Genomic DNA, 288,358 nt, shown 5'->3' on the forward strand with positions numbered 1-288,358 from the left:
AAAGCTTTAGTGATGAGTAACAAAGGCCACTTTTTCATCTAGTCTTGAAGTTGTCAGTATAAGTTTTCTCATCATAATGCAATGGATTACTTACGATGATATTCATTATGAAATACATATGAGGCATATTTAATTTGAAAGATGTACGGTTTTCTTTTTCACAAAATAATGAAAATTTGAAACTTCTGTCATTTCCCAATGTAAACCCTCTGCAACCATACAAAGTATTCTCAACGTCAACTCGAGATTATATGCTCACTGCAAATACCTTTTTAGGAGTCTGTTTTGACCACTGGCAAATTGCTGATGCAATAACAGTACGACTGATGAATGTGTGATCTTTCACCATTGGATAAAGCCAAAAATTCCTAGAAGCCATGTCAACTGAGTAAGAGTCCTGAGGAGCCACTCCATTTCTTTGTTTTCATGGAGAAACTCTTGTGTTGTGTTCAGCTGATTTGTTGGTACACTGCCTTGGCGAAACAGCACACATTCAGCCTCTTTGAAGTATTTTGCCATTGAATGCACAGTGTTCACATTTATGGCACCATAACCACACATTTCATTCAACTGATGTTTATAATTTCAATGGGTGTCAGTCTCTCAAGCACAGGAAGCCAATGATTACAAACTGTTTGTACAATGAAAACATCACCATTTGTACCACCAAAATAAATCCTCAGTGTCACTGCATCTGCAGTAGTATTGTGTGCCATTACCACCTGTGTTCTGCTTACAAAAAGAGAGTTTGAGTATTTGAAGCTAAACTGTATGCACTCACAATCCTGAGAAAGAAAATGAGACCTTAGAACTCAAACACACCTTGTATATTGTGAAGATGCAGTTAGAATGCTAAATTCGTTTAAGAGGTTCCAGTTAGATGGCTGTGAACACCACATATCCTCCCCAACCACTTCCGTGCAATCAGTACTTTCTTCCTAAGTGATGAGGCACTCCAGAAAATTATGCTGTAGATATTAATATGCAGAAATCAAATTTGTTTGTTTTCAGCACTAGGAATTGCATAAATACATTACTGAACTTTGCTGTTTAAGAAGCTCAATAAAATGTTACTTCCAGTTCAAACTGACATCACTGTGTATACTCAAGAAAACTGCAACCTTTTGCCATACTGAATGATTTCTTTTCATCTTTTCATTAACTGTTGGTTCTAGTCTGTTCATTGTTAGGATCTGTATATGCTGTCCCCCCACCCCCTTTGAAACATTATTATTAATACCTTCTGTTAATTATAGCACATAAGTCATCTGCAGGAAGTATCAACTTTGTTTGATGTATGTAAAAACATAAGATAGAGCCTACATAAGCAACACTCATTATCACTTTGTAGAGTGCAATTGTAACAGTATACAAACAATGTACCTACTTCACTCTTTGGAAACTGATGATTCATCCATCTGGCATGAGTTCCAGAATGTTGCAGTGTGAGTTGTTAAACAGTACATTCTTGGTCCCAGTCTACACTCCTAGTGTTCCCATATAGTAACTTCCTCAACTGCTCCCTACCAAAATTCATTTCCACTGTCCTCCCATAAACTATACTTTCTTTGTTTAATCTCTTTAAAATGTGTGTAATTTTTTTCCTTATTTTAATTGGTTATACTGTTCATTTCATTCTCTTTCCATTAAAAATTTGCTTCTCACTTTCCATCTCTTTCCTTTCTTCCGTTTTCATTCTTCCCATAAAGTACTAGTTTTCCCTTTAGTTTTAGGTCATGCATATGAATAAATGAAAAGATCCAATATTGTTTGACTACATCGCCAGCAGTCAGGCACTGGAATCAGTCGCAATTGTCAAGTATCTAGGGGACTTTGGAGCAATTCAAGATGGAAGCGAATAAATTGTGCTACAGGAAAGACAGGTTCCCAACTCAGATTGAGTGGGAGAATTCTGAAGAAATGTGTTTCATAATGATACAAACACTCCATTGATTAATTCCTGAGAATTGCTCAATAGTCTAGGATTCTTTAGTAGGAAGATGTGTTAGAAGGTGTGTTAGAACAGATGCAGAATATTGAAAGAAAAGTTTTGCGCTTCATCACACGTTAGTTTGGTCGCCACAAGAGTACCAAAGAAATGCTGCATAAATTGTAGTGGGAGAATCTATAAAAAGACATTATTCATTGCAGAAGACCTTACTCACAAAATTCCCAGAACCCAAATTCTGTAGTAGTAGTAGTAGTAGTAGTAGAAGGGTTGTGTGGGCGCACGACAGCAAGGTCTTCAGCGCCCGTTCAGTATCATAGTGAGACGGGTGTCAAGAAAAAAACTCAGAACATTTACATATAACGGAACAGAAAACACGGGGAACAATCATTGAAAAACATGTGCTCACCCACACCGAAGCGTGGGATGAAGCAGGGCGTCAACAGTAAAACATGAACAACATGGGAAGAAAAAGGTAGAGGGTGCTAAAACAATGTAGCAGATGGAAGTGGCTGGCTGACCGCAAGGAAAAAAGGGAGGAGTCAGCCACTCTGCAATACAAAACAGTAAAAATAGAGAAATTTGGGCATTACAGAAGCTTACCAACAATCTTTCTTCCCATGTACCATCCATGAACAGCATACAAATGGGAGACATGAATCTGGTATAATGTACAGGATAATAATGAAGGCCATGAAACATTTCAAAAAATCAGTACAGATAAATGACTATGAACAATGTAACAAATGATACAGTATGTGTAACACAAACTCTCCAAGTTTTTGTATGAAATGTGTTTTGTGTCTCTACCCTTCATCACATAGCACACATCTAATTGGTAGTCCAATTCTGCCCATACCTACTTCAGTATATCAGAAGTGACAGTAAGAACAGCTGAAGTGAAGCAGTGTCACATATCTTCGAGTTTCTGTGATAGAGGTTGATCATAAATGCTATCCTTGATGTAACCTAACAGCAAAAAACCTCATGGAGTAAAGTCCGATGACTATCGAGACTCCTACAGTAACACCAGGTCAGAAGCAGAAACACAACTCATCCAGCAACATGGCAATGTCTCATTCAAGAAATCTCATACACAGCTGTGGACAAGTGAAGAGGTGATATCTTGCTGAAAGATGAAATCCCTGATGTCAGCTTCACATTGATAAGTGAGCCACAATTGCAGCATGCCGAGATAGGTGAGACCATTGAAAGTTCTCTCAGTGACGAGGAAGGGTCCCTTCGTATCTTGTAAACTAGTGGTGTCTTGTGAAATCTGTTGTGAAAGATCTTTGCACCCTCGCTTCTAGTCACCAAATAGCAAATTCTAGTAGCACACAAATGCTTTGTCTGTCTGGCTCCCCACCATTTTCAACAACTACAGTCAGTGGTGCCCCTGTTGGCAGTTCTCCAGACTAACTTGTCAGCACCAGGTAAAAAGCCCTACAACTACTAACTGTGAGAGTTCATAATTCACATTATTTGTTACATTATGTTAAGTCTTTTACCTTTATATTTTAAAATGTTTCTTGGACTTTATAATTGCTCTGTGTATCCTCTACCATACATCTACTAGTGGCTTGCGGAGTACAGATGTCAAAGCGGATTTCTGCACAGCAGTTTTCTCATTTGAACTGTTTTAAATCTCTTCCAACATTTGTCTATGATTTGTCAAATGCACTTGATTTTAAAATCTCTTCTCTTAGTCGTTTTTTTCCTTATATTTTCTTTTCTATACTGCAAGGAAAATTTTTAAAATTTTGTTTCATTACTTAATTTTCTACTACAGTGAACTTTAGATACATACATTTCAGTGCACTCATGTTTCTTACTACACTCCAAATCTATGAGGGTCATCATTTACACCCCTAGGATTCTCTCCTTTGTATTCCCAAAAAGAAAAGAAAGATATTTTAATGTTTGACTCAAAGACTTGAACTTCAGTGTTTTTCCATCATAAGCAAATAGTTACGACAGGTACATCCTTACACAATAATGAAATATTCATAGATATATAAATGTGTGGAGAGAAAAGATTTCAAGGCATTGAAAATCTTAAAAGTTATTTTCATTAGTAGACTCCTGGTTCCCTTGGCATTACATGTTCTCAAACAAATGAACCAATATAGTTTCCATGATATTCAGCACATAATTGCAGAGTTCCAAGGGACAAAAATTCTTGTCAATTTAGAAGATTAACTGGGGAATCATGGGCTACCTTCTATGAAAACAATCATGCACAACTTATATTTTGTAAAAAAATTGTATTAACAGAAAATTTATGTTACAGTAACAAACAACTGGCAAAATTTAATATCTTATAATACATCACAGTTACAAACTTCTCAGACAAGATGGAAAGCACAGACATTGATTCCAAACTTCTGTCACAATACTGGAAATCCTCTTCCTTGACACTGTCTTTTAATAATAGTCAAAAGTGCTATTAAATAATCTCTTTGCTGTGGATTCACAAAAAAAGTTAAGACAGTCTGGAAGGTCCGAGGTTCTACTTTTACAAAACCACATGAATTACTTGAACCTGAATCTGATGGACTACAATCACTGGCACTTGTCACAAGACCACCACTTTGTCTCACAAAATTCACAACCCTTGCACGAGATGAAGTATCTGTCTCTATGGAAGCAACAGGATGCTGGAAACACAAACTTATGAGAGTCGGATCATCAGATTTCTCAATAGTGGTGAGTTCTGAAAGTGAGAGCACTTTTTGTACATCATCCTGTTCTACATTTATTAAGAAAAGAGCATGGACAGTAAGTAAGAGCGTCACAGCTTCCATGTCAGCATTTTCACTGTGTTGCACAGCTTCAACAACATAGAGGAATGGATGCCTCATATCTGACACTAACTTCCAACTGTATTTAAGATGAGAGTTGACTCTGCCACAAATGGGGTCTACTGAAGGCTGATGCCGAATTTGCAACACTGTTGACCACCCAGTACCATGTAGCAGACCTTGGCCTGCAAGGGCAACAAAATCTGCAGCCCCACTAAGAGGCTTAGTAACAACCCCTACAAGCCCTCTTCCCACACTTGCAGCTATATTTCCACCAAAAATCATAGACTGTAGTGGGTGGTGCGCAATCCCTCCTACTGCACCAAGTAAACTAATTCCTAGTCCTGTCAGACCTTGAACTACACCTTGTGTTAGTCCTTGTGGTGGCTGCCTCCGTCGTTCTTCTGTGCGTTCCAAGTGTTCTGCATCCAGGGTAAGTCGATCCAAATTTCGAGCTAAACTTGCAGCCAGTTTTGTCACAGAGCTAAGAGTACCTGCTGTGACATGCTTCATAAGAGAGGCTGAGCCATGAGTAACACCTGCAATAAATGCCCAAGGCCCCTGGAAAATGCCTTGATAGGGCATGTTGACAAAGTCCCAAAGACCAGAGCCTACAGTGCGAGCAAAGCCACCTGGAGTTCCCAGCAATTCCAGTGAACCTACAACCCAACCAGCACCAAAAATGGCTCCAGACAGATAGTGCATTGTCAAAGTGTGTCCAAGTCGATACGGTGTAGTAACAAGATAACGGTGCTGAAATGCAGTGAAATGGAGTGGAGAACAATCCAAAGCTACATAAAGTGGAGCTGTCATGTGAACACTTAGTAGCATAGATAAAGGTTCAATAGTGAGAGACTGTAATTGAATTGGAAATGCAATCTGCTGTGCTTGGAATTCAATTGCTTGTGGAATTGGAATTACTGCCAAGTGAGAAGACGGTTGTGTAACCCTATGTCCTTTCTCTGTGAAAAATAAGCCTTTATTAAAAATGGATACTGTTTTATCAATAAGCTTTATTTTAAGGTTATCTTCAATGTAAAGGCTCAGAGGTCCAATGGAAGTTCTTAGACTTTTTGCAGTCAGATCACCAGTGAGTTTCTTTTCAAGAATAGCAAACACTTTTATGAGTGCATACTCTTCAGTCTGCTTAATCAGTACACTAGCTGGGACACGTAAATTTGTAAAGTGGATCATCTTTGGTGCCTGGCCTATCAGTATCACTGGAAAATCAAATCCTCCAGATTTAAACATCTGGTTATCAAGTTGCATATCCCCAATGTTGAAAGAAATATGCCATTCATCTTGTCCTGCAAAGCTTTTTTCTGTTTGGGCTGAGATACATACATTGTCTAAGGTCAGAGAAAGTATTTCAGATGTTATTGTACTCGTACTTGGTAAATCCTCAGTCAATATAATATTCAGTCCTTTTAGAAAGAGTGACAGAAGAAAACTATTTTTAGGGCTAGTATCAGGTTGAACATCTTTTGCATCACTGCATAATGGCTTTAAAGTTTGTTCTGAATTTATACGTCTTAAACATTTTGATTTTTCTTCCAATGGAGTAGATATATTGAAAGTAGTATCAGAAGTACTACCATTTAATCTGTAACTGTCCTCACATTCACTGTGAGCAGTCTCCACTTGGACATGAGAGCTGCCATCTGATATACTTCCAGTAACTTTCTCCATGTGTGTTTGTATTAATCTTATGCGAATGTCTCTAGCTGATATTTCAACATGGCTTACAGTATCCACTGTGATATGCAACGTGTGACAGTGAAATTCTGAGTGCACTCTAACATCACCATGGTTGGGGAGATACAAGAACTGTTCCTGTACTTCAATAATATCGAGACCCTGAGACCACTTTGGAAGTCCTTCATTATAGCAAGCAAATACCAGCTGTGGCATAACAGTTGGCTTAACTATGTTTGGAAACTGTTTTGATATGTAAGGAAGACTGTAGAATGAAGATTTGTTTGGGTGGACTTCACATAACCAATCAATGTGTGATGCTTCAAAAACAACACTACCATCATTTCCCGCTGTTCCTTGTGCACAGAGAAGTTTGAAACTGCATTTGTTATGTATGATCATCTGAGGATGTGGATCACAGTGTACATGTAGAAATATTTGGTCACTAAGCACCTGAATGGAAAGAACAAAAGCCTCATTCATTTCTTTGCATTTGTCATCTGCTGCTTTCACAGGAACTGTAAAGCTATGACGGCCAAATTGTTTGATTACTTTGATTGGGCAACACCATCCACCACCCTTGCTGAAAGACACATAGTGATTTATTTCATCTTCTCCACCACCAACAAGTGTCCATTCAGTAACTGGAACACCTCTACTTTGTGGTCCTTGTGGTTCAGGTGGAACAACAATGTAAGATTGAGCAGCATTATGAAATTCTGACATACTGATTTTTTCTTTCAAAAGCAGACAAGACATTTGGAGCTCAAGATTTGTGTGGTTGCATACTATATAGCTGGGTCTTATATGAAGTATCCTTATTTCATCAGTGATGTCAGATTTCAGATTTGCAAAACACATCACTTTACTTTGTTGAACTGGAATCTGTGCATGACCTACACTGGGTATTACACCAGAAATGTGTGGCATATAGAAACTACTAATTCTTCCTCGTTGTTCAAGTTGAAGAGGACAGGAGCAATGCTCTAGTGTTCTTAAATGGAATGACAGAACAAATGTACTTTCCATTTTAGGGGGAGCTACAACTCCAATGTGTGGAATATTACAAATCACAGAGCCTTCAATAATCAAGCTCACTGTACATCCTAATGTATTTACTATTAGAGCCCATGGCTGAACATCTACTAAAAGTGTACCAGAATATGGACTGTGAAGTTTATATTCCACCTGAACATGTGTCTGTGGCTGCTCTGTAGTTTCCCAAGGAAGCTCTGCATATTCTTCACCAACAAATGGCCAGCAACTGCCCTGTTTATTGTGTACTGTGTCTAAGACGACATCTATATCTACACCTTTTCTAAGGGTGCTATTAGGAAACTGTTGACGATCTACCATAGTGTATGATAATGGTACATAAGGATCAGAAGGCAGAATACTGTTTTCAAGCTGGAATGTTAATTTGTGTGTATGTTCAATAGTACCAGGGCAATATAACTGCTGTTCATCTCCTTTTCCTTTTATAATTGATTCAAGATGAACTTTTAAACCTGGTGTATCAACAAAAACTTTTGCTGGTAGTGGTAAATGAGATCTTATCATGAATAATGGAGAAAGTACTGCTAAAATTTTACCACCATTCCCAATTGGCTGTCTTATAATCCTACACCATACACTGAGAAACTGAGTTTTATCTTGCAAGGGAACTTTAACTAACCACGGCTGGTTTGTTTTTACATTTTCTTCCAGTGGAATATCTCCAGACCATAAACTTTCAAGACCATGAAAACGTATTCGCAAAACAACTCTTTTACCATCTTCTAGTAAAACAGAAGGAGCAGTATCTTTACCACAAACAAGAAGGGATCTAACAGGATGCATGGGTGCGTCAGCATCTGCGACTGGCAAAACTTTACATTCAAAATGTTCCACTAAAAGGTTTGTTATTATTAATTGGCCTGATATTACTACCTGTTTTTGAGTAGCTGAAAGTGAGGTTACCTTCACAATCAAGCTGAATTCTCTCTGGCTACTTTCTGTAACACAGCACAAATTAGTACCATCTCTGTCTATTTCAAATGGTTGACTCCACACCCAACCGCCATTCTCTGTTCCGACATGCATCATTTGCCTGGCTTTGTGAGTGCGCCAGGCATACATGTGGCACTGCCTGCTCCCAAGCAAAATATCTTCATCTGTCATTGCTTGACCAAATCTTATGGACTGCATCATATCATTACAAATTACATATCGACTAATTATGATACAGTTCTGGCTTTCAGGGTTATCAGCATAATTTCCTGTCCAAAGCTGTGACGAAATACCTAATGAATGGCCGATGGATGGTCCAAGCCTAATATTAATGGGACTCATAACAAGTGATGCCATATTACTATTTCCAAAATTTATTTGGAAGCTTGTTCTAAAAGGCTCTACAATGCATTGTTGTGTCAGATATGCAAAATCAACTGAATCACAGCGAATGCTGCTAGTAAACTCAAGAGAACTATGTTCTGAATTCCAGTGGCAGAAGAATAGAGCTGCAGTGTCTAGTAAGACAGAGAAAAAGCGCTGCGTAGAAGGAAAATTTCCATCCCATGTGAATGCCTGTAGTGGTACTGGCATCATTTGACATGGACTGTCTATCTGGAGGTGATTATATAAAGAAATCTGAATAGAAGTTACATTCACAGCTAGCTGAATATGTGGAACAAGTTCTGGTGAGAAGAAAGAGTCAACTCTCATGCAAGCTGCGAGGGAATGAGGTGAAATAGTGACATTCTTGGCAGCTAAACTATCTTCATCACCAGTTTGAAGTATTAGTTGCACTCTCCAAGTGCAGCTAACAACAGGATGTGAATCTTCAGGTAACTTTAGCCGACAAATATCTGATTCAGATAACTGAAACTGTGAATGTTCCTGGTAGCTGTTACGAGCATCACTCCAATATTGTAATGAGCAAAGAACCTGTTCTTTGCAGTTAACACTCTCTTCATGAGAACTGCTTGCCATCTGTAAATAGAATACAAATATAAATTACCAAAACAATAACAACAATGAACTTCAGAGACTAAAATAAGTACTACATAAACATATCAGATACACCCAAGTAACAGAAACTGCTGAACATCGTGCATCTCAAAACTGTGAGGGCATTTTAGTTCCCATTATGAGCCTAAATTGCCAAATGCAAAAAGAGTCCATAGTTGTTCATATTTACAGGGTGCCTGGGTATTATAGGTACAAACAAAACGGACAAGTAGATAAAAACGAAACAAGCGAATAATCCTAAAAAGCATAAGTCCAGAAACCTACAGTTTCCTCAATATGAAGTATTATGACTGAATACATGAACACCTTATAACAGAGTCCTCAAGGATCTAAACTACAGATATGTACTTGAAGATAAACACATTACAGCAAGTGTTGCACATGGCTGCAATTCAAGTGAACACAAGCTTCAGCACATCTCCTTATCAATGTTCGTACAAATTCAAAAATCCTGGCAGGTTCCAAATGCATTAACAACCACCCACAATATTTTCTTGGTGTTCATGAACACTGTCAACATGGCTGGAATGCTCCAATGCTTTTAAATATCCACTCACAAAAATTACCAATAAGGGAGGTCCTGAGAGGCCACGTTGTTAGTGAGCCACAGCCACAATTGCTGTCTAAGGTTTGTGCTACATATTCCTGAACAGACATATGACCATTGCATGGACCACACATACTACCTCTCACTATAAGGAGTATTACCCAAGGTCACTTCTTCCCAAAAACAGCTTAGGCACCCTTGTTTCAGGAAATGTTACCCTAAAGTCTTCCTGACATTTTAATATAGATTGTAATTTGAAGATACTTTCATGAATGAACACACATTCAGCCCGGGGAAAAGATGTTTGTTCACACACAGCTAATTCAACACTGGCTACAAAAGGGTACGAAACTGTTTGGATATCATGTGCATCCCCCCCCCCCCCCCCCCCCCCACACACACACACACACACACACACACACAAAATCACCTGTTGCCAACACAAACATTCCTGCTGGTAAGAAACTCAGTTTACCGCCATACTTTTTTTTTTATAGAAATGTTTACTTTCTGGCTCAGCATGTATATTAACTATTGATACCTTTAATAAACAAGTCAACTGACTAGGGGATTTTTCCTAACCTCATAAAAATCACCAAGATATGAACAGAATACAGGCAAGAAGCAATTCATTCACACCAGTTTAATTGACTCAATACTTGGCAAGAGTATGACTCCATCAAAAGGAATTTTTCTTGTGTCCACGTAACATGCTAAACAACTTACACCAGGACTTCCAAAAAGTGAGAGCCACAATAACAACAGTAGCAACTCCTTTTCTATGAAGTGTTGAGGAGAATGGATAGAAGGAAACAAAGTCATTGGGACCTTTCTAGATTTTAAATTTTTGATTCTGTGAATCATTCAACACTCTTATACAAACATGAACTCATGGTATAAGAGGCATTCCGGTCCGAGCTACTGGAGATGGTGGTCATGTCTGTGTGAGGTGTGCTTGCTTTTGTGAATGAATTTGTGTGTGTTTCCTTTCCTGATGAAGGCTGTGGCCGAAGGATAACATACATATGTCTTTTAGTTGTGCCTTGCAACTTAACATGTCATCATTAAGGTAAGAAGCAATCTAGCTTTTCCTTACATTGCTGATATGTACAGTTTTAGTACATTAGTAGTCATAAAAATGTACTTCGGAAATCTGAACTATAATATCTAATGTGTTTTTTTCTGTATGTGTTCCACCATATTTGTATTGCAATTTTATTTAACAGAATTTTAAAAAATTCACAACAGTACACTGTTGACAAGAAGAGAATAATAACACAGTGTTAACTGGAGCAGTGATGAAGTGATATTAATTCACTTAAAACATAAGAAGTCAACAGCAAATTTGTTGTCTTCATTTCTGTATTTATATATTTCTCCTTATGTATTGCTGTAAGTGAAATTGCATTACATTATCTTCTCAACATGTAGATGGATAGCTGCTAGACAGTCATGATGGTGATGATAATAATAATAATAATAATAATAATAATAATAATGAGTGGAAGTGTGATTGTTGAAGTTAAGATATACTGAATAGCTGAACGGTTAGTTCATCCAACTGGATTATATGGCATGTTTCATTCCCAAAAATCTACTGTGCCATACAGAACAGCACACATCCCCACAATGAAATAAGATTTGATCTTTGGAATAAAAGTGGTACAAAACAAGATGAAGCATTAACTCTCCTCTCCATTGTGGTCTGGGGCGAGACAATGACTAAGGTGGCAGAAAAAAAAACTGTAGAAGACAAGATGAAAGCAGTGGTATTCACAGATGACTTGATGATCTAGGGAAATCTGGAGGAGGAGATTCATGAACAGCTGTATGCTTGGGAAGGAACTGTGAGGCAGTATGGAATGAAATTTAGTGTTAACAAATGTGACATCCTGTTTACAACTAGAAAGAAAGATAGAACAACTAGGGAATATGGATTGGAGGTGAACAATCTGAAGAAGATAGAAAGCATCAAGTACTTGGAAGTACGACAGAGGAAAATAGAAGAAATGAGAAAGACATCAGTGAACATAGTACACAAGCAGAAGCACTCCTGTGAAGTTTTAGGAGCCTGGTGGTTGCTAAGTCAATAATTCCAATAAAGTCAGTGTTTTCTAGGGAAAAAAACTGTAAAATATCTTGTATAGCCACAAAAAATACCAATCAGATATATTTTGTTGTTCAATCCTTGCAACATTTGGTGAAGAGATGTATTAAGTGCATTCTCAAACAAGCAACACTTTTGAAACAGAAACTGTGTCACACTAAACACATAAAGCATCAACATGAGATACTATTTTAAATATACTACAACCCCAAAAATTTGAACAGCTAATATCAGTAATGATATCTCTCCTATCACATTTCATATAAAGATGATTTACAATGGCATGTTTTGAACTAAAACAAAAAGAATGACGTGAGACAGTGATGAAATATACACTGAAGAGCCAAAGAAACTGGTACACCTGCCTAATTTGTGTAATATCTGAAGTATTGCTGGAGGGAACTGACACCTTGAGTCCTGCAGGGTTGTCCATAAATCCATAAGAGTTCAAGGGGGTGGAGATCTCTTCTGAATGACACATTGCAAGGTATGCCAGATATGTTCAATAATGTTTATGTCCGGGGAGTTTGATGGCCAGTGGGAGTTTTTAAACTCAGAAGTGTTCCTGAAGCCACTCTGTGGCAATTTTGGATGTGTGGGGTTTCACATTGTCCTGCTGGAATGGCCCAACCCGTCAGAATGCACAATGGACATGAATGGATCCAGGTGGATGCTTACGTACATGTTACCTGTCAGAAAAATCCACACTTCATCGCTACCACAGAGATGATGTATCCCATCACTTGTGTGCCGAATAAACTCACTTAAATCTTGATAACCTGCCATTGTAGCAGCAGTAACCAATCTAACAACTGTGCCAGACACTTGTTGTCTTATATATGCATTGCTGATCACAGTACCATATTCTGCCTGCTTACATATCTCTGTATTTGAATATGCATGCCTGTACCAGTTTCTTTGGCAGTTCAGAGTCGATTTCACTTAATGTTTTACAATACATGTACAAAACATTGGAGTAATTCACAGAGAAACAGTTCCAGCATCACATGAGCTTTTTTTTTGAGAGAATTTAAACTTTTCTTTTTCAGATAGGTTAAAAGACATGACTTATTGATGCACAGCAGGCTACTTGACAATTACCGAACAAATTTTTGGTCTGTGTGTCATTAATCAACCCCACTGATATCCGTGAAGATTTCTCTGTGCTGCATGGTAATGTGTCTTTTATTTAAACAAGCTATCTATTATGATGAGATGGTGTACTGACTACACCACAATGTATGCATTTATTTTTTTTGCGTGTGTCAGCAATGAGGGCATTATAAACCACATTTCTACTCTCTTACTAAAGTTTTTTTTTTAAATTTGTAATCCACTTTTCAATGATTGTTAAAAATAATGAACATGCTGGAATGTAGCCATTCAAACTCAGTTCTCTATCTCCACACCTTTCATGGGCACACAATATCTCCATTTCCAAAAATGTTTTATTGGTTAATGGCAGAAGGAGCACATCTATCTTGCTCTTCAAATTTCCAATGTTATGAGGGTATAGATTTGCGTTTGCAGTTCAGTCTTACGCGTTTTCTATTTTCGTTCAAAATGACCTGCCTCAACAGTGAATTCTACTGATCCTCCCATCCCTCGAAAGAGCAAATGCAGAGCAACATAAGCATAGAGACAGACTTAGGAAGTCCATTTTTAGCCTCAATGTGCAACAGAAATCAGTTGAAGCTGGGTTAGGTTCCATAAAATAAAAATGGTAAATACAGCAAATGACGTAAAATTTTTTGCAACGTACAGTTTAAATTTCACTGCATCCTCATTTCCAAGTTTAGTCTCTGTGAAAATGATACAATAAAATTTCCTTATGTATAAACTACAGTAACTTTAAACCCCCCCTTCCCCCCCCCCCCACCTACCTTCCCTCACACACACACACACACACACACACACACACACACACACACACACATACACATATACACACACACACAAAAAATAACAATGACTAGGATGTAAGAAACAGGACACTTACCTTGTAAGGAACTGGAAAAATATCAACTCTAGTCAATGTGCGTGGTTGCGGATAACGCCAAGCCATTGTTGGTGGGTTACTCCAAAATACTATCTGATATGGGAGGGGCAGTTCTTGAGCAGAACGAGAACCTTCAGCTGCTTCTACAAACTGAAAAGCTCCTGCACGCAAATCATCCTTATAATGTTGACTCGATACTGGTGACATACCAAAATACTGTTCATTGTGTTCACTTCTAGTTGGCACAGAAGAATCTTGTGACATATTTTGTAGTAATGGCTGATATTCATTTATCAACAACTGTAAAATTTGTAGATGTTCAGGCCCAACATCAATTAAAATAGAATCTGAGTTAGCTGTTACCTGAGCCTGAAAAAAAGAGAGTGAAATAAAATAGAAAACCATGCAGTTCAGTAAATCTTATGGCAACAAAACAAAATGCTACTCTTACAGCACATATAAAAATTTCCACTTTCGTATGTCAACTATAAACATCCTCTATATGGCAAAATAAATTACTTATGTTCAACAAATGGCAGGATAACTTAACCAAGGCTGTAAGCCCTCAGTAGATTCAAGTAAATCTAAACATAACACAGAGTAATTCTTTGAAACAGCTGATTGACATCCTCGTATCATGGGCAGATCCTCCTAAAATGTAGTTATTATGGACTATAACTGCTGTGATGAAAGACTGTTAGCCAAAACTCAAATCTAGCAGTGTTTCATATCTCAAAAATTGTACAAGTAGAAGCACATATTTCTAGGATGAAAAGTCATTCCACTCCATTCCCAAAATCATTGGCAGTGGTATAGCAACCACAGTAATGTTATAGAGAGAATTCTGTTGTGGTAACAATAAAGATGCATTTCTTAGTTCTTCATTTCTCCTGTATTAAAAGGCACCTTCAGACAATCTCAGGAAATTACAAAATCAAGTACAAATATATTGGCCATATACTATAAGTCTGAAACAAGACCATGAAAAATATCAACAATGTAGGAAGAGACAGACTGCTACTTACCTTAAAGAAGACATATCAAGTTGCTGACAGGCACAATTAAAAGACACTCACTCACAGCTTTCAGCCACAGCCTTTATCAGTAAAACACGCACATGCAATATCAGGTGGGATGTGGGCAGCAATCTCGAAAGGGTGGGGAAGGGGAAGGGATAGTAATGTATGTGTGGGGAGAGAGATGGATGCTGTCTGGTGGAGTGCACAGGGACTAGACTGCCAACAGGCACAGCATCAGGAAGTTGTGGGGCATGGAGGGTGGGAAAAAAAATGGAACAAAAAAGGAGAGGACTGCACACTCCACCAGATAGCATTCGTCTCTCTCCCCACCCATGCATTACTATCCCTTCCCCTTCCCCTGATATTCCTACCTGGAGTTCCCATTGTTTGAAAAGTGTGTAAAAATTCTTAACCCTACAACATAAATGTTACAGATCTTAAATTGCCTCTGGAAGGGGCAGGGGGGAGGGATGGTGACTAAAGAGTGTACTAGCTCCCATAGTATGCAATATAAAATTTAACACTTACTGAACTATGGGTAAACAATCATCTCTTGAAATGAAGAGGCAATCGCTTAAAATTACACCAAGGGCCAAGTGCATGTATACCGCTAAAATAAAAAACAATGCTGATGGTCACAATTTGTACCCAAAACAACATAAGGTCATATACAAGATCATTAGCAATAGCCATAACAGAGAAACAGGCAACAGGCTACCTTGTTAAGATTTACAGTAATGTAGCTATAACGAAATCTAGACCTTTTGCTGTTTACAGGCGTTGATACACACACCACAAGCCAACAATGGTAATAAAACAGAACTCACATATGGTAAGATAAAATGTGATTTTTTAAAAGTCTAGGTTCTGTCGACAGCATAAAAAGTCATATGGGGAAGGAAAACAATGCTGTTAAAATATATAAACCACGACTTTATACAGTAGGAGGTGGCAAACAGTCTGAATGTCAAAAAACCTAAGACAAAGACATTATTTGACTTACCACATGGAGACAACGTCCATTAAACACAAAATAGGATCTGTTTACATCTGTCATACATGAACAACCTTACGTGCTAGCATTGGTCTGACTAGATGAGAACTAAGGCCTATGGTGTCATAGTGCTGGGAAGCTCACTAGGTGGTGACACTACAATTTCTAATTATGCAAGGCTGTGTGTACATAATTAGGAAAAACACCCAGTGCCTGAACCTTGATGGTTGTCTGTATATTATTACTCCACAGTAGCTGTATGGTTTGAAAGTAATGAACTCTAGAGCCCCTACATTATGTACAAAGATAAAAACTTATATAAAAGGTAACCCAGCTGGATTAATTGTCAACGGTATCAGTAGCCTCGCTTATTATGTTATAGATTTCTTCTTCAAATTTTAAAGGATAACGTTTATAGCCTACATCCAAAACTAACATTTATGCACAATGTCATGAACTCCAAGGGGATCTTAAACTCTTTAGATCTTTCTTTGCAACTCATGGAAATAGAATTTTCTTCGATATCTTTAGGAAACCTTCCACCAGTGTGTCTGCTATACCTTCTGCCTCCAATCATCCAAGATGTTATAAGCTTAGTTATTTTTTAACTGCTGTTGTAAGAATTTGTGAGCTCTCCCTTTCTGACAATGATATTTGGAAAGGATTGAACAATCTATGTCATGTAGCCAGAAAAATGGATATAGCCCAACATTCGTGCACCAGTTACATTCCGAAAGCAAAAATGCCTTGCAAACATGGGCCACTCCTCCTCCCCCTACTTCTAAGGCATGTGAGGTTAAACAAGTTGTGATTCTGTATTTAGGTCCTTTTTCTTGTCATTTAGCAAAGCTATTTAAACAGACTAATGTCCAAATTGTTTTTTCACAGTGTAGCTTGATTCAATATGCTCTCCCCCATAATGAGCAACCCACTAATCATATATTTTTGAAATTGGGAGTTTATAAAATTAGGAGCCTAGAATGCCCAGCTGAATATATCAGACAGGTGGGGAGGTAATTTACCATTAGATTCAGTGAACAATTGCTAACAAAAAAATTGCAGATTAGAAAATATTCCCCCTTTGCTGAACATCTAAAAGCTTCAGACCATCAGTCATCTAGTTTGGAAAATCTTATAATCCTGCATGTAGAAAATAAAGGATGAAAATTAAATTTGCTTGAGGAATTTGAACTTTCGAAATAAATTCAATTCAAATCATCGAGGCTTTTAAACAAATACTTATTGTCGAAAAATCAGGCATTTTTTGATGCTATGATGCACATCTTCAAACGTGTTTTATGAATTTATATTATTTCAGACATTGGGCAATTTTCCTGATTATTTACACATAGCCTTCCATAGTTAAAAGCCTTAGTGTTGCCACCTGGCGAGCTTCCTGGTACTGCAACACCACAGCCCTTAGTTTTTGTCTACTCAGACTAGTGCTAGCACACAAAGTTGTGCATATATGACACATGTAAACTGGCCCTATTTTGTGTTTAAGGGGAATTGTCTCCAAAAGGTAAGTCAAATAATGTGTGTGTCTTAGCTCTTTCGACATACACACATTTTGCTTCCTCCTGCTGTATAAAGTCGTGGTTTATATATTTTAACAGTGTTGTTTTCCTTCCCCATATGACTTTTCATGCTGTTGACACAATCTGTATTTTTAAAAGTCACATTAGATCTAACCATATGAGAGTTCTCTTTTATTACCACTATTGGCTTGCAGTGTGTGACCACATCCCGTAAACCTTCACAAGGTAGGCTTTTGCCTGTTTCTCTTTTATGGCTATTGCCAATAATCTTGTGTATGACTTACTAGAATATTTCACCATACTGAAATGGTGTTTCTGTGTTACATTCCTTCCAGAGTGGTTATGGCAATATGAGCATTTGCAGAAAGAAGGTACTATATTTACACTACTCTGATGCAGCCCCCCCCCCCCCCCTTTCATATGCAGTATTCAAAACTGGAGTGTGCATAAGATTCAGTGGTGCACTATATTCGAATGGAAACCTGAATCCAGCATTCACTAGCAACATAAATTGAAATTTAGGTATTGTTCTTTACGGCACAATGCATTGTTGTAATTCTCAACTTCATTACATTATTGATGAGGAAGTCCCAAAACGGACGGCAAGCAGAGAACATCATATGATGATACTTTCAAGCAAAAAATAATTATTTATGCTCAAATTATGGTATCAGGAGGGCGGAAAGAGAGTTCAATGTAGAACCCTCTGCCAGGCATTTGAGTGTGAATTACAGGGTAGGCACACATATGTAGATGTAGCTGCAGCTGAGAGAAACATTTGCTTATGGAAGAAAGAAAAATTGACATTATTTACAACTACTACTACTGGAAAGAAATTAACTGATTATGGCAAAGGAAGGCATCCTGATGTTGAAGTAAAAGTTTTGGAATTCATCCGTGAAAGGAGGAAGAATGAGCAACCTGAGACTAGTGACATCATGAAAAACAAATCAAAAGAGGAGGCTAAATTCTTAATATACTGAGGCAAGAGTTTAAGACTGGTTGTGGATAGGTTAATCATTTTATGAATTGGCAGCTTATCTCTGTGACACTGTATAACAGTATGCCAAAACTTTTACATGTTTTTGAGAAAAAATTTCAAGGATTTCAGTGATACGTCATCACACTTCGGAAAGAAAAGAACTCTTCAATGGACCAAACAGGCAACATTGATGAGATGCCAATTTGGTTTGATACACCATATAATTACACGACTGATGATAAGAGGCCAAAAAGGTTACCATAAAAATATCAGGGTGTGAAAAACAGTGCATAACTATAATGCTGGCAATTACACAAGATGAGTATGAACTTCCCCTTTCTTAATCTTCAAGTGGAGAACAAGCCCCAAGATCCCTAAAAATGAAAACCTGTTCTCTGATCATGTCATCATTTGAAATCAAGATGAGGCGTAGCGCCTTCGCATCGCTCCTGTCACTTGTTAGGACGATATCGTTATAGGCATGAGTCATAGACAGATGTCACCAGCTGACATTGACCTGAGTTACAGAGCTGCACATAGTTGTACTAGTAGGCGGCAGAGGTCAGCAGTTGACGGACAGTGCTAGCAGTCGTAGTCAAAACAATGTTGTAAAGTGATGTTTGATTAATATTTAATGTATTTGCATAATTATAATTGTTTTATATGTGTAGTAATTAGCAGTGCGAGTGTTGTATGAGTGAAGAAAAACAGAAGTAAATGAAAATTGTTTTGTTTATTCACGAAGTACCAGTTAAACTATACAGGGGATTTACTATAATTAAATGTGCAGTCAGTTTATGGTACTAATAAATCGTGAGTAGAACACAAATTAATTGGTAATTTCGGAAGGAGTAATTTTATATTTGATTCTTTGCTAAATTTATTTATTTAGCAATTGCCACAGAAAGAAATGTTTTACTATGATTGGTCATTGAAGTAAATCGCGGGTTAGCGCGGGATAATACTGCAACCTGATTTGCTGTTTGTGATATCAGCCAATCAGAAAAATGCAGGCTCGCGCCAATCTATGCTGGGCACAAAGCCTTTGGTATGATCTAAGTAAGTCAGGGCTGAGGGTTCGAACTAGTAACATCTCATTGAAAGCAGCTCCAATGAAAGTACTGTAAAATCACTGAAAAATGCTATTTACGAGTTCGTGAAGTAGTACAAAGTGTATTTAAGTGAACGGTATAGTGGAAGTCGTGTGGAATTTCGGACGGAATATCAAAATTATTGCTTTTGACTGTTAGTTAAGACCGTGTAGCGTGTTGTGTGATCTAAGACTGGAACAAGTATTACGTGTAGAGCAGAGTGCACAACATTTGAGCGAGCATTTTCATAACTAAATGATCTAGTGAACTCTATTAACTTCGGTAACGGGTGTAAATACCATAAACTGGCTATGTGTGTGATTGTGGTGTGCGTGGGAACTTTACATTGTGTAGACACTTAGTACGGACTTGGCAGTATTAACTGTGATCTTTACCGTAAAAATACACCTGAAAATTTACATTGCCAAGTTAAAACTTTTATTTCAGTACTAGCCACATCCCGTTTACCAGATAATTCTATGTATGTTGCGACCTGCAGTAGAAAGTAGTGGTCTATTATTTTCTACTACAGCTTTTAGCTAGACAAATGAACATTGCTGGACACTGGCAGGGCGGTAAAATAGAGACGTGCTGCGCCGCAAAGAGAATGGGTGGCTGACTGTAATGCTTGACTGGCTCTGAAATGTAAGGGAACACCACATTGGTGGGCTTTCCAAACTACCATCAATGCTTTGTCTTGACGTATTTTGTGGTCATCTCACTGATGACATAGAAAAGATCCACAGCCTAGCCACTGAACTTGTTAATATTCCTGGAGGAATGACTTCTGTGTTAGAACCCCTGGACATTAGTAAACCTGTCAAAGGTTATGTTCAGGAACCATTAGAAAAATTTGTGAACAAAACTGTGAAATGACACTGACAGGAAAAATTAAGCACACTGCATCCCACACATGCACACTGGGTTTCAGCTGTGTGGAAAAGCACTTAAGCACCAATGATATTAAAATCATTCAAGAAATTTTGCATTTCAAATATTCTGGATGAGAGTGAATCTTTTTATTTTTATTTTCATTTTTATCTTTTTTTCTTTAGCAGAAACAACTGAGGCCATAATCGCCCTTGGTGTTGAACACCAACACCGAAAAGGAGTTAAAAGCAACTACACATTACACCCAATCAACAGAAGGAAAGAGAGCAAAAAATAAGGACTTCCCCTTGGAGAAAGATCAACAAAATACACCATAGAGACAGCAAAGGTCCCTAACCAAAGATTAAATGTCCTTTGCCATATTGCTAAATGTGATTGACAGCCCGTGCATCATTCACTAAAACGGCCAATAACTCAGACGGGAAACATACACTGGAACATAAGCAATTAAAAAAAGGGCATTGCGTTAGGAAATGGTGAACTGTCAAAAGGTGATGACAGTGCACACAAAGTGGTGGGGGATCACCACGTAACAAATAGTGATTGCTAAAATGACGGTTCCTAATATGCAAGCTAAAATGATATCCTTGCGACAAGAGGGCCAAGAGGAGGTTGGCGAAGCCATTGAGAGAGGTATAATTTCCCGGAGCTTGTTCCTGTGAAGACAGCAACACAGAGATCATCTGAAGGAATGCAAGAGCTAGCAGGCCGAGGTAGGAGGACTGCAACCTCGGCAACAATATCAGCAGCCTCATTTCCCATCAGACTGACATGGCCAGATCCCACATGAACATCACGGTGGATCGCTCAATAATGAGCAAGGTGAAGCCTTCTTGGACCTGTTGCACTAAAGGATGGACTGTGTACAGCACACAGAGGTTCTGAAGGGCACTGGGAGAACAAAAGCATATGACACAATCAAAAAGCCTGTGTCACCAGATACAGGGCGAAGTGCTCTGCTGTAAAGCAGCGTTCTGGAAGATGATATTGAAAATGGTCAGTATCAATGATGAAGGCACATCTGTCGTTTATTGAACAAAGTAAGAGCATATGGACTATCAGACCAATTGTGTGATTGGATTGAGGAGTTCCTAGATAACAGGACGCAGCATGTTATTCTCAATGGAGAGAAGTCTTCCGAAGTAAGAGTAATTTCAGGTGTGCCGCAGGGGAGTGTCATAGGACCGTTGCTATTCACAATATACATAAATGACCTGGTGGATGACATCGGAAGTTCACTGAGGCTTTTTGCAGATGATGCTGTGGTGTATCGAGAGGTTGTAACAATGGAAAATTGTACTGAAATGCAGGAGGATCTGCAGCGAATTGACGCATGGTGCAGGGAATGGCAACTGAATCTCAATGTAGACAAGTGTAATGTGCTGCGAATACACAGAAAGATAGATCCTTTATCATTTAGCTACAAAATAGCAGGTCAGCAACTGGAAGCAGTTAATACCATAAATTATCTGGGAGTACGCATTAGGAGTGATTTAAAATGGAATGATCATATAATGTTGATTGTCGGTAAAGCAGATGCCAGACTGAGATTCATTGGAAGAATCCTAAGGAAATGCAATCCGAAAACAAAGGAAGTAGGTTACAGTACGCTTGTTCGCCCACTGCTTGAATACTGCTCAGCAGTGTGGGATCCGTACCAGATAGGGTTGATACAAGACATAGAGAAGATCCAACGGAGAGCAGCGCGCTTCGTTACAGGATCATTTAGTAATCGCGAAAGCGTTACGGAGATGATAGATAAACTCCAGTGGAAGACTCTGCGGATGAGACGCTCAGTAGCTCGGTACGGGCTTTTGTCAAAGTTTCGAGAACATACCTTCACCGAAGAGTCAAGCAGTATATTGCTCCCTCCTACGTATATCTCGCGAAGAGACCATGAGGATAAAATCAGAGAGATTAGAGCCCACACAGAGGCATACCGACAATCCTTCTTTCCACGAACAATACGAGACTGGAATAGAAGGGAGAACCGATAGAGGTACTGAAGGTACCCTCCGCCACACACCGTCGGGTGGCTTGCGGAGTATGGATGTAGATGTAGATGTAGATGACACCACGATCGGTCTTAGAGCCACCAGTGTAGATGAAGGTGCCATGGCTAAGTTGGGTGCAAAGCTCCAGGAATTTATGGCAATAGATCAAATCCAGAGTAGTGTCCTTGGGAAGAGAATGAAGTTCAAGATGAATACAGGCTGCTGAATGAAGCCAAGGCAGTGAAGGGTTCACAGCTATTGGGCACATGGCAGGGAGTGTGGAGTTAAGCTGCCAGAGCAGTAGCTGAAAGTGAACTTCAGGAGGTAAAAGAGAAGAAAGGCATGTCCCATACTGGTGGAAAAGGGAGTTATCAAAAACTGGGGCATAGGATTGGTGGCTGGGCATGTAAGACAAACAGCATGCATATCTGCTGAGGAGGAGATCATGCCAATATGACAGTGGTAGTTTGGCAGTTTCTGCTTAGACACTCTCGAGCAGGCTAGAGTAAAAGGTACCAGTGGCTAAAACGTATTCCACAATGGTAGATTTTGTTAGGATGGTGTAAGACGGATGGACATGTAGATGAATAAACAAAACATCCGTAGTCTAGTTTCGAATGGTCTTTGGTATAAACAGAGGAGGGTGGTCCGAACCATTCCCCAGGAAGTACTGCTTAGGACACTTAGGACATTGAGGGACCAGGTACAGTGTGTGGGCAAATAAGACATGTGCGAGGATCAAGCATGAGCCCCAGGAATTTCATAGTTTCAGTGAACAGAAGAGAAACAGGCCCACGATGTAATGACAGTGGAAGAAATCCAGTGCACTACCAGAAATTCATAAGAACGATTTTGTCAGTAGAAAAGCGAAAGCCATTGTCAATGCTCCATGAGTAAAGACAACTGAGACACCACTGAAGATGCTGCTCAAGGACGTAAGTCCATGGGGAACTGCAATAGATCGCAAAGTCATTGATGAAAAGGGAGCTGGAAAGTACCCAGTGGGAGACAACCCTTAACAGGGTTAATGGCTATAGAAAAAGAGGAATACGCTCAGGATGGTACCATGAGGTACCCTATTCTCTTGGATAAAGGTGTCCAACAAGGGTGAACCCACACAAACCTTGAAACCTCGGTGTTTTAAAAATTCCTGAAGGAAATGGTGCAGGCAGCCTTGGAAATTAATTTAAAGGATCTGTCCACTTTTGCTAATATGTCACATCTTTTTAAGTTCTTTTTCTGTTTACTCAATGAAATAATAAAAATGTTCCCAATTTCAAGAGACCAACCAAGAGACAAAATACTAAATGAAGTGTGTAATGGTTCCATGCAGTCACTGCAGATAAAATCCCGTGTTTTGGTTTTCATTACTATGACAAACTGCTCCACAAAAAGCAGCAACAAGCAATGATATTATAATACTTAAATGCAGTGACTGAAATATTTATGTCATATCAATGTACTGAATGGCTTAAATCCTTATAACACATCAATACTGTGTAATACACTTATCCTGGAAAGAAAGCACACTTATCCTGCATGTCACCTCTTCTGGATGGCACTGTTATATTGACCAATCTATCTGAGCACACATCCTGAACTCATTTAATGATCCTGTTTGCTACTGCATTTCTCTTATGGCTTCAAATGCCAGTGTGTCCACTGCTGATATAAGCCTAGTACATCTGGGGTTGGGTACTATACAAAATCCTTAGCACAGCATGAAGAATTGTGTGTCCACACATATGAAACCTTGTAACAGACAACATTTTTCATCCAGTGTCTAACCTTAGGGTGCAGTAAATCAGTCTCTGGACTACAATTTCTCCGTAGGTGCTGGTACTGCGGCACCACACTTAAGAGGGCAAATTGTATAATGTCTTAGCATAATTATTATTTTATTTTATCTCTGAATTGAGCTAAGGTGACTTTTGTAGAAAAATGTCTGCAGAAGAAATAAACCTTGATTTGAATTTTGGTGCTGCTCACAATGTTAACTTGTCATGACAGAACACACTGGAATGCAATCACGTCTTAATGTTCAGAATTTGCTGCTTTGTATGACATACTGAACAGTAAACAGTAAACAGCAATATGTTCTACCACAAAAGATTCACAGTAATGTTTCTCATTCACTGATCCATTTTCAGAACTGTTGATAAAAAGAATGTTCTGCTTACAGTATGTTTCTTTTTCAAAACTGCACATATATTTTTATTCATAATTATGTCTACTTTCTATTAAAACATTAACACTACAACAACTTTTAGGTATTATTTCCTTTATGGTACACACAAAAATAAAGCTTACCTGTGGAAAGGTGGACCACATGTCCCATAAAAGATGACATTCAGCAGTGCAACTCCAAGGGTTAAGTAGAACACGAGGAGAGCTACCAAAATGTGAGACTGTTATAACCAGGCTTGTGAGAACTGTCTTCAGAACAACTTTGTCGCTTTGGAGTCGTGAAGTGCAGCTCAGTGCAACTTGCACTCCAGCAATGCTTAATAGCATAGTACCAATCCCAACTTCCAATGATAAAACAATCTGCTGTGTTCTCACATTCATAGTGGATGCTTTTCCTGGCAACTGCCAAGACCTTCGTTCAGCATTCGTCTCTTGCATTTCTGATTCCACCACCTCCACAGTTCTGGAACTTCCCAGTGGTGCTATGACGAGACCTGTAGTTTGTTCATTGATGCTTGGTATTCCATCTGCACTGTCTGTAATTAAGACATTGCTCAGCACTGAAGCCAGTAAAAAGCAGTCTGCAAGTTTCCTTTCAACTCTGGTCAGAAATTCTAAAGTTGGAATGCTCACACAAAATCTTACTGGTCTTCCCAAATCTACTTCAATTTTTGGTGCTCTGTTAATGGGTTTCATCAATTTCACAGTCACAAGGGATGGTGGTATACCTGTATCAGGATGTGGATCACCGCCCTTTGTTTCCACAAGAATAAAAGGGAAATCATCGACAGATGGTGTTGTCTTACTGATAGCAGTGCCTTCTCTACCCAATTTTACACTCAAGTCAAAACAAGAAACATTCAATTTCTGTGAGTCAAAATTATTTGAAAAGAATGTATGGGGTTGAGCAAAGATTATATGCAGTAATGGATATACTACTGGTTTTTGTTTCATTTTGTCTACAAATTTATGGGCACCTGAATCTACTTTCGGTTCCCCTTCTTTCTCAGGATCTAATATCTTTCCAGTCACACGACTGATGAAATTTCTCTGCCAGAGTGATGACAGACTTTCTGCCGAGATTCCAGATTCACTGAGATCATACAAGATCAGGGAAACAGTACCAGACGTCAAAAGTATTTCCAATGGTACAGTATTGCAAATCTTGTCTGTAGAAGGTGAAATATGTCCCTTGTTCCAATTGGAGCTACTGCCTCTATCTGAAACTTCTCTGCCACTTTCTTTAGGATTTGGGCACTTCTGCTGTGAAATATTCATTGAAACATGGGAACTAGATCTATACATTTGGAAACCACTTGCATGTGTATCAAATGTGTCCTCATGGAATCCACTGCTAGGGGCAGCACTATCTCTAGGAGATACAATATGAGAGTGCTGCTTCACATATTTTGGCGATGACTGTGAGAGAATGTTTCCTTGCTGGCGGCAGTTTTCATGCACTGCACCAGTATTAATAAATGGATAAAACAGGAAAACAATTTCTGCAGCCAGAGCAGATGCCAGAAGCAACTGGCTTGTGCTTAGTGTTACAAGAACATCTGATACAGCATTAACTTCCAGGGCAGCTCCACATACAAGCACGTGACCACGATAGACTACTGCAGGTGCAAGAACAATGCATAAGTTCAATCCAGTGAGAACAGGAGATAATGTTGCACGAGGAACTATTCCATCGTCACAACCTGTACCTTGGCAATCAAGGCTGTTCCAAGCTAGAGCAGGGTTTTCTGCCATAGTTCGTAATCCTTGGCTGGTAGCACCAGATACAGCACCAAGGCATTTTTCCAATTCATTCCATGGACCTGAACTGGCAGAAAGTCCATGAATATCAATTTGATATTGACGATCCTCAACTTCAGATCCTGGTACAGCTAACATTCTTGACTGTTCAGCTAGCCTCCAGATGTCGGGCCGTAAGGGAGAACGACCTAACGGATTTTTCACCTGGGAAAAAGGTTGAGAAACTATTAAGATACTACATGCCATTTACAGTTTATTCTGATACAATTGTAAACATGTACTATGAAATATTTTTAACATATACCACATTATTTTTTTTCTAATGACCACCTTATTGATGGGGGGGTTCCACTACGTCACCTGAGAAAATATGCTACTTATAACTGTACTGTATTACTCAATATTTTTGTGTAAAATTCATTTCAGACAGAGAAAAGTAAGCACAGCAATCTATTATAAGTAGCTTGGTGGTCTTGTTGTCACTTTTAACCAAATATGCATGGTGTTACACACAGTCACAGAAATTAATTTTTAGTTGCAACATGTTACAGATGTTATTTATAAATAACGGTACATGTAATTAAGGTTACTAACATAATTCAAATTATGTTCAATCATGATTTCAACTAACTTTTCTACTGTTTTTCAATCTGGATTTTCTGAAGTAACATTTTCCATTTATGTAAATTGTGGATACTAGAGAGTGCCTCCCTTGCAAAACAACCTTCACGTTTGAGCTTGGCACGCTGAAATGGCCTATACATGAACTATAAATTTCAGCATATTTATAAAGACACTGATTATAGCTATCTCTGTGTGCTAAAAGGGGTTTGTAAATGGAAAAAGAAATCATGCATACTTGTGGAGAGATATTGATTTCATCTAACTGCACAACCATGACATTATTGGCAGCTCCAGGTATATCACATGCTGGAAGTATAACTCGGATGGCTCGAGTGTCCAAATACAATAATGGTAGTGTGCTGTTGTTCAGATGTTTTAGCCAATTGTTTCCCACGACTTCAGTAGTTTCTGTCGTGCCATGTTCTGCAGGCACTGAGACCATGGGCATTAGAATCTGGAAAAAAGAAGCAAAAAAGGTGGAGAATACTGCGTTTTGAAACAATGTTTCGTCTGCATTTGTAATCATATTCATACTCAGTTTTTATTTGGTTACATTCAGCATGAAGAATTCAAAAACAAAGAGCATACAAACCAGAAGCTTTTGTATCCTTGTGGTTCATAGCCACAGTGGTGGAGCCTTTGTCTGCAGGTAGGATTATAAGGTTATGAAGTTTGATGGAAGAGGTTTTTCTGAGGGTGTGCCAGATGCAGTATGTTCACAAGGTAGGGTTTGGCAGGTATGAAGAGATGTGGGGGAGATATTAAGGAGGCTCCACTAGTGGGATAGTGATAGTTGCAGCTCTTTCTGTGGTTGTGAGATTAGGTTTCACACTCAGGGATTTGCGGGATGATGATGATGCAAGGGCTGAGGTTAGGAAGTTGTGGACAGCTATCAGGGGACAATTTGGGGAAAGTAAAGGTGAACCATGGTTAGAACTGAGGACTAAACTGAGTAATGTAGGGCTCAATATCACTTGAGTCTGATTGGCACAATTGGTGGTGAACAAGTGCTTCCACTGTATGGGCTTGGAGAATGAGAGAATGTCTTTAACAGGCCCAAGATTATTAAATTTGGGAGTGCAACAAATGTTAAGATCTTTGGAGAAGACTGATACTGCAGTGTGACTGAGGCTTTAGGAAGACAGGTTCATAAATGTGTTGCAGGTCTCTTTCAGCTCTGGATTCTATAAAGTAATGGAAGGGATTTTCTGAGAGTGCGGCTGATGTAGTAGGTCCACAAGGCCACAAGGTGGGGTTTGGAAGGTATGATGAGATGTTGGTTAGGTATTATTGAGGCTCTTGAAGTGGGATAGTGGTAGCCCAAGGAGTTAGTAGAATAGATTAGACAGTTTTCTCCAGAGAAGTTGTGTATACTTCTCTAGTCCCTGGAGGTAGCAACGCTTACAGACTAGGAAATTGGATGCCTAACAGTGGGATTGCAGCGAAGGACAGTTTTACATATGGGGCAGCAATAGCACAAGTATGCTCGGACCTGAGTTATCTGGTATTGCAGGACTAGGCTGGTAAAGTTATGAACTGAGAGAATTTGAATAGATACAAGTCATTGTGGAAGAATGTGATGGGCAAATTGATGGCCAGGCCTTTGGTGGGATACTGTGAGCTTGGCAACAATGCAAGAACAGTATGTAGGACTGGGTTCTGGCAAGGGATTAGGAAACTTTTCTGCATTGGCACAAGTGGAAGGAGAAACGATTCAGAGATGAGGACAAAAACACATATGAAACACAATGGGATATCTTAAAAACACAAAAAAGATGAAACCACATTAATCATACTGAAACAAGGATGAAGGCAGATAAATTATAGTCAGTTGTGAACCTGTGTTCCAAAAGCTTAAGTCAGACAGCAGTCTATAGATGAATATCTTAATAGGGACTGTTAGACCAAATTATGTAAAAGCGTCTGTTAGATTCCAGTTTTGACAGCACTTAGTGACAACTGTCAAGATTAGGTATTTTGTATATGATAAATTTATTAAAAGAGCATAATTCTGTTTCATTCAGACAGCGTATTAATTCTGTATGTATCAGCAGTTCCATTTCACTGTAATTTATCCACATCAATCTCTTCACAAATGATCATGTAAGTGAGTATTGTATTCAAATGTTCTGCGTTTTTCATTTTGTAATTTCTAAAATGTTCCACACCTCACTTTGGGATCTGTGCAACAAGAACTGAATCTAATCTAATTCAATCTATCAGTCTCCTCTAAAGGCCTCAGCTTCTGTCCCACTCCAAAATCCAATCATGTTCCACTTATTAAAGACTTCTTCCCTTACCACAATACCAACCACGCTCGACCTAGAACCAATACCAAACCGTGCATTACTCAGTATAGTCCTCCATCTAACCATGAACCACCACCAACCCCACTCCTCCTGAATCATCCCCTTAGGCCGCGTCCTATGTAAGTGACAGAAGTGACTGACAGTGCGCGACATCTTCAGGCGACAAACAGTTATAGTTACGGAAGTGTCCAACATGAGAGACATCTGTGGCGCTGCCTGTCTCCCGCTGCAACTGGCGACGTTTGAATTCATACGTGTTTGAATCTAGTCGCTGCAGCACGTGCGACAGAGAGCGGCAGCCACGTGTCTTCTCAACAAAGCAGTGGAGTTGATGCGATGGCAGCTATGAAATACTTATCATCTGATTTTAAGAAAACTAATAGGTGAAAAAAATTGATTCTTCTGCATCTTATAGCTTGATATCTTTGCTCGATAAAGGTCTGAATTTATTTTTGTTATTCATCATAGTTACTGTGCTGCATGAAATTGGGTACTTGGCTGTGCAAAATTTTTAAGAATTTGCAGAGGTAAAATCACGATGCGTAGACTTTCCGTATAGTTCATTTAAGGCCATACATTATTGCATATGAAATGTAACCAATATACCTAAATTGTATTTAAAGTTGAGACCATAATGATATCTCTTTTCATTCTTGAGATATTGGTTGTTATATCCACGGACGGGTCACTTGCGGTATGTCCGAATCTTTCCTGTGCTTCGGGAATCAACTGGCCGTAAAAATCGTCATATCTCATAAACAGTTCAAGATATCGAAATGATTATTTTTGGAAATAACAGCACATAGAAGGGACTGTTTTATTGTATGATGAACAATCAATATGTTTTTGTAAATGCGTGAGCAGATGAAAACAACACTCCCTATATATTACATCATGAGGTTTCGTCCGAAATTTTTATAGCTGAAAAAAGGGAGTGAAACAGGTAAACGGGGTATCAAAGTGACCAGCATGAGGTCTAGTTTTGCATGAAAATATTTAACTGCTTGAAAGTAATGCGGATAATTAATGAAAACTTAATTAATGAGTTGAGGAAAAATTGAAATCTTTCATGAAAAGCTGCTACCAAGCTATGTAAATGAAGTGCCAAAAATTTCATCTGTTCAAGGCCTAGCTATTTTACAAATAAAAAAGACACATTGGTGAGGTATTTAAATGTCAAAAATGCTTCCTTCGAATCAAGTATGTTAGAAAGGCAAACGAGGAGTCAGTTAGATCATGCTTTCTGAATAAAGCTTGAAAATAAAAAAATGAAAGAAATCAGCAAAATATTTTATGAAATGATTTGGGTAAAAGAAATAAGCAGATCAGAGAAACATTCTACGTGCCTTTGAATGATGCTTGAAACCATGAACAGAAAATGAGGTGCACCAAACGTTTCCCTAATATTTTTTTATTTCACACATTTAGACAAATCATCACGGAAAAGTTTGACTTTCTTTTCAAAAATTTTGTATGCTTTACTTTTACAGACTATTTAGATTAATTGAAACGTTTGGCCTTAACATTGACTGCTGATGAATTACATTCGCGACATTAAATATCTGTAAAATTTCATGGTTCATTGTAATTTATTAGGAATTTAATGTGTGTGATAAACTGGGATAGGTGTGTATACACTTACAGATCAAGTTCTTTGGCAAGACCTTAAAAATGTACTTAGCAATGAAGTGTAAACAGTATACATAAAAATTAGTATACATAATTTTAACTGAGTCAGTTAAAATTTAATAAGTGCCCAGAATCAAACCCAGGATCTTTCAGATACACGTAATCACAAACTATAACGCTACTGCTACACCATAGTTATATATTTGAATTCGGTATCAATCTGTGTATTTATGATTGTATTTAGGGTAGTTAGTCATTCTTCGACATTTATTGGCTGTTAAAAGTTCTTGATCATGTAAAAAGCATTCGTATTTAATTTATTGATGAGATAGTCAAATGCTTCTCTGCTCATTCAAGTGTATTCAAAGAATTTGTCTGGTGATCTTCGTAGTTGATATTTATGAAATTCCCCATGGAGATTCCTTCCTTTGTAAATTTCATGCACAGCATTCCTTTTCGCTTTATTTCTTAAGGAAACCTAATTTTGTAGCCTTACTCTCCAGCTACAGTATTCTACAGTTTAGGGGTGCCGTTTTATAGAAACAGCTGGTTGGCTCTAAGCAGCCATCTTGTAGTCCGACATGGTCGCTCGCATGCAGGACACCGAGCTTTTCACACGATGTTGCTGCTTGTTGCTTGAGTGTCACGTATCCAGAAGTTGCTCGCTGTCGGTCGCTTCTGTCACTCACGTAGGACACTGCCTTATAATCACTGAGAACTGACATCAAACACTGCTTCACTATCACTCCCAAAATCACTCAAAATGGAAAGTAAACTCACAACCACACAATGAACCTTATAATCCCTCCCTAGTGGTATGCAATATTCCTGTCCTTACTTATTCTACTCTTGTTCCCAATCCCTCAGCCCAAGAGCCATATTCCATTAACAGATCTAGATCCAAGACCTGTCACATTACGAACTACTCCCACAATAGGCATCTACTACCTCCACCTACTATCCCACCAAAGGGAAAGCAGCCATGTGGTCTAACTGCCACCTGGATTCTTTCCACTACCACCACCTTTTCTGAAATGTGCAGAGCAGAACTCTCCTACAACATACCTTTATTCCTGTAACCTAACTGTCTTCACTGGACCCCGCCCCCACCTGCTTTTATCCCCTTCCCTGCTCCCATCCCAACCACAAACAATGTGCCTTCTATCCTTCCCCCCCCCTCCCCCTCTAGCATGCTTGTATAGTCCTTTCCTTTCCTTTTCTCTGCTGCCCCCCCCCCCCACCCCACCCCCCCACCCCTGCCAAGCACAACATCCCCACAAACTACACCTAAAAGCCCTCCATCCTGTCCCCACCACACCCCTGCACACTTTTCGCAGGGAGCAATATAGCATCTTTCCCCACCCCTACACTGTTGTCCCTCCACTTCCTCAGCCCTTGTCCTTTCTGTAACTCCATTAGCCACCCTGCCAAGGTCACGGCTCACTGTATTCAGGCCTTGGTGTCTGGAGACGGCAGTGGCCATGTGTGTGTGTGAAGAGTGTGTGTGTGTGTGTGTGTGTGTGTGTGTGTGTGTGTGTGTGTGTGTGGAGGGGGGGGGGGGTGCATTGAGGAAGACTTTGTCCAATCCAATAACTTATAATATCAAACAGACTTCTTTCAAAGTTGCTGTCTGCCTCTCAATGCCTCCTCTACATGGAGAGGTAACAATCTATACTATTTAATATCATTATTCCATCCTGGATTTTCCACAGCCCTTTTTATATGTCTGCTGAGTCGCTCATCACTCTCCTCCCAAAGTATGTTGTCCTCCCTACCATCCAGGATACTGGACAAGCAATACTTTTAGAACATTTTGATGATGGAATGTCATGATATCGTGTGCCACGAAGAGAGACTCTACTCATACACAAGGCTGGCTGATGGCTTTTTAATCTTCCAAGATGTAGAGAGTGCATGATTGTCTTCTAAAAGCCAATATGAATAGCGTTCACAGAGATGGTCTTTAAATGGCTTGTTGAAAACGACATCAAGCACCAGCTGTTTTGGAATCACAATTCCATGTTTAACAACTAGATCTATGTTCAGTGAAGCAGCTTTATTCTTTATTTTCTGCCTTCAGCAGCAAATGCCAACATCAGAGTAATTATTTTTCATTTCCAGTTGTTTTTAATACGATACTGTTTGCCTCTTTATAGTCTATTATCACATTGTTCAGCATGCCCCAAAAGATGGGTGTCTTGTCGACATTGTTGATGAGGATAAGATTGCCATTGCCACATTTGGTTTATGTGCTTTGGAAGCTGACAAGTTTCTCGGTAGTACCTTCTAACAGTCTCTGTGCTAGTGAAGTATTTGCTTATTTATTTATTAACTTGATATGATTAGGGCCATCAGTCACTCTCTCACATCAGACCAAGGTTTTACACCTACAGTACTTCTTTACATTAGTTTCCTAAAAAAAATTACAATTTTAATATGACAAATAGTATTAAAATGATTTTAGTGTCTGCAGTGGCAATGTGAGTAAGTAATACAGACTATGAACTAATAAAGTTAATACCGGCAATACTAGTACTACTGCAGCTCTTGTCAGTAATAGTGGTGGTAGTAGTAGTAGTAGTAGTAGTAGTAGTAGTAGTAGCAGCAGCAGCAGCAGCAGCAGAAGTAGTAACAATGACAATAATAACAATAATGATAGAGGCACATATAAAAAGAATTTATAGGTGTACAAGATATATGTTTTCTGATACAGTGATTTCTGGGGAAAAGAAATTTAAGGAGTCTGTATCAACTAAGAACACTGGAAAATCAAGATCATCATCTTGGAAGGAAGGTTGTACAAGGGTAATGGGTGTGTACAGGGACAATGGCAATCCTTACTGTTGATTTAGTAGATAAGTCATTAAATGTCTTCTGAAGCTGGAAATGTTATTCAGTTCAATAATATAATGAGGGAGATTATTCAAGAAAGTGGCTGAATGATGGAGTGAGAGAGAGAAAGGATTTTGTTATGATTGTGAAATAGGATCAAAGAATCAAACATCATAGGTGTAATTAACACAGACATTCAAAACCGGTTCCAGCCGCTGTGAGTATCCTGAGAAAGGGTTTTCAAGATAACATAGCCATAATTGACAATTCGAAGCACAAGTGTTTGTACAAGTTCCTTTTTAGATCACAAGGAAATAGCTTTTTATATTTTTGTAGGGCATGGAGAGATGCTGATGTATTCTTGCACATTGCTGTCAAGTGGTCAGTCTAATTTATATTTTCACCTATTACTGCTCCTAGACTCTTTGCTGAGTAAGAAAAGCTGATATTTGTCTCATTTATGTTTAAAGATCAAACAACAAAAAATGCAGCATGGAATGTAACAATACTATGAAAAGGATGGTTGCCACTCATCATACAGTGGAGATGCTGAGTCACAGATAGGCACAACAAAAAGACTCAGAATGTGAGCTTTTGGCGAACATGGCCTTTATTGAAAATGGACAAAACACACACACACACACACAAACACACACACACACACACACACACACACACACACACACACACACACACACACACGTGTGTGTGCGTGTACAAGTGCAACTAATACACACATGACCACAGTCTCTGGCAGTTAGAGCTGGAGACTACAGTCACATGTGTGAGAGATGTATTAGTGTGTGTGTGTGTGTGTGTGTGTGTGTGTGTGTGGTGTGGGGATTCCCAATATTTCAAGCTACCAAGCCTAGAATGATCAACCAGTACTGCTTTGGGTTTGGATGAGTTGAACTTTAAACCCTCCTGTGCTCATTTTGCTAGTGTACAAAGGTCACTTCTGAGATTCTCAATAGCTGTCTTCAGGTTTATAGGTTTTGCACTGGGATACAACTGGAGATCATTAGATAACATGTGGTATTTGCAGTAGGACAAAACTGTTGACACAAGATTTACGTACAATGAAAAGAGTATAGGGCCAAATACCCTGGGAGATGCCCTGATACTACCTGCCCCCTCTGTGACTTTACTGTGCCAGAAATGATGCACTGCCAGTGAGACGTCAGGTATGAGCAAAACCACTGCGCTGCACTTGGCGAGAAATTTGGTCTGCTAAGCTTGGCAAGTAAAATGCCAAAGTTGACAGTATCAAAGACTTTGCTGAAGTCTAAAAAGCACATGATAGTTGCCTCCTGTGCATCCATGGTAAGCTTCATGTCATCTGTTACCTGTATTAAGGCAAATGTTATGCTGCAATGTTTATGGAAACCTGACTGGTATTCATCCAGTAGGTCATTTGTAGTTAGGTAGTTTGTTACTTGGTCGTGGACTGTATATTCTAAGATGTTGGACAGTGCAGGAAGAATGCGAATAAATCAATAATCACAGGGTGCTGTGGCAATGTCCTTTTCAGGTAGTGACTTAATTAATCCCTCTTTGCAGGACTCAGGGAAAACACTTGTGGTCAAGGAGTAGTAGAAGACATCTGTTGGACTGTGATGCCACCATGTCCAGCAGGTATTGATCCGATACGCATGATGACTTTTTTAACAGAATTGCAAGTAACATGCTTTAAATAGAATGTTTTGTGGCTACAGTTGTTTACCCCCTTGAAGTGCTTCATTGGATACAGAGACCACTTCTATGTATAAACCTGTGGCACCAACTGATACTTCAGGGAATTCTTTCTGTTGTACGTTTAAGGTCTTCACAATTTCCATTGCCTTTAACTGGATTATTTGTTAAGAGATATGTATCATGTGCCCCTTTAACTTGAACAAAGGAAATAATCCTAGCTTCAAGTTCATCGTATTTCCCAGCTTTTGGCTCTCTGTAGTATTTCCTCAATGGAATCGCAGTTTGCCATTTATTCTCAAATGTGATCCAACATTGCACATTAGATTCATGCAAACTATACTTTTTGCCAGATTTTCTGCTGTGTAACAAGAAATAACTGTACCAGATTCCTAAATCTGTTTCTGGTTTCCGTTCAATATTACCACTCAATGGTGATGACTAAATTTTACTCTTTAATCAGAGAAAAACTGAGCCTTTTCTGTCATGTAAAACAGTAGAATTGTCAGCACAATATCAATAACTCACGAAGAGACATGTAAACAGTTGAAGAAGGTTAAAACTGTTATCTCACATACAAAGATTAATTTCTAGATACTAGCAAAATTGGTGCTCTGTTTCTAACTACAGAATGACCATCAGCAAATTAAGGGGATGAGACCCGGATAAGTTGAAAGAAGGTAGAGACACTTGAGAATTCCAAAGGGAGTAATAGGAAACAACTGACTGAAGTAGGTAAAAAGATAAACCAGAAGAGGAAAGGGTAGTTTTGAGAGGTGAAACAGTAAAGGCAGCAAACAAACAATCAGGTAAAAAAGATTGTGACAGAATACTTTGGCAACACACAAGATGTTGAATTTGTTTGACAAGAGGAGAAGATATAGAAATGTAAAACACAAAGCAGCAAAAGATAATACAGATGATCACAAACGAGACAGACAAAGTATAGAATGGTAAAGCAGGAATGGCTAGAGGAGAAATAGAAAACTATAGAAGCTTAGAGGACTACAAGAAATAAAGATGCCATGTAAAGGAAAACTAAAAGAGCTGTTAATGAAAAAAGAAGCAGGTTACCAGCATCAATAAGTAAGGAAGAAGCTAGAAGGTGGGTGGAATATATCAACGGGCTACATAAAGAAAACAAACTTGAAGATCATCTTATACAAAGTAAAGAAGTACAAGGGCAGTTCAATAAGTAATGCAACACATTTTTTTCTGAAACAGGGGTTGTTTTATTCAGCATTGAAATACACCAGGTTATTCCCCAATCTTTTAGCTACACAACACTATTTTTCAACGTAATCTCCATTCAATGCTACGGCCTTACGCCACCTTGAAATGAGGGCCTGTATGCCTGCACGGTACCATTCCACTGGTCGATGTCGGAGCCAACGTCGTACTGCATCAATAACTTCTTCATCATCCGCGTAGTGCCTCCCACGGATTGCGTCCTTCATTGGGCCAAACATATGGAAATCCGACGGTGCGAGATCGGAGCTGTAGGGTGCATGAGGAAGAACAGTCCACTGCAGTTTTGTGAGCTCCTCTCGGGTGCGAATACTTGTGTGAGGTCTTGGGTTGTCATGAAGAAGGAGAAGTTCGTTCAGATTTTTGTGCCTACGAACACGCTGAAGTCGTTTCTTCAATTTCTGAAGAGTAGCACAATACACTTCAGAGTTGATCGTTTGACCATGGGGAAGGACATCGAACAGAATAACCCCTTCACCGTCCCAGAAGACTGTAACCATGACTTTACCGGCTAAGGGTATGGCTTTAAACTTTTTCTTGGTAGGGGAGTGGGTGTGGCGCCACTCCATTGATTGCCGTTTTGTTTCACGTTCGAAGTGATGAACCCATGTTTCATCGCCTGTAACAATCTTTAACAAGAAATTGTCACCCTCAGCTACATGACGAGCAAGCAATTCCACACAGATGATTCTCCTTTGCTCTTTATGGTGTTCGGTTAGACAACGAGGGACCCAGCGGGAACAAACCTTTGAATATCCCAACTGGTGAATAATTGTGACAGCACTACCAACAGAGATGTCAAGTTGAGCACTGAGTTGTTTGATGGTGATCCGTCGATCATCTCGAACAAGTGTGTTCGCACGCTCTGCCATTGCAGGAGTCACAGCTGTGCACGGCCGGCCTGCACACGGGAGATCAGACAGTCTTGCTTGACCTTGTGGCGATGATGACACACGCTTTGCGCAACGACTCACCGTGCTTTTGTCCACTGCCAGATCACCGAAGACATTCTGCAAGCGCCTATGAATATCTGAGATGCCCTGGTTTTCCGCCAAAAGAAACTCGATCACTGCCCGTTGTTTGCAACGCACATCCGTTACAGACGCCATTTTAACAGCTCCGTACAGCGCTGCCACCTGTCGGAAGTCAATGAAACTATACGAGACGAAGCGGGAATGTTTGAAAATATTCCACAAGAAATTTCGGGTTTTTTCAACCAAAATTGGCCAAGAAAAAATATGTGTTGCATTACTTATTGAACTGCCCTCGTACATGCAGATAAGATGGGAGTGGGAGGGGAAGGGGCAAGGGAACAATACTGCCATATGAATTTGACAGATCGTAGGAAGACCTAAGTCAAAACAAGACACCTCTCCTCAGAATTATTAAAATCCTTGGGAGAAACAACCACAACAAAACTGTTCAGTCTGGTATGTCGGGTATTTGAGAGAGGTAAAATATTCGTAGACTTTAAGAAGGAAGTAATTGCCTCATCAGCACAGAAGGCAAGTGTTGACAGCCAAATTGTTACAAACCATCAGCTAAATGAGCCATGGTTGAGAAATGCTTATTTGAATTATCTACAGAAGTTTGGAACAACTGGAAGTAGTCAATCTAGAGGAAGATCAAGTTGGATACTGCAGAAATGTTTGCAGGTATTTGACAGCAGTCCTGGCATGCAATGAAATGCCTACCCCACAGTACTGAAGCACACTACTAGAGGAGCCAAAACAAAATGGCCAACCCATTACTACAGTGGAGAACTGTGCACTAATTTGTTTTGAAGAGAAACAATGCTGCAACAGTCCATACTGAGTTGGTGAAAATTAATGGCAACAATGCATCTCATAACACACAGTGGTTAGGTGGTGTGGATATTTCCAGTGCAGTCAAAAAAGTCTGAATGACAAAGAATGAAGAAGCAGACCATATCTCTATGAAGAACTGGGAGTTGCAAGAGAAGTGGTGCTCAAAGACAGGTGTATCACAATCAAGCTAAAAGTGGAAAAAGTGAAAATCAGTCATGGATCAGTTTTCAAAATCTTGCACAACACTTTGAAGACCACAAAGGTTGCCATTCACTAAGTTCTACAACTGCTCCCACCAATTCAAAAAAGCCCACAAAACTGAAGCAGCAGCGGCCAGGTGGCAGCTGTGTCAGACCAGCTCAGATGTCTTCTTTAGCTGCCCAATCACCAAGGACAAGTGGTGGTATATCTCTATGGCTCCAAGACAAAGGAGCAAAGCAAGTAGTGGAAATGTGGATTCACCACCACAAAAAAGATTATCATCAACCAAGGTGATGCTAAGTGTGCTTTTAGGACCCATGGTGGGGTGCTAACAGATTATGCTCATAAAGGCCAACCATCACAGGAAACTACTACGAAAATCTCACGACGAGGCTATGGAAGGTGTCCAGGCAAACTCCCATGGGAAGCTCAAAGATAATACCCCACCTCATTCTGCAAAGGACACAGTTACACATGCTGCTCCTTTGTGCCATCACATTTCACTCTTTCCAGGACTCTCATATGTCAAAGGACACACCCAGTCATTAATTATCATCCTCTATGTAATAAGATTTGTCACTAGCAGATGTTTGCATGTTAACAATCAAGTGAAGTCATTAGATCAGGAATGATTAACTTCAAAGATGACATTTTCTTCTGAGAACCTATAAAAACATTTCAGACATTACGGAAAACGTTTAAACTCTGTGGAGAATTATTTCAACACATGAAACATAAATTGTCCAAAAATATATAGTGGTTCAATTTTTACTTTCCAAACATAAAATCACCCTTTGTACAACACAGAGTGTTAATATGTAAATTAGGCCACTTTTTATGTGAACTCTGGAATCTACAAACCTTTATGAAAATTCCAAGTACTGCTGGTGGTAGTAAAAAATCCACTGCTTGCATTTTGATAACAATTTCTGAAATAGATTTATTTGCCTGCAATGGGATAACTGTGCGTGTTATTGCTGGTGGCAAATGATTCGTTCCCCACTGTGTATGCACATGTGTGCACTGTGCTCGAGTGAACGTCATACTGAGGAAACCACCACCACCTTCATCAGCTGTGCCCTGATGTGACATGGGTGATGGTGGTGTGCTGATGTCATCCTGACCTCGCATCACTAATCCTAAAAATATACCCGGTTTCCACTGCTCAGATGCAGATGACCTATCAAAACAAGAATATTATAAGACATTAATGGTAACGGTGGCTTATTCAAGAAGGCAAAAGAAAGAACTAAAAACTACAAGTATTTACATTTTTCAATATCCTCTTTCCTCAGCAAACAAGATAAATTAAAAGGAAAAGATATATGCAGGTCTTTTTTTATTTGTTATGTGTAAACATAAATTTATGTAGATACCTCTTGAAATGTAGAACATTGGCAGAAGCAACTTTACATTTCAATTTTGAGTATATGTGCTGTAAGTCGAGTGATGTCATAATATCTTCCAAATCAATACTAAGTTTGTATTCATTTCCTTCATTTGAATCAGTTTTATCATCAACATATAATGACAAAACTAATTTAGCAAGTGTTGACTGAATCCATGCTGTCATTTTAACACCACCTGGAATAATGTATGTATATTATTATGTTACACACAAAAACAATACAGAGTAACATAATACTTTTCTTTTCTAGTTATGTAACAGAATCTTGATAAAATACATACATGGTGACTCTAAAATAACACACTGGATACAGGGTATAGATATTAGAAGTTTGGAATGGCTGATTGGATGGTTGGCTGGTAGATTTGAAGGAAGGGACCAAACAGCAAGGTCATTGGTCCCATCAGATTACGGAAGGATAGGGAAGGATGGGGAAGGAAGTTGGCCATGCCCTTTAAAAGGAACCATCCCAGCACATTTGCTGAAATGATTTAGGTAAATCATGGAAAACCTAAATCAGGATGGCCGGACGCGGGATTGAACCGTCATCCTCCTGAATGTGAGTCCAGTGTGCTAACCACTGTGCCACCTCGCTCAGTAACAGCTCAAATTTAGGTTTGGTGGAGATCAGACAGACTAATAATTGCTGAAATATTAGCATCAACTCCTTATTTCCTCCCCTTCAGTCATGTATTAGCTATTATTACAAAATGTTGATGATGTTTCAATATTACTGACCATAAATCACATTGTAATAATTGGATTATCTTACGAATAGTTCAGTCAACTGGTAACATGAGTAACGCAGTACTGACCCACACATTAGAGCTACTCATAACTATGAGCCACTTTTGTAGTGCAATACACGTATGTTGTGACATAATTTGCAATTGTCACACATAGAAAACACTGGCCTGCTCACGAAATGCGACCACAGTACAGGATTACTATTAGTTCATTTGCATGACCGTAGAAGACTTTAAAGTTAAATATGGAGAGCTGCTACATTTGCACCTTGTCGGCCACTACAGTTTGCTGAAGTTTGTTGCACTGTGGACTGTGTGCACATGACAACAAACCACAGATGTCTCCAGCAACAATCAGCATATCATCACATACTGTGGGGTATGGATTAGCCACAAATTACCTCTTTCAGTGCATCTCATGTCAGTCTTCATTACAATAAGCAGCAGTGCAGTACTACTATTGCACACTGTATACTGCCTGCCACAGTATATTATCCTGCTGCATATGGAGTAAATGGTGATATAGTCTTTGATACTATATAATACTATGAGCTGGAGGTGGATTATATGTGCTAAATTCCAAAAATTATATATTTCACTTGGTGCTCTATCCTCTGAGAAGAATGATAAAACACTTGTTACATGATGTTCAAAACAGCTTCAGTGTGCAAAAGATGACACTTCTTTCCTAATCCGTCACCCAATATTTCAACTGTTGAACATTTCGCAGCTGGACATTCACTCTTGATATTTATGTAACAGTCATTTCAGATGAACTTTCGACTCTAATAATGCTATGTGGATGCTCCCTCTCTCAAGGCCACATTCAATGTGCATGTGGTGACCTCAGCAAACAATGAATCTGGCCATGGTAAATTCTTCTACCAAAGAGACAAGTAGTATAACTAAATGTACCTCAATGTAACCCTCCTTCTGTCCCCCCCCCCCCCTCCCCTCCCCAACAGTATGTTAATGTGGTGATACATATGGTTGGTTTAATTTCCTGTTGTCCCTTTGTCCCTTTACTCCCTTTTAATCATACATTGAGGCTGAATCACTACTACATTAAATTGCTCCTGCTTTCTACACTGAAGTTGGTTTATACTCGAGTGCTCTCCTACCCGTTCTCATCCAGACTGTTTCACAAACTGCCTCATTTTGATGCTTCCAGCCCCCACAAAACCAATTCAGCCCCAAAAAAGCTAGTCTAGCTGCTATGAGTAACAGATGATGCACCAACTATTCTACATAATTTAAGCATTTCTCACTGAAACAAATAGGGAGGAAAAACAAAGGAAGAGGACTCCCAGAGTTGCAGGTGAGGGCGAGGAGCAGATAAGCCACGAAATTATCGAGTGAAGAATACTAATGAGAATAAGATGATGTAAATACAATTGTGAAAATAAGAAAAACCCATAATATGAATGCTGAATGTTGCTCAAAAGAATTAACAGGTATTAAAATTAGAAGAAGTTAAGTGAAAAGTAAGTCCAGACCAAACCTGAAAGAGAAAGAGCAGGAAAATAAATGTTAATGGGGACATACACTGCATTAGGCCACAGCGAAGGGTGTAGTTAGGTGACTCATGTGACTGGGATGTCGTTAGACCTTGATACGGCCATAGGTGTAACAGCAGATTACAGTATGATGAAGACACACAATATTAATGCATTAGATTGTGGCCAGATTATATGAGCTTAATGCATAAGATAGTCCATCCACCGGGTCTTGCAGCTATTGAGTTTTTTACATTTTATCGTTTCAGGAATACATTGCAAGTACCTCAAGTTGGGACCCATCACTATCACCAGAATGAATTGCTGTAGGTAAACGAGCTCTGATCACTATCACTGACTACATAAGGACAGGATGCAGTGCAACGAAATGCTTGCCAATTCGGTGGTGGACAATAACAACTCCTGAACAGCCACACCATTCATGACTGCCTCCTTGCCATTAGATGGTCAAGGCATGGGAAAAAAGTCATGTGGACTGATGTGTCATGGCAAAGATTGGCACATACTGATTCAGTTACGTGAGTGTGAGTGATAACCACATGAGGCACTGTAACACACTTGCCAACAGAACATAGCTCAGGCAGGAATCACAGATATTTATATATGGGAAATGTTTGCATGGTATGAAATAGCTCCGCTGAGGGGCCTATCATTGCCTACCACTTGCCAACAACACAGGACCCACCTACTGTCAGATCATGCGCATCCTCTTCTTCACCTACAGTGTCCCAATTTAACTGTACATTCAGCACATGAATGCACCAGCCCACTATTCCCAAATTGTGTAAGATTTATTTGTGAGACCCTTCATGGATATGCGAGTGCTCGTGCAGTTCCTAATGTTTCTACAGTTGTAAAAATTATTTATTAAAGGATGCTTAACTAAGGTTAAAATACATTACAACAGTGCATATTTTAATCTTTGTAATGTTAGTTATGGACCGTGGGCTCATATTTTAATATGCACCTGAAAATGGACATACATTCAGTAACTGGGCAGTGCTTTCCCTTTTAGCAACGGATAATTTTTACAACTGTAACGATTTTATCACTGCCACTGAATAACTGTTGTGGATGCCCCATCAAGAGAAATGTGTGTCAATCTCCATAAACTGTGATGGTGCATGAGATGTCATGGATGAGCATCCTTTTGGTGCCTCTCAGGCTCCATGCCATGACAGGTGAGCACGATCACCAAAGTTGTCAAAGTGAAAAAGAGATGCTACAAATTACAGTATATGGGTCTCTAATTCAATTATTCACAAGCTTTTTTTATTTGAAACAGATTTGGAAATGTTCCAAAAATCATCTAAAATGATCAGGGCCTTTTTAAACAAACAAACAAACAAACAAACACACACACACACACACACACACACACACACACACAGAGAGAGAGAGAGAGAGAGAGAGAGAGAGAGCACCTGAGCACACTCATCTCCACCTACAACTAGACAAAGACTCCACGACAACAGAGGAAGAATTTAAAATGAAAGAAATTAATTTAATTCAGATGTTAGATGCACATAACTATAATTAAATAACCTGGGTCAGGGGATGTGCCACCGTCTGCATCTGCATGGAGTGATTCATGACTTCCACTGCTTTCACGGAACACAGTGGGGCTAGTAAGACTTTGAGCAGGTACTTCTGGAATTGTTTCAGGTACATGCAGTTGTTGTTGCTGCTGTTTAATACTGCCAAAACTAAAGGCAGATACTACATCCAAGACATCAAAAATTACTCTTGCCATCAGACTCATCTGTAGAAACGAGATAAAAATCAAAACTATATAAGAAAGCAATTATTGGTAAAACTATGTAAGAAAGCTGTTACCCAGCTTAAATATTTATCATGACTGAAAAAAGTGGGTGAAAATATTCTGTTTCAATCACTATTTTAAATATATGAAATTACAAATCATACTGACAAAATGGAACAATAAACGATTCTGTATGTTCTGGTTTCTGTATGTTCTGGTTTATTCTCAACAGTTTATTTCATTTCTAAAAATTATTCTCACCTGAATCTGTGATACTGCTAACTTCACTGGTGTGGTATCAATGTGAACACAGAAATACAATGAAGATAAAGAGGTCTCATCTGTTTTATATTTTGTAGTTATGGCAACAGTTGCTGTAGCAGAAACAGGCTTGAGAAAATGCAACTGTCTTGATTTCTGAAATGTGCAGATACTAAGATCTGACATTGAAATACTCCATGGGAAAGTCATTTTCTCTGGAACAGCAGAACATTTTTCTTTTTCTAATATTTTTTTTCTCAAATAGCAATTTAACTTACTTATCTTTAAAAATGTCTTAATCCTGTAGTAACGTAATTAACATGGTAGAAAGAATGAGCCATACATATTATTCACTGCACCAAATTGCAGTCTCTTTATTCAAAGTGAATTATTGCACAAACTTAAAAAATTAAATGTCTGTTATTTATTTATTTATTTATTTATATTATTCTTGATAATATTCTTCTCAGGTATGCAGCCGGATCATAACGTCTTCATAACACAATATTTCCGCGGTCCAACTGGCCGCCATCTTCAGGTGAGAGTGCTGGTGCACGATCTCGCCGGAAAGATCATGCACCAGCACTCTCACCTGAAGATGGCGGCCAGTTGGACCGCGGAAATATTGTGTCATGAAGACGTTATGATCTGGCTGCATACCCGACAAGAATATTATCAATTATTACGCCGGGAAAGCCTTCGTAATATTATTCTTGTGTCAAAAACACATGCATTTACACAGTTAACAGACATTACGTTACATAAAATTTGACCATAACTTGGTCACTTCTAGTGCATTTCCAAGGCCTGATGCAAACCATCTTCCACGCAGGAATTGGACACAGTCACACTTGATAATGTTTTCTTCCTCACAGTGTCGCCTTGCCATACGAACCCCGGATCTGCCCATTCCTCATCTCAACCTATTCCAGGGCTTCAACGTCAGCCATCCCTTGTCATAACCATGTGGTAGGGTTTCAGGTACTGTTTTTCACTCAGGGGGAAAGGGGTCCCTTGCTTCCCGCTATTTCATCTGTGGTTGTAAGTATGTCCAATGTTCTAATAAAGCTCTTCCTGGATTTGCACATACATTTCAAGTCCACTTAATAGATGAGTTACTGCCTACACTATTTTCTTACCTGCCTAGTTCACAACTATTTCTCTTTGAACATAAGGTGGCGCTTTTCCTCTCAGGTGGTAAGGCCACACAGTTGGAGTAGATTTTAAACAGCCTGTTGTAAGTCTGCATGTGTCATCAAGGGTTGTACACTACCTGTTTGGTGTGGCTTGAGTCATCCCAAACAGGACATGTAATGTGTAGTGGAATAATACAGTGCAACTGCAGAGGCTCTAACTGTTTTGCCTTCACTACCCCACTGTGCACCAGCCAGTTTTCGAGTTTACCAGTGAATCAAAGTGCTTGTTCTGTGAGACAAGGTCGAGATCATCAGCATACAAGAAACTCCTGGTACAGGGGGTCATAGGTTGGTCGTTTAGGGTGAACAGGACTGGAGACAGTAAACTTCCTTGAGGGAGACTGTATCTCTGTAACCTCCATCAGCTGTTCTCCCCTGGAAAGTCAATGTAAAATGATTCTGCAGAAGAATAGTGATGAACCTGGTTAGGTTTAAGTCCTTGGTCAGGATGTGGAACTTAACTGACAGTAGCTGATGGTTAATGGTGTTGTACGCTGTTAACAAGTCAAGAAATAATCCAGAAACTGTCCTTTAAGCACAATGAAATTTGCCCAATAATCAAGAAACTTTTTTAAGCTTCTGAACTATGTTAGCTCATCAGTTCTACAAAATAAGAGTTGATTTTGGTCATTACCTCTTAATTTGATGCAGATTTACTCTCAGTGTTTCACCCCCCCTCACTCCTGCCCCACTCCCAAGTTGGAGCCTCACATTCAGCTAGTACATTAATTTTCTCTTACTCACCTTTGTTCCAGACAGCAGGTGGGAGCTCAATAGGAAATTTCCGAGATAAACAAGAAGCTTCAAGATGCATGCCACTGGTATTGGCAGGTGAGCTGGTGCGCAACACAATGGAAGGAAAACGCAGTATGAGAGCACAGCAGGTGGGAGACTGCTGCAATGCCTCCTCAACAGAATGTGAACCCACAGCAGAGAGTGTCTCCGTTGGAAGGTACAGAGTGGAATGGCGCAAGTCACCACATATGACTAAGCCTCGCCAAACAGGAAACCACTCCAGTGCCCACTCACGTGACCACCAGGATGTCTGAAATGTTATTTGGCAATATCCCTTTTACATTATTTGTTAATATATTTGGACTTAACAATTTACATTTTTTTATATAATGTAAGTCAACAGAAAAAAAATCTACTCACCAAGCAGCATCAGGAGAAAGCACATATAAAAACTTTTAATGTTGGTAAGCTTTCAAAGCCAGTGGCTCCTCCTCCTGGAAGAAGAGTTGAAGGGGAAGGAAGAAGGTGACGGAAAAGGACTTGTGAGGTGTAGGAAAAAGTGTAGAGTTAAGAAAAGACACCACAAGAACTCTGCCTCCTAGTGAGTAATTTTTTTCAATCCAATTACATTATATTTACAAAAACTGATTATTTTCATTGACTTATATTTATTGACATGTTACTGAAATATAATATTTGTGGAGGGATAGTAATTAACTAATAATGATTCATTTACAACAAAAGAAATGTAGTTAACATAATTTTTCCACATATGGAATAGGACACAAATAGCTAATGATATCACCCTGTACTAGATAACAAAACAGACCATAGTTTCCACAGTTAAATATTTAAAAGATCAACATTAACCTATTTGTCTCAAACCTCATGCATTCAAATACACCTGTTAAGCCTGTTAACACAGAAAAAGGGGAAACCGTAAGGACTGACAGATTCTTACAATGGTTAACAGGTGGAAAATAAATCGTTAATAAATGAAGATCAAGAAATTTATAGAAGTTCTTGGCATAGCTCCTTCACATTGAGCTTTCAAGTGATAATGGTCTATCTGCTCTTCATATTTTCCTTTTGTTCTGATTTTTAATGACTTGTTACATCCACCAGCCTTTGTTGGCTTTTTTCCTCTCCTGCCACTTTGACGACAATATTAACTGTTAAAGTGCAGAGCTTGGGTTCTTGAACAATTAAGAGTTAACCTCTCTCCATTGAAACATTTAAAAGTCTCTGGCATTATAACCTCGACTGTCTACCCCAACTGTCATCCGTTACTTCACCAATAAGGTCAAATCATTCATAAATATTATATCTTTTACAATCATTTATTTAGGTCAGAAATGAGACTGAATGACATATAAAACTTATGGGAAGTCAAAATGTGTTATTCCTGTTTAAGAGTTTTGGTTGACTGCAGTAGTGCAGTCTTTTAATGAATACCGTCATTTTCTGTGATACTAGATATGTGCCATAAAAACTGTAACATTTTGGTTTCTCTTGTAACATTTTACTATCTTGACCTTGGTAAGTTTGTAGAAAAATGTCACTAGTTTTGTATCCGACAGTGACTTGAATTTCCCAACTAGCATGGATGTGGAAATGTCAGAGGTACTATGAGGCTATGAGTGACAGTTGTGGGCTGGCATTGTTAAGGAGCGCCACCACCGAGATATATACATCACGCAATGCCACTCAATGGCAACTGTTTGCACTGAGCCTGTGGTCCAGGCTTGCAGCACTGCTCATTACTTGCTGTACTTTGTAGCTGTTTGTATTGTGCCACTGCACAGCCAAATTGACTTAGATTGTTTCCTATCTTGAGTGGCTACTGGTTTGGAACTGTTGTATTGCTACACTGACTTTGCTATGTTCCAGACTTGTTAATACTTCGTTCACTTCATGACCTCAGTCTATTGCAGACTTATAAGAACCTGTGTTTGTTTCCATGTAGATTGGTGTACCTGCTGGAGCAAGTGACAATAAACAGTTTCTACCTACGCCACACAGGATAGAAAGCTGACAACAAGGAACTTTCTCAATGTGCTATTTTGTTTAGTGAACCATGAATCCTGAGTCTGCCGAGTTGCAGCAGCAGCAGCAGGACCAGCACACATTGGTGTTACAGTTTCTCCAAAATCAACAACAGCCAGCAGCTGCTGTTTCTGCGCCTGCCACTCTACCATTCACATCCTTTGACGAGACGAGAGAGTTGGGAGGTCTATTTACCGTGTTTCGAACTGCACTGCAAGGCAAGTCAAACTGACAATCCTGTACACTGTTGTGTACTTTGCTGTCATCTAGTAGTAAACTGTATGAAATGGTGCAAAAATTATGCCCACTCTCGGATCCTAGTAGCTTGAAGTTTTCTGAAGTTTGCAGTTTGCTGACTTAATACTACAAACACCAACTGCACATCATTGCAGCAAGGTTCAAGTTCAATCAGTGTGTTTAAGAAAGTAAACATGCAGTGTGGGTTGCTGATTTACAGGGCCTAGCTTTCAGGTATGGTTCTGAATGTCAAAAGTGTGGTGCGTCTTATGCAGATTCTTTATTTCAAGACGTTATCTGCCTGGCTCCATATTGTAAGGTTAGAGCAAAGACTTAACAAATTTTGGATCCTACTTTGAGTGATGTGTTAAAAATTGATAAGGCGAATGAAGTGACTGCCTCAGCACAAGCTCTGTTCAATGATTCTGATTTTGACACTGTTAATAGTGTTACAGGGTGTATACGTGGATGAGGAAAAAAATTCCAGGATTTTTCCCGGTTAAAAATACACTTTCTCCCGGATGAAAATACACTTTTTCTGTGTTAAGTAACAGCATACTTTTCCTCAGAGCTGTAAAACTAATCAATCCTTTCAATGCTTGTGGTTTTATACACTGGCGTAGGAATTCCCGGCACTTTAGAAAACTAATCTCAGGGGAAAAAACACGTTTTGGAAAGATGTCTGATGCATATTTTCATATTAAGTAAGTATAAATTCGAATTCCACCAAACATCGCATGTTACTTTCCGAAGAATTGAAACAGAGATTGCGATGCACTTTTGTAAGCCAGTTGTAGCTCATGTCAAGCGATCTCGCCAGCCGATGTCAGCGGATATTCAGAGCATAGGACACGTGATGTAGTCAGCCAATAGCAACATCACTGTTAAGTAGCGCGAACACACAAATAGGAAAAGGTAATGGCTTAAATTAATGAACATAGTGTTGCTACAAGAAAAGAAAAGCTTTCACGTATAATATTGGCCTCTGGGATTAATAAGCTGCAAGAGAAGCTAAGCTTTCACACATAATGTCCATCTTTTATGCGCACACAAATGTGCCTGTAAAGTTTTTCACAACGACAAAAATGTCTGGTCTTCTGGGCTCAAAAATACTCTAAATGGTCGTCCTCAAAGATTTCAATTTTTAATGAGAGTCAAATGCTCTGTGATTTAAGAAATTCATTGGACATTCACGCACAGAGTTCATCTTGTGTAAAAGGAAATTTAATTTACTTGAAAGTAACACTTTCCAAACAACCATTCGGAATATTTTCCCGCGACGTTTTTGAAACAGATTCGTTTCAGCAGTTGCGCCAGATGACGCGTCGCCGCGATTGCGCAGATACGATGACGCAGGAAGCCCGCATGTTCGTACGTGTAAAACATTAAAAGATCTTACATTATGTCATAAAAGAAACAAGACATTAGAGGATACTCCAAGAGCATGGGAATTTTGTGAACCATACTAAAATGCATAATTCGGCTTAATGTGCACATTCGTCTGTCCAGATACAGATGTAAATTTTCTTGGAGTACCAGTACCGCATTATCTCATGTTCGGTTCTTTATTATGGCATAATGCCATACATGCTAGAAGATGGAAACATGAACTTGAAATGTATAGAACAGTTGAAACTAGCCAATAGTGTGGAATTAAACACTTCGTTTCAAATAAATTGACTGTCTCAGCAGAAAAGATTAATAGAAGTCAAATTTCTTTAACAAACCAACAAAAATAACTTCATTGTTCTGAAAGGCAATTAACACTTGACTGTCAGAAAGGTGGAAACAAAATAAAATCTGAAACTAATAACATATTTTAGCTTTCCATCATTATGTGAATGTATTTTGATTCACTTGATATCTCCCGGCCACAGAAATCCATTTTGCTTTCATTTGATATGGGAGCAATAAACGAAGAGGAAACAGCAAAATCACTTAACGTAAACACGGGTCACGTGGAGACCACCACCTTCCCACTACAACTCAGACTGCTCTGCGCATCATTTCCGGATCTACGATATTTCCGAACTGGGGCAATATTAGATAGTGGCGCTCCCCCTCCCTCGAGCGTTTGAGGTAGGGCGACAAAAATTTAAAAAATCGATTTTTCAAAAATATCTTCATTTTGTAGCGCACATCTTTCTGATGAGTCTGATACATAAAGCATATATGATCGAGGGAATGTGAGACATGTTATTTGGTCTTAGTGTGCCGAAGTAGTGCCACGCCTCTTCACACAGTATTCGTCCATCGCATGTCTCTGTATTTCGCTCTGTGGAATTCAAACTTGTAATATTTTGTAATGGGTGCCATCAAACTATATTCAGGCCAGTGGAAATTAAAATGTCCTGTGGTGCCTCTCCTGCTCCCAGTCGGCCGGTTTGACATCCTGCCCCTCTTAAAAAAATCTCGCAATTAATAGTGGATGGAATTATTTGTAACCGGGAGAACAAGAATTCTTCAGAAAATTTGCAGTCTTTACTGCCTATTAGCTAATAACTTGCTGTTTCTAGTGACATAAAACTAAATGTAGGATACGAGTAAAGACAAGAGCCAAGCAAGACAGTACACATTTCCTCAATCCTAGCATTTTATTTCTCTCTAACCGTGCCATGACTTTATATGGCGTACTTCCCTTTCTGGGAAAGAATCTATTATCTCATCAAAGTTCGTCAACGTTTTGATACATGAAAAACGAAATGTCATTGTCTACTACTAGAAAAGCTGTTAATACAAATAGAACCAACACTGGTGTGGTTTCTCGATCTGATTACGTGTATTTTGTCACTGTGTGCTAGATAAATCGAAATAGGTCTGCCTAATATTGCAGCAATTGTTACACACACCAAATAAACGCGACTGTTTTGGCACAAATGATCGTTTTTATAATACGACATAATATGATTCACGAAGTACCAATATCATTAAATGCCTATTAGGCCTACTACAAGCAAAAAGTTTTATGTTAAGAAATAGTTTCACATTTCATTCACAGTCTCTAGCTTCTGAAGCATGAGTTCGAAAAGTAGTAGTACGAAATTTTTATATAAAGTTGGAATCGTTATATTCTTCATGATTTGTGAGAGTCTCCATTTCTTCTCCTTCCTCGTTCTAACAATCAATCTTGTCATCACTGATTCTGTAACTATTCCAGTCAGTGTCAAAATTCATTCTCTGGTTAACTTCACTAACTCTGCCACAATCACCGGTTTAGTTATCCCGCATTTGTTCTCCGGTCAGGCGTTATTTACGTGTTCGTACAACGCGTTTTCCGCGCTACTCCCAGAATATAACTTCAGTGGCTGTTAGCAACTGGCCCTTAGTAGTGCAGCAGTCTGACCAAAAATGTTTTGTCAAAATTGCATTTTCTTGGATACACGGAGAATACAATATGTAGTCTTAGTTGCCTGTTAGTCATTTATTTCCACTCTGGTAGTCTGAATCTATGGAATTCACTAGTAATTATAACAACACTGATCATTTGCAAACCCAGTCAACCACATAAACAGCGATTGTCATTCTCCCTTTCTGCTTTATTCGCTCAGCTCTTATAGACCCGTCCTCTTTTGTCTACAGGAAAGTTTATTTCTAGATGCGACAGATGCTGGGCGCTTTGTGAAACAAGGTCTTTTTCCTCAATAATATGAATTTGCACCACCCCCCTCCCTGAAACTGCCACATACGTGAATCTGCCAGCTTAGGCGCCCCAGCAAAATTTTTCCGGATAGTATCTGGCTGCTTGCTGCAATTGCTTGTACAGCTAACTGCCACGCTTCTGTAGCCAGAAGCGGGAGAAGGTACTACTCATACGCGACTCCACTGCACATGCGCATAAACTCAGTCGCAACGCTCAAACGAATCTATTGTAAACAGTTGTGACGTCACGCTCATTGGAGGTGATTTGTTGTTATGAAACACTGCATAGTCTTCCTAAAGGCTTTGACACATTTTGCTGTTGGCAGACATTTGTATGAGCACTGTGTTTTGTTCATGTATATGGTGGATTTCCTTTGCAACTTAAGTTTTATTTTCTCCCGGTTGTCCCGGGTCGTATACACCCTGTGTTAGTTGTCGTCGCACTCTTCCATCAATTGATGACTTCCAGTCAAGGTCATCATTGGGTTCATCGAGTTCTCATGCATCTAGTAATCTGGTGCCACAGCATTCAGCAGTTAGTTCTCCCTCACTGTCCATGATGGTAGATATGCAAACACGAAAGTGCTTAGTTCGCTGTCAACATATACCAAATCAATGGTGGTTCCTGAAGATTTTTCCTCTCTGTTGTTGTATGAGAACCTCAGCAGATGTTGTGCCATCATATCATGTTCACAGTGTAGCCCTCATCTTCACCAGCACCACTGTCCATACTGAGACATCTGTTTTGTTGCAGCCAGCCACACACCTTGTGAGTATCTGTATTGGTCTGTGGGCATCAGCTTCAATTGCTAGCATGCTGCATGCTATCCTGCTGCTGCCAGGGACAACAGCAGATCAGATCCCGCCTACCATGCTGCAACTGGATGTCAATGTGGTGACGGCAGAATTCCTGTTGGACTCCAGTGTGGCCATACACTAAATTAATGGGAAACCGTATTGACGCAAGAGCTTTTCACTGCTGCATGCACTGTGGTGCAAAGTGATGATGTACAAAGGCCAGTTGATCCCGTAGTCTGGGTGACACTTATGGTTATTGTGCAACAGTGTAACGGGTCACCTCAGATCCGAGGTGATTTTAAGTCTACCAATAATGCCCAAGCAAATTGTGATTTGTACCTGAGGCAAGAGGAATTGTTATCTAAACTGGGTGGGGGTCAGTTTTTTCAAAAGTTGATTTTGCTGTCGCATATTTTCAGTTACCACATGATGAGGCCACAAAACAGTTTCTAGTGATTAATACACCTTTTGACACATACAGATATAGCAAATTGCCATTTGGGGCTGCTAGTGCTTCCGCAATTTTTCATTGCTTTCTAAAACAGCTCACCCAGGACATCTCTTAATTGTTCCAGTTATTTGGATGATTTGTTACTTAACGGGGGCATGTAGAAGAAGCGCTAGCGCAACTTATGACTGTTGTTTGCGCAGCTGCAAGTCAATGGCCTACACTGTCATCTCGTCAAGTATAGTTTACTGCAGTTAAGAGTCAAGTATTTGGGACACATATTACGTAAAGATGGGCTTACACCCACACAAGACCATGTGACCGCCATTATTAATTTACCAGTGCCAAAGAATTATAAAACTTGTAATCTTTCGTGGGCAAAGTCAATTATTATGCCAAGTTCATTACAAATACTGCTTGTATGTCCCACTCAATGAGCTACATAAAAAGGGTGCTACAGTTGTGTGGTCAGAGGCATGTTAACAGGCGTTTGTGAAACTTAAAAAGTATCTCATGCCAGCCCCTTGTTTGGCAACATTCCAGCTGAGTGAACTGTTAACACTTGCCACAGATGGGTCTCACTGTGGTATTGGTGCCGTCCTGTTGCATTATTTTCTGACAGCGTGGAACAACCTATAGCATTTGCTTATAAGGTGTTGAACTCAGCACAGTGAATTATTTGCAGAGACTTTGGCCATATGGTTTCTGGAAGTTCCATGTCTACCTCTGTGGTACAAAGTTTCTTCTGATTACAGACCACAAGCCCCTGCTGTCATTCTCTGGCCCCATGAAAAACTTCCAGACAAAATGGCACAATGGCTGGAGTGGTGGGCATTGCTTCTTCATAACTACACTTATGACATCCATTACAAAACTACCATACAGCACTCTAATGCTAATGCCCGATCTTGTTTGCCACGTGGCCCTGACACCGATTTTGACAGAAGTGGAACACTGTGTTTTGCCTTGGACATGAACAGCAGAGAACCATGACAAGTTTCCCATTATGGTAGGAGAAGTAGTGGCTGAGAAAAACTCAGAACTGCTCCTTCGCAGGGTGTTGACTGCAGTGCAGTGGGGCTGGCCTCAACATTTGCCTACAGATGTGGGCCCAGAGTGGCCCACTAATTTTTCCCTCCGGCATAGATTTAAGTTTGTGGAATGAGTCATTTTGTTATCCATGGATGATACAGAATGCTGGGTTGTTGTCCCTCCTGTACTCCACCCCCAAACATTGCAACTTCTCCATACTGCATATCTGGGAATGTGCCAAATGAAAGCATTGGTGCAGCATCGTGTGTATTCGCTGGAACTGCTATGGCTGTGCGCATAACCAGTCAGCTCCAGCACAGCGTTTTAACCTGTGGACCTGCCCATCACAACGAGTACATATACATTTTGCTGGACCTTTCCAGTGAGTGGTGCTGTTGTTGATCAATTTCCTGTATGTAATGCAGACATCAACAACATCCTCCAGGGGCACGATCCAAGCCTAATCTACTATCTTCACTATAGAAGAGGCCCCAGCTACATTGGTTTCCAACAATAACCCACGATTTATGGCTATGGTGTCTAGGTATTTTTGTAGATGTAATGGTATCGAGCACCCGATCACCACCCTGTTTCACCTGACATCCAATTCGGAAGCCAAGCGGCTGGTTAGGAAGTTCAAATCAGAGATGAAAAAATCTTGACAATGGAAAACTCAAGGGACGCACTCACCAGCTTCCTGGCAATAAACCAGTCCACTCCTGTCAATGGACATGGCCCAGCCAAGATTTTGCACACAGATGTTTGAGATGGCGGTCAGCCAGGAGCAGCTGGTCCATCACTGCCACAACTCCACCAACAGCATGACGTACTGCTGGGTTGTTGTCCCTCCTGAATCCTCCTCAGGATTGATAGGGCAGTACTCATGCCAAAACTGTTATCAGCCTCGGGGTCTGCTTCTTCCCCCTTCACCCTCTGCTACAGCACAAGGCATTGACAAGAAGTAGACAAGTAATGGGAGCCAATGGAAGTGGATCCCTTCCCTCCCACCATGCCACATATGGCTCCTGTTCCTACCACGTGTGCCACCCACTCCAGCCAATTGTGGGACTGTGCATGCTGTCAGGATGACACTGGTGCCATCCTTGTAACATGCAATGGCCTCTTCCCCACGGGTCAACTCAAGTTGTGCCCCAGAGGTTGTTACTGGGCTGCACTCCATACATATGTTGCCACCTCCCACTCTGGCCGTGGAGGACATGGCACTCAAGCCACTGGTGGGGACTTTGGTTTGCCTCTCTCCCCGTCCTCAACGCAGCTGGCATAGGTCAGGCCATTTTCGGCCCTACATGCCAGTTAAAGGGGGGAAGGGTTTTGCATATGTCAGTGACTCAGATACCCCACCTACGATGGATGTGGACACATCAGAGATACTACGGCTGCGAGCAGTGGCTGCAGTTTGTCATCGTAAGAGGACTTACCATTGATATATGCATGTCATGTGGTACCCCCCATTCACGACTGCTTGCCGCATAGCGTATGGCCCGGACTCGTGGCATGGCTCATTTCTTACAGTACTTTGTAGCTGTTCATATTGTGTCACTACACAGCCAAGGTAACTAAGTTTGTTTCCAGTGTCAAGTGGTTATTGAACTGGAACTGTTGTACTGGTACACTGACTTCGCTACATCCCAGACTTGTTAGTGCTTCATTCACTTGGCAAATAGAGTCAATTGGTTTCTTATAAGAATGTGTGTTCGTTTCCCTGTGCTTCGGTGTACCCAATGGAGCAAATGACAATAAACAGTTTCTACCTACGCCATGCAGGATGGAGAAACCAGTATATTTTCTCTGGGTTGTATCTGATAACACTTCATTTGAAAAATATGAGACTACTCTTACAGACTAAATTTTGAATCAAGCTATTAATCACTGGGTGTTTGGTGCAGGCTTTTGATTTTTACAACAGGACTGGTAAAATATTACAATTCACCAATAACTAATAATATACCTGTATAACAGCTTCATCCGGTACAGTCACTTCCTCAATATTCATAGATGGTGTAGGTACTGGACCCATCTCACGATCAGAACTGCTGTGTACTGATTCTTGTGGTGTTGGTGCTCTGCTACCTTCCGACATTCTGCGGACACGTCGCTGGCCACCAGAAGTAGATGGAGCACTTGTTGTAATACGGTCTACTGAAGGCATCCTGGTGGTCACTGTATGAGGAGTGTACTGTAGCCATCTCCACAAAAGAGGATCAACTGAAATGTTGACCTGTATGGCAAATGAATGTCTCACTAGGGAGAATGTATACATTCAAGAGGAGGTGGAATTCTCATCATGTTTAAGAAGTGGGTATAAATGAATGAAAATAAATTTTAAGTTGAATACTACACTTACAAAAACAGCATGAAGAAATCATACTTCTAAATATCAAAGTAGTGTATTCCTGTCTCTTCTCTCACATTATTAAACCCTGAATTTTAAGCTCTAGGAACAAAAGATTAGTTTGAATAGGCGTTAAGAAAGATATCCAAAAGGGGGAAATATGCAAGCACTTGTTGAAGAAGGATAACTTTGTAAGAGTTAAAACACAACACAAATGCAAGGCACAAAACAGTAACAAGAATATAAACAAGCAAAAGATATAACATTCATATACCATAATTTTTAACAGTACACAACACATACGAAGAAATGTATGTGATCAGCAGACAACGATTACAAGCAGAGGGGTCAGGTTTAAGCAACATGCAATACATATAAATGGCCGAAGAAAGATGTGGCAGTGTTACATAATTAAAGAATAACACAGGAAATGCCAGTTAAGTACAGAAAAAAAGAGAGAAATGAAAGAGGATATACACTGTGTGAGTTACAATTTTATTTGTAGCATGATCTTTCCAGCTACTTTGCCTCAGTTTATGTAGGACAGTTAGCCCATGATGGCAATTAATCCAATTATTTAAGGGGATGGCTTAAATCACATTGGTTCAAAAGAGATTGGTGTTGAAACTTAAATAGAAAACAGTATTTGTAAAAGAAGTGTCTAATATACCCCATTTTCACCTCTTCACAAAAATCGTCATCTTTTCAATGAATTCATAGATTATTGGAAAAAAGTAGATGTATGAAATTTTCTATTCAACGGCCTTGTGCTAATGAAGTATTGCATATTAAGTTTCATATTCAACATGTGTTTACTCTATGAAATACACTCCTGGAAATTGAAATAAGAACACCGTGAATTCATTGTCCCAGGAAGGGGAAACTTTATTGACACATTCCTGGGGTCAGATACATCACATGATCACACTGACAGAACCACAGGCACATAGACACAGGCAACAGAGCATGCACAATGTCGGCACTAGTACAGTGTATATCCACCTTTCGCAGCAATGCAGGCTGCTATTCTCCCATGGAGACAATCGTAGAGATGCTGGATGTAGTCCTGTGGAACGGCTTGCCATGCCATTTCCACCTGGCGCCTCAGTTGGACCAGCGTTCGTGCTGGACGTGCAGACCGCGTGAGACGACGCTTCATCCAGTCCCAAACATGCTCAATGGGGGACAGATCCGGAGATCTTGCTGGCCAGGGTAGTTGACTTACACCTTCTAGAGCACGTTGGGTGGCACGGGATACATGCGGACGTGCATTGTCCTGTTGGAACAGCAAGTTCCCTTGCCGGTCTAGGAATGGTAGAACGATGGGTTCGATGACGGTTTGGATGTACCGTGCACTATTCAGTGTCCCCTCGACGATCACCAGTGGTGTACGGCCAGTGTAGGAGATCGCTCCCCACACCATGATGCCGGGGGTTGGCCCTGTGTGCCTCGGTCGTATGCAGTCCTGATTGTGGCGCTCACCTGCACGGCGCCAAACACGCATACGACCATCATTGGCACCAAGGCAGAAGCGACTCTCATCGCTGAAGGCAACACGTCTCCATTCGTCCCTCCATTCACGCCTGTCGCGACACCACTGGAGGCGGGCTGCATGATGTTGGGGCGTGAGCGGAAGACGGCCTAACGGTGTGCGGGACCGTAGCCCAGCTTCATGGAGACGGTTGCGAATGGTCCTCGCCGATACCCCAGGAGCAACAGTGTCCCTAATTTGCTGGGAAGTGGCGGTGCGGTCCCCTACGGCACTGCGTAGGATCCTACGGTCTTGGCGTGCATCTGTGCGTCGCTGCGGTCCGGTCCCAGGTCGACGGGCACGTGCACCTTCCGCCGACCACTGGCGACAACATCGATGTACTGTGGAGATCTCATGCCCCACGTGTTGAGCAATTTGGCGGTACATCCACTCGGCCTCCCGCATGCCCACTATACGCCCTCGCTCAAAGTCCGTCAACTGCACATACGGTTCACGTCCACGCTGTCGCGGCATGCTACCAGTGATAAAGACTGCGATGGAGCTCCGTATGCCACGGCAAACTGGCTGACACTGACGGCGGCGGTGCACAAATGCTGCGCAGCTAGCGCCATTCGACGGCCAACACCGCGGTTCCTGGTGTGTCCGCTGTGCCGTGCGTGTGATCATTGCTTGTACAGCCCTCTCGCAGTGTCCAGAGCAAGTATGGTGGGTCTGACACACCGGTGTCAATGTGCTCTTTTTTCCATTTCCAGGAGTGTATAAGAATCCAAAGTTTACTACTTTTTTCATTCCACAATTTTCATGCCCAACTTTGATTTGAATTATCTATCATTGTTAGCCTATTAGCTCTTTGCTCTTTGTTTTGTAGTTCACAATCAAACACACTTTGTGTTGCAGTTTAAAACACGGTCTTTTTAATGAGCCCAGTTTGGAGAGTTTTACAGAACACAGCTTTTTGCAAAATCAGATCAAAAATATCACAGTTTTGACCTTTTTACAAAATCTTCAACTTTGCACTTAATTTATTCAATATTGGAAATTGGTACATAAATGAAACTTTACATCTGAGAAGCTTGTATTGTTAGGTTACTCCATGCTGAATTTCACATCCATCATATCTTTAGTTCCTGAGAAGTCAAGCTTTGAAATTTTTTCGTATGCCTATTTTTTGATCGATTTAGCCTCAAATTTTCTGGCTGAATATCACTTGTAAAATTCTTTTCATTATTATTCCTAAGAGAATACACAAATTTGTACACAATGACCAAATTTTATTTCTTCCAACAAAATATTGTCCACTATATTGCGGCTCAAAATCACCAGAAATTCACGCTTGCTCTGTGCGAAGTCATGCATGGTGTCGAACAAGTGACTATATCTCAGCCAGTATTGCTTCGACAAATGTTTAACTGTATTAGTATTCATTGTAAAAATCTGAGAATGTAAATGTAAAATTTCAATGAATCCAAGATGGACAAGTAGGGAGGACTAGATGACTCGCCATGGAATGACCCAAACAGAATGTAAAAGATTATACTGAATAACTAAAACAATGTTGGTAGGAGAGAAAATTTTAGTGACTGGGAAGAAATTGTTAAGAGAATCCCACAAGGTTCAAGTTTGAGTCCACTACTATGTGAATGACCTCCCATATATCATTCATCAAACAGAATTGGTACTTTTGCAGATGATAAATCCCATTACATAGAAAGCATCAGTTGACACTGTTACTAATGTTTTCCACAGAATTATTAAGTGGTTCTCAGAAAATGGACGCTCTCTACATTTGGAGAGAACACGCTATAACCAGTTCTGTATAACAATAGAGTCATCCAAATAACTGGTGTAGCACATGAACAGAAATCAGTAAATGGAGTAGAATGCTATAAATGTCTAGGTGCATGTATTAATAAAAATTTGTACTGGAAGAAGCATATTACATGGCTGCTCAAACAATTAAGTTCACCTACTTTTGCTCTTTGTGTAATTACTACACTTAGAAACAAATGACACATTTTGCATATTTCCAATCAATAATGTCTTTCGGAATAATTTTCTGGAATAACTCTTCACTGAAAGAAACTACTGACTACACAAAAGTGAGCAGTAAGAATAATATAAGGTGATCAACCACAGCTGCCATGCGTGTACCTGTTCAAGGAATGAGGCATTTTAAATGCACCATACCAATAATACATATATTTGCTAATGAAATTTGAGAATAATGGTTATGTCCATACCTACTACATTAGAAGAAATTACACAGTGGCTCAGAAATGAGTTCAAAATACAGCAAGAAATTTTTTTATCATTTACTCAATAACATAAAATTGTCTGACAGGTGGCAAAGCAAGTTTTAAATCTAACCTACATTCACTTCTCCTGGACAACTCCTATTCTATGCACAAATTATTTAAGAACAGGTAGCCTGTACAAAAAGCATTTACATATCCTGTAAACTGACTTGTTCCACATCATTTCAATAAAAGAATCATTCGAATTATCTATGCAATATGATATGTAATTAAGAGGGAGAGAGCCTTCTGTCAGTCAGTACAACTCTTCATCAAGCAGTAACAGTATGACTCGATTTTCTTTCTGGGTCCAGTACATAATAAATATTTCAATAACAAGTCAAGGCAGTGAATCACCTCTCTCAAATGGAATCCCAGCAATGGAGGGTGAGACTGGATCTTGGGTGAAAGTGGTCGCTGTAATGAGCAACTGAAAAGTGGTAATGTTGCTGAGGCAGTATCTGGTCCAATTAATACAACAGCTTGATCTGTAGTGCTCTCTGATTTTGGGAGCAATACAAATGCACGGACTGCTCCTACGGTCACTGCATGGCAATCTGTGTGTGGTAGCAGTACCTGATGATATACCACTCCTTCCACACCAATCTCCAAGTATTCCACATCTGGAAAAATAATGTACATCACATTAATTCTGTAAAAAAGAGAGAGAGAGAGAGCTTTAATGTACATCACATTAATTCTGTAAAAAAGAGAGAGAGAGAGCTTATCAAAATAAAAATCCAAGTCATGAAAAAGGAGATGTAGATCAAGGTTACAGCAACATACAATACACAATGGTCACTATAGAAGTTGAACCTGTCTGTGTATAGTATTGAAAAAATTTCTTTCTCTGAAATAGTTGTGGACCTTGTATGTAAACATACATCTATGCGCTGCAAGCCACCATATGACAGATAGAGAAGAGTAGTTCATATGCCACTACAATTCTCATCTTTCATGTTCCACTCACGAAAGTATCATAAGAATGGTTGTTAATATGCTTCTGTAGGAACCCAAATTACTCTCATTACTTTCATGGTCATTCCATGAGCTGTAAGTGTGTGGAAGTAATACATTGCATTATTCTTCTTGGAATATACAGTCTCAAAATTTTAACAGTAAACATCCCCATGATGCAAAGCAGCACTACCGAAGTGTCTACCACAATTGTTGGAGAAGGATCTCCCCCTGATGTTACAGTATTTATTAAAAGAATCTATGTCAAAAAATGCTGCTTTTCATTCAATGTTGTCCATCTCTTATAGTGATCTTACCTGATAGACTCCAAAACTGACATACAATAACAAAGAACTAGTCAAATGATTGCTTTGCAAACTAAACTCTGGCATCAGTGTTTTACTATCTTTCTAAACTCTTGTCCACAGGCCCTGGCACACCACCAGGATACCAACCATCATGTCATCCTCTACCAATTGCACCGCTGGATGTGATATGGAGGGACATGGAATCACCATACTGCTCTCCAGGCCACTGTCAATTTTTGTGAGCCATAGCTACTACTGCTCAGTCAAGTAGTACCTCAATTGGCTTCACAAGGCTTTGTGCTTTCCATTCCATTCCTTCCACCAAGGAAAAATCTATGGCAGCACTGAGAATCAAACCCATGTCCACTCACCTAAGGCGGTAGACATCGATGAATTACACTTCATTATAAATCTCCCATTGACTCTTACTCTCTCATCTGTTGTTCTTACAACTAATTTTATGCAGTCACTGCATTTTAGATCTCTCTACACAAACACTCTTAGATATTTAACAGTATTTATTGTTTGCACTGGTTTGTAATCGGTCTTATGATTCAACAATAATGGATCTATAAGTCTATTTATGAGCAACACACAAACATTTGCTTATATCAAGAACAAAAAAGCAGTTCCTTTTACAAGTGTCCGTCCACTACAGATTAGCATCATCTGTGAACAGCCTCATAGGGCTTCCAATAAAGTTCTGTCTATCAACACACATTGAAGGGTCATTTCAAGCTTAGACGGTGTGCACATTGTCAGGATGGGAAGTTCCCCATCCAAATGGCTGGCATACTACACAGTGACATCAGTCAAACACTTAAATGTTATCATGAAATACGACACAATGAAGACCTGCCACATAGGGGTCACAAAAGTTTGAAAACATCAGCTATCTTCGAATTATGGCACACACGTAACCCTACGAGAACACAACAGAACTCAACACTGCTGTTTTGGAGGCATGTGAAAGGACTGTGTGAACCCAAACAGTGGGCAACCATCTCCATTTGGGTAATCGTCTCCATTTGATCAATTTAGCCTCTAGACAATTATTATGAAAAATGGTACAGATATATTAGTATAGTAGTGACTGATGAAGATACATAAAGGAACATCTGGAATGGAACTTGGATCTACAGTATTGCATTCTATTCACCAACATTTACGGCTATGAGAAATCAAATTTCCTTAGGGAGTAAACCTTAAAAGACTCAAAGTCTTCCAGGATGGAGGTTGAGCATGCAGCTAATAACTTCATACTGTGAAAGCACCATATTATGGAACCAGATAATAGATGAGATGTACAGAACATAACTTTGGTAAAGGAAAAGGACAAAATATTTGGGAATCGCAACTTGGAGTATACAAACAATGTTGAAACCTGGAAAAATGACAAAAATAGCTTATGAGGTCATGAAATTTAAATGCAATATTGTGACATCAAAAGAAGTAAGATGGCAAGGGCAAGGACAGATAAACAGACCTCGATAATCTGTGTTGTATAGTGGACCAGAAAGAAGGACAAGTCAATTTGGAGCAGGATTTATAACACCACAAGAAATTAGGAGAAGTCTTTTGGTATTTCAACCTATAAATGACAGACTCACCAGATACATAACAAAAAGGAAATTCAGGAATATGACAATAACAGCATATGCAACAACAGGGGAAACAGAAGAAGGAATAAAAAAATAATTTTATGAAGACTTTGAAAGTACAGGTAGTAAACTCTAAAGCTATGGCCCACTGATAGTTTCTGGAGGCTTTAATGCACCTGTTGCGGCAAATAAATTTAGAAAAGTATCAGGGACACTAACTTTACATGAATAAAGTAACGAAAATTGAGCTATGTTACGTCAGTTTGCTGCCGGAAATAATTTACTCATCAAGAGTCCTAGTGTTCCACACAAAACAATACATCTTGAAACATGGAAATCAAGTGTAAGTGGACTGGTTAACCAAACAGACAATGTGTTAATAAAAGTATTATGTGCCATGTTAGTTACAGATCAGAGAGCTGCAGATGTCCAAACTGTGATTCAGATTACTATGTTGCAAGTACATAGCGAGACAGAAATACATAAAAGCAAAAGGGGGAAAAAGCAACTTGGAATATAGAAAAATTATCCAAAATTGTAAAAATTTACCACATAAAAATTAAAGATGTCTTCACAACCAGCAAGGAGGTGGAACAGGGCCCACAAAGTGGTGAAAGAGGCAGCAGAAGAAACAACTGGGATAAGAAGAAAGGAAAGAAATGAATGAAGACTAGCAGTAAAGCATAAAAATGCAGCAAGACTACTGAGAATACTACACACACACACACACACACACACACAAGCAAAATTTCAAGAGATAGAAGAACTAAAGGAATACAATGAAACAAGAAAATGCAATCAAGCAATAGGAAAGACGAGGAAAAATTTTCATCCAACACATAATACACAAAAAAATAGAAGTGGTAAGATAAGTAAAGACGAAAATGATATTGCAGAAATAGACAGAATATTTTGAAGATATGCTCAACACCAATTCAAACCAGACACTGAGATACTTGCAAAAACAAGAGGAGAACATACATGGATTGGATAAAAATATGGAAACACCATCAGAAGTGCATGCTTGAACATGTATGCATACACAAGCCAAGCCTGCAGGTTGCGCTGTTGCATTTGACAACCAACAGTACTCTGTGTAGTTGTGAGTGTATTATGTTGGAGCCAATTGTCTTCAAACATGGGCAAATTGTTGGTGCTCGTATGGTGGGTACTTCCATACTCAAGGTAGCCAAAGTGTTTGGTGCTTCAAGAGGTACCATAGTGAAGATTTATACCACATACAGGGAAAGTGGAAAAACATCATCCACCAAGTTGCAACATGGTTAAAAGTGTGTGTTGAGTGATTGATGCACAGCCTTTGAAGAGGATTGTGATAAAAAATGGGGGGACGGCAGCTGCAAAAGTCACTGCAGAACTGAAGTCACATTTGCGAACACTGTCAATACCAAAACATGACGAAAGCTCCATAAGCAGGCAATTAGAGGGTGAGGTGAAGGTTCAAAACTACTTATCAATGATACATATGTGCATAACATGAAAATCTGGTGCTAAAGCCATTGAACATGGAGATGGAGTAACAGAAGGAAATCATTACGTCACATGAGTCACACTTTTTCCAACTTCTAGCCGGATTTACATTCCAAGAGTGAAACATGGAGGGGGTTAAGTGATGATTTAGGCAGCAATATTACGTCGGCCCCATTGGTACCCTGCAAGGTCACATTACTGCCAAGGATTATGTGATCATTTTGGCTGATCAGGTTCACCCCATTGTACAATGTATGTTCCCCAGGGGTGACACTGCATTCCAAGATGACAGTGCCACTGTTCACAAACACCACTTCATCCAGAATTGGTTTTGTGAGCATGAGGATAAATTGTCGCATCTCCTCTGGACACCACATTCACTAGCTCTCAATATTATTGTGCCTTTGTGGTCTACTTTGCAGAGAAGGGCTGTGATCACTAATCAGCTCCATTACCATTACAGGAACTTGCTACTATTTACAGGAATAATAGGGTAAGATTTATTTGAAAGCCATACAGGACCTATGGGGAGAGTATTGGAATTGTGCCAAGAGGTGTAAACAACCTTAAAGAAATGCATGAACTAATGAAAGCAGAAAAAGCAAAAATTGGATTACTGTAAATGAAAAAAGACCAAATACATGGTAATGTCCAATTGTAAGGCTAACAGGACATCCCACATAACCTGAAGGGCTCTAGTAAATTTTTTAAGGCTGTCAGTTGCTTCTATTATCTAGGTGTCCACTGAACCAGTAATAATAATACAAGACAACATATGAGAGAAAGGATACAAGCAGAAAACAGAGCCTATTATGTAAACTTACCTGTATTTAAAGATTCTCTTATTACAAGAACAACCAAATTAAGAGTATACCATTCCCTTGTGCAACCAGTTGCTACATATGGATCAGAAATGTGGATGGCAGGAGCATATATGAACAATCTAAAGATAACTGAAAAAGCAAATTCTGCAAAAAAGAATTGGCCAGTGAGAGAGGCAAAGGGCTGGAGAGTAAGGTGCAACCTTGAAATACAAGAACTTACATTTATTAAACTTCAAAGAATACATTGGTTAGGACAAATGATGAGGATGACAGATGACACAATGCCCAAATGAATACTGAAAGGTAGACTGTGTTCCACCAGAAGGAAGGACCAATCAAGAACTACATGGTCGGATATAGTGTAGGCTGACCTTATCAAGATGGAGATCCAAGGATGGAAGAGAAAAGCAGAAAACAGAGATGCATCAAGGAAGATTGTTGAGGAGGCCAAGACCCATCAAGGAATGTAGTGCCGAAGAAGAAGAAGAATTTTCGACAAACAGTGAAGGGTCATTTCAAGCTTAGACTGAGTACACACTGTCACTTTATGGCAAGATGGGTTCTTAGCATGGGAACTTGCCTTCCTAACTGGCTGGTATACAATACAGTGACATCATTCAAATATTCAAACACTATCATGAAATACAACACAGTGAAGATCTGCCATGTAGCGGTCACCCTAGTCGAAAAACACCAGCTACCCACGAATTATGGAGCACAAGAAACATTACGAGAATACAACAGAACTTAATGCTTGCATTTTAGAGACATTTGAGAGGACACTGTCGACCTAGACAGTATGCAACTGATTCCATTTGATCAATTTAGCCTCTAAACATTTATTATGAGAAACAGTATAAATACCCTACAACAGTGGTGAAAAATTTGTACAAAGGAACACAAGGAATGGAAATTAAGTCTACAGCGTTGTAGTCTATTCACGTGCTATGTCTGACACCAGGTGATTGTTGCAGCGGCAGCAGTGTACCAATGTATATAATGGGCATGGACTATCGCAGCTTCACCCAGGATGAGGGTCAGTTGTGTTCTAAGCCAGTATCATTTGTTGTTGTTTGATGTTTCTTTTCAGTATCAAGGGACTTTGGGCTGGGCAACATCGAAACAGTGCCCTCTAATATAATGTTCAGCCCTACTGTCAAGTTTTGGTGATGTGTTTGTCTTTCAAGATGAGAATGCACAACCACATTCTATCCAACTTGTAAACACCTTCAGGAGTCATGAATCAACTGAATCACTTGAGTACTCTTGTGTCCTGTTGAAACTTGAAAAGGATTGCCATAGCAACCCTTGTCACATCCTGAAAATGACCTCAGGACAGTGTGCCAAGGAGGATGATAACCATGAACCTCACTGAAATGTCTCTGTATTTCAACAATGACAGCCACATGGAAACACAAGAACTTTTCATCACTTGTACTGGATGTCATCCAGCAGCAAATTTTGATTTTACAGATGTGCATTTTCGAACAGAATACTTTTATTCTACAGCCTTTCTTTGCTGTAGCACTAGGAGGGGAAGAGTTGCAAGTCCATCACCCTGGTCACCTTTTACCCCCAGGAAACATCCCCATTACTCATTCAATAGCAGGCTTAGTGGGCCTGGGTCTGTCCTAGAGATATGGCTTACTCTGGAGACATGACTTTTTCTGTCATTTCCTGCACTCCTTGAACCCAGACTCTCATATACTTGCAGATGTGAAAGTTCTACAAAACATTGTTTTTAGTAGTTTGTATAAATACTTACTTACTTACTTACTTACTCAATGGTCATACCAGACTCGAGAGTCCAATACCGCAACAACGTATTTTCGCCATCTGTCCCTGTCTTGGGCTATTTCCTTCCATTCACCTTCAATACCTAGGCTCCTCAAATCAGCCTTCACATTGTCCTCCCATCTACCCCTTGGTCTCCCCAAAGGACGTTTTCCTTCTAGGTGCCCTACCAGTACTCTGCGCGCTGCCCTGCCCTCATCCATTCAAGCTACGTGATTTAATAATACTGATTATGTCAGGGCTTGAATAGAGTTCGTGAACCTCTTCGTTATGCAGTTTTTGCCACTCTCCACTAATATCATCCCTTTTTGCTCCAAAAATTTTCCTCAAAATTTTGTTTTCAAATACTCGAAATGGCTTTTCATTTTGCACAGTGAGAGACCAAGTCTCACACTCATACAGCATAACTGGCAGAATAATAGTTTTGTATATTCTAATCTTTAAATTCCTAGACAATATCCGTGATGAAAGCAATCTATTCAATGAGTAGTAGCACGCATTTCCCGCCCATAATCTCTTCTTCTGTTCGGATTCAATCTCATTTCTCAAAGCGGTGTCCACCCCTAGATACTTAAATGTGTTCACTTTTTCAAATTACATGTCTCCAACTCTTAACATTTCCTGATCTACTGCTGTTGGCATTCTAGTAGTAACCAGGTATTTAGTTTTGTCTTCACTTATCCTTAGACCTACATCTTCGCTAGCCTTGATTAACGCATTCGCATTTGCTGTTACAGATTCTTTCCTATCGCTAATGATGTTTAGATCATATGCATACCCTAATATTAAGATATTTCCATTTAACTCCACACCCTCTGAATTATCTGCTGCCATTCGTACAATATATTCTAGGACTAAATTAAAAAGTAGCGGAGACAGGGTATCTCACTGCTATGGTCCATTCTTTATTACAAATTCTTCTGACTCCAATTTCCCCACGCGTACTCTACCTTTTGTGGTTTTCAAACTCACTTCTATAAGTCTAACATACTTCTTTGGTATTCCAAGTTCCAAAAGAATTCTGTACAATTTTGACTGCAATACTGAATCATATGCTTTTGTAAAATCTATGAAAAGATTATGAACTGGTTTATTGTATTCCCATTTCTTTTCCAAAATTTGACGCAGGACGAATATTTGGTCTATAGTTGATCTGTTCCTCCGAAAGCCAGCTTGGTAATCCCCCACAATTTCATCTGCATACGGTGTAAGCCTGCTTAGCAGAATATTCGAGAAAATTTTGGAACATACTGGTAATAGCAATATCCCTCTATAATTACTACAATCCATTTTGTCACCTTTCTTAAAGATTGGGATCGGAATCGACTCCTGCCACTCTTTAGGTATCATCTCTGAGTTCCATACTTTAGTTATCACTTTGCGAAGTACTTCCACCAATTTCTGTGTAAATTCTATGGACAGTGACTGTCCTGTGACACTCTCTTGGTACACATCTGAAATTACTTTCACATCAGATGAATTCTATCCATTAGGAACAAGATGAACTGTAATTGAAAGGAAATTCAATCATAAAGCTGGTCCAAAATTTTGTAAGCTCATATTTTTACACTAGGCAAAAGTGTGGAACTGCACTGAATGCCTTCCAGAGGTCATAAATACAACATCAATCATGGCACCACTATCTACTGCTTACTGGATGAAAATAGAAACCTGATTTCATAAAACTGTTGATTGCTGAATACAGTTCTATTGATTCCTACAGACAGCATTTCTCGCCTCCATACTGTCAAAATAATTCTCACCTCCAAACCATCAAAATAATTTTTTTTGAAAAAAGTTTTGTAATTCTAAATTACACAAATTTCAGCAGTATAACATTCAAATTGTGTATTACATTAAAGTAAAGAAACATATGTGCTTGCATTGTTACTTTCCTGTCTACTTACTCATGCAGTAGGATTAGTACTAAATGAACTGTGAGTCAGTTAACACAGTCACCAGTGCTCACTCAATCTACGAGTCACATATTGCGATGGTGTGCTTGTGTTTGCATGTGTGCATGCATGCGTCTGTTTGCTCATAAAGGACATTTGGCACTTTAAGGAAGGAAGATTTGGGTCTAATGTCCCACTGACATTGAGGTCATTAGAGATGGTACAAAAGCTCGAACTGATTCAAGGATGAAGAAGGAAATTGGCTGGGACATGTCAAAGGAGCTGTTCCGGCATTTGGCTGGGGCAATTTGGGAAAATTATGTTGTAATAACCCAGCTCCCAAGACTGTGCTAGCGTATGATATTTTATTGAATATCTGTTTATGAAACTGACCAGCTGATGAGTCCAACAAACTCTCTATTGTTTTGATGATTAATTCTGAAATACAGTTATGTTCCACATTCCATCAGTGAGAGAGATGGGTTTACTCTTTGGACTGTAGTTGCTCAGTGGATAGAAAAATCTAAATCAAGAAGCAGAGACAGAGGACACACTATTATTGTATGTGATTGAGAATAGCCCTGTACAAAACTTAAACATTATTGTAACTCATTGTTGTCTGCCACTAAAGGCAGTTTTATTTTACTTTGCCATTGTAGTATTGAAGAGATAAGACCGTAATTTTCTTCAAGGATATAATATAGTGTTGAAAACATATTTAAACAAGTTTCATTTTATAAATGGTGCATTTCCAAGAACGAACACACATGCAAAGGCTTCTGTAGGACCTTCCGACATTTGACTCAAGTAGTTTGTTGACAAATCTCCATCAGAGGCTTCAGATACACTGGGAAGTGTTTTTACTGACATCTAAAGTAATCTGCTGTCTGGCTACACATTGTCGAACCAAATGATAACTGAACTGCATTGGATCAGTTTGCAAAGCTTCTGTACAAAATCCTAAATATTATCAGCAATTTACAAGTGACCAGTAGAGATCTGCAGCTGCTCCTACATGAGATCGTTGAGCACCATTTAGTACTGTATTACAATTATCAGCAGGGACTATTAAATTTTCAACAGCATACATGAAGGAGTCCAATTAAGAGCATTCAAGACAGCGAAGAGAATCTGTAATTTCTCTGTACAGATAATATTGAATGATTTTAACTCAACTGAACTTTAATGAGAACCTTCCCTGCAGCAACATAATTTAATTTCAAGGAGGCTGCATATTGGTTAACTTCATAATTATTACTACAGTTCATATTTTTTTCCAGGTGTGGGAGTAGTAAACGATGCTTATCTAATACCCCGGCAACATTTGAATGGAAATTAAAGGAAATATTATAATGGAAAACCTAATCAGAATGGCCGGACACAGGTTTGAGCTGTCGTCCTCCCGAATGCCAGTTCAATGTGCTAACCACTGCACCCCCTCTCTCACAATCCCAAGGAATAAACCAATAATAACATGCTGACTATAAGATTACTATCACAACCCTGTACAGCTGAATTAAATATTCTAGAAACAAACAAAAATCTCCCTCATAGTTAATTAGTAACAATATGTTCAGCAGCTCATCAACTTTTTCTATTTATTTATTTATTTTCTCAGGTTCTGTGGGCCATGTAAACCAAAGTTGTTCAGTCCTGTAACAAATTACTTAATAAAAGCGCTGATAACATAACTTAAATATTTAATCAAATACATAAAAACAAAAGATTTGCTGGAGTAAAGAATCTAATCTATTTAGATTTAAAAATAAATGTACTAAAATTGTGTGCAACGTGTCCATGAATTCCACTGATAAATCTGGAGGGATTATTAAAGAATCAAATTTTTATATAAGAAATCTGCAGTGCTACATAATGTTTTTTATTGGAAACATTCATACTGATTTATCTGTTTCATGACGATTCTGGTTTACTTATAAATAACAACATGAAGAGATACCTAAATGTACCCAGAACAGTGCTGCACTCAGCAGAGGTTTTGTAGTAGGCATTTTTTCCACCATGGGTGTGTTATGCAGCTCTCTGCAATAGAAGTGCTGTCTCTGGTGTAGTCTGGGAAGAATTTTTCTGCCTGCAGTGAATCTTTTTCATTGTTGTTGTTTTAATTTCTCCTAGATTTTTATGAGGGTGGGTATAAGTGCACAATGTGTGACTGTGAAATTTCGATTCTTGCTCATAAAAAACACCACAGAAATAGCTGAAAGCAACTTACAATAATAAGTCACTCATGTGTACATGTGGTCTTCTCATTTCAAAAATGGCGATACTTAGTGATGACAAACCTTGCTCTGTGTCCATGAATTGCCCAAACAGATGAAAATGTACAGAAAATTCATGAACTTCTACTTGAAGACTGACAGTGAACCACTGAGCACATAGCAGTGTTAACATGATAGTCTTGTAGCTCAGTGCAGTGGATCAGGGAATCAGAAGGATTGCTGTGAAATTATTTGTGATTAGGGTTACAACTGACCACCAAAACGAGCATCAAATGGAAACACGCTATGCTTTCAAAGCACAGTTTCAAACTTAAATTTTTTTGCCGAAGACAAGTCATGGTGCTATGATTATAACTCTAAATACATACAACAATCAAGCCAATGGAAGATGTCATTGTTGTCTCTGCAAAAAACTTATCATTTTAAATCAAACATCAAGGAAATGCTGCTTGATTTTAGGTGAGAGGGATAGTGCAATATCTTTTCACTCCTGTGCATGAAAAGGGACTTGAAAAGACAGTGATTTGATGAGACACAACAGAATCAAGGGGAGAGGGGGGAGGGGGGGGGGGGGAGTGGAGGACAGGTTGGCAGCTAACATATGAAAAATGCTTACAACATTGAATTCACTGAATGGACAAATGAATTATTTTTAATAAAATGCAGTTTGAAGCTAATAAGATTGTTTTGAAAGGAGTAATAAGATTGTTTTGAAAGGAGAAAATCCTATGATTTTAGAATGCCCCCTCACACATAACCATAATCAGATTAAAAATTAGTAAACATAAATGCCACTTACAGATTAGACCTTAGGCCTGTTTGGCTAGCTGATTGATACCTACAAGTCAGTACAAAGAGGGATCTTTGATCGAGGGACAAGTGATTAGCATGTGACCAAATCCTTCAGCTGTTGTTGCCAGTCGATGAATCCAAGCAGCTCCTCGTCTGGCCTCACAAGGCTGATTGGACTCCGTTTCAAACCTCCCTACTTCAGGAAAGAATCTGAGGCGGTACTGGGTGACACATTCCAAACTTCCCAGCTTAGAAATGTCTGAGTACTGGGAATCAAATCAAGGTCCTTCTGCACCGTAGTTAGTGATGCTAACTGTCCAGTTACAGAGGCAGTTCTTAAAAGTAAGTTAATTATTGTTTCTTTAAATACACTGACCACTACAATCTCAACACTCATGAGGTCTACCAGTAAGGAATGTGACTTGTGGGAGGTGGGTCATTACATGAAGAAGGGTCTACAGCAGTTCCCTGTAAGCTTTAAGACCAGCACACACTGTGACCAATCACCACGAATCACGTAAGTCTGCAAAATAAGTTGAAAAAAATATCGTCCACAAGATCTCATACAAAAGTTTTTTACTCTACCTAAATAATATACTTTCATCTTTCACCCACTTCAGAAGTAAGATGAAACAAATAGTTCCAGTTCTACTGTTGGTGCGGTCTAAAAAAATCCTAAGGAAACTCAGAATCAGCTGTTCAATACCTGATACCTATTGTTCAAAAATTTCACTGAAATATTAAAACTGATAACCACTTCCAATTTAAACGTCTCTCTCTTATCTCCTTTTCTGCTCGCAAACTGCTAATAACCCCTGATATGACAACCATCTACACCAGTGATAGTCAACCTGGTATCACAGTGGGCAGTAGGCAGCAGCATTTACAAAATTATTTTCATTAGGTTTTCATAAAATTTTTACATGATTATTTGGTAAGTAATTATTATTATACATTTTAACTGGCTCTGTATCTCAGATTTATAAATTTTTTAAAGTTACTTCTCTTCTTTATAAATCACCATTAGTGTCGAACAGGTTGACGGTTAGAAAAATGTTAATACTAACAGTGAAACAAAAGTGGGTGGTAAATAAAATAAAAAAAAATAAAAAAAAGGGTTAACTATACCTGATCTGCACTACTACTCCCCAATATCCATGACTTAAAGGCTACTGAATAATTCCACCCACAAAGAAACGTTAGACCCCTTCGTCCATAATTCTCTCAGTGCCAGTTCCTCCTGCTATGGCAACTGAGAACTTGGTTACAAGCATTTTTTTCTGCCAATCTGTTATCAAATAAAACCAAATTCTTCAGTTGTATTCTGCTACTTTCCCATATATGTCTACCTCCTCTTGATATTGTCCAATAATTCTTCTTCTCTCCTCCAAGATATTTTTTTTTAAATTGTTGTCTGCTTTGTCTGTCACACTGCAGTTAGGCAGAAAACTTTGACTGGTCTATTTTGTGAACAATTAATGATCACCAAAAAATGCTAATTTCTTGTCTGGCTTTCAACAGCAGGAATTGGTGAATAAATAAGCAAATCTGCTGACCACACAATGTTTGTGTGAATTCTCCCTCTCTCCCATGTATTGTGCGATAAGTGTGTTGAAAGAGATCTGCCAAAGCATGACAAAAAACACGCTAAAAATATTTCGCAACAGTGCCTTCACAAACCTGTGTTCAGTTTTTTCTTTGACTGACTTGTTTCTCCATGCAATTACCATTAATCAGTCACTATACTTTCCTCATATGATTAACTCCTGGTCACTATGCTCTCTCCTTCTTCCTAATAAAAATATGTGGTATTCCACTTGTGCTTACATTTATTCCCATGCAGTCATTTAACTCTCTCTGCTACTATTTTTGCTACTGTGTAAGAAAATTCCTGTTCTGTACAAGTGAGCACATTTGATAATTAACTTGCACTCATTTTACTGTTTCAGGTTGTAGTAGTACACTATCACAGAAGGCTGTGAGGCTTGGCACACAGCTGTAAACATTATAAGCTGAGTGCACGCTTTATGTTACACACTAAGATGCACCACAAAGGAATCATCCAAATGGGACTGAAATTGGTACATCTGATGTACATGTACAGACAAACAATGACTACAGTTTCAGAAAAACTGGGGGATTACAGTTTCAGAAAAATTGGATGATTTATTCAAGAGAAACAGCTTCACAAATTGAACAAGTTAGTAACACGTTGGTCCACATCTGGTCCTTATGCAAGCAGTTTTCGACTTGGCAATGATTGACAGAGTTGTTGGATATCCTCTTGAGGGATATTGTGTCAAATTCTGTCCAACTGCCACATTAGATTGACAAAATCCCAAGATGACTGGAGGGCTCTGCCCATAATGCTCCAGACGTTCTCAATGGGGAGAGATCTGGCAACTTTGCTGGCCAAGGTATGTTCTGGCGAGCCTGAAAACATGCAGTAGAAATTCTCATCATGTGCAGGCAGACGTTACCTTACTGAAATCTAAGCCCATGATGGTTTGCCATGAAAGGCAACAAAATAGGGCATAGAATATCACTGACACACCGCTGTGCTGTAAGAGTACTGCGGATGGTAACCAGAGGGGTGCTGCTATGGAAAGAAATGGCACCCCAGACCATCACTCCAGGCTGTCGGGCCATATGGTGGGTGACAGTCAGTTGGTATCCCAACACTGTCTGGATTAACTCCAGACATGTCTTTGGCCTGGAATCTCATTGACTGGAGTAGAATTGTCTTGAGTGATGAGTCCCGCTTCAAACTGAGCCCCGATGACCAGTGAAGATGTGCCTGGAGATGCCCCAGACAGCAGTAGGATACCAACCTGACTGTTGCTGACTGTGCTAGTCAAATCCTACCATAGCCAGCAAGGTCAGTGGATCTCTCCCAAAGTGAGAATATTTCGAGTATTATGGGCAGGGTCCTCCACCATCTGGGAATTTTGAAGGTCTAACACACAGTATCGCTCAGGAGGACAGCCAACAACTTTATCAATCAATGCCAGTCCGAAAAACTGCTAGCATAAGGGCAAGAAGTGGAAAAAACATGTTATTGGCTTGCTCAATTTGTAAAGCTCTTTTTCTTGAATAAAACATCCAATTTTTTCTGAAATTGTAATCATTTGTTTGTCTGTACAAGTACATCACATCTACCAATTTCTGTCCTATTGGTACAATTCCTTCTTGGTGCAACCCCCCACCCACCCACTTTTCTTTCTTAACATCTATTTATCTTTTCTACACGAAACTAAAATAGTAATTTAATGTGTAACATAAATAGAATCCAGAGTGACTGATTGAAATATAGTAAAAATAAATCTCAAGTTTTGTGATCTTCTCTCTTTAACATTGTGTGTGTGTGTGTGTGTGTGTGTGTGTGTGTGTGTGTGTGTGTGTCACAGGGAATGTGAGATGAACTGTATGGTATCAAAAAATTATAGAAAATAGATTTATACTGGTCAGTTCTGGTACAAACAGATATAAATTAATTACAATGGTGTAGTGATAGCAGATTATAAACTTTCTGTCTCTTAAAATATCTTGAACAACAGCAGTGAACTCAATCCCATCCTTGACTAAGATGGGATTTTCTAACAATGCAATACTGCAATGTACTTACTCATTTCCTTTCTGGCATCCTGCAGTAGTGTTGTTGTATTGATAATATTACTAGTATGTGAAGCATTGAAGACCGACTGAACAATACACTCAATAACAAGCATCTTTGCCTTAGTGCACGTCACAGTTACAATTTCTGAAACCAAAACCACAAGGCTTAATCATGAAGGTACACAGTGAACATTGAAAAACAATATTCTCTAAAAAATGAATAATACACATGAAGCATGCTAAAAATTAGTCTTGTTCAGACATGCAGTACGTATGGAAGAAATGAAAAACATTTGGCCAGTCATTTCATAAATGAACAGTTTGTAATTTTAAGAGCTACCAGCATATGAAATGGATTGGAGAAGAAACATTATAAATCAAAGCTCAAAGAATAAGGTACTGTAAACTGCACAAGGCTAGACTACGAAATTCGAATTATATCTGAGAGCCATCCTGATCCACTGCTATTAAACTGTCACATGTAATCCACAAAATTTGAGGAACTGGTTTCAATGAAATTGTTGTGACTCGCTGACCTTTGAAAGTGCCGCCGCGCAGTTCCGTGCGTCATCTACATGCGGCGCTGTCTGTCATCTACATGCAGCAGCAGCACCACCTAAGCGGCCAGCCAGCCAGCAACCGCTAGACTCGGACTCAGTTCTGATTTGACTGTTGAAGTGTACTAGCATCTTACTTTGTTTACTTGATCTGTGACTTACATGTATTGTGTCGTCCTTGAAATATATTTGTTCAACTTGAAGTTAGAACAATTGGCAATGAGGTAGTCAATTTTTCTTTTTCATCGTTGATCCACAGGTTTCCATGGCTACTTTAGAGCAACAATTGCAAGGTCTTATAGAACAGCAAGCGCTTCTCACAAATGCGATTCGTGATTTCGTCGCGGCATCCAATGCGTGGCGTCTCTCGTCGTCGTCTCTCCCTCCTTTCCCTCCTTACAACAAGAAGGCGGAAGACTGGTCTGATTACGTAAAATGTCTTCGACAGCACTTCTTGGCATTTCATGTTGCGGACGACCAAACATGTAAGTCTCTGTTCCTTTCATGGCCCTCACCTCAAATGTATCGGTTGTTGTCACACTTGGCTCCTTTGAAAGATCCTGCGTCTTTGTCCTTTGCTGAAATGTGCTCACTTCTATCCGTATATTTTCAAAAGCATACGCATGTGGTAGCCTCTTGTGTTGCCTTTCATCATTGTCAAAAACAACCGAATCAATCCTATCGCGCTTGGGCTGCTGAACTTCACAGCCTCAATCGAAAGTGTCAATTTGTTAATGATGTTCACAAAGAATCCTACGCCAATTCCATGGTATGGAATGCTATTATCTGGTCGGCAACGAAGTTAGGCAACGTGCCCTTCAGTTGGCAAATCCAACTCTACATGAAGTCCTATCCATCGCTCAGTCTTTTGAAATTTCTCGTGCCACTGGAGCGCAAATAGAGGCATGGGGTGACGTCGGGGATGTACAACCTCTGTGCGCTGTTGACGAACCGTGTAGCGTGTCCCCGTCAGCCGACATGGCTGCAGTACACTCCCAAGCACAGCCTCGGCCTAACCATAAACAAACCTCTAAGAAACTGCAGGAAACCACACGACAACTTCCTCCATGTCCGTGGTGTTTTACGAAACATTCACGAGAGGATTGTCCCCAACGTTGGGCTGTGTGTCACAAATGCAAAAAGAAGGGTTCTGCTTCTGTGCTGTATGTCAATTGTACTTCTTCCCTTTCAGGGAAGTTATTCCTCACTGTCCAAATACTTGGTCAGGATGTTCGCATGCAGATGGATACTGGTTCTGCTGCCACTATCATCAGTTCTCAGATGTATCTACAGTTGGGTTCTCCAATCCTGTCACCTGTCACTAGGCAATTACGGACTTACAGTAAACAGAAGATTTCTCTCTTGGGACAATTTGATGCTGAGGTATCTTACAAATCTGTCGTTCGCACTGTTCCCATATTTGTGGTCGACCATAGTAACGCGGAGAATCTTTTTGGTTTCGATGCCTTTCTCTATTTTGGGTTCTTCATAGATGACTCTGTCAATATCGTCTCTGATGCTATTCCTTATGCTCAACTGTTTTCCTTGTCAATGACATTTTCGTCCCTTTTTTCTCCTGGGTTAGGCCGTGCAAATGACTTTGAAGCTCATATCACACTCAAACCCACTGCTTGGCCTAAGTTTTTTTGGGCTCGGCCCATTCCTGTGGCCCTTTGTGATGGGGTCAAACGGGAGCTGGATCGTCTCACTGCTTCAGGGGTCTTGCTTCCTGTCACTTCCAGTGAGTGGTCCTCTCCTGTTGTTGTCGTTGCTAAGCCCAATGGTGATATTCGTCTCTGTGGCGATTTCAAAGCCATTGTAAATGCTCAATGCCTCATCGACACTTACCCTATGCCTCGACCTGAAGAATTGTTCACTAAACTTACTGGAGGCCAGTATTTTTCTAAACTTAACCTGTCAGAGGCTTATCATCAACTTCCTCTTGATGCTGCTTCCCAGCTGTTTCTGGTCCTTAACACGCCTTTCGGCCTCTATCAATACCAACGATTGCCATTCGGGGTTGCCAGCACCCCTGCTCTCCTTCAGCGATTCTTGGAACAATTATTGCTCACTGTCACTGGGTGTATAAATTACATGGACAACATTGTTGTCACTGGCTCCACCACTGAAGAACATCTTCAGAATCTCTGCACACTTTTTCATGTCTTACAGACTGCCGGTCTTAAGTGTAATCTTCAGAAATCAAAATTTTTTCAGGCATCTATCATGTACTTGGGGTTTCAACTCTCCCGGGATGGTATTCGTCCACTTCAGCAAACTGTCACTGCAATCGATGCCCTTCCTCGCCCTACATCTGTTAAGGAACTGCAGGCCTTCTTGGGGAAAATAGCATACTATCACAGGTTTTTACCATCTGCTGCTTCAGTGGCTCAGCCGTTGCATCGCCTGTTGCATAAAAAAGTGCCTTTTCACTGGTCCGTGGCATGCGATGCGGCTTTCCAGAAATTGAAGACTATGCTGAAACAGGCCCTGTGCCTGGCTACTTATCGACCTGGCCAACATCTTGTTCTTGCCACGGACGCCTCTCAATATGGAGTCGGTGCAGTCCTTGCGCACCATTTTTCTGATGGTTCTAAACAACCCATTGCTTCTGCCTCCAAAACGCTCACGGATGCCCAACAAAAGTATTCTCAAATTGAAAAAGAAGCTTTGGCCATTACTCATGCTCTTCATAAGTTTGGTGTTTTTCTCTATGGATCCAAATTTCATCTTGTTACGGATCACAAACCACTTTTTCCTTGTTTCATCCATCAACGTCACTTCCCGACAAGGCTGCACACCGCCTCCAGCATTGGGCTCTTTACTTGTCTCGTTTCAATTATGAGATTCATTTCAGGCCGACGGCTCAACATGTGAATGCTGATGCACTGTCTCGCCTTCCCATGGGTCCTGATCTGGCATTCGATAGGGACGAACTTTTGTGTTTCCACCTGGATGTTGCCAAGCAGCAGGTTGTGGACAGGTTCCCCATCACCGGGGACCAGCTGGCGACTGCTACAGGTTCTGATCCTAGCCTCTCCTGGGTTTTACACTGTATTCAGAAGGGTTGGCCAGATCATCCGTCCACTAAGACTTCTGATCCATTGCAGAACGACTACACTTTGTGTTACCGCCTCACGGCTAGGGATGGTGTTATCCTCCTTTCCACCGAAAATGCTTTGCCGCGTGTTGTGGTACCTGCGTCTTTGCATGCTTCGGTCTTGTGCCTCCTTCACCAAGGGCACTGGGGTGCCTCTCGCACAAAATCTCTGGTGCGCAGTCATGTGTACTGGCCCGGCATCGACTCTGAAATCGCACACATGGTCACTGCCTGCGGCCCTTGTGCGTCACAGGCCACCGGCCTGAAGTTATCTTTGTCACTGTGGCCTTTGCCTGAGAAGCCCTGGGAGCATATTAATGCTGACATCACGGGACCTTTTTTAGGTACTTATTGGCTTCTTGTTATTGACGCCTACTCTAACTTTCCTTTCATTGTCTGTTGCACGTCGCCAACCACTGTGGCAACCACAAATGCTCTAGCTCGCATTTTCTCTTTGGAAGGCCTTCCCTCTACTCTTGTTACTGACAATGGTCCACAATTTGCCTTTCTGATTTTGAGGATTTTCGTGCCCGTCACGGCGTCATGCACGTCACGGCCCCTCCGTTCCATCCACAGTCAAACGGTGAGGCTGAATGTCTGGTCCGCACATTTAAGGCTCATATGAGGAAACTCCTGACTACTTCTGCTGCTGATGATGTGCTTCTCCAATTCTGGCTTCTTACCGTTTCACCCCCATGGGCGACCACAGCCTGGCTGAGCTCTTACATGGCCGACAGCCCCGCAGGCTACTTCATCTTCTGTGGCCTTCCACCTCACAGCCGTGGGTGCCTTCGCTTGGCTGGTTCACCGCCGGCGACCTTGTATGGGTACGGGGATATGGCAGGCGGCCAAAATGGAATCCTGGCCGCATCTTACGAAACCGTGGCCGACGCCTGTGTGAAATCCAGATGGACACGAGTGTTGCAGTGCGTCATTCGGACCAGCTTCCACCTTGTGTGCCGGCAACGCCTGTTCCGGATGCCGCTACACCACCTTCAGCTCTACCTGACTCTCGGGATACTGGAATCTCTCATTACTCACCATCATCTCGGTGCCAGCACAAGAACTGACGCCAACAGGAGACGTACCCATGCAGGAACATGATGACCACCATCTCGCCTCCTTCTCCTACGGATGCGGACACATCACCCATGTCTCCTGTTATAACAACCGGACATGCTGCAACGGGCAGACTGGTGCATGGGGCCCCAGCAGATGCAACCCTCACATCTCCTGTCATTTCGAGCCGTTATCGTCGGGGACACTTCAGTCCGTACAGGAAGCCTCCTCCTCGAGACTATACAGCCAGTCAAACAACACCTATGGACGTTAGCAATCTACAGGCCACCTCCATCAAGACATGTGCAAAAACTTCAAAGGGGGGAAAGTGTTGTGACTTGCTGATCTTTCAAAGTGCCACTGCGCAGTTACATGCATCCTGTACATGCGGCACTGTCTGCCAGCCATGCAGCAGCACCACCACCTAAGCGGCCGGCCAGCCAGTGGACGCTAGACTCGGACTCAGTTCTGATTTGACTGTTAAAGTGTACACACGTCTTACTTTGTTTACTTGATCTGTGACTTACATGTATTGTGTCGTCCTTGAAATATATTTGTTCAACTTGAAGTTAGAACAGAAATGGCATTCTGGATGTGCCCAACATATTAGTTACTGATCAGAGTAGCCATATAAGTAACCTCATAATCATGGAGTGTTCTTCAAATAAGTTTTGATACATTTGGGGAACTATGAAGTAGTGCACTGTCTTGGTGAACATACCGGTTGTGTGCAGGCTCCTGTAAGTGAGGAAACAATTATACACCATCATCCAGTACATTCTTGTATCACTAGCCAGTGAAAGATGATGAGATTATGTTATCATGTGCCTCATTCTGCCCTGTTTGAGTATCCCCATACTATATTATTTAGAGATAGAGGGGCTGGCCAGTACTTACCTCAGCTCAGTACAGCCGATAGATACACATAAAACAGAACGAAAATTTACGTTCCTAGCTTTCGGAACAAATGTTCCTTCATCGGGGAGGAGAGGGGGGAAAGAAAGGGAAGAGGGGAAAGGAGATTCAGTTACTCACAACCCAGGTTATGAAGCAACAGGGAAAGGAAAATTGGGAGGGTAGCAAGAATGGAGGCATGGTTGTCAGAGGGAAGCCAAAGATATTCTACTGTAAGTACTGTGCCAGCTTCAAACCAAAGAGGATGCATACAGAAGTAAAGAGGTATATAGTATAAAGATAAACACAACTATGTAGGATGAAAAGATGCGTGAATGGTTAAAGAGGAAAGAGAAAGAGGAGAAGACTGAAGAGTAAATGGGAGTGAGGTTGTTTAATGTAGGTTCAGTCCAGGGGGATGGCAGGATGAAAGGATGTGTTGGAGTGCAAGTTCCCATCTCCACAGTTCAGAGGGACTGGTGTTGGGTGGGAGAAGCCAAATGGCACATACAGTGTAGCAGGTTCCTAGGTCCCTAGAATTATGCTGGAGGGCATGCTCCACTACTGGGTATTGGGCATCTCCTAGGCGGACAGTTCGTCTGTGTCCGTTCATGCGCTCAGCCAGTTTAATTGTTGTCATGCCGATGTAAAAGGCTGTGCAGTGCAGGCATGTCAGATGATAAATGACATGCGTAGTTTCACACATGGCCCTGCCTTGAATTTTGTTGTTTTACCAGTAGCGGGGCTGGAGTAGGTGGTTGTGGGGGGATGCATGGGGCAGGTTTTGCAGCGGGGTCGGTTACAGGGGTAGGAACCACTGGGTAGAGAAGGTAGTCTGGGAATATTGTAGGGTTTAACAAGGATGTTACGGAGGTTAGGGGGGGCGACGAAAGGCAACTCTGGGTGGTGTGGGGAGAATTTTGTCAAGGGATGATCTCATTTCAGGGGTCGACTTGAGAAAGTCATATCCCTGGCGGAGTAATTTGTTGATGTTTTCAAGGCCAGGATAATATTGGGTGACAAGGGGGATGCTTCTGTGTGGTCTGGGGGTAGGAACATTGTTGTTGGACGGGGAGGAATGTATTGCTCGGGAAATCTGTTTGTGGACAAGGTCTGCAGGATAGTTGCGGGAGAGGAAAGCACTGGTCAGGTTATTGGTGTAATTGTTGAGGTATTCGTCACTGGAGCAGATACGTTTGCCACGAATACCTAGGCTGTAGGGAAGGGAGCGTTTGATGTGGAAAGGATGGCAGCTATCAAAGTGAAGGTAATGTTGTTTGTTTGTGGGTTTGATATGTACAGAGGTGTGGATGTGAGCTTCAACAAGATGAAGGTCAACATCCAGGAAGGTGGCTTGGGTTTTGGAGAAGGACCAGGTGAAATTCAGATTCGAAAAGGAGTTGAGGTTATGGAGGAAATTAAGGAGTGTTTCTTCACCATGAGTCCAGACCACAAAGATGTCATCTATAAACCTATACCAGGCCAGGGGAAGCAGCTGTTGGGTCTTCAGGAAAGCCTCCTCCATGCGGCCCACGAAGAGGTTGGCATAGGATGGAGCCATCCTGGTTCCCATGGCCGTTCCCCTGATTTGTTTGTAGGTCTGGCCTTCAAAAGTGAAGTAATTATGGCTGAGGATGAAGTTGGTAAGTGTGATAAGGAACGAGGTTTTTGGAAGATCTTCGGGTGGGCGTTGGGAGAGGTAGTGCTCAAGGGCAGAGAGACCATGGGTATGTGGGATGTTTGTGTAAAGGGATGTAGCATCTATGGTGACAAGAAAGGTTTCAGGTGGGAGAGGAGTGGGAATGGATTTGAGGCATTCTAGGAAGTGGTTTGTGTCTTTGATGTAGGATGGGAGTCTGCGGGTGATAGGTTGGAGGTGCTGGTCTACCAGAGCTGAGATACGTTCGGTTGGGGCTTTGAAGCCTGCTACAATGGGACGGCCAGGATGGTTCTCTTTGTGGATTTTGGGTAATAGGTAGAAGGTAGGGGTACGTGGCTCAGGTGGAGTGAGTAAGTCTATGGAAGCCGTTGTGAGGGCTTGTGAGGGACCTCGGATTTTTAGGATTTTTTGCAGCTCAGTCTGGAAGGAGGGAATGGGATCCTGGGTAACAGCTTTGTAGGTTGAGGTGTCGGAGAGTTGACGCAGTCCTTCTGCCACATACTCCACACGGTCAAGTACGACAGTTGTGGAGCCTTTATCCGCCGGGAGGATGACAATAGAGCGGTCTATTTTCAGCTCCTTAATGGCACGGGATTCAGCGGGGGTGATGTTGGGGGTTGTCGGGATGTTCTTCAAGAAGGACTGGGAGGCAACACTGGATGTGAGGAATTCCTGAAATGTCTGCAAGGGATGGTTTTGGGGGAGGGGAGGAGGATCCCTTTGAGAAGGCAGTCGGAACTGTTCTAGACAGGGTTCAACACTGGGTCTAGTATTTGGGGGCTGTGTTTGGGTAGTGAAGTGATATTTCCAGTTGAGGTTCCGGGTGAATGAGAGGAGATCTTTAACCAGGGCAGTGTGGTTGAATTTAGGCGTGGGGCTAAAGGTTAAGCCTTTTGATAGAACAGATGTCTCTGGAGGAGAGAGGGATCTGGATGAGAGGTTTAGGACTGAATTGGGACTGGTGATATGTGGCATTTGACTATGGTTATAGTTGAGATTTGGTCTGTGTGGGGTATGTGCTGGGATGGGGAGATTGAGTAGGGTGGCTAGGCTAGGTTTGTTGGCTATGAGGGGGGTTTGTTGAAGGTTCTGTTGTGGTTGGTGTTTGTGAGGGATAGGGAGAGGGACCCCACTTCTTAGGTGTTGCACTAGCACTGTGGATAGTTTTTTCAGGTGGTGTGTGGCATGGAACTCAAGTTTGCAGCTGGCTTCTAGGATGATGTTCCTGAGTGTGTTCTCCAAGCAAGGGTTTGCGAGGTGGAGGACTTTGAAGAGAGATAGGAGGTGTTGGGAGTGGTGGTTACATGAAGTAGTGTAGAGATTCAGGACAAGTTGGGTAAGGGCTAAGGATTGAAGGTTCTGGAAGTCCAGGAGAGACTGGTGGAAGGAGGAATTGCACCCGGAGATGGGAAATTTTAAGGTAAGCCCTTTGGGGGTAATTCCAAAGGTTAAGCAGGACCGGAGGAAAAGTATGTGGGATTGCAGTTCGGCTACGGTGAATGCATGTTTCCGGAATGAATGTAAATAATGTGGTATAGGATTAGGGTGCGTAGTGGGTAACTGGTGGGTAGGGAAATTAAATAACTAAAGTTGAAATAGTAATCATAAGAAGGAATAAAACGCGGAGGGAAGGGCGAGAAAGAAATAAATTGTGTTGGTAATGTTCAATACCAAAGGAAGACCACTAAATAAGAAAAATACGGAAAAAGTTGACCAGACCAAGCAAGTATGTCCAGATCAGGGGAAAAGAACACAGGTTGCTCAAAAACAGAGATAGCGAGTGGCGGGAAAAAAAAAAAGAGAAGAAGAAGAAGAAAAAGATCGCGCGTGCCGCAAAAGAGATCACGCGTGCCGCAAAAAAGATCGCGCGTGCCGCAAAAAAGATCGCGCGTGCCGCAAAAAAGATCGCGCGTGCCGCAAAAAAGATCGCGCGTGCCACAAAAAAGATCGCGCGTGCCACAGAAATGTCCCAAAAAAATTTTCTTGTGGCAGAGAAAGATAGCCAATGGCACAAAAATATCGCCAGCAACAAGAAATCAACTGAAATGGATGATACTGGTAGGTGTGGAAGAGATCTGCTCCAGTGACGAATACCTCAACAATTACACCAATAACCTGACCAGTGCTTTCCTCTCCCGCAACTATCCTGCAGACCTTGTCCACAAACAGATTTCCCGAGCAATACATTCCTCCCCGTCCAACAACAATGTTCCTACCCCCAGACCACACAGAAGCATCCCCCTTGTCACCCAATATTATCCTGGCCTCGAAAACATCAACAAATTACTCCGCCAGGGATATGACTTTCTCAAGTCGACCCCTGAAATGAGATCATCCCTTGACAAAATTCTCCCCACACCACCCAGAGTTGCCTTTCGTCGCCCCCCTAACCTCCGTAACATCCTTGTTAAACCCTACAATATTCCCAGACTACCTTCTCTACCCAGTGGTTCCTACCCCTGTAACCGACCCCACTGCAAAACCTGCCCCATGCATCCCCCCACAACCACCTACTCCAGCCCCGCTACTGGTAAAACATAGACAATTCAAGGCAGGGCCATGTGTGAAACTACACATGTCATTTATCAACTGACATGCCTGCACTGCACAGCCTTTTACATCGGCATGACAACAACTAAACTGGCTGAGCGCATGAACGGACACAGACGAACTGTCCGCCTAGGAGATGCCCAATACCCAGTAGCGGAGCTTGCTCTCCAGCATAATTCTAGGGACCTAGGAACCTGCTACACCGTATGTGCCATTTGGCTTCTCCCACCCAACACCAGTCCCTCTGAACTGCGGAGATGGGAACTTGCACTCCAACACATCGTTTCATCCCGCCATCCCCCTGGACTGAACCTACGTTAAACAACCTCACTCCCATTTACTCTTCAGTCTTCTCCTCTTTCCCTAACCTCTTTAGCCATTCATGCATCTTTTCATCCTACATAGTTGTGTTTATCTTTATACTATATACCTCTTTACTTCTGTATGCATCCTCTTTGGTTTGAAGCTGGCACAGTACTTACAGTAGAATATCTTTGGCTTCCCTCTGACAACCATGCCTCCATCCTTGCTACCCTCCCAATTTTCCTTTCCCTGTTGCTTCATAACCTGGGTTGTGAGTAACTGAATCTCCTTTCCCCTCTTCCCTTTCTTTCCCCTCTCTCATCCCCGATGAAGGAACATTTGTTCCGAAAGCTAGGAACGTAAATTTTCGTTCTGTTTTATGTGTATCTATCGGCTGTACTGAGCTGAGGTAAGTACTGGCCAGCCCCTCTATCTCTTTGTTAGTATTTGTTTCACATCTTTATATGAGATTTTCCATTAATCATTTAGATACTATATTATTTCCAACACTTGCCCCAACTGAAAGCTGTAGGTGGTGGCACACATGCCAGATGTGGGTTCCTACTTATTTGCATCCTGCCAGCAGCAGATACAAAAATGTCCACATGATTCATCAAACCAGACAACCTTATTCCATGCTAATCTACACGTTCCATGACATATTGTGAGACGTGGTGCATACTGGGTAGGAGCATTGACACTGCATAACAAGAAGTTCTGTTCTGGTTTTGAATGGTATGGCTGCTCACCAATAGATCTTTAGCGCTAAACAGGGAAGTCATTTGTTGTAACATGGTTCATCTGAGCTGTTGCAATCCATGCTAGTCAACAGTGACCCCATTATCAACATTTTGCTGGCCACAGCAATTGACTTATTGTGGCAGCATTCCACAAGATGCTCCTGGTACATCCATAATATGGCGATATGTGAAAAGCCACAAGCCTGCACAGTACCCTATGTATTAGGCATCCATGATCTCGCCACAAACAAATGAACTGATATCATGCATTTACCCATTCCTGTGATTGATTATTATTCAAAAGATCAGTACAAGATCTGATGTTATCCCTTTCACTTGACAGGTGGAACTGTTGCATTTACCATGGCACCAGAAGAACTATCTCTTATACACCTCCTCATGAGTGCATGTTGCGACACAAGTTAATAGATTTTGTGAAGCAAACCAAGGAATGACAAATGTTTCTTTAGCACAGTATACACTGAAATTGACATTAAGGAAAAGCTAAAATTGTGGTCAGTACCCAAATTTGAAACCAGATCCATGACCTTTGCACAGAAAGTACAACTGATATCGCAGTTCCCCTGAAAGGCAGAAATATGAGTGTGAATCTAAGTCCAGCACAACAGTTTAACATATCACAAATGTACATTTTTTGTTTGTTTAATTATCACTGTGGAAGTTACTTTATTAATATAATACAGTTTTATGGAAAACTGTGACCTACCTGTGCAAATTTGGCAGTTAGATGAATAGTACACTTCAATTACTGAATCAATACTGCTAAATAATATTTATAACACACACGCACACACATTTTTGCTGAAAGAATATCATGGCTACTACTTGCCTGTTTCTACAGTTTGCTCTATATGAGGTATAGCTGGGTCAACCCAGTACTGTGGAAGGACAATGCTCCCCTGACTGAATGATAAATTGCTTGGTAGCAGAACTGTAGTTCGCTTACAATTGGCATCCAAAATCAGAGAGCTGGCAATGCCCACAAACTGGAAGAGAGCAGAACTGTGTTTTTTTACATGTCATATTTTCAATGAAAAAAAAGATTAGATTATTGCTACCAATAAACACAATCTATTTATTTATTCTGCACAGACAAATATAAGATTTGTTTTGGATTGTGGACAAATGTTACAATTCATATCATAATTTTCTGGGATGGTTATAAAAGCTCAATATGTCACTATTATTTATAAATAATATGGTGCAAAAGAAAGTAACCTATATCTCTAAGAGTAATTCTTTAATGCTATTAAACCACTCCAGCCAAATGCCAGGATGGTTCCTCTGAAAGGGCATGGCTGATTTCCTTCTCCATCCTTAAACAACAATTGATGTCTGTGCTCCACCGTTAATGAACTCAACGTCTAAGGGACATTAAACCCAAATATATCTTCATTCCTATAAAATCTCTTACTAATAAGATATACCTTCAAGATACATTTTCGAAATCAAAGCAGCTTCCCTTTGGAAGTTTGTTAAACATTCTGATCCCCACTCCCCATGTGATAGGGGCTGTTGTCTGCACCTACTGTGTTATGCCTTGGCAGAGAGAGAGAGAGAGAGAGAGAGAGAGAATCAGTCTTTCTTTATCCCGTCTGGTAAAACTTCCCTGGCCAGGGCTTCTCGGTGACTTTTCCAAAGTACACCCTTTCTCATAAATCTCTCTAGTTTCTTACTCTTCACCCCTCTTCCTTCCTCTTTAACACTTCTGCCAGGAGAAGAAGCCATTAGCTCTGACTCCGAGAGCTTGCATAAGTAAAACCTTTTTTTACATGAGTGTTCTCCTCACTGAGAAAGAAAGCAACAGTTCTGAAAACAAGGGTTCTGTTGGCACTTTTACTTTTATTTGTGTCTTGGCAGCAGTACCAAGCACTGATTTCTTCAGTAGAGGTAACTTGCTGGAATAAAACACTGTACCATCCAAGTTCACAGTCTCAATGTGGGCCCCAAGAAATCAAAAACTGTTTAATATTTTTACATTTCTCCATAAGATTTTATACTCTGTATCAAGTTGTCCTGGCACAGTACACATCCCAGCTACATGAATGCTAAATCAATGGACCGAAGTCCAGCAGAGTCAGTATAAAGAAATAGCACAGCCACGATTCACACCATAAATTTGACATTCACATAAATCTTCTTAATGAAAAAAATATAATATGCAATGAATCTGGTCTTGGTTTTTGAAACATTTGACAAAAGTGTGCTTGCAGACAGACTTAATTCTAAACTAATCTGAACATAGGATACAGTAGTTATCTTTAGACAGATAGGGAAGCAAGTTGTCAACCATACTAAAATATAAAAATGAAGTAACTGTACAGAAATAAAGATATTCCAAACAGGCAAATTCTGAACACACAGCTACAAGTAGTCAACAGTATACATCCTAACACAGTGAATGCTACATAAGAGCAAACTGATATAGTACATAATTAACCTCTTACAATCTAAAACATACCATATGAAACAGAAGTCTGAAATCGAGAAAAGAGGAAGCTGGAAAGCATGTAAAAAGCCCACAGATAATCTACAGGAAAGTGCTTACCAACACAGACATAAGAATTGCAACAATGAAGGTACACACACACACACACACACACACACACACACACACACACACAAAACAATGTAGTGCCACAAAAAAATTTACCAGACTCTGTGCAATCTTCCACCTGAGGAAAACAGGTGAAGCTCATTGTCAAATAATAGTTGTAATTAATACACTGCTTTAATTTATGAAAATAATATTTATTAATATTGTATGCTATTTCAAGTTAGTGATGCAATAGTATTTTCTCTGTTTTGTGTAGTGTGTGCAGATGATATGACAACATGGCAGCACTATCTATCTTCACACATGTGGGACTGAGTCTAAGCCAGTCTTATTCTGCACCTCTGCCATCCTCTCTCTCCGTGTGTGTGTGTGTGTGTGTGTGTGTGTGTGTGTACGTAGAACTACAATGCACAAATATTCAGTCAAATCTTGGTAAGATTAAGATTTCAAAGTGGCACAAATATTAGCAACTTATTTGAAATGTTCAACAATGGGCAATTGTGCAATTACTAAAATGAAAAGAATATAGCATCCTAGGACTAAAATAGCAATAAGTTGCAGTTGGAATTGGCAAACTCATACAAATACCTGGTTGTTTGTACTTTGTAGGGATATGAAATGGAACGACCACATGGTTCAGTCATAGGTAAAGCAAGTGGCAGCCTTTACTTTATCGGTTACAAATCACCCATGCTTCACATCCTAGAATATTGCCCAAGTGTGTGGGATCTATATCAAATCAGACTAACAGAGGATACTGAGAAAAAGGTAGCACACATGGTCACAGGTTTGTTTGACACATGGGAGAGCCCAACAGCAATGCTGAGGACACTGAGCTGACTGACACTTGATGACAGACACAAACTATTTCGAGAAAGCCTACCTGCAAAGTCTCAAGAATCAGCTTTGTACTACAATCCCCTATATATTGCTCCCATAGGAATCAAGAGAACACGAGCAGATTAATTGCAGCATGCACAGAGGCAATAAAATAGTCATTCTCCCCATGCTCCATATATTTATTTATTTAATTGTATGGCTAGGACTCCCTGTCAGGCAGACCACTCGCCGGGTGCTGGTCTTTCAATTTGATACCACTTCGGCAACCTGCAATCGATGAATATGACAGGATGGTGATGAGGACAGCACAACACCCAGTCCCTGGGCGGAGAAAATTCCCCGACCCAGCTGGAAATCGAAACCGGGCCTAGAGGATTGACAATCCGTCACGCTGACCATGTAGCTACTGGGGGTGGACCTCCATACATTAATGGAAATGGAAAAAGCTCTAATAATTGGTACAATGGACATACCCTCTGCCATGCACAACTCAATGGCTTGCTGAGAATGGATTTAGACGTAGATGTTGCAGATACTATTTCAGTATAAACAAGAAAAGGCACCACACACTGTGTCACTTCATTCCAACAATAGATACATACGCTGACTACATGAAAAATCTTCTTATAAAGTGCCAATAAACATATCTCTGAATAAGGAGAATAGGCAACAAGAGTGGAACATTATAAAGGTAATTTTAGTAGTCAAAGCTTCCCATCTCAGTGATAGATAGGGTGTAGTAGAAAATGGGAATAAAGACAGCAAATGCTGAACACTGGAAAGAAGAGAGATAAAAAAATTAAAATAGCTGGAGAAAGAAAAAGAACTTACACTTGTTGCAAGAGGAAGGTTTATGCTATTGTTACCAATGCAGACCAACAACTGCTTGAACATCTTCCCACTGAAGAGAAGATCAATATAAAATGGGGGAGTACCCAAAAAGTAAAACTAAAATCAGTGGCTGCAGGAGTGTGCATTTGGGTGTCTGTGGTTGTTTGTAAGAATGTGTCCACTTATTCCAGTAAAAGAGCAAGAGCTAAAAAGTTGGGGTGATTACTGTTTTCTGATACACGTATCTATGTGACACACAGCAGTCCACTACAAATGAGTGGTTGCCTTTTCCTTATTTTACATTTTATGAATATTGCCCAGCTTTCAGAATGTATTTTCTCACTCTGCAGTGAAGTTTGCATTGATATGAAACACAAAAACAGCACAAAATTTTTCTGAAGATAAAATTGACATTTGAGGAATAGTTTGTATGTATTCTACAGCAGTACCTCCAGCTTCTAACTTGTCCTAGGCTTATAAAAGTACTTCTTTATAATTTTTCAATGGTAGCTAAATCTTTATCAGTTTGACATATAAAGAACCATGGACTCCTGGGTATCTAACAATGGAAAATCCAGGATGGATTCCTGGGTATGTTGAATACACTACTTCATCTCACTGGCACTTCAAACATCTGGGTACAGGGTTACTGCAATAATTTGTTTATTTGTTTGTTTATGCGTATGTATGGAGCACAATGTCAGCAAAATCTTTTCACACTTCACAACCTTAGATCAAGAATTTGCATTTTACAATCTCAGATTTTTTGTTTGTTGAGCACCCTACACTTTTATCTCCATGTTAGAAATTTTGTTCACGTCATATAGGACCATTTGTTCTACATAAATAGCATTATCTATCATCCACAATTTACTGGCTCTTAGAAGTGTCATACAAAATTTCAGTTATGGATATAAGACAAAGAACAATCATTCTACCCCTTATTTTTGGCTGCTTTATATGGAACTCCTTGGAGTAAAGAGATATATCTTGGAGCTATTATTTTATATAGCAGCTTTGTTGGACAAAATGTATTTTATAGGTTGCATCTGTAAAATCATACCTTCACAGTAAACATTGAATGGCACATATCAAACATGTGCTGAGGTGGAGATGGTAGTTGGCATGTTGTCTTCACTAGCCGCTTAGGATACATAGGTCGCACCATCTTTGCATCCAGGCACTGACATTCCAAAGTTACTTGAGGTAAGGAATTTGGTGCAAGCTGACACAATGGTTGTATTCGTGCTGATCTCTAAAACGTACAAAGAATCACCAGTCATCGTGAGCTCCAGAGGTCATTACTACTACTACTACTACTACTATTATTATTATTATTATTATTAAAAACTACCACAGCCGCACTGATACACATTTATTATGTCACAACCTGTTTTCTTCATCATGTAACATTGCCAACAGTTTTCAATAATGTTCCCCACAAAGTTGGGCCTATATAATGACTTAACAACTCTAATTATGAGATGCAATATTAAATGCAAACTCTGGAACATGATGACCTTGTATATGCTAGTGAACACAGCACGCCAAGCTGCCTGCACTCACTACTCGCCATGCTTCTGACAGACAGCTGATGGAGTGCTTATATGACAGTGTGTTCCAGAAATTGCTTTCAACGTTGTATAAGATAACTATACTTCTTAAGTCATTATACTGGCACAACTCTATGAGGATTTGTTGTGAAGGCTATTGCAAGTATTCCCAGGTGATGTTAATTCAAAGGAAACCAGATGAGACATAATATGTGGGTAAACAGATGAGGTAGTTTTGTATTAATATTAATCTTAAGAATCTTTGAGCTGCTTTAATTACAAATAACATTATAATTGTTCCACTGCACTGTGTGTCAACTATGTGACACAATAAATTCAAATAACAAATTTTAAAAGTTACACGGCAACTCAATTACACAAAGTATTTACTGTAAGTGAAAGAAATCTACAGTGGTTTTTCTGTGACATGTATGCAAAATGAGGGTCTTTGTGTCTCTTCTTGCTCTGTATCACAGGAAGATTTACATACATCTTCCACCCTTAGGCAGATCAATACGCAGATAGAGGTAAAGAATATTCATCACACTATAACTGCAACTACAAAAGCTTCAACAACCTTGAATTTTCTGCTTCTTTGTAATAAAATCCAAATTTCAGTAATATTTGTGTCTCAACATAAGAACCCAAATAATAAGATGGCAGAAATATTAATTCATATCCTCATGATGTCTCCATTGTCCAGTTTCATCTTAGTATAAAGCAGTTTCTCACCAAATGAAAGCAGACAATGGGTCAATTTATTTCACTTCACATTTTTCACGCAAATCCACTCTCAGACTAAGTGATTGCAAGAATGACACAGCTTTGACTCACTCTACACAGAACCAAACAATTAAGTAGCAAAACTGACGACAATGTAGAAATGCTGCAGATCTTTTGACCGAGGACATTGGTTTGGAGACAGAGGAACAGAAAGAAGCAGAAAAATGAGACCAAATGAAAGGCTATTAGGCGATAATGTATGGACCCAAGTGTGTTGTTTGAAGAGTGTATCCAAGAAAAAAAACATGGTCAGTGAGAATGGGCAATATGGTAGTAATCAGCAACATAGAAAAAAAGTTGTGGGTAGCAATCTACAACAAGGCTGACAGAAAAAGCTTTGCATACCCTGAACAATAGAAAATAAAATTGTTAGAAGGTGCCATGGGTACAGAAAATTTCGAGGATCCACTAAGCATTCTTTTATTCACAACAAACTAATACTGTCTGTCTCTTTCAATGAGTTCTGATTACAACAAAGCCTTACATAAAATAGTAATCAGCAGAACGTATATTATGTCTAATTATTTGATGTGCCTTTTCATCGCCAAATAGATGAAGCTACTCTTCAAGACATCCAATTTCAATGCAGTTTTTGAGAAAAAGTATTTTGGTTACTGGTCATTAGTATAATCTCTCAATGACAAACTGAGATGGAATGTAGATGAGCTCTAGCAGTGCAAAAACATACAGTGAGTACGCCAAGGGCAAGTGTAACAGCTTCATATTTTTCATCTGACTACCACATTTTTTTCTGTTTGCTTTTTCTAATCACTGGTGTGGTATCATATTAAAAATTAATTTTGTCTTACCTTCTTCCACTGTTGCCACAAACTCCCTTCTTATTTACACCATAAAACTGATGGTACTGGAAATATTTTTCCACAATATTAGCAAGAATTAAAATAAATGGAGATTAAATTCAGTTTCTTGAATTCCAAAGTTATATGCAAACAAATGTCCTATGTATTTGGACTGGATTGCAAGTGTCACGTGGAACAAAAGCAAAAGTCTGGAGAGGGTGGGGAATGAGAAAGAATACCAGGATACAGGTGGAGGGAGAGAAGAATGCTGTCTGGTAGACAGTGCAGGGACTAGATGGAGGCATGACAACACTGCCACCAGGCGCACCATTGAGCGACTGTGGAGCAAGGACTTGGGAGGGACGGGTTGGGGGTGGATGGGGAGGTGGGGGATGGGGAAGGGAAACAGGGTGCAGAAAAGGAGAGAAGCAAGATGGGGGAAAGAGAGACAGGTGCATTGGCAGAGGGCTGCACTCAATAAGGGTGAATAGATATGAATAGCGAGAAGGTGGCAGCACAGAGACAGTGAAAACTGTTGGGTGGAAGGTGTGGGAGAGTAGGTTACCATAGGCTGAGGCCAGGATAATTTCAGGAGTGGAGAGTGTGTTGTAAGGATAGCTCCCATCTGCGCAGGTCAGAAAATCTGGTGGTGGAGGGGAGGCTCCAGATGACCTGGGTTGTGAAGCATCTATTGAAATCAACCATGTTATGTTCAGCTGCATGTTGTGCTAAAGGGCGGTGTACTTTGCTCTTGCCCACAGTTTTATAATGAGCATTCATTCTGCTGGACAGCTGGTTGGTTGTCATACCAATATAAAAGGCTGTGCAATGATTGCAGCAGAGCTGGTATATGACATGGTTGCTTTCTCAGACTGCCTGGCCTCTGATGGGGTAGGATAAGCCTGTGGCAGGACTGGAATAGGAAGAGCTGGATGGGTGGATTGGGCAAGACTTGACCGCTGGGACTTCCACAGGGATATGATCCCTGTAGCAAGGAGTTGGGATTGCGAGTGGTACAGTTATGGACTAGCATGTTGTGAAGGTTGGGTTTTTGACAGAACACTACTTTAGGGAGAGTGGTAATGAACTTGGGTAGGACATTCCTCATTTCAGGGCATGACGACTGCTAACCAAACCCCTGATGAAGGAAGTGGTTCAGTCATGTTAGTCCGAGGTGGTATTGGGTGATGGAGGGGACACTTCTTTGTAGTTGGCTCTTGGGGATTGTGGGATGACTGGGGTGTGTGTGGGGAAATGGCATGGGAGATATGTTTGCAGACTAGGTCAGGAAAATAGTGCCTGTCTGTGAAGGCCTTGCTGAGGGCTTAGGCATACTGGGCAAGGGAGTTCTTGCCACAGCAAATATGTCATTCCCAAGTGGTCAGGCTGTATGGGAGAAATTTTTTGGTGTGGAACAGCATTGGAACGTAATACTACTGGTGGTTGTGTGTTAAATGTAGACAGAGGTGTTATGGCAGCCATCAGAGAGGAGGTGGTCAATGTCCAGGAAGGTGGCACACTGGGTTGAGAAATACTAGGTGAAGCACATGTGAGAGAAGGTACTGAGGTTGAAAAAAATTGAGGGTAATGTATCTTAGCTCCGAGTCCAGATTATGAAGATATCATCAATGAACCTGAACCAGACCAGGGATTTGGGGTTTTGGGAGGTAAGGAAGGTCTCCTCTAGATGACCCATAAACAGGTTGGCACACGACGGTGAAATGGGGGTGCCCATGGCTGAGCCACAGATTTGTTTGTTTATCTCCCTTCAAAGGTGAAGTAGTTGTGAGTTAGGATATAGTTAGTAAGATGTATGAGGAATGAGGTAATGGTTTTGGAGCCTGAAGGATGTTGGGATGTTGGGAAAAGTAGTGTTCAATGGTGGCAAGACCACGAGTATGAGGTATGTTTGTGTATAGGGAGGTGCGTCAACAGTGACAGGAAGGATCCAAGAGGTAAAATGGTGGGGATGGTGGAGAGTCAGTGAAGGAATTGGTTGGTATCTTTTGATGTGGTTGAAGGTATTGGTCACAAGGGCCAAAATTCTTTTAGAGGGGGCCACAATAATGAACTACAGAGGGGAGTCCAGGATTGTTGGATTCACAGATTTTGGGGAGCACATACAAGATAGATGTGTGGTGTGCCACTGGGGTGAGGAGGGACATGGATTCCGGGGAGAGGTTCTTGGTAGGGCTTAAGCCCTTAAACAGGGATTGGAGGTTATGTTGGACTTTTGGGAGGGGACCACTCAGGCAGATTTTATTAGTGGAGAAGTCAGACAATTGGCAGTCGCCTTCTGCAAAGTAGCCACTGTGATTCATAATGACAGTGGTGAAAGCTTTGTCTGCAGGTAGGATGATTAGGTCAGCATTTGTTTTGAGGTTGTGTGTGGCTGTCCTCTCTTCTGCTGAAAGGACCAGCTACAAAGGAGCGTCCCCTTTGTTGCACAATACTGCCCCGGACTGGAACAATTAAACCACATCCTTCGTCAGGGCTCTAATTACCTGAAATGAGGGACATCCTTCCAAATATCATATCCCTGTTGAAGAACCAGGTACCAGATCTGCCCAATCCACCCACCCAACACTTCCTATTCCAGTAGTGTCACTGGCTTATCCTACCCCATGAGAGGATGAGCCACCTGTGAAAGCAGCCATGTCATATACCAGTTCCGCTGCAATCATTGCGCAGCCTTTATATTGGCATGATAACAAACCAACTGTCCACCAGGACGAACGGCCGTCATCAAACTGTACACTAGAGCAAAGCAGACCACCCTTACCACAATGTGCAGCTGAACATAACACACTTTATTTCAATGGCTGCCTCAACAATACGTGTCACGAGTATCCTCCCCTCCAACACAAGCTGCTCAGATCTGCGCAAATGGGAGTTATCCTTACAACACAATCTCCGCTCCCAAAATTACCCCGGCCTCAACCTATGGCAACCTACTGCCCCACACCTTCCACTCGACAGTTTCAACCCTCTCTGTCCTATCACCTCATGTGTTCTCACCCTCACTGTGTGCTGCCTTCTGCCAATGTGCCTACCTGCCTTTCCCCTTTCTTGCTCCTCTTCTTTTCCACTTCCCATACCCCCAACTTCTTGCCCCACAGTCTCCTAACATTGCACTTTGTGGCAGTCTTGTCATGCCTCCATCCAGAGTCCCTGCATGCTCTGCCAGACACCCCCCACCTGTATCCTGCTCCTCCGTTCCATTCAAATAGCATCTTTTGTTCCACATGACAGGGCATTCTGGTGCAAGCTGCCGGAGACGATGGTCTCGTGTGCACGAGGTGTGCTTACTTGTGTAAAGTGAGTGTTTTCTTTTCTGAAAAAGGCTTTGCCCAAAAGCTAACCAAGTAACAGTATTTTTGTTGTGCCTGACTGCAACGCAACAGGTCATCTTTAGAGTGAGTAGAAACCCTTTCTTTTATTGCTGATATCCCTACCTGGAATTTCCATTGTTTAATTTACTGTATATACTTTTTTCTGTCCTAAAATATAACATTCCTAAAAAAAAGACATTATAGATAGATTCCCTCTATCACTGTTGTACAAGAATAGGAAAGAGAGACACCATTCTGTGGTTAAAAGAGCCTTCCTTGCATTTGCCTGAACTGATTTAGGAATACAACCAATTTTTGGATTAGAAAATGTAAACTAAAGATGGCACTTATCACTTCCAGATTATGGTTCCTATGCTTAGTTATCGCGTCACGTTACTGAGTTCATATGTGCTACCATTTCTACGTTTTCACCATGGACCACCAAAGGTTTTTTTGTATATCATCTGTCATTTTCAAATGTCTGTCATCTCTCAAATCAATAACGTTATGTCTCTCCATACCATACAAAACAGGCAGACAGCTTTCTAAAAGAACAAGAGCATCAGACTAGTCCCACAAAAGACCAGGTTTCACAAAACATTGTATTCACAACTCAAACATTTACAGTTCACACACAGTAAGCAAAATGCATCAAAGAAACAGATTACATTCCACAAGCAGCTCAGGAATTAAGAAAAAAATCAATGACATTAATGCTATGTTGAATGAAGCTAACCTTGCGTTTCCTGTTTGCCTGCATAACAGAGGGCTCAAAGGGAGGATGAGTCGCCAACTGCAGTTGTATTTCTGGTTTGAAGAATGTTATTTGAAACACTTGAACAGGTATGTTGGCTTCAAGTGCCTCAAAATCCTCTGCTGAAGCTGGTGGCAGCTGCTCACGGCTAGGCTCTGAACAGTTACTGTTCATTAAATTCAAGATAAAACATTATAGTCGCTACAGGTGTTATATTTCTGAGAGTGTGAAGAGACAGATAATAAACATATATCTAAAAAAAGATTTTCATCATATTCAAAAGGTTAATGTGATATAATCTACACTGTAGTCCTAAAGTACAAACAGAACAGTCTAAAACATTGTTATCACATACAAATTCAGGCCCATTAATCACAACAAGCTAGAACTAAAAAGAATCTAAATATTTTCTGATCCTAATCAATAACAGAAAGGGACGTGAAACTGTGAGACACAGTGAGAAATAACTACATCATAAGGCCCCATATGGTCAAATAGCTTTGGTCTGTACACTGCTGTTCAGTGTTTCCAGTTCCCATGGTTTCAAGCATGCAAAATGCTTTTACATCCACCGATCTGTACCCTCAAATATTTCATTTCATTTTTCTGCTTTAGTTTTCTCATTATTTTTCATTTTATCTGTATTACTTTTCTGCTCAAACAGTCCAAGGGTGTACTGCTGGTCCATAGTGTCCAATGGGCACAATATTTTGCGATCAGTCATGTCGCCATCATCAGGTGCGCTGACGAACTAAGCTCCTGAGGACAGGTGGCCGTCTTAAATCCCCTCCCCAATTACACTGACGTCACCACACACACCGACGCCAGCGCCTCAGTGACTGCTGACTCGTGGGCATGGACCGCGGAGAGAACACCTCTCAAGGGGAGGGGATTTAAGACAGCCGCCCACCCTCAGGAGCTCAGTACTTCAGTGCACCTGATGATTGTGACATGTCTGAGCACTGAAATATTGTGTCCATTGGACACTATGGATCGGCAGTACACCCGTGGACTGTTCGAGCAAGAAATACGCCGGGAGAAACTGAAGAATCACATGCATTACTTTTGGTTTTCATTTTTTAAAATAAGTTTTCTAGTATTAAATGTTTGAACACTTCAAGATAACTGTTACAGAAACAAGTCTCTTTTTATGAACACCTAATTATATAAACATCTTATTTTTATAAAGATCTCATTTCACAAGCGTTTCTTTCATAAACATTTTTTTAATAAAAATTAAGAAATAAGTATCTTCTTATAAAAAGTCTTATAACAGTCATAAATGTCTCATTCAGCTGCAGTCTATTGTAAGTAGACATATTATTTGCACATTTAATAAAATTCTACAAAGGCAAACTTTCTGATTCACAAATTCTAACAAGTTTAGTTTTTTGTTAGTTTTCTATCATTATGAATACATACACAGAAAGCTAAAAAATGAGAAACACATTTTACTTTGACTAACACATTTGCCTACACACAGAGTAGTAATGCTGAAATTTTACTCTCATGTCAGAGATAAATGGAAGAACTGATAATCCACTACAACGGATTAGGATATACTTACAAAATGTCTAAGTGGAACGTATCAAATGTGAAAATAAGAAATGACAAAATGTAAGATTTCATTACCAATGTGATCGCAATTTCAACAGTACTACAGTGTAATGCAAACAACAACAGACCAACAAACACAAAGTGAAATACGGATGTGTTCAATGATAATCAGCAATACAATCATTTTACTTATAAATGGCAATGTACGAAGAAGCTGAACTCACCAGAAATCAGCAGTGTTTGTCACATGGTTAATAGTAAAATTAGAATGTCAAATAATCCACAAATTCTTTAACATAAAATGATGAGTTAATACAGAGATTACTGGAGACTGGACCTCACCATATGTGTGTTTACAAAACCATCTTAATAATCATTTTATTATTTGGGGGTAAACGTGAAAAATGCAAGTTAAGTGTGAACAGGTAGAATAGAATATAATAGTATAGAAGTATAGTGCCTTAATCATGGTACAACCAGTCTCAATAAGAATTCCTGATTATCTACATCGTCTTAGAGCAGAAGGAAGTGCACACGTCTTGATACCAAGTCAAAAGGGAGCATTACACATGTACATATTTAAGAGGGTCATTTTTAAAGTAAGAACTGATAGCACATCGTGTCCAAGCATCCTGTCACATGATGTCCATTTGTCGCCATGTCAATCAGTAATTCTGCCAATTGTGAAGTGCGCTCATTATTTTGGTTCTTAAATGCAAAACAAATTCGTCCTGTTAAAATTCACTTGCAGCTTGTTGAAGTTTGTGGTGCAGGTGTAATGAATGAGATGGAAAGGTGTGTAAATTTTGTAGGCTTTTTAATAAAGGAAAAGCAAACATTCCTGATGAATATCAGTCTGAATGGCCTACTGTCATGAATGACGACTTGACACAAAAAGTTGACGAGGTAATTCACAAAAACAGGCACTCACTACTGATGAACGGCATCACAAATTTCCACAAGTTTCAAGATGAGTAGTTTTTCACATTGTTACTGACAAACTTCACTACAAAAATGTGTGTGGAAGATGGGTGCCGAAAATGTTGACAGAAGAACACAAATCAAAGTGAATGGCACATTCTTTGTCCATTTTCGAGTGTTATCACAAGGATGGTGATTAGTTCTTGAGCCACTCTGTGACCAGTGATGAAGCATGGATTGTGCATTATACCCCAGAGAATAAATGTCAATCCAGTGAGTGGCTTCATTAAAACTCCCCAACAAAACCATGAAAATTCAAACAAGAACCTTGACAACAGAAAATCATGGCACGGATTTTGGGGCCCAGAAGGCATTCTTCTGTTAGACTTTTTACCAAGATCAATGACAACGAATGCTGAAAGGTACTGTGAAACAATATTAAAGCTTAGGCATGCTATTCAGTATGCTGGGGGAAGGGGAGGGGATTGTTCTCTAGCAGAGTCATTCTGCTTCACAACAACGCTTGGCCTCATGTTGCGGCAAGAACAAAGGAGCAACTGGACAAATTTTATTGGAAATTATTGATCATCCACCATGCAGTCCTGACTTAGAGCCATCAGACTTTCATGTTTCCAAAACTGAAGGAATTTCTAATGGAAAGTGCTTGGAAAATAATGACTTGTTGAAAGAAACTGTTACTAACTGTTTTAACGGTCAGGCAACAGAGTTCTTTGATGATGGGATCCAAAAGCTGGTGGCATGACTTGTCAAATATTTAAATGCTCATGGTGACTATGTGCTTACTGTACTTTCTGATACAATTTACGTTCATAAATACAGTTTACTCCATTGCAAATTGGTTGTTACTTTAAAAATGACCCCTGTATAATGAGCAGTATGTGGTGGGCACAAAGAAACTTCTTTCTACAACTATCTTTCTGTGTCCAGTTTCCATACAAATAATCCATTAGTGCATTTGTGAGTTGTATACTAATCAGCAAAACATTACGGCCATCTGCATAATAGTTGATATGTCCATCTTTGGCACAGATAACAGCGGTGACACATCATACCCAGGAAATAATGAGGCTTTGGTAGGTTGCTGGAGAGAGTTGGCACCACTTCTGCACACACAAGTCACCGAATTCCCATAAGTTCTGGGGAGGGTGGAGCAACAAGCTCTTATGCTACATTCAATCACATCCCAGATGTGTTTGAGCATGTTCAGATCTCACAATTTGTGGGGGCCAGCACATCAATTGGAACTCGCCACGGTGTTCCTCAAACCACTGCATCACACTCATGGCCTTGTGACATGGCATATTATCTTGCAGAAAAATGCCACAGCCATCAGGAAACATGATCATCATTAAGGGGTGTACATGGTCTGCAACTAGTGTACAATACTCCTTGGCCATCTTGGTGTTACACATGAGCTCCAATGGACCCATGGATGCCACCATGAATGTTCCCCACAGCATAATGGAGCTGCTGCTAACTTGTCTCCATCCTGCAATACAAGTGTCCAGGAGCTATTCCCCTGGATGACGATGGATTCACACCCTCCCATCAGCATGATTAAGAAGGTATCAGGACTCATTAAACCATGAAACGCTCTGCCACTGCACCAACATCTAGTGCCGATGGTCACTTGCCCATTTCAGTCACAGTTTCCAACGTCACGGTGTTAACATTGGCACATGCACGGGGCGTCAGCTGCAGGGGCCAATCGTTAGGAGTGTTTGGTGCACTGTGTGTTCAGACAGACATGTATTCTACCCAGCAGGAAAGTGTGATGTTAGTTCCACCATAGCTCACCATGTGTCCAGTTTTACCAAACTACTCAGCCTATGCCATCCGACAACTGTAATGAGGCACGGCCATCCGACCCCAAGACATCTGGATGCAGTTTCACCTTGATTTTGCCACGTGTTGATTACACTCACCACGGCACTCCTTAAACGCCTGACAAGACATGCAGTTTCCAAAATGCTGATGCCAAGCCTCCAGGCCATCACAATCTGTCCTTTGTCAAACTCAGATAGATCACACGTCTTCTGCATCCTACACACGGACAGCACACTCACTGGTATTACTTGCATTGTGGACGTGTCTGACTAGCAGTCATTTCTTGCTGGGTGATGTTGGTACTGCCTGGACAGATTTGTATCAATAGTAAGTTGGTGGTCATAATTTTATAGCTGATTAGTATATAACTCTAAAGATGGATTAATAATAATTTGAAAATAAATGCAGTAACAAAGGAACGAGGAAACACCAGAGTGGCTAGAAGAATAATGAAAAGGGCACTGTTGTCAAAAATTTTGGATTTTGAGGTAGTGTGAATTTTACATTCAGCATTAAATTCTGAATAATTGGTAAAAAAAAATCTGCATATATATTACCCTTAAAATGTTCTTTGTCAAATGATACCAAGCTTTTTTTTTTTTTTAAGTTAACATATGTAACGCCCCAACGACCACCTTAAAGTCAATTAAGAAAGAACATGAAGTAGGGAAAGTTATCTTGGCAGTTATGACATCTTTGCCAATGAGCTAACACGAAAGAGTTTTGTCAACAACTACATTGTACACCACTGAGCATATGTCAGTGAAAGAGAAAGAAGAAACATTGTATTTCAGCAATCGACAAATATCAATGTGACAAATGTGAAATTAATATCTCAAAAGTTAAGTCCAAAGTGATGTCATCAGAGATAACTTTTATGTGGAAGAGAGTTGTAAGTGCAACGAAGAAATTCAATGTGCCTACAATGCTCTTCCACAGAAGAAGTCGCTTGCCAGAACTCATCCAGTGCAGACGTACAAGAGCAGTTCTGATCAGAATTATTGAGATTGCGAATCATGACGAGATTGTTTTCGAGTTTAGAAGTGTTTGTTGCGTGATGGGATTCACGGCTTAAGAAACTGATTTTATGAACTGAGACAGGAACAGATAGACTCATTTAACCGTGCACTACAGGTTAATTGAAATCTGATAATGGAATTAGAGAACATTGGACTTGAATTTAAATTAGTTGGACCTTAAGGAGAAGTGAACATTCTATGAAAGAATACATGCAATTAGTCTTGAGTAGGACCCAAGTACACGACATCATGAAGACAAAACAATTACGCTAAAGTGTTGAGTTGTGGTAATTGCCAAGAAACTATAACTCAATCGGACTGACTTAACTAAACTATTCCGTGAGCGTGTGGTGCGGGAGATATAAGTATTTAGTGGCAAAATAACAATAAACTGTTCGTTACCAGTTAAATACCCGGTGTGGACGACATCATTAAATAGTTTGATAAATGACTAAATCAACGACTACTCATGAAAGACTATTTCATTGAAGAGCAAATATTCACGTCATTAGTTGAGAAGTGAACTTTAAAATATTTTCGTATTACGACGCAATCTTACAAAGACTGAATCAAAGAGTATCTCTGGATCTCACCTGCATATCAGCACAACAATTCCATGGCACGAGACAACAGCATAAGAAAAAACTGTTAACTAAAATATTTCCTCGCAATCAATGGTGCGTGCTATGCAAGCGAGAGAAGAATTAATAACTACTGTAAATCCGGCAATTAACAATACAATATTAATAACAAAAAGCATCAATTATACGAGTACGCATAAGTGGAAATGCTGCGGACTTGTAATTGAGATACAACGACTACGCGAGGAACGCCTTTTCGGTTTTTTTCTCCCGTTAATCTACAGGGACTGACATTATATCGCATCGTGTCTCTACTCTGCCGTGAGAGCTGTGGCAGTAGCAGCTCTACGATGTCGACTACATCAGCACACAGTTAGAGTCCGGGGGCACGTGCCACACATAACATATATCATGTGGTTCACCTCTTCAGACCTAAAGCACACTGCAATGTACATAAATTTAAAACTAAATAAATTGTACCTAAATTGAGAGAAATTGGTGAAGCCTGTGATATTTTATTTTGGCAAAGTATTGGTATTTTTATTCTATGTTATGATCAATCATAAACTGGCAACATCTGTAGGCATTTACAATTCTATTATCAAAAGGGACCACTTGTCTTGTTTGGCATCTTCATAATCAGAATAGGTTCTTCTTTTTTACAAAACTATTCTGAGCTCGTTAAAATGCCTCTAAAATTTGGGAGATGCTATCCTGTGAAGCACTGCAAATGCAGCTAGAAGATTTTGAATAGGGGCTTCTTGTCAGGCCAATGTTATTTTCTCATAACGACACGAGGTCAGTTTTCAAAAGCCTAACTGATTGCTTTTAATGATATTACTGACTCCTCCTGGACTCAAACAATTTTTGAACAGATATAAGCACGCACAGAGTAAAGGAGATTATTAAAATATACAAAAAACCAATTATCAAAGGTTTTGCTTGTACTTGAAATTTTATTTCTCCGACAAGAGGTCCCTTTTTGCTTTCCACCCCACATATCCAGAGAAAAATAACAGGAAGAGAAGAAGCTGAAGGTAATCTAAAAAATCACGAAGGAGAATGCAATAATAAGAGCAGAAAACAACAGAAAAGAAGAGAAAAAAGAAAGAAAGAGAAGTCACATTATTACAAAACCATGCTGTGAAGAGGCCAATGAAGTGAAGGATACAGAGCTGCAACATAAAATATCAGATCAGAAAAACTGAAAAACAAGACTGTAGGAATACAGAATAAAGATGAGAAAAGTACACAGATGGGTAGAGACAAAAACCTATTATAAAAGTTCTCTATCGAAGGGATCTAACAAAGCTGATAACACACATGGATGGTGAAATAATTGAAACAATTCACCAAGTATCTAGTTCCCTCATACACTGTTGCACAAGATGTTTTACAGTTTCATACTGTACGTTATTTGGCAGAAGGTTCTGGTTGTTGCTGTGTATTCTTATAGACACCACTATGATGACTGTACAATCACATTACTAATATGCTGCTGATAACTGTATTCGCTAACTCTTAAATCTGCATGCTCCACTGGTGGTATAAATATTTCTGTTTAATCTGTTAGGTGGGGTTTACTGCAAATGCTATGTCTCTAAAATGCACATACTGACAGCTGTTATTTAGTCAGTCAGTTTCATGTTCAATGGATCATTTGTGTGATAAATCATAATGATGTGGACTGAGTCATTTTATATTCATATCAAAAATTAATTTGTAAATACGGCTTCACGTTTAATGTTTATAAGTTCCTGTTTTGTTTTTTATTACTACTGTTAAATACACAGATGTGAGTTAGCAATTCCTATCAACTACATTTTATACATTACAATAATAGGAAATCTTCTATAGAATGGAAAGAGTTATCAAGGAGAATTTTTTTTTTTTTTTTCTCCAGATTTTACTTTGCTGTCAGACACACATTTTATATGACTAGTTTAAGTAATCCAGAATATTAATTGCAGCATTGTGCATCTCTTTTTGTTCTAAAGACAATCTTAACGATGAGTAATAAATATCATTTTTCCTTCTGGTGTTGTACTTATGTAGATCATTGTTCCTTTTGAACTACAGTGTACCTTTTACAACAAACTCCGCGAGGGAATAAATATACCGTATTTACTCGAATCTAAGCCGCACTTTTTTTCCGGTTTTCGTAATCCAAAAAACCGCCTGCGGCTTAGAATCGAGTGCAAAGCAAGCAGAAGTTATGAAAAATGTCGGTACATGCCGCCACAACTAACTTCTGCCGCCGAATATATGTAGCGTTACGAAGGCATGTTTTGTAGGCACAAGGATAATTACTGGCGCCAAAATCTCAGCGTCAGTAAATAAATTAAAAAAAAAGTGGAAGACGAGCTTTTTTTTCTCCGCCGCGAGTTTCGACCACTGCATTTTCATACATTATCCAACGAAGTAAATACAAATTCCGTATTGTTCATCTTCGAATGTAGCACAATTTCAGTGTACTACGAAAATCTGACTGGCAAGACTGTTTGGGATGTTTGTCAATATGGCCAACTCTATGTTCTGAATTTTTTCCTATCTGTGAGAAGAGATGGTTGCTAATAGGAACCTGATGAAATTTGAATCATATACAGTATTCTCTTCACCATAAGAATTATACGAATATAAACATTTTGCCATGTATTCTTTTGTGTTTGCTGCTATCTCATTTAAATCCTGTCTGCCTAATAAACTACGAAACTAGAGTGAGACAACAGCAAACGCGGAAGAATATACGTATCGTGTCATGTTTATATTCGTATTATTCTTATTCCTAATAGTGATACAGTCAGAAATGAAGCACGGCAAGTGACTAGATTTTTAAATCTAAAATGACTAATTTCTGTGCAGAATTTGATGTAATAAAGAAGCGACCGCAAAGATTTTCAAACGGAGAAAAATTTTCGCCTAACTTTCGTTCAGAACATGTTCTATCATACGCAGTCTATTATTTGATTCTTGTTTATCAGTATCAAAGAAAGCAGCAGTGTAAGTAACAACAAATTGCGGTCTCTTGCCATTGTTTCGCAGCGGTAGCGCGCACAAAAGCTAGCCGTGCCGCGACAGGCCGTAAACACACACTATCAGAATGCGACAAACAATGCATGACACAGTGCAGTAATGCATTTTCAGCTTAAGAGTGACGCAAACACCTATAACAAAGAAAACGGCAATTATCAGATCAAAGCAAAATAAGCAATCGATTCTAACCAGACGAAGCACGTGAAAAAGGAAGGGCACCAGTATAAATACGGACGGAGCGCCTGACGCATAGCAATGACTACGTGGTAAAGTTTAACTGCTAAGCTTAGACTTGAACCAAACTACTGTAGCTGTATCGTCATTCATTCGACCTAAATTGTGTCTCATATTACAATGGACAAACTTTGTTTCGATTTGGAGGTGCGGTCTAAAACTTTTCTCTCCCCTTGAATTTTGAGTCTCAAATTTCAGGTGCGGCTTAGATTCGGGAAATTTTTTTTTCTTTTATTTCGAGTCTCATTTTTCAGGTGCGGCTTAGATTCGAGTGCGGCTTAGATTTGAGTAAATACGGTACTGAGAGGCGGCAATCAGAATGTCCAATTCCTTAATGTCTATACGATAATTGTGCCTGAGCACAATATTTTATTCTTACAGCATGTTTTTGAGCAATGAAGACTTTCTTTCTTAAAGAGGAGCTACCCCAGAACATTATTGCATATGTTGTTATGGAACAAACATAAGCAAAACTATCTGAGTACCCAGTTGCCTGAGTATGTACCTATTTCAGTTCTATTAGTCAATATCTTCATTCCCCCCTCTCTGACCACCTCCTAATCCCATTTCTCTCTGTGCATCTCCTTCTCCCCTTCTCTCTGTCTTCCTCCTCCACCCCCATTATCTGCCCACCTCCTCTTGCCCCCCTCTCTGTCCATCTGCTTCTCGCCCCTCTCTTTTTCCTTTCTATGTCCATCTCCTCCCCCCCTCTCTGCTTCTCCCCTCCTCCCCTTCTCTCTGCGCCATACAATGATATAATTTTGTAGGTACATTCAGCAGCACACATGGAGGCAGTCTGCTAAATGTGTTGCAAATAGAGTTAGTATCAAAGAACTAATAAATTCAAATGCCGCACACGATATGGCAGTTTTTCACACATCTCAGTGTTTATGATATCATGACTCCTGAACTACATGCTGTACAATGTCATAACTTTACATATATATTCAATGCTATATGTGAACACTGTCTGCAAAGTGTGTCATGAATATAGTTAGTAGTATAGAAGTAATACATTACATCATGCCTGATGTGACAATTATACTGCATGGACACTGAAACTGTAGTCAGTGATTAACTTCTTCCCTTTCTTCATTTTATGTGGATTGTCAATGAGAAAAATTTTCATAAAAATTTAGATTATGTGTAAACTTTGTTGAAAGTCACTAAGTGCTCTCTTTCTCAAATACTGGACAGTGCGCATAATATCTATGTACTATGAGATGAATACAATATGCCATAAATAGTGTGGAAGTAAGAATTACACACAGTGAAGATTGTATAAGCATTGTATTCATTATTCTGAATCACTTCAGGTAGCACTTATCAACTAAGAAGAGCATTTTCACAAATATGATGAAGTTCAAAAGTCAATTAAATATGTTTCCCTAATTCACATCATATTCTTCAAATTAACAAGTATCTTGTACTTTCTGTCGTAGCCTAGGTTCTTCCTCAGAGATCATGTTATCTAATTACCAAATTTCACTGAAACCAGTTCTGTGGGTTAGTAATAATAAATTTAAGTGTTGTTCATGATGCAGAAGCTTTTCCCGCATCTTTGTGCTTCTGACATCATATATCCTGAGCTGTGTGTCGTACAAAGAAGTAATTTTGCAGGTACATTCAATGGTATATGCAAACACCGTCTGCAAAAAGCACCACAAATACAGTTAGCAGTAAAGTAGTAATACATTACAACATCATACTTGATGCAAGAAGAAACATTGATAATATACTAGGCAATAAACATTTTTCTTTCATCATTACGTGTGGTGGTGCCAGTGGAAAAAAGTTTTGTAAAGGTTTGAAATTCTATGTAAAGTCTGTTGCAAGTCACTAAATGCTCTTCTTCTCAAATGCTGGATGAATAAAATCCAGGTATTCATGCATTGTGGCCTACATTTCTTTTTCACCTCCATCCTTACACCTTTCATAGGTAGATGTTTCTTAACAACACAGTGACTCCTTTCAGACAGTAAGTGATGTGTACCAGATGTATAAGTATGAAACCGGAATTTTCCTATAGATGATGCTAGCCATCAGTGTAGGGCTCATAAGACCATGTCTGCAGCACCATCTGCTTCCTGTAACGGCTGACGATGAATGTCAATATACAGTAACCCAAGTTCCATACGTCAGTATCTGTTTCAAACTCACAAACATTTCGAGTTTGGTGCCTATGAACCACAATTTGAGAACAGCATTGGTTTTCTGTTACCATTTGAAGAAAACTGCTGCAGAATCGCATCGAATGTTTGTCGAAGCTTTCGGCATACGTGCTCTTGGGAAAACAGTGTTTCGAGTGGTTTAAAAAATTCAAAAGTGGTGATTTTGATGTCGGAAATGATGAGCTCGGGAAACCACCAAAAAAGTTCAAAGACAATGAATTGCAGGCCTTACTGAGTGAAGATGGTACTCAAACACAACAGGAACTCGTGGAACAATTGAATGTGAAGCAGAAAACCATTTCTCTTCGGTTGAAAGCTGTGGGAAAGTTGCAGAAAGTGGGAAAATGGGTGTCTCATGAACTGAATGAAAGACAGTAAGCAAATCAAAAGACCGCTTGTGAAATGCCGCTCATCAGATACAAAAGAAAGTCGTTTCTCCATCGAAAAGTGACAGGTGATGAAAAATGGATCCTAAGTGTCATACATCATGGGTGAATCCAGGCAAACTATCAACAAATCACTCTGGAAAGAAGACAATCCTCTGTGTTTGGTGGGATCAGAAGGGTGTCATCTATTATGAGCTGCTAAAACCTGGTGAAATCGTTAACACTGATCGCTACCAACAGCAAATGATTGATTTAAATCGAGCACTACACGATAAACGACCAGAATGTGGAAAAAGACATCACAGAAACATATTGCTCCATGATAATGCCTCATCACACACAGCAAAACAAGTCAGGGAAATGATCGAGGTGTTCAGTTGGGAAACTTTGGGCATGCGGCTTATTTGCCTCACTGGGAAATGCTCTCACTGAACAACACTTCAATTCATATGAAAATGTATGAAAATGGCTCACTGACTGGTTTGCTTCAATAGAAGAACTGTTTTTTTGGTGTGGCATTCATGACCTGCCAGAGAGGTGGGAGAAATGTATAAACAGCATTGGAGATTATTATGAATAAAATATTGTTTATTAGTTTCAAACAACAGGTGTGTAGTTACTGCAACCAAATTCCAGTTTCATACTTCTACAACTGGCGTATCAAGTTTTGTTGAAATTGGTCCAGTGATTTTGGAGAAGATGTGGAACAAACGTACTTAAATACATTTTTATAATTGTATGAATATCCTTTTCCCCATGCTCCAATGTTGATGAAATGTTGCCTATACCATGCCCATAGCTATGCTGAAGTTACCACTGAAAACACCATAAAAATCAGAGATTAGCACGGTCAGTGAGACAGACAGATAGACAAGAAAGCTTTAGTAAAACTTTGAATCATGATATCTTTTTTCCATGATCTGATTTTGATGAACTAAAGACTATAAGATGCTCCAAACTATGTTCATGTTTCCTGCAAAAACCCAATGAAAATTTGTATAGAGGTTTTGGAGAGTGGCATACTCAAAGACAAACAGACAGACTCCTGACGGTTTTACGTGTTTATTGTTAGTATAGATATGTCAGCTTACTGATCTGTCTCTGCCCAAGATTTTCAATGATTCTTGGTCCAAATGTTTGTTGTTGTTTTAGGAGTTCTCAAATGTGCTTTTTCCAGTTTAAATTCTCATCAATATGGGCATCTAAAAAGCTTGGAGTTTTCATCATTTCTATTATTTCCTCACCATGTGTTTCACTTATCATTGATTTAGTACCTCTGCAGAACTGAATATGTGGTGTCTCATTGAGATTGAGATGAACACTGTTGACCATTTATTCTCTTGCTGTATGTATTCTTGGACTGATTACAATACTAGTGTCATCCGCAAAAAGAACTAATTTCGCTTGTTGTATATTAGCCAGAAGATTGTTTATATATATGAAGAATGATAACAGACCTATGTGATGTCTTCAAGCCAGAGGAATCTCCCCCAATTACATTGGTCGAATTATGAGGGGTGTCCATAAAATAAGGTTCCCAATTTTTTTTTTTCACAGTGTAAAATATGTTTATTTCATGAATGTGTACATTTTTGGAAAGTTCAGACTTTAACCTGTTTTTCTACATAGTTGCCATTGAGGTCAATACATTTTTGCATGTGGTGCACAAGCTTTTGAATGCCTGAGTCAAAAAAATCAGCCGCCAAGCTGCCCAGATACCTGAGAACCACTGCCTCCAGCTCTTCTCTGTTGCCGAAATGCATTCCATCCAGGAGTTTCTTTGTGTCAGGGAAGAGATGGTAGTCCGTTGGGGCTAAGTCCAGGCTGTAGGGTGGGTGTTTCACAATACCCCATCCAAATTTTGCGATGAGCTCGTTGGTGGCTTTAGCAGTGTGTGGTCGAGCGTTATCCTATTGCAAACACACCCCTTTGAACAGCATACCCTTCCTCTTGTTTTGAATAGCATGGCACAATTTTTGTAGTGTCTCGCAGTACCCAGCAGCATTGACTGTTGTACTGGTGCGCAAGAACTCGCGCAACAATACCCCATTCCTGTCCCAAAACACTGTTGCAATCACTTTGCGTTTTTTTGAATTTTCATAATCTCGGCGAGTCTGGGTGCTTCCATTGTTTGGCCTATTCTTTGGTTTCGGGTGTGTGGTAGTGCACCCAAGTTTTGTATCCAGTGACGATGGAGTTGAGGTATTCCTGACAATGAATTCCGTGATTTTGAAAAAGTTCTAGGCCGCTTCAACGGGTTGATGTTTGTGGTCTTCGGTCAACATTCTTGGCACCCACCTCTCACAAACCTTAGCATACCTTAGATGCTCTGTCAAAATCTTGTCAACAGAGGTTTTGCTGACGTCAGGAATCTTTTCAGAGAGCTCACGAACCACCACTCTTTGATCGAAAGCACCGCTGCCTCCACTTTTGCGATTGTTTCCTCAGAAACAGATGGCCGTCTGGAACGCTCATCATCATGGACATCAGTACGCCCGTTCTTGAACTCTCTGCACCATTTGCGCATGTGTTGTATGCTCATAAACTTGTCTCCATAGATTTTGCATACCTAGGAATGGATTCCTGCCAGTGCAATGTTTTTTGCATATGGGAAATGGATCATCAAGCGCAGCTCACACCTGGCAGGCGAAGTGAGGGGGAGATCCATCACGTACAGCTGCCAAGCCAAGACTGAGCTCCGCAGGCAACTCACTAGGGAAGGGATTTGGAGTTGGGGAACCAAGGTACACTACAGAATCGCGGGATCCACCGTAACAGCGCTTTTCAGGACTGTAGTGCCATGGGAACCTTATTTTATGGACAACCCTCGTACTAAGTACAACTTTCTGCATTCTTTTGGTTAGGTGTGACACTGTCCATTGGTTGGCTATATCATCAATTCCACAAAGCCCCAGGCTATCTAGGAGGATTTTATGGTCCACACAGTCAATGTCTTAGATAGGTTACAGAAAATACCAACCAATGCAATTTTATTATTTAATGCTTGTAAAATTTGGTGAGTGAATGTAAGAGGTCTGTTCAAAAAACTCCAGAACTTGTTCACAGAATTCTTTTATGCTTATCTTTTACTTATTGTGCATGGTCTCCATTGAAATACTCTCCTCCACAATTGATACACCACTACAAACGCTGTTTTCACTTCTGGAAGAATTCTTGGTATGCCTCTTGCTAGATCACACAAAATGCCGTCCGTGAATTTTCTTTTATCTCGGTTATCATTGCAAAACTTCATACTTTCAACAGGGTTTTAAATTTTTGAAATAACAAATAGTTTGCAGGGGCTACATGATTCTGTTAAGGAACATCTCGTTCTGATTTGCGCGATCCAAAAGCTCTTCACAGATTGTGAGATGAAGGTCTTTCTGGTCTTCATTCATGAGTCGTTTGCATGCACAATTTCATTGACGTTCCTGACATAACTGTCATCGGTAGACATTGAAGGCGTCCTGAACAAGGGTCACCTTTCACTTTCGTCTGACCATTTTTAAACCATGTGAACCATTCATAGCACCAAGTATGGCTTAAGCACTTATCACCATTGGATTGCTCAATCATTTTGTGTGACTCTATAAAGGTATTCTTGAGTTTCAGGCAAAATTTAAGGCCGATGCGTTGCTACTCTAACTCTGCCATCTTGAAATTCGCAAACTGTGACTCAAAATTCTATTCCATACACCACTGAACAGAAACTAACAGACAAACAACAATGAAACTGCTAGCATTTACACATTAAACACAGGCATGTACTGGGATGACAACCACATTTCACTCCAGCACACTACTGGCATGAAATTACAAATGTTCCAGAATTTTTTGAACGCATCTTATATACATGGCATTCTTAGTCAGGCAACTCTTCTGAAATCCAAACTGTGATTTACTGAGGATATTACTGTTGCTCAGGTGGGATACTGTTCTAGGATACATCATCATCTAAAAAATTTTGGAAAATGATGTCAGTGGCGAAAAACAGGTCAATAGTTATTAACGTCCATCCTGTCACCTATCTTATAGAGAGGTTTAACAATGGCATATTTCAATTTCACTGGAAAAATGACTTCAGTAAGCAATGCATTAAATATTTCAGACAAGACAGGGCTTATTACATGGAAACAAATTTTTAGCAAACTGTTGGAAAGACCATAAAATACACATAACCTGTCATTTTTGACAGAATATATAATTTTATTAATTTCAAAGGGAAAAGTTGGCAATATATTCATACGATTGAATTTTTATTAGTGTTACTTTGTACATACTGCTGTGCTTTTTCCCTCGATTTGTTTGTCTCTATATTTTCTACCATGTTTAAGAAATGATCATTAAATGTAGTTGCTACTTGTGGCTCCTAATTTGTAGCCCTTCCATTTCAGTTGACAGTGATGTTACCCTATACTTTGGCCAGTTATCTTGTCTCTCATTTCAATACTTCCATATAGCCTAAGTCTGTTGTCAGAATAACTGATTTCTCACATAATGTGCATGCTTCTTGATTTTGTAATAACTCTTCCTAGTAATTTTGAGTAGTCTTTGAAGTGTGCAACTACTGCAGGATCTCTACTTGTTCCTGCCAACAGATACATTTCCCTTTTCCTTTCACAAGATACTTTAATCCCTCTAGTGATCCATGGTTTTTTAGATGGCTGTTTAATGTCCTTTCTGATTAGCTTGTGCAGAAAGCTATTTTCAGCTAATGACATGAACTTATCATGGACCAAATTAAATTTTATGTCAGCATTTGGTTCATTATAAGTTTCATCCCAGGTCATTTCTTGTAAATTATTCTCAAAAACATTTGTTCTTGAGCCATTAATTATTCTAACTGATTATCACTGAGGAGTATCTATAATGTAAGGTACTATTTCACTTGTCCTAACTATGAATCATAATCACATAGAGCACCAATTATTGGAAACATTATCTATTAGAGTCCTAATGTCTTTATCCACCTGTGTTGGAAAGTTCTTCTTTTCTCTCTCTCTCTCTTTTTTTGGGGCGGGGGTGGGGGGGTTGTTTCACTCATAAAGCCATCCTCAGAACCATAAAAAACAGTTATCTGTTACAGCCATTGAACTGGACTTAAGTCAATGATCTCAACAAATTAACATTTTTACTATGTTATAACACAAAAAATTCTTTTTCCTCTATTCTTATTTTGTCCTCTGTTACAAAATCATACAAGAGCTTATACCCTTTTTTGTCTTCTGTTGCTAAAAGAGTTTTAATATTTGTTAGTAAAGCATTTCCAGAGGTCATCAGGTCCTGTATTAGTTTCACAGTTTCTGCCTTCTGTGGCAGCCAAAGAAAATGTGATTAATATCTTCCTCATAGCCACATTAACATGAAGAAAATGGTATCACATTAAGATTAGCGATGTTGCCATAATCTCCCATGGTTGAATGGAAGTCATGTCATTGTCATTATGAAGTTTCTGTTATATCTGCAATTTTGGTACCAAGAACATGATGGGGATATGGTATCACTGTGGCATAGTGTTCTCACTTTAATTTAGTAAGACCGTTGGAGGTTTCCAGTCCTTCAGGCACTGATTATAGTCCTCATGGTATGAAGAAGTTCATTGGGTGGTATTTTATCATATTTCAACTAAACAATGTATACAATTTCCTTGGCCAGGATAATTACTTTTTTGTTTCCCTTTATTCTATGGTGCACCTTCAGCATGATGGTTAGCTTATTTAAGTGGGAAAGCTCATGAACTGGTTCTATAATGGGATTTGCCACATCATTTTTGGCACTGCTGTCACTGTATCATTTTAACAGCATTGCTGTCACTGTATCATTTTAACAGCATCAATGCTGAGTGTGAATCTGTTAAAATTATAATTGTCTCTTCTAGCATTTCTTTTGTGTATTTAAGTTCCTCTAAATCTGCTATATGTTCTGTAGGCAGTATGAACACAACTTCAGGGTGCTTGAATTTCCTCCTTGATTAATTTTGCCATCTCCAAATGCACCTCCCACCCCAACTCTTTTTTTAGACTCATCTGTGTAAAAATATTGTGAGGATGGCCATTGGCTACATTGTCAGCTAACATTTTCTCATTCAGTATACCTTGGATGATTGCAATGTGTATCTTGATATTCAGCTTCACTAAAGTGTTGTGATAAGGCATGCTTGAGAAGCTTAAATTTGAAGAAGAGGCAATGTATTCCGGGAAAGACAAGGTACTGAAGTACAATTCTGCTAAGAGCAGTAGCTTTTTCTTAATCCAATATCTGCTCCTTAGTACTTTGCAGTGAGATCTCTAATCTTTGTCCATAAGCTGTCATGTAAGAAGTGGAGACATTTCAAGAAGAATTTGACAGGGATTTATTTCCTGCATAGTTTAATGGAATTTCATTTACTTCCACCAGCAAAGCATTAGTCGGACCCGATTTGAATGCTCCAATACAGACTCTGATACCTTTATATTAGTAGTTATCTAGTTTCTGTAGGCTATTTTACATTACTGAACCAAAACGGATGTGTGGTATGATCCAAAGATCCTTTTTTCTACCATAATCTTTTAGTGAAATCACCACAGACTATGAACTGTTTGCTATTGTCTGACAAATAGCATAGTAAGGAATCCAAATTTCTTACAAAAAATTCAAAATTTCATAGTGGAGATCTACATACAGTTACCATTGAAAGTGGACTATTTTTCAGTATTAATTCACAGGCACACACACCTATGTGCTGATTACTACAAAATATGCTTGTCTCAACGTTTTCAAACTTGTGTTAATATGTGTAACAACTATTCCTCTTTCCATATTAGTTCTAGATGAGTAAGATGCTAGAGTGTAGTCTTTACATTTAACTTCTCTAATTCTTTGGTTATTTGGTGCTCAGATAGGCACAGGATATCTATCTTCTCAGAGCTCTCTAAATTTTCTAAACAAACAAGGAGCTTTTCTACCTTATTACTCAGTCCTCTAATATTATGATGAAATAAGCTAACCTTGCTTTTCTGTACATTCATAACCCCTTTGTGTGATTCTTCTCTTATTCTGACTTTTTTCATAACAGGGTGCTTGAATACTGATTCAATTCCAAAAAACGTACCTCTTTGACATCAGTAACCACAGGGATCTTGCATTTTGTGATGGTGCCCACCTGTACATTTTCTGCTAGAAGCTCAACCAAAATCTTAGTCTCTTTTATTCAGGTGTAGGCTGGTTCTAGTATAGAATCATCTCCCAATTGTAGAAACAGGGACTGTACTTGTGTGTGTGTGTGTGTGTGTGTGTGTGTGTGTGTGTGCATTTCCATTTCAGTCGGCAGCAGCCTGCTCAACTCTGTGCTCACGTGGTTCACAGCTATATTAACCATCGGCTGGCCAAGGAGCTGCAGAACCTCCACAAAAACACACACATGTGTGTATTCCCTACTCCTACTTCATCCAGGTCATCCCTAATGCCGTATTTTTTGACGACACCTCAGGTTGTCCCCTGCTCCTCTTACAACAACTTGATCCTCCTGGTCAAAATCTTTGCAAAAATTTCCCTATGTTCTCCTCTCAACTGGATAATGCTAGCAATTGCCAAAAGCAAACACTGTTTTTTTATATAAGGATTGGAGCTGATGTTTGATATGTAGGAAAAAACTCCTGAAATATGCAGAGAAATAACTTGAGTCACAGTTTTATGGCTTACAATGATTACACTCTACAGTAGCAGAAAAATTAAACATATATGAATTCATATTTCATGTGACAGCTTTCTACTTTTCCTTGTGCATAATCATAGTTTAGACTTTACTATTTATATTTTTCACAAAAGTACATTTAAAGTTTCACTAAAAGAGTATTTTTGTAAATCATTATCTTCACTGAAAGCTATAATTCACTGAACATTCAACAAATGTTTCGCCTTATCACCTATGAAAGCATTAAGTCATTCAATTCACCGGTTTTGTCATTCAATGTCTTTTAACTGTTTTGTTTCTTCTTCCTCTGAACATAGTCATGTATATTTTAGCGGCATCTAGTAAACGAACCAAATATTCTAGGTGTATGTGTGTGTGTGTGTGTGGGTGTGTGTGTGTGTGTGTGTGTGTGTGTTTGTTTAAATGATAACTATAAAAATGGAATGAAAGAGTTAACAGAGGTAGAGAGACGGGCCTTAGTGCTCAGAAACAGTGGCTAGGTGTGTGTGAGTTGTGCTTGGGTGACTGTAAATTTTTTACTATGGAAGAAGAACTTCATCCGAAAGCTTAAATATTTTTGCCATTCTTTCTTTGTGCCCGTCTACAAATCAGAAGCAATCTTTCCATATGGCTCAATGAAAGAGTTAATGTTTTTAAGAAAACCTAACAAATTATGTAAAAGATTTTTTAAAATGTAACCATGACAATCAACCTAAAAAAAAAAGGCTGCCCACTGTTGGGTTGGGTTGTGTTGGGGCAGGAGACCAGACAGCGAGGTCATTGGTCTCATCGGATTAGGGAAGGAAGTCGGTCATGCCATTTAAAAGGAACCATCCAGGCAAATCACGGAAAACCTAAATCAAGATGGCTGGATGCTGCCCACTGTAATCAACTGCGAGGATCATTCCATAAGACATGGCAACTATGGTATATTGTGTGAACATGTGGCATCACTGTAATCACAATAAATACATTCGAAAGTCTGTGCCAAACAGTACTGAAATCAACCAGCAGACTGTGACTGCATGTGAGGATTGCTCAGTACTAGTGCTTGAACATTCAGTGTGAGCTTGGCTATGCTAAAAGATGGATGTAAGCAAAATGGAATAGCGAGCATAGGTGGAAACTGCCTTTCTCACTGACAGAAGTGCTACTTAGTGTCATGCGGAACTATGAGCAACTGTGGGTGACAGGGCATTGCCCCGTCTCACAGTTGCATGTTGGCTGGAGGCTTTCTGACGTGGATGCGCAGCTACAACAAACTAACCACGAAGTGTGCATCCCACAACTAAGTGCAACAGAATCCATCAGCCATGAAGGTCATGCTCATCTGATGTATAATAGACACAGTATTCTAGAAAATCACCCTGTTAGGGATGGCCATGACATCACTGCCCAATACTACTGCTACTTTCTGTTGTACCATCTGTGACATACTCTTCAGCAAAACATCCAAGCTGGTGAATAATGTAATCATACTTCATGATAATGCTACAGCCCATACTGCAAACATCATCAAGAATTGTGAACAGAGGTAGGGGTGGGAGAATCTCTCCCACCCATCTTACTCACTAGGCATCCATCCATGTGACTTTGATCTCCACAACTGAAGAGGGAGTGCTTCGCAAACTGTGTGGATATCCTCACGGCATTTTGGTAACAGATGGCACACTTTGACAGCAATGCCAATGGTATTCAACACCTCCCCTATTGTTGGCAAAACTATGTGCATGCACTGGGGGACTATTTTGAAGGACAGTATTTGATTTTTGTTCAGTTTTGTTCTATTTCTATTCATGTACAATAAATTTACACAGAGTTCCAATGTTCGTGTTTCATTTCACCTCCTGTACTGGATCCCTAGTTTATGTTGGCACGCAGATACACTCTGCCTTACCAGTTCCATGTACGTGGTGGAATGCCCATGTTGTTGCATTATTGTCAGATATACCACAGATGCCATAACTTATGGAATGACCCTCATACTTATCCATGAATTCTGTATTTCATTTTCATCAAAATACTGTGGAAGTGATCCGAAGAAAAGTAGCAATACATCTTTGTGGATAAATGTATTCTACTTTAGACAAATTTTAGACTTCCAGATTATTTGTTATTTTTTCACTTTGTATTAGGTTCACTATTCTTTTACCTTTGATTAATAAGTGATGTAATGTGTGAGGGCAGATACATGAAGTAACCTTAAATTTCCCATCTGCAAAGTAACTCCACAAGTTAATGATTAGTTGGCAGCATTATCCAAACTACCCAGCATTCAGCATTCTTCTGTAGCACCATATTTAAAACTTTCTATTCTATCTTGTCTGAACTGCTTGTTGTCCACATTTCATTTCCATAGAAGGCTACGTTCCAGACAAAAATACTTTGAATATCTTCTGGAAAGACATCCCAACACTTTAAAATTTGTATTTGATCTTAACAATGGTCCCTTCTTCAAACAGTTTTCTTGTCTTCCAAGCCTGTATTTTATGTCCTCTCTATTTTCGCCATAGTTAGTAATTTTTCTACAGAGTGTATATGGGGACAAGGAAAAAAAATTCCCAGATTTCATGGTTAAAAATAAATTTTCTCCCAAGTGAAAATACAGTTTTTCCATGTTAAGTGACAGTATACTTTCCCTCAGAACTGTAAAAGCTATAAATCCTTTGAACGGCTATGGTTTTATACACTGGTGTAGAATTTCTCGGCACTATAGAAAACAAAACTCAGGAGGGGGAGAAACACATTTTGGAAAGATCTTTGATGTGTAGCATCATGTGCACTGCATATTTTTGTATTACAAAAGTATAAAGGCGAATTCCACCAAACATCGAATATTCAGAGCATAGGGCACGCGATGTAGTCAGCCAACAGGAACATCGCTGTTAAGTAGCACAAACACACAAATAGGGAAAGTTAATGGTTTAAATTAATATACACAGTGTTGCTACAAGAAAAGCAAAGTTTTCATATATAATATTGGTCTCTAAGATTTGTGGCGACATAGAACCACTGGCTCACCCCGCAATAATATCGCTACCCTACCGCAGTGAGAAAACTGTTATCTTTACCACATCAGTTCTCTGTAGTACATGCTCTATGTTACACGCATTGTGTATACACTGCCAGAATAAAAGTATTCAAAGTAAGTGACGGGACTGTGAGTGATTATTTATCATCGTAATTGCCACGCCCGCTCTCCAATGCCTACAGTTTAAGAAGCTCCAAGAGAAGCTAAGCTTTCACAAGTAATGTTGATCTCTTTTGCGCATGTTACACTTTAAGATACATCACACAAATGTAATGTTCTGGGCTCGAAATTCTTCTAAATGGCTCATCCTCAAAGAGTTGATTTTTAAATGAGCGTAAAACGCTCTGTGATTTAAGAAATCAGTTTCAGCAGTTGCCAGAGAATGCCAGATAACAGGCGTCACCACTCTTACGCAGCTACGATGACATAGGAAGCACATATGTCCATATGTGGAAGACATTTAAAGATTTTACATTGTGTCATAAAAGAAACAAGACATCAGAGGATACTCCTAGAGCATTAGAATTTCGTGAACCATATTACAATGCATAATTTGGCTAATAGTACACATTCGCACGTCCAGATTCCCAAGGAAGTAGGCCTCGACCTGACATTAAGCTGTTCAGTGTAAGTTTTCTTGTACTACCAGTACTGTATTATATCATTGTTTGGTTCTTTATTATGGCATAATGCCATACGTGCTAGAAGATGAAAATGTGCACTTGAAATGCAGCAAACAGTTGAAACTAGCCAGTAGTGTGGAATTAAACACTTCGTTTCAAATAAATTGACTGTCTCAGCAGAAAATATTAATAAAAGCCAAACCTCTTTGGCAAACCGACTAAAATAACTTCATTGTTCTGCAAGGCAATTAATGCTTGACTGTCAGAAAGGTGGAACTAAAATAAGATCTGAAACTAATAACATTTTAGCCTTCCGTAGTTATGTGAATGTATTTTAATTCACTTGATAGCTCCCGGCCACAGAAATCAGTTTTGTTTTCATTGGACGTGAGATCAGTAAACGAAGAAGAAACGGCAAAATCACTAAACGTAAACACAGGTCACGTGGAGACTAGCCACCTCCCCACTACAACACAGACTGCTCTGCACATCTGCCCTGGATCTACAATATTTACAAACCCCTCCCCCGCCCCCAGCATTTGAGATAGAATGCCAAAAATTTAAAAAATCGACTTTTCAAAAAATGTTCATATTGTAGTGCACATCTTTCTGAACATTCTGATACATAAAACACACATGTTTGGGGAAATGTAAGACAAGATATTTGGTCTTCAGCATGCCAAAGTGCAGTGCTGCTCCTCTTCACACACCATTCTTCTATCGCACGTCACTGTATTTCACTCTGTGGAATTCAAACGTGTATATTTTATAATGGATGTCATCAAACTATATTCACGACAATGGGAATTAAAATGCCCTGTGGTGCCTCTCCTGCTTCCAGTTGGCCTGCTCCTCTTAAAAAACTTAATACAAAACGTTCCCAAAATTGGTGTGATTTCTCGATCTGATCATGTCTATTTTGTCAGTCTGCTAGATGAAATGTTGTAATACACTCCAAATAAATGAGACTGATTTGACACAAATGGTCATTTTTATAGAACATTAGAATGTAATTCACGAAGTACCAATATCAGATCGCCTATTAGTTCTACTAACAGCAAAAAGCTTTATGTTAGGAAATAGTTTCACATTTCATTCATACACTCCAGCTTCTCAAACATGAGATCGAAAAGTAGTAGTACAAATTTTTTTTTCCTGTCAACATTTCATTTTCTTGGATACACCAAGAAGATAATATGTAATCTTTCTTAACTGTTATTCCTGTTTGTCGTTTATTTGCACTCTGGTAGTCTGAATCTATTGATTTCACTAGTAATTACAACAAATCTGATCATTCGCAAACCCCGTCAACCAAATAACAAACGGTGATTGGCATTTATCCGTTTGGCTTTATTCCGCTCAGCTCATAAAGCCCCATCCCCTTTTGTCTGCAGGGACGTTTATTTCTAGATGCGACCGAGATTCCTCTGGCAGAGACATCACATACACTATGCATGTATTCAAAAATCAACTTATGATTAATTCAGAAATCAACTTGGAACACGTTCAAAAATGTTAAGAAATCAACAGCGATGCATTTCAAAATCATAAATAATCGATAGACCAATGTGCGCTGGATGCTAGACACTTTGTGAAACAAGGTTTTTTTGCCTCAAGAATATAAATTTGCCCCCCCCCCCCCCAACTTTAAAATTGCTGCCTGGGGCAGACACCCCGGTTTGCCCCCCCCCCTCCCGCCCCCTCCAAGGACCCTAGATCCAGGTTTGGTGCAAGTGCATGAATCTGGCAGCTTGGTCGCGCCAGTAAAATATTTACGGGTAGCATCTGGCTGCTTGCTGCTACTGCTTATACAGCTAACAGCCACACTTCAGCAGCCAGAAGTGGGTGAAGGTACTACTCTTACGCGACTCAACTGTGCATGTGCATGAGCCCGCTCGCAACTGCTCAAACGAATCAAATGTAAACAGCTGTGTCGTCATGCTCATCGGAGGCAATCTGTTGTTATGAAGCATTCAATAGCCTTCCTAAAGCCTTTGATACATTTTGCTGGTGGCAGACACTTGTATGAGCACTGTGTTTTGTTGTTGTATGTGGCGCATTTCCTTTGCAACTGAAGTTTTATTTTCATAATTTCTCTTGTTCATGTTTTATTGCAGCAGTATTATTCTGTAGTAATGGGATACAGTAATATCCTATGTTAGAGTATCAGTTCTTACCAGCCAAACTTACAAAAATTTAACTCAAAACTAAAACAATGAAAACTTCCTGGAATTCTAAAAAATTCTCCAGGTTTTTCCTGGTTTTCTCCCAGATGAAAAAATTCCTGGGTTTTTCCCACATATCCCGGTTGTCCCGGGTCACATACACCCTGTTCTACTGAAACAGCAAAACTGGCCTATTACTTTTGGTATCTCACATCCTAATCTAATTACCTCAGTATCATCTGTTTTAAATTGACTACATTCCATAATAATAATAATAATAATAATAATTATTATTATTATTATTATTATTATTATTATTATCTCTTTCAAGACACTACCTATCCCATTTACCTGACCTTCCATGTCCTCAGCCGCCTGTGACAGGCCTAAAATGATACAATGTCATCAGAAAACCCTTGAAAGTACAACTACTAAAATTATTCTATTACCTGGTTAAGGAGAAACTGCATTTTCTGTCCAATTGTTGTTTCCATTTTATGCATAAAATGGAAACAACAGCTTGGTAGATCACCCAGAAGGACACTATTTATCACACAGAGATAACATGAGAAATAACAAAATGATTGATGTTACTTCTGGAGGGAATGGTCAGATGATACAAAATCACAATCAGTCAATAAAAGTAATATATATTTCAGATCCTATTGTCAGTAAATTTTAGGGAGGAACACAGATTACGAATTAGGGTCGGTCTGCTTTATACAGTGCATTATGCCACTTCTTCCGGAAGAAGAACAAGAAGTAGGCTATTTTGCTGGTCCACGCCGTAAACTGGAGAAGAAAGGGCAATCACTATCTTTCATAATTATCAGATTGTGTTAATACTCATTCTTGCACTCTTAATATCAAATGTACAAAATTAAACATAATCTTCATTAATTAGACAGTGACAAAGATAGAGGCTCCGAAAATAATTATATTGATTTAAGAAATGAAGTTAAACCAAGTTCTTGAAATAATAAACAAGGCACAGACAAACTGAACTAATAAGAACTGACCTGACATTATGTACAAAACATGCTTTTTCTTGTAAGATAGGTACTTAGAACTAGTTTTTATAAGAGTGTTACTGAATCATGTATTTGTCAATGCTTAAAAAACACTTATTTTGATATGTAAGTACGCTTTGGTAGTAATTTTGAAAATTTCATTAGAGATATATTATTAACAAAAAATGTTGCTTTCAATTGCTTTAATGGCCACTTTGATATTGTCTAGCATGTGAGATAGTAGTAAACACCAAAATTATAAAAATAAAAGTTTGTGTCCGTATTTAGTGTGGGCAGAGAAGATTAATTAAATTGTATGTTCAAAAAAGCATTTAATATTGGAGATTTACACACATTAATTAAAAACATCATGAGTTGGTTTGATTACTTTTGGCTTTAGAATGCTCACTTTGAGATTATTAACACACACACACACACACACACACACACACACACACACACACAAACAAACAAGTGCACGCATACATGTACATGCACAAGCGTGCGTCCCCCCCCCCCCCCCCCAACACACACACTTATTCTTACATATTTGATAAAATAAAATTACAAATAGGGTTAAATAATACACAATTAGAAGTGAATAATGACATACAAGTACTTACAACACTTTTTTTGCTATGTGTTAATGGCTGTCTACTCACATGAGAAGCAGCAAAAAGTCAACCAGGTAGAAGTCAATCATTCCCATACAAATTAATATCTAGGCCCTAACAACTTAGAGAGGAGATCTCAAAGTTCACAAAATTTTGTATTTCATGTTAGACTCATATATTTGCCACAACAGGCCTGCACTTAATTTCAGTGATATTCTTATATCAGAAAATAAAATACACTGAACTAAAATATTGTGTATCAAGAAAGCATTGCCAGAAGTGTCACATACTACTGGGTGCTTTTTCACAGATGAGGAATCCATGTGACAACAGTGGGTACACTATAGAAAGCCTTGTGAGAAAGACTTAATCTCATCTCTCAGGCTTATGAAGGGATTGAGTTCCCATGTGAGCTGGTACCCAGCATAATTACATACCCTTCCCCAGCTTGTGCATTAGAAAAAGGATGTACTGAATGCCTTGGATTAACTTGTCTGCAAGGTACAGCTTCAGAATGGTATGCAAAACATTTAGACAGTTGGGGCACATGAGGAATTTTCACACCTGATCACATCTCATCTGCTTGCATGTCCTAAAGATTGTGTGAAGATCAGCATAGAAAATTGCATATTCATTTGGCAGGTATAACCTGAGGGAACAACTGGGAAAAATTATAAAACAATCAACTGCCCCCCCTCCCCTCCTAAATTACCTATCAGTCTATACTTTCTTAAAACTGTGGTAATTACTTAAAACATTGTAAAATTTTATCTTACAAAATATAGTCTGACCTACAGGATTTTCAGTAGTCCACTGTATCTAAAATCAATCAGGGTATTATACCATTACCAACGACACAGTGGAACTTTGTTCCAACTTTTGTGTCATAACACTCACACCTGCCAGCCTCAGACTTCAGTTCAGTTGGATAGTGCTCTGCTCAGGCTCCAAATGAGCATGTGATACATGGACAGCTGCTGTGTATACACAACACAAAGGGTCAGTAGTAGTGACGGCAGGTGATTGCAAATGTGCTTTGATATTGAAAGCATTTTTCACCATAAGTAGCTGTCACCAGATGGCTAATGGCAGTTTTCCAGTCTCCAAACAGATGTTAGGTATAGGGCTAATATTGTAAGCCCCAGCAGCTAACCTGTTATCCCCATATTACAATGATTTAACAATATTAATATATAAAGATCATGGTGAAATGTACATATCACAGTTATTACCCAAATGGGAATGAAAAATACTCCAGTAAAATTGCAAAAGGAATGATCTGTAAGTCCCTCAGTTCTAGTCATTCAGACATTTGAAGTTCTTTGTCTTCAGACGGGGAGCATATACATTTAGCATTGAATACAAGGTCCTGGAATCACAAGGACTCTTAAAATTGAGATTATCGCCTCTAAGTTGTAGGGAAGTTAAAAACAGGGCAACGACATATAAAGCAAACATCTAATCTCCTACCCAGAGGAGTAATCAAAACCTTTTTCCTCACCCTATCCTCTAGCCTTTTAAATGTCAACTGCAGCTGACTGGCTGTAGTTGCAAGTCTAGATGATGAATAGTAAATCAAAATGGTGCTCACAAATAGGAATTCTGTACTGAGTTTTTAATTGTACACAATATATTATTTTGTTATAGCAAATAGACTGCTACACTCAGTTGAACAACACCTGTCTGCTGGGGAAATTTGTCTGAGAGAGGATTCCACACTCTGTATCTGTAATAGCACTATTCAAGAAAGGAATCTCACTAGGTCAGGCAGATGTCCATGGAAGACTAATTCAGAAAACAAAACCATGACATGGTGCTTCCAAAATATTAAGGGGACTTTGTCTTCAGTTTCCTCATACCAAACAATAAACTCATCACTTTTAAATATGAGAATACTGGCATTGGTTAAAATTAATGCCAAATACGCAATACAGCAATAAAAAACCACACGATTCACAGCTAAAAAAACCAAATCAATATGCTCTGTTCCTACACTCTACAAGTCGTCAGCTCCAACTAACAAATTACTTTTGCTGGAAAAGCAATATAAAACAAATGAAAAATATTTATTGTGAATAGTTATTACTAAACCCCCCTCTCTCTGTGTGGACCACTGAGAACCATGCGTACAACACTATCTTGAGGAAAACATTCATTTTTTCAGAGCTGCACAAAAAGAAAGGAATGCAAAAAAAAGGAAGAAAAGAAAAGAAAAATGGGAATACATCAATATTCAGGTAATGATTTAAAGATATTATCCTTCCAAGTAGTGCTGCAGTCCTAGTCAAAAGAACGATATCTGACAACACTCACAGAAGAAGAGGAACAGTGAAAATAATATACTGGTAAAGGAATGACAGGAATGCATAGTTAAAAACACAGATAGGTATCCTGCTTACACCTCTTTCCAAAAATTCATTCATCAGAGAAAGGAACAAGATGGGACAAGAAAGGGTAAGATGGGCAGAAGCCAGGCAAAGAAATAATTCACTACATTACGTTGTTTCAGATAGAACAGTAAGTACAGAAAATAATTTTGAAGTAATAGTATCCATTATTTTCAACATTGGATTAGCAGGAAAATATTTTTTTTTAAATTTGCATATTTACAGTTTTTAAGATGATGTCCAAAAACTAATATAGTTTTTACAATACAGACATTTGCTAAAGGAGAATCAATGGAGTTACTAGTCAAAGATTTGGCAATGACAATACGCTATTCCAAAGTCAGTGATGAAATATGTAAGAAGGAACATGGATTTCTTCGAAATAAACTGAAACACAAACAATCCTTATACAAAACAGGCTAAAATGCACACAAAAGTATAGAAGATACAAAGTAAAAGCAAATAACATGTCAATAACCTATACTCCCCACTCCATCTCCCATATAAAATTAACTGACTTTTAGTAGTGTTGTTTGTCACTTGTTCTCACTAAATACTATTAGCAGCAAGAAGCTACTGACCATTTATTCAAAAGTTAGTTCTTTACTAGTAAGATGAAGACTGGGTAATTTCATACATGATATCCTAACATCAGCGCATCTTGGATGTAATTAAGCAAAGGTCAATGTAAGCAATGTCCAACACAACCTCTTATAAATTCAAAGCCCCATAAAGTAAAGGCTGTAAGTCATTTGTCAACTTGGACTCTGTTTTCCTTGCTGATGGCTGTGTGTCACGTGCAATGTCTTCCTTCTGTGAAGAAGACAATGATGGTGCTTGTCTGATACATTGTTCATTTTTCTGCACTTTTGGCTGCTACAGAGGAAATGCAAAAATTGACTGACATCCAGGCTATTCGAGAAGTTTGATGCAAAGACTTCTGTGGTCTGAAGGAGATAAATAGCTTCTCAACCACTTCTGCAGACATCATTTGTCTATTGTAAAATTCCCATACGCACACACACACACACACACACACACACACACACACATTCAACGAGTCTGAAAATATATTGTATCCCAAAAACAAAACTTGGCAGAAGTCCACATGATGTATTTTATACCAAATAATTGACAGTTTCAGCTCAATATTTTGTGCACTACGATACTTTTGTGGCATTGATGGCATCTTAGTCTACTGCACCCGACGCACTGCTCACAGCTATGCTAGAGATGGCACTTACAAATCTCCTGCCAGTGTGCTGCTGGGCAAGTTCACTCTTCCAGCACTCGCTGTTCTCCTAGGGGGTGGTACAACATGTAGACACCATAAGAGGATACTAAATTAACCTGACCTCATGGATTGCGACTTTAGGCTGGCACCTCCTTTTAAGCAGCCACACTCAGAGCTTTGTCCCAGATTCAGTGTAACTATAGACTTATCAACATTAGTATGGAAGACTGCAATGAGAACATTACATCAATGTAGTACGACGCTATTAAACATTACTAATATTCAGAGGCTGTCAAAGTGGATCAGTAGTCAAGACTATTTGTTACAATAAACAACTTTATTGACTTTGTATGTAACTCAGCACCACAGGAGAATCTGCAGCACTTCTGAGTTATGTACATCTCAATTATTAAGCATACATATTGTAAGTAAACTTATTAATGTGTTATCTTTTTGTACATGTCTGTCTGTTTTTATTGACCATCTCTACTATCAACACATTAGACATCAACTGATAAGTCTGGTAGGTGATCATCATTCATAACTACTTTCTTAATTTTTGTGTGGAAAGCACAAATGTGGGAAGTGTCTTTGTGTATGCAATGGCAACTTCTAGAGAGAAATCCTTCAACTGCACACATTCAGTATCATATCCAACAAATCAACTCATTACTAGCAGCTATTGACAGATTGATGGATGCACAACGAACCCATCAAACAACAATGACTGAAACACAGAATGTCAGAGGACAGGTGCTGTCTCCTCCACCCTCCCGTTCATCTGATGCCCAACAAGGGGAATGAAAAAAGAGTATCGCCTGCAGCTACAGTAGCATTTTCAGGCATAAAAAATATAAGATGAATCATGGCGCTCTTTCTCTTTTCATGGGTAGTAGTGCATATTTTCTGATTGCGTCGCAAGTTGTTCCCTCCGTTAGAGCCCCAAACCCTATCATATGAAGACATTGTTCAAGCATTAGATGATTACTTCAAAGTCGGATTCATGTAGATGCCACTTATTTCAATTTTTATTTGTATGTGTCAAGGGCAGATTGCTGAACTCAAGGGCATGACTAGGAGCTGTAAATAACTGCTCTTGCAGAGCCTCATTTCAAGATGAAATGCTTTGTGATGCCATTATTCAAAACCTTGCTGATAACAGAATACAGGTAGAGATTCTAAAGCATCACCACCCTGGTCTCAATAATGTTCTTAAAGTTACTGAAGCTCAGGAAGTTTAAGGCTTCAATTAATTTGACTTTAATATGCCTGTTATTGCAATGCTGACTGTATACACCTCGCAGTGAACCCAGTTTTGCATGGCTCAGGAATGCTGCTGTCACAAGGAACAGCATAAACACAGAGTGATGCACACAGCCACTTCTTCAACTAGTTCAAACCTTCTGTAGTCTTGTGTGAAATATTATGTGATGCATGACACAAACACTGCCATCTCCACCATGTGGAATGTTGCCACTGCCATAAATGCTACTCACAGCAAGGGTGCATGCAAAAGAAATGCAAACAGACAGTCTCTGTAAGTTGACTATAGCACGCAATCTTCGGAATGAGTAATGCAGTATGAATTGCATCTTTGTTAACCGCATTCACAGAGTACATGAGAGACATCACTTTTGAATCTACCATTAGTGTACCACTGGGTGAGCTCACTTTACCAGCACTTGCTGTTCTCAAAGGGGTGGTGCCTAGCATACACAACGCCAGAGGTCATTAAATCAACATGACCTCACTACTGTGACTGGCCAGTGCATCCTTTTAAGCAGCCACATTCAGATCTTCACACCAGATTCAGTGCATCTATAGACTTATGTATGGAAAACTACTGAGAAGACATTACATCAACATCTAAATATTACTGATATTCAGGGAATATTGAAGTGAATTGGAATTCAAGACTACTTTTACAATCAAGAAGTTTACTCTCTTTGTACACAACTCAGCATCACAGAAGAACCAAAAGCACTTCAAAGTTATGTACGTGTCAATTATTAACTCTATATAGTGTAAATAAACTTACTAATGTGTTATCTTTTTGTAGGTGTTTGATGTCTTTAGTAGCCACCTCTACTACTGAAACATCTACCTTGATACCTAAAAGTAAGCATACTATCATTAGTATATGCTACGAACATACTTTTTATTATTAGTATGAATACAGATGCCACTTTTTTGATTCAACAATCTGAAATTACATCCCAATTATTACATACAACGTATCCAATAAGTTAGGAAACAAAGCTTGAAAAATATTTGCAGAAATATTTTTGTTCATACACCACTCACGTAAGGGTTAAAGTTAACAATCTGAAAAACCAAAGCAAAAACGAAAAGAATTTACTTAAGTTGATGAAATCCTGGGGTTATTATTAAAATTATCAGAAAAAATGCCATTGTTTAATTTAAACAGAAAATAAACTTTAAAAACATTTATTCAAATTTGATTCCATCTATAATGCTTTGTTTGCTTACAAAACTTCACGTCTGATAATGTTAATGGATTTAGTGCGCTGTTTTCATGCCTTCTATTTTTTAAAGCTGACAGTCATAACTGAAGTTTAACAAACATTCCAAAATGACTTCAAATTAGCCAATATAGCTGATTCTTTAACATCCTAGGACTGAATTAAGATTGTCCTTGTATCACCAGCTGGACACAATATTCTGCATAAATGCCAACTGGAATTTGTAGCTCCACGACTGTACATTGCACTATCCCCAGGGATTTAAGAAGGTCCTATTTCTGGAGGGGAGATCTTTTAACTCGAAATTTCACACTTTTTCCCTCTTGTCTAGAGCATAAAATGATACAGTATCTTCTCTTTCAGACTGATGCATTTGGTTACATATACGACACACATATACACAAAGTTATGGTATAGAAATACTGTGTTCTTCAGAGTAAGTGACTGCAACACTGAATGTGGTCTCATCAGGCCATCACAGGTCTTGTTTGACCACAGACAAATGGTAAACTATTGTTGTGACTAAAGTGTGCAACAGAAGGATGAAGCGTCCTTGTGGAAATTTGGGCTCGTATACTGCAACCATGTTGATTTTGAGTTGGGAACAGGTGCAGGAATCGACATGCTCTTGTGTTGGAATGGTTTCTTTCTGCAGCTCAAGAAGGGATGCACGAGGAAGGGGTAAAGAATATTATTTGAGACTCTATTTTGACAATATCACCACATGTGCCTCGACTGCAGAATAGCAACAAAACCATTGTCACACCAAAGAACATGCACAATTCTCCATCATCAGCCACACCAAACCAAACAAATCTAAGTTACATGGTGATCGCCAAAACCCACAAAATTTTCTGTTGCACTCAGTAATGCTAGATCTGCAGCTTAGTACAATCATAATCACTCATTTCTACAAATGTGTGTGAATACTGTAACAAATGAAATATCTGGCAACAGATTTCAAACGGGGGCAAGTGACTTTCCCACCCCCACCCCCCTTCCCCTCCTCTCCCCACCCACTTTTCAGATTTCTATGCTGTTACCCTATCTTGACCCTTTTTTCCCCTTATTCAATGAAAAATCTCATAGTACTATTAAAATGTGATTATTTATATGACTGCAGTCACAAAAAGACACTTACCTGGTTTCGGTACCGAGTATGGACAGTAATCATAAAGCAAAGCAGCACCCTGAACTGCTTGCAGACGATGAAAGAGTCCAGAAGATAACCGCAGTAACATAGGCCCCACAACAACACGACAAAGAGCTCGTTCTGGAAGATTACTGGTGAGCAGAACATATAATAAATTAACTTCATAATATCACATTTTACCTTTTCCCAAAATCGTAGTAACAATGTGCAAAATAAAAATAGTGTATTTATTTATTTATTTTAATGGAACAGTGTAAGCTCACCTAAACTTAAAAAATGAGACTCTAGCTTAGATTTTCATTGACATGCTTAACACAAAGAAACCGTTAAAATATTAGACAAGTGCCATGAGCAGTACAATGAAACAACAAGCAGGAGAGGCCAATGGAAGTATAACTTTTTGGAGTGCAGGGAAAGAAACCTAGGTATGAAACATATTTTACAGTGGTCTTTACTACTGTGAATACATCAGCAAGTCACACGTATGTCTTAGCACAGTCAAATAAACAAACTTACAATATTATATCACACGTATGTCATAGCGCAGTCAAGTAAACAAACTTACAATATTTTAAGACAGAAAAAAATTGTGTTCAATTACATATGTGCACATATGTAAAAACATTACTGGCATATATTGTTCAATAAGAACCAATATATTTTCAAATATAATTAGTATAATTAATAGGAAGTACCTGTATTCCAAATCACTGCCTAGTTCCGAGAGACGCTCTGAATTGAAGTCATCAGGAAGTTCTAACATATACAGGTAATCAAACGCTAAGGCAGGAGTCTTCTCCAAAAGTAAAGCTTCTGTAAAATGGAAAATTAACATCACATTATAAACTGATTAATACATTCTGAACGTTAAAAACAGAAGTATTTAACTTTCAACAATAGTAGAGAATAATGCACCTCAGGGGGATGTAAAGCTGTGCCAAACAGAAGCGCAGAATGACTATTATGGGGCAGTTATGGTAGAGTGCTCACAAAATACCTTAACCCATAGCTGCACAGAGGGCCTGTTAGGGGATTGGACAATGGCAGTGACAACCAGTAATTTGACAAGTTAACCATTTATTACTAAAAGCGCAATATGACATAGGATTAAGCTGAAATTGTATGAGAAGCAGCAATTTATTTTGGGCTGGCCTGCACACCTTTTTTCTCTTTCAGAGAGACATCATCAGTATCGAGTTGTGAATAATGCATACAATTCCCTTGTTACCATGCTAAAGTTAGCTTTTTTTGCCACACCACAGCAGAGTTTACACAACTTCACCTCACTAACATTCTAATGCAATTGCAACTGTAATAGAATCCTTGAACAGTACATTATAATACAACTGAAGACAAGTCCAGTGAATGGTATATGAAAAGCTCTGACTCACAAAAAATATGTGAAATTTCTTCACTTATACTGTTGTAAACCTACAATTACTCACATTTCATCAGTCATCAATGGCCCTTAAAAAATTGTAATCCCATTGAAAAAAATCTGTAGTTACTCAAATACTGCGTTCATAAGGAAGTTCTGCATGCTAACCACAGACAAAATACTCTCCTCTTTGTGTGCTGTCATTTGCCAAAAGCTCATTTCAGTATTTCAAACTGTTTAGGAGATAGAAGGGATATTATGAACAGTTCAGTTTCACTATATCATTTGCAAATGCAAAAGAAAGTGAGTTCAGTACATAACAATCTATTTTCTCAAGATGGATGACAGATGTAGATCTCCTTCCAAGTTTAAAGAAAAATTCATTATGTTAGCTACATTTTGTATGCAGCAATATATGACCTAACATGAATCGTAAATTAACTTATAGTGACTCAAATGTTTCACTGCAAAAATTCAAATTTTGTCTTGTTAACAACTTAATTTTAAAAGATCACAGTAATTACAATCACAAATGAAACAATAGGCAGTTCACCATAAAACTGATAAATGAGGCTACAAGACATAATGTTTTATGGTACAACATATATTTTTTAATGTGTTCCCAGTTTGCGTGAATCTGTGATGATTTCAGACTGAGTAACCCTATGGTATTCCCAGAAGTACCATGAAGCTTGTAGCAGATATAACATATGCTGCCAATGCTAGTATTTCCATTCTGTAATTATTTTGGTGATGATTTACTATCCATTTAGTTCCACTTCAACTGTGTGACAAATAACTATGATTAGTAATTTATTTTCCATTTTCTGTCTATATTTGGACAAGTCTATCACAAGTTATTTTACAGAGCCTTAGTTATACATTTGTAATACAATGTTGTGTTCACAAATATAAAGCATAAAACTTTTATTGCAAGTGTTTTATGATGCAAACAATGCTAGTGCCACATGTGCTCCATTAACTGAAGGCAATTAGGGAGATATAAGTATTTCAATGGTAATGCAAAATCAGACCACCAAGATTTAAAATAACATTCTAAGTAGATGATAAGATTTGAATATAACTGTCAATCATAATGCAACCCTTTTATGATATGTAGTGAAGGGATTGTCATCGTGAGCTGTTAAATATTGTTTGACAATTACTGAGTTACCAGAGGTGGCTCCAAATTGACATACTTGCCAAACAAATCTTTGAAATTTCATGTAAGTGGTCGCAGTTTTCTCTGGGGTCTTTCAATTCAATACTGTGAAAAATATCTGTGTTACTAAATAAATATAGCAACATAAAATAGTTTAATTTACTTACTCTTTCAGTGAGACCATGCCACTCCAAGAAAACCATGATGAGATTACCCAAACAATTGCAAAACTTCACTATACTTCACAACTGGAATAAAGTAATCTAAATTGTATACTTGCATTGATATTCTCCACATGTATAACCATTCTGCAGTGAGGAACAATAATAAAGTAGATTCATCAAACTTCATAACATGTTTCCCTTGGTCGAAAGTGCATGTTTTTAGCAACTTGCATCACTGAATCCTGTTGTTTGCGCTCACTTGGTTTGCATCAAGTTTCATATTAACAACTCCACAACTGTTGTTTCATTTATGTATTACTTATTCCACTGCTAACAGTGACACAGTGTTTTCTAGATGTGTAGCCTCACCTTCCTCTCACTGGTGGCACAACTACTACATCACCTAAATCTAGCCATTGGTACATGCAATTGATTAGAGAAGTTTTCTTGCCATTTAGTTGGTTAGATAGCTTGCTGGACTCAAATCTATACACTCATCTGCTGCTTGATTTCTGGTGATATCTGGATTTCTGACTGGATTTAATACAATGATAACCTTTTGCTTCATTCTAATTAATTTTCTCAGTATTGCAAGCAGACAGACAGTTGAGCTGTTGACAACTCTGGTTGTCAAGCTTGCTTGTAAGTAGCACATTTGTGTTGCAATTCTTTGGCATTAATAAAGCCTGTGTACAGATCAACATCAAAGCTGAGATGGGAACTTTCCTGAATTTAGGTATCTTACGGAACAGTTGGACAGCACTGATCCAATCATTAATGAGATGTTGGAAGTGCAATGACAAATACAGCAGAAACTAGCAGAACAGCAAATTCAGTTACAATTGGTGACACTGCTGCAGCAGTAATTGGCATTGCTTCAACTGCAATGTTAGCAATCACAGGGCAAGCATTTAAAATCAAGCTCAGCATTGTTCCTGCATTCCTGTCTTTCAGTGAGGAAAATAAAAAATGAGAAATCTATCACAGTTGTTTACAACTAAATTTTCTGGCATGCAATTTCACATATCACCACAGGCGATGAGCACTTCTCTTGTCCACTAATACTAATTATTTGAGATTCTTCATAATTTATATCCACTAGCAGACCCCAGTACTCTGTCATATTCTGCAATTTGTAATATGGTGTCTAGTAATTTTACGAAACAGACTCATATAGCAAGCACTCATTTACAGTTTTTACAATGCAGAAAGTGAGATAATCTTACGGTGTTTGGCAGCAGATCTTGAAGGTCAAAGTGGCTGTTGTTGATTTCACTGTGAAAGAGCAAATTGCAAATGATCCTAAAGCTGAACTCTTAAAAAGTGATGTTATAGTTGGTTTTGCCCCTGAACAGAAGATTTGTACGCAAGCTCTGAAACAGCCTCATCTGTCATTAGACAATGTGTTACCTACAGCTCAAGCTTATGATATTTTTTGGCCAGCTCACAAGTCATTTAATGAGGAAATTGAAACTGCAAAATAATGTGATGTATTGCACTAGCACAAAAAGAATAGTGATATAGATTTCTGCTGCACATCATCATTGTATAATTTTTCTACTTACTAAGAGATAACATGTGAAAATCATTCATGCCACCAAACTTCAATGAAAACATTACCATTTTTTATTACTGCTACCTTCTGCCCATCCTCAGTGCTGACAGCATCAACTTCTAGCACTGAAAAATCAAATCTATACAGGCATGCCTGGATTGCTTCCACAAACATATGAGAGATAACTGCTCCCACCACCATGCAGTGTGCACACAGTGCTATAAGTGGAATCGCCTCACAGTTGTTTGTCATGATCAGCTATTGCATTCACCAGTTGCTCCGCCACTGCATTCACCAGTTGCTCCCCCACATTGTCTATGGGGTTGAACAAAAATATGTAAACACTAAAAACATAATACCTTACCAAGTTTAAAACCTTTACCATTCAGAATAGCTTCCAGTCATCTTGAAATGGACAAATACAAGTCCTGTATGGTTTTCAAGGGAATCTCATATCATTCTTTCTACAAAATAGTGGCAATATCAGAAAATGATGATAGAAGTGGGTAGTGATCACGCACCCTTCTCTCCAAAGTAGACCACAGATGCTCAGTAATTTTGAGATCTGGTGATTGTGGTAGCCAGAAGAGATGCAACAATTCCTCTTCATGCTCACAAAACCAGTCCTGGACAATGCAAGCTGTGTGAACAGGAGCCCTGTTGTTTTGGAACACAGCAAAACCATTTAGAGTCCAAAGACAGTACCATGGTATGCATCTGGCCGGCCAAAATGGTCACATGATCCTTGGTAGTAACATGACCTGGCAGAGTAACTCAGCAAAAATTTGGAAACAGTGTGAAACAAGACCCACCAACCAAATTACTTTCTTGCACTACTCCACAGCCCGGGTATTATGGCTTCAGCACTACATTTTCCTATTATGGGCATTTCCATCACTCGTGAGTGGTTTTGGAATTCCAGCTTGCCCTGCAAATCCGTGCTTACAGAGCTCACTTCATGTTGTTTCAGTCCCAAAAGGATTGGAGAGTGTAACATTCAGTTCTGCAGTGACTTTTGCAACTGTCATCCCCTATTTTTCATCACAGTCCTCTTCAACAGCAGTCAGTTATGATCACTCAAATGCATGTTTTTGTCTGCATTGTGACTCAGCGGATGATGGTTTTTCACTTTCCTTGTATATGGTACAAATTTTCACTATGATGCCTCTTGAAACACCAAACACTTTGGCCTCCTGGTTTTGGAGTCATCGAGCATACGAGCACCAACAATTTGTCCATGTTTGGCTTCACTTAGATCCAACATAATGGACTCACAACTACACAGAACACTGTTCTCACCATGTCTAATACTTGTAACATACTAAGGACACTGACAGGTACTGTTCATGGTCAAACACAACAGTGCAACTCATAGCTTGGCTAGTATCTTTATTTATGTTCAAGCATGCACTTATCACGTTGTTTCCATATTTTTGTCCAACCCCTGTGCATCATGTAAACATTATGCCCACTTTCAGCCCAGAAACAGCCATGCCACAAAATCTGTTGCTCACATACAATAAACATGGCACTTCTTTGTGATTTCAAATTGACACAGGCACATCAGACTGTGAGCTAACATAACAAAGATGTTTGGGCTCAGATGCATTTCCTCTTCGTCGAAACATCTTGGCTCAAACTTGTTTAGGGGTTGAAATGCAAGTGTTGCATTACGCGCCCTAAATTACACACTTGTGACCCTTTGGTTAAATTGTCTGGCTGATGGCAAGTTTGCAAAATACAAAGTTAATATTACGTATAATAACAGTAATAATAATATCTGGAACTAAATTAATGACCCATAAACAATATAAGCCACACAGTTGCAATTTGGTTAGAATAATGTTTATTCAGAAAGCAAACTAATAGCGAAAACGGTCGTATTTAGAATTACTATTACACACAATGCGAAATTTTCCAAGTCGTTTCACTTCCTAGCAACCTAGAGACTGACCATCCACTTTTGCTTCTCCACCAGCACTGTATCTTTTGGTGTCTCCAGCTGAACCGTCCGTTTTCACGTCTCCATCCGAACTGTCCCCATTGGTGACTCGACCAGGCCTGCCCTCTGCCCATCTCCAACCACGTTTCCTGCGCGCTGAACATCTTCGCTCAACTGACTAGCACAGTTCCCTTTCCTAAAGCTGTCCATCTGATTGGCAACAGCTTATTTATGTTACTTTACATTTTAAGATATTTAAATAATCAAAGCTTGACCACTTTCATGCTCTTAATAAAGTAACAATAATACCCATTACATAATAAACGTTAGATTCTTTTACATAAAACCAAAACAATTTTCTTCTTAGCTTTGAATGTCACGGCCAGTAGCCTTGCACCAATGTGCATTCTGATAAATAAATAAAGAACAAAAGTAACTATTATGCACTAAACTTTACAACAAATATTCTATTACCTAATGATTCAATAAGGTGTCATGCTGTCATCGTTCAACGTGTGGAGAAAATGATGATCTGATACTTAACTGAAAATACTGATAATTTAAATTTATTGTATCTTTTAAACAAATAAAGTTACAGAGTTGATATTTACAATGTTTGTCACTTTAATGATGCACTCCTATACGAAATGTTAATCGTTAAGATTGACCAAAGCATTCAGATTTTAGCATTCAGGTCTCTACTACAAAACTTGTTAATTTCACTTTAACAATCAATCCTAAACTATTATAGATGTGATCAATATTCAAGTTTTACTGGGATCACCATGAAAATTTATGGAGGATGGCAGATTAAAATTACTGTGGCTTGATGCCCTGCACTACTATAGAATTAAATAGTTTTCATAAATGTTTCCCTTTATGGTCGATCTTAGGTCTGCCATATTATCACCGCTACATCTCCTTGGCAACAAAAGCCTTCTACTGGGTTTTCCTATGACGTTTGTTCTCGTCTGTCAAACTCGCACAATACAGTGCTTAGCCCTCAATAGACAATAGACACCTGTGAGTTTCCTCATCTCTTGGTGAATCTGCACCCTTTGTGACACATGGTCCTGGACAACAGGGTTTGTTTCACAATTCCTGTAGACTGACTCTTTTGGCCATATATTTAAATGAGAGCACAATGTTCCTTAACTCACAGGTCTTAGTCAATAACGAGAAGACACACAGTTATACGTAGTCCACTCTACTGAAACAGACACACAAAAATCTACTGAATCACAGCACATAAGATTTTTTGTTGCTAGAGCAAGTCACTGTGGCCTTGACAGTGCATACAGAAGTGTTAGCAGACAGCTGCATCTCTTTGTCGTCAAATCCCAATGGTGAGCAACATTTTTGAGCTAAACTCACTGATTTTCATCCTTTGTCTTCCACATCCACAATTTAATGAACTTAAATATCAGATGCTATTCGACTTCATTATATGAACAACTTATGCAAGGAGTGTACGTCCTTGTTTGAACAAACTCTCAGATATGCACTTAAGTATACCGTACACACAACACTAAAATGATCAGCTAGATTGAAACAGGGCAAACTGGTAAACAAAACCACTGCAGTTGCTAAAAATTCTTCATTTTTACTCTTTCAAAACAGCCAGACAGCTGCAGCTCAGAGGAAAATTTTCAGCTTTGTTTGTGAATTAACAGCAATTACGTTTTGAATTTGACATAGTTTTTCCTTGCTAATAGTTGCATGAAGGTTTACATATGCCACATTATGTTGACCTGTTGGAATCTGTAATGGCATAATCTATTAGACCGGATTGACTGTGACCATAATTTCAACACATTTGAAATAAAACATGCTGTGGCAACATAGTATGCACTGTGAATGAAATGTTGATCCCAGTGCCTGCCCTGCGAGAATGACGCAGGGCCTGTTTCCCCTACACCTTTTCTTACCTGACAGCAGCCCATAAGCTAGATGGTGATCTCATGTTTATACTCTCAGCAACCCACGCAAAATTGTGTATGTAGTATCCTACTTCACAGCCTGACCTATCAAGAGGTCACTATTTTACAAAAATTGATCTGTCGGATGCCCATCTGCATCTCCATTTAGATGAAGCACCACATAAAGTCATATTTTTTTCCCAACTTGTATAAGTACACTGTTCTTCCCTTTGGTATAGCCCACGACTTTACACAACATCCTCGGTGAGCAGATGATGCGTGCACATCTGTGAGCAGTGAATACTGTACCCCCTCCACCTCACAGGAAAGAGGCTGGGTGCCATGTGGAGACTTGCACAAATAAGTAAACCAATCCTAAGGGAAATGCCTGAAGAAATTTAGACTATCTTTATATTCTCTGTCGCATTGCAAAGCAGTTATTTCAAGCAGCAGATCATCATTAAAGCTCCACTATCAATCCTGAGTTATTTCCCAATTTTACTGGTGCACAGTCAGTAAATACGAAAAATAATACATTCTATGACAAACCTAATTTTCTACACTTTCCTCAACACTGCTAAGAGTGTCACATCCAGCCGTATGCTTCCATCTTGATATTCTGTGATCTGGTAAGACTTGTAGTGCCTTTGTGAATTGAACCTACTGAAAGCATTCAGTGTCTTATGATACAATAAACATTTTGCACACCCATATTTCTGTGTAACAATAATATGAGAAGCATAGTTGCTACTCACCATATAGTGTATAGCGGAGATGCTGAGTTGTAGATAGGCACAACAAAAAGACTGTCGCAAAATAAGCCGCGCGCGCCCACACTCACACTCACACTCACTCTCACACTCCACTCACTCTCTCACTCACACTCTCTCACTCTCTCTCTCTCTCTCTCTCTCTCTCTCTCTCTCTCTCTCTCACTCACTCACACACACACACACACACACACACACACACAACTCAACTCACACACACACATGCCCACAGTCTCCGGCGGCTGAAGCCATACAGTCTGGCTTCAGCTGCTAGAGACTGTGGTGATGTGGTCATGTGTAGCCGATGTCACTAATGTGTTGCAGCAAGACACTGGCACTGTCGTCTCCCACAAAAACAATGACGGCATTTAGCAACAAAATCTCTTTGTCTTTGAGATGCTCACAATGGTGAAATACTCAATCCACAACCTGAACTTACTACACTGAAAAATTTCAAGAATCAAGTTGTTAATGGCATAATTTGTTTACTGGCTGGGGACAGACAATCTAGGGCATGCTGTCTGTGCCCATATCGCTTGTGTCCACATTGAAGCATCTCCTTATAGTTTTCTCCTAAGCCCTAGCAACTACAAGATTGCACTCATACTAAATTTGTCAACCCCCTCCTCAGTGCTACATGGCTTATCAATATTGAGTCTTTGTTGAAGTTTCTATACATGATACACACTTTGTATGTGGTACACATGGCATCCACCTCAGTCACATCTACAATTACAGCAGTGGCAAAAATTTTCACCATTAAGGGCACACACAAAACTGTAGTATCAGGCAATGATACTTAGTTTATCTTCTCCATATCTGCAGACTTATGCTACTACAGCAGGATAGCCCCAGACACTACCTGAGTGTTTACTCCTGCTTCTGGAGTGGAGGATGAATGGATGGGACAGACCTTTAAAGTCCAAACGAAGAAAGCCTGAGTGTCATATCCACAGATGATACCATAAACACTTATTAAGGTCCAAAAGATCAACCCCATCCACAGCCACATCCCAGAAGAACTGCTCCATAGCTGGGGTAGCTGGGAGCTTCAGACGAAGCTAGACCCACTCCAGCCATCACTAAATCTGCCATAGCCATAAGAGCATTCCCACTTCCAAACAAGCTCTTTGGTCAGGTCTCACACACATGGAATCACAACGGGACACAATAGGGCATCATGGCCAACAAAATGGATGAAGGTGGGTGCACAAACTGCCATAGCAACCAGCTGTAGCCACAATGGTCTGATGACTGAATATTTCCTACATTCCGCCAGCTGCACAGGTCTACAAACAATGCACCTGCCTCCTCCAGCATGAGCAGCAGCAACAGCAGATAATATGTCTAGTCACACTACAGGGTGACATGGCCCTTCATGGAGAACAAACCACTGTTTACAGCCACAGAGAATATCACTTCAGCTCCACAGGCATAGAAATCTACATGCCACTTGCTCAGTCCAGCCTATATACATCAATTTCTCAGTGCCACCATTTAAATCAACTGACCAAGTGCCTGAGTCAGCAGTCCTGGAGCCCCAGGCAGGGATACCAACTATGACCACATGCCTTTAGGGTTGCCAGGGTGCAATCACCCCTGTAGGTGGGTTAAAAGGGGGAGGAACGTAACATATCTAGTACATGAACAAATGACATCTGTCTCAGGCTATGATGACAACCTTCTGACAGTGCCTCCAGGAAGAGCTTTGCATGTCTTTCACTGGCACTGCAACGATTGCATCATGTGAACTGCCCAGTGACCATGAGCTGAACATAAAGAGCTAACCACTGATGCACTGGTTATTTGTTGTCACTGGCAGTGATAGAAAAATTAATTTGCAACACTTGTTGAATCCAATGCTGAAACAAAAATCAAGTTCTTAACATAGTTTTTAAATGTTCTTTAAGAAAAAAAGTAAAAGAATATTGCTTCCATTTAATTGTGATGCACCAGCCAAAGATTAGTGACACATATCCGTTATCTCAGTGTAACTCACACCAAAACCCAGTTGAAATCATTAAAACTAAGCAAGGTACCAGGGGCCAGTGGAATCTCAGCTAAGTTGTACTTGGAAACTGCACCAGTTACAAGAAAAACAACAAAACCCACAGAGCTATCAGCCAACGTCACTAACACTTGTCTCTTATAAATTCAGACATAATGACATGTCTTGAGCAAAACTGTCTTTTGCAGAGTAACCACCATGAATTTCAAAACTCATGAATCATACAAAACTCAATTACCTATCCATCCAGACGTAATATACTAAGAATCACAGGCCAAGATAAGAGTTGGTAAGCTTTTTATTCTTAAAAAACTTTTCATGGAGTGCAATGAAATTCCTACCATATTCTAATAATATAGCTTTCGGCCATTAAGATCTTTGTCAACAATAGACACACACACACACACACACACACACCCACACACACACACACACACACACACGCACACGCACACACGCGCGCACATGCACACACTCACGCAAACGCAAGTAGCACACATGACTGCAGTCTCAAGTAACTGAAACCACACTGCGAGCAGCAGCACCAGTGCATGATGAGAGTGGTGTCTGGGTGGGGGTAAGGAGGAGGCTGGGGCAGGGAGGGGGAGGGATAGTATATTGCGCGTGGCGGACAGTGAAGTGTTGCAGTTTAGACTGAGGGTAGGGGAGAGGTGGGGAGGGGTGGGGGGAGAGGGGGGGAAGTAGTGAAAAGGAGAGAAATAGAAAGACTGCGTGTGGTGGTGATGAAATGATGGCTGCGTAGTGCTGGAATGGGAACGGGGAGGGGGCTGGCTGGGTGAGGACTGTGACTAACGAAGTTTGAGGCCAGGAGGGTTATGGGAATGTAGGATGTATTGCAGGGAAAGTTCCCACCTGCGCAGTTCAGAAAAGCTCGTGTTGGTGAGAAGGATCCATATGGCACAGGCTGTGAAGCAGTAATGACCATAATTACCCTCCCAACCTTGTACAAAAACAAATCTCTCGTGCCTTATCTTTCCAGTCTCCCACCACCTCCCAAAGTCCCATTGTCCGGCCACAGATGAGTAGTCCCCTTGTAACTCAGTACCACCCAGGACTGGAGCAATTGAATTACATTCTCTGCCAGGACATCAATTACCTCTCGTCGTGCCCTGAAATGAGAAATGTACTGCCCACTATCCTTCCCAACACAGTGATATTCCGCCGTCCACTGAACCTACACAATATACTCATCCATCCTTACACAAGCCCTGCTCCCAATTCCTTACCTCGTGGCCCATACCCCTGTAATAGACCTAGATGCAAGACCTGTCCGATACATCCTCCTACCACCACCTACTCCAGTCCAGTCACTAACACCACCTATCCCATGAAAGGCAGGGCTACCCGTGAAACCAGTCATGTGATTTACAAGCTAAGCTGCAACCACTGTGCTGCATTCTAAGCAGGCATGACAAGCAACAAGCTGGCTGTCCACATGAATGGCCACCAACAAGTGGACCACCCTGCTGCTGAACACGCTGCCAAACATGATATCCTTCATTTCAATGACTGCTTCACAGCCTGTGCCAGATGAATGCTTCTCACCAACACCATTTTTTTCTGAATTGTGCAGGTGGGAACTTTTCCTGCAATACATCCTACATTCCCGTAGCCCTCCTGGAAGCAATCTTCATTAGTCACTGTCCTCACCCACCCAGCCCCCTCCCTGTTCCCATTCCAGCACTACACAGCTGCCATTTCACCACCACACCCAGTCTTTCTGTTTCTTTTTACTTCTCTCCTTTTCAGCTACTCCCCCCCCCCCCCCCCACTCCCCTGCCCTCCATCTAAACTGCAGCACTTCACTGTCCGCCACCCCCACCAAGAGAGAGAGAGAGAGAGAGAGAGAGAGAGAGAGAGAGAGAGAGAGAACTTTCCTTCTCTAATATTGTTACATTCCTTCCTGGATTTTCCATTTTTGATTCTACTAGAAAATATATTCATATGTGATGAGTGTCTAAACCAGAGCTTTACTGACAGAAATAATGCAGTGTGTTATCAACAAACATGAGGTTCCTTAATGTAGCAGACATGTGGACAGTCTGAGTTGATAGACATCTCAAGAAAAAACACCAACTGGAACTTGAAAACCAACGTACAAGATCTCTGAAATTAGTATTAAACATGTAATTACACAATATTCTGCAGCAGCCTACATTTCATTCCCGTAGGAATACTGGGAATAAAATTAAAAACAATGGGATGAGTAAAGATAACCAATCACTGTATACTAAAGACAGAGTGTACCATAAACAAGAACTGGAAACTGGCAGCTAGTTTACAAACCTTCATTCTCATATTAAGAATTTTCATTCTCCTACAGAGCACAAAGATAAGCTGTTACAAATTCTTGGTGCTGTGGCCCAAACAGGGACTCACTCACTCCCTCCCTCCCTGTGTTTGTGTGCGTGAGTGGGAGGGGGGGGGGGGAGGTTGCTGTGTGCGTGAGTGGGAGGGGGGGGGGGAGGTTGCGTGAATTTTACAAGTTGAGCTATAATGTTTCAAATCTTGTTTATAGGCTGTTCAGTGACTTCAAAGTTGAGTGATCAGTTATCTTTACTAATGTCATTTTTTGTATTTCAGACCAAATTTTCTATTATTGTATGAAGATGAGATTAGATTAATTATGAATCACATAGAAGCATACAGGCAGTAATTTGCCCCACATCCTACCTTCATTCGGAAAGAGAAATGAATATACCCTCTGTCTTGCATTTTCTGCTATTTTCCAGCGAAGAGAAACATATTTATAAATGTAATTAAATTATGAATAAAACTCTGCTAACAACAAAGCAGAACTGAATGACTCTGGCAGTGAGAGATAAATATGGCATTTCAAATTTATTTAAGCACATAATTCAGATTTGTCCTCTTTGATGTGATTTAACTATTAATAACCTCAAATTTTCATTACTTTTTAAATTTAGTTTACATAATATATTTACCTGTGATTGTGTCAACATGAAAATCCCACAGTATATTGTAATTTCTCTTCCTTCCCTTGTTTTCAACAGAGTCAACATCAAATAGAGAATCTGCCAGATAATTTTCCTGTTTATGACCGGCAGAGAAGAATTTTACATCCTGAAAAATTGTATAACAATAACTAATTAATACATTTTTAATAGTTCCTGAAAAATTATTGCTTATGGACATTAAAACATAAAGAACTCTACAATGAAAACAGAGTTTACTGCACAAGTCTATCATCAACATACAAATGGAACTATGATACTTTTTACTCAGCAAAAGTTTATCACTAGAGAAAATAAGTGTCAGTGAAAGGTACAGGGGTGGAAAATACTGAAGTTGAAACACACGCTGAAATGAATTCTTAACCCAAGGAAGGTAACCCACATTATTTGATTGTACTGGCAATAACTGGTCAAAACTATTAACACCAGCATATATTAAACATTTATGGATGAAATTTATGAAACATCAAAACACAAACGGGCAAGATGAATGCCATTTTGGTCCACACAGTTCTGAAGCTCATGTGGTTAAAAGAAAATGACGGACAACTCATTTACCGGTGTTCAAATATACTGGTCAATTTCAAATGAAAGCAGCACAGGACAGAAAGTTTCTCATTGGTAAAAGATCTGCCTCAAAACACGTGGATAAATGAATTCTTTGTGTCAGGGTACTATTGTCACAAGTTTAAGTAGTACTTCTGATACTGTGTCCCAGCAGTGCCACTGGCAATCATCATCTGTGTGTCTCCTGCAGATAGGCCACATCTACCAAGTATTCATGAAGAATCTTGGATAAGTATTCACTTTCCCCTTAGCGATGCTATTGATGGTAAAGTCCACTAGTCGACATCCAACTGCACCAACAATGAGAGTCATATATGTTCACTGGTTACCCACTGTGAGAGGCCCACCATGAATCAGAAGTCCTGCATCTCTATTATTATTATTATTATTATTTGCTTTTACAGCCTCATTGGACCACTTTAGCCAATCATTTCCTCGTCCTCTTCTTCAGTAAGTGCATGTTTTGTTCTTTCTAAACTGCCCAGTATCTTTTCATTTGCTCTGATCTTTCCTGTCTTTCCTCAAATGTAATTACCCTTTTACTGTGTGTCATCTTATTTTCTTGTCTTTCAGTTTCTAAGGATTTTCTGTCTTGTTTTGCAGATCATCCAAGGTTATATCCAGTTCACCCATATCCTCTTTAATTTCCTTGATCCACCCCAATTGTTGCTTCGGATTCCACAGTTTCTGCATGTCTATTGCATCTAATTTTTATTGTATCTAGTTTTCTACTCTGTAAATGTATTTGTGCCTACAACTTTTCTGGGAACTGACACTTAATGTAGCACCATAAAATGAATAAAATTAGTTAGCTGACAATTAACACACATCAAAACAAGTTTTGCATCACCTTGGTTCCGAGAGTTCCAGAACCTGTAAAGAAAATTGGAATAGAGATCAACATAAACATCATTTCCATCCTTTTTACTGCTCATGAAAACAACACATTGTGTGTTGTACCACCATACAGTGACACCTTCAGAGGTGGTGGTCCAGATTCCTGTACACACCAGTACCTCTAATATCTAGTAGCACATCCTCTAGCATTGATGCATGCCTGTATTCGTCATGGCATACAATCCACAAGTTCATCAAGGCACTGTTGGTCCACAATGTCCCATTCCTCAACAGCAATTCATCGTAGATCCCTCAGAGTGGTTGGTGGGTCATGTTGTCCATAAACAGCTCTTTTCAATCTATCCTAGGCACGTTCAATAGGGCTCACGTCTGGAGAGCATGCTGGCCACTCTAGCCGAGCAATGTTGTTATCCTAATGGAAGTCATTCATAAGATGTGCACAATGGGGGTGTGAACTGTCATCCACAATGACGAATGCCTCGCTAATATGCTGCCGATATGGTTGCGCTATTGCTCGGAGGATGGCATTTACGTATCGTACAGCCGTTACGGCGCCTTCCATGACCACCAGCGGCGTACGTTGGTCCCACATAATGCAAACCCAAAACAGCAGGGAACCTCCACCTTGCTGCACTTGCTGGACAGTCTGTCTAAGATGTTCAGCCTGACCAGGTCTCCGACAATTGTTTGGTTGATGGCATATGCAACACTCATCGGTGAAGAGAACATGATGCTGATTCTGAGCGGTCCATTCGGCATGTTGCTGGGCCCATCTGTACCATGCTGCATCGTGTTGTGGTGGCAAAGATGGACCTCCCCATGGATGTCAGGAGTGAAGGTGCGCATCATGCAGACTACTGCGCACAGTTTGAGTAATAACACGATGTCCTGTGGCTGCACGAAAAGCATTATTCAAAATGGTGGCATTGTTGTCAGGGTTCCTCTGAACCATAATCCGTAGGTAGTGCTCACCCACTGCAGTAGTAGCCCTTGAGTGGCCTGAGCGAGGCATGTCATCGACAGTTCCTGTCTTTCTGTTATCTCCTCCATGTCTGAACATTATCACTTTGGTTCCTCCGAGATGCCTGGACACTTCCCTTGTTGAGAGCCCTTCCTGGCACAAAGTAATAATGTGGACGCGATCAAACCAAGGTATTGACTGTCTAGGCATGGTTGAACTACAGACAAAAAAAGCCGTGTACCTCCCTGATGGAATGACTGGACGTGATCGGCTGTCAGACATCCTCCATCTAATAGACACTGCTCATGCATGGCTGATTGCACCTTTGGGCAGCTTTAGTGACATCTCTGAACAGTCAAAGGGACTGTGTCTGTGACACAATATCCACAGTCCACATCTATTCTGGAGTTCTGGGAACCGGGATGATGCAAAAAAAATTTTTTTGATGTGTGTATGTTCAAAAATCTAACAGGTGAAAAAATGGAATGACAGACAAAATTACAGTTTTTGCAGGAGAGCTCCAGTGCTGAGATAACATGTGTCAATTATGTATTCTATGATGACCATGTTATGGCTACAATGGTGTCAGTTTGACATATTCTATTTTATTATGCTAACTGCACTTGAGTGCCTGGCAGATGTACATGGAGTACTTTTTGAAATTTAATTTGAATACGTCATGAAGATCCATGTGCAATATGTGAATTTGTTTGAGACCACTGTGTCTATCACTAATAGATCATAGGACTTTTGCAAGATGTACAGGCTACATATTATTATGTGCATCAGCACTTTATGTTACAATGGCAAAATAAGGAGGCACCACCAGGAGCAACTTGGTTAACACAAATATTGTGGTATGAATGGTATTCAGAGTGGTGCAGTATATCAAAATGAACACGATAATGCAATTATTTGTGTGTCATCAATCTCATGTACATACAATGACAATTTCAAGTAAATAATCATGTCATTTAAATGTGCTAAAATTTCGTTAATAAATTCCACTCAAATGTACCCCCCCCCCCCCCATTCTCCTCTGAGGATTTTCACACACACACTTTCAGGGGAAAATAAAAACTTAAACTCTTAGTCCTCTTGTATTCAGATACTTTTTCCTACTAAATAATTTTTCTCATAACATGCAGTATTTTTCTATGACAAAAAATTCATAAATATCATAGGTCCATGGTATTTCCTGCAGAAGGTTCTGCAACCAGTTTATAATACAACTGCAGACAACCTTGTAGGTGGGGCAGCCATAGCTATGAGTAGTCATCTGGGGTATTAACTGCTTCATCTGTATTTAGTCCATTATTATTGGATTACTATTGGTTATTCTTCTCAATCCATTGTTATACAAATGTTCATCTGAAGATGTGGCTTTTAGTGCCAAGAAACCAGTAGTGATCCAACAATAAAGGGCTGAATACAAATGAAGCAGTTATTAATACTCAAGATATAATACAACCAATCAAGTTGCCAAGTGCAATTTGATCAGTTACGTGAAACAATTTAGAGAAGAGACTGACGATGAACTGATGCGCCATCATGGTTTCAAGAATTTGTTTGTTTTTAATTTTCAGTCACTGGCCTACACTACCATTAGTGAAAATTTTGACACCATAAAGGAAAAAATAGGTGTTAATTTAATTAATTGACAAACAACCTGCAGTGCTAAATGAAAATTATTAGAGCAATGAAGGAAAACGACAACTTTGAAATAATCCTGGCGAATGTCATTTCAGTTCAAGATATGTTCAATGATTACAGTGACTGCACAGATAAGAGAGGACAAACTATCTGTCCAGCAAATAAAAACTGTAGAACGTCTTGCTAAATGTGGACAAGCATTGTTCTGTTGTACATAGTTCCAGGAGTGTCACGCAGATAGGGCACTTAGAGGATTCTATGGTTCTCATGCTATAATGATTTCTGTTAAGTGTACCCAGAGTTTGAGGGAACGGGTGTCATGCAAGACAGCCCATCTTTTTCCATCACGTCAAGTGTTAAACCAGTATGACTGGATAATGCACTTTGGGTGATACCTCTATACTGTCCGATAAACAGCTCAAATCAAAACATGACTTACTAGAAAAGTCAATTTGTTGATGATCAATATACCACTGTCTATAATGAATGACCCAAAAGTACCCAGTTAGATGTCTTGTACCCTGCATAAGAATATGTACAAGTAATCCATAAAAAATACTGAAACTGAGTTTAGCAATGAGTGTTAGGTGTGTGAACAGAAAGAAGGAAAAGTGAAAGCAATTACTTGATCTTCTATTTTGTTTGCTGTATTGTGCCACAACCAAGTATGGAGAGTGTTAAAACCAGTGTGCTCCAATGTCAAGAGTGAATGGTGTGAAGATTTCCTAGAAGGTGCGTAGTGACTTGTTCCTTTCCTCAGGCTCTGTTCTTTAGCACAATGGAGCAAATGAAAATCGAGATTACATTTTTTTGAACAGATCTAAAAAGAAGTGAAAGCAAGAGATAACAAGTAATATTGTTTCACAGCCAGCAATTCCTACAAGAAAAATGAAATGGTTAACAAAGGCAGAGTTATCAAAGGACAGAAAAATTGGAGTCTTTTTAAACAAGTCACACAAACTTTGTCAGGACTTGGACTTAACAAAGGAAACTAAGAGATGATGCTCAAATTTCAATTCGCCGTAACGGAGCTGCAAGAAGTTTCCAGGTGAAACATGAAAAAATTACAAATGAATCTTGAAACAAATAAAATTATTCTCTCCACCATCATTGAATAAATAACATGCATCTGATGCTTATAACATAACTGGCAGTAAAAGCTTATTTTTGAGGATTACACTATCAAGTGCTAGATTTCACCAGCAAAAGAGTATACCACTTATGCAGAATTCATGTTGAAACAAATACAGTAAATTCTCATGGTGTGTGTGTGTGTGTGTGTGTGTGTGTGTGTGTGTGTGCTGCGCACACAAACACGCGCACATGCGCATGTACACAAGAGTACGATCTCAACAACAGATCAGGGATACCAATGTGATAGCAAAGTTTGTGGAAAGAAGTTCTATATATCTATCAATCAAGCCTAGCTAATAACTTTCCAGCATTGATAATCACGATAAGAGAATATAAAATCAAGATTTAAGCTTTACCATATCCCCTCCATTCTCTTTCACACCACAGAAGCAGTCACCATGAGGTTCCAAAGAAGCGTAACTGATTCCCATTCGAGCATTAAGCCACCTTGAGCCATGCATCATAACATCACCATAGCAGCCTTGGAGCTGAAGAAATAAAAAAGGCACGAACTTCACCTTACGTGGCCCATAGTAACTCCTCTCTGATGTGCTTTCTGTTACCTGCAAGAAAAATGGCAGAATATAATAAGTGTTAATGCTATAAGTTATTGTGAACTTTTGACATGGCAGCTTCAGTTGTATTATATGATATTTATAACATCATTGATGCTAAGCAAATCTCTCACAGTAATAACAATTACACTCCTGGAAATGGAAAAAAGAACACATTGACACCGGTGTGTCAGACCCACCATACTTGCTCCGGACACTGCGAGAGGGCTGTACAAGCAATGATCACACGCACGGCACAGCGGACACACCAGGAACCGCAGTGTTGGCCGTCAAATGGTGCTAGATGCGCAGCATTTTTGCACCGCCGCCGTCAGTGTCAGCCAGTTTGCCGTGGCATACGGAGCTCCATCGCAGTCTTTAACACTGGTAGCATGCCGCGACAGCGTGGACGTGAACCGTATGTGCAGTTGACGGACTTTGAGCGAGGGCGTATAGTGGGCATGCGGGAGGCCGGGTGGACGTACCGCCGAATTGCTCAACACGTGGGGCGTGAGGTCTCCACAGTACATCGATGTTGTCACCAGTGGTCGGCGGAAGGTGCACGTGCCCGTCGACCTGGGACCGGACCGCAGCGACGCACGGATGCACGCCAAGACCGTAGGATCCTACGCAGTGCCGTAGGGGACCGCACCGCCACTTCCCAGCAAATTAGGGACACTGTTGCTCCTGGGGTATCGGCGAGGACCATTCGCAACCGTCTCCATGAAGCTGGGCTACGGTCGCGCACACCGTTAGGCCGTCTTCCGCTCACGCCCCAACATCGTGCAGCCCGCCTCCAGTGGTGTCGCGACAGGCGTGAATGGAGGGACGAATGGAGACGTATCGTCTTCAGCGATGAGAGTCGCTTCTGCCTTGGTGCCAATGATGGTCGTATGCGTGTTTGGCGCCGTGCAGGTGAGCGCCACAATCAGGACTGCATACGACCGAGGCACACAGGGCCAACACCCGGCATCATGGTGTGGGGAGCGATCTCCTACACTGGCCGTACACCACTGGTGATCGTCGAGGGGACACTGAATAGTGCACGGTACATCCAAACCGTCATCGAACCCATCGTTCTACCATTCCTAGACCGGCAAGGGAACTTGCTGTTCCAACAGGACAATGCACGTCCGCATGTATCCCGTGCCACCCAACGTGCTCTAGAAGGTGTAAGTCAACTACCCTGGCCAGCAAGATCTCCGGATCTGTCCCCCATTGAGCATGTTTGGGACTGGATGAAGCGTCGTCTCACGCGGTCTGCACGTCCAGCACGAACGCTGGTCCAACTGAGGCGCCAGGTGGAAATGGCATGGCAAGCCATTCCACAGGACTACATCCAGCATCTCTACGATCGTCTCCATGGGAGAATAGCAGCCTGCATTGCTGCGAAAGGTGGATATACACTGTACTAGTGCCGACATTGTGCATGCTCTGTTGCCTGTGTCTATGTGCCTGTGGTTCTGTCAGTGTGATCATGTGATGTATCTGACCCCAGGAATGTGTTAATAAAGTTTCCCCTCCCTGGGACAATGAATTCACGGTGTTCTTATTTCAATTTCCAGGAGTGTATATTGGTTGCGACAGCAGAGTAACAAGATGTGTAACTGGAGTTGAGTGAGTTAAAATTTCAAATTCAATGGCTATACTTGATTAATCAACATTCATTGCTTATACTGTATGGTTTCATGGGTAGTCCCATTAGTTTGGATGTATGTTAAAGTTAGACCTTACAGCTGAGAAAAGCTACACAGACGTCACATCCGAGGCAAAGAGTAAATTATTGGCACTTAAATATTCTTATAATACAGTAGAAATGGCTGTCAACTGAAAAATGATACTAATAGTGGTATTAATAATGATAGCAGTAGTAGTAATAGTAGTGGTAACACTAGTAAATACTATAATAACATTTTTTACAGATGAAATATTGAAGCAGGAATTACAATGACACAGTAGTCTCCATCAGAATAGACTCTGATAATCCATATGACTGCCACTGAGTTATTCACAATGCTTCTTATCAAGCTCACATGAAAGAAATGAAAAGTGTCAGCTGAAACTAGATCTGGACTGTAGGGACTATATATCTCACATTCATGGTAAAAAAAAAAAAAAAAAAAAAATGCGGTAATATCGTTGGCATCTTCAAACCTACTATTTACTAAGTTACTGCAGCTATTTCCACAAAGAAAGGTCTTCATGTTGAGAAATCATTACATAGTAGCTGAAGAAGAAAAGCTCCATCGCTTTGCCTTCATACCAGCCACTGTTGACACTTCACCACAGTGGTTCTAGGGCTTTTCTTTCTTTATTGTTTCATGAGTAATTACAGACCTACAATGTGTCTTACCATAATGTAGAAAATTTTACAACAAATCTCATTCCCATCAATGTTGGAAGAGGTGTTATCAGTTGCCATAGCATAATGTTTATGCCTACATACATATGCTCAAACCACTGTTAAGTGCATGTCTTTTCCTTTTCTAATCGTGTACAGAGTGTTGGAGCATGAATGCTTAAGTGTTAGACATTTCAGGATTTAAGCTAGCTTCCTACTTCTGCAGAGTAGATATGGATGGAGGAGAAGTTACCACATTTATTAAAAACTGCCATAAATTCAAGAACATTGACATTAATAAATTCTGTTTAGAGCAGCATCTAGAAGTATGTGCAACAGAAGTAGAGTTCCATAACAGATCCTATATAATAGTAACTATTTCCGAGCACCTGCAGGAAATTATAATCTATTCATAAATCATCTAGAAGCTCATTTGGGTTATTTAACAGGAAGAGACAAAGAAATTTTGATTGCTGGTGACTTTAATACAGATTTTCTAATGCAATCTTCCAGTAAATGTTTACTGCAGTTAGTAATGTTGTCTTTCAATCTAACTCACACTGTACACTTTCCAACTAGGATCATTAAATCCTCAAGGACAGCCATTGATAACATTTTTATAGACAAAACAAAGGAACAAAATGATATCATAAAATCTGTAATAAATGGACTATCGGATCATGACATGCAGCTCCTTGTTTTAGATGTAAATTCTAAGCAGATTATCAAGACCGCTAAATCTGAGTACAGGAAAGCAGTCAATCAACCAAAACTTGAGTGTTTTAGAAAACTGCTCAGATATATGAAGTGGACAGGTGTTTGTAGTGCTCATGACATGAATGAAAAATATAACGCATTCATGAACAATGTCAGTACCATGTTAAAAAACTGTTTTCCTCTAAAAGTTACTCAAATTAAACAGAAGTCTACAATAAAACCATGGATTACACAAAGAATAAAGATTTCCTGTAAGACAAAAAGGAAAATGTATCTGTCGACCAAGAATAGCTCCAATGCTGATGATTTAGCTAAATACAAGGAATACTGTAAAATATTAAAAAAAGTAATTCGTACATCTAAACAAATGCTCTGTGAGAAGAAGATAGCAATGTCAGGGAACAAAATAAAAACAATATGGGATATAGTGAAAGAGGAGACTGGTAGAACCAGAAAGGAACAGGAACAAATAGCATTAAGGGTAGATGACACATTAGTAACCAATTGGCATAGTGTGGCAAATCTATTAACAAGTATTTTATATCCGTTACTGATAGAATGGGATTGTCAGGATCAGTAAATAATGCTCTTGAATATCTGAAACTAGCCTTTACAAATAGCTTCAGGTACATGAATACGTCACTCACTTCACCAAAAGAAATAATTTCCATAATAAAATCTTTAAAAACAAAGCATTCTAGTGGTTATGATGAAATATCAACAAAGTTAACTAAGGCATGTTCTTGTGAGTTTAGTACAATTCTAAGTTACTTGTTTAGCCAGTCAATTATAACTGGGACATTTCCTGACTGGCTAAAATATGCAGATGTTAAGCCTCTATTCAAGAAAGGGGATAAAGAGAGATCATCGAACTACAGACCGATTTCATTTTTGCCAGCATTCTCAAAAATTTTAGAAAAATTAATGTACAGGCAGCTTCCTAACCATCTGACCACAAATAACATATTATCAAGAACACAGTTTGGATTTCTGAACGGTTCTGATATCAAGAAGGCTATTTACACCTACAGTGAAAATTAATTCATTAAATAACAAATTACAAGCAGCAGGTATTTTCTGTGATTGTGTGAATCACAACATCCTTTTAAATAAATTAGAATTCTATGGTGTCAGGGGCAGTGCTGCAAAATGGTTCAAGTCATACCTCGCTAACAGGAAACAAAGGGTGTCAGTGCAAGGGACTAGTGAATTAAGTCATCAGTCATCATCAGAATGGGAAGAAATTACATGTGGTGTCCCACAAGGATCCAACTTAGGGCCATTGCTTTTTCTTGTGCACATTAATGATCTCTCATCTGTTACACTGCCAGAAGCAGAGTTCATTTTGTTTGCCGATGGCACAAGTATTGCAATAAATAGTATATCGAGTGTAGTTCTAAAAAGATCTGCTAATGATATTTTCATGGATATTAATAAATGGTTTAAAGTCAACTCACTGACATTAAACTTCGAAAAGACTCGTATGAAGAAGAGCAGATAGAAGAGGTTGACTGTCTTAAATTCCTGGGATTACAACTTGATAATAAATTCAGTTGGGAGGAGCACACCACTGAACTGCAGAAACGCCTTAACAAATCTGTATTTGCAATTCCAGTGTTAGCAGACATAGGCGACATAAAAATGAAAAATCTTGCATACTTTGCCTACTTTCATTCCATAATGTCATATGGTATAATATTTTGGGGCAACTCTTCAAGTCAAACAAAAGTTTTCAGAGTCCTAAAGCGTGTAATATGTATTATTTGTGGAGTAAATTCATAGACGTCCTGTAGAAACCTCTTCAAAGAACTGGGTATACTAACTACTGCCTCTCAGTATATTTACTCCTTAATGAAATTTGTCCTAAATAATATATCTCTTTTCCCAACAAACAGCTCAGTTCATGCGTACAATACCAGGAACAAAAATGATCTGCACAAGGACTTAAAAGCACTTACTTTAGTTCAAAAAGGGGTCCACTACTCAGGAACACTCATCTTCAATAATTTCCCAGCAAACATAAAAAATTTAGTTACAAATAAAGATCAGTTTAAAAGGCGCCTGAAAGACTTACTAGTGGCCAACTCCTTCTACTCCATTGACGAATTTTTTAATAGAAACAAATGATGTATTGTATATACTCATACTATTAGTATTGTAATGTTACTTAAAATCCGTCTTGATTGCAAAAAATTTTTTATTATTTATTTTTGCAATCAAGACGGATTTTAAGTAACATTATAAAATCACTGATTGCTGTTGTCCCATAAGACATTATGTCTGTTTTTGCAAATATTAGTATTGTTATTACAGATTTTAAAAAATGATGTATTGTATAAACTCATACTATTAGTATTGTTATTGCAACTTAAAAAAAAAAAAAAATTGACATGTTCCACATCCACGAGGATCTCCTCAGCACGGATCTATGGAACGAAAAACTAATCTAATCTAATCTAATCTTTGTACATTTTAAAATTATCTTTACATAATAGGAATGACATCTTCAGCTGCATTTATAGGTCCTATTTTATTTTTTATTAATTTTGGTCTTCCATTACATTATCTTCAGGCCCTAAGTAATCAACATTATACATTTCACACATGGTGGAAAAAAATCAATAGCTCCTGTGCTGAACCTTCTTTCTTGTTGCAGCTGAAAAAGCAAAGTATAACACCACACAAAAAAGAGGGACTTTATAACATGCTCTCAGAATGTAGCCCACTACATGTAAGCCAGGAAAAGAAAAGTTACATAAAAGTACTACATCAGAATATTGAATACACAGAACATTGTCTCAGTACAGATATGAGAATACCCATAGCTAGAGAAAAAGACTTTGAAACCCCTGGTGTAGTGATTGATGACTTTAGATTGTTTTGTGTGTATAGATCACCAAATGGCAAGATTAGCATCTTTCTAAAAACACTGCCAACTTACTAAGAATAAATATGAAGAAAAACATAGTTATATATGGAGACTTAGCACTGGCAAGGGGAAAGAATCAAAGCCAAGACAAGATTGTGAAGAACTGTTAATACAATACAATACGGAGGCAACAGTATTTGCACCGACAAGAGTGTCTTCTCAAAGTCAGGCAGTTACTGATGACATCATTACTAATATTTGTAGGTGTAACTACGAGTGAAATGTCTGATCATCACAGACAGCTGATCTGCTTCATGTCATGGACAGCTGATCTGCTTTCACAGAAATAAGAACATAATATCAGAACCAAAAAACAAACAACCAAAGATATCAAGAACATCAGTGAACAAAATATTAACATCTTTAGAACAATGTTATGCACGAAAACTGGATGAAACCCTACAGCTACAGATGTAAATGAAAAGTATGATTCATTTATTACAATAATTAAACACTATTTTAATACAGTAATCTCCAAAGTAAAGTAATGATCAGACAAAGTGGATTACCAGCAAAATAACAGAACTGCAAAGGAAGCTGCACGGTCTGAGACAGGGGGGTGAAGTTGAAAATTACAAAATGCTATGAAAGAAATAGAGAAAAATAACAAGAGGGGCAAAAGCAAGAGCAATTAATGCCATCATAATGAACTCAAAAAACAAGGTAAAGGCAGGGTGGAACGCAATTAATGCTGAAAGAAAAGAAAAAACTGGATCGAACAAAGAAACAGATATTGGGTCTATGAAAATAGACGACAAATTGGTTCAAGATGGTAGAGAAATAGCTAACATACTTAATGATAACTATATAAATGTGGTAGGGAACTTAAAATTGGAAAGAAATTGTCCACACAAGAAGGTTAATAAAAGTCCAAGAAATCAGCTGGTGATGGCAAAATATTGGAACATATAATAAAGCAAGTAAGTGAGCATACAATCTCACCATTGCTGGACAAAGCAAACAGCTCTTTCAGTTATGGAATTTTTTCAGAAAAACTAAAGATAAGCAGGGTGGTACTAGTGTACAAAAAAGGGAAAAGGATGACCCCAACAACCACACACCAGTTTCACTGATACTAGGTTTCTCAAAAATCCTGGAAATGCTTATGTACAATAGATTAGTTGATTATCTGGACAAGTACAACATTCTTATACCATCACAGCACAGTTTCTGAAAAAGTAAATCAACGAAATCAGTGACTGCCAGTCTCACAGAATTTATTATATAGTCCTTAGACGAAAAACAAGTTGTTGTAGTAGTAGTAGTAGTAGTAGTAGTAGTTTATTCATCCAGAGACAATTTACATTGCATGGATTTCATCAAAAAAATACATAGTATATATATACACACATATAGGGTGAACAATACTATACAAAATACAGATGTGCATAGTAGACTACATCAGACCACATTGAAATAGCATGTACAACTTTGATTATTTACATTGATGTATGAGAAAGACTTTTTACATGGAATACACAGTTGATATTTACATATAACACATACAGTTCTAGCACTTTTGTACATATTATTTATTTAGAACATAGCAACAGTCAGATAAAAATTACTATTGGCACAGAGTACATAAATATGATTGTTTAGTATGGAGCTATTCCAGGTATTCTTTTACACTATAATAGCAGTTGGTCATTAAAAATTTGAATACTGCTTCTTTAAATGAAGACAATTTTTTTATTTCTTTTATCTTTACCGGTAGTTTGTTATACAATCTACTTCCTTGTATGTTTGTTTGTTTCTGCACCAAAGCCTTGTTAACTCTTTTTATATGAATGTCATTGCACTTTCTTGTGTTGTAAGTATGTAGATCCGAGTTGGATTGGAAATTGTTAATATTTTGTTTTATATTAATTACGCTTTTCTGTATATAGAGGCACGGTAGGGGTAGAATATTCAGCTGTTTAAATAATTGCTTTGAAGGAGTTAGCCTTGAACTGTTGGTAATTATTCTAACAGCTCGTTTTTGTAGAGTGAAGATGGTTGTGAGATTTTTCTTACTATGACCCCAGAAGATGAGGTCATAGGTAATAGCAGAATGTATATAAGCAAAGTAAACAGCTTTGCTACATTCCCTACTACATACAAAGCTAATAACGCGTAAAGCAAAGCAAGCAGAACTTAACTTATGTGAGAGATACAGGATATGGGATTTCCAGTCTAAATTTTCATCTATAATTACACCTAAGAATTTTGTGGTAGCAACTCTCACAATTTCTTTATTTTGTATTCTGAGATCTAGATCAGAGTGTGACTTTGCTTTCCTGTAATGGATATAATTAGTTTTAGATATATTTATGGTTAATTTGTTCACTTCAAACCAATTTTGCAAATATTCTATAACTCTGGTTGCAGATGTTGGCAATACCCGGTTTATGTCAGTTACTACAATGTTTGTGTCATCCGCAAACAGGGTTATATGAGTACCATTTACTGGAATCTTGATATCATTTATGTAAAGAAGAAATAGGAGAGGTCCTAGAACACTCCCCTGCGGTACCCCTATTGGCACAGTCTGAATATCCGATCTGTAAACAATACTTTGGTTTTTACTGTTTGTTGCTGCAATTTCTACTACCTGTTTCCTATTATGGAGATATGACTGAAACCACTTTTTAGCTACTCCTCGTATACCGACATATTCTAATTTGTCTAGCAGGATATCATGTTGGACAGTATCGAATGCCTTTGAGAGGTCCAAATTTATTCCTATTGTACTGTTGTTCTTATCTAGCCCCGTTACAATATTTTCAATGAATTGGGTGATGGCTGACTCTGTACTCATTCCTTTGCGGAAGCCGTGTTGGTTTACAGACAATAGATTGAATTTCTCGAGGTAATTTGTAATTCTGTTTTTCATGACTGTCTCTATTACTTTTGAAAATACCGATAATAAAGCTATTGGTCTATAGTTTCCCACTTCATGTATATTGCCCTTTTTATACAATGGTTTTACTTTTGCAATTTTTAATCGTTGTGGAAAGACGCCTTCCGAAAATGATATGTTTATGATGTGTGAGAGTGGGTCTGATATGACACTAGCACATCTCATCATGACTGAGCAAGGTATCTTGTCAATCCCAGAGGACATTTTATTCTTCATTGTTTTTATTATTTGATTAACTTCCAATTTGTTTGTGGGAGGTAGCAATAATGAATTCACACTTTGTTCTTCTGGGATTGATGTTCTACTAATCTTAGGACAATTTTTATGCAGATTGATTGGACTATTTATGAAGTAGTCATTAACGTAATTTGCTAAAGTACGATTTCTGACTAGCACACCTTGATCATCTTTTAAAACAAAGTCATCTGGATTTCTAACGTTTTTGCTTGGGCCTATTTCTTTTTTTGCTACATTCCATATAGCTTTTGATTTGTTTGCTGACCCAGCAATTACACTGTCATTGTGCATTGTCTTGGCTTTTTTGATCACCTTCCTGTAAATTTTCTTGTATGTCTTAACATAATCTGTGAAGTGTTCATCTTTGTTATCTTTTTTGAGTTGACTGATATGTTTTAGTGTTTGACTAGATACTCTAATAGCGGGTGTTATCCACTGGCTTGTGTTCCTAGGCATGACATTGATCTTTGTGAGCTTTTTTGGGAAACACATCTCAAATAGGGACATGAATGTACTAGAAAAAGCATTGAAAGATTCCTCGGTTGTAATTTGTGCAAAGACATCTTCCCAGGTTTCATTAGCTAACAACTGGATGAAAGTATTTACTTTTTCTGTATAGAAGTGCCTTTTGTATCCCCACTTATATTTTACTGCCTTGGGGATAGAGTAATTTATGTATGTTAATAGTGTATTGTGATCCGAAAGACCTAAGTTTACATTTAGTGGCTCAGTGATACCATTCTCCATATTTGAGAAAATATTGTCTAAAAGAGAAGATGACAGTTCTGTTATTCTGGTGGCATCTGTAAAGAGTGGTTTCATGTGGAAGCTGCTGAGTATACTCAAAAGCTGTCTTTTTTCATCACTTTCAATTAACAGGTTAATATTAAAATCTCCACATAAAAATAATTTCACTTCATTACTATAAAAAGTGTTTAATGCTGCTTCTATTTTTTTGAAGAACATGTTTTTGTCACCCAGTGGAGATCTATATACTGTAATGACAACTAGTTTTTCACTCTTCTCCTCAGTTTTTAACTCTATGGCACATGATTCAAAATGTTTTTCTATATTTAGATGGTCCAATTCTGTTTTCACTTTGAACTGCAGTCCTACTCTAGAGTAAATGCATACCCCACCATTTTTAAAAACACTTCGGCAATAATGTGTTGCTAAATTAAATTTGTTTATATTTATGAGACTTAATTCACTAGCCTTGCACCAGTGTTCAGATAAACAAATACAAGAGACATCAGCAAGATTATTTAAAGCTACTTCTAGATCTAGTACTTTGTTTCTGAGGCACTGAATATTCTGACACATTATCCTGACTGTTTTACAAGTATTTTTTCTTTTGTCATTACCTGGTAATGTGCTGCTCTTTCCATAGTAGTTGTGACTTATCTGCAAATTTTCTTGCTGATTTGTCACAATCTTTTCCATTTCTTTGTCTGAAACCATAAAAAATCCTTATTTAATGATGTAGATGTACCTTGTCTTTGACTCCTCCTTAGGCAGTGTTGTGTTGCTGCAACTGTTGTTGATAGTTTTGTTGCTGCTGCTACTGTTGTTGTTGGTTCAGTTGCTGCTGCTGTTGTTGTTGCTGGTGCTTCTGTGGCCGGAGGTGGTGGTGGTGGTAATGGTAGTGGATGTGGTGGTGGTGCTGACAGGATTCTTCGTGCTGTTGGTTCAGTAGTAGGTTCCTCTATTGCTATTGTTTTTTGGATGGTCCATTTGCGTGCTGCTCCTGTTTTTGCTGGTGTTTCTGCTATTGGAGATTTATACCATCCCAGTTCAGTGGCTGTCACTTTGTAATTGCATTTAATTGCTTCCCTTGTTAAGTTTCCTAACCTGGCCTTACCATTTCTGTTAAGGTGAAGCCCATGTTTCGTAAAACATTCTCTGTCAAGTGTGCTTGAGTCAATTAATTTCACATTGCTTACTTTTAAGTTTCGCATTAATTCTGTGAATTTCCTTATTCACACATGACCATTCAGGTAAATCATGCCTGTGGGTAAAGTTCACCAGTAAAATGTTTGTATTTGACAGTACTAGCAAAAGACTCAAGAGCTGTTTATACATTTTCATAGCATTGTTTTCGTAAATGTCTTTAGCTCCAGCGCAGATTACAACACTGTACTGCTTGTCATAGTTATATTGTATGATGTTTTCCGTCACTTTTTTGAAACCAGCACCTGGTTTAACCATGCCTGTGACTGTCGTTGATTTACTATTTTCTTGCAGTTCTTGAGAAATTCCTTTGGCGTGACTGTCTCCAAAGACGTCGACTTTTGATTCTTTCTTCTTTGTCACACACGTCAGTTTTTGTTTATTTGTATTTATCTATAATGCTTCTGGATCTCTCCAAAGTGTTTGACACTACTGACCATCAAATACTGATAGGAAAATAGGAAAACCAAAGTATTCAAGGGCATGCAGACGAGTGGATAGAATCACACTTATGCAACAGGAAACAAAATGTATCAATAGGGAATGTATAAGTGTCAGAAACCAAAGCCATCAATATGGAGAGCCACAGGGATCTGTAATGCCACCATTACTGTTTAATCTGTCGGTTAATGACATAAGTGTTGAAGAGAAGGAAAATAAAATATTGTATGCAGATGACATGGTACAACTGAAAAATGACCAAAATGTGGTACAGCTTGAGAGAAGAGCATACATATCTGCAAACACCACAGCTCAATGGCTCCTGGAAAACTGACTTGTTATAAACATAAAAAAGGAGGTTTGTGGTGTTTGGAAATAAAGAGAAGGCTGTGCACATGGATTTAGAGGTGGATGAAATGAGACTGGAAGAAGCATTATCAACTAGATTCTTAGGTGTTATAGTAGATAACGAGCTGAAATGGACACAATATATTTGTACTGTCTGTATGAAACTCAGATCCATCACATTCATCATGAAGCAGCTATTACAGTATGCAGACAACCAGCTTCTGTGCACAGTATACCATGGATTCTTTGAACTCAAATATTCAAGAAATAAAATGGTGTTCACATCATAAAAAAGCAATAAGGATCATATTAAGAAGAAATATTTCTGGAAACTGTTTCAAAAGATAATTTTACACCATTATACATGTATAAAACTACAATATTTGTCAAAAAAGATAGTGCAGAGTGTAGTACATACACTACTGTACATATACAAAACACATGAAGGAAGAATGTCATACAAAGCATATCCCACTGACTGATAATGCTTGGAAAACAACCCCAGTACTCAGTATCAAATTACTAAGTAGTCCGTCTAAAAAACTGCTTGACAATGTACACGACACTTAAGTTTTCAAAGAACCTCAAAGGCTATCTGATGGAAAAGGAATTTTACAATATTGAAGAGTACTTATCACATTAAATTTGTATATATTGTTACTTGTAATCAATTATGTTAGAATGTTATAAAAATGGTTAGGAACTATGTGATAATGAATGTTTTCTATTTTTAATGTGCCCTATATTGCATTTACATTTACTGCACACCATTGTAATCCTACAGGATCACTCAAAATTGAATTCAGTTGCATTCAATTCAATTAATTTCAATTGTTTGTGGTGTCAACTGTGGCACCATCTCAAGTTGATGTGCTGCCACAATTCACACCACAAGCACGACAGATGGTTATCCATAATCAACTGCAAATCGAGTAAGACCTAAAAATACTGTTAAATGTATACATCCCTACCACAAAGATATAGTAAACATTGTCATGCACGATCTACTGGAAGATGGGTGTACAGGGAGATCGAACTGTAATTAATCTAATGTTTTTTTCCACAGTCTTTAGTAGTAGGTGAAGCATATCTCTGGATTCTTCAGGTAACACTGGTTCTTGAAAATTTGGAAGGAGGTTTTTCTGGGATAAGTGTGGCCTATCTTCAAACTTCTACCAATTCATGTTTTTCAACATTTGCATGATGCTCTCTTGTGAGTCAAACAACCTGTAACAATGTATGGAATATACCCCACAAACTTCAGCAATATTCTAACATGAGACACAAAAGTGATCCACAAACACTCTTCATTGCTGACTGACTGCATTTTCCCATTTTTCTGCCAGTGAACCAAAGTCTGCCATCTGCCTTGAGCCTACATACTCCCTGGAGCATGCCTGAAGTTACAGCTACTTCTGCTGATGACTTCATCCAAGATAACATGCAGAATCCTCCTCTCTTCTAAAAAGTCCTCAATTCAGACAATTTTGTTTGATACTTCATGTAATTGTACCTTTATTAATAACCCTTGGTGTGATACCAAGAGAAATGATTTCCAAGAGTCGAGAAATACTGAATCCATCCAACTGCCCCAACCCATGGCTTTCAAGGATGTCATATGACAAAAACACAATGTACACATGTGTCACACAGAATGATGAATCAATTACCATAGAAAGCATCAGTACTTCTGTCAGATTATCAAATGGCACATGCTAACTTTTGCTTGGAATGGTGACAGCTCAGTCGACCACGATTTTCTTCAATTTGGTAACTAGAGCAAATAGACTGTTTTGCTTTACAGCAAAAACATGGCTTTACTTAAGTTGCATTAATTAGCAAAATCTAATAATGTCAAAGAACAGCTTCATCATATACCCACTGCACCATCTTGTGAACTCTACGCAGATTTCTGCAGCTGAAAACATAGCAGGAACAACAGCGATACATTAGTTTCTGAATTAATAAATTAAGATTTTTATTCAAATTTAAATTTTATTACACTCCACACTGTTCTGTAAATAAACTCATAAGACAAAAAGGTTAACAACCTTTGTCCTTTGAGGGACTTAACAACTACTGTGATTTACAGCAGTATGGCTAAACAAGCTTCTGGACAAATAAGACGTAGGTATTTAACCAATGGAGTCACAATAAATCAGACTGGCCAGATTACTTTGGTTGATATTGGCATTTAGCATATTGTTCTGCAGTCCCAGAAACTTTCAGTGTTATTCTAATTCAAGGACACAGAGGGTCTTTACAACTCATTTTCAGCAAACTAGATAAGAGGCAGCAGAGTCATATCTCAGAGAGGAACTTGGAAACATGTAGCTCTGGACAGGAGCAAGTACAAGAACACTGGTTAAGGTTTTGATGAATAGTTGATCATATACTTGATAGAATGCACCTATAGAACAATTCATGAAGAGAGGAACCCTCCAAGGCATATGGACACTTATAAAGAAGCTTCAAAAGAAACAGACTACAGTGTAATGTAAGTAAACAAAGTGTAGGGGTATAGATAGAGAGATGCTGAATTTCACTGTGTTTGGCTGACAAAAGAGCAATATGAGAATTATTCAGTGACTAACATTGTGGAATAGTGTTTAAAGATGTCTCACAAAGCCCAAAGAAATTCTGGTTATATGTAAATGCTGTTATTGGTACCATCAACAGCATCCAAACACTAATGAATGAGAGAAACAAACTGAAGTAGCAGAGCAAACACACAGATGGTGAACCCAGTTTTCAAATGTTTCTTTGCAAAGGAAAATCCAAGGGTAGAATCTTAGAACATATTTTGAACTCAAATGTAATGTGGTATCTTGAACACAATTCCAACAAGTTTGAATTCTGAAAACATCCTTCATGTGAAACTCGACTCATGCTATTCTCAGATGACATTCCAAAAGGTACGGATCAAGGTAATTAGGTGGATGCTATAGTTCTTGTTTTTCAAATAACATTTGACTCAGTACAACACCTATGCTTATTATCAAAAATATGATGATATAGCTTTTCAAGCAAAATCTGTGAGTGGTTTGAGTATTTCTTGGCAGAGAAGATGCAGTATGTTTTCTTGGATGGAGAGTCATTGGCAGATATAGAAGTTAACTTCAGGAGTACCCCACAGAAGTTTGTTGAAATCCTTGCTGTTCATATTCAATATTAATAACCATTCAGATAATATAAATTGTAACCTCAGGCATTTTGCAGATGATTGGTTATCTATTATGACATATCGTCTGAATAAAGCTGCACAAATATTAAGTCTGATCTTGAAAAATTTCAAAGTGATTGAAAGGTGGGCAATTTCCTTTAACTGTTCACAAATGTAAAATTTTGCACAACACAAAATAAATCATGTAGAATCATATGGTTAAAATATCAGTGAGTTATAGTTGGAATTGGTCAACTCATGCTAAATCCTAGGGGTAACATTTTATGGGGATATGGAATGGAACAATGACATAGGTTCGGTCACAGGTAAAGCAGGTGGCAGGCATTGGTTCATTGGTAGAATATTAGGAAAATCCAATCAGTCTGCAAATGAGATTGCTTACAAAACTCTTGAGCGATTCATTCTAGAATACTGTTCAAGTGTGTTGGATGCGTAACAAGTACGACTAACAGAGGATACTGGATGTATACAATGAAGGGTGCCATAAATGGTTACAGATTTGCCTGACACATGGAGATGCTGGGAAAAAAAAAAAAACTAACTGGCAAACGCTTCAAGGAAGACATTAACTATCCCATGAAAGCCTGCTTAACAGAGCTTCAAGAACTAACTTTAAGAGATGACTCTACGAATAAACTACAACCTCTATGTATCACTCATAACAAAGACATGGTTGTTGTTGTTGTTGTGGTCGTCAGTCCTGAGACTGGTTTGATGCAGCTCTCCATGCTACTCTATCCTGTGCAAGCTTTTTTATCTCCCAGTACCTACTGCAACCTACATCCTTCTGAATCTGCTTAGTGTATTCATCTCTTGGTCTCCCTCTACGATTTTTACCCTCCACACTGCCCTCCAATACTAAATTGGTGATCCCTTGATGCCTCAGAACATGTCCTACCAACCGATCCCTTCTTCTGGTCAAGTTGTGCCACAAACTTCTCTTCTCCCCAATCCTATTCAATACTTCCTCATTAGTTATTTGATCTACCCATCTAATCTTCAGCATTCTTCTGTAGCACCACATTTTGAAAGCTTCTATTCTCTTCTTGTCCAAACTATTTATCGTCCATGTTTCACTTCCATACATGGCTACACTCCATACGAATACTTTCAGAAATGACTTCCTGACACTTAAATCAATACTGGATGTTAACAAATTTCTCTTCTTCAGAAACGTTTTCCTTGCCATTGCCAGCCTACATTTTATATCCTCTCTACTTCGACCATCATCAGTTATTTTGCTCCCCAAATAGCAAAACTCCTTTACTACTTTAAGTGCCTCATTTCCTAATCTAATTCCCTCAGCATCACCCAACTTAATTCGACTACATTCCATTATCCTTGTTTTGCTTTTGTTGATGTTCATCTTATATCCTCCTTTCAAGACACTGCCCATTCCATTCAACTGCTCTTCCAAGTCCTTTGCTGTCCCTGACAGAATTAAAATGTCATCAGAGAACCTCAAACTTTTTATTTCTTCTCCATGAATTTTAATACCTACTCCGAATTTTTCTTTTGTTTCCTTTACTGCTTGCTCAATATACAGATTGAACAACATCAGGGAGAGGCTACAACCCTGTCTTACTCCCTTCCCAACCACTGCTTCCCTTTCATGTCCCTCGACTCTTATAACTGCCATCTGGTTTCAGTACAAATTATAAATATCCTTTCGCTCCCTGTATTTTACCCCTGCCACCTTTAGAATTTGAAAGAGAGTATTCCAGTCAACATTGTCAAAAGCTTTCTCTAAGTCTACAAATGCTAGAAACGTAGGTTTGCCTTTCCTTAATCTTTCTTCTAAGATAAGTCGTAAGGTCAGTACTGCCTCATGTGTTCCAGTGTTTCTACGGAATCCAAACTGATCTTCCCCGAGGTTGGCTTCTACTAGTTTTTCCATTCGTCAGTAAAGAATTCGTGTTAGTATTTTGCAGCTGTGACTTATTAAACTGATAGTTCGGTAATTTTCACATCTGTCAACACCTGCTTTCTTTGGGATTGGAATTATTATATTCTTCTTGAAGTCTGAGGGTATTTCGCCTGTTTCATACATCTTGCTCACCAGATGGTAGAGTTTTGTCAGGACTGGCTCTCCCAAGGCCGTCAGTAGTTCCAATGGAATGTTATCTACTCCGGGGGCCTTGTTAGAATAATTAAAGTGCACATGGTAGCATTTAAGCACTCGTTCTTCCTGTACTAAATATGTGAATGGAAAGGGAAGAAGACCTAATAACTGGTACAATGGGAAGCAACCTTTGCCATGCTCTTCACAATGGTTTGCAGTGTATGGATGTAGATGTAGATCTGATGTAGATGTGGACACAGGTGATCTCACGTTACCACATTAGTATTTTGGCTCCAATTCTACCACAAATTCCTCGTCTTTCATTGTCATTAATACACTGCAAGCAGCAGAGACGTTTTTGGACAGGAATAATCATATGTGAATAACATGAAACACAGAACATATGTAATATAGATGGAGTGATATATTTATAACAAAAAATAGTAGATATTTCATGACATGGAAAAGCAGGATAACAGAAATAAACAACATTCATGTTTGACACAAGTCTCCAAAGGTGAATATCAGACTGCCCATATGGAATATGATCTCCTTGGGCACCAAATCACCTTTTGCACCTGTTATTCACACTGGCTATCAAATTGTTGAGGTGTCATTGGAGGATAGTGTCCCACTCCTCTCTCAAGGCAGTTTTCAGTTCTTGGCACAGTTCAGCAAGCAGTGTTCATTGGGAAACATTTCTGCCAAGATCATCCCAGCTATGCTCTGGAGGTTTTAGGTAAGGGGGGGGGGGGGGGTATGCAGGTCTTTCAACATAATATTCACTTTCCAGTGTGTCTGACACCTCGCCAGTTCTGTGTTGGCAGGCAAAGCTGGGATATACCACACCCATAAACAGACGGACATGATCCAAAATAATCTCCCTACAATACCACTGTGCTGTTACAGTGCCTCAAATATAGATATGCTGCATTGTTTGACCATTGCGCAACATTCTGAAAGCCATCTTTTCTCAATCCCCTTTGTTAATAGGACCTGCTAATAGCATTTCCCCAAAACAAAGCTTGAAAAGTATTTTGCATTTCCTACAATGTAAAGTACCTCGTCTATCCTCAGCAGTGGATACACTGAGTTATCAATGTGAAATTTCATGCATTTTTACTTTACTATTTCAACACCATCTATATTTCAATTGCTTCAATTACAGCTGTTTCTCAGTCTCCACACGCTCACTGTGTTGCTCGTTTTGTAGGCACAAGCCTTGCCAGGTCACATGGCCTGCAGGGGCTGGGAGGGGTATGGGCAGGGCAGGTCACAGCGGCAGGAGGGCAGGAGATGAAGCACTAAATATGCAGTAATTTTTGCAAATTCTGTTGTGCCACTATAACAATATTTTTATGCAAATAAGGCAAAACTGTATCTACTTCTGAGAAGTACACATTTTAGTTTCTGCACAAAAATATGCAAAAATAAACAATGTCAGATTTATTATCTTTAGCAAAATATCACACATAAATTATTTGGTTAAAAACTTAAGCAATATAAAGAACCATGGGCACATTAAAAGTTCACAAAAACACTTGTAAGAAGGGGGAAGGAAAAGTATGAAGTAGAAGAAACTGAAGCTGGATCACCTCATAAATACTATTCGAGAAAGGAACATGCAATCCTTTATAAACTGAAGGCTTCCTTACAAGAAGTGGAACTTTTCAGAGGCAGCAAATATTCACTGTAAAATCTAGAGCACAGCTTAGGCTCAAAATTAAAACAATTAACAGATGAAAGGTCATTGTGGAAAGAGATGATATTGTAGCATGGTGATGTCAATTTTTGATGACAATATCAAAAGAAAACTTCAACGATATTCTTTGGCTCAACAAAACATGGGTAAATGCAAGCCATTCAATGTGTACAGGGTGGGCCAGATAATTCATAACAGGCAGCATATCCCAATCCATTGGAAAAGGTAGTAGACTGATTCTTCTCCATGCAGGCACATCAGCAGCATTCACAGAAGACTGTTGTTGTTTAGATCAATAAAAACCACTGATTATCACAAAGAAATGAATGAAGACACATCATTTCAGTGGTGGTTTAAGAACTCTCTTTTCAAAAACTTTAGTAAACCTTCAGTAACAGTTATGACAACGCCTCACATCATTTGACTATTCTCGATAAGGCACCTACAGTAACTTCCAGAAAACAAGACATTATCGACAAAAAAAAAAAAAAAAAAAAAAAACCACTCTCATACCAGATGACTGTAGAAAGGATGAATTACTGGATCTGATGGCTCAGAATTAAGCACCTATACCACTGTATGTTGTAGATGAACTGGCAAAAAAATATGACCATAGGACCTCAGATTGCTACCATATTACAGCAATTTCAATTCTATTAAAATCATATGACCTCAAGTTAAGGGTTATGTGGCAAGGAGCAACAAAAAAAAAACATATGCTGGCAGAAGTGAAAAATTTGATCCAGAGTGCTACAATCCAAACTTTGTTGTCAGATTGGCATAATGTTATAGGACACATGAAGGAAGAAATAATGAAAGCATGGGAGAATGAATCTTTAGTGGAAAATTACACTAAATAAATTTTTGTTTCATTAAATTCTGACAGCAATTCTAGTTACCACAAAGATAACAGTGAAAGTGAATCAGATGTAAGGGCGTGCTTCTGTTAGTCGTAGAGTGTTACCAAAAATTCTGTTGTGGTCAGCCGTTACAATTTTCTCTCCTAATTAGATAATTTGTTACACTGTGACTCATGTGAGTGAATGCTCATCTTATTGCTGTTATTCATCTACAATGTACAATTACAGTATCTTTTGTACTGCTATCCCTACAGCAGCTGTGGCCACCACCACTGCCCTCACCACTACCTACAAGGACGGCGGCAACAGTTAGATAAGTAGATTTCTAATTTCTTTTTAGGCACATGTGCAACTATCAATCATACAAACACATGGCATGTTGTGTACGAGGTAGCAACATTGCTCTCCTACACTGGTACCTGTCAATCACACAGAATCTGAAACAGAGTATCACATTATCTCACTTTCCCACACTTCTTGCTAATCACTTGCTTCTGAAGGGTCATGATGAAATTATTCTACCTTCCCTGCTTCTGCTAGCAGTCTGATTTCATGCCTGATACCCTCTGTGTAAGATGACACATCTCATCGCAAGTGACACACATCATTATACATTGTGCACATTTCAATAATGTCCACTTTCCCTAATGCATTTAAATAACTAACATTTATACTCTCTTTTAGAATATTTATTCATGCCTTTACTTGTTGCTTGGTCTTACTGACATAGCACACACTGGATGATTCCTTTTTCCGCACTGCCTCAGCTACCAGCAATGGGAATTCCGCTGCTATTACCTTATCTGTGGCATTCAGTAAATATGTTACACATATCCCTACTTCCATTTTTACCAACACATTATTATATATTTTGGAACAATAGCCTCTGTCATTCCTTTTATGTCCATTTTTATTTGGCACACTCATTCCTCTCCAGGCCCTATTATCAGCCTTCTTTTGAGTTGCACGCCTTTCTCACTACCTCATTTTATTTTCACTCTGGCAATCTCTGTTCACTTACGGTCTCTACTAACCACCAGATTCCTGCTTGCCTTTTGCTTCAGGTTCAGTCCTGTTTACAAAGAGTTGCCTCTTTTTTCATACCCTCTGTATCAATCTCGCATTCCGATTCCACTGGGCACCAAAAATTCAGGGTAGAGTCCAGCAGATATTCTACATTTCATATGCTCACGGGCTGCCTCCAGTTCAGTAATCTTATATGGAGCACAAAATCCTGGGTTATACTGAACGGTTTCTTGATCTCACTAATTCTTTATTTCCTTGTCGAACATTTGTTTTACCCTTGGAAACTCTCAGTAAGTTACTGGTGTTGTGTTGCCTGAGATTGTTGGCTTCTTTGTGTTGTGGGAAGAGTCTTGTCCCAGTTTCTGAAACAATGTCGAAGCTTTTCTATTGGAATGTGTGAAGTCAGCATCCCTGGTTTCCTTGTGCAAACTTTTCTCCCCTTTGTTCATTCAAGGAATTCATCAGTTCATATCTGTTTCTTGGTCCTCACTTTCCTTGAATTTATAATATAGCTGGTTGATCACTTGGGTCCATGCAGGGACGTACTCTTTACAGCATCCTACGTGTACATTGTTTTTGGCAGAGAAACTTTGAGCATGGGCTTGGTATGGCAGGAATCTTTTCTACTGACTCATCAACACTTTTGAGAATTTATTCCAATCTGCTTTCTGAAAGTTCCAATGTGATACAGAAGCAGATCACATTGGAGGAATATGTAGGCTATAGGTGGTGAGAATGGGGCAACATTATCTTCTGGGAAGGAGCGTTCTGATGATAGTACCTGTATTATGCCCAGATGTGTCCACAGTTGACAGGAAAAGTGCAGGTGTGCTCTCTGTACCCCATCTTCTAGCCTTGAATGTGCCCTTTTCTTTCACATCAAAATGGAGATTGAAGTTGATTACTTCCACACAATATGACAGTCTTTTTAACTAATTCTTCGCATACGATCATTACCAGCAAAATTTAAGAGTTTAAGTTATTGTTATACACAATGTCATTGGTGAAAAGTGCAACACCGAGAAGGACTTACCCGAATGCGCCACACTCGGTGGAAGTGGTGACGGATGTGCAAGCAATACTTGATACGTTTTGCAGCGAGATGGGGTACACGTAGGCTGAGCAGAGCCCTCTCGTGTCGGTCTGACAGGGTCAGTGATGTGCCTAGTGTAGTCAATGCAAAGCTGCCACACACGGTGGGAACAATAAAGTGAGTGCCAGTATGCCTTGTCAACATCAAAGGGAGCCATATTGGCATAGGAGCAAGTTTGAAAGGGGCGTAATGATTGGTCTTTGGGAAAAGGGGTTATCACACCGTGACATTTCAGCTTGCACAGGGCACGCTGCTACGACAGTGAAGCGTGTGGGGAAGCAGTGGATAGAGGAAGGTCGTACGTAGCATCAAGTGGGAACTGGACCATCGAACATGACCACAGCACAGGATGATAATCATTTTGTGCACTCTTTTCGAATGAGTCCCACTTCAATGTGTCCTACAGTGATGGCCGCATACATGTCCGGCAGTACCGTGGTGTGTGCAACCTGAAGGGCTGCATTGTAGAGTGACGTAGCGGACAAACACGATGTGTGATGGTTTGGGGCACCATTGGTTACAACAACCAATCTTGCCTCGTACATACTGCGGGCACAGCAACCGGTATTTAACGGCGGTTGTGGAACCTGAGGTACCCCCCTGCTTCAGGCATCTCCACAGGCCATATTTCAATACGACAATGCCCAGCCACAAATTAAGAGGAATGTACAGGCCTTCTTCGAAGAGCGACGGGTACCATTGCTTCCCTGGCCTGCACATTCGCCAGACATTTTGCCTATCGAACATGTCTGGGATATGGTTGATAGGCACCTGGTGTGTCAAGGTTCTCCAGTAACCGGTGTCACAGATTTGTGGGCTCGGATACAAACTATGTGGAGGGAAATCCCTGAGGAACATAGTCAGAACCTTATTGATTCAATGCCACAGTGTGTAGCAGCTCTAATTGCAGTGCATGGTGGCCACATGATATACTGAATAGTAGTGCTCAAAGGACATGTACTGATTTGAAAAGGTATTAATTTCTTACTTGTAATGTACCTAACCTGTGGTATTAAATTAATTGACTTCATGCATTTCCTTCTTCATGTTGCAGTTTCCACAAATGGTAGCGTATTTAAAAAAAATAAAAAAAAATAAAAAAAAATAAAAAAAAAGAAGAAAAAAATTGGAAAAGAAGGGGTAGCTGCAGAACACTTTTGCCCAATATCTCTACTTATCTGTACTTACAAACTCTTGGGAATAATTACAAGATCAAATTATTTCCCTGGTACCACCTGAATAATATGGATTTACACCGCGTAGAAGTTGCTGTGCCTGAGGCTCTCCTTGATTACTAACATAGAAACTGGCTACCAGAAGACACTCAAGACCAGAGTAGTATTTCTTGACCTGTCAGCAGCTTATGGCATGTGTAGCATAAGAATCTAATGCCAAAATTTCTGGAAACAATACATTGCAAGACTCTGGGTAACCTCTTAAGCACTATGTTGAGCAATTAGCTGTTTAAAGTACAACAAGGTGAAAAGAAGTGCATATGGCATGTACTTATCGGTGGCTCACCTCAAGGCTCTGTTCTCACTACATAGCAGACATGCTAAACTAGACCTGCCAAAAAAACTCTAGTGTGCAGGTGACCATGAAATTTCATACCAGAGTGAATATGATGAGCACCTAACGAACAGCTTCACTAAACTTTATGAATATTTTAAGATATGGCGACTTAAAGCTCATCTTTCTAAAATGGAAGTAAGCCTTTTCCACCTCTCCGCACACCTAGCATCAGCAAAGACCAGCCCACAGCTTGGTCCTTCTTGCATAGTCAAATACAACAATAATCCAAAATCTCTTGGTGTCTCATCTCTGCAATTATATTAATGATATCCTGAATCCTAATGTGCTTGATTGCATCATACTTTCTAACAGCACTTTAGATACTCCTTTGTGTCAAACATATTTGCACCCCATTATCAATATGGAATTTCATCTGGCTGTGTATGCCTTACCAACACTCCAGCTCTGCAAATTCACTTTTGTTTTTGCAGATGGCTCTCACTCTTTTTCCTTGCAAGGCACATCATGACTGTTTTCTTATGCCCTTGCTTAATTTGTGGGCACTTTCTTCTTTTTCTGTGCATATCATGCACACACTTCATGCAATCTATTACATGGTGACTAGTTTGTTTATAATTGATAGATGTTACAGTGCTTCGATGCGCAAATGGACCTCTGTGCCCTGGCAAGTTTCACAGTGAACACCACATCACTAACAAATTTTCAGTTTCTCAATAACTACTCCTAAAAATGGAGGGATCAACATTGGTTTTCCCAACTGACACTCTTCTGTTATTTGCTCCATTCCCCATTACTGCTGGTTCTGTCTTCCCTATTCTTTTGTCTGACAGACAGTCCTGCACTACATGGACTGGTCTTCTGCACCTGAAACAATTCATTGCTTTTATTTTGCTATGCAGTGCTGTACCTCTAATTCAGATATTTACCTTTTCATTGCTAAAGCAATCACACTTTCCTCTCTCAAAGCAATCTCTATTATGTCTGCTAATGTCATTCATTATCTCCAAGCATGCACTATTGTTTTGATCATATCTTCATAAACAAAGTTCTACTTAGTTTCCAAGTGAGCACAAGGTTGCTAGTCAACTCTAATCTTGCAGTGTGCCTCAAATAGCTTTGCTATAGTGATGTTGCGTTGCATCAAGCTGTAACCACCATTGCTCTATATCTTCTTCATGCTCTTGTCAGTTTGCGAACATTTTGCATACTTAATGATCTAACATTTTCTTACTCAGGCAAGTCTCCACAAGAATCGCACACAAATCTTATTAAGTGACACTTAGATCTCTAATTAACCATTTGTTTTGCATCAAACCCATTATCATAGTTTTTAAAAATTTCAACAAAGTTCCATCCCACTCTGTGCTTACAAGCTGGAAAGCTATACCACAATCATTGATATTTTTGTTACCATTAAATGATTGTGGTATTAAGTTAAGTTCTTTCAACAAACCAGCACATTTCCCACTGGGTGACTTTGTATGATAGTGCCGTTGCACAATTACATCTCCATCGCCTGACATGCCTGCTAGGTTGTTTCACTCACTGTGTGAAGACCTCCTTCTACTCATCATCCATTGTTGCATGCTGACTGTGTCCTCAAAGCACCATCAGTTGCTGCCGCACTGCTGCCGGCTGCCGTCCACAGTGACTACCTTGGTAGCACCAGCTGCTGTCAGATTGTTGCGATCTTTATCAGTAATATTCATTTGCAATGAAGCACTTCATACAATTTAACTGTGAGACAACGTTCTCATCATCAGGTTGTTGACACTCACTTCATCATGTTCTTTAGATAAAATGAAATGAAATAAAAGAAAACAAAACATTAACTATGTGTCCTAGTCTTCTTATCCACTTCACACAATGCAACCATGCAGCGTGCTACGTCATCCTCTTTAGCGAGTGGGCACTATTAGTATCCACAGCAGAAGAATAGGACACAGCCAGCTGTACAGTCACAGTTTGTGAAATGAACAGTTTTACATAAGATGAGAACCCATAGTCAAATAAGCTTTTTATTTTATTTTATTTTATTTTGTGCATGCCATAAACTGAGTGTCAACACCCTGATTATGAGAGCAGTCTCTCAAAATGTACAGCTGAACTTTATCAAGTACTATTAAATTGGATGAATGTAAATAATCATAATACATAAAGTATAGCAACTGCTGCCTCATATCCAAGAAATGGGCAATAATGAAGTGCTGTGAGCTTTCTGGCTTCTCTCTTCTTTCACTTCTGAACTGACAGAACTTTACTTCACATAAGGCTTAGTACGTTTAAAAAGGATTGGTGACCCATTCCACTAACTCATAAGCACACAGTTGCTGCTTAACTAAAGTAACTCAACTGCACTTGTAACACCATAAACGTAGTCTATTGCTTGGTCCAGTAAGTGGTCTAGACATTCCTTCACTGTGACTGTGGAGGTCCATCCAACTAGCTACAATGTGGCACTGGCTAACCATACTGTTTTGGAATAAGAGAGCTTGGTGTGGGGAATTTGGACAAAGAGAAGTACAAACAGGTTTAAGGTTTGTCGGAGCAAATGTTCTGAAAATATTGGATCTGATTATAATTTAGAGGAAAAAAGTGTCCTCAGAGGAGATACACACAGCTAAGAATTGAATGGCAGAGAAAGGATGGAAACAACATCCAGGCCTGAGACTTGACCAAACTGGAGTTTCTCTACACCGACTGTCCCGCGCCCAATTTTTACCCCTTCACACTCATCCGTCTAGCTGATTAGCTGCTTGCAAACTTGGTCAATCTTACTGCAATCGTCATTCCCAGGGATTGCACTGAGTGCGTGTACAACAGTGGGGTTATGAGAGCAGTCTCTCGAAATGTACAGCTGAACTGTATCAAGTACTATTAAACTGGATGAATGCAAATAATCATAATACATAAAGTATAGCAACTGCTGCCTCATATCCAAGAAATGGGCAATAATGAAGTGCTGCGGGTTCATCTAGTCAGGCAAGTGTCTCATGGAAATCCTCATTCAACTACAGTTTTCACTACAAAAGAGGCATTGTGCATTAAAACAAGGTTAACCATTACAATTCTGAGAAATCATATTCCACAAAGAGTCAAGGTACTTTTTATGAGGGTGAGTCAAATGAAAACCTTAAATATTTTTTAAAATATTATTTATTGTGCATAAGTGGTACAAAGCTGTATCACTTTTCAACATAATCTCCCCCCACGTTCAATGCAAGTCCTCCACCACTTATTATGTGCATAAATTCCTTTAGGAAAAAAATTCTGTGCAACCACTCATGCACTGTATGGTGTACCTCTTCATCAGAACAGAACTTCTTTCCTCCCATTGCATCTTTGAGTGGTCCAAATATATGGAAATCACTTGGAGCAAGGTCTGGTGAGTATGGTGGATGAGGAAGACACTCAAAATGCAGGTCTGTGATTGTTACAACTGTTGTATGGGCAGTGTGGGGCCTTGCATTGTCATGTTGCAAAAGGATACCTGCTCACAGCAATCCACGTCACTTTGATTTGATTGTGTAAGATACACTGATGACAGTGGTCCCTCTAGGCATGTAATGCTCCAAAATGACACCTTTTTCGTCCCAAAAGAGAGTCAGCATAACCTTCCCTGCTGATGGTCTGTTCGAAACTTCTTTGGTTTTGTTGATGAGGAATGGCGCCATTCTTTGCTCGCTCTCTTCGTTTCTGGTTGGTGGAAGTGAACCCAGGTTTCGTCCCCAGTAATGATTCTTGCAAGGAAGCCATCACCTTCTCGTTCAAAGTGCCGAAGAAGTTCTTCATAAGCATCAACATGTCATTCTCTCATTTCAGCAGTCAGCTGCCGTGGCACCCATTTTGCTGACACTTAGTGAAACTGGAGCACATCATGCACAATGTGGGGTGCTGACTCATGACTAATCTGTAAACATGCTGCAATGTCATTCAGTGTCACTCGGTGGTTTTCCTTCACTATGGCTTCAACTGCTGCAATGTTCTGTGGAGTCGCAACTCGTTGTGCATGACCTAGACGAGGAGCATCTTCCACAGAAGTCACACCATTTGCGAACTTCCTACTCCATTCATTGACTTGCTGCTGTGACAAACATGCTTGTACTGAGCCTTCATTCACTGATGAATTTCGATAGGTTTCACACCTTCACTATGCAAAAACCGAATAACAGAACGCTGTTCTTCCCTGGTGCAGGTCACAAGTGGGGCAGCCATCTTTATACTGATACTGCAACAGTATATGTGCATCTGCACTATGCTGCCACCTACAAACCATTCTGCACACTGTTTGTAGCACGTTTACCAACTTGAAGGATAACGGCGTGAAATTACAAATTTAACGTTTTCATTTGACTCACCCTCGTACTTCCTCCTACAAACATCTTGCAAAATGACCACAATGGTAAAATCACAAACGTTCCAGGTCATATGTAGACCTACCAGCAGTCATTCTTTCTATGTGCCGTTAGTGATTGGGAATAAAAGATACTGGTACGCAAAATACCTTCTGTCACAAACCATAACATAGCTTGCAGAGAGCAGATTCAACTACACAGTACCTTCAACGAAACTGAAGCCTGCTCCATATAAAAACCAGCGTGCATTGTAGGACCAGGTACTGGAATGTATTGGTCATTTTCCCACTCCTCTGTTCCATGTGCTGGGTATAGTGAAGGAACAAAGCTCAAAGCCCAGCCAGCCCATGATTCTTCTGCTTTTTCTTCATCATCACCTCCATTATCATCTTCATCACCATCTAGAAATATGTTCTAAATTAGTATTATCAGCAAAGAAAAATCTGCAGCACAACCAATAGCATATCAAAACAAAGGAAAATCCAGGGGGAATAATGACAATATTATGAAAAGGATAGACTGCTATTCACTGTATAGTGGAGATGTTGAGTCACGGAGAGACATAACAAAAAGACTGTTAGAACAGAACCCTTTTGACCAAAAGGCCTTCTTCTGAATTAGATAACATGTGCACACATACATTCACGCAAACGCAACTCATACACACATGACCACTGTTCTGACTTTTGAGGACAGTCTACTCTAGTCTAGACAAGCCCAACTATTATCCCTTCAGCCTCAGCCATTATGGGGTCTAGCCTTGGCAGCCAGAGACAGTGGTCATATGTGTGTCAGTTGCATTTGCGTGGATATGTGCATACGTGTTGTCTTATTAGGAAGAAGAATTTTTGGCCGAAAACTTTCTTGTGCCTATCTGCGACTATGCATCTCTGCTGTGTGGTGAGTAACAATCTATCCTTTTTATACTAAAATCAGCATATGGAAACATGTAGATAGCTGTAAAATTGCTATTTATTAGAATCAGGGGCTCCTACCAGAAAAGGGGGAAATAGCTGGAAATGGTTGGAATCTTAACGGTATATGAAAAGGCTTAAAGTGCCTTAGAGCAACCCCTCATCTATGAAGTTCTAGAGGAAAAAAATAGATGGCATGTGTAGTTAATTTGGCACTAACGTCACAACTATTTGGATGCTGAGTGAAATCTGCAACATGTAATCATGTATTGCCACAATAAATTTTTGTCTATTTGTAGTGTAGCATCTGATCAGTTGCAAAAATTGTTTGGAGGGGTGGAAGTTAGCAGCAGTTAAAGCTAATCAAGACAGTATGTGGAGAATAATAAGTAGGGTGAACACTCTTCAACACAACAGTTGTGAGCCTGATGCCTGTTTAGCACATAAACCACCTGGACTCCCCTTCCTCAACGCTCGTTCCTCAGAATATGAGCTTCCATTTCACCACCAATCTCAGCTCAATATACAGTAATTTTTTCACTCTTGTTATTCTTCTTTCTTTTATTGATTGTTTACCTTGCCTTACCTACTCATTTCATTTATTTAATTATTCCTCTTTACAATTGGACTGTACTTACTCTTTTGGCTCATTTATGATTTTCCACTAAACACTGACCTGCTTACAATCTCTCTTCTAGTTCTAAATTCTCATTTTTCAAATTTCATCTAGCAGCACAGTAGAGTTTGGAAGGAAGTTAAATGATATCAAATGGAATACAGTGGTGAAAGTATATAGTTCCACAGACCCTTTAAAGTATCAAACATCTATGATGAATGCACGCAGACAGAAGCGCAAATGAAAATTTGTACCAAGGTGGGGATTCTAGCCCAGGTCTCTTGCTCACTAGGCAGATGGGCTAACAATTATTTCACCCTGGCACAGTGGCTTTGTACAACTATGCGAACTACCCCAGCATGTAGAATGAGATTTTCACTCTGCAGCGGAGTATGTGCTGATATGAAACTTCCTGGCAGATTAAAACTGTGTGCCGGACCGAGACTCGAACTCGGGACCTTTGCCTTTCGCAGGCAAGTGCTCTACCAACTTGGGCAGCTCAGTTAGTAGAGCACTTGCCCGCAAAAGGCAAAGGTCCTGAGTTCGAGTCTCGGTCCGGCACACAGTGTTAATCTGCCACGAAGTTTCTTACCCCAGCATGCCTACCTCCTCAATCCAAATTTCCATGCACCACGATGTTCAAGTTTAGGGGGCATACCAGGTGAGCAGAGTCATGAATGAGAATTTGGATTGAGGAAGAAGGCATGCTACGGTAGACGGTGCAGTTGTACAATGTCACTGTGACAGTGTGGCGTAGTGATTAGCACATGTGCAAAAGACCTGGGTTCGAATTTTGGCCTTGGTGCAAACTTTCATTTGTTGCTTCAGTCTGCATATACACATCATATTTCTTTTGAAACTTCGTGACACATTAAAACTAAGTGCTGAACTGGGACTCAAAGCCAGAGCCTTGACTTTTTCAGGCATTACTCTTACCAAGTGAACTATTCAGGCAGAACTCACAATCCATCCACAAAGGGTCACTTCTGCTAGTACCTCCCTCCCGTTTCCCAAATTTCATGGAACGAGAAGAAAGGCACATTTATCCTTAATACAATCATCATCATCATCATCATCATCATCATCACCGATAACAAGAATTTTTATATGCCATTCATCCTCAGCCTCTTATAGATAACTATCCATCATTAACAACAGTTTCGCAGTACAGTAGACCCTTATGAAGTCACTTCTTAATAACCATTCAGGAATGAAACCACGAGTGTTATAAACATAACACCAGGAATAAAACTGACCTTCATTATTCATGGCTTAGTGTGATTCTTAACCAGAAACAGTCAAATAAATATGTACAGCCACTCCCTTGGGATTTTAAAATGCTGATGGACAATAAGAACAAGTTTAAAAGAAACTGAAAGTTCTTTACTTGGCAAATCCTTCTACTCCATTTTATTTATGTGTATTAGGAGGGGACACACACATAGTGATTTGTAACCTTGTAACCATTCATTCAAACCAGCACGGAGCCATATTTCCCTTGCAGAAATATATTATTTTTGTCAACCAGTTTGACATAAATCACATTATGTTGAGATACAAAGAACGCAATCCATGGTATATGAAAGTAACTAAGTAATAATGAAAACAATCAATTACTGACAAAATTATTTAATTGGATAGATCAAAAATCTACTTACCAAGTGGCAGCAGAATGTACACATAAGAGATTGTTGTAATTGGCAAGCTTTCACAGCCAGTGGTGCATCAGTCTTTCCTTCTCATCCCGTACAGTAAGTCTCCCCTGACCTGTGGTTCTGGGTGACTTTCCTGAAATCTAACCCATTTGCCAGACCTCTCCAGTCCTTTTCCTTCACCCTTCTTCCTTCCTCGCTAACCCTTCTGCCTGAAGATGGAGCCGCTGACTGCAAAAACTTGCCAATTACAACAGTCTCTTATGTGTGGGTTTTACCGTCACTTGGTGAATTGATTTTTTATCTATCCAATAAAGTAACTAACTAAGTCACTCACTATTACACTCATGGCATATTCATGGAGTACCATTAAATGATAAAAACACCTCTAAGTACACCATTCTTCACAGATTTAAAATAATAATAAGAAATGGTATATAATTTGGTGTAAAGGATGCCCATATTATTATGATTATTATTTCTTTCTTTTCTCAGACGTTAGGTCTGGTCAAAATGAAAAGTGACGCGGACCTTGATCAAGCGTCACTTCCTTTTAACTGTACGGTACATGTTATATTGCATTTAGGAGCTTTCGGGTTATTGAACATGTATCAATAATTACGAATTTCTGTAGTTGTATATATATGTTTGGATGTAGCTGCATTGCATTGATGTACTGGTGGATATTGTGTGGTATGACTCCCGTAGTTGATAGTATAATCGTTATAATGTCAACTTTATCCTGATGCCACATGTCCTTGACTTCCTCAGCCACTTGGATGTATTTTTCAATTTTTTCTCCTGTTTTTTTTTGTATATTTGTTGTATTGGGTATAGATATTTTGATTAGTTGTGTTAATTTCTTGTTTTTATTGGTGAGTATGATGTCAGGTTTGTTATGTGGTGTTGTTTTGGTTCTGTTCCAGTATAATTTGTATTCATCATTCTCCAGTACATTTTGTGGTGCATACTTGTATGTGGGAACGTGTTGTTTTATTAGTTTATGTTTTATGGCAAGTTGTTGATGTATTATTTTTGCTACATTGTCATGTCTTCTGGGATATTCTGTATTTGCTAGTATTGTACATCCACTTGTGATGTGATCTACTGTTGCTATTTGTTGTTTGCAAAGTCTGCATTTATCTGTTGTGGTTTTGGGATCTTTAATAATATGCTTGCTGTAATATCTGGTGTTTATTGTTTGATCCTGTATTGCAATCATGAATCCTTCCGTCTCACTGTATATATTGCCTTTTCTTAGCCATGTGTTGGATGCGTCTTGATCGATGTGTGGCTGTGTTAGATGATACGGGTGTTTGCCATGTAGTGTTTTCTTTTTCCAATTTACTTTCTTTATATCTGTTGATGTTATGTGATCTAAAGGGTTGCAGAAGAGGTTATGAAACTGCAGTGGTGTAGCCAATGTATTTATATGAGTGATTGCTTTGTGTATTTTGCTAGTTTCTGCTCGTTCTAGAAAGAATTTTCTTAAATTGTCTACCTGTCAATAATGTAGGTTTTTTATGTCGATGAATCCCCTTCCTCCTTCCTTTCTGCTTAATGTGAATCTTTCTGTTGCTGAATGTATGTGATGTATTCTATATTTGTGGCATTGTGAACGTGTAAGTGTATTGATTGCTTCTAGGTCTGTGTTACTCCATTTCACTACTCTAAATGAGTAGGTCAATATTGGTATAGCATAAGTATTTATAGCTTTTGTCTTGTTTCTTGCTGTCAATTCTGTTTTCAGTATTTTTGTTAGTCTTTGTCTATATTTTTCTTTTAGTTCTTCTTTAATATTTGTATTATCTATTCCTATTTTTTGTCTGTATCCTAGATATTTATAGGCATCTGTTTTTTCCATCGCTTCTATGGGGTCACTGTGGTTATTCAATATGTAATCTTCTTGTTTAGTGTGTTTTCCCTTGACTATGCTATTTTTCTTACATTTGTCTGTTCCAAAAGCCATATTTATGTCATTGCTGAATACTTCTGTTATCTTTACTAATTGATTGAGTTGTTGATTGGTTGCTGCCAGTAGTTTTGGATCATCCATGTATAGCAAATGTGTGATTTTGTGTGGGTATGTTCCAGTAATATTATATCCATAATTTGTATTATTTAGCATGTTGGATAGTGGGTTCAGAGCAAGACAGAACCAGAAAGGACTTAATGAGTCTCCTTGGTATATTCCACACTTAATCTGTATTGGCTGTGATGTGATATTATCTGAATTTGTTTGGATATTAAGTGTGGTTTTCCAGTTTTTCATTACTATGTTTAGGAACTGTATCAATTTAGGATCTACTTTGTATATTTCCAATATCTGTAGTAACCATGAGTGGGGTACACTATCAAAAGCTTTTTGGTAATCAATGTATGCGTAGTGTAGCGACCTTTGTTTAGTTTTAGCTTGACATGTCACCTCTGTATCTATTATCAGTTGCTCTTTACATCCCCGTGCTCCTTTGCAGCAGCCTTTTTGTTCTTCATTTATAATTTTGTTCTGTGTTGTATGTGTCATTAATTTCTGTGTGATGACTGAAGTTAATATTTTGTATATTGTTGGTAGGCATGTTATGGGGCGATATTTAGCTGGGTTTGCTGTGTCTGCTTGATCTTTAGGTTTCAGATAGGTTATTCCATGTGCAAGTGTATCAGGGAATGTGTATGGGTCTGCAATGTAACTGTTAAATAATTTAGTTAGATGTGAATGTGTTGAGGTGAACTTCTTTAGCCAGTAATTTGCTATTTTATCATTTCCAGGGGCTTTCCAATTGTGCGTAGAATTAATTGCTCGGGTGACTTCATGTTGCAAAATTATCACTTCAGGCATTTGTGGTATCATCTTGTATGAGTCTGTTTCTGCTTGTATCCACCGTGCATGCCTGTTATGTTGTACCGGGTTTGACCATATGTTGCTCCAGAAGTGTTCCATGTCTGTTACGTTTGGTGGATTGTCTATTTTAATGTGTGTGTTGTCTATTGTTTGGTAAAATCTCTTTTGGTTTGTGTTGAATGTTTGGTTTTGTAAAATCTATTTTCACTTTTTTTGTATCTTCTAAGTCGTTTGGCCAATGCTTGTAATTTCTGCTTCTTTTCATCTAATTGTCTATTGCTTTTTGTTGTGAGATTTTACCTAACCTTTTTCGTTTTTTTTCTGATATTTCATTTCTTATACATTGTGTTAGCTGTCCGATGTCTTTTCTCAGTTTTTCTATTCTGATCTGTAGCCTGTGTTGCCATGCTGGTTTTGTGGATTTCTTCTGTGTGTTAGTTGGTTCTGATCTCTGCCTAGTGTGCATATTTAGTGTAGTGAGTCCTCCTACATAAACCAGTAGTTGTAACTCTTCCATAGTTGTGTTTTCATTTATATTGTTGTGTATGATTGTGTTGATAGTTGTTATTGTTGTTTCGACTTGTGGGTTATTTGGTGGTCTATGCAAGAATGGTCTAATGTCTGTATTTGTGTCTTTGTATTCTATATATGTCAGCTGAAATTTTTCTTCTATATCTAACATGTGTGTCACTTCGTGTTCTATTTGTGCTTGTTCTGGTGGCTGTCTTAAGATTTCGTTTTCCTCTGATTGTTTAATTGACGCGTTTTGTTCTTTGTTTGTTTTCTCTGGGATGTTTGAGTCCATTACTGTATTTTCTTCTTCTTCTAATTGCACATTATTTTCTTCCAGTATTTGTTGTACTTGTTGTTTGATGTTTTCTAATTCTGACTGGGGTATCCTGTTATTTTTTATTATTACATGGATCTGATCAGCTAGTCGTTGTTCTGTTAAAAATTTTAATTCCGGGTATCTGGTAATAAATGTTGTTTATACTTGTGATCTGTATCCAGTTGTGTTGGTTCCTAGGTTTGTTGCTTGGTAATAACAGAACATGAGGTGTCGATTAACTTCATCTGACCATCTCATCCTCTGTCTTTGTTTTCCTTCTAGGGTGGTTGCAGGAAGCATATCCTGCAAAACACCTCTATTTGGATTTAAATCATTTCCCAGTTGGCTAGCAGTGTCGTTACCATTGTGGGCGGGCATAGGGTTCAAGCGTCGTCCCCGACCATGACGGCGCTTGTCCGAGGCTTCTTTAGTTCTGTCCTGAACCAAGTAATCACACTAAAAGGGGGGTTAGCCCTATTAGTGGTTTGTTCTTTTCGTCGCCTTTTACGACTGGCAGAACATACCAGAGGCCTATTCTTTTCCTGGGCCTCCACGGGTTTTATTATTACTATTATTTCTTTCTATTCTCAGACGTTATGTCTGGTCAAAAATGGACAGTGACGCGGACCTTGATCGAGCGTGACTTCCTTTTAACTGTACGGTATATGTTATATTGCATTTAGGAACTTTCGGGTAACTGAACATGTATCAATAATTACGGATTTCTGTAATTGTATATATAAGTTTGGATGTAGCTGTATTGCATTGATGTACTGGTGGATATTGTGAGGTATGACTCCTGTAGTTGATAGTATAATTGGTATAATGTCAACTTTATCCTGATGCCACATGTCCTTGACTTCCTCAGCCAGTTGGATGTATTTTTCAATTTTTTCTCCTGTTTTCTTCTGAATATTTGTTGTGTTGGGTATGGATATTTCAATTAGTTGTGTTAATTTCTTCTTTTTATTGGTGAGTATGATGTCAGGTTTGTTATGTGGTGTTGTTTTATCTGTTATAATCGTTCTGTTCCAGTATAATTTGTATTCATCATTCTCCAGTACATTTTGTGGTGTGTACTTGTATGTGGGAACGTGTTGTTTTATTAGTTTATGTTTTATGGCAAGTTGTTGATGTATTATTTTTGCTACATTGTCATGTCTTCTGGGGTATTCTGTATTTGCTAGTATTGTACATCCGCTTGTGATGTGATCTACTGTTTCTATTTGTTGTTTGCAAAGTCTGCATTTATCTGTTGTGGTATTGGGATCTTTAATAATACGCTTGCTGTAATATCTGGTGTTTATTGTTTGATCCTGTATTGCATTCATGAATCCTTCCATCTCACTGTATATATTGCCTTTTCTTAGCCATGTGTTGGATGCGTCTTCATCTATGTGTGGCTGTGTCAGATGATACGGGTGCTTGCTATGTAGTGTTTCCTTTTTCCAATTTACTTTCTTTGTATCTGTTGATGTTATGTGATCTAAAGGGTTGTAGAAGTGGTTATGAAATTGCAATGGTGTAGCTGATGTATTTATATGAGTGATTGCTTTGTGTATTTTGCTAGTTTCTGCTCGTTCTAGAAAGAATTTTCTTAAATTGTCTACCTGTCCATAATGTAGGTTTTTTATATCTATAAATCCCCTTCCACCTTCCTTTCTGCTTAATGTGAATCTTTCTGTTGCTGAATGTATGTGATGTATTCTATATTTGTGGCATTGTGATCGTGTAAGTGTATTGAGTGCTTCTAGGTCTGTGTCACTCCATTTCACTACTCCAAATGAGTAGGTCAATACTGGTATAGCATAAGTATTTATAGCTTTTGTCTTGTTTCTTGCTGTCAATTCTGTTTTCAGTATTTTTGTTAGTCTTTGTCTATATTTTTCTTTTAGTTCTTCTTTAATATTTGTATTATCTATTCCTATTTTTTGTCTGTATCCTAGATATTTATTGGCATCTGTTTTTTCCATCGCTTCTATGCAGTCGCTGTGGTTATCCAATATGTAATCTTCTTGTTTAGTGTGTTTTCCCTTGACTATGCTATTTTTCTTACATTTGTCTGTTCCAAAAGCCATATTTATATCATTGCTGAATACTTCTGTTATCTTTAGTAATTGGTTGAGTTGTTGATTTGTTGCTGCCAGTAGTTTTAGATCATCCATGTATAGCAAATGTGTGATTTTGTGTGGGTATGTTCCAGTAATATTATATCCATAATTTGTATTATTTAGCATGTTGGATAGTGGGTTCAGAGCAAGACAGAACCAGAAAGGACTTAATGAGTCTCCTTGGTATATTCCACACTTAATCTGTATTGGCTGTGATGTGATATTATCTGAATTTGTTTGGATATTAAGTGTGGTTTTCCAGTTTTTCATTACTATGTTTAGGAACTGTATCAATTTAGGATCTACTTTGTATATTTCCAATATCTGTAGTAACCATGAGTGGGGTACACTATCAAAAGCTTTTTGGTAATCAATGTATGCGTAGTGTAGCGACCTTTGTTTAGTTTTAGCTTGACATGTCACCTCTGTATCTATTATCAGTTGCTCTTTACATCCTCGTGCTCCTTTGCAGCTGCCTTTTTGTTCTTCATTTATAATTTTGTTCTGTGTTGTATGTGTCATTAATTTCTGTGTGATGACTGAAGTTAATATTTTGTATATTGTTGGTAGGCATGTTATGGGGCGATATTTAGCTGGGTTTGCTGTGTCTGCTTGATCTTTAGGTTTCAGATAGGTTATTCCATGTGCAAGTGTATCAGGGAATGTGTATGGGTCTGCAATGTAACTGTTAAATAATTTAGTTAGATGTGAATGTGTTGAGGTGAACTTCTTTAGCCAGAAATTTGCTATTTTATCATTTCCAGGGGCTTTCCAATTGTGCGTAGAATTAATTGCTCGGGTGACTTCATGTTGCAAAATTATCACTTCAGGCATTTGTGGTATCATCTTGTATGAGTCTGTTTCTGCTTGTATCCACCGTGCATGCCTGTTATGTTGTACCGGGTTTGACCATATGTTGCTCCAGAAGTGTTCCATGTCTGTTACGTTTGGTGGATTGTCTATTTTAATGTGTGTGTTGTCTATTGTTTGGTAAAATCTCTTTTGGTTTGTGTTGAATGTTTGGTTTTGTTTCCTTCTATTTTCACTTTTTTTGTATCTTCTAAGTTGTTTGGCCAATGCTTGTAATTTCTGCTTCTTTTCATCTAATTGTCTATTGCTTTTTGTTGTGAGATTTTACCTAACCTTTTTCGTTTTTTTTCTGATATTTCATTTCTTATACATTGTGTTAGCTGTCCGATGTCTTTTCTCAGTTTTTCTATTCTGATCTGTAGCCTGTGTTGCCATGCTGGTTTTGTGGGTTTCTTCTGTGTGTCAGTTGGTTCTGATCTCTGCCTAGTGTGCATATTTAGTGTAGTGAGTCCTCCTACATAAACCAGTAGTTGTAACTCTTCCATAGTTGTGTTTTCATTTATATTGTTGTGTATGATTGTGTTGATAGTTGTTATTGTTGTTTCGACTTGTGGGTTATTTGGTGGTCTATGCAAGAATGGTCTAATGTCTGTATTTGTGTCTTTGTATTCTATATATGTCAGCTGAAATTTTTCTTCTATATCTAACATGTGTGTCACTTCGTGTTCTATTTGTGCTTGTTCTGGTGGCTGTCTTAAGATTTCGTTTTCCTCTGATTGTTTAATTGACGCGTTTTGTTCTTTGTTTGTTTTCTCTGGGATGTTTGAGTCCATTACTGTATTTTCTTCTTCTTCTAATTGCACATTATTTTCTTCCAGTATTTGTTGTACTTGTTGTTTGATGTTTTCTAATTCTGACTGGGGTATCCTGTTATTTTTTATTATTACATGGATCTGATCAGCTAGTCGTTGTTCTGTTAAAAATTTTAATTCCGGGTATCTGGTAATAAATGTTGTTTATACTTGTGATCTGTATCCAGTTGTGTTGGTTCCTAGGTTTGTTGCTTGGTAATAACAGAACATGAGGTGTCGATTAACTTCATCTGACCATCTCATCCTCTGTCTTTGTTTTCCTTCTAGGGTGGTTGCAGGAAGCATATCCTGCAAAACACCTCTATTTGGATTTAAATCATTTCCCAGTTGGCTAGCAGTGTCGTTACCATTGTGGGCGGGCATAGGGTTCAAGCGTCGTCCCCGACCATGACGGCGCTTGTCCGAGGCTTCTTTAGTTCTGTCCTGAACCAAGTAATCACACTAAAAGGGGGGTTAGCCCTATTAGTGGTTTGTTCTTTTCGTCGCCTTTTACGACTGGCAGAACATACCAGAGGCCTATTCTTTTCCTGGGCCTCCACGGGTTTTATTATTACTGTTATTTCTTTCTATTCTCAGACGTTATGTCTGGTCAAAAATGGACAGTGACGCGGACCTTGATCGAGCGTGACTTCCTTTTAACTGTACGGTATATGTTATATTGCATTTAGGAACTTTCGGGTAATTGAACATGTATCAATAATTACGGATTTCTGTAATTGTATATATAAGTTTGGATGCAGCTGTATTGCATTGATGTTCTGGTGGATATTGTGTGGTATGACTCCTGTAGTTGATAGTATAATTGGTATAATGTCAACTTTATCCTGATGCCACATGTCCTTGACTTCCTCAGCCAGTTGGATGTATTTTTCAATTTTTTCTCCTGTTTTCTTCTGTATATTTGTTGTATTGGGTATGGATATTTCGATTAGTTGTGTTAATTTCTTCGTTTTATTGGTGAGTATGATGTCAGGTTTGTTATGTGGTGTTGTTTTATCTGTTATAATGGTTCTGTTCCAGTATAATTTGTATTCATCATTCTCCAGTACATTTTGTGGTGTGTACTTGTATGTGGGAACGTGTTGTTTTATAAGTTTATGTTGTAAGGCAAGCTGTTGATGTATTATTTTTGCTACATTGTCATGTCTTCTGGGGTATTCTGTATTTGCTAGTATTGTACATCCACTTGTGATGTGATCTATTGTTTCTATTTGTTGTTTGCAAAGTCTGCATTTATCTGTTGTGGTGTTGGGATCTTTAATAATATGCTTGCTGTAATATCTGGTGTTTATTGTTTGATCCTGTATTGCAATCCTGAATCCTTCCGTCTCACTTTATATATTGCCTTTTCTTAGCCATGTGTTGGATGCGTCTTGATCGATGTGTGGCTGTGTTAGATGATACGGGTGCTTGCCATGTAGTGTTTTCTTTTTCCAATTTACTTTCTTCGTATCTGTTGATGTTATGTGATCTAAAGGGTTGTAGAAGTGATTATGAAATTGCAGTGTTGTAGTCGATGTATTTATATGAGTGATTGCTTTGTGTATTTTGCTAGTTTCCGCTCGTTCTAGAAAGAATTTTTTCTTACATTATCTACCTGTCCATACTGTAGGTTTTTTATGTCGATGAATCCCCTTCCTCCTTCCTTTCTGCTTAATGTGAATCTTTCTGTTGCTGAATGTATGTGATGTATTCTATATTTGTGGCACTGTGAACGTGTAAGTGTATTGAGTGCTTCTAGGTCTGTATTATTATTATTATTATTATTATTATTATTATTATTATTATTATTATTATTATTATTATTTTATTACTATTATATTGCTAAAAAAGTATACCATGAACAGATACATAAGAGAGGTTATCATAAAGATTAAATTACCACTTAAAAAACAGAGTTCAGCAAATAATTTTTGCTTTATTTCCAGGTATATGTCTGCAGGTCTGGCACCAACTGAAATCCTCACACCACAGTACCCTGGCACATCTTTACAAGACCTTGAACAAAGTAGCACAGTCAATCTATACTTTTGTAAAAAGGCTGTGCCATTGTGTTTTGCTTCCTGGATTTCAACATTTACCAGAATTGCAGATGAACTTGCAAATAACCCTTTTTGAACTGATCATTTAAATTTCATGACTACTTCTCTTATGTAGGACAAACATCTTGCTTGGAACAAAATTCTGCCTGGAGATGAAACTTTGGTTCTTCTAGTACTCTAGTGCAGTTTTCCAAATGTGAACCATAATATAAGAAGAGTAAATGTAACAATAAACACACTGTCATGTAAAGATGTGAAACAGAGCTACACAAAAATGTAACACAAAGTGTTTCCTAACATTCCATTTCCCTTACTGATATTTCCATCATTTAATACTTCAGCAATTAATTTGTTTAATGAAGAGGTTTAATGAGACTATCTTCCTCTGAGACATATTATTCTTCACTCAGAATAGAACATTCAAACACCTCTTAAGAGCTGACTTATACATGTTACTCTTGATACTTATCATCAACATGACATTTCACTCCTTCTTCTTTTTCTGTTTGGCTTCTATTAACGTTTCTTTATCATCAGACTATGTCGGACCTCCTTTTGCCCGGCGTAGTGCAGCAACTTGACCTGGCATGGACTCAACAAGTTGTTGGAGGTCCCCCACAAAAATACTGAGCCACGTTGCTGCTATAGCTGTTCACAATTGTGAAAGTGTTGCCAGTGCAACCCATAAGTGTTCGATGGGATTCATGTCTGGCAATCGGGGTGGCCAAGCCAAAGCTCAAAGTGTCCAGAAGGTTCTTTAAACCAATCACAAGCACTTGTGGCCCGGTGTTATGGTGCATTGTCATCCACAAAAATTCCATCACTGTTTGGGAACATGATGTATGTGGATAGCTGCAAATGGTTCCCAAGTAGCCAGAGATCCAGAGGACCCAGTCTGCTCCATGTAAATACAGTCCACACGATCATGGAGCCACCAACAGCTTGCACAGTGCCTTGTTGACAACTTGAGTCCACGGCTTCGCAATTTGCACCACACTCAAATCCTACCATCAGCTCTTACCAACTGATATCGGGACTCATGTGACCAGGCCATGGTTTTCCAGTCGTCTAGCATCCAACTGATATGGTCACGAGCCCAGTAGAGACGCTGCAGGTGATGTCATACAGTTAGCAAAGACACTCGCGATGGATGTCTGCTGTCACAGCTCATTAATGGCACATTTCGCAACACTCTGTGAAGGCCGTCAGCCACTGTGTTGTTCATGATGTGATGTACTGCCAGAAATTTGATATTCTCAGCACACTCTTGACACTATGGATCACAGAATACTGAATTCCTTAACATTTTCCAAAATGGAATGCCCCATGCGTCTAGCTTCCACTACCATTCCCCATTCAAAGTCTGTTAATTCCCATCGTGCAAACATAATCACATTGGAGACCTTTTCAGATGAAACACCTGAGTACAAATGACAGCTCCGCCAATGAATTGGCCTTTTATACCCTGGCCATGCCATACTACCACCATCTGTATATGCCCATATCGTTATCCCATACTTTTGTCAGCTCAGTGGATGCTGCCACAGTATTGGTAATGTTACTTGTTTAACCCAACTGAGTATTATTCATATCATTTTCCCTGTTTCATACATTATAAATGATATTGAAGCGTCAAGTTTATTACTAACCTAGATCCTGGTCTGTGTCCTCAACAATTGGATGACTTCCAGTACTGCTGTCCTTGCGCATGCTCCTCTGCAACTCTCTACTATGAAGTGCACGAAGTAATAGCACTAAACGCATCAACATTGGCACTTGTTGTTCTGTCAAACTGAAATCCATGCGGCCACAATGCACATCAATTCGTGTCACCTTGGCACGTTTTGATTTAGGTGACAGATAACTGCAAAGCAGTCGAATATCCAGGGAACATCGATACAGCAGAGGCTCCTGAACATTATCAATAATACACACACAAGTTATTACTTAGTTAATACAAAAAATATGAATTATTGTCAACAAAATATAATTTTAACATTATTTGGGATAGAAAACCAACATTTATCTACCAGTTGCTGAAGATGGAACAAATATAGCACAGCTCACAGAAGAAGAAAAAAATAGAAAATTGAATCTCTGCCTTTTAAAACATGAAATAGTTCAGTCTGTTGCAATGCACGAGATTGAAGCTTTTTATATTGACAACAACTGTTAGTTGAGCAAGGCTCAAAATTAGAATGGAGTTATTAGTTGCATAATGCAAGTTCTGATATGGACATTTGGTCAGTTTTGGTCATCAGTATGGATTGCAGACAAATATTTCCACTGCAGAGAATGGGTGGAGGAGACTGAATTTTTCATTAGTCCCGTATAACACAATTTGGATGTGGAACTGAAGATGAGAGCTTGGCTAGGACTGAGACATGAAAGATCAGATATTCATGGCATTGCAACATGTTTTATTGGGACTCATGCTTTTAAAATCAGAAGCCTTACATAAAATACTAGGAGAAAAAAAAAAACTCTGACAGGTTCATTCACATCATTTGAAGTTACTTGTTTTTCATTAATATATGTTCTAAAATATGTAAAATATACATTCAGATATACTACATTGTCCAATATGCATGTTGCACATGTGTTTGTTCAACACATGTGTATGCCTTCTCCTCTATCTATTACATGTGTATTTTGTAGCTTTATGTACAGTTACACTTTGACAGCATTTTTTGTTGGAAATCATTTGTCTGTCAGTTCTACCATGAACCATTTCTTTACCATGAAACTTTCCTATGGTAATTAAAACAATACAATACACAAAGATTACTTTTCTGTTGTAAAGTTACATTGTTTCTAGCACTGAAGTTAAGAGTTCCACATATTTTATACTAACAAAATATTAAATCATTTACAAGGTTGTTTCATAAAGAATAGTAATAACAGTATAGAACAGTATAGTATAGTATAGAAATGTCATTACCTGGTACATTTCAATCTTCCCTGAAGCATTTCTCTTATCAAGGCATATTGTGAGGTCGGTCAGAGAAACTACTTTCCTGAGTGTAACATCCACAGATGAAACATCTGGAACAAATAAAGCAACAAATGGTTCACTGCACAATTAACACTTTCTCGTATTCCAATGTGGCCATATTTCTATTCCCTTGTATTTAGATAAGTGTCATGGATGTTGAAAGGGATCTATAGTGATAACTGAAACCACAAGGAATACTCATAATAGAGATACTATTTGCCGTCTCTTTATAAGAGGAGAAATTGTGTGTTCACATCTGGCTTCAGAACATAAGTGGAACAGCATGTGATTTATCATTAGCAACATTGCACAATCAGACATAACCTTAAAAAGACATATATAAAGGCAATGGGAGAGCCTGCAATGTCCTACTGAATGTTCTTCTGTACCAAACAGGGGAACACATGGTCAAAAAAACTGAGATTACAAGTTTTGCCTCTCATTACTAGATTTGATATAACTATTCACTTACTTATTCTTAACATCAATGTCTGACTGCGATACAGCATTCACTACTACTACTACTACTACTACTACTAGCACTACAACAAAAGAGCCCCACTGCACATGTTTGGTGTTTATTGAAAATGATAACTGCTGACAGTTTTAAGAATGCATACAAAATAAGGAGGAAGGTTAGAAGCAATATGTTGTCATAATAGCAGACACACACTTTCAGTATAGCAACTCCAGAGACAAAATGTAAACATTTAGGCACTGGATTCTATCACATAATGATCCAGAGCAAGATACTAGAAGATAACATTATGTGTATTGAACCAGGGACCTTGAAACGACAGAGAGGCTTCGTCCCGCTGTAGCCCTCAGTGGTTCACAACGCCACAACAGGCTACAGCAGTCCACCCACCCCCACTGCCACCCCACACCGAACCCAGGGTTATAGCGTGGTTCGGCCTCCAGTGGACCCTCTCCCTCTCCCCCTCCCCCCCCCCCCCCCCCCCCCCCTGCGGATGTCTCATACCAGAGGAGTGTACCCCAAATGTTTGCACAGTAGAGTAATTATGATGTACGCATACATGGAGAAAGTGTTTGTGCAGCAATCGCCGACATAGTGTAACTGCGATGGAAGACGGGGAACCAGCCTGCATTCTCTGAGGCAGATGGAAAACCGCCTTAGAAACCATTCACAGGCTGGCCGGCACACTGGACCTCGACACTAATCCGCCGTGCGGATTCGCGTACCAGGGACTGGCACGCCTTCACGCTCCTGAAGCAGCACATTAGACTGCATGGCTAGCCAGGTGGGCACAGAAGATAACATACTTCAAAAGATGGCATAATGACATTTATGTTGAAGGAAGGCAGAGAGCAGAGTGGGGTAAATTCTGAAAAGGAAAACAGTACAGATTTTTTTTAAAAAAAAGAAAAGAAAATAGACATGTGATAAACCCTTTGGAGCAATCCACAAATGCAATGAAGAAGGAAAAAGTGAAATATATACATGGAAATATGTCCCAAGAATGCAATTCACTATCAGCAGCTCTGATTCTATCACAAGTAACGTCACTGAAATCAAAACTGTAGTCACTGGAAAATTCACTTTCCTGCTGACGCAGTTCAAGTGTTTGAGCTCTATGTAGCTATGATCCATAATCGAATAAAGCAGATCAAGCTCAATGGCTTGTCCGGATGCCACAGTGCTTGATCTTGTGGGCATGTATGCACTTGTATTTTTTTGTTCTGTTACAGAAAGAGCTATAGCATAATTTTTAATCTAAATCACAAGAGTGACTTAACATTCTTCACTTACTGTTGGTACAGGCCAACCATGGGCTGTAATCTGCAATCACTCATTAGTAGTTTAATATCTAACAACTGCGCTACAGGTAAACACAATAATGATTACAATAAAAAGCAACTGGAATGAAATGTTTACTGTGGAATATTGTTACTGTTCTACTCATTTCATTTCTGGAACTGTAAATTGAGTGATAATTGTTCTTATTGATGCATAATTTTGTACAATAATGAAAGTGCAGCAACGTAGTCATGTAAAAGTTTATAATCCCTTGCAATAAACCACAAAGATTCAGCTTATTCCTCACAATCATCATTTTTTCCCCAACAATCAAGGTAATGCATCAATTTTACACAGGGAACATATTTTAAGAATAGAACAAGACATGAAGTAACAATTAGCTTTTTCCTGCATCAGTGTGCTCTATTAAAGCAGGCTAACATTCAAGCTCCTACGAATTCTCATGACCTCTACTATGACGATCATCACTTCTTTGAGAATACAACTAGGAAATTCCTGAAGACTTCTGTTTGTTGCAATAAATATAAGTATGTGTGGTATTACAATGCCAACTTACTGTCAATCATTCTAGTAATAGATATATTAAAACATAAAAAATTGCTTATTACTTATAAAGTAGTACCACTTTTCATTTAATATGTCATCCTGAGAGAATGATACTCTCTCTCATCAACCTTTATTCCTAGCATAACACATTATATAATAAATAATGAGTACAATACTGTTGCAGTGTGTGTGTGTGTGTGTGTGTGTGTGTGTGTGTGTGTGTAGATGCAGGCACGCATGCTGAAGTACAAGAGAAACACCTACAAGTATTTATCAAATGCTGAAAAGTGATCAGCTACTGCTGAGATGACTGGTAGAGCAACATGTTTTGAAACAGAACAGCCACTATCAAAATACGACTTTCGCCATCTACAATTATGAAAAGGATACTCCAACCCAGACTTTCCACTGTTTAGTTTCACTGTCAGTGAGGTATACAGTACACAGAATTTATGCATTCAAACTCACAATATTAGGTAAGACAAAATGAACAGAAAGTGTAAAAATAAGTTTTAAAACAAATAGATAAAATCAATAAATATAACACTGCAAAATATTCATTAAAGACTTTTTTATATGTGTCATTTAAATGAACTTCCATGCATTAATGAGACAGGGAGAAAGTCATCATTTGGAGAAGAGTACACCAGAAGACAGTCAAAGACTATCCACCATCGAAGACATGAACATGCAAAAGGTCAAGCTTCCAACAAGAGAAAAATACAGAAAAAGGAGCTGTTCTAAATTGATATTACAATAAGACTTATTGCAGATATGATTTTAGTTGACTCTTAATGATTCTGTAAATCTATGAATATGTTAATGTTAATTGATAAATGAGAAATCCCCCAAGCTTCCATTTAATTTGATTTTTTTTTCCATCTTAGGGGTTCACTTGAGGGGGAGAGAGAGAGAGAGAGAGAGAGAGAGAGAGAGAGAGAGAGCACATTGAAATAATGGTAAAAAGACTATGACTGCTCTGTGGATTTTAAACTGATGCTTCATGAATTTCCAGTCATTAAAGTTACAAATATTACAAAAACCCAATAACTAGAAACCTGACAAATTTATGAAAGGGAAAAATATCACGAGCAGTTTTCAGCAGCATGTCTTAGTTACACCTGCTCCAGATATGTTACTTTCAACAGGTGGTACAGAAATATTCCTCTTCAGCCAATTGTAATTTAGTGCTGTGACTGCATGGGGAAGGGGGTAGATGGGGTGGGGGGCAGGTTCACAGCTAGTAAAAACATATTTTCAATAAATACTGAACTTGTCACTTTCTAATAAAAATTATGAATCTTGCACTTCATTTCTTACATAAAAGAATTTGTCCTGATAACGCAAGTCCACCTTACAACTCTCAGAGTTATGGCAACTGGACAAAATCATTGTAACTCATTACCTTGATGGCACAGAGACGTGTGGCTGGCTGGTCACTTATAACAAAAAACACTGATGAAACAATGCACCTAAAAAGACCTTCCTAAAAATTTAGAGATCAAATCAGATATTTTACAGAATCTTGAAATTTGTACCAAATTTCTCTCATTGTCAGGTTAAACAGGCAGCACATCCTGCTTCTCCTCCTCCTCCTACCACCACCACCACCTTAAAGGGTCGGGAATCGTGTATTTATACCAGAGGTGGCACACATTTTAAAGTGAGAGAAAACTGATCACAATTAGTGTAGACATTCTGAACTGGCAGCCAATGAACTAATAAAGCTAGACATCCATCCTGGGAAAAGGAATGTCATCAATATGTTATGCTCTTACACTTCTATCATCAGTTTGTAACAGTCAGTTTCTTGTGGAGACATACTACTCCTACTCAGTTCTTCCTATGGGCTGCTATTCTGGGGGTCAAATGCACAAAACATGGACACAATTAATTTAAATTGCAGAAAAGGGCTATAAGAATAACAACTACAAGTAGTAGTCGAGCTCAATGTAAAGAACTATTTGAAAACCTGGGTATTCTTACTACACCGAATGAGTGAACTAGCATTACTAACTATTTCACAAAGAGTTCTACGCAAAATCTTGAAACAGGAGCCAGTTTGGACTTACATTTACTGGAGACGTATTAGGGAGGGGGGGGGGGGGGGGGGGGGAGGAAATCAAAACAGCATTTTATATCAAAGATTGGAATTGTACTATACATTGTCTGTAGAGATGAAAAAGATTATTAAAATACATCTATTTAAACAGGCAGATAAACCATTCTGCATAAATAATGGATATTACACAATTAAAGATTACTCAGAGGACTCACAGTAGAAGTTAATAATGAAAGGGGATAACCACAACAACCTGTCATGTTACAACAGATGATAAAAATATAATACTTTTACAAGAAACTCGTGTGCAAAATACATAGCACATAATAGCACTGTTTTGCCATTCTCCTGAGCTCAACATCTCACTCATCAGGGTGGGATGTTGACTCAGCTTTTCAGTTGGAATGAGGGGAGAGCATGAAGACGTGCATGGAGTGTTGTTGCATGTTTACTGGCCTGCAATTAGTACAAGAGGCACATCAGCATGTTCACGGTCCAAGAGTCAGCAGCAGGAGTCCTTAGTATGTGCAGCCATTTAAGTGCTACACTATGTTTTATATAATAAATTATGTGGTGCAAATGGTGTGTATGTCAAAGAACACGGTAGTACAATAAGGGCAAACCGAATGAGGCAGCTCTATCCTGATTTAGGTTTTCTATGGTTTTCCTACATAATTTCAGGCAAATTCTGGGCTGATTCCCTCACCAAAGCCATGGTGGACCAGCTGTCCTATCCTCATAAAGGCACAGATACTCTGTGTGTATGTATCTTTGGAGCTATTTATTTTCACTGTATCAATATGACAAATACTCTACCATTAAACAAAAATATGAAGATATAAAATACTACTACTACTACTACTACCACCACCACCACCACCACCACCACCACCACCACTACCACCATGCAGAAGTATTTTAATGTTAAAATCTTTTTCTGAAGGCCACCTACTGTGTTTGATACAAAAGCATTGTAATAGACAGCAAGAATACCAAATACTGTTTGAACCGAATACATAGCAAAACAGGTCACTTCTTGTCACACTACTACAACTGTGATCATAGATACACATGCAAACTTCAGTTTCTCACAAAACATATGCTACTGAGCACCCAATAATTGATAGTGTAGCCCGACCTTTTGTCTTAATCATGGTAATTTCATATTCAAATCCCATATCTATATTCAACACTAACAAGAAAATATTTCCTTTTGTTTAATAGTCACAGTACTAGGGTAAAATTAACATTCGGTTTTTGTATGTAGTGCAAAATACTTCTTAATATTCAAAAAACACTAACAGCTATAAGTTTTACAGAGCATTAAAGGCGAAACAAAATATTTAACATTATATCTGACCTGCGAATGATGGCTTCCATTCATTGTTCGCAGACTGAAGAGTCACAGTTTTCACATTTACTGATAAAACAATGTCTTCTTCCACATATTTCAAAATCAAATTGTTACATTGGACATTAATGTTACTGACTATCCTGTTGACCATACTCTGAACATATCCTGGAGGTGCAGAAATGTTCTCTTGACTGTAACAGAGCAGAAACTATAAGAAGTATAAATCCTAAATACACAAGTCCAATACAAAACTTACAATGAAGTAGAAGAAAACCCTATACTAATCAAATGCTGAAACTTAAATGAGAAACGGCTGAGAAAAATGCAAAAAGTTAAATATTTTACATTTAATTATTTTATGAGGTTTTGCGAAACTAATTTAGAGGTATTTTTGTTGGTTGCAGAACAAATCAGTACACAGACAGTTCACGGATTGCAGATCTTCAGAAACAAAAGATTTGCTGTATTGTGTGCATATTCAGTGGAGCCTTGTTTATTTGGTTCTATTAATTCAGACCTCTGGTTCATTTAGATTTTCTTTCTTTTTTAATAGTATTGTAACTGTACATAACAGTATTTCATACTCCAGACGTATAGTCACACCCACCGATAATGAACCTAGCAGCACATCTCTGAAATACTTCAATGTCTTCCTTTGATCTGACCTGGTGGGGATCCCAGACACTTGAGAAGTACTCATGAATGGGTCACTCAAGTGTTCTATGCTTGATCTCCCTTATAGACAAGCTATACTTTACTAGATCTCTCCCAATGAACCAAAATCACTGTGCCTTCTCTACAACTGACCTCATGTGCTCATTCCTATTTCATATCATTTTGCAACATTATGTCTAGATATTTCATTGTTGTGATGGTGTCATGCAGAATACCACTAATACTATATTCGAACATTACAGGAGTGTTTTTCCTACTCATCTGCATTAACTTACATTTTTCTACATATAGAGCAGCTGCCATTCATCACACCATACAGAAATTCTCTTAAGTCATCTGGTATACTCCTAAAGTCACTCAACAATGACACTTCCCTGCACGCTACAGTGTCATCAACAAACAGTCACAGATTGTTGCTCACCCCATCTATCAGATAGTTTACATGTAGAGAACAAGAGCAGTCCTATCACATTTCCAAAGGGCACTCCTGAGAATACCTGTCTCTGATGAATATTCACTAAGACAACATACTGGGTTCTATTACCCAAAAAGTCTTCAAGCCACTCACATATCTGTGAACCTATTCCATATGCTAAGATCTTCATCAACTGTTTGCAGTACGCCACTTTGTCAAACACTTTCCGGAAATCTAGGAGTATGGATCTGCCTGTTGCTCATGGTTCACAAGCTATTGTGTGAGCATAGGACAAGCTGAATTTTGCCCAAGTGATGCTTTCTACATCTGATCTGTGGACAGGAGATTTTCTGTCTCAAGGAAATTTACTGTATTCAAAATTAGAATACGCTCAAGAATTCTGCAACACTCTAGCCTTAGCGATATTCGTCTGTTCTTTTACTCTTTGTATATATGGGACCCACTAGTGTTTTTTCTAGTCATTTAGGACTTCACACCGGGTGAGAGATTCATGATAAATGTGAGGTGTAAGTATGGCATCTATGCTGAAGAGTACTCAATATAAAAATGACTTATTTGTTTTCAACTGTTTCAGTTGCTTCTCATTGTCAGGGATGCCTATTTCCATGTTCTCCACAGAGAAGACTGTGTGATGGCCAAATGATGGTGTCCATATGATCATTCTGTGTGAATGATGTTTTAATTGCAGAATTTAAAATTTCAGCTTTCTGTCTGCTGTTTTCTATTGCTACACTAGACTGATCAATGAATGGCTGGATAGAAGCCTTTCACCTTCTTAGCAATTTTATGTAGGACCAGAATTTTCTTGGGTTCTCAGCAAGATCTTTCACTAATGTATGACAGTGTATGTTGTATGTTTCACAAATCAGTCTTTTTATGGATGTGTGAATTTCTAATAACTTCTGGCTGTCAACATTTCTGAGAATGCAACTATCTTCATTTCCTCAGCATTTTCTGAATTTTATTATTAAACCACAGTGGGTCTTTTGCATCCTTAATATACTTCCTTGGCACATACCATTCTGTAGCACAATTTACAATCAATTTAAACTGTGCCCAAAATTTCTCTACATCCATCATAATGGAACTAAATGGTGTCCATTCATTGTTAACATAGAATTGTACAGTTCCATATTTCTCCAGCTGGCTGTGAACTGACACAGAAGAGAAAGGCAGTGGTAGATAGTGACAAGAGACAAAACTTTGTATGCACTACATATAGTGGATAATGGGAGTTGTTCAACACTGCTGCTGAATTTGATGATGGAATTTCAAGTGTCGTATTAGATGAATAACTGAAAAGAAATTGAAGACTTTTGTTTCAAACTGATTACAAAGGACAATCTGCCGAGTCAACAATAATCAAGTCCTGGAAAAATTAGGGTAGGCAATTGGTGAGTCCAATGGAGCAGTTAGTACATTGAATAAGAGATATGATGTAAATGTTGACCCATCAGAGCTCGGTGATTCATTTGCATATATTCCAGCAAGAAACCACCAGAGTTCAATGATGCATCTGCAAACATTCCATGATTTCAGGATGCTTAGACATAGGTGTTAATGATGTAAATGACTGGTAGCAAATGACAATGATTTCTGATGATGGAATTACTGCTATTTGTTCATCTGCAGGAAAAAAAATGATAGTGATGTTAAATTAGCTGACAAAGTTGGTGATCAATCTGAAAACATTATTATGTCACATATACTGTCCAGCCACATCAGCGTGACCACCTGTCAAAGGACTAAATAACTACTTTCTGCAGCACAGACCACCGTGATAAGTCCAGCAAGGTACCAACAGGGATGTGGAGCCATTATGACTCCAGTGCTGTAGCCAGCTGTGCTAGGTTTCTCAGTTGAGGATCCATGGTGCGAAAAGCCCAACAGAGATAGTCCCACAGATTCTTGACTGAGTTTAAATCCAAGGAGTTTGCTGGAATGTGGAGTATGGTAAACTCATACTGGTGCTCTTTGAATCACACAAGTACACTGTGAGCTGTGTGACATGTTGTGTTGTCCTGTTGGTAGAGGACATCGTGCCGAGGCAAAACAAACTGCATGTAGGGACAGACACGGTCTCCTAGGCAGATGCATATTTGTGTTGATCTACTGTGCCTTCCAGAATGAAAATATCAGCCCAGGAACGCCAAGAAACATTGCACACACCATAATGTTTCCTCCTAGTTTGCTTTCAGGCTTTTTCGCTCTACATGTCAGCGATCATCTGTCCAATGGAGCATAAAATGTGATTAATCTGAAAAGGTCACCTGTTGACACACAGTGGATATCCAGTTTTGGTAATGATGGGCTCTGGCTTTCATCACCACTAAACAGCAGTCAGGATGGGTTCACGAACCAGGCACATGCTGTGGAGACCCATACACAGCAATGTTCAGTGAACAGTCACTGAGGACAAACCTTTGGTTCACCTGGGTAGTCACTTACTCAACAGTTGCTCACATATTAGCCTGTACACAGCCATCATTCGCCCATCATCTATGGCCTGTGGTGTACCACAGGTGCCTTGGCACTAGATTTGGCTAGTACCATTTGGCCATGCGCGATATACTAAATTTGGCCATGCGCGATATACTTTAATCACGGTAGCATACAAAAAGTTTACAAACTTACTCATTTCAGAAATGCTTCCACCACCCTTGGGTCAGAAGCCAATGATCATGTCCTTTTGTATATCAGATATAATAGATATACTAAATTTGGCCATGCGCGATATACTTTAATCACGGTAGCATACAAAAAGTTTACAAACTTACTCATTTCAGAAATGCTTCCACCACCCTTGGGTCAGAAGCCAATGATCATGTCCTTTTGTATATCAGATAAATCACTCTGTTTCCATATTACGACAATGACTGTGCCATTTTCTGCATCCCCCGACATGCTATATATGCCCTCCACTGCTAGTATTGCCAGCTGCTGTCTGTGAGTGGTTATCCCATGCTGACACTAAACATAGGTGGTGGTCACTTTATTGTGACTTGCACAAAACAATGCAGAATGTTAAGTGGAAGCAACTTTGGCTGAAAAAACACTGGTGAAACTGATGCACGATCTTGTGAGGGGTCAGGATTACAAGATAAAGAGACCATTTTGTGGAGTCAGTCATCATCAAACTAATCACAAACCCTTCTCTTTTCACTCAATAATTCAATCATATTAAACTGCTTTAATTTTTTATGTTTAGTATGTTATTTCATGAGTGTTTGTGTCTACGAAATAAAAACCATGATGCACTAGATGCGTTTAGATAATCTGCACATATTATGAGAAAGCTGTCCCAAAAATAATCTATGCATTTCTCTTTATTTTCTGAGTTTTCTCTCTCACTCCTTTATTTGAGCAAACAATTATGATTAAAATTGGTAAGGTGCATTTCAGACACTAAAACAACAGCTTAGTTTCGGCACACCAAATTGCAAGAAAATGAAAAAACATACTTCCTTGGTTTCCTACGCGATTCCTTTGCGGCACTACTGGTAGTTCCTGAATGACCGGCTGCTTCTGGACACACAGTATCTTCATTTTTTAAGTTCAAAATGCATTCTGAAAAAGAGAGCGCACAGATCCAAACTAGTGGAAAATTTTAATCCTGTTACAATCTACGTGAAACTTGAATTACACCCCAAATAAAATTCATTCAGCATTTTTGGAGAAACCAACCAATAGTGTTTATTGTGATGCTTATAGGCTCAGAATTCAACTTCGTCCAAGGTACGTGAATCAGGAGTTCATGTATGTGACCACTTGCAAAGCTGAATGGCAGCTGCAGTTCTTGCTCCAAGACTTCAAGTCGAAGCTCCAGATTGTGAAAGGAAGCATCTCCTCCCCATAAAGAAACCTACAACAGAATAACTATTGGTATACATTTTAAAAGATGTATTGTAACTAATGACAGACTCAAGTAAGACAAAATTCAGTATGATAGTCCAATTCTACATCAAGTTCAGCAACTGAATTTTACAGAAACCGTAATCTTCAGGCATCAAGTGTAGCAGTACTTGTCATATATAAATAATGAACAGGCTCACAAGTTTCATATTGCATTCATACAAAATCTTTAAAAATGTCATTTACCTTTACCAAACATAATCACATAATGATATTTATACAATGTACAAGAACTTTAAGGTCACAATCTTATGACCAGGACATGATTCTAAACACAGAACTCTGTGATAATGAATTAATGGCTAGGAATGAATCTTTAGCATTTTATTGACACAAACAACTTGAACCTTACAGTAACAATTGAAGGTCACAAAGATTACAAAACGTAGGTAATTCAGCTCTGTGGTACTCCATTGGAAATTCCACTGACAGAATTCGACTCTGTGATTAAAATCATATGGTTTCATAGCTTGCTCATGTTGTTTATGATTGGAGGGTACATGCTACTTCATCAGTACTCTCCACATTGTATTCCTCTAAAAGAGTATTTCATAGTTAAGTTGATGTGATCTTATGAATGATTTCTCCTTCACACAATCAAATGTAATCTGCTTAAATTCAACAGTACAAAAAATTCCTTCTTGAGACTCTCTGCAAACTCTCTGATTTGATTGCAACAACTTATATACCCAGTAAGAAACTGCAGTGAAACTTCTTTCTGCACAGTCACTCAATTTTCTGGACACTACATTCAGCTGCACCAGTCTCAACGACCCGTCATGCACTATGCACAGTGGCAAACTCCACCTCTGTGTATTTGTTACGGTAGCACCGCAACACCGATATGGCAAGCAACTGATTGTTAAGAAATCTAAACAGTTTACAGACACATGCCTGACACACAATGTCTCTTACCTCAAACTATTCAATTTCTGATCATCTACCATCTGTATAATGTTTGTGATACCCTGTAGGTCCACATACATGCACTTACTATGCAAACAATCTCATAACCCTTCTCCAGCATTCCAGACTTCCCTAACAAGCACTGCATGTCGACTAAGAATCAGTTATCAAAGCACGGTGGCCACGCGTTGTCTGATGTCCCCAATGTCTGTGAAGTATAAGGCTTTCAGGGTCAATTTAAGGTGGAGATACTTAAAGAAATCTGCCAGTGCCAAATATGGAGAATAAGGTAGAACAGTCACCATGTACTGAGCAAGAAAGTTGAGCACATGGATTGCAGTGTGCAGACGGTCATTGTCATGAAGGAAATTCCAACATCCACTCAGTTACAGTTCTTACCAACCCCCTCCCGGAAGTGTTGCACTAGCCATTTCAAAACTTCCATATTGAGAGTTTCGCCCTTGGGTAGAAATGAATGATGTATCAAGCCCTTCCTATTGAAAAAGACAATCAATATCATCTTAATCTTTGGTTTTATCAGCTGGCTATTTTGGGAGGTGGGGAAGATGATGAACACCATACCACTGATGGTCACTTGGTCTCCAGATTGTATGGTAGCGCCAGGTCTCAATCGTCTCCTATAACGATGGTTTCCAAAAATTGTGGATTCCAGTCAGATATGTCAAAGAAATCTCCAGACTTCCCATCAGAGTTTGCTTCTGCTCATTTGTTAGTGTGTTTGGTACAAACGGGGCATATAGATTCCACCTTTTTAAAAGTTCATGAACAGCAGTACTTCCACTGTCTTGTTGGATGTCATCTGTGACTGTGCTTATTGATGGTCGACCCAAATGCAGCTCATACTTGACACCTTCCTTTCTGTCTCTACAGCATTTAAAACACTCAAACACACACTTTTTACTCACTGCTTCAACACTGTACTCCTTGAGTCTCCATTTTCATTTTACTTAATTTGAATCAAAATTCATGTTAATGTATAGTTCCCTTTAGTGCTTCATTTTACAACAATACAAGTCCTCACAGTGACTTGGTTGCAGCATACACCACTGCTCCACTTCGGTCATCTGGACAACAGGGAGTGCTTGTTGACATACAGGCCATTCACTGAACTTTTCAGATGCAGCTCGGAATAATAATAATAATAATAATAATAATAATAATAATAACGTATGTTCTGCCAGACGTAAAAGGCGACGAAAAGAACAAACCACTAATAGGGCTAACCTCCCTTTTAGTGTGATTACTTGGTTCAGGACAGAACTAAAGAAGCCTCGGACAAGCGCCGTCATGGTCGGGGACGACGCTTGAACCCTATGCCCGCCCACAATGGTAACGACACTGCTAGCCAACTGGAAAATGATTTAAATCCAAATAGAGGTGTTTTGCAGGATATGCTTCCTGCAACCACCCTAGAAGGAAAACAAAGACAGAGGATGAGATGGTCAGATGAAGTTAATCGACACCTCATGTTCTGTTATTACCAAGCAACAAACCTAGGAACCAACACAACTGGATACAGATCACAAGTATACACAACATTTATTACCAGATACCCAGAATTAAAATTTTTAACAGAACAACGACTAGCTGATCAGATCCATGTAATAATAAAAAATAACAGGATACCCCAGTCAGAATTAGAAAACATCAAACAACAAGTACAACAAATACTAGAACAAAATAATGTGCAATCAGAAGAAGAAGAAAATACAGTAACGGACTCAAACATCCCAGAGAAAACAAACAAAGAACAAAACGCGTCAATTAAACAATCAGACGAAAACGACATCTTAAGACAGCCACCAGAACAAGCACAAATAGAACACGAAGTGACACACATGTTAGATATAGAAGAGAAATTTCAGCTGACATATATAGAATACAAAGACACAAATACAGACATTAGACCATTCTTGCATAGACCACCAAATAACCCACAAGTCGAAACAACAATAACAACTATCAACACAATCATACACAACAAAATAAATGAAAACACAACTATGGAAGAGTTACAACTACTGGTTTATGTAGGAGCACTCACTACACTAAATATACACACTAGGCAGAGATCAGAACCAACTAACACACAGAAGAAACCCACAAAACCAGCATGGCAACACAGGCTACAGATCAGAATAGAAAAACTGAGAAAAGACATCGGACAGCTAACACAATTTGTAAGAAATGAAATATCAGACAAAAAAATGAAAAAGGTTAAGTAAAATATCACAACAAGAAGCAATAGAGCAATTAGATGAAAATAAGCAGAAATTACAAGCATTGGCCAAACGACTTAGAAGATACAAAAAAGTGAAAATAGAAGGAAACAAAACCAAACATTCAACACAAACCAAAAGAGATTTTACCAAACAATAGATAACACACACATTAAAATAGACAATCCACCAAACATAACAGACATGGAACACTTCTGGAGCAACATATGGTCAAACCCGGTACAACATAACAGGCATGCACGGTGGATACAAGCAGAAACAGACTCATACAAGATGATACCACAAATGCCTGAAGTGATAATTTTGCAACATGAAGTCACCCGAGCAATTAATTCTACGCACAATTGGAAAGCCCCTGGAAATGATAAAATAGCAAATTTCTGGCTAAAGAAGTTCACCTCAACACATTCACATCTAACTAAATTATTTAACAGTTACATTGCAGACCCATACACATTCCCTGATACACTTACACATGGAATAACCTATCTGAAACCTAAAGATCAAGCAGACACAGCAAACCCAGCTAAATATCGCCCCATAACATGCCTGCCAACAATCTACAAAATATTAACTTCAGTCATCACACAGAAATTAATGACACATACAACACAGAACAAAATTATAAATGAAGAACAAAAAGGCTGCTGCAAAGGAGCACAAGGATGTAAAGAGCAACTGATAATAGATACAGAGGTGACATATCAAGCTAAAACTAAACAAAGGTCACTACACTACGCATACATTGATTACCAAAAAGCTTTTAATAGTGTACCCCACTCATGGTTACTACAGATATTGGAAATATACAAAGTAGATCCTAAATTGATACAGTTCCTAAACATAGTTATGAAAAACTGGAAAACCACACTTAATATCCAAACAAACTCTAATAATATCACATCACAACCAATACAGATTAAGCATGGAATATACCAAGGAGACTCATTAAGTCCTTTCTGGTTCTGTCTTGCTCTGAACCCACTATCCAACATGCTAAATAATACAAATTACGGATATAATATTACTGGAACATACCCACACAAAATCACACATTTGCTATACATGGATGATCTAAAACTACTGGCAGCAACCAATCAACAACTCAATCAATTAGTAAAGATAACAGAAGTATTCAGCAATGACATAAATATGGCTTTTGGAACAGACAAATGTAAGAAAAATAGCATAGTCAAGGGAAAACACACTAAACAAGAAGATTACATATTGAATAACCACAGTGACTCCATAGAAGCGATGGAAAAAAACAGATGCCTATAAATATCTAGGATACAGACAAAAAATAGGAATAGATAATACAAATATTAAAGAAGAACTAAAAGAAAAATATAGACAAAGACTAACAAAAATACTGAAAACAGAATTGACAGCAAGAAACAAGACAAAAGCTATAAATACTTATGCTATACCAATATTGACCTACTCATCTGGAGAAACACAGACCTAGAAGCAATCAATACACTAACATGATCACAATGCCACAAATATAGAATACATCACATACATTCAGCAACAGAAAGATTCACATTAAGCAGAAAGGAAGGAGGAAGGGGATTCATCGACATAAAAAACCTACATTATGGACAGGTAGACAATTTAAGAAAATTCTTTCTAGAACGAGCAGAAACTAGCAAGATACACAAAGCAATCACTCATATAAATACATCGGCTACACCACTGCAATTTCATAACCACTTCTACAACCATTTAGATCACATAATATCAACAGATACGAAGAAAGTAAATTGGAAAAAGTAAACACTACATGGCAAGCACCCGTATCATCTAACACAGCCACTCATCGATCAAGACGCATCCAACACATGGCTAAGAAAAGGCAATATATACAGTGAGATGGAAGGATTCATGATTGCAATACAGGATCAAACAATGAACACCAGATATTAAAGCAAGCATATTATTAAAGATCCCAACACCACAACAGATAAATGCAGACTTTGCAAACAACAAATAGAAACAGTAGATCACATCACAAGTGGATGTACAATACTAGCAAATACAGAATATCCCAGAAGACATGACAATGTAGCAAAAATAATACATCAACAGCTTGCCTTACAACATAAACTTACAAAACAACACATTCCCACATACAAGTATGCACCACAAAATGTACTGGAGAATGATGAATACAAATTATACTGGAACAGAACCATTATAACAGATAAAACAACACCACATAACAAACGTGACATCATACTCACCAATAAAAACAAGAAAGTAACACAACTAATCGAAATATCCATACCCAATACAACAAATATACAAAAGAAAACAGGAGAAAAAATTGAAAAATACATCCAACTGGCTGAGGAAGTCAAGGACATGTGGCATCAGGATAAAGTTGACATTATACCAATTATACTATCAACTACAGGAGTCATACCACACAATATCCACCAGTACATCAATGCAATACAGCTACATCCAGACTTACATATACAATTACAGAAGTCCGTAATTATTGATACATGTTCAATTACCCGAAAGTCCCTAAATGCAATATAACATATACCGTACAGTTAAAAGGAAGTGACACTTGATCAAGGTCCGCGTCAGTTTCCATTTTTAACCAGACTTAACGTCTGAGAAAGTAAAGAAATGATAATAATAAAAACACTTGCATATTACTACATCAGGCCAACTGAATGTGATTCATGAAATAATTTTTTTGTGAGCATGTGATGTCATGTAAGTGAATGTATTTCAAAATTAGTTGTTTAGTATGTTACTATTTTTAATCTAGATCTTGTCATCAATCATCATCTCTCTCGGATGTTTATTTGAGATTGATTTGACAGTTATGAAAAGATGTGCAACATGACATCTACCACAGTTTTACTTTAAAAGTACGGAGTGTTCACTAACTGTACAAAATGCCACAAATATGGGAAAGTGATGAAAATGGTTAAAGCTTTTTTTTTTCTATCCTAAGGATGGACTTATGTAGCAGTGCTGAGAGGACAGTGTTTGGGGGTCTAATCATAGAGGCACTTGGTTTGAAGAATAAATGCTTGCCATCTGTGACACTATTATGTTAGCTGTTTTTAAATTTTTCTTTAGCAGTTCTGTTTTCATGGAACTAGGATCACCGAACATGTCATTTTGTTACATTTATTTTTTGAGTTATCTGTTTTGCAGATACAATGGTGTTTTATTTTTTGTAGTTATTTTGTGAATGTGTTTATCTTTTAAGCGTTTCCTGAAAGTTACATACGTTTTTACCCAGTTTTAAGAACTCTTGAGGAATGTGCTATATTTTGGCTGGTATCAGGTAATTCAGTTAAGTTACATTTGTGAACTGAAGTTATTGACAGGGAGTGTAGCTCTCAATTTGCTGGTTAGTTAAAGTTTGTGAACTGCTGACCCGTATCTGTTTCATGATAATCACGGAGTTAACTTTGTAGTGAAGATATAACTACCAACTTCACATCAAAATTGACTCTTTTTTTGTGACAGTTGCTATTAGGTGGTTGTTGGGCATCGTTAAGTTCAATTTAGCTGCACAGGTTACTTGAGTATAACAATAACAGCTTTATATCAAAACTGGTTTTCTGTATAGTTTTTGGTATAAATGCTATAATATGGTTGGTTAGAACCATGCAGATTAATTTAGCTGTACATTTTAATTGAAAATAATGATACTAACTTTAGATTAGAATTTATAGATTTTTTAAGAAAGACAATTTAATTAATTTCTTTGTTTATGGGTTTTCCATTTTGTGCCTGGTCAGAGCTCCCAGTTTCCTGCAGATGATTCATTAATTACATACCAGATACACCTGCTGTTATGTAGTATTTGTGTGCATGTTTTTCATAAATGTCAAGTCATATTTACACAAACTGCTTACATCCACCATTTTGATGTTGTTGTGGATCACAGTTGATGCCCAATACTGAAAGGTTCAGTATTTTCATAAGGCTGATGTAATTCTTTGAACTCTGCAGGTATACCAGCAAGTACAAGTTCTTTCCTCAATCAGACATTCCCAATTTCAATGGAAGCAAAATAATCAATAAACATATTACAAACACATATTTTACAATGTTTACCTGTGAATCTTCATGTCTGAAATTTTTTATGTATTTATCCACATAACTAAGTAATATAGGTGTGATGTATGATTCCAGTTTGAACATAGCGGACTTTTGTTATCACAGAACCTAGTATCTTCAGACAGCAAAGACCTGGAGAAAGAATACATCATTACTACACTAACTGCAATGCAAAAACAGATTACTGAAATTCAAAAATTTCTACAGAAACACTGTCATACTAGTGAAAAATTTAAACTGATGTACATCTATTTATTCAAATAATTCACTACAAAAAAGAAGAAGAAAAGGTTTAAAAGGAGAGGCTTGTAGGACTAGAGTAAATGGGCCAACAATGTATTTACATTTGGAATTCATTAACTATGTATTATATAATTACTAATCTTATGGCTAAACATACTGTATGCCTGGTAAAAATTTCAGCTCAAGTTTGGGACATCAAAGTATACACTTTGCGAGGTACTGGTAAATGTTGATCACATGATAGTCAGAATGAAATAGTCATCGAATAAGTATTGTGTCATATGGCAACTTATGACATTTCAAAGATATCTCCCCCCAAGAAGTCATGGGAGACATAGTACAAGTTTAGATTGGACAAAGTTGGAGCAGAAAATCAATCATGACCATTTGAAAGAAACCATTCCAGCATTAATCTTAAGTGGGTTGGGGAAAGCACAGATGGTGCAAGTCTAGTTGTTCAGATAGGGATTTGACTTTCACTTCTCCAAAACGTCAGTCAAGTAACTTAGTCAGCACATAGTTCAGTGTAAGGTAAAAATATGTGAATGATCATAATCAAGACAAAACGATTTGCCACATTTCTCCAGCCTGCTGACTATCCTGTGCATACGTGTGCTAAGGCAGAAGGCTGAATAGTACATAGAATTGCTGTCAACAAATAAGCAGAATTTGAAATGTATCCTTACCGTAGACACTGTATTTTAAAGACAACTGCAAAAAAATTATACTTTACTAACCCATGTAACACAATTTTAATAATGCATTCTGAACCACTAAAGTACTCTGCCAAGAAGAAAAACAGCAGAATGGATGGCCATCCTGAAATGCCCCCTTCATGGATTTGTGCACAATATATATATCCATGGAGTACTATGGAACCTTCCCAAGTCTAAAATGTACTGCTATCAGATGTTATTTAAGCTGGAATGGCACTTTTATTATCACATTCACATAGCTTGGTTGTTGTAGGTGTCTTGCAAACCAACACAGTGGAAAGCAACTGAAAGGATTCCAGAATCCAGGTGAAGTGGAGGTTTTTGGTTTTGGTTTAGGGCGCAAAAACAACTAGGGTCATACATGCCCATGTCAGAACTGTAGAACAAGAAGACAAAGAGAGGAGTTAAAATGACTACACATTAATGCCAATCGACGGAAGAGAAGATAGTTAAAAACAGAGACATACAGAAAGGTCTACAAAATATGCCATACAGAGCCAGAGGTCCTGAACTAAAGATTAAATGTCCTTCACCATATTGCTACGATGGATAAAAAGTAAAACACGGTCGACAGCCTGGGCATCGTTCACTAAAACAGCGAATAACTCAGATGACAAACACAAATAAGAATGAAGGCAGTTAAAAAAGGGGCATTCAAACAGGAAATGGCTGACCGTCAAAGGTTGAGGGCAATGACCACAAATTGGTGGGGGATCATCACTTAACAAATGGCAATGGATGGAAAGGCAGTGCCTGATACGCAGTCTAGCTAAAATGACCTTCTCACGGTGAGAGGGCTGAGAGGAGATCGTCCAAGCCGCTGGGAGAGGCCTAAGAATCTGGAGCTTGTTCTCATGAAAGGAGAACCAGTGGTAATGATAAAGTGAAACCACCTGCTGACAGAAAGCAATGCAGAGATCATCATAGGGAATGTAAGAACTTGCAACCTGAGGTGCAAGGACTGCAGCCTCGGCAGCAGCATCAGCGGCCACATTTTCTGTCAGACCGACATGCCCGGAACCATTCATGACATGGGTTGACAAAGTGAGGAGATGGTTAACTGCAGAACGCCGTGCTCGAAATCCACACTGTGCAGTTGTTAGTAAATTGCTAGACTCGAGCCACCACACCAACCGGACATGAACCATACATTCCATTACCCTGCAAGCACAGCTGGTGAGAGAAATTGGGCGGTAGCTATAAGGAAGGTGTTTGGCCTTACCGAGCTTGGGTATGACAGTGGCTTCACGCCAGTGTCTGGGAAACGTGCCTTCTGCCCAGATGCGGTTGTACGTATGAAGGAGAAAGCCCTTGCCAATAAGAGAATGGTGCTGCAACATTTGAATGTGAATGTCGTCTGGCCCAGGGGTGGAGGATCAGGATGAAGTGAGAGCATGAGCTAGCTTGCTCATAGTAAAGGCGGCATTGTAGCACTCATTATTCTGAGAAGGATATCGCCCGAGCCTTCTCCACTCATTCCCAATGGAGGAAGGCAGAGTGATGGTGGGAGGAGCTCGAAATCTCCACAAAATGGCAGCCTAAGGTGTTGGACATAGCAATGATATTTTCTGCTACTGTCTGGCCAGAAATTTGGGAATGGATCTTGGACCCGGAGAGCTGTCGGAGGTTGGCCCACTTGATAGAAGAGGGAGTGGAACTGCTAAAAGAACTAGTAAATTAAATCCAGCTAGCTTTTTTGCTATCCTGAAGAATGCGATGATACTGTGAACAAAATTGTTTATAATGAAAACAGTTTGCAACCACGGGATGACGGTTAAAAACGTGGAGAGCACATCACCATGCGCGAACTGCATCATGGCATGCCCACCGAGGGACTGGGACATGGCGCAAGTAAGAGGAAGTGCGAAGAATGGAATGTTCTGCGGTGGTGAGGATAATGTTTGTAAGATATTCTACCTAGTCATCGCAACTGGGGAAATGTTGTTCGTCGAAGGTCGCTAGGGGGGGAGTAAAGCCTCCGGTTGACCCTAGTAAGCTGCCATTTGGGAGTGCACAGACGTGGGGTAGGAGTCAGCAACCAGATAGCACATGGGAAATGGTTGCTTGAACATGTGTCAGAGAGAATGGACTACTCGAGACAATGTGCAAGTTGGGCAGTGCAGCAGGTTAAGTCCAAATGGGAATACGTGTACGTGGAGTCTGAAAGGAATGTGGGTGCTCTTGTGTTAAGAAGATGAGATTACACTGATTGAGAAAGTCAGCCAAGAGGGCACCTCTTGAACAAGTTCTGGGAGAACCCCAAAGGGGATGGTGCACTTTAAAGTCATCAAGCAGCAGAAAGGAGTGAGGTAGCTGCCCAATAAGCCGGCAAAGTGGTGACATCGAATGAGGGACAGATGTAAACAGTTCAAAGGGAAAAAGTCAAGTGAGGAAGGGAAATGCAGACTGCAACAGTTGGAGCTGGGCAGTCAGGGAGATGGGTTGGCTATGATCATCATTCCAGATTAGCAGAATGACTCCCCCATGAGATGGAATGCCATCCTGGTGGGAAGGTCAAAGTGGACTGGGAAGAAATGCGAAAGCTCAAAGCGGTCGTGAGGATGCAATTTTGTTTCCTGGTAGCTGAGTACAAGGGGACACCGTGATTCTTTGTTGAATCGAAGGCTGCGGTTGTCATCTCGGTGACTGCTGAGTGCCAGCCTTTGAAGACTCACTACTACAGGGCACAGTGGCTGGAGGATCCTGCTCCATGAGGTCAACAGAGGCACTGGCATTCTCCTTCTGTCAATCTGTGGAGTCCAGTGCAGAAAAACGGTTGATGGTGTGCACCAGCAACACAGAGGTTGGCCGGGCGATGGTATCACGTGGTGACACCATTGAAGAGGATCTCAGAGTCAGCGAAGGAGAAGACCATTTCCCTTTGATTGATTACCTGCAGCCTTTCTGGTTGGCAGAGATGTTTGTTGGCTGGAGGGATGTAAAAAGTCTTCCCAAGAGTATTCCTTCTGTCCTTTCCAGCCAGCTGGTCGTGTAGCATGTGACTTCGCCCTGTGAGGCAGAAGATTGGTGGAGGAGGAGATGGGGATGCTACTATGATATGGGGCAATTTTACAACTGCAGCGCTAAATTTGAGATCACACATCTGCATTGCCATGTCCTTCGTGGAGACAGATGTAGGTGCCAGATGGTAGAACGCAAGGCTTCCGACTAGCCAGCAACTTGCAAGCGACTGGATAAGGCACTTTTCCCTTCACCCAGATCTGAACAGCCTGCTGTGGCACTATCTCGGGAGGAGGTGGGATAGACAACATTGCAGTTGATACAGCCGTGAGGAGGAGGTGGACAATCACCATCATGAGCATCCCTACCACAGAATACACATTTGGCAGGCTGCTGACAGGACTGTTAAGTGTGGTTGAAACGATGACACTGGTAACAGCGCATCAGGACTGGAATGTACGATAGAACTGTGAGAAGTTCATAGCCTGCCTTGATCTTGGACTGAGCAAAGTGAGGAAAAAAGTGTGTGTGGGAACTAAGGATGCATCTACTGTTTTCATCACCCAATGGACTGCAATGACACCCCAATCAAAGAAGTTCGTCTGGATTTCTGGCTCAGTCAGACCATCGAGCAGCCTAATGTAAATAACACCACAGGAAGAATTCAGCATTCACTGGGCCTCAACATGAACAGGATAGCAGCGGAGGAGCAAAGCAGCAAGCAGTTTTTGTGCTTGAGAATCAGGAGTAGTTGCAAAAGCAAAACTGCCATTTCATAAATGGCAGCAGGAATTCACAGGACCAGCAATTGCATCAACACCTTACTCTATAATAAATGGATTCACCGTAGTGAATGACTGACTGTCTTCAGTAAGTGAAACAACAAGGGACTGTGGTACAGCTGGGAGGGTCTTTGAAACTTTTGCCTCATTCCATTTATGTTTGGCAGATGCTGACAGTGAAAAAGATGATTGGCTCACTGTGAGAAAATCCCCCATTATCACCAGCACCTCCAATGGTGCGCTCCTTCCAACTGGGCGCCTCCTCAGAAGGGGGCACACCCGCCTTAGGTGATTGTTCACACCTCAGGTCAAACCTGAAAACCTGGCAGGGAGACCAACTGGCAATCAGAAGGTAGCAGCTCAGGCAATCATCCCTCCCTGGACGTGTCCTTCACCAGGGGATATGTGAGAACACTACATGTCAACCCAGGGCTGGGAATTGTGTGTTACCCAGTCATCTGTTACACATCAGACACATGGGCTGGCCTTCAGGAATGCACAGGAAGAAGAAAAAAGTGGAGGAAAGATAGGAGAAGGGGAATGAAAAACAGAAAAAAAGATAGAATGAAAGACAATGGAAAGACTGTTCTGACATCGGCAACTGAATATACAGAAAGAATTTCCAACAACATCCCAGACATATTTCGCAAGAGAGGGGAAAAAGAATAGCAAGAGGACAGCCATGCAGCACGGAAGGGAAAAGATGCTGCAAAGGATTTTCTCACAGTGAGGTAAGCACAAACCCGTCAAAGAGCAGCGAGCCTCCTGGAGGGGAGGGGGGGGGGGATGGTTTGATCATCCTCCTTTCTTTCCAGAACTTGTGAGAGCAATAATATTGTGGTATGTTTTCAGGTATGTACGATTGCTTCCAGTTTTATGTGGAGCAATAAGCTGTTTCCATGAACTAGGTAGTTCCACAGATTCAAATTTTATTACAAGCTCCAAAAGTAACTTGTCTCTAGTGAATTAGCTGTCACAATACGCTGTACTGGACATTAAGAAAAGGCCTGCTGCTGTCCCTCAGAAGGAATGAAGATTACCGTTTAACATTCCATCAACAGCAACGTCATTAGAGATGGAGCACAAGCTTGGATTATAAAAGGATGGGGAAGGAAACCAGCTAAGGCATTTTCAAAGGAACCATCATGGCATTTGTCTGGAGTGATTTAGGGAAATTGTGCAAAACCTAAACCTGGATAGCTGCATGGGGTTTGACCTGTTGTCCTCCCTGATGCAAGTCCAATGTGTTAATGAATGCATCACCTCACTCAGTGCTGTCGCTTGGGCTGCAGTAAAAGACTGGCATCCCTACCAGCCACGTCTGTTACTGTCCTGCAGCATCAAAAAGTTAGATCTTGGTAGTGTTAGACATTATAGAGCAAAAATATTTCACAACATTGTGTCCTGGGTCTCTTGCCAAGGTTTGAAGAACATCACTATTTCAGACAGCAGTAGCGAAGGACATATTCCCTTTCCCATTCCCTGATATCACCTACGCTGTTTCCTCACACACTAGCAGGTGAAATGGAATGATTAACGGAATTCAGAAAATCTCTCCACTGTTTCCCCTCCAATCTCTTTAACTGTTAATATTGCTCACAACCTTACAATACAGAGACTGACCAAGTATTTGGTTGCAAATAAGCACTTCAACCTCCACCATACAAATGTTTGCAACTATTGATGGAATTATATGTGCTGTTCCACTGTTGTTGTTGTGGTCTTCAGTCCTGAGACTGGTTTGATGCAGCTCTCCATGCTACTCTATCCTGTGCAATCTTCTTCCTCTCCCAGTACCTACTGCAACCTACATCCTTCTGAATCTGCTTGGTGTATCCATCTCTTGGCCTCCCTCTACGATTTTACCCTCCAAGCTGCCCTCCAATGCTAAATTTGTGATCCCTTGATGCCTCAGAACTTGTCCTACCAACCAATCTCTTCTTCTAGTCAAGTTGTGCCACAAACTTCTCTTCTCCCCAATCCTCTTAAACACCTCCTCATGAGTTATGTGATCTACCCATCTAATCTTCAGCATTCTTCTGTAGCACCACATTTCGAAAGCTTCTATTCTCTTCTTGTCTAAACTATTTATCGTCTATGTTTCACTTCCATACATGGCTACACTCCATACAAATACTTTCAGGAACGACTTCCTGATACTTAAATCTATACTCGATGTTAACAAATTTCTCTTCTTCAGAAACGCTTTCCTTACCATTGCCAGTCTACATTTTATATCCTCTCTACTTCGACCATCCTCAGTTATTTTGCTCCCCAAATAGCAAAACTCCTTTACTACTCTGTCTCATTTCCTAATCTAATTCCCTCAGCATCACCCGACTTAATTCGACTACATTCCATTATCCTCGTTTTGCTTTTGTTGATGTTCATCTTATATCCTCCTTTCAAGTCACTATCCATTCCATTCAACTGCTTTTCCAAGTCCTTTGCTGTCTCTGACAGAATTACAATGTCATCAGCGAACCTCAAAGTTTTTATTTCTTCTCCATGGATTTTAATACCTACCCTGAATTTTTCTTTTGTTTCCGTCACTGCTTGCTCAATATACAGATCGAATAACATCGGGGAGAGGCTACGACCCTGTCTCACTCCCTTCCCAACCACTGCTTCCCTTTCATGCCCCTCAACTCTTATAACTGCCATTTGGTTTCTATACAAATTGTAAATAGCCTTTTGCTCCCTATATTTTACCCCTGCCACCTTCAGAATTTGAAAGAAAGTATTCCACTCAACATTGTCAAAAGCTTTCTCTAAGTCTACAAATGCTAGAAACGTAGGTTTGCCTTTCCTTAATCTAGCTTCTAACATAAATCGTAGGGTCAGTATTGCCTCACGTAAAGAATTCGCGTTAGTATTTTGCAGCTGTGACTTATTAAACTGATAGTTTGGTAATTTTCACATCTGTCAACACCTGCTTTCCTTGGGATTGGAATTATTATATTCTTCTTGAAGTCTGAGGGTATTTAGCCTGTCTCATACATCTTGCTCACCAGATGGTTCTAATGGAATGTTGTCTACTCCCGGGGCCTTGTTTCGACTCAGGTCTTTCAGTGCTCTGTCAAACTCTTCACGCAGTATCATATCTCCTATTTCATCTTCATCTACATCCTTTTCCATTTCCATAATATTGTCCTCAAGTACATCGCCCTTGTATAGACCCTCTGTATACACCCTCCACCTTTCTGCTTTCCCTTCTTTGCTTAGAACTGGGTTACCATCTGAGCTCTTAATATTCATACAAGTGGTTCTCTTTTCTCCAAAGGTCTCTTCAATTTTCTTGTAGGCAGTATCTATCTTACACCTAGTAAAATAAGCCTCGACATTGTTACATTTATCCTCTAGCCATCCCTGCTTAGCCATTTTGCACTTCCTGTCGATCTCATTTTTGAGACGTTTGTCTTCCTTTTTGCCTGCTTCATTTACTGCATTTTTATATTTTCTTCTTTCATCAATTAAATTCAATATTTCTTCTGTTACCCAAGGATTTCTACTAGCCCTCGTCTTTTTACCTACTTGATCCTCTGCTGCCTTCACTACTTCATCCCTCAAAGCTACCCATTCTTCTTCTACTGTATTTCTTTCCCCCATTCCTGCCATTTGTTCCCTTACGCTCTCTCTTAAACTCTGTACAACCTCTGGTTTAGTCAGTTTATCCAGATCCCATCTCCTTAAATTCCCACCTTTTTGCAGTTTCTTCAGTTTTAATCTACAGTTCATAACTAATAGATTGTGGTCAGAGTCCACATCTGCCCCTGGAAATGTCTGACAATTTAAAACCTGGTTCCTAAATCTCTGTCTTACCATTACATAATCTGTCTGAAATCTGTAAGTATCTCCAGGCTTCTTCCATGTATACAACCCTCTTTTATGATTCTTAAACCAAGTGTTAGCTATGATTAAGTTGTGCTCTGTGCAAAATTCTACCAGGAGGCTTCCTCTTTCATTTCTTACCCCCAATCCATATTCACCTACTATGTTTCCTTCTCTCCCTTTTCCTACTACCAAATTCCAGTCACCCATGACTATTAAATTTTTGTCTCCCTTCACTATCTGAATAATTTCTTTTATTTCATCATACATTTCTTCGTCATCTGCAGAGCTAGTTGGTATATAAACTTGTAATATTGTAGTAAGTGTGGGCTTCATGTCTATCTTGGCCACAATAATGCGTTCACTATGCTGTTTGTAGTAGCTTACCCGCATTCCTATTTTTTTATTCATTAGTAAACCTACTCCTGCATTACCCCTATTTGACTTTGTATTTATAGTCCTGTATTCGCCTGACCAAAAGTCTTGTTCCTCCTGCCACCGAACTTCACTACCGTATTTACTCGAATCTAAGCCGCACTCGAATCTAAGCCGCACCTGAAAAATGAGACTCGAAATAAAGGAAAAAAATATTTCCCAAATCTAAGCCGCACCTGAAATTTGAGACTCGAAATTAAAGGGGAGAGAAAAGTTTTAGGCCGCACCTCCAAATCGAAACAAAGTTGGTCCATTGTAATACGAGATACAATTTAGGTCGAATTAAAGACAATACAGCTACAGTAGTTTGGTTCGAGTCGTAAGCTTAGCAGTTAAGCTTTACCAGGTAGCCATTGCTATGCGTCAGGCGCTCCATCCGTATTTATACGGGTACCCTTCCTTCTTCACGTGCTTCGTCTGGTTTGAATCGATTGCTTATTTTGCTTTGATCTGATAAGTGCCGTTTTCTTTGTTATAGGTGTTTACGTCACTCTAAGCTGAAAATGCATTACTGTGCTGTGTCATGCATTGTTTGTCGTATTCTGATAGTGCGTGTGTACGGCCTGTCGCCGCTCGCGGCATGACTTGCTTTTGTGCGCGCTACCGCCGCTTTTTTAAAAAAGAGGAATCGTCTCATTAGCGAAACAATGGCAAGAGACTGCAGTTTGTTGTTACTTACACTGCTGCTTTCTTTGATAATGATCAACAAGAACCAAATAATAGACTGCGTATGATAGAACATGTTCTGAACGAGAGTTAGGCGCAAATTTTTCTCCGTTTGAAAATCTTTGCGGCCGCTTCTTTAGTACATCAAATTCTGCACAGAAATTAGTCATCTTACATTTAAAATCTAGTCAGTTGCCGTGCTTCATTTCTGACTATATCACTATTAGGCATAAGAATAATACGAATATAAACATGACACGATACGTATATTCTTCCGCGTTTGCTGTTGTTTCACTCTAGTTTCGTAGTTTATTAGGCAGACAGGATTTAAATGAGAGCAGCAAACACGAAAGAATACATGGCAAAATGTTTATTTTCGTATTATTCTTATGGTGAAGAGAATACTGCATGTGATTCACAATTCATCAGGTTCCTATTAGCAACCATCTCTTCTCACGGGTAGGAAAAAACTCGGAACGTAGAGTTGGCCATATTGACAAACATCCCCAACAGTCTTGCCAGTCGGATTTTCGTAGTACATTGAAATTCTGCTACATTCGAAGATGAACAATACGGAATTTGTATTTATTTCGTTGGACATTGTATGAAAATGCAGTGGTCGAAACTCGGGGCGGAGAAAAAAAAAAGGTTTTGGCGCCAGTATTTATCTTTGTGCCCACAACGCATGCTTGTGTAGCGCTACATATATTCGATGGCAGAAGTTAGTTGTGGCGGCACCTACCAACATTTTTCAGAACTTCCGCTTGCTTTGCACTCGATTCTAAGCCGCAGGCGGTTTTTTGGATTACAAAAACCGGAAAAAAAGTGCGGCTTAGATTCGAGTAAATACGGTAATTCCCACTATATCTAACTTTAACCTATCCATTTCCCTTTTTAAATTTTCTATCCTACCTGCCCGATTAAGGGATCTGACATTCCACGCTCCGATCCGTAGAACGCCAGTTTTCTTTCTCCTGATAACGACGTCCTCTCAAGTAGTCCCTGTCCGGAGATCCGAATGGGGGACTATTTTACCTCCGGAATATTTTACCCAAGAGGATGTCATCATCATTAACCATACAGTAAAGCTGCATGCCCTCGGGAAAAATTATGGCTGTAGTTTCCCCTTGCGTTCAACCGTTCGCAGTAACCGTTCGTACCAGCACAGCAAGGCCGTTTTCGTTAGTGCTAGGTTAGGCCAGATCAGTCAATCATCCAGACTGTTGCCCCTGCAACTACTGAAATGGCTGCTGCCCCTCTTCAGGAACCACATGTTTGTCTGGCCTCTCAACAGATACTCCTCCGTTGTGGTTGCACCTACGGTACAGCTATCTGTATCGCTGAGGCACGCAAGCCTCCCCACCAACGGCAAGGTCCATGGTTCATTGGGGAATGGGTCATAAAAAATAAATACATCGTAAAATTAATCACTGACTCTCCATAGACAATACATCATTTTTTCCAACGATGCAGATGCCTATCTATCTGTCCATCTGAAATATATCCCTTTTATAGGGAAACTGCTGAAGCTGAACACTCAAGGACTCAGGAATGAGGTATCAATCAGCACATGGTCGGAGCAATGAAATAGCACTGTTTGGCCAGTATCGGCACAGTTGAGCTATGCAACAGGTGCTTTCTCTCACCAAGAACATGCAAATTGACTTAGTCAATGCATATATGTGAATAACACTTGATGCAAAATCACAGCAACAGTTCTTAATTAACATATCATTCAGATTGTAGTGGAAAACTGATTAACTTCTGATATTGTTTGTGCTCAACTGGTTCTTTTATGTGACACTTACTCAGATGATAGTATAATGCAATTTATACAAAAAAAATCCAAGTCTGTTAGGTCTCAGGCTTACAGCTGCACTTTTCTGCACCTCAAGTCAGCCTCCAAACTCACACTATGTGCAGTAATGTGATCACATGTACTTCAGAGGTGACACTGGGGTCATATTTTCACACAAAAATCAAAGCACCTCATCTGATTCCAGTGACATACTTTCTCAGTATCACTGATAAGATATTTTGGGTTTCTGGTTGAGTTGACAATTCCATTTTGGCACACAATACTTTGACAACACAACTTCTTCATGTGCTCTAAGCAGTGGTCTTATGTGCTCTTGCTGCCTAGATTATAAACAGACTCATATGTATTATTGTGATCACACAACAAGTGGAACATTCTACCAATCATTCAATGTTTAGATGACAGAAATCCACTCCTCAGTTATGGAGTCATTTGAGAATCACTGTATGCATGTCCTAATTCCTGGATCATTAGATATTCTCTTTCCTCCCTGAAGTTCTTACAGCTTGCTGAAAAGGTAGAAATCATATGGTGCAAGATCTTGACTTCCCAATCAGCATCACCCATGTCTGTATGGTCTTGGTCAAATTGTTGGCATCATTTTACTACAGCTAGATACAACATTGTGTCTGACCCATATACTTATAGAATTTCACAGTATATCTGTGTGTAATTTAGATATTTTGGCCACTAAAATCATACTGCCCCAATACTCCAACTTTGGAGTATGTTACCCATTGCCTAACCGTATCACACATGCTACGAGGCATGTTTTTTAAGTAAGTACCGTTTTGAAATTTAAAAAAGACGTGCTAAGATATCTCAATAACTTTATTTTTACATGAAAGCCTGTACCTTAATCTACTTTTCTACATAATTTCCATCAATATTGAGGCACATGTCATAACATTGTACCAGTTTTTGAATACCCTCCTCACAGAAGTCTGCCGCCTGACTTGTTAACCACTGCATCACCACTGTTTTGACTTTGTCATCGTCTTGAAGATGCTGACAGCCCAGGTGTTTCATCAAATGCAGGAACAGATGGTAGCCACTGGGCACAAGATTGTGGCTGTATGGAGGATGGTCTAGAGTTTCCCATCGAAAAGATGTGATGAGATCTTTGGTCTGATTCGCCACATGCGGATAAACATTGTCTTGCAGAAAAACAATGAACCTGCTCAACTTCCAAGACTGTTGCTTTGATTCTGCTGTGACGTAGGCCACCCATGTTTCATCGCCCGTAACAATTTGGAATAAGAAATCATCACCGTCATTGTGGTACTGCTCAAGGAAAGTCAATGCACTGTCTAAACCATTCAGCAACATTTTTGGTACCCAATGTGCACACAATTTTCGGTAATTTAAGTGCTCGGTCACAATGCCATACAAAACACTACGAGAAACATTAGGAAAGTCATCATGCAAGGAGGAAATCGTAAAGTGTCTGTTTTCTCTCACCTTATTGTCCACTTCCTGCACCAAACTTTCATTAACGATTGAAGGACGCCCACTCCCTTGTTCATCATGCACAACTGTGTGACCATCTTTAAGTGCTCTCACCCACTTTCTTACCATTCCATCACTCATAATTTTTCTGTGTAATCTTCACAGCTCTCACGATGAATATCAATCGCTTTTAGGTCTTTAGCACTAAGAAATCTTATAACAGCCCGTACTTCACAGTCGGCGGGACTCACGACTATCGGTGGCATCTTAAACACTCAGTACACAAAGTAAACAAAAAAGAATCAGAATGTAATGGCCTCAGTGCATAGATTAAGGTACTGGCTTTCATGTAAAAATAAAATTATTGAGATATCTTAGCACATCTTTTTTTTAAATTTCAAAATGGTACTTACTTAAGAAACACGCCTCGTATGATGCGTCTGTTATCCATACCGCAGCAGACTGGTGTCAGCAGGAAAACCGAAACATGTACTCTCCTCTGATAACACGCCACTCTTGTTGAGCACTGGTATTAGCATGGGACAACATGTGTCACTTATTTTATTAAGTCCCTACATAACTTAAAATACCCTTTTGTTAGAAAATGGGCACATTGTTTAGCATATTTGAAATAGATGGAAAATGTACCACGTTCAGTCCAGTGATCTTTCTTCCATCAAGAGTCTAAAGTTGTTATTTGTCTTTTTCACATCGTTATGATAATTAAAATTACAAACTGTGTTACAGTCTTCTGTGGTAAAGCAATTTTGGAAATCCTTGATTAATTTCATGAGAGCTTTTCTGTGAATTGCCTGATGCCATGGCAGATTGTGCACAAAGTAATCCTATGTGAGGCACAGTGTGTAACACCAACTCAGAAGCATGCTGCACAATTTGTTACTGATAGGTTTGGTCAACACAGGAGTGTTACTGAGATGCTCCGTGGATTCAAATGAGAATCCCCGGAAGAGAGACTGACATTCTTTCTGTAAAACACAACTGAGAAAATTTAGAGAACATGTACTTGCAGCTGACTTTAGGATGATCCTACTGCTGCTGACATGCATTTTGCATAAGGGCTGCAAAGACAAGATAAATCAGGGATTGTACAGAGGTGTATAGAAAGTCACTTTTCCCTTGCATCATTTGTGAGTGGAACAGGAAAAGAAATGACAAGTCATGGTACACGGCACCCTTCACAATAAAGCATTCGGTGGCTCACAGAATATATACAGAGGGGCCCAGAAAAATTAGGACACTCTTTGATAGTCAATATTAAAGGAGCAAAATGACATACCATTACAATTCTTGCATGGGGGAAGGGTTATTTTATGTGTTCAACACAGCATCCAAACAATATTGATGCTGCTAAAATGCTGACACATCCTTATTTGTTTTACCTCCACTATTCCAGCTTGTCCAAGAATAGCTGACACTACCTGCATGTATGGTAATTCATGACCTACTACATTACAGTACTGACAACTCAATGGCTAACACCAATTATAGCGATCATGGTGGTTCTCCGCTATAGTAGGTGGTGGAAAGATGTAAGAGGAGGTCAAGATGCTGGTAATCCACCACCCAGGCACACTAGCAGTGAGGTAGTGAAGGGATGCCTGGGAGAATCTGACATATTAACGATGTGAAACAGCAGTGATAAATCACGCATTTATTACTCCATACTACAATAGCTGTCCTGATGCACAGAGAGACTAATGCCCGATGGGCATAAGCCAAGCAGCAGTGCCATGCAGACGAGGAAGCGATTGTGCCAGTTGCCAAAGCAAGGTCAGTGACACCAGCATGTCAGCATCAAACTGTGGTAGCCGCACTGCCTACAGGCAGCCAATTAACACCGGATAAGGCATGCAGTGGCATGCAAGATTACAACATGGACTCAGTGTGTAAGAGGGAGCTCACTACAGCAATATCTATCCAGAGCAGAGGCAGGCCGCCAGGAAATTGCCTGCCCGAGCAGTGGTGGATAAGAGGCTGCACAGCCTTGGATGATAGCCAAAAACTTCCAGATGGACGCCAGCAGCAGCTGAAGTAGGCCCCTGAATGACTCACTGGTTAAAGGGCATTAAGTCCACAGCATAAGACTTGTCACCAGCAGCAGGGCTGCAGCTAGCAGAAGTAGAGTCTGCAGAGGGTGACAGTCGAGCACTGCAGACTCGTAGACTCATGGACTGATGTAGGTTCCACCTCAGGATAGTGGCAGGCAGGTTGCAGGCAGTACCTTTGACTAAAAATGATGAGTATTCATACAGCCTTGGCCAATCCTTAGTATGCTACAGCATCGGTTTTATCAGGTAAGCCACAATAAACTGTGGCTCGGATGTGAAGTAACCAGGCCAACAATGCTGCAATGGTTCTGCCTTCCTGCTACAATGCTGATATTTCCATTCCTGTTGTGTCTTTGATGTAGTAACCACCTGGCGTAGTAACACAGTTCTTGTATCAGCAACAGTCCCCTGATGCCATTACATTTGGCCAGCTCTGATCTGACCTGCTTATGCAGCCCCCTCACATTAGCTGGAGCAGGTGTTTTAACTTTTACTCAACTGTGCCAAATTAATTATTTGTAGTGCAACAATATAGTGTTAGACATAATTTTCGCCTGTAGTTGTTTCCACACTCAATAAGAGATGTATTCAATTTTCTTTCCTTTGCTGTTCTTCTTCCTTGACACGTTGTGTGTGTGTGTGTGTGTGTGTGTGTGTGTGTGTGTGTGTGTGTGTGTGTGTGTGTGTGTGTTTGTGTGTGTGTTTTTAATCTTAACTGTGTGTTCACAGGCTCCTATAGAAGAGTATTTAAAAGTTTGTGGCAATTATCCCCAGACTCTTCAATATACACTGCCTGACAAAAAAAAAGTGAAGCACCCAAAAGGGGAGGAGGAAACAAAATGAAACTTCTTGGGTCAGGAAGGGATGTTATTTCAATGATTACAAAACTGAGTCAAATTTACAAAGAACATGGCAGTATGAGGTCATTTATCAGTATGAGTATGAATCCCCTCTGGTCTAGAAGTGTGTACTAATCAGGTTGGGAAGGGTGTCATAATGCCATTGTATCCTCTCCTGAGGCAAGCAGCCCACAATTTTTGTAACTGGTGCTTGATATCCTGGATAGTGGCACTGTGATGGTGTTGGTATTCAAGCTGCTTCCACATATGTTCTACTGGGATAAATCTGGGGATCTTTCTGGTCACAGGAATATCTCATCATAGAGACATATGCCATGTGTGGACAAGCATTGTATTGTTGAAACATGGCACCATGATCCTACTGCACGAGAGGTAATGCATGAGGATGCAAAGTGTCTGTGTGGCATTATTGTGCCATTAGAGCTCCCTCACATGCTAGCAGCTATGAACTGAACTATGAACTCCATGGCCACTCCATGACACCAGGAGTAGCACCACTGCACCTCTCCAAAAAACTGGAAGAATGGGACCTCTCCCCAGGTCGCTGTCATATGCCACAGTGGTCATCTGTGGTACTGCAGAAACCACAATACATCACTTAACATCAAGCAGTGCCATTCATCAAAGGTCCACACTTCCCAGCCATGGCACCACTTCAAACATAGCTGTTTGTGCTGTCGTGTTAATGTCAGACTACACATGCAATTGTTATTCCCTAGTCAGGCTGTTGCTAATCTTGGCCAATGGTGCAGGATGACACAGAATATCATGCGAGTCCATTACTTAACCTCGGACGGCAGGTGCATGTGTGAAGGGGTTACGATATGTTTGGTGTACAACATGGCGAACCTACCTTGAGGTGGTCAGAATTGATTGACCAGAACCTTGGCATGTATGATTGCTGTTGTGTTCCCATGCAGTCTAACACTGAGCCACTGGCACATCCAAATGGCCCACAGATCTGGAGGTTGCACACTTTCGCAAGAGTTGGCAGCACCGCTGTGTCCTTCACAGTGATCACTCAACATATGTCATTGTTGACACTGCTCATACCTTAGCATTCCCAGTAACAAAACTACACATGAACAATACTAATGTACTCAGATGGCTGCTCTAGATATCACAGAGAATTGCAATTCTCAATCATTTACATACCCAGTAATGGTGTATACATATATGAAGTTACATCATCATCCTACCATGTCATTTTGGTGTTTCACTTTTTACTCCAGCAGTGTATTTTTGGGTCCAATTAGTACAACTGCCCAATTAATTAATATGTAGCCACCTCGTAAAATAATCTATTATGTCACAATAACTTACATAGACAAGGTCATGCTGAAATGTGATGCCTTGGAATTTATTTATGTTAAAACTCTTAAAGGCTTTTTAAATTAAAAAAAAAATGTTACTAACACTCTACATCTTTATCCTACATCTTTATCTCTCAACACAGTTACCCTGGCGACAAACACATTTCTCCCAACAATAGACCAGTTTGTTAATAATGTCACTGTACAACACTTGACTACCTCTGCTTTCACTGCTTCATCACTCAAAATGAAGTATTTGAATGTGGTCTTTAAGTTCTCGAAACAAATGAAAATCAGATGAGGTCAAGTCGAGACCATATGGAGAGTGATCGATGACAGAAAACTCATGGTGTCAGATTGTTGCAGATCTCACAGCGCTCACATGTGGTCTGGCACTGCCATGCTGAAGCAGCGGGCGCTCCATGTGTGGGCGAACTCTTATGCAGTTAGAAACTCAATCACAGCACACTGTTTCTCAAGCACCAACATAGTTATGTTACACACTGCCATGTTATATGCTACAATTCGGAGCCCTCCAGTGGCAGAGGGTTGCAACTTGCATCAACAAAATGGGAACGTCAACCAAGTAATATGAATGACATGTAATATCTCAATGAACACGGAGATATTTTGAACAGATGTCAGCTGAAGACGGGCTTTGTTGATGCTGCAAATTTTGCAATTTTGACTGAGATAAACTGATGCTGCAGTGTTCATCTTCACCATGCCAGTGCAGAAGTTGTCACAGGATAAGCTGATTAAAAAATCCATGCAATTTGCACCATTATTTATACGTTAAAGCCGACTTTGGAATTTTCCTTTGTGTGAGGCAATGTGTGCCAGATTCATATGCCGATTTGAAATTCTAGACTCGCATATCTTGCTGTTAACATCATCACTTCTGTATAACCTTTCTTTGATTGTGTCAATACTCGTTTGTATTGTTATATAGTGTGGAATTTCGAACATTTGCGAGTGCCGACATAACCTGTAATTTTATTGTCAACTGTAGGCTTAAACTTATTAGTGTTATTTTACAGTTTTTGAAACAGCAGGCCTATCCTCCTTCAAAATAATCATTCTTTAATTTCACTGCATAATTATGTGGGAAATATGTTATTTCTGATAATTTTTGGATTCTTACAAAACTATATTTTTGAAAACATTCACAAATTACTGGTGCAACTGTTTTGCATAAATTATTTCATAGCAAATCAGGGTTTGCGATTCATGGTTACTGCAAAAGAATAGATCACCCCAAATTTCAGTATATATAAACATACATTTTCAAGAATTTTAGGAAGCTACCATTGTCCTGTGGATACTCTTAATTCGTAGGAATTCGACATTTGTGATTCAATCATCTTCAGCTTGAAGCTCCTTTTTCCATGTTTGCTTTAACAATACATGTGTTTTTGGATGTGGTCCGCCTTTAGCAAAACACAATTTTGTTTTTTATCCCAGTTACTGTAGCAAATACAGTATTGAAACCAACATATTATGATACGGTACATCTAGTTTTCACTTCGAGAGGAGTATATACACTGACAATTTCTAAGGAACTACTTCCTACAGAACTAACACCAACTGCTATGTAACAATCGACAATTGCTACAGAACTCCTTACCAATGATAGTAAAAGGAAATGTACAGGGTGGAATGTGTTAACTGCAGCGAAACCTGTGCATGAACAATCTGTAGGCATTTGACAGCTGGTGCAGTTGTGATGTTTGACGAAGGTAGTTGTTGAACTGATTAGTGTAACATTCAGTGAAGTATGGCAACACCTCTGTGAGACACCGCTTGAGTACTCACGATTGTGGATGAGCAGTTGGACAGCTTGAACCTGGTCAATGTGTCAATACTTTGCTCACAGCAATAAATGTATGCAAAAATGTCATCTTGTGATTGAAAAAGGCCACTAAAGATAGAAATGCTATATGAAGGCATGCCGGTGGTTGTAGATGGATCACCACACTGCAAGAGGGGCATCAATACACAGGCCTAGGCAAAAAGGAACAGACATCTCCTAGGCAGATGACTGCAGACCTCACAACCGCTACCAGTACACATGCCCTTGCCAGCCATTTCAGGGCGATTTAATCAGACTGGTTTGTATGCTCAGAAGCCTGTTAAATGCACATGCCTGTCAATGAGCACCCTTTCTCTGAACCATGCAAGAACTGAAAACTGCCTTGAAAGGAGAGGGAAAATATCCTTCATGGACTGCTCAACAGATTGGTAGCCAGCATGAAAACAGGTGCAAAAATGTGGATTAGAGCCTGAGGAGGGCATATTCCTTATTGTCAGTCCAATATTGACCTTTACGTTGAGACTCTGAACTGCGTCTAACATGAATGTTGTTTATGTCTGTTATCCTACTTTCGCATGTGGTGGAATCTGTACCACTTTTCATTTTAAATACAGGGTTATTACAAATGATTGAAGCGATTTCACAGCTCTACAATAACTTTATTATTTGAGATATTTTCACAATGCTTTGCACACACATACAAAAACTCAAAAAGTTTTTTTAGGCATTCACAAATGTTCGATATGTGCCCCTTTAGTGATTCAGCAGACACCAAGCCGATAATCAAGTTCCTCCCACACTCGGCGCAGCATGTCCCCATCAACGAGTTCGAAAGCATCGTTGATGCGAGCTCGCAGTTCTGGCACGTTTCTTGGTAGAGGAGGTTTAAACACTGAATCTTTCACATAACCCCACAGAAAGAAATCGCATGGGGTTAAGTCGGGAGAGCGTGGAGGCCATGACATGAATTGCTGATCATGATCTCCACCACGACCAATCCATCGGTTTTCCAATCTCCTGTTTAAGAAATGCCGAGCATCATGATGGAAGTGCGGTGGAGCACCATCCTGTTGAAAGATGAAGTCGGCGCTGTCGGTCTCCAGTTCTGGCATGAGCCAATTTTCCACGGGCTACGCGTGAGACTTGCCCGCACGCGTTCAACCGTTTCTTCGCTCACTGCAGGCTGACCCGTTGATTTCCCCTTACAGAGGCATCCAGAAGCTCTAAACTGCGCATACCATCGCCGAATGGAGTTAGCAGTTGGTGGATCTTTGTTGAACTTCGTCCTGAAGTGTCGTTGCACTGTTATGACTGACTGATGGAGTGCATTTCAAGCACGACATATGCTTTCTCGGCTCCTGTCGCCATTTTGTCTCACTGCGCTCTCGAGCGCTCTGGCGGCAGAAACCTGAAGTGTGGCTTCAGCCAAACAAAACTGAGTTTTTCTACGTATCTGTAGTGTGTCGTGACCATACGTCAATGAATGGAGCTACAGTGAATTTATGAAATCGCTTCAATCATTTGTAATAGCCCTGTATATCACACCAGCTCTCTTACATATGTACTGCGTTTCAAGTCGTCCAACACTGCCTGTGATTATTCCCGTCCAACAATGTCTTTGGTCCTCAGCAACTGTCAAGTAGTTTATTATCTGCATGTATTGTAAAATATCTCTATTTTTGAGTTTGTTAATGACTATAAATAACCTCAAAAAGTTGGGGAAACCTGCAACTTTTACCACAGGTTTCATTTATAGAAATGCTGTTTTGTGTATTTGCTTCAATTCTCAAAGGAAATAAGTAATTTTTTACCTCAACAGATTATAAGGTAGTCAGCAAGATTAGTTTAAAGTTATTTGTTCACTGTACTGTAATACATTGCACTACCAACAATGCGGCTCCACTGTGAATGATGTTCTTGAACATGCGATGAGTTGGTTGACATTTGTAAGCAGCTGGAAATCGTCCTGACTACTATCAAATGATTGACAGTTGTTGTGAATTGGTGTGTCTGGAGAGTCATGTACCTGTGGCACCAATACTAAAGGCACCTTTGAGTACTGCCTCTCCTGTGGATTCTGTCTCCTCTACAGGAAGCACAAGTGTCATCACTCAACCTTTTGACTATGACTGGCCTGTCAGTGGTGGCTCTAGGTGTCTTGTACAGGGTAGATGGGGACTAGGTAGGATTCAGGCTGTTATACCGACCCCCCTAACCAACAAGTTCAAGCTGCTGCCTTTCAGTGAAAGTGAAACTGAGCCAACAGGACTCACCTCACCTGTTTTCGGGAAACCTGCTTTGTCCTGTGTCAAGAGGGGACAAATGCAAAAGGGTAGGGTCTATTAATCAATGCCAGTTCAAACATACAGCAAATAATAGAACCCTTTACGGAAATGCCAGCATGAGGCATGTAAGAACACTCAGTGTGTAAGCCTCGGGCCTCATTCAACTTGTTGACGGCTACACTGGCAGCCACTAACAGAACAGGTTGCAATCAGCTGCAGATTGTGGTGCACATTGGAACAAACGATGCCTATCATCTGGGCTCCAAGTTACACTTGGAACTTGGCTTGTCCCAGAGACTGGCAGAGAAGGTTTAAAAGACCAGCTCACTGAACAGAGTTTCAGAGAAGCTCACAATTTACAGCACTGTCTCCAGAACTGATCGTAGCCCCCTGGGTCTGAACTGAGTGGAATGACTGAAGCAAAGACCTCAAGGGGTCTGTAACAAGCTAGCCTGCAACTTCCTGAATTTGCACCGTATAATTGGGACCTGTAGGCCCCCAAAATGGGTCAGGTGTGTGGTATACATCAGAGGCTGCTACCCAGGTAGATGATTGTGTCTAGAGTGCACGGAAGTATTTTTTAGAAGCTGTAAGAAACACAGAGTAAGATCCCTCTTTCCACACACAGGAATATTAAAATCCTGGTAGTTAACTTCAAAGCAGCCATAACAAAGTGCCATAGTTTGAAGTGTTTCTGAAAAGCAATGCAGCTCACATAATACTAGGAAAAGAAAGCTGGTTGAAATCTGAAATTGATAGCAGTGAGATTTTTGTGATAAATTTAAGTGTATATTGAAAAGATAGACTAACGGGAAATGGAGGTGGCGTATTTGTCGCATTAGACAAGAAACTTAAATCTATCGAGATAAAAATTGAAGCTGCATGCAAGATTGACAAGGCAAGTTGTAGTATCAGGGGAGGGCATAAAAAGGTAATTGGATCCTTCTATCATCCACCAGAGTCATCTCCTGATGTAACAGAAAACCTCATTTTGCTGGTATATAAGTTCTCCAATCATACTGTAAGCATCAGTAGATACTTTAATCATCCAACAATTAATTGGGAAAATTGCAGTTTTGTTTGTGGTAGGCATGATAATGCATTCTGTGAAACGTTACTAAATGCCTTCTCTGAAAACTACCTAGAACAAATAGTTAGGAACTCCACTCATGATGGAAATACATTGGATCTAATCGCAATGAATAGACCTGACGTCTTTGAGGACGTCCACATCAAAACTAATATCAGTGACCATACAGGTTTGTGGTAACAATGATTACCAAAGTACAAAGGACAACTAAACCAAGCAGGAAGATATATATATTCAGTATGCTAGAGGAAAAAATCAGTAGTGTCATACTTCAATGAGGAGCTTGAAACTTTCAGCACAAAGCAGGAGCATCTACAGGAACTATGGCTCAAGTTTAAAAGAGTAGTTGACCATGCACTGGATAGATATGTATCCAGTAGAACAGTTCCTAATGGGAGGGAAGCTCCATGGTATACAGTCATTGTAATGAAACTTCTAAAGAAACAGAGATTACTGCATGATAGATGTAAAACAAAGTGTCGGACTATAAACAGAGAGATGTTTAATGAAATGTATTTTGCTATCAAGAGAGCAATGCATGATGCCTTCAATGACTACAGTAGCAAATTATTGTCAAGCAATCTTTTGCAGAACCCAAAGAAATTCTGATCACATGTAACGGCTGTTAGTGGCACCAAAGTTAGAGTCCAGTCACTTGCAAATGAGACAGGAGCTTAAATTGGGGGTAGTAAAGCCAAAGCTAAAGCTAAAGTGCTTGACTTCATTTTCAGATGTTCTTTTGCAAAGGAAAATCTATGAGAATTGCCCCAATTTAGTCTTTGTGCCACTGAAAAGACGACAGCAGTAAGTGTTCATGTCAATGTTATTGAGAAACAGCTGAAATCATTAAAACTGTACAAAGAGCCAAGCCCCAATGGAATCCCTATCAGATTTTGTACTGAGTTTGCGCCTAAATTATCCCTACTACAATCTATAGTAGATACCTCAAACAGAAAACCATGTCCAGTGGTTGCAAGAGGCCACAGGTCACACTCATTTACAAAAAGTGATCTACAAAACTACTGTCCAATATTCTTGAAATCAGTTTGTTGCAGAAGCTTAGAAAATATTCTCAGCTCAAACACAGTGAGATGCCTCAAACAGAATGATCTGCTCTATGCCAACCAGCGTGGATTCCAAAAACATCGAGAATGTGAAACCCAACTCACACTTTTCTCATATGACATACTGAAAGCTTTGGATCACAGCAGTTAAGTAGATGCAGTATTTTTGATTTCTGAAAAGCATTTTACTCAGCAACAAATGCCATATGGGGTATAACGCGAAATTTGTGACCGGACTGAGGATTTTTTTGCTGAGGAGAATTCAACGTGCCATCTTGTGTTGAGAGTCATCATCAGATGTGGAGGTAGCTTCGGGTGTGTTCCAGGGAAGTGTTTTGGGTGCTGTTTATGTTGTATATTCATGACATTGAGGACAACATCTGCAGATGATGCAGTTACTTATAATGAAGTACTGTCTGAATTCAGTTGAATCTTGATCAAATATCAAGTTGGCACAAAGCTTGGCAACTTGTTACAAGTGTTCAGAAATGTAAAACGGTGCTCTTAACAAAATAAAAAACATAGCATCCTACGCCTTTAATATCAATGTGCCACAGATAGAATCAGCCAGCTCATACAAATATCTGGGTTTAATAATTTGCACGGGTATGAAATGTAATGATCATTTAGGCTCAGTCATGGGTAAAGCAGGTTGCAGACTTCGGTTTATTGGTAGTGTACTTGGGAAATGCATCCAGTCTACAAAGGAGATTGTTTAGAAATTACTCATGCATACCTTTCTAGAATATTGCTCAATAGTGTGTTGGACCTAACAGGAGACATTGAATGTACACAGAAGGGCAGCAGGAATAGGCACATGTTTGTCTGACCCATAGGGGGGGGGGGGGGGGGGGGGTGTCACAGTGATGCTGAAGAAATTGAACTGGCAGACTCTATGAAGATAGACATAAACTATCCCGAGACAGCCTATTCACAAAGTTTCAAGAACTGGCTTTAAATGATGACTCTAGGAATATACTAATAACCACCAACATATCAGTCACATTATAATTGGGGGACAAGAGTAGACTGTTGACAGCATGCACAGGGCTTTTAAACAGTGATTCTTCCTGTTCTCTATATGTGAATGAAATAGGGAGAAACCTTAATAATTTAACTGGCACAATGCCATGTGCTTACGGTTATTTGCAGAGTGTAGATGTATAATGGACTAAGAAATTGAGAAGCATTACTTTTCAGTATGCCCTCACATAAATAAAATATTCCCATTGCCAGCTTTGGTAAACAGTTGCCATCTTCAGATGTGACACAGTCCAGAAAGAGAACATTTAATCAACATAATATGTAATGTGCATACTCTCATGTGGCACAAAGTAAGAGCTCTAATGAAGGCATACCATCTTTGCACCATTTGGGTAACAAACACTTACCCTGACCTCTTGAAACATTATGAAAAAAGTACTTAGCCAAATGTCAATTATCTGCCTTTTTACAACTGAAAACATTTCCGATCTGTGTATCCAGTCACAGAAGCCTACCGACCACTTTATTGACATTATGTTAGTAACTGCCAAAAGTTCACTGATATAACTGGCAATTTTTAGACAGCAGGTCATTATAATTCATTTTGATCCTACAGATCTGAATCATGTGTAGTCCTGCTTGTCCAAGGAAGACAAATGCAGTAGAGTTTGGACACTACTTGATTGAATCAACAATTACCATATAAAGTTTTACACAGAATTCAAACCACAGTAGGACTACAAACAATCACACAAATAAGTGAAATGTCAGCAGTTTTATGCACCAAAGTCACACTTCCACCCACTATAGCAGAACAAGCCACACTAAAACCAATATGTTTTGAAGATATCTTTAATGTGGCATATCACTTAAAGGACATATTTTCATAATATGCAAGTATAAATATGAAAGTGCCAAATACAGCAAGTTAGCTTTGAGAGTGTGCTGAAATCAAGGTGGTAGCTGCTTGACATGCATCTGTCAGCCAATACAGAACAGACAAGTCAGTCAATCATACAGGACCTCAGGCTAAGTCACACATCTTTTTTTTTTTTTTTTTTTTTTTTTTTTTAAAGACAACTAAATAATTGTGACAAGCAAGATATAAATGTGTGCTATGAGTGGCTGATGAGATCATGTGTCCTGTGCTGTGACTGGCTGACAGAAGCAAATTGAGCATATAATACCTTTGCCCATGAAGCACTGCCACAAAAACATAGGTACAGAATATTATCAAAGCAATGTATGTTACCCTAGACAACTACCTAAGCATCAAATGAATGAGATAAATGTTTAAAATTCCACAAATGAGGTGGTAATTAGAGACAGATCAGAATATCAACAAACTTCAGATACTGCTACAGAACATAAATATTGCTAACATCATGGCAATAAATAAATCCCTGAATGTACCATTCTCTCCATGAAGTGGAATGTGAATCGGCACTACTTGGAGGGCCCAAGATATTTAACAAAGTTATTGGAAAAATTAATGAGAGAACCAGTGCACACAGTATAAACCAATGTACCATTTTTTAATCCACTAAATACAGTTTGGTCTTGTGCATATTTATGCTGCATTCAACCACTTTAATATTAGGGGCCTATGTCCTTCAGGCCTGAGTACTTTCCTAAATAAGACTGTGTTTATAATAAACAAAGAGGCAAACAGGAAAATTCTACAACTCTTGGGTCCTTGTCCACATTATTATTATCACTAAAAATGTGAAAACACACAGTATGATTCCACAGAAAATCTTAACAAACAGTATTTTGAAAACCAACATAAATTTCACTTACCATCAACAACACTCCATACACAATTAAGTCACTCAAGAACTGATGAGGGAAGAAAGGTCAAGGTTTATTGTCCTGTTGGTGAAGACATCATCATAAATGTAGCAAAGGTAAGAATGGCATGGCTGTAGAATTTTCATGGGAACCATCGTGTCACTTGCCTCAGGGCATTCACAGAAAACATAAATTTTGGTAAACGGATGAGGACTTGTACTAAATTCATGCTGAGTGTGCATCCTGTGTCGTATCAACAGGCAACCGCACTTGGTACTAAGCAGCAGCCAAACAATCACAGCTTCTCTATAGCAACACCATAAATGTTGGCAGCTAATGCAATATTGCATCATGATTTACTTTGTATATCCTCTGCTGTAAGAACCGTATTTGAAATTGTGTGGCAAAATTTTTTGTGGAGAAAGAGTCAGTCCCAAATTGCTCTTCAATAGTGGATATGACTGCCATGTAGAACAACTGAACGTCTAAACTCTTTTGACAAGAAACAAGACCATCCAGTAAATCACATTCCCTAAGAAGACACACTATTATCATCCAGCCAGGCATCCTTTGGAAATTAATTTTCAGGTAATATGATAAAGTTCACAGATAATACTTTAATAATCTCTAGAATCACAAATAATCAACTGTTCCTTATCCCAAATTTTACAGCCATTAAGGCTAGAATACTGTAATGCAAGTGACAGGAATGAAACAGTTCGAGTCGATGACATTGCTATCCCGAGAAAAAGTGAGGAAGGATTGCAGGACCAGCTGAATGTAATAAACAGTTCAATGAACACACACTATGGATGAGGGCAAACCAAAGAAACACTAAAGTAATGATGGGTAGCAGAAATGAGATTAGTGATAAACGTAAGATCAGAATTGGGAACCACAAAGTAGACAAAGCGAAAAATGTGAAGACTGGGAAAGAAGAAAAAATGTTTGAGATATGATGCTATAGAAGAATACTGAATATTAAGTGGACTGATAAGACAAGAAATGAGGTTTAGAACTGGTGGGGAGAGGAACATGTGGAAAGCATTGACAAGAACAAGAGACAGGATGATGGTACATGTGTTATGACATCAAGGATTAACTTAAACAATATCTGGGGGAGTTGTAGACAGTAAAAGCTGTAGGGGAAGGGAAGAATATAGATTATAAATAAAAAACTGTTCACTGGGCATATTTCAGACCAAACTATTTCATCACAACACCACAAGATACGGCATGCACTATGGTCCAAGTCTCAATAAAATATCTTTCTGCTCTTTAGAAATATCAAACATCTAACACAGAGCACACATCAGTATTTTTTATATGTGATTTGTGGATTATGGAGAGCTGTTGGAGTCCATTAACTAGTTTATGAACCACACAATGAAATGACATCTTGTATGGCATAGATGCCAATACTATATCGTTAGATGAGAATGGGCAAGAGGACACAATAAAGAATTTATTTTTAATTGCTTTTGACATCATTAGATACAGAAAATCAGTTTAGACACAGAGACAAAGCAAACACGACCCTTCGTTCAGTATACTCAGTATACAATAATGTTGCTGATTATTGTACAGCATTAACACTATTATTCTGATCAGATTAGTGCATCTACGAGGAACTTTTATATCTACAAATTTTTCAATCAATACCAGCAGCTATTAATAGAGAATTGGCACAATGAGAAAAAAATATCATAATTTTCGTTTAGGATACATGGATGAAAGGAAAATAACATAAAATATATAACGACAGACTAGCTACACATTCTTCAGGGGAAAACCGAAAGTAATTCGACCACGAAAAAACAAACTGTCAAATTCACGGCTGACAGTGTGCTACGGGTGGCAAGTTCAAACAAAATAATTACAAGGTGAGCGACATTGTACTAGTATTACCTCTCATACGCTATTAAAATTTAGTTAACTTACGATGCGTGGTACTGGCTTTATGGACATTATTTTACAAACATAATGTTATTTTTGTAAATAAAAGGCACAACAAAACAAAATTTCCTTATTAAAGAACCAATTATAGGAAGTAAAACTTTCTGTTTAATCTATTACTTCTACGAAGCGCAGCATGGTTTATCACCGTACCTTCGCTGCTGTCAAGCAGTTACTTGACACGTAACGCCCACATCAACAACCGGCTCCACAACGAATACAGTCTGACGTCTGTAATACAGTCTGACGTCTATATTCGTCCATCACTATTTTGGAACACGATTAATTTTTTGGGTGGCTGAGTTTGTTCATCGTGACGCAAATAAAAATATTTTTAAACGGTAGTAAAAGTAAACAGAATAACATGCTACATGTCACAAACAGCTTATATTGGCCATCTTTGCCGTAACAAAGACTTTAGTGCTGCCAACGTTGTTGCAGTCGCCAGCAAAACTTGCAATGTTGAGACAATCAAGTTAAGGAAGCGAAAAGACATTTTATGCAGCATTTCCGTAATTTTAGTCGTCATAAAAACTTTGCAACATAGTGAATATAACGAATACATAATTTATTGATACAAACTATCAGTAAATCTCACATTTTTAGAGAGTAACATTCACAGGTCTAAGTGCTGTAGAATTTAATAAAGAAACAGGAAAGAAAAATTTATAGGTTACATCTAATACAGAAGATAATATTTACCAAAAAATAAATCCGTCACAGCGAAGCTAATTGATGACAGTAAAAAGTGTTCCACTTGTGCTAATACATGTGATAACCTTCCCAAGAAACCTGTCCTCGACTCTTTGGCTGCGAAAAGATAGGGCTTAACTAAGAACTACTCACATTTGTGTAATAGGATTCTACGTCTAAGTCTTTATTGCTGCTTCAATCATCCAGTCAATTTTTACAGTTTTTATTGAGGAGTAATACAGGAAAGAACCTTTGTATCGGTTAAGGAGGATTCGCACTATAGGGAACAGAACGTCATATCACATCACGTCAAAACATCCCACAATGCATTCCAAACAGAGGCATCCACGAAGGCCACAATGGCGCACAACTTCACGTCACATCATAGCCAAGGTTATTCGGGAAGAAAGTTCTGACGTTGACGTTGTTTGGGGGAAATGTGTCGATCGAAGTTATCCAAAATTAGCCACGCTAACTAATGTTTCAGTTGTTTATTTTGTGTTTTTTCTTCTTTTTAGTCTTTTTTTATTATTTTACTTTGTTTTCGTGACAAATAACAAATGTTCCAGGAGACTAGGATATTTTTAAAGAGAAAAATTATGTAGGTTTTACAATAACAGAACTGAATTGACACCTAGACAGAGCAGAGGAAAGTGCCCGAAAGCGGACCCCTCTCCTACAGTGGACCTCCTAGTCTCCTGTCTCTGCAGTCTCCTGATCTCTAGCGGCACCAACTGTGAACACTAACTTACGCTTCTACCCGTCTGTAGTAGAGCGCACCAGTCGCCCACTTCACTCATTGTTCGTTTGTCCGCCATTACGTATTCTGACAGTGGTTGAAGTTTTCGCACTGTGCTACATTTTTCATTATTTCTCCAAGGTATAGGAAGGTAAGCGTTTCGACCTGTATATATTCTTAAATGGTAAGGTTCAAGGTCTTTGTTTATCACTAAACCGATTCATTTAGATGTTTGGTTAAAAATTGATGCCGTTAACAAAATGTAGGCTATTGTTGCCAAAACTGGACCCCACTTTGTTGCCTAAACTGGACCCCTTATACTTTCATGTTTGAAGTCTACCTGTATTTGTGCACAGTCTTATTCTCTTGGAATTGTGTTTCAGATTCCAAGAGGATAATGGGGAAGGTTGACCAAAGAAAGTGGAGTCTCTCTAAATTGACTAAAGATACTGATGCAGTTCAGAAAAAGAAGATGGGTTGGAAGAAGGCCAGTAAAGTGTTTAATGTTCCAAAAACAACACTCATGATGTTGTCCAACACAAAGTATGGCACACCTGAGGAAGCGACAAAAGCCACAAGAGGGAGACCTACAGTTTTGGGTAAAAAACTTGAGGATAAACTTGTTCACTGTTGTCTTGCTATGGAAGCATCTTTCTTTGGGATTACTCGTAACGATTTACGAAGAATGGCCGAGCAATTAGCAGAGCGATATGACATTCAACATCCTTTCAAAGATAAAAACTATTTCTTAAGCGCCACAAGGATAAACTGTCAGAGAGGAAGCCTACTGGAACATTCTATGCTAGGGCTTGTGGATTTAGCAAGGAAAACACAGAGAAATTCCAAAACCTTCTAGAAAATCTTTATGACAGGTTTAAATTCACTCCTGACAGAATTTACAACGTTGATGAGTGCGGCATTACTGTGGTACAGTCAAAAGTAGCGAAAGTAATTAGCCTCAAAGGTAAAAAGCAGATAGCCTCATTAACATCTGGAGAACATGGAGCTCTTATAACAATCGTTGCTTGCATGAGTGTTAGTGGATCATTCATGCCTCCTTTAGTGATTTTGCCGAGGAAAAATATGAGTGAACAGTTGAAAAAAACGTGCTCCAGCAGCGCACCCTTCAGGTTGGATTCAAATCAACTTATTTACTCAGTGGTTTCGACACTTTATTGAATTCGCCAAACCTACAGAGGAAAAACCAGTGCTGTTGCTCTTGGATGGCCATTTTAGCCACACACACAATACTGATGTGATCGACTTGGCAAAATCAAATCATGTCACCATTGTCTCATTGACACCTCACTGCTCACACAAACTGCAACCTTTGGACAAAACTGTCATGGGTTGTCTCAAAGTTTACTACAGCGAGGAAATCAGGCAGTGGTTAAGGCACAATGAACGTGCTGTCAGTGCTTATGATGTAATGGAAATCTTTGGGAAAGCCTATATTAGATGCCAAACAGCCCAAATAGCAACAGCCCAATTAAAGCAATAGGAATATACCCGTTGAACAAAAACCTGTTCTCAGATGCTGAATACATTGAAGAAGCCAATAAAAAACGAGATTCATCTTCCTATGAAGCTGTGTCAAGCAAACAGTTAGCAGGGAATCAGGGGTTTTCAGAGGATAGAGAAGAATGTGACGACGTAAATCAACCATCAACTTCGAAAAGACTGGGTGTTCCGCTATCATCAGTTACCCTTGAAGATCCTCAGGGCACAACATCTTCTGAGACAAGTCCATTCGACATCACTCCCATTCCAAAAATTAAAAAGAGCACCTTGAATAGGGGACGAAAGGCCTGCAGTTATACAGTCATCACATCACATCTACACATTATAAAGCGCAGTTGGTTGAAGCTCAAATAGGTGAAGAGGCCAAGGAAGCTGAACAGCAAGCACGGGGTCATGCTCAAGGACTGAAAAGCAAATCCAGTTGGGGGTGTGGTTCAGCAGCAAAGCCCTTGAATAAAGGGAAGAAACTCGTGAAGAAACGTTTAAACTTCGAGAAAAATGAGAAGGAATCTAGCACTGAAGATGAAAACAGCGTGTCCCTTGGAACATCTGAATTGGAGTTTCTCCCAGGAGTTACCCCATCAAATGATTATGATGCATGGTTTATGTTCTGTGGCAGGAAATTTTCTGAATACTCTAAAGGGGAACTTTGGGTTATGCGCTCATGTTGGGGCCATGTAGATTGCTCTGGGGCTGAAGGGGATGTGTACATTTGCGACTTTTGTTGCTGAACTATCTCATTTTGTCATCTACATTTTATGGTTTAATTGTTGAATATATTTTGTAATTTTCAAAATTAAATCCTGAAATTGTTGTGTAAAACTTATAATTTGAATCTAGTTTATGTTCTTATTGATATAATGCACTTTTCTAATTTTGTTTACTGTTTTTTTCGTTTTTTTACAAGGGGTCCACCTTTGGCAACTAGTTTTCCAATTCGCAAAGTCCAAGGCTCTCAATTATATTTTTTTTAAATACTAATTTTTAATTATATTTTCTGAAAGTAAACTGTAAATGGTACACAATATTACAAAGTATATAACAAATGCTTTTGAAAGATAATTTTCTACATTTTCCTATCATTTAAAAGTTAAAAACAAAATGGGGGTCCGCTTTTGAGCACTTTCCTCTATAAATAATAACAATAAACTAATGAAGCAATTTTCATTAAATAACATTTATTATGCGAAAAAGATCAGCTCCACTGAAGGAGAAAAATAAAACTGTTTATAATGTTATTCGTTACATAGGATATAAATTCGTTAAATAAAGACATGGTTGGTGACTTAGACTATATATGAAATAAAGTGTTTTGGCTGTACACCATTAACAATTTATTGTTTGATGTGTTTGTATGTATATATTTTCATGAGCAAATAGATGTCAATGTTTTGAAATATTGTTTCATTTCGCAGAAATTTACAACATATAACTGATCAAGAATTTCCGTTGTGAAGTTTTCTTCGGCAATTAATCAACTTTATCGTCATTAATTCAATTCCTATACTATATTCGAGTTTTTGGAGCCCATATGGTATATCATAATCTTACTTTCATCTCTTTGTACCTGGCTAAATCTGTCCTCACACGGTGCAATGCAGATATTGTTGATGTAGAAGTGGAAGAGAAATCCAATCTCAGGAGACACAGCATCCATGTCACATGAAATGTGCTAGAAAACGTGACTTTGAACTGTAGCGCTCAGTCTTGGTAATAGTCAGCTGTACCTGGCTCCCAAACCACACAGCCTGTTACCGAAAATGGACACACATAAAATTCCTACATCAGCTCTTTTAAAATGCACAGTTTCTCTCTCACGCATATGCTATTTATAGAGCCTATTCGAAATTCATGAACATGTTACAACACAAACAGGAAAGGTGTGTGTCCAAGCAGTAAGGACATTGGCTTACAAAACTTTACAAATTTGGACAAATTCACTCCTGAGAGAAAGTACACTTACATTTACCTAACATCGAAGAATATAGAAAAAGTTTCTATTAATTTAATAGGAAAGTCCCACAACCTTTTAGAAAACGTGAAGGTAAAACAAAAAACTTGGATATAGCAAGACATGAATTAGGTATACATAGCCTCATAACTCAGCTCCTCTACCAACTACACTACTCTCAACTTCTGCAACAACCAGCTACATATTTTATGTCACAATCTTCTGAAAGCTTTAATAGGCTATATGTTATTTACCGATATTTAATTATAATAAATCTTACCAAGACCGACGCATTTTTGATGAATCTTGAATTTGCTGCTGCCTTAAAATGTTGTGCTTTCATTGCATGCAAGGTATCACAAGAAAATAACAAAATACGAAAATTATTTAACCACCAATATGACATTTCCAGGCATTTTATTAAAGCAGATCGTACCAATAACAACGCGTTTTCGAGAAATCCTCAATTATCTGATGGTTAGAAACAGCATATATTCATAGGATATAAGTTATAAACCCCACCGGATATGGACTTCAACTGAAAACGTCAAAGTTAGAAAATGTCGTGATAGGTCCCAGATGCTGTTTGGGGAGTTACTTAATTTTCTAACCAAATATTGTACTTTTGTGTGGAACAGTCATAATTTGCTAATAGCACCAACTGGAATGCTGTTCCATTTACAAAAGATTTTAATGAGGGTCAACAGTAATGTTAAATCTTTAAAGTCACAAATAAATTTCCATTTCACCATAATATTTACACTCAATGATAAAAGTAAATAAAATTATCATTAAACTGGAGTGAAAAATACCTTTACAGTATTGAGTGCTCCGCAGTAATATGGACCTTAGCATGTTCAAACTCTCAGTTACAATACTTTTTAATGCTTTAGTCACCCCAGATGGTGGTGTGTTACTCGGTTACAAGTAAGCGATTATTTGGGGTTGCTAAATGCTAGAATTATCTTCATATCACACTGTTTGAGAACATCTTGCCACTTTACAAAGTATTTATTTACTTAGTTGAAGACTAATCCCATTATTTTGGCATTACGCTAAACTTTTCATGTGCATAAATGAATGATTGAAGATTTGTGCTGTCAAATAGAACCGGAGCAAACTGAGAGCAGATGCACCCATCAGCAGTTTTTGTAGTTCATGTATGGTGGCGAGGGAAGCACAATCCTATAGGAAAATTAAATGCCTTTTAACTTTCGTAACCTACATGTAAAGGCGGCCAATGTGCAAGTAGGGTGTTTCCACATATAAATTGACTATGCAAGTGGTGGTGGGGGAACGTAAGTGTAAGTAATTCATTCCTGTGAAAACTCAGTTTTGCGCTGTACATTGATATGAAGCCATAGAATTATTAAAATTTGTATCCTTGTTAGAAATGAGTGTGAAAATTAAATGGGTAGTTCAAGTTGTATTGGAGATTAAAATTATTCGAGTACAAGTTTTCTGAAGGAAAAATACGATACAGTTGTGGATAGGAAGATAATTAAAATTGGACCATACGAAAATAAATCAAAGACTAAAAAATCAGAGCAAAATACAAATGCAGAGGATGTACCTGAAAAAATATTAAACTAGAACCGAAAGTGAAAACTCACTGAATGGTAAAATAATCTTGAACTGATATCTTGTCACACTTTCGCTCCTACTTGTAAAAAACGAACCCTACATTCTTGAACAGATATTTATAACTTCTAATATTTTAATATAGATTTTATGCAGAACACTATGTTCATTTAAGATAGACTGGATTACTCATTGTCAGCAGAAGTTGTGAACTAAACATCCTTTTATTTTGTTCTACAGATTATTTTCGTTGTCTCTCATACCCTTCTAATCACTAGGCCAATACTCGTATGTTAATCCCTGGAAATGTTGTTGAGTTCAGGAACAGTTGCCTCATATCCCTGCTAGGGTGTGGTAGGGACTTCTTTGTAGCTAGTGGAGTAATGTTAGATGTCCAAAAACATTAGCAGAGCATTGTTTACGATTGCTTCTTGTTCTTAATTTCCGTGGTGGGCATGCAACGTTTATCCTGAATAGTAAATGATACAGTGCTTTTGCGAATAACACAGTGTCAGAAACATGATTTCAGATGTTTGTCTAGTATTAAACACATATCTGATCCAATAACACGACGCATTTGGTCTCATTGACGTAACTTTTTGTTATACTTCTCGAATGACCTAGAAGAGAGGTATGAGATATGAAAGGTAGCTATCATAATCCAGCACTCTCCTTAACATGGACACACGAAACTGATGTTTTCCCTATGTTCTCTTCCCGAAAATGCTGAAAACAGATTTTTCTATGTCTGGTCAGTTTCCAATATTTCTTTCTCACAATGTCTACACAGAGAGCTTTTAGACATGGACTGATTTGAAATCTGAAGTGAAACGACAGAAATAAAAGCAGTACAATGAAAGTAAACAGCACAACTAAAATTCATATACGTAAAAGAAAATATCGCTTGGGTAAGTCCATTTACAAATGGAATGTGATTCTTTTACACCTTAGACTACAATCAGAATGAGTAGTACACCAGTAAATGAGGCAAGCTGGCATTTTTTATCAAAAACCTTCCATGATTCAACACAATCCATGCATCAGAAGATAACATTTTGGGTGAATGACCTGATGGATGTCAACTTATGGTTAGTGATGTCATAACAGTTTCCCCTTTTCACATGAAAAAATGGCCCCTCAACAGGAAATAGCAGTAAGAGAGTCATAAAACTTGTCCTGTATGAGGCCAGCTTTGTAAATCCTCTACCACTTGGTGGTGATGTTGCGTGATGGCCTGTTCCATTTTGTTGACATCTAGTTTGCGCTGGCCATTATCTGTCTAAAATCAATCCAAACATATACACAGAAATAGAAGTGGTAAATTACGATCTTAAAAGTAGTTTTGAGTGGTTTTCTGAGAAAGGCTCACTCTCAGTTTAAAAAATACACATTTTCAGTTCTGCTCATTCAGAGATACATCACCAATGAAAAGTGTGAGGAAATAATAACTAGGTTGGAGAGTTCAAAACTTTTAGATGTTCACATTTATGAGAATTTAAACTGGACAAAACTCATTTTGGAACTCCTGAAACGACTTAGTTTGCATGTTGAATCGTTGTAAAACTTTGGGACGGACAAATCAATAAGCTGACATATTTTGCTTATTTTTATTCAATAATGTCATATGGAATAATGTTCTGGAGTAACTCATTTTTAAGAAAGAAACCATTCATTGCTCAAAAACGAGTTGCTCACCCATATCATTTTGTAAATATCTGCTTAAGGAGTTGAGCATTTTGACTATTCCTCACAGTACATTTATTCTCTCATGGTGTTTCTTGTAAATAATCTACTGAAGTTCAAAGGAACAATGATGCACATAGTTCCAACACAGAATCAGAAGAAAAAATTGACATTCATTATTCCACTTTACAGTTGTTTTAGCACAGAAAGGAATGCACAATTTTTGATCATTTACCAGTGTTATGAAATGCCTGACAGAAAAGTTAAATTCGAAAACAAACTGCAGAAGTTTCTCCTTGACAACTCCATTCACTTTGTAGAAAAATTTCTATTCTTGTAATGTGTGAAAGACTGTGGGTAGCAATCACTAACTCAACATTTAAATAAATCACAGAATTGTAGATGATAACATAAAGCCATGTTTACATGTGAATGTGTAATGTTTGTGTAAAATGATTCATTCCATATTATTATGATCAATTGTACTTCTTAAACGAAACACAGTGTGGGAAACTGTACATCTTAAGAGAAGCACAGCAATGGTTTACACGGGGGAAATCCACTAAGATTGCAATGGCAAACTTGATAACATCATTCAGGCCCTTGATTATCAGTGGAAAGTATGTGGTGTATATTTAGGCTTTCAAAAAAGGTCAATTCTAGTAGCTGCCATGACCTGTGTCTGGCCATCCTGATTTAGGTTTTCTGTGATTTCCCTAAATCGCTCCAGGCAAATGCTGGAATGATTCCTCTGAAATGGCACGATCGATTTCCTTCCCCATTCTTCCCTAATCCAATGAGACCGATGATCTCGCTGTCTGGTCTCATCCCCCAAAACAACCCAATCCAAAAAAGCTTCCATGTTACATTCATTTGTTTGAATTCAGATATTTCTGCACAGCAAGATTGCCTGTTTCGACTTACAATGCCTTTTTCAAGTGCAACTGTGAGTGTTGTGAATAATAAATCTTATTTACGTCTTACTTATAATCAAGAATGTCACTTTTATAGATTACATTTGAAGCACTGAGAACCATAAGAGCCAAAAGCGCAGAAAGAAAGTTTTGAGCAAAATAGATGTTTGTAAAAATCAAATTTGTAGGCAGATTACTAGTCTCATTGGTTTGAATTGTTTTTGAACCATGTCTCAACATCCTATATTTCCTATAAAATCCATGTATCCATTTTATATTACGATATTTTAGTTAATATTTAGTAATATTATTATTAATCTTAATCCACAAAATTTTTATATATAAGCTACCGACAACAGTGTCTTTTTTACTGTTGTGTAGTTTGTAATTAACGTGAATTAAGACTCAGAACATTAAAACATATAAAATGCATGAGTCACACGTTTATGACCTATCACAGTACTTCATCATCTTTGCTATCATTATTTTCATAGAACACATTCTCTGTCTATTCACTTTAGGCATGAAATCTAGTAGTCTTATTAACTGTATATGTTTCATTATATTCTGTTTGTTTCGTTAAGTCTTTGTGTTTCAAGGCTGATATTTGGTTTCCACATAAGTATTCGGGCACTAGCTTTGTAAGGCATCCACAAATTGTGGGAAAACGACAATTCTTGGCCCCCTTTGGTGTGACCTGAAGAAATGGTGGCCTTCCATGACACTGATGATGAATGCAACCTATCGGAAATTTCAGCTTCGTAAAATTTGTGAAATGTATGCTACGAGTATTAGCTTTGGTTTGGTAGTGAGTTTTCTAACTTTTTTGAATGTTCTGAAATCCTCTGTGTCCATTTTACATGCTTAAATGATAAAAGCATGGAATGTTATGTTATGATGAGACATTTCTTCAACAGGTTCCAGCTTTCTTGAAGGAATAGGCATCACTGTGGCCGCTGAGCATTTGTGCAGCAATGAAAATTTGTGCTTTGGGTCTTTATGGAAGAGAATATCACAGGAATCAGTGAGACAGGTTTTCACGAATTTTCATAAATGGGGTGTAGGGGTACAGCACTCATAAAGCTGATTCATCATAAGAACGACAGATTCAGGAACATGCATACATAAAGCAGTCTCAAAATTGACTACAATGTGCTTCAGGCCCTTTTGGTTCTCACCACCTCATTACTACTTAGTTATACATCTAGGTGGAGTTGACAATCATATGGCATCCAGTGGCCAACTGTGAGTTTACTGTTATGAAGCATTATTATTACAACCATATAGATTTCAAAATATAAAATTTTTGTGATAACAATTGTTTGACAGGTATTTGGCAGTTGGGCTCCTTTGATGCTACATGTTTACAGATTTTTTTTATCTTTGGGAGTGAGTAAGGGTGTGTTTTGCATAGATAGTATATGGCTGAATTTTTTGTATATTTGTTATCTGTGATTTCGTACATTTGTGCTTCCTGATGCTCGGAAGTGTCACTAAAACTTCCTAAGTAGTGCTTGTGTTGCAGGTCAGTTTATTCATTGAGCAAATAGAAAAATTTTTTGTATGTGTGTATCTCCAATTCTTCCAAAATATTCTTAGGACATCCTTTAGATATTTTGTGCAAAATTTGTACAGTGTTTTTAATTTATTCTACTTTGTAGTTTTCATTTTTAAGATGTAGGGAAAATATTGATTGATGGCTTTCACACAATCTTGTGTATTCTATAAATCTAATGGTGATATTTGTTCCTGTTTGTCTGATTAGAAATTTATTCTGTTTTCACAAGAAATTTCATAGAGTCCTGAGTTCGAAAATTCTGGGAATTTCGTTGTTTGTGATGTCATTCGTGTTTTATGAAATGCTAGTTTTAAATTTGTCTGATGTAAAAGTTTGTTCACTTTATTTGTTATCTGGGCTAGATAATTTGTTGGCACATATTTTATTTTTGTTTTAGTTGTGTTTCTTTTTTCAGTGTTATATCCTTATGTATGATTCGTATTTTAGGTTTGTTGGTTGTAGTTTCTGATCACTATATTTGAATGGAAACTATTTTTGTGTGCTGTGAGTTGTAGCATTGTGATTTATTTTTTATCTACTTGGAAATTTACAATTATGTTAATCACTGATTCGAAAAATGCATATTTATGTGCATCTGGATTACAAGAATTCCTATTAATGGTGATGTCTGTAGTAGTTGCTTTTCTATGTATTTCGAATGTAGGTTTGTAGTTTATTTCACTTATTTTCAGGTCAAGAAAAGTTATAGATTTGTTTGTTTCAGTTTCTTTGGTGAAGTTTGTTGTGTCGTCCTTTGAATGTCAGAATTGTTACCATTTATTAACAATAGGGTATCGCCTATGTATCTATAGTAACATATACTTTTTCTAGATAATTGGCTGCTGGAATTGAAAAAAAATCTTCTTTTGTACTTATGAATATACCTGCAATCGTCCCTGCTGTACAGTTGACCATTGGAACCCATTTGTTTGTGTATAAAATTTCTAATTAAATTCAGAATAATTTTGCGAGATAATGAGCAGTAGGAGATCTATGAATTCATTGGTTGTTCTGATAGCTAACATTCTATCTTGAAGAATGTTATTTTTTATAATATCTATTACATAATGCAACTAGTACATTGGTTTAAAGATATGTATTTCTGGGATTTCTATGTTTTCGATGGTATGGACTAAAGTTTGAGAGTTTTTCACAGCTTGTTTTTATTGTATGTATAATGCTACTTAACATTTCATTTAATTTTTTACTTAATCTAAGATGTTTATAATTGGGTAGATAGGGATTTGTGGTTTATGAATGTTTGGTTGGGAATGTAATGTTTGAGTGCATAGATTCATGAGATTGTATGTCTTATATTCTTTCTCAGTGAAAATAATGTTACAATTTTTATGGCTTTTTTAACGTGGGTCACAAATTTGCTGGTAGAGCTACATTGCATTTGTGTAATGCTATCATCTTGGAAAAAAATCATCACCTTATTTACATAGAAACCCTACCAACAAGTTTGCCACCCATACTAATGAAGCCATAAAGTTGTGATGTAATTTTCACTGACCGAGAAAAGGAGATATACATTGTCATGAATCCACACGCCCCATATTATGCGTCCAGCCCAAGGTATGTAAACCACAAATCCCTATCTGCCCACTTATAAACTACATAGATAGCCAAACCTATCTTTTGGGTAAAAAGCTAAATAAAAGGTTAACTAGCCTATATAAATGCAATAAATAATACACTATGAAAAACTCATAAATATTAGCTCATACCATCAAAGACACACAAATCCCACAAATGACAAAATTAATCTCCTTTGATATACGAATGTACAAATAAATGTAGCAATTGTGGAAACAATAGTTATTATAAAAATATTCTTCAATACAGAAAATCATCTATCGCAGCACCCCATGAATTTATAGATGACCTAAAGTACATGCTCTCTCAAAAAACAGTTTTCATTCAAATATAGTGCTCAGATTCTACAACCAACAAACCTTCAATTAAAACAAAAATAACAAATATGCCAGCAAATTATCTAGCCCAGATAACAAACAAAGTGAACAAACTTTTATATCAGACAAATTTAAAATTAGCATTTCACACAACCAGCAGTATGAAAACATGAATGTCATCAAGGAAAGCGAAATTGCCAGAATTTTCGAACACAGGACTCTACGAAATTTCTTGTGAAAACAGAATAAATATCTGCATCAGACAGACAGGAACAAATATCAACATTAGATTGAAAGAACATACAAGACCATGTGAAAGCAATCAGTCAATGTTCTCCTACATCTTACAAATGAAAACCACAAAGTGGAATAAACTGAAACCACTGTACAAATGTTACACAAAATGTCTAAATAATGTACTATATATATTTTGGTAGAAATGGAGATATACATACAAACACAAAATTTCTCTAATGACGTACTCAATGAGCAAACTGACCTGAAACACAAGCACTATTAGAATATTTTATTGAAATTTTCTACCATGAGGGATGACAAACACACGAAATCACAGATAACACATATACAAAAAGTTGTGAACATGTAATAAGTAAGCAACAAATACATAATCCCTGTTTCACAAAGATAAAAAACTATAAACATATAACATCTAAGGATCCTATCTGTCAAATATCCATCAAAAAATTATTTTTATGTCATTTCATTGTCACTGTAGACTTGTACCATGGAACCAAGGAGAGGATGCTGTTTGGTGGCCGGTATACTCATTCTGTAACACAACTGCATACTATCAACTGGGTTCTTTATTAACATAAACAGTGAGCTACTTAACTCAAGATGGTCCAGGGGTTCTGTTACAAGCTCTTCCATAATAGTCCAAATTAGCCTCACTGCTGGTGAAGTATGTGTCTCACTATGCACACTGTTCTGGTCGCTAAGTACTGACTGACTCTGAGCTATATGCTGACCAGCTGTGACTGTAACTCCCACTAGGCTGTGACTAATGACTCAACTCATTGTCTCACTGGATGACTTCCTGGGCCCTCCTGTCCACAGTGGCAATCTAAATACTGGCGAGCGAGAGGGCGTTGGCGGCACGTTTCTTGTGAGTCTGTCTTTGACCTCTATCGATCTTCTCGCAACCTCTCTGATGCCCGAGGTGCTGGGGCCATCCTACACCAGCACATTCCTCCCCCCAAAGTGCCACACCCTTGTCATGTAGTGAGGCTGCAGACAACAATGGGCAGGGAGACAGGATGCTGGACATAAAGATAGCCAGGAGCCATGAATGTGGAGGACAGTGCCCCACCATCTGGCTTTCAAGACAACAGGAATATCCCTCAGAAAACTGATGCCAGAGCACACGTCCAGGCGTGAGAGCGTGTGATGGGGCGATGACAGCAACAGCGACAGCGATGGCAATGATGGGTCTAAGTCCATGGGTTCAGCGAGCAGGGATGGCGGGACAAGGACGCATAGTCCATCCGCGCCTTCTGGTGTGCCCTGGTGGCAGCAGTGGGTGGTTGCAAGGGCTGCGCAGTCCTGTGAAGTCGTGAATGTGAGGGAAGAAAAGCAGCAGAATCATGAGGCAAATGACATGCGCTGCAAGCCATCGGGACCTATAATCAAAAACGTAGAAGAATCAATGCGTTCCGAGATCACGCCTCCTTCCCAGCGCTCACGGATGCCATAAATGCTGAAAAGAACAAGATCGCACAGCACAAAGTGATACTTACAGATCATTGGCGGCGCCGGATGCTGTGATGGGTGTAGCAGCGTCTGATGACGGCGGCCATATAGAAGTTCTGCTGGTGATGGACAGTCTCGTGGGTGGAAGCGATAGGAGGCGAGGAAGAGTTGCAAACTGTTCCTGTGTTTGGTGGTGCGAATCTCAGCCATCTGTTGCTTAAAAGTGCGTATGAAGTGTTCTGCTTCTCTGTTGAACTGTGGATGAAATGGAGCACTTGTGATATGATGAATGCCGTTTCATTCACAAAACGGTTCAAAATCACATGAGGTAAACTGTGGCCCATTGTCTGACAGGTACTTGTGGCAAACCTATGCAAAATATGGAGTGCAACACTTGAATGGTGCTATGTGATGTGGTAGAGTTCATAGACACCACAAATGGAAACTTGCCCAACGAGTGTTCCAAAATGGTCCTGCAAAGTCTATGTGCACTCGTTGCCATGGCGATTGAGTCTTAGGAGAAACAGGGAATGTTTGTGGTGGAGCGGACTGCTTTAAGATTTGCAGTACTTGAGGAAGTGATGGATCAGAGTGCTTTAAGATCTGTTCCTGTATTATACTATCTGGGACATTGAATGTTATTGCTTCTATAATCTGTAAATCACTGTAAAAGTTGCCACAACTACACTTAAATTTACACTTCCTAGTCATGCCCGTTAATTCTATGTACCACTGACGGTACGTCTGTTCTGGGTTTTCTGAAAACGAAAAAACTGATATCTGGCTGCAGCTACTTGGACTTTCTGGTCATAGTACTGAGTTAATGCAGCAGTTACTTGGTCGTAACTGAGTTCGTCAGGAGGGGCAATTGGGGACAATTTTTGTATCAACTTGAACACTGGGGACTCCACATTCGAAAGGAAGTACTGCAGCTATACAGTACCTTGAACTTGGTGAACTTCACTAAGTGCTTGGAACTGTCAGGTAGTCAAGCCATTCCTCTTCAGTGTTGTTAAATTGCCATAACATTGGTATGATGGTCTTGGGCACTTGGGCTAGTCAGTTTGTCAGGTGATTTTGTGCAGCTGATTTAGCTTGTGCAGCCAGAAGTTGTTGTACCGTCATCAGTAAAGCAGCAATTTGTTGGTTCTGAAACTGAAAAACTTGTTTAAGATCCATCATATTGGCTGTCTGCAGGTGGGGTGTGGGCGCAAGGGGTGGATGGGGCAAAGTAGCCATGGTTTGCACAAATACGTTATAGCAAAAAGCAAGCAAAGCCTCTGAAAAGAGAAGTTTGATTAGTCCTGCGGCTCCCCTTCTGCAATACATGCAAGAACACAACATGCGCTGCAAGCCATCGGGACCTATAATCAAAAACGTAGAAGAATCAATGCGTTCCGAGATCACGCCTCCTTCCCGGCGCCCACGGATGCCATAAATGCTGAAAAGAACAAGATCGCACAGCACAAAGTGATACTTACAGATCATTGGCGGCGCCGGATGCTGTGATGGGTGTAGCAGCGTCTGATGACGGCGGCCATATAGAAGTTCTGCTGGTGATGGACAGTCTCGTGGGTGGAAGCGATAGGAGGCGAGGAAGAGTTGCAAACTGTTCCTGTGTTTGGTGGTGCGAATCTCAGCCATCTGTTGCTTAAAAGTGCGTATGAAGTGTTCTGCTTCTCTGTTGGACTGTGGATGAAATGGAGCACTTGTGATATGATGAATGCCGTTTCATTCACAAAACGGTTCAAAATCACATGAGGTAAACTGTGGCCCACTGTCCTTTGTGGATACAGGGGTTATTACTGCAACTGTAGCACTTACAATTGTGTGTCAGGTGGAGCCTGCGTGTATGTCCTTACCTGTGTATATAGTGCTACTGTGCCCCTTCCAACATCATTGGAAGCTGTGGCTGTCTGCGTAAGGACTATGCAGGACATAACCGTCTGCAGTGTCTATCTCCCTCCAGGTGGTACAGTCTCCCTGACCAGTGTCACCTAACTTCCCACGCCTTTTCTTCTCCTGGGGGATTTTAACGCCCACAATCCCCTGTGGGGTGGAACGAAGATTACTGGCCGAGGCAGAGATGTCGAGAATCTCCTCTCCCAACTCGACCTCTGCCTGTTAAACACTGGCGCCGCCACACATTTCAGTGTGGCGCATGGCACGTTCTCGGCCATAGATCTGTTGTTGTGCAGCCCAGGGCTTGTACCATCGGTTCACTGGAGAGTCCATGACGACTTGTGTGGTAGTGACCATTTTCCCATCTTCCTTTCACTACTCCGGCGTCGCTCCCATGAACGCTTGCCTAGATGGGCATTTAGCAAGGCAAACTGGGAAACGTTCTCCTCTGCTGCCGCTGTTGACTCTCTCCCCCACGGTACCATCGATGTGACGGTTGAGACACTGACTGCAGCAATTGTTTCCGCTGCGGAACGTACCATTCCTCGTTCGTTAGGGCGCCCCAGTGAAAGTCAGTGCCTTGGTGGTCTCCGGAGGTTGCTGAAGCCATTAAAGAACGTCGGCGGGCTCTTCAGCGACATAAGCGGCACCCGTCTTTGGAGAACCTCATTTACTTCAAACGTCTCCGTGCTCAGGCACGGCGGCTCATCATAAGGCGGAAACAGGATTGCTGGGAGAGGTACGTTTCCACCATTCGTTCCCGTACTTCACCCTCCCAGGTGTGGATGAAGATTCGGCACATCTTTGGATTGCAGCACTCTACAGGTGTCGCAGGGCTTACCATCAACGGGGCGGTATCCACCGATGCCGATGCAATCGCCGAGCATTTCGCACAGCGCTATGTTCGGGCCTTTGCGTCGGGGAATTACCCGCCTGCATTTCGCGCGCTATAACGCCGCGAGGGATGCAAACGTCTTTGTTTTGCTTCTCGCCACCCTGAGGCGTATAACACCCCATTTAGTTTGTGGGAACTTCAAAGCGCCCTGGCACAGTGCCCCAATACTGCCTCTGGGCCAGATGGCGTCCACAATCAGATGTTCAAACACCTGTCCCCGGACTGTCAGTGGTGTGTTCTTGCCATCTTCAACCGCATATGGGGCGATGGTGTCTTTCCGTCGCAGCGGCGAGAGAGTACCATCATTCCGGTGCTGAAGCCTGGTAAGGACCCGCTTAATGTGGATAGCTATCGGCCCATCAGCTTGACAAATACTCTGTGCAAGCTACTGGAACGTATGGTGAGTCGACGGCTGTGTTGGCTGCTCGAGTCTCAGGGTCTTCTGGGTCCGTGCCAGAGCGGCTTCCGTCAGGGCCGTTCCACCACCGATACTTTGGTCTTCCTTGAGTCTGCAATCCGCACTGCTTTTTCCAGGCGCCAACACCTCGTCTCCGTCTTTTTCGACCTCTCCAGAGCATATGACACGACGTGGCGGCACCATATTCCCGCAGCGTTGCACGGGTGGGGTCTCCGGGGCTCCCTCCCCATTTTTATTCAGAATTTTTTATCTGTTCGGACATTCCGTATTTTAATGGGCACATCCCATAGTTCATTTCATATCCAGGAGAACGGCGTTCCACAGGGCTCTGTATTGAGCGTGCCCCTTTTCCTTGTGGCCATTAATGGCCTTCCAGCAGCAGTAGGTTCGTCTGTCTCACCCACGTTATATGCTGACGATTTCTGCATCTTTTTCAGCTGCTTCACCACTAGTGTTGCGGAACATAGGTTGCAGTGAGCCATACGCAAGGCACAGGCGTGGGCCCTAGCCCATGGGTTTCAATTTTCTCCTGCAAAGACTTGTGTTATGCACTTTTGTCGGCGTCGAACTGTCCATCCCCACCCTGAGCTCTATCTTCAGGATGACATGCTCAGGGTTGTTGACACTTGCCGTTTTCTGTGATTGCTATTCGATGCCCGGCTTATTTGGCTTCCACATATTCGTCAGCTCAAGCGTCAGTGCTGGCAGCATCTGAATGCCCTTCGCTGCCTCAGCAACACAACTTGGGGTGCAGATCGTAATACGCTGCTGCAGCTCTACAAAGCCCTTGTGCTGTCCCGGCTGGATTATGGGAGTGTGGCGTATGGCTCAGCATCGCCCTCAGCGTTGCAACTGCTGGACCCCGTTCACCACTGGGGTTCGACAGTCGACAGGAGCATTCCACACCAGCCCTTCTAATAGCCTACTTTCTGAGGCTGGGGTTCCTCCACTTCGCATTCGGCGTCAACAACTGTTAGCCAACTATGCTGCCCACGTCCGTTGTTCGCCCCGTCACCCTAACTACCGTCTCCTTTTCGCTGATGCAGCAGTCCATGTCCCATACCGGCGGCCGCGATCAGACCATACAATTGGGATCCGTGTTTGGTCACACCTTAGTGAACTCGAGTCTTTGCCTCATCCATCTGCTTTTCAGGTCCACCCCCATACACCATCTTAGTGTATTCGTCGGCCGCAGCTTCGGCTGGACCTCTCACGATGGCAGAAGGATTCAGTTCCTCCTGGAGTCTTGCGCCGCCAATTTCTTGCTCTCCTCAACGCATTCCCTGACTCGGAGGCTATCTACACAGATGGCTCGATGGTTGATGGCCGTGTCAGGTACGCTTATGCTCATGCGGACTATGTAGACCAGCGCTCCTTGCCTGAAGGCTGCAGTGTTTACACCGCAGAGCTAACAGCCATTTTTCGTGCCCTTGAGCGTATTTGTACCAGCACTTGAGAGTCTTTTGTCATTTGCAGTGACTCTCTCAGTAGTCTACAGGCTCTTTACCAGTGCTACCCACGCCATCCCATTGTTGTTGCCATCCAGGTGTCCGTTCGTGCTCTTCAACAGCGTGGACGTTCAGTGGTGTTCATATGGACCCCGGTACGCGTTGGGATAGCGGGAGACGAACTCGCCGACAAGTTAGCCAAAGAAGCTACCCGCAAACTGACGTTGGAGATCGGCATCCCGGCAACTGATCTCCGATCGGTGTTGCGCCGTCAGGTCTTTGGGATGTGGGCAGACGAATGGCGCACTCTGTCTGTACCCAACAAGCTGCGGAGAGTAAAGGAGACCACGACTGTGTGGGTTGCCTCCATGTGGGCCTCTCGCAGAGATTCTTTTATTCTCTGTAGGCTCCGAATTGGTCACTCTTGGCTGACGCATGGTCATCTGTTGCGTCGAGAGGACCCCCCTCATTGTCGCTGTGGTACAACCATGACGGTGGCCCATATGTTGTTGGAATGTCCTCTTTTAACCGCTCTCAGGCGAGCTTTTAATCTCCAGGGTGATTTATCATCTCTTTTAGGTGACCATGTCTCTATGGCAGATCGGGTTTTAAGTTTTATTCGCGCAAGCGGCTTTTATAGGTCCATTTAATTTTATTACATCACCCTCTTTTGAGCTGTATCTTTTAATTAGTTTTGTGTTGTAATTCGACTCCACACTCATATTTTAGGCTGGAGGATTTAACGTGTTGCAGAGTGGCTGGCTCATCCTATTATTTTCGTGATCAGCCAGCCACGATCCTCTGCTGTACAGTTTTAATTCCTTCTGCCTTTCTTCTCTATGTTGTTTTTGTTGCTGTGCTCCGTTTTCCATGTTGTTTATTACTGACCATTGGGATTTTCTTCCCCTGGAATATTTCTCTTGTGCTTCGAATAGATGGTTTCACTGTGCTCTGTGTGTTTATGAAACAAGGGACCGATGACCTATGCAGTTTGGTCCCTTTAATCTTCAAACCAACCAACCATCAGAAACGCTATAGGAGAAACAAATAAGACAAAAACCATCGTTTCGTGGCGAAGAAATTATTCCTGAATTTTAAGAACTTGTGTTATAACTGTGGTTCAAAAACAAAATGTTTGAATTCTAATGACCAGCAGTGCACATTGCGACTGTTCAGTAAATAGAGTATTGATTTTTAAATGTTTGGACTTCGTTTGATGCAACACTCTTTTAATCTTCATACTACCCAGTCTATAGATTATAGAGGCCATAATGCAAGTATGATTTAAAAATGTGATGTCAAAAATTCAAACAATATTATCAACTCACTATGGGTTTGGTATAACGTACGTGTATTTTTTGATTATTCTTTGTGTTGCAATTATGACAGCGATACCACTAATGCTTCTTGAAAATACTGACAAAACTGTGCACCACATTAACAAGCATGTACTCCCAGTAAACAACCAAGGTCTTTTGAAGTCCTATCTCTTATATTGGATGTCAAAAATTTCTGCAATAGCTAAATTTCATGAAATTATTTTAAGTCCAGTTTATGCTAAGTCTGCCCCATATGCGAATATCATTACGAGTCCAAAGAATAGTTGGCTCATGGAAATATTATGTGTTGCATCTGCCCAACTTGCAAGTATTCTTACAATTTCGAAACTCTTACACACTGATAAAAATATGCTGATTTGAGAACATACAACTTTCAACAATTGTTGCAAGTTTGAAATACTCGCTAACCCGCGGAAATATTCTAAATACACATGATTTGTTCCCAAAAAAATTAGATACGTTTCCTGCCATCATCGCGCTTTTACTTGTAGGATTACAAACACTTCAGATCGTCACTTACCGCTCATGTATACATACGTCTGCGCTGTTCTGCTCTGCAGTCCAGAACGACTGTACCATACCAAGATGGTCATTGACTCTTTAATCCCTTAGACCTTGGTTCCAAAAGATCATCTCATAGAAAGTTTTCCAAATTGTACCAAACATATATCACATATTACACATATACATATGACATATCAGTCTAGATTTAACTTTTATCACCCTTAAGATAACGCATTTAATTTTTGTTGAATATTTTACACTTCTCACAAACAACAGTATTGTCAATGTAATCGTTAGTTTGCCATGTTTGACTGTGTGAAAATTAAAAGTATATAGGAATTAATACATTTGCAGATCGATGCACTAGCATAATTTATTACGCTGCGATTACGTTTCTCACTTTATTACTTCTTTTGTGTAAAATTGACCTCTTGGTAGTATAGAATATTTAGTGTGTCATGTAATTTAAATTATCTTTATTCTTTTAATACTCTCTGATGGGGGCTTCAGGCTCTAACCATTGAGACAAAGTTTATCAATTTCGCCCAAGGCATTGATAATATACGAGTACTAAGTTTTAAATTTCATATGATTAGCGAAACTTAGATAATTCTCAAATCAGAAACTGCTTTTCTGCTTGAGGGCATGTTTACAAGCACCCTTAGGTCTTTCCACTTCTGTAAGCGTGTTTAATTACGTTACAGATTTTTGGATCAGGTTTTACGGGATATTGATCTATTTAGTAAGTATGGTAGTCTCTCGTTTCCACCATGGTGGCTAGAACGTCACGTTTCTCTCCAGTGACTAAGTGCACCTGGATTTTCCCAGTCGACCACATTATCTGCTCCCTGAAACCGTAGCGCCCTCTTACTGTCGAGGATACCCCGCATGACGTCGGGTATGAACCTGCTGGTCCCATAAGTTCCATAGTCTCATGACAGTCGAGAGATCCGATTAACCCAAACAGAATTATCCTGGAATAATAAGATGCAATGTTGATACACTAAGATTCAGATGCTGTCGACATTCGGCAGGTACTGGTATTTCTACTTCTCGCTCGACGCATATCTCAGTCATCTCAGAAACAAATAACGTTGAAATACGGTCTGTGAATGAGGGACCCCATACTTATTATTCAGTTATATTCAATATGCAGGTGGCGTTATTTCTATCCATGTCGTGTGTTTGCACTGATATGCAAACCATCCGCATGTAAAAGCATGTAGAGTACTTCAGGTAATTTGTTGTTTACTGCTTGTCGCCTTCAAGGTCAAATTCCTGCTGCTTTAACGACCATTGATGTAGATTTGTTTCTTCCGTACGAATTTACAAACAATATGGGTGGCAGTTATTTGTCATTGAATATAATTCTGTATGAAGGCACTAACCTGGTTACCAACACATGTAGTCCATTTGTCTTCGCAGTTACGGCGTAGAGTTCTTACTGCGCCTTCCTCGGCGCTTTTGGTCCCTGAAATAGCATGGCTGAGGTGACATATGTATGCCGGGTCTGTGAGAAACGACGCAGAACATTTGGGCTGTCTGTCAATTGTACGTTGGTAATGAACGAGAAACACATTGATTAAACCATGAAAATGAAGTAGTCTGTAGTTGACATATTGTACGAAGGAAGTAGTTTTTTAAGAAAGTAATTTTTCTTAAAGCGGCTGTCATTTTAATAGCCACTCCAGGAACCGTCGAATCAATACAGAAAGCTTAAAGCCACACTTTTTTTCTGCTCCGTAATTTGTTTCTTTGTTTACTTCAATATTTCCTATTTTCTCAAACCGTTTGATATCAATGTTATATTTTATAGTGCTTCGTACTATACAAATTTATTATCTAACGATTATCTAGCTCAACATAGACTCATACATATCTCTTGAGAGAAACAAAGTCGGTCAGAGAACTAACGGTTAAGGAGTTATCACTTTGAATACATGCAGTGAGAACCTCTTACTACATCACAGAACTGGAGCGACGATTGTTACGACAGATTTCTAATTTATTTGATGATTATTTGTTAAGAAGTGTTCGACTATTCTTACATTAAATGTTTAGTACAATATGTCAAATATTGAGTCGTTTGTAAAGTAATGTTGAAGGTGCATTATACATGGGAGAGTGATTATTTAACTAATAAGGATTTTTCGGGGTGGGGTTAAGGGGCAGAGGGGCGTTACTTCTATAAAAAATGAAACGTATTTGGAATCTAAAATGATCAAGGGGAATAAGACAAATTAATTGTAATGGAAATAAATTAGTTTAGTTACTATGGTCCGTTACTGTAACACGCAATTACTCATATACAGAATCCAGTAAACACGCTACATTCTCATATACTACAGTACTAACCCACACCGCTGAAACACAGATTCTAAAATTTAGAATTCTGCAACACTGCTGTAGTGAGTAATTTAATATCTCGTTGAAGCAGACGTATTTTAAAGTCACATTTTTATTGTTTTCTTTTGGCAGGTACAAAATGAACTTTATTTTTTTCTGTATTTATCAGAGCACTTTGTATTACAGAATAATATTACCTACGTCGAAGATCTGTCTAAGAATAATACTACTTACTTGTATTTTTTCTCCCTTGATCCTTCAGATGTGCCTCGCTAGTGCGAGAACGTAGAGATTGCGTGGGTGTCCCATACACAGGGTGTAATGGGTATAAGTTGCGTTGGTGTCTTAATAGGTAGGTGTCTTAATAGGTCTTTTCTCTTCATCCTACAGTCTTCTCACATATACGTCACAAACTTTATGACTTGATGTTTTCTGCCTGGTCCTAACAACACCACTAGGTCAACTACACCTTTCGGTATAGACTAATCGTTTTGCGTCCACGTGTCCACTCTTCAGCACCTGACCTGCTTCCCACGGGAAAATAAGCATTAACGGCTTTTTCTTTCCACACATACTTGGATGGGCTAACCAAAATAAAAACATATGACTTGCGTAAGCTATAATTATGAGCCTGCAAATGACTTGAATATTGATGTAATGTCGTTCAATACACCGTCCTCAGTCAACAATAGTGATATCTGAACTCATAGCCGTTACACCCTGTATGCAGCCGAGAGGTGGCTGACGCTCCCCAGGTGTGGCGTGTGGTGGGGGACGCTGACCGCCATTCGACCCTCGGTGCATTCGGTCTTGCCCAGACTCGCGAAGCGTCAACTGCCGGCTGCGTTCTTGACGATAGTCTGATAGTAAAGGGTCGCATGCCGAACTCAGCTAATAGCCCTCGTCCCTGTTGACGAGGGTGTCGTGTTTTCTTTGTCAAATTCGAACGTATGCTTCTCGTTGAGGCTATGTTTGGCCAGTGCTGATCTGTCTTTATGCCCAAGGCTTACGCATCTAATGTATTCCATCCATCGCTGCTAGATTCTGTGCTGCGTTTTTCCCTTTCTTTGACGGTGACACGTTCAAGGAATGCCATATAAACCTGGTATTCGCTAGTGTATCTTGTCCTTTACTGAGATAAACATAGTTTTCGTTTTCCGTAGTGGTCGAATAATGGCCAAATTTTTTTCGGAGTTTCCCCCAGTTTTGGCTTAGGCAGCCCCAGCACAGGGAACAAAGTTGAATTTCTGTTCCTCTTTCCCTTCCTCTTATTTGCGATAGGCTGTGTCATTTGTTTCCTTCAATGCTCGTCAATTTTGGCAGCATACAGTCTAAGCTGTTACAGACTATCTCTGTGCCAGTGATGTCAGCTCGTTGCATGAAGGAACAGATCTAAGAGGGGCTTTTTTCCATAGACTGCATGTCCTAGGGGACCATCTGTATTGCCCTTGTTAGCACGTCCTAAACTGGAAGACATCTCTTACGTTCTAGCTCCACCGTCAATTGTTTGTTTTCATGGACCCTGTTGAGGCAATCTGGTATGTCAGTCAGGGCCTCTTTGCCATGTTCCCTCAGGACGAAGGGACATCCACGCAGCTTATCGGCTCTTTATTTGGAAACGTCTGCGATGAAAGTGATATCTACCGTCGAGCTAGTATGTACGTAGTCAGCGAGAGGAAATGGTTCGTCTTTTAGCTCGTTCACTACCACTGGGAAATATGTGTTGCTTGATAGGCTGTCAGAGAACCACTTGCTGTGTGAGAACCAGTTGAATATGCTGTATGTTTCTACTATGTGTAGTATGGGACGATGGAGAGTATTAGAGATTGCCCTTGAAAGTTGTGATGTCTTAATTATTACGTAGAAATGGGAGAATTTTATCAGCTTTTATAACAGAGTGGAATTTGTAGAATTATATGTTGATCTATCAGTTAGGGCTATAACTCCTAGAGTAACTGAGCATGAAGGGAGTTGGAGACTGAGAAAGAAAGAGTTCACCTTCGCTAAACATGCTCTGAATGAATGTCATCCATATGATAAAAATGGTTCAAATGGCTCTGAGCACTATGGGACTCAACTGCTGTGGTCATAAGTCCCCTAGAACTTAGAACTACTTAAACCTAACTAACCTAAGGACATCACACACATCCATGCCCGAGGCAGGATTCGAACCTGCGACCGTAGTGGTCGTGCGGTTCCAGACTGTAGCGCCTTTAACCGCTCGGCCACTCCGGCCGGCCATATGATATGAAGTGTGATATTCTCCATAAAGGAACTAAGGGGAGAAAGCTAACATTATTAGGAACTCTGGTCGTTAATAAACCACACTCAAAGAAACCTGACTTTGTCCTTTTGACCAAACACAGTTCCATTACTCATCCTTATTAAAGTTGTAGCCAGCAATTATGCGTCTCATCATTGGCTAATAAGCTTTCTGTAACTGTTGTACACCCACATTCCATAGCCTTTTTCCTCCCCTCCTCTTTATTTAATCTGTTCATCACATCCACCAGTTAGTCCATATGACATATGAGTCCATGCCATTACTCATTCGTAGAACATTTCTGTTTTATAAGCTCACGTACTTTTAATATTTGAATATACTGTAATATATACTGTAATATAAGATTTATTTATTCAGAATCTCTTTAGGTGCTTCAAAAAAATGGTTCAAATGGCTCTGAGCACTATGGGACTTAACATCTAAGGTCATCAGTCCCCTAGAACTTAGAACTACTTAAACCTAACTAACCTAAGGACGTCACACACATCCATGCCCGAGGCAGAAATTGGAACCTGCGACCATAGCAGCCGCGCCGTTCCGGACTGAAGTGCCTAGAACCGCTCGGCCACAACGGCCGGCTGAACTTTTATCTTTCACTTAAATGCAATAATTTATTATGTGCTTCAAGATTTATAAATTCGTGAAATTTATACCATTTCTAAGTAAATCATTTCAGTCTTTGATATTGATAATTACCAATTGCGTGAAAATTTTATTTGTTTACTATGTTTTCCACAGATGGAAGGTTACATGCTGGTAATACCATTTACAATATTACAGACTTTTAATAGCTATTTGTGGTTCAGGTGAAAATTAATGTAATAGGTGTGTACTGTACGAGCTCATAATCATAACAAAAACGCTATAGAATTTTAGTGCATAACAGTCCATGTTCAGCAGTACTACTGTACTCTTCTTTATTCTTCAGAACACTTCCCAGAAAGTTAACAAAACCACGGTACAAGTTGTAATGAAAGACAAGGACGCCACCAACATACTCATATCCAAGGGAACGAAGCCGTAAAGTTGATGAGTGGGTCTCTGGCTGCGGGCCAGGTGGTAAAAGTGCTGCTGCTCTACCGTTTCTGCGCTACGGAGAGTCGAACCCAAGGGCAGCCGGCACAGGGCAGGAACTGTCTGCGCCGCCTCCCTGGACAGCGCGTGTGAGGTCGCTATCACCATTAACACCTGTGACGATTGCCACGATAGAACCAAAATCTGCATCACCACTGACTGGTTCTGCTGCTGTGTTAAGACTGCGGCAACTGCATTCCAGGATATACCGCATAACACTGTAATCACGAATAAAGCTAGCAGTACCTGGTGCGCTGAAAGAACCTCCTGGGACAGGTGGCACAGTGCGGAGTAGACTCCCTCAGCTTGCGGTAGCGATCTGCAAGTGGTCGCCGCTGGCATCTCACTTGCGCTGTAGCTCTCAGACACTGGTTGAGCTGGCGCAAGTCACTCCGCACAAGGAGAACAAGTCCCACGTACCTGTAGGTATAATACCACTGTAGAGCATCGATAATAAATATGCCCAGTTCATGCCGTGCCACAGGTATTCCAGCGTCACAGCAGCTACATGTAGCACGAGACACCTTGCGTACACCACTTTGCAGGAGATCCTCACCGCCGCGCTGGAGGAATGGGGAGATTCCAGGATGCCACTGTCCCGATACGACAACAGAGTGAGGATCCTCTGGTATTTGTGGGTGTTTCTAAAAAGGTGCTCGGCGTTCGCCGTCACCATGCAGGCGCAGTGTGTCATCATGTAGGTTACCAACCACACAAAAGTGATGGAATCCTTTTTTCTCGCGTTCACAGCTTGCAACGAATTTACCGTAAGCGCTGTTATTCCCAGGCTCATGACGAGAACAACAGATGCGTACAGCGTACCAGCAGTGGTCCTGCGTAGTTCACGCCTCTCAGTCTCCACTGTGAATGGTGTCAGCCCGAGAAAACTGCAGATGGTGTGGTATAGTGTTACAGATCGTAAGAGGTCTCTTCTGTTCGCCATTTCAACATCGTCTAGCACTCCGATGTTCCTTCGTTACCTGTGAAGAAAAAGTTCCCCAGTTATAGAAAGCCAGCTGCTTCCATTACACAGAGAATTAATATAAAATTCTCGAATCACTCATAAACTGTTGAGTATGATGTGTAGGTAAATTTTGGTTGTTTGGTCGAATGCCCATTTAAAAAAATTAAGAAGACAGACCTCTGTTAAATATTACAAGCATTATTATTTATTCATAATAAACACGTATCGAGTAAATTGCAAACTTTATTGTTTTCAGTATCTTTAAGGAGTCTAGGTTACATTAGAGACAGAACCTGAAAGGTTTAAACGTTCTGGGTGAAGTAGCTAAATAAATGAAAGTAAATAAAACAGTAATGATAGAAAATTAAGAGCAAATATTTGAACATAATGGGGAAAATTACAGACGGCGCACTAAATCCCTTAGAGATGGAAGCGACGGTTGCCACTTGAAGGAGTAGTGTCAACAGTCGTCAAGATAAGCCAATAAAACGTGAATCTTCTGGCACATTGGAAATTCATATAACATTTCTCCCATATACGCGTTTATAAACTCAGATTTCATTCGAAACTTTTTGCCATTATGGTATCACAGTGAACAGAGATTTTTTATTATCATGTTTTCGTGTTAGCGTAATTTCGTCTTTTATTTTATTTACGTGTACGTATAGGTTGTTAACATAAACCTTATGGACTGAAGTGTGATCGTAACCATTGTTTACTACTTTTTTTTGCTACTTAAGTTAGATCTAATTTTTTTTATTTTATTACGATGCTTATTCCCCCCCCCCCCCCCCCCCCCCCATGAACCATGGACCTTGCCGTTGGTGGGGAGGCTTGCGTGCGTCAATGATACAGATAGCCATACCGTAGGTCCAACCACAACGGAGGGGTATCTGTTGAGAGACCAGACAAACGTGTTGTTCCTGAAGACGGGCAGCAGCCTTTTCAGTAGTTGCAGGGGCAATAGTCTGGATGATTGACTGACCTGGCCTTGTAACACTAACCAAAACGACCTCGCAATGCTGGTACTGCGAACGGCTGAAAGCAAGGGGAAACTACAGCCGTAATTTTACGAGGGCATGTAGCTTTACCGTATGGTTAAGTGATGATGGCGTCCTCTTGGGTAAAATATTCCGGAGGTAAAATAGTCCCCCATTCGGATCCCCGGGCGGGGACTACTCTAGAGGACGTCGTTATCAGGAGAAAGGAAACTGGCGTTCTACGGATCGGAGCGTTGAATGTCAGATCCCTTAATCAGGCAAGTAGGTTAGAAAATTTAAAAAGTGAAACGGATTGGTTCAAGCTAGATATAGTGGGAATTAGTGAAGTTCGGTGGCAGGAGGAACAAGACTTTTGTCAGATGAATACAGGGTTATAAACACAAAATCAAATAGGGGTAATGCAGGAGTAGATTTAATAATGAATAAAAAAAACAGAAGTGCGGGTAAGCTACTACAAACAGCATAGTGAACGCATTATTGAGGTCAAGATAGACACCAAGCACACGCCTACTACAGTAGTACAAGTTAAATTCCAATTAGCTCTGCAGATGATGAAGAAAATGATGAAATGCATGATGAGATAAAAGAAATTATTCAGGTAGTGAAGGGAGACGAAAATTTATTAGTCATGGATGACTGGAATTCGACAGTAGGAAAAGGAAGAGAAGGAAACATAGTAGATGAATACGGATTGGGGGTAAGAAATGAAACAAGAAGCTGTCTTGTAGAATTTTGCACAGAGCATTACTTAATCTTGGCTAACACTTGGTTCAAGAATCATGAAAAAAGGTTGTATACATGGAAGAAACCTGGAGATTCTAGAAGGTTTCAGATAGATTATATAATGGTAAGACAGAGATTTAGGAACCAGATTTTAAATTGTAAGACATTTCCAGGGGCAGATGTAGACTCTGACCACAATCTATTGGTTATTAACTGTAGATTAAAACTGAAGAAACTGTAAAAAGGTGGGAATTTAAGGAGATGGGACCTGGACAAACTGAAAGAACGAGAGGTTGTACAGAGTTTCAGGAAGAGCATAAGAGAACAATTGACAGGAATGGGGGAAAGAAATGCAGTACAAGAAGAATGGGTAGCTCTGAGGGATGAAGTAGTGAAGGCAGCAGAAGATAAAGTAGGTAAAAAGACGAGGGCTCCTTGCGTAAGAGAAGAGATACTGAATTTAATTGATGAAAGGAAAAAAGTACAAAAATGCAGTAAGTGAAACAAGCAAAATGAATACAAACGTCTCAAAAATGAGATCGACGGGAAGTGCAAAATGGCTAAGCAGGGATGGCTAGAGGACAAATGTAAGGATGTAGTAGCTTATCTCACGAGGGGTAAGATAGATACTGCCTACAGGAACATTAAAGAGACCTTTGGAGAAAAGAGAACCACTTGTATGAATATCAAGAGCTTGGATGGAAACCCAGTTCTAAGCAAAGAAGGGAAAGCAGACAGGTGGAAGGAGTATATAGAGGGTTTATACAGGGGCGATGTTCCTGAGGACAATATTATGGAAATGGAAGAGGATGTAGATGAAGATGAAATGGGAGATATGATACTGCGTGAAGAGTTTGACAGAGCACTGAAAGACCTAAGTCGAAACAAGGTCCCAGGAGTAGACAACATTCCATTAGAACTACTGACGGCCTTGGGAGAACCAGTCCTGACAAAACTCTACCATCTGGTGAGAAAGTTATACGAGACAGGCGAAACTCCCTCAGACTTCAAGAAGAATAAAATATTTCCAATCCCAAAGAAAGCAGGTGTTGACAGATGTGAAAATTACCGAACTATCAGTTTAATAAGTCCCATCTGCAAAATACTAACGCGAATTCTTTACAGACGAATGGAAAGACTGGTAGAAGCGACTTCGGGGAAGATCAGTTTGGATTCTGTAGAAATACTGGAACACGTGAGGCAATATTGACCCTACGACTTATCTTAGAAGAAAGATTAAGGAAAGGCAAACCTACGTTTCTAGCATTTATTGACTTAGAGAAATCTTTTGACAATGTTGACTGGAATACTCTCTTTCAAATTCTGAAGGTGGCAGGGGTAAAATACAGGGAGCGAAAGGCTATTTACAATTTGTACAGAAACCAGGTGGCAGCTATAAGAGTCGAGGGACATGAAAGGGAAGCAGTGGTTGGGATGGGAGTGAGACAGGGTTGTAGCCTCTCCCCGATGCTATTCAATCTGTATACTGAGCAAGCAGTAAAGGAAACAAAAGAAAAGTTCGAAGTAGGTATTAAAATCCATGGAGAAGAAATAAAAACTTTGAGGTTCGCCGATGACATTGTAATTCTGTCAGAGACAGCAAAGGTCTTGGAAGAGCAGTTGAACGGAATGGGCATTGTCTTGAATGGCGGGTATAAGATGAACATCAACAAAAGCAACACGAGGATAATGGAATGTAGTCGAATTAAGTCGGGTGATGCTGAGGGAATTAGATTAGGAAATGAGACACTTAAAGTAGTAAAGGAGTTTTGCTATTTGGGGAGCAAAATAACTGATGATGGTCGAAGTAGAGAGGATATAAAATGTAGACTGGCAATGACAAGGAAAGCGTTTCTGAAGAAGAGAAATTTGTTAACATCGAGTATAGATTTAAGTGTCAGGAAGTCGTTTCTGAAAGTATTTGTATGGAGTGTAGCCATGTATGGAAGTGAAACATGGACGAAAAATAGTTTGGACAAAAAGAGAATGTGGTGCTACAGAAGAACGCTGAAGATTAGATGGGTAGATCACATAACTAATGAGAAGGTATTGAGTAGAATTGGGGAGAGGAGGAGTTTCTGGCACAACTTGACTCGAAGAAGGGATCGGTTGGTAGGATATGTTCTGAGGCATCAAGGGATCACCAATTTAGTACTGGAGGGCAGGGTGGAGGGCAAAAATCGTAGAGGGAGACCAAGAGATGAATACACTAAGCAGATTAAGAACGATGTAGGCTGCAGTAGGTACTGGGAGATGAAGAAGCTTGCACAGGATAGAGTAGCATGGAGAGCTGCATCAAACCAGTCTCGGGACTGAAGACCACAACTAGTTTGCGCTTATGATCGATTATAAATATGTTTTTCTATGAAAATAATGATCCAACAACGACAATATGGGAAGAATAGCTTGCTACTCACCACACATAGCAGGCATTGAGTTGCAGACCGACACAATGAAAAAACAATCTAAATACTGAGCTTTAAGACGAAGTCCTTCTTCTGAAACCGAAAACACACACATATTTAGACAAGCACGACTCACACAGACATGGTCACTGCCTGTGAGTACCGGAACCCGACTCATGCCAAACCAGGCTCTGTCCCCCAGAGACAGACGCCACGTCTGTTTGAGTTTTTCTTGTGTGAATGTATGTGTGTTTCCTACTCCAGAGGAAGAATTTTGGGCTAAAGTTCAATAGTTTAGCAGTGTTTTTGAGTGAGCCTCTTCTTCATGTTGTGAGTAGCAATATATCGTCTCCATATTGTTAATATTTTTGAGTAATTTATTCCATTCAGTGGAATATATCTATTTATTTTTGTGATTGGTCTTGTAATATTAGTATCTCATCTACATATCTGTAGAAATATTTAATTTTTTAAATCCATTTGAGATGGTTATAACGAAATTAGTTATCTGTATGTTGTAGTAAAATATTAGCCATTGTACCAGAAATGTAATTTCCCATTATTAAATCTGATTCTCGTACATGGGTGGTTCATAGACCTTGGAATAATTGTAGGAGTGTTAAAATTTTCGTAAAGTAATAACATTCGTCCATAACTATTTCATTTGTATTATGATGTGCGGGTATATGGTCTCAGCAACTGTTCTGTTGGTGTTCACGTTGATTTCTTCCATCAAAATATGTTTTAAATGGTCTAGGATGTTGGCATCTGAATAAGTATATAAATCACCTATTTTAGTCAGAATGCAAGGCTGTTTATGCCGTTTATTACTGGAATGACAGGGTTTGTCTCTTTATGGATATTTGGTAGTGACTGAAATTTATTTGCATATGTGCTACCATGGGGAGAAACGTTTTTTTCCTTCCGTCAAGTGAATGTTCAGTATTATTTATGGATTTTTCATTAGGACAGACATTAGCTGGTTGGCTGTTTCTTTTATACAAATGCTGTTATTTTTGTTGGACACTTAAAGATTCTTATTGTAGAGACTATCTTGACTACTACTGAATTCCCTTCTTCAGTTCCTGCCGAATGGCTAGTGTTCATTATTTCACAAATGGTACCAGTGTTTCCATATTGACGAAATTATCGGATAATATAAAATGTTCATGTCGAAAGTTTAAGCTGCGAATAAGCATCACACCAGAACAGAAAGTTGTCACTCCCTACAACTATGTTAAAAAATCAACCATTCAGGAGTGTATAAGTTCAAATGGAAAATGTGAACGTCACTGACATGAAAGTGTCTTGAAAACATTCAGCTAGAGACATAACACAGTACCTGGCAGTCCCAACATTTGTTCAAAAAACTTAGCCAACTAGATATTTTAGATTAAATATGTAGGTTCACATACTTGACAAAATATCCTGACGTTTAATAAATGAAATAACGCTACTTCAGAGACTTCTCTGGTCTCAAACAGTTATGATTTTACGTACACAGACTGAAGAGGCAAGTAAAAATTTGTATCAAGGTCAGGAGAATCCGGGTCTCCTGCTTATTAGGCAGGTGCGTTAACCACTCACTACGCCATATTTTCACTCGCCGCTTCAGTGAGTAAGTTATTGACAAAGGTCTTTGGAATGTGCTGAAAAGAGTATATGTAACTTATATGTTGCATGAAAAATAACTGGTATGGTACAGTATACACTCGAGGTAAACGTTTTCTGCAGTGCTAATACTGCTGATGAGTGGTATGTGTCCCAATTGCAGTCTGGAAATAAATAAGAATATTATGTATAGGACAATTTATGAAGGTTAGGCTCATTCTATAACCGATCCTTGACAAGTCTCGTTTAGCGCCCTTATTGTATCCGCACATTCAACTTATCTTTCGTATCCCAACACTTAACAGACTTTTTCGAGTTCAGGTTTAATAACCTTAGAGGGTATGAAGTGATCCCAGTGAGCAACCCATCTTATTAAATTTAATGTAGCACATGCGTCCCATAGGAAGTGAAGGCTCCAACTCATTCTCTTCCCACAGAACTGAAATATTATGTACCTCCTAGTTCTTCTTTTTGACTTTTGCGTTTTATCATTCCCCTACAGTATCGACTTCGTTATATGCACTGAAGCAATCTTAGTGACTGCTGGTGACCAGATTGACTTCCAGACCGCATCTCTCCCTATGGGACAGAATCTGCGTGCCAGATCTGTCTGCATCTAGTGCACAGCTCATGTTTAAGTCCGAGAAAATTCTTCTGAATGCTTACGTAGCAGGTATCTGTCTCGGGACGGAAGCTACAGGTCAACATTTACACAGATCGATGTGGAAAGCCACCTCTAGGGTGGCTGGCCAAAGAGCGCTCATAGTTAATCCGTTAGCAGAAGTCCATCTGAGCCAGGGTCACCTCCCCTACTCCCTGAATGGTGCGTTAACGCACTAAATTATCTGAGCGGGTATGTATCTCCTAGTTACTACATGCCAGGTGTCAGTTATTCCCAGCATATGTATCGTAGATACTTTTTCAAGCAACATTGCTCCCAACATTTTCCTAATCATGATTCCTTACCCATAGCTGCCAGCAGCCCCGCTGTCACCAGCTAGTTACGACAGCTTTCAGGAATAAGTGTAAGAAAAAAATATGTTTAGGCAGCGTGAAATTCGAAGAATGTAGAGGGTGAAACGCCTCCTGTTTGACAAATTTATCACTTCTGGATTCCCTCAATTTCATCGTCTAAGGTATTTTGTGACTAGGGAACTGTTTGTGAAGGTCAGAGTCCGATATTCTATAGAATTTAATTTACTCCCTTAGAGGCACAGAATGTATTCGTTAACTTAATATGGAGTTCATCGAAGATAAGTACTTTTTTGACCCAAAAATAGCTTTTATAGTCAAGTGGAGAACCTTTCATATTAAGTCCATCCCTATGGGTACCCATATAAATACTGAAAATAGGATCCATTTGCAGTCAGCATGATTCCCTGCTGCATACTATGAAAGTCAGGTAATTCGTTCTCATTTTCTCACCTCACTGTTTCTGTTACTAACCATTTGGGTGCTTACCACTGTCGGTGTACATCAGTACGTTTATCACACCGTGTTTCCTGACCTTAAGTTACTCCTATTCAAATCATGGCAATCACGACCACTAAAATTGAAAATCTGAAAGTGATTCGTGTTCCGTACTTCTCATGAAAAAGTTAGATGTGCTCTACACCACTCACATAAAGTCAAGACAACGGTATTTAAATATAATTTGTAGTATGAACTACATTGCTGTAACGACTTGTGAGGAAACCGACGCTTGGAGAAAGTTACATCAACAAACAAGTTGCAGAGTAGAGAAAAATAAAAGTAGATGATAGAATTTCGTGTCAAGAATAACTGTTCTTTAATTTTATAGCTGATGAGAGTTTTAATAATAACTGTTGCTTAGTAAATGTATAGGAAAAAAAACCAAACAACATGAAGTAGTGGAAGGAAAGTATGGTCGAATCTCGTTAGGTATTAAGAACTAACTGTGTCATGACTGTAGCCCACATACAAAAATAACATCCCTGGGCATTAAAAATACAATGACAAGAGGAATACCAGGTAGCAGAATTGTAATTATTGAGCACGTGCAACGTACCAGGAGAATATCTACGTGATTTGGATACATGCATGATGTGACATGTAGAAGATACAGCTGCAACCTCTGACAGCAACATTGGCTCAATATCGGAAGAGTACCGATTCGAACTGAACTTTGAAGACAGATATAGGTATTTCAGAAGTGTAGCAATGGGCATGTACGAACCAGAAAACCACTGGTATGAGCAGTGTCAGGTTTCACCTGATACAGTTGTGCTTACTGTGTATGTTCGATGTCACCCCTGGGGAAGGGGGGCGGGAGGGGACAGGATGGGGGTGTATGTCAAGCACTTGTGTCATCATGTTCTTGGTCAATAATTTGATGACTCCACTGTTCTTGGTGAATAGGGCTCATTTGTTGTGGGTTCTATATGTACTAATAAATTGTCAAAGGAGTGAGAAGCGACTCTTCTCAATGTTTTTAGAATCAGGGTCTCATGTGCGCGACTGACAACACACTAGTGTTGAGCAAGTTGAGCAATGAAGACTTTAACAGTTGTATTTGCAGTTAAAATCTATCAGAGAAGTGTATTCACAGACCTCGGGGGGAACCATAACGTGACTACTTGTTAACAACTCTTAATTTTTCAGTTGTTTGACCTTCTGCTGTTCACAGAAACTGCAAATCTTCATTCAACAAGTGAATAAGTGGTCATGGCATAGTAGGAAAACTCAGTGTGAACCTCCTATAGCAATTTGCTAATCTTGAAAACCACTGTATTTTCTTAGTCATTGGAAGAGATGGAATATTTCACACAGCCTTCACTAATCTGTTCTCCATACTCGCTAATTACATGACCAAATAATTCACTTGCTTCAATGCAAAATGTGCCATTTCCATCCTTAATATGAGGCATGAAGAATGAACCTTCTAAAAAATTCCTTGCTTTATGTCCTTTGCAAATTCAATAATGACGTCGAGATACACTATACACTTCTATCGCCTCAGTCTTCTCAAAACTCCATCCAACACTCACTGAAACGTGACTGATCATTTTCTGAAATAAATGGCTTTCACCGATACTGGGAATGACCGAAGGGAATTATAAATACTGTCTTTTCCTGCCGTACATCTACTTGATAATATCCATGTGGAAAAATATTTTCATTGTGCCAAGTACCCTATTTTTTCCATAATATTTGGCACTGGATATCTGTCTGTAATCGTACATGTATTGAGGTACCTGTAACAAAAGGAGAAGTGATATTTCCTTTTCTATCTGAAGACATCTTAGACACTCTTACGAATGGTGTACCCTATGGACTTGTGCATTCCTCGGTGATTGCTGGTGAACAACCCTAGCATTACTAGCTATAGATGGGGTAACCTGTATGGCTTATGATGCACAGGTGATTGGGTTCAGACAGGACTCCTATGATTCGCTAGAGGTGCTGCTAATGGACCTAAAGGATTAAATGGCCCCTTGAATTCCACAAATAATTTTTCGATAGGTACTTGTTGCAACCGTTCAGAATCTACCACTTGTATGCAAAATGCATTTATATCAGCGGCTTGCCCATGGATGTAGTTTGAACTTATCCTGTATAGATCTTTCTTGTTTAGGACATCCAAATTGGCAATCAATAATATTTATAGAGCTTTGAGGCTTCGGCATCAAAATTATCTACGTTGATCAGCATTACTTGTTCACCATTTGTTTCACCTACACACTTCTGCATATGAAACAGTGCTAAGTACCCAGCTCATTGCTCTCCTACAATGTTTCTATCACACACAATAACTTTGCAAGTAATTCTGTACCTACATTCACCAGAAGTAGCTTCCTTGTACCTTGTGGTACATTATCACATAAACTGAGTCTTAATAACTTCGCAAGTAATTTAATTCGTTTGTCCTTCATGACAGATGAGCCTTGCAAAAATACATCATTGACAACAGTTTCCTCTAGTACGAACAAAGGTCCCCAATGACCGCTATGATTTTCAAATGTCAGCTTTAGCACGGTGCTTATAAATGTAAACCAATCATAGGATTGCACAGTACCCTCCACTTGTATGGGACAATACGTGCTGCTCCCCAATTCCCGAATTTTTGTACTACAATATAAGAACTTAACGTTGCTGATCCTTGTGATTGAACGTTAGTCCACCCACACCACATAACCTATAGCGTGGAAGGTTTAACTACCTGTAGACTTGCCACAGACATACGGACCTTCTGTCTCCCTTGCCAATCAAGAAACATTTCCTTCTACACAGGTTTCTTGTAGCATCAAATATAACTGGGAACGCCGTTCAGTGGGTTCGAAGTTGCCATTACATTTAACAGTTGATTATCTGCATTTCATTTTCTACCATTATACTCCTTACTCCTGCAGTCTAACTCCTGGTCTTCTACTTTCCCACATTTCTTACACTATAGCTGACTACACTCCGTTCACATTTGACCTAACAGTCTAATGTGATGGAAATTCACATCAGTAGAGGATACACTACTCCTATTGAGGACCTTAATCGCTATACTTGTTTCTTCCAGTATACTAAGTTCACGAAGAGAGTCAGCCAGGTTCTTCAGAAATTCTTTACTGACCTTCCATCGCACATTAGGTGGCAGTCCCCATTAGGGAGCCTCTATTGCACTGTGTTCAGCTTCCTGTAGAATGATTTCATTTGATCAACATTATCGCTTCGTTTGCTGCAACACACTTTCAGTCTTCATACTACCCATTCTATAGATTATACAGATCGTAAATGCAGACAGGATTTAAATATATGATGCCAAAAATTCAAGCAATATTCTGAACTTACAATGGGTTTGGCTTAGCATAAGTATAGTTTATTGATTACCCTTTGTGTTGAATTATCACAGCGGTAGGACTAATGATTCTTACAAATATTAACAAAACCGTGCACCACATTAGCTAGCATGTACTCCTAGTAAACTATCAAAGCTTTTTTTAAATTCTGCCACTTGTGTTGGATGTTAAAAGCTCTGCAATAGCTAAACTTCATGAATTTATTTTAAGCTGAGTCTATGCTAAGTCTATCATATGTGCCAATATTATTACACGTTCAAATACTCACTGACTAATGGAAATATTCTGTGTTGCATCTGCCAAACTTGCAAGTATTCTTACAACTTGAAAATGCGTACAGACTCAAGAAATATGCTAATGTGAGTATGACCGCCTATTTAAGATCTAAGACCGTCGTTCCAAAAGATCTCGTACAAAGCTGACCATACATTTTACCAAACATATTACATATAATACACATATACATATGACATGCCAGACTGAACTTAATTTCTATCACCTTAAAGATAATGTACGTCGCTTTCTGTCGAGTCTTTTAGATTTCTCATAAGCTACAGTAATGCCATTGTTGTCAGTGTTCTACGATGAATTAAAATGTGAAAATTATAAATTTATTGCAGTTAATAGATTTACAGATAAGCAGAGTAGCCTAATTTATTACACTGCGACTACTTTCGTCACTTTATTCCTTGTTTTGTGTAAAACTGAGCTTTTAATAGTACAGAATACATAGACTGTCATATAGTTTAAATTATCTTGTATTCTTCTGATACTCTCTGACGGAGCTCTTCAGACTCTATCCATTGAGACATAGTTTATCCATTTCAGCCAAGCCTTTGATAACATACGAGTATTAATTTAAAATTTCATATTATTTGCAACACTTAGATAACTCATAAGTCAGAAACTACTTGTATGCTTTCGTAAGGGTGTTTAATTATGTTATAGCTTTCTTGGATCAAGTTTTACGGGATATTGGTCTATTTAGTTAGTATGGTAGTCTCTCGTTTCCACCTTGGTGGCTGGAACGTCACGTTCCTCTCCAGTGACCAAGTGCACCTGGGTTTTCCCAGTCTACCTGTTTAACTGCTCCCTGAAACCGCAGCGTCTTCCTACTGTGGAGGATACCTCGCAAGACGTCGGTATGAACCTGCTGACCCTATCTGTTCCATAGACTCATGAGAGTCGAAGGATTGCGACTAATGCAAACAGCAGTATCCTGGAAGAGTAAGATGCAGTCTTGTTAAACCAAGATTCTGATGCTGTCGTCATTCGGTGATGATGATGATAATGACGATTGATGGCGGAGGGCCATAAACAGCTAGGTCATCAGCGCCCTTGCATTAATGTTATACCGAAGAAGATTTTCATAATCTATAGAAGAAGATGAATAACCTGGAAAACTACGTTTAAGCCCACCACAGGAAATTTAAAGCAATCCAAAAAAGGTGAGGTTCAGAAAATCCCGTAATAAAACCACAGCGAAACACAGCGGTATAACTAAATAAAATCATGGAGAAAATACCTGCAAAGATGCTGTTAAAAAGGGACAAATAAATGTGGCTGGATGACGACTTAGAAATAATACGTGACCCAGCCACTTTGTTACACATTAAGACCTCACACTAGGTGTTTTGGGAAGACTTCCGGACACCACGCAAAACTTTTAAGACAGGAACAACACTACCCTCGTTATCATCTAAAATAGAGGGAAGATCCTGTGAGAGACCCAGTTCAACCCTCAGTTCGTCATATAAAACATGCTCAGTTAAAAGACGTCGTACTGACAGCTGTGCCCCTCATCTATCACATACTGGGGGCTCCTCCTGACGTAAGAGGAAGCCATGTGTCAATCGACAATGTCCCACTCTGAGCCGAGTAAGGGGTACTTCTTCACACTGTCGCGAGCGGAAGGAGGGTGATCCATGTTCGCATTGAAGTCTTGATGGAACATAGATTATTGTTCCTCATTTCCAGCCACTGGGACTCTCACCAACATGTGGCCTTCCTGGTCACAATTGAAGTGACAGCCCGCAGAGGGACTGAACTGATGACAGGAGGAGGAGGGGAGCAAGCATCCTTAGCAGTAGCATCAGCAGATTATGATATTTTTGTCAAGCCGCCGTCTCCATTGCCCTCAGGATAGCAAACAGTACCGCGTAATAAACTGAAAACTGCTCTTGGGTCCTGTCCTGAGAACAATCTCAGGGTACACGACGGAAAAACCGAAAACATCTCCCTGCTTAGAACCATTCGTGTGGACGGTAATAAAATCTGGGTGGCTACGTAAAAATACATTAAATTTAATTTTGAAAACATGGTCTGGGTACAATGCTTCATGTGAGCAGTCAGTTCTAAAAGCAATCAGGGCCTCGGTAGCAGTCAGGGAGAGACCCTACACCACCCCTGGCTTTGGACCTGAATGCACTCCACCTGTAAAACTCAAGGCTCTCCCTTGCACGGATCCCCAATGGCCGTGTTGCTTGTGGTCGATGATAGAACAGCCGTTCCAGTGGCGGCTGAACAACGTATCTGGATGCTGGCGACGTAGGAACGGACAGTACCCTGTATGCCTGGCGTACCACGAGAAGGAGACGTCGAATAGACAGTGGAGGCTCACCAGCCTTCGCACGCAAACTAACAACAGGGCTCGTGCGACAGTCCCCTGTTGACAGTCTAACACCCTCGTGGTGAATTGCATCCAGCATTTTAAGGTATTAAGGCCTCTAACTCATAAATCTGGCATCCGTATTCAAGCCAGGGTCGCGCAAAGGCCTTATAGAGTTGGAGCAGACGCGCTCTGTCGGCTTCCGAAGGCCTATGACTGACACTTTTAAGGATGTTTAAGACCTTGAGACATCTCAGTTTCAGTTCTTGAAAGTACGGCAACCATGTTAACTTCTCATCAAAAGTACGACGCAGATACTTCACCTTTCCCTTAAAAGTGAGAACAGTGTTTCCCAGTTTTAAAAAGGGGGATATTAAACAGACCGCGGGGACGATTGAAATCAACAGAATCTGTTTTTCTAATGAAAATTTAAAACCTGTCTTGCAAGACCATTCCTCCAACATCCTGATCGTCAGTTGCAATTGTCAAGTAGCCGTGGTGAGGCTGGAGGATGAACAGAAGATGGAGAAGTCGTCCGCAAACGAGGAACATAGTACTGGACGTCGCACTGTGGTTGTTGTGAAGGATATAGGTGAGGAGTGAAAAGTGTCCTTTACGAACACTGCAAACCCACCTTTTGTCCTGTCACCAGTAAGGACTTCTTTTCTGTAAAGGTGATACCCTCCAAGTATAGGTGTGTCAGTCTAGTTAAAATCAGTCTCTTGAAGGCAAAGACAAAAGGATCTGTCCTGTACAAGGAGTGTCAATTCCTCCAGATGAGTCCTGTGCCCATTTATATAGCATTGGAGTACGGGAGCCAATTCATCAATGTGGTCCTGATTTACCCCTGTCTTTGCGCCGAGGTGGTGAGGCGCTTGTAGAGCGAGGCAGGGTGGTGGGGCTGACTTTGTCTGATGATAAGGCATCAAAATCCATGATGCCCTCATCATCAGTCAGACATGCCAGAATGACATCTGATGGCACCCGGGTGAGATTTCGACCCGAATGTTGAGTTCCTTTCTCCGCTCTCTTTCTTTGTAAGGATGAGGGGGAAGGGGGGTGGTGAGAGTCACCTTTCTTTGAAGAAAGTTGGCGTTGAGGGGCACTCTGCTTTTGGGGTTCCTTTGGGCTGCGCCCTGCGGAAGCATTACTAGTTTCTTCCATTGTAGCTGCCTGGACCACTATGTCTTCACTCGGATTTACAGGTGCTGGTGGTGGATAAAGATACACTGGACGTCGTTTGAGTCGAAGCGTCGACCTTAATGATAGGTTTCTGCAGTATAAGAAGTGGTAAAGACAGGGGGTTTCATTGCCTGATACTCCTTTTTGGCATCTGCGTAGGGGATCCGCTTGGTCACTTTGTTTTCCTGAATTTTGCGTTTCTCTGCAAAAACAGGGCAGGCTCGGATCCAGACTGGGTGGCTCCCAGAGCAGTTAATGCAGATTGCTGGAGACGGATAGTCAGTCCGAGCTTCATGGGCTACCTTTCCACGCTTCCCACAAGTCGCTTCGCCTTTGCAACTTAGCGTTGTATGGACAAAACACTGGCATTTGAAGCCTCGCATAGGGTTAGGTACACAGGGTCAAACCCTAAGTAGGAGTAAACCAGCCATGATGTGTCCAGGTAGCGTTGGAGAATTGAAGGTCACAATAAAAGTGGCAGTCTCCTCAGTCTCTCCATTGGTGTTGCGTGGCCTTTGTCCCACATCTATGATCCCCTGTGGTGCCCATTCTTGTTTCAGTTCAGCAACATCTATGTCCATAATATCACCAGAGGTTACCATACCTTGGCTGGAGTTAAGGGAGTTATGCAACTAAACAATGATGTCGTACTCGCTCAATTTCTGTGACTTCATAAGAAGTTCCACCTGCTTTGCCTGGTTAGTCTCGACAAGCAAGGAACAATTTCGCACAGGTTAATAGCCAGTTAATAGCCTTTATGGATATAGGAGGGGAACACTTCTTCAAATGCCCCCTCCTTCCTCTTGATCACTACAATGACGTTGGGATTCATGACTCTCTGTGCACCATTACTGATAAAAAGTTGATTATCAGGAGGACTAGCCTCCCTCATTCATTTTGATGACTGGGTGGGAGAACTCCCAGGCGGTAGACCCTACCCGCTGGGAAGAGGAAATGAAGATCCCGGTCCCACGAGCAGCTAGGGAAATAAGGGTCCACTCGGACAGAGCCCCGCGTTCCTGAGTAAGCCTTATACGACTGAGGTGCGGCAGGTTCCCCAGAGGCTGCCCGCTAACGACTGTTCCACCTCAACATCCATGCATCTCATCAGCGAGCAGCACACCTAGAGATTGAGAGTTTTTTATAGCCGTTTATTCCATCCTCGCGATCCGGGCAGTGAAACCAAGATCCCCATTCCCTGAGATACACTACGTTCCACCGCCGCGCCACACGGTGGTAGCTGAAGTGTGCCCAGAGCTAGCGGTGGCAAGGGACTGGTGGCGCTTACCAGTCCCCAGCTCAGGAATCGTGGGGTCGCCAAGACCGTACTCAGCAAACAAATGCTGAGCCCTTGAGATGGTCAGCATTCGGCAGGTATTGGTATATTTACTACTTACACGAGGCATATCTTTGTCATCTCAGAAACAAATAACGCGGAAATACTGTTTGTGAATGAAAGACACCATGCTTGTTCTTCAGTTTATTCAATATGCAGGTGGCGTTATTCCTATCCACGTCGTGCTGACGCTGATATTCAAACCGTCCGCATGTAAAAGCATATAGTGCAGTTTAACTAATTTGCCGTCTATTGCATGTCGCCTTCAAGGTCAAAGTCCCGCAGCTTTAATGACCGTTGGTGTAGATATGATTCTACTGTACTAAATTACGAACTACTCGAGTGGCAGTCATTCGTCATTGATTATTATTACTTACGAAAGCATTAACCTGTTTCTCGAGAGCACGGAGTCCACTTGCCTTGGCAGCAGCAGCTGCGAGTTCCTACTGCGCCAACCTCGGCATTTGTGGTTGCTGAAATAACATCTGGGAGGTGACATACACTCCTGGAAATGGAAAAAAGAACACATTGACTAAGGTGTGTCAGACCCACCATACTTGCTCCGGACACTGCGAGAGGGCTGTACAAGCAATGATCACACGCACGGCACAGCGGACGCACCAGGAACCGCGGTGTTGGCCGTCGAATGGCGCTAGCTGCGCAGCATTTGTGCACCGCCGCCGTCAGTGTCAGCCAGTTTGCCGTGGCATACGGAGCTCCATCGCAGTCTTTAACACTGGTAGCATGCCGCGACAGCGTGGACGTGAACCGTATGTGCAGTTGACGGACTTTGAGCGAGGGCGTATAGTGGGCATGCGGGAGGCTGGGTGGACGTACCGCCGAATTGCTCAACACGTGGGGCGTGAGGTCTCCACAGTACATCGATGTTGTCGCCAGTGGTCGGCGGAAGGTGCACGTGCCCGTCGACCTGGGACCGGACCGCAGCGACGCACGGATGCACGCCAAGACCGTAGGATCCTACGCTGTGCCGTAGGGGACCGCACCGCCACTTCCCAGCAAATTAGGGACACTGTTGCTCCTGGGGTATCGGCGAGGACCATTCGCAACCGTCTCCATGAAGCTGGGCTACGGTCCCGCACACCGTTAGGCCGTCTTCCGCTCACGCCCCAACATCGTGCAGCCCGCCTCCAGTGGTGTCGCGACAGGCGTGAATGGAGGGACGAATGGAGACGTGTCGTCTTCAGCGATGAGAGTCGCTTCTGCCTTGGTGCCAATGATGGTCGTATGCGTGTTTGGCGCCGTGCAGGTGAGCGCCACAATCAGGACTGCATACGACCGAGGCACACAGGGCCAACACCCGGCATCATGGTGTGGGGAGCGATCTCCTACACTGGCCGTACACCACTGGTGATCGTCGAGGGGACACTGAATAGTGCACGGTACATCCAAACCGTCATCGAACCCATCGTTCTACCATTCGTAGGCCGGCAAGGGAACTTGCTGTTCCAACAGGACAATGCACGTCCACATGTATCCCGTGCCACCCAACGTGCTCTAGAAGGTGTAAGTCAACTACCCTGGCCAGCAAGATCTCCGGATCTGTCCCCCATTGAGCATGTTTGGGACTGGATGAAGCGTCGTCTCACGCGGTCTGCACGTCCATCACGAACGCTGGTCCAACTGAGGCGCCAGGTGGAAATGGCATGGCAAGCCGTTCCACAGGACTACATCCAGCATCTCTACGATCGTCTCCATGGGAGAATAGCAGCCTGCATTGCTGCGAAAGGTGGATATACACTGTACTAGTGCCGACATTGTGCATGCTCTGTTGCCTGTGTCTATGTGCCTGTGGTTCTGTCAGTGTGATCATGTGATGTATCTGACCCCAGGAATGTGTCAATAAAGTTTCCCCTTCCTGGGACAATGAATTCACGGTGTTCTTATTTCAATTTCCAGGAGTGTATTTACATTGCGTCTGTGTGAAGCGACGCAGAATGTTTGGGCTGTCTCTCAGCTGTAATGAACGAGAAACACATTGATTAAAACATGAAAAATGAATGGTCTGAAATTGATGTAGCGTAGGAAGGAAGTTATATTTTAAGTAAGTAATATATTTTAAGGTGCTTGTCATTTTAATAGCTACTGCAGTAACCGTCGAATCAATACAGAAGACTAATAGCCACATTCTTTTTCTGATCCATAATTTATTTGTGTTTGTCTACTTCAACATTTCGTATTATCTCAAACCCTTTGGTGTCAATGTTATATTTTATCGTGCTTCATACTATGGAATTAATTACCTAACCATTATGTAGCACCACGTAAGCTCATATTCATCTCAAGAGAGAAACACAGTAGGGCAGCGAAATAACAAGTAAGCAGTTAGTACTTTGAATGCATGCAGTGAGAACCTCTTCACCGACGATTATTACGACAGTTTTTTTTATTATTTATTTGCTGACTATATTTAGTGAGTTATTTTAGCTCTAAGATACCACATACATTACATGTGAAAATCCTCATATAACACGTTATATACACTGAAGCGCCAAAGAAACTGGCATAGGCACACATACTCAAATACAGAGATATGTAAACAGGCAGAATACGGCGCTGCGGTCGGCAATCCCTGTATAAGACAACAAGTATTTCGCGCTTTTGCTAGATTGGTTACTGCTGCTACAGTGGTAGGTTTATCAAGATTTAAATGAGTTTGTACGTTGTGTTGCAGTCGGCGGACGAGCGATAGGACACAGCGTCTCCGAGGTAACGATGAAGTGGGGATTTTCCCGCACGACCATTTCACGAGTACACCGTGAATATCAAAGGTCCGATATCGCTGCGACCAGAAAAAGATCCTGTAAGTTCGGGACCAACGAAGACTGAAGAGAATGTCCTTCAGAATATAAAACAGGTAACAAAAATGGTTCAAATGGCTCTGAGCACTATGGGACTCAACTGCTGTGGTCATAAGTCTCCTAGAACTTAGAACTACGTAAACCTAACTAACCTAAGGACAGCACACAACACCCAGCCATCACGAGGCAAATCAGGTAACCCCATAGTCAATTGAGTAATAGTGCCTTTTGGGTTGAAAGCAGAAACAGAAAGTACATTGTCGTGAATAGGAAGACCAAACAAATGAAATGAATCAAACCCAAGAATATTTTCACAGTGACGTTAAAGCAGAATAATAAATGCTCTTGTTTTGGTGTGAGACTGTAACGTGGCAGGTAAACAACGCGTACCAAGTAGCGGAATGTCCTGACCGCTACCCGCAGTAAGTCGCGTGCAAGATTTTGTGAAC

The 288,358-nt window shown here is 39.6% G+C and overlaps 1 protein-coding gene across 1 annotated transcript; it reads right to left on the bottom strand.

Annotated features, from left to right (window-relative positions):
• Positions 1 to 4,198: 4,198 nt before the first annotated feature.
• Positions 4,199 to 242,365, bottom strand: LOC126176534 (intermembrane lipid transfer protein VPS13B). Its single transcript, XM_049923691.1, has 27 exons — positions 242,129 to 242,365; positions 213,846 to 213,980; positions 206,356 to 206,533; positions 206,133 to 206,238; positions 201,567 to 201,751; positions 195,765 to 195,868; positions 194,473 to 194,734; positions 180,343 to 180,539; positions 152,261 to 152,467; positions 146,702 to 146,840; positions 133,533 to 133,650; positions 132,826 to 132,968; positions 98,698 to 98,870; positions 92,557 to 92,748; positions 88,095 to 88,251; positions 76,392 to 76,526; positions 61,228 to 61,493; positions 56,701 to 56,970; positions 46,541 to 46,841; positions 44,601 to 44,815; positions 44,123 to 44,339; positions 40,283 to 40,490; positions 39,768 to 40,086; positions 27,423 to 27,641; positions 24,926 to 26,767; positions 14,107 to 14,475; positions 4,199 to 9,414 (listed from the first exon to the last, which is right to left on the bottom strand). The coding sequence occupies exons 2-27, from the start codon at positions 213,930 to 213,932 to the stop codon at positions 4,336 to 4,338; spliced, it is 11,688 nt and encodes a 3,895-aa protein (XP_049779648.1). The 5' UTR covers positions 213,933 to 213,980; positions 242,129 to 242,365; the 3' UTR covers positions 4,199 to 4,335.
• Between the last annotated feature and the right edge of the window lie 45,993 nt (positions 242,366 to 288,358).

The sequence above is a fragment of the Schistocerca cancellata genome, chromosome 3 (genome assembly GCF_023864275.1).
Source record: "Schistocerca cancellata isolate TAMUIC-IGC-003103 chromosome 3, iqSchCanc2.1, whole genome shotgun sequence".
NCBI classification, from domain to species: Eukaryota; Metazoa; Arthropoda; class Insecta; order Orthoptera; family Acrididae; genus Schistocerca; species Schistocerca cancellata.

Bases quoted from the DNA above. Each gene is read 5' to 3' on its own strand.
- LOC126176534 (XM_049923691.1), bottom strand. From the start codon at position 213,932: ATGTTCAAACTGGAATCATACATCACACCTATATTACTTAGTTATGTG. The intron at 206,239-206,355 runs GTTGGTTTCTCC...TCTCTTTTTCAG, and splicing joins CATCACAATAAACACTATTG to AATGCATTTTGAACTTAAAA. The intron at 201,752-206,132 runs GTATGTTTTTTC...GCTCTGTTACAG, and splicing joins TCGCGTAGGAAACCAAGGAA to TCAAGAGAACATTTCTGCAC.